The 288,358-nt window shown below is 42.7% G+C and overlaps 4 protein-coding genes across 5 annotated transcripts; 1 reads left to right on the forward strand and 3 right to left on the reverse strand.

The window, feature by feature from the left end:
- Positions 1–2,824: 2,824 nt before the first annotated feature.
- On the reverse strand, positions 2,825–26,160 carry LOC132833242 (alcohol dehydrogenase class-3). The gene is made up of 9 exons (XM_060851358.1): positions 26,057–26,160; positions 24,859–24,960; positions 18,859–19,000; positions 15,935–16,022; positions 12,732–12,951; positions 9,966–10,226; positions 8,098–8,233; positions 5,259–5,397; positions 2,825–3,077 (listed from the first exon to the last, which is right to left on the reverse strand). Exons 1-9 carry the CDS (start codon positions 26,075–26,077, stop codon positions 3,053–3,055), a joined length of 1,134 nt encoding a protein of 377 aa, XP_060707341.1. The 5' UTR covers positions 26,078–26,160; the 3' UTR covers positions 2,825–3,052.
- Positions 26,161–50,108: 23,948 nt separating this feature from the next.
- Positions 50,109–83,489, reverse strand: LOC132833385 (tRNA methyltransferase 10 homolog A-like). Of its 2 annotated transcripts, none has more exons than XM_060851619.1 (8): positions 83,342–83,489; positions 81,212–81,494; positions 79,561–79,723; positions 78,624–78,695; positions 77,165–77,239; positions 76,280–76,429; positions 75,030–75,135; positions 50,109–50,207 (listed from the first exon to the last, which is right to left on the reverse strand). In XM_060851619.1, the coding sequence occupies exons 2-8, from the start codon at positions 81,445–81,447 to the stop codon at positions 50,146–50,148; spliced, it is 864 nt and encodes a 287-aa protein (XP_060707602.1). In that variant the 5' UTR covers positions 81,448–81,494; positions 83,342–83,489; the 3' UTR covers positions 50,109–50,145. The 2 variants fall into 2 exon arrangements, with proteins under 2 accessions (XP_060707602.1, XP_060707600.1); XM_060851617.1 differs by lacking the exon at positions 50,109–50,207 and adding an exon at positions 71,587–72,644.
- Positions 83,490–91,697: 8,208 nt separating this feature from the next.
- On the forward strand, positions 91,698–205,170 carry mttp (microsomal triglyceride transfer protein). The gene is made up of 20 exons (XM_060851464.1): positions 91,698–91,774; positions 99,054–99,175; positions 99,673–99,798; positions 160,176–160,363; positions 165,147–165,290; positions 174,339–174,446; positions 175,655–175,771; positions 178,068–178,207; positions 178,628–178,778; positions 179,408–179,565; positions 181,008–181,176; positions 182,914–183,021; positions 185,583–185,795; positions 188,009–188,220; positions 192,943–193,040; positions 194,047–194,168; positions 195,716–195,943; positions 199,756–199,880; positions 201,065–201,235; positions 205,005–205,170. Exons 1-20 carry the CDS (start codon positions 91,698–91,700, stop codon positions 205,168–205,170), a joined length of 2,943 nt encoding a protein of 980 aa, XP_060707447.1.
- Positions 205,171–223,006: 17,836 nt separating this feature from the next.
- Positions 223,007–245,276, reverse strand: LOC132833299 (uncharacterized protein C4orf54-like). Its single transcript, XM_060851465.1, has 3 exons — positions 244,750–245,276; positions 241,111–244,209; positions 223,007–223,145 (listed from the first exon to the last, which is right to left on the reverse strand). The coding sequence occupies exons 1-2, from the start codon at positions 245,274–245,276 to the stop codon at positions 241,131–241,133; spliced, it is 3,606 nt and encodes a 1,201-aa protein (XP_060707448.1). The 3' UTR covers positions 223,007–223,145; positions 241,111–241,130.
- Between the last annotated feature and the right edge of the window lie 43,082 nt (positions 245,277–288,358).

Genomic DNA, 288,358 nt, shown 5'->3' on the forward strand with positions numbered 1-288,358 from the left:
ATGTTGCCATTTAACAAGATCATGGCTAATCTGGTTGTAGTCTCCATTCCACAGAGCCCTACAACGTTTTCCAAACAACTCGACTTCTCTGACTACATTGCGAATGTTCAATGACCAGCCTTTCTGAAGATAATGCCACAGACTACCAAACCTCAGAAAAACAATTCCTGTCTCCCTTTTAATTCTTTACTAGCTCTAGTCTCCTCCACAGGGGGAAGCCTTGTGCTCCCAGTAGCCACCCAATCCAGTCCCTCAGCGTTATCTGTTTCAAGATGATCGTCTCTCACTCCAATTGGTATAGTGACCGTTCATCCCAGAAATCACCTTCCTCTGGACTGTTTGAAATGCAACTATTTTTAAAATAAGGACAAACTACTGTAATTGTACAATTACACGAGCAATTTTCTCATCTTAATCCTGCATAACCAATCCCTTTTGATGAAGTGTGCATGTATGTTCTGGACTCCCAAGCCAGTGGCATCAAATTCCTGACATCAATCCCGTTAACGCATTTCAGGATCTCTTTTGTTTCAAGTGAAGTATCTTCTCCCCTTTTTCTGTACCTGTCTCTTGTAACTTTAAGTTACAAGTTGATTTATTGGCATGCTGATTGCTGCTGCAATGACTCTCCATCATCCCTACTGAGATCAATGGTCTCCCAGCATCAGGACTGCATACCAGGAGTTTCCTCAGAACTTGTATGCAGCTCAGCTTTGTTTTAACCAAGATGAAAGGTTAATTTATTACTCAACTATTGCTGAAAGTTAAACTAATTAGTAGTCACTAATTGACATCTTTAAATAAGAAAAACTACATACAAAACCTCCAACAATTGCTTTCTGAATTGAAAAGGTTAAATCAGTTTGAACAGAAGCCATTGAAGGAATTCAAAGAGTTGTTCCTACAGGTTATGTGAAGGTTCTTTTAACTGGTGAAATGTTGCAGGATGTGGCTCTTCGTCACCTGATTCAGCAGTCCTTTAGTTGGCTTGGCCTGGATTATATCTGATTTTGAGCAAGAAACTGGTCAGATGGTTCTCTAAATGACTATCCGCAGTGAGCTTTTATCATAAAGACTGGAGGGTGGCTAATGTGCTGTTATTTCAGAAAGGGTGCAAGGAAAAGCCAGTGAACTACTGACCATTAGGCATAATGTCAGTGGGGGTAAGATGTTGGAAGGGAATTCTGCGAGACTGGATCTGCCTACATTTAGAAAGACAAGACCTGATTAGTGACACTCAGCATAGCTTTGTGCATAGAAAGTTGCATGTGAAATTTGTTGTTTTTAGAAGAGGTGGCCAAGCAGATAAAGGCAGAGTTGCAGACAAAGTCTACATGAATTTTAGCTAGGCCTTAGACAAGGATAGACCACTTTGTAATGTTAGATCACATGGGATCCAGGGAAAGCCAGCCAATTGGATACAAAATTAGCTTGATAGTAGGAGAGAGGATGGTGGTCAAAAGTTGTTCAGACTGGTGCCCTCTGACCAGTGGTGTGTTGAGGGATCAGTGTTGGGTTCACTGCTGTTCATCCTTTATTAAAATGATTTGGATGAGAATAAAGGAGGCTGGGTTAGTAAGTTTGCAGATGACATCAAAATAGCTGGTGTACTGGACAGTGAAGAAGATTTCCTAAGAGTACAATGAGATCTTGATTACTGGGCTGAGGAATGGCAGATGTTGCATTTCAGTAAGACAGATCAGGGTAGGACTTGTACTTCATGGTAGGGCCTGGGAGTGTTGCTGGACAGAGACCCAGAGTGCAGTTACATAGTTCCTTGAAAATGGCATCACAGGGAGACAGGGTGTGAAGGCATTTGGCATGCTTGCCTTCATCACTTATAGCATTGAGTACAGGGAGTTGAGCAAGACATTAGTACAGCCACATTTGGAGTACTGCATACAGTTCTAGTTGCCCTGCTACAGGAAGGATGTTAGTGAACTGTAAAGGCTGCAGAACAATTTAAGGATTTTACCTTGACTTGTGTTGTATCCAAGGTTTGAGTTATAAGGAGAGAGTGGATAGTCAGTTTTTTTCCCCTTGAGCATCAGAGGCTGTGGGATGACGTTATAGAGGGTTATAAAATAGTGAGGGGCATCGTCAAGTTGAATAACCAAGATGGTTTCCTCAAGGGAGTCCATGAGGAAGTGGTAGATGCAGGTACAACCACAGCATTTAAAAGACATCTGGACAGATACATGGATAGGAAAAGTTTAGAGGGATATGGGCCAAATGCAGGCCAATGGGACCAGTTCAGTTTCTGAAAACTGATCAGCATGAACAAAGTTGTACTGAAGGGCTTGTTTCCTTCTCTATGATTCTCACCAAAATGGCTGTAAATTTAACTTTGAAATTCAGGAACCCCAGACCACCTGGGGAACCAGTAAACATATCAGTGACACCCAAATCTGTTGAAAGATTAAATTAAAAACCCAAGAAGTCATGCCATCCTTGGGATCTGTTTTATAAAACCTTCTCTACAAAATATTTGATACATGTTTGTGATACCTTTGCTTGCCTTAATGGTTCAGGTTTAATGATAAGGATGCATACTACGTGGTTGATGGTCAATCCATTGAACCACCTCATTAGTAGGAATTGGGTCACTGACCGCAGTTTGGATCACTGTGACCGGTTCGGTTTTGGGTGGGGGGGGGGGGGGGGAAATTAATTTTATTTAACACATTCAACCTGGTTGAATTATGACACATTGTGGTCATATTCTAAAATGGGACTTTAAGACCTCATTAATCCACACTATTCCATAATTAAAAGGAGGCATCTCTGTTTTGAGGCTCAAATCACTCAGCTCAATACTCTGATAGAACAAGAAAACATTTTATTTTCACATTAGATTAATATGGAAAATGGTCCAGAAAATAAGTAAGCAACAATGAACTCATTAAAAATTTTTTTTTTTAAAACAGATCACAATTAGATTTTATTTTATGAAAATGCTAACAAAATCAAAGTTCTTCTGAACCAATTTTTGAAACTATTCAACTTGAAGATTTCACCGGACAGGTAAGGCACTGGCGCACTGCCGTCAGCTTCAAAACAACAGGACACTTCGAATGCTTTTTGAAAAGAGAAAGAAAGTTAATAAGTTCATCACAAAATGAACAAGGCGAGTACAATCTTTAAATTTAAGTTGCGTAACGTTTGCTTCCAACTTCTGAATTTTCCGAAGTTAAAATGTTAAGCATACAACGGATAAATATTTTAAATAGAGTTCAAGTACGGTGACTCCCGAGCAGAGAGTATATACCAGTCAGTGAGGGAGTGCAGCAAAGGGACACCAGTCTGATATTGGAATGGGGAGAGATTGGTTCAACTATTCTCTACATCGAGGGTGGTCAACATGGGGAGACATGGTCATTCCAGTATATTTAAGAAACATAAATGTTTAGGATATTAAAGGCATCAAGGAATATATGTATTGAGATAAAGGATCAAACATGATCATGTTGAATGGTACAGCAGGCTTAAAGAGCCCAATGACCTTACTCCTCATTTTAAACTGCACAGGTATGGAGGAGTAGAAGGTGAGTGGGACAAAGTGGATTGCTCTTCAAAGGAGATTCAATGGGCTGAATGGCTGCCTCCTGTGTTGTACAGTATCAACCAACCTTCCATCACATTGTAAACATCTTCTGTAGCCTGATGTACCCTATGCATAGAGAGCCTTTGTTTTAATCTGGTGCCAGGGATGTTGGCTTTCTGGGAGAAGCTGAGAGAAATCCAAGGCAGGTCCATTCAGCAAAGTGCATAGAAAAGTAGATTCACCCTGATTTAAATGAATACTTTGCCTCTGTGGGAGTTTAATCAGTGTTAAAAACTTTGTTTTATTTACAACATAGAAAAGTACAGCACAAAACAGGCTCTTTGGCCCACGATGTTGTGCTGAGGTTTAATCCTAATGTAAAATATAGTAACTTAACCTACACACCCCTCAATTCACTGCTATCCATGTGCCTGTCCAGCAGTCACTTAAATGTCCCTAATGACTCTGCTTCCACCATCACAGCTGGCAACGCATTCCATGCATTCACAACCCTCTGCATAAAGAACCTTCCTCTGACATTCCCTCTACACCTTTCTCGGAATATCTTAAATCTATGACCCCTCGTGCCAGTCACTCCTATCCTGGGGACAAGTCACTGGCTATTGACTCTATCCATGCCTCTCATTACCTTGTATACCTCAATCAGGTCATTTCTCTTCCTCCTTCTCTCCAGAGAGAAAAGTCAGAGCTTATTCAACCTTTCTTAAGGCAGTCCAGGCAGCATCCTGGTAAACATTCTTTACACCCTCTCCAAAGCTTCTGTACCTTTCCTATAGCAGGGCGACCAGAACTGGACACAATATTCCAAGTGTGGTGTCACCAGGAACTTGTAGACCTGCAGCAAAACCTCGCAGTTCTTAAACTCAATCCCCCTGTTAATGGAATCCAAAACACCATATGCTTTCTTAAACAACCCTATCCACTTGGGTGGCAACTTTAAGGGATCTATGTATTTCCACACCAAGATCCTCTGTTCCTCCACACTGCCAAGAATCCTGTCTTTTACCTTATATTCAGCATTTGAGTTAGACCTTCCAAAATGCATCACTTCGCATTTATCCCAGTTGAAGGCCTTGCTGAAGTCCATATACACCACTTCCACTTCTCGACCTGTCTTATCACCTCCTCAAAAGAACTCAAGATTTGTCAGGCGTGACCTGCCCCTCACAAAGCCATGCTGACTGCCTTTAATCACACTATGGTTTGCCAAATAGTCATCAATCCTATCCCTCAGACTTCTTTCCAGAACTTTACTGACCACAGCAAAGTTTTTAAACCAGAAAAGTAAAGTACGATTAGCAGCCTGATCCCATTTCTACATTCATAACCAAAATATGACAGAGGCTGGAAATCAGAAAATAAAAAATAAAGAAAATGCTGAAATTATTCACATCAGGCAACATCTAATGAGACGCAAAAACAAGTTTGAGATTGATGACCTTGCATCAGAACCATAGAGAGATGCAAGTTTTAAACAAGAAGGGAGGGGAGGATCACAATGGGGTAGACAACAGAAGAGATTAAAAGACATAAGGGATGATGTGAATTCAAAAAAGGAGTGGTAATAGGACAAGATTGGTCAGATATTTCCAGCATCATCCGTTTTTACTCAATAATTACTTTTAGCCTGAGTAATTTTGGACAAAATTACTTCTATGCCAACTAATAAAAATGAAAACAAAAATTAAATTACCTCTTCCCAGCGTGCATCAGTTCAAAACCCTCATTGATCTGGTCAAAAGGAAGCGTTTGAGTTATAAACTCATCCACCTTTATTTTTTTAGCCATGTATTCTTGCACAAGTTTCGGCACACTCTCCACACTCTTCCATCCTGTACAGTACAAAGGGCAAATGGGATTAGTGGAACCTTGACATGTGATTTGCATTGCACTGATTGGCTTCCACCATCTCTTCAATTTGATTTTCAAAATGGTATGGGATAGATTCCTCAAAAGAAAAAAGGAGAAATCTGCAGATCTGAAGACAAAATGGTACTAATTGAATAGCTTTTGCAGGGAGCCAGCATGGCCTCCTGATCTATAACTACACATCTTCAAAACTAAAATGTATTTTCTCCCAGTGTCAAACAAGCAACCTTGGAGTGTGGGTCATAACGTCTTGAAGTTGATGACAAACTTAGTTTTGTGAAAAATAATTTTTTTTAATATTTATGGAAAGTATAGATTCCTAGCTGGGTCAACATTGGTCTCCAACAGCCTCAGAGAGCAGTTGAAAGGTAACAACATTGCTTTGGTTCTCGAGTCATATGTGGGCCAGACCAGGTAAACATGGTAGATTTCCTTGCGTTTAATGATTCTGATCCAGATAGCTTTTGAAAAGTGGCTACAAAAATCAACGTTAGACTAACTTTTATTCAAATTAAATTCAAGCATCAGCCATTCAAATTTTCCCAAGATATTAGCTAGAGGTTCTGGATTACTAATCCAGTGACATTACCACTGGATCTCTATTTTCCTCACAGAATCTTTTAAAATTCGATAAATTATTAATTTTTTAAAAATCACTGGTTATACCAACATTTTTTTTAAAAACCTATCCCTAAATTGTCCGAGAGAAGATGATGGTTAGCTGCAGTCCATCTGGGAATTCCAAGATTTTGACCCAATAACACTGAAGGAATACATTTCCAAATTAGGATGGTGAGTGGTTTGGAGGGGGGGGTTGGCGTTATATATTTGTTGCCTTTGTCCTTAGATGGAAGTGGTCATGGTTTTGGAAGGTGCTAATTGCAGATCTTTGGTGAATTTCTGCAGTGTATCTCGTAGATGGCACACACTGCTGCTACTGAGCATCGGTGGTGGACAGAGTGAATGAATATTTAAAGTCTTGAATGGGATACCAATCAAACAGGCGACTATGTCCTGGATGCTGCTGAACTTTTTCAGTATTACTGGAGATGCACTTTTCCTGGCAAGGGAGAGCACACTTTCACACGTCTGATACTCTTGACTTGTGCATGTAAATAGTGGAAGGCTTTGGGGAGTTAGGAGGTGAGTTATCTTGAGAAAATTTCTCAGTCTCTGTAGCCACAGTGTTTAAGGCTAGTCCAGTTCAGTATTTGGTCAATGATAGATTCCAGAATGCAGATAGTAACAATGCTAATCTAAATACAAAATAACAAACAAAAGCACATCTTCCAAGCTGACTCTAGGTTACCCTTCCTAGGTTAGAATCACTGAGCTTTACAACACAGCTTCAGTCCAACGCATCCATACCAACCAGATATCCCACATTAATCTAGTCCCATTTGCCAGCACTTGGACCATATCCTTCTAAACCCTTCTTATTCTTATACTTCTCCAGAGTCCTTAAAATGTTGTAATTGTACCAGCCTCCACCACTTCCTCTGGCAGCTCATTCCATACACACACCACCCTCTGAATAAGTTGTCCCTTAACTCCCTTTTAAATCTTTCCCCTCTACTCCAGGGAAAATACCTTGTCTATTCACCCTATTCATCCCCTTATGACTTTATAAACCTCTATAAGGTCACCCCCCAGCCTTTGATGCTCCAGGGAAAACAGTCCCAGCCTGTTCAGCCTGGCCCTATAGTTCAAACTGTCCACCCCTGGCAACATCCTGGTAAATATTTTCTGAACCCTTTCAAGTTTCACAACATGCTTCAGATAAGAAGGGAACTAGGACTGCAAGCAGTACTCCAAAAGTGGTCTAACCAATGTCCTGTATAGCCACAACAGATTTTGTTGCGCTGCTGGTTCATGGAAGATTTAACATTTGTGAAATGGTGTCTGAACTATCCAGCACAATATCCCCATTCACAAAAGCTGCTCTACCTAGGAGTTCAAATTTTAGCATAGATAGATACTGCCTTCTTAAAAAGTTAATTTCCAATTCCACTGTATTGAAATGTAATTATACTGAAATCTTTGCTCTGTATGTGACTCAAACCCACAGCATTGTAATTAACTCAAACATCCTCTGAAATGGCCAAGCACATCATGCTGTTGTATTCCTTTTCAAGGCAATAAACAATAACTAATAAATATTGTATTAACTACAGAGTCAAGCGTGTGGTTCTGGAAAAGCACAGCAGGTCAGGCAGCTTCTGAGGAGCAACAGAATCGACATTTCGGGCAGTAGCCCTTCATCAGGAATGGGATATTAACTACAAAGTCCAAATTCCATGAAGTAACTAGTAATAAAGATCATAAATCAGACTGTCTGTCGCCTATTCTTTATTCTACTCTCAGGTGTGCACATATTCTTCCTGGCACACCAGGAATCAGTGTGTACTTCACATTAAATCATTCCTGAAATTATAAAGGCCTTATAACATGGTTTAAATACACCACAAATTTGTTCATACCACATAAGGTTTCATGACTCCCTAAAAGAGAGTTAATTATGCGTATCTTCATTTTGTAATAGAAAAGAGTTTTCTCATCAATGCTGTTTGACGTCTCAGACTGCAATGTTATAATGGACTTCTACTGTAACTCTCTTCAATGCATACATTCAGTCTCTAGAAGCTTACAAATATGGTACCTACCTCCAAACGCTGTTCCTTTCCAAGTGCGACCAGTCACCAGCTGGAAGGGCCGAGTTGCAATTTCGTGTCCACTAGGTGCCACCCCTATTATTACGCTGGTTCCCCAACCCTTGTGGCATGCTTCAAGGGCAGCTCTCTGCATGTTGTCAGGGATTGGTTTTGTTGTAGGATGGATCAAAGGAGGAGCAATGAAGAGAAAGAAAACAAACAAGTTATTAGATTAAATATCTCCAATTATTTACAACTTGAATCTTTAAAATATTTGTAAATGCTTCCATGCTGTGTATGTCTATGACTGCAGGCACATCAGGAGAGTTCTGGACAAGTGGCCATAAGCTTGGTCTGAGAAGTAATTCAAAAGCCTGAAGAGGTCAGGAGGTGCAGAGAGGAACTTCAGAGTCCAGGGCCCAGACACCTGGGGAGGTACAGCCGTCAGTGGAGAGATGGATATTGGAACTGGAGTATCTCAGAAATCTCAGAGGGCAGCTGATACTGAGTTGGGGGAAAAGGTATGTCACAGAGCGATTGGAGATTACAATTGAGCATTTTAACCATTCAAGACGTGAGACACAGGACCACTTGCTTTCATGCAATCCCTGGATTTTAGCTGCTCTGAAATTCCTTCCCTACGCATCACTTCTCTTCCCCCTTCTCCGAAATCTCTCACTGGTCTCACTCCTCCTCATGTCTACAAGCAGAGATCTTTGTGCTGCAATTCTTCTAGCTTCTTGTGTAATACTCAGTTTTAATTGCTCCAACCTGGGTCCTAAGCCTCTCCACTTTTCATCCTTTTTTTTTAAACAAAAAAGAACCCTTAAGATTTTTGAGAAAGATTTTGGTCACGCAAATTAATACGTCGCCTTTTCCTTCACTCAGTGTTAAATCCTGTGAGCCAACTGGAGGATGCTTTACTGTAGCACCATATTCCAAGCTCATAACCACTTCCATCTAGAAGGAAGAAAGGCAGCAGATGGATGGGAACACCACCCACTGCACATTCCCCTCTCAGCCATTCACCAGCCTGACTTGGAAATATATTGCTGTTCTTTGTGTCGCTGGGTCAAAATCCTGGAATTCCCTAACAACATTGAGGGTCTATGTACAGCTTGTGGACTACAGCAGCTCACTACCACTTTCTCAAGAGCAACAAGGGACAGGCATTACAGCTGTACCAAGTAGTGACACCCATATCCCACTTTCTATTAAAAAAATAGAAGTTACAGGTGCTTACATAAACATATAAACAGTAAGCTTTGTTTTAACTGGCACATTATCAACCAGCATTCTTGATAAATGGGCAAACATTATATACCTCAAATATTGCTATCTACTATGTCTGAGGATCTATGCTGTAATAGAAGTATAACAGTGATGTTTATATGGCCCTGCATTACATTTCTATTACTCACTGTGTTTATTTAACATTAATTTTAGGTGGTTTGTTGATATTTTACATAGATTTGAGAGAGATGTTGATATCTCAAAGCTTTGCTCGGTCAGTGTGTACTGCAGTTATGCATAACCTCTTGACTATCTGGAATATTTCATCAACAGCCCACTCCTGGTCAATAAAAACCAGGAGTTAGAACTGAAAGTACATTACACATCTTCCCGGCCTACCCTCAGGTGTTGCAGGTGATATCTTTCATCATTTTCTAAAAGAGAAGTAACACTTTTCAATAATCCATTAAAGCTGGGAGTCAATTGAAAACATCAAAATCAGTCTGTCAGACTTGGTTCATTGCTCAAATTTCTCTCAGTAATGTAGAATGATACTCTGATATCTTAACACACGTACACACAATGCCAGCGTGTGTTTAACATTCGGCATTAAACAACAGGAATTACTAGACAAATTCATCTCTCACCATGGTCATGACATTACCAATACACTCAAAGGAATAGTCCACACCACCATCTGTTAATCCAACCAAAACTTCTTGAATGGGTTTCTCATAATCCTTAGGGTTGACGAATTCGGTTGCACCAAACTCTTTAGCCTTTGCAAACTTGTCTTTGTTGACATCAACCCCAATGATCCGAGTGGCACCAGCGACCTTACATCCCATAATAGCTGCCAAACCCACTCCGCCCAGTCCAAACACAGCACAGGTAGAGCCTGGATGAACCTACAGTGCAACAAAGACAGTCACATCAGAGTGAAAATACCATGGTTGTTGGAAACATGAAATAAAATAGAACAGATCTGACAGCATCTATGGAGACAGAAACTGTTAATGCTTCGAGTCTGACAAGAATCTTCAACTTCTGAATAAGTCATACCAGTCTCAGAATGATGACACTGTTTCTAAGCACAAATGCTGTCAAAACTGTTGAGTTTCTCCAGCGCTTGATGTGTTTGTAACAACTGGCCAGTTAGTTAAACAGACAGAGGAATTTACACGGATTTCGGACTCTACCTAGAAACCTCCCCTCAACTCACCATCCTATTTTATTCAAATGGACTGTGGACAATAGTCCACAAGATTGAATTTCCCAAAACAGAAGACACTCATAGGCCAAACTGCTAAACATGATCCAGATAATCGAGTGAGTAGGTGCAATGCCCAATGAACATTTGCTTATTACATTGTCCCTAGTTTAACTACTGGGAGTTTACATCTCACTTGTTCACTACCCAAACTCCAATTATACAGTGCCCATTCCTTCAATGGGATGCTAACCTTTATATCCAGGCAAATGGCATGAACTCAATTTCCATTAATCAATTCTATTATGTTAATTGCAGTCACTGCTTCCAACATCTCAAGCATGTCAATAATTTTGGACAGGTTCTGCTAAACGGTTCATACCTAGTTAAAGTGTGTCTCTCAATCCACTAAATAATGAAAGGAAGACTTGCATTGACAGAGGACCCCTCAATTTCAAGTGGTCTGCAGTCAATGATGTAGCAAATTCCCACAAGGATTGTGAAAATGAGCAGGTAATCTGCTTCAGTTGTGCTTCTGTTGGATGATTAACATTGGTCAGGAACAAACTTTCCCATTCCACAAAATAGTCCCAGCAGAGACAGCAAGAACAGTCACTGTTTAATATGTCATCCAAACAGAAATGGCACTTCTCACCCCCTCAGCTGTGTACTGGGAATGTCTGACTTGATCTGGTTATTAATTCTCTACTGTGGAAATTTAACCCAAGATTTGCTGATACTCAAGGTTACAGTACCACCCACACTGAGACTGGGTTGACATCAAAATTTAATTGAAAACAAAATGATTTTGGATCATTAAACAAAGCTTCATCATGAATAGCATATGAAAAACTATTTCTAGTCTGAACTTTTTTTTAAATCAAACAACTCTGCATTTTGAAATAAGATTGGAGTCAATATGCAAGATAAATTTGGACTTCAGACCACAGTTTATGTTTATCTAGTCTGTAAACAAGCCAGTGTCATTATCTGATTCCAGAGAAAAGTCCTTTTAATGGGGAAAAGTATGATTGAGTAAATGCAATGGTGTAATGCAAAAATAAAATGCATCCACACAGAACCTTTCATGCCAGGACATCCCACAGTTAATTTGCAGACAGCAGGCCCCCACATCTGGTAATGGTACGATTGTATACCCATGTAACTGCTCGAGAGACAGATGGGAGTAAGGACAATGGAAATTACTCCCACCCTCCTCTTCATAACTATGCCATGGAATCACTGAGATCCACCTGAGCAGGCAGATGGGGGCTTCAGTTTAATGTCTTATCCAAAGACAACACCTACACACACTGCAATTCTTCAGTACTGCTTAAGAACAAAAGAATAAATACAGTTAAAAACAAATTCCGGAGCGATCTCATCTACCAAAGAATAACTGGTAAACATGGGTAAAGTATCATTAGTAACAGAAGTGGGGGAAAACAGTCTAGATCCTTTTTCAAGGGAAGCTCAATAAACATGAGGGTAAAAGGAATTGAAAGTTATGCTGATAGGGTAGGAAGAGGTGCCCGTGGACCATTCGGCCTGACTGTTCTAGGATTCACGAATGTCCTTTTGGGAGGGAAATCTGCCAGCTTTAGAATCCGATTTCCCCAGGACTCTAAACCTGTGAAACAGAGGTGGACCCTTTATTGCTTCTGGAATGGCCCAGCAGGTTACTCAATTCAGGGGTAGCTGGGAATGGGTAATAAATGCTGGCCTCAGTAGATACCCATATCCCATGAGCGTGTTTTCACAGAGGTATATTGATGTCTACAACTTGAATTGGAAAAGGACCTTAATATTCAGGGTGTTAAGCATTTTGAGGAAATCCCTGAAGAGTTCAAACAGACTCATCATCTGATGGGAATCTCTGCCCACGACTGTCGAACTAGAGCAAGTTCATTTGGGAAGTCATCAAACACTGGCAGATGTAAATGTCAGAAATGTGCAGGAGCAAAATGGAGGTGTCAGAGGCAGCTGACAAGTCTCCAAACAGCCCATCTCCCTGACCAATCAACCACCAGCTGCCTTACTGTAGGCAGAGGCTGTAGTTCATGCACTGGGCTCGACCATTCCAGAACCCTTCAGAGCAGAGAGTGGGAACAAACCATCTACGACCCCATGGGAATGCCCAAGACAAACTATCCAGAAAAATCACAGATGGATCAGATCAAAAGCATGAAATCAAAACATCTACCTTGGCTGTATTGACAACTGCACCATAGCCAGTGGAAATACCACAGCCCAACAGACAAACTTTATCCAGTGGAGCTGCACTGTCGATTTTAGCCAGTGAGATATCTGCAACAACGGTGTATTCAGAGAAGGTGCTAGTTCCCATGTAGTGGTAAACCATCTGGCCCTTACAGGTAAATCGGCTAGTCTTATCAGGCATCAAACCCTGGCCCTGGGTCACCCTGAGGAGATACAAATGGACAATCATTCAGAATACCTGCAGAACATGTCACTTTCACAATCCATGCATGCAATCAAACTACTCATTTCAAAAATTCATCAATATTAAAAATGCTTTTTAAAAATTCTTCTCCGGGATCAGACTTTAGAAGCGTACAAATTTCACTTAGAGTGAATGTATAAAACAGAGGACTGCCTTCATAGAACATATTTCAGTCGGAGTAAATGTCCAGAGGCACTATCAAAGGACGATCACAGAAAGATCTGACATGGAGCCACACAAGGAGATATCGGGATGAGTGAATTGTAAAAAAGCCAAAGAGCAGCTTTCAATGGGCATTTTAAAACAAGGGGGTTAGAGGGGAGATTCCAGAACTCACATAAAAGATACAGCCACCAGGGGGTGGGAATGGCCTAAGGACTAGGGAGGCATAAGGGGCCAGAATTGGAGCAGTACAGGTATTTCAGAAACCAAAAGAGAAAATGCTGGAAAATCTCAGCAGGTCTGGCAGCGTCTGTAAGGAGAGAAAAGAGCTGACGTTTCAAGTCTAACTGACCGTTTGTCAAAGCTAAAAACTTTCAGAAGTTCGCAGAACAGGAAAAGGTTACAGATTTACAGAGGGACAGGTGTTTCAAACTCTATATAGTTTATAATTTTATAGTTTCATAATTAAGATACTGCCAGAACTGGATTCAACCCAAATCACAGGACACTGTCTGGATGGGACTTGGTGCCAAATGGGACGTTTACAATCAACAAAAATAAATGTGCAGATTAGTGGAGATAGAACAGAAAACAGAACTGACTGTAGAGCCACATGGCTGCTAGAGGTGTTCAGGACTCCATAACACCATGACAGTTTACATACTGCTCCTACTCAAAGTTTCAACACTTACATGTCAAACCTTGAAAACAGTAAAATATTACAAAAGCTGGCACCATAATGTGACAACATCTCATCTTCTACAAGTATCAATGTCACATTCTAACAATTTTATGACATTCAGAATTAGAATTTGTCAGACAAACCAAGCAATTTGACAGCTTAGAGCCAATAACCAAGGGTTTACACAAACAAGTCTTGCTCTGCTGGGCATTGACAAACCAGTCATTTCAGAAGTCAATGAAACCCTGAGTTTTTTTTCCAAGGGAGTGGGGTCTGTGTACAACCCCAGTGGCTCTAACACAAGATCTCAGAGGGTCCACCAGACCTTTGGCTTTGAAGCAATGAAAGAAAGTCTTGAGAGTTGGGACATGTGTATCGGCTGGTTAACCTTTCAGCATATTTTTCCTGTTGCTGTGCACAATTCAAAAACAGGATTTCTACAAGATTAATGCACAATATCACAAGGATCACAAAGAGGTCACAGTTATCAGGAAAGACTAAACAGGCTGGCAAGGTTTTCTCTGGAGAAGAGAGGACCATGTGGTTGGCATCACAGGGACCTAGAAAATTATGAAGGAATTAAACAGGTTTAAAGAATATACAGGGTAAATTCTGCTAATTTAAACCAACACAATTGATACACCCAGTGCTGTAATTTGGTAAAATTCTCGAGGCAAAGAACTATTCCCAGAGGTCACTATTTAAAGTAACAATTAACGACTTTATTCTAAGTCCAACAGAGAATATTAAAACCAACAACTATTTACAACTCCTTTCCCTTAAATCTATCTTTTCCCTCACACTATTAGTTTGATAAAAAAAATTCCAATTAAGATGTAAAAAAAGTTCAACTTTCAAAACCAGTCAGCTGTTGCATCTTCTCTTTGTATCTTCCTCTGCAGATTTTCCTCTATCGTCATTTCGATGTTCTGCTGCACAAATTTCTTATAGACAGGAACCTTTCAGAGAGCTGTACTCAGTGGGGATTGGCAGTTCTCCCCCACCTGTTTAAAATGTCCGGTTTTATACCCCAAAACATCGGATTGTTTCATTGGTTTCAATGCAAGGTTTGTGCATTGGTTTCAATATTATCAAAATACTAAATTCAAGTTTGATTTGAGTTTGGTATCTTGAGACATAATTTAAACTTATTGGCCAAATTTGAAATTGATTTTGTATCATGGCAACTCAGCTGCACTATTTGATTTGACCAAGTGTTAATATTATTTCCTTGTTCAGGACACTGTGTGCTTTGTCGTAGCTAGCTTTTCAACTCTCTTAAAAGGTACAGTACTTCTACACCATCATAACAATAAGTTGAGCATAAACTTTTAAAATCTACAGTGGGGTGAGAATGTGGATCTTGCTACCATAGAGTGTGGTTGAAGTGAATAGTATAGGTAATATACGCACACAGATCAATCTCTGAAGCTTCAAAAATCCTTCCTAAAAAAAGTGAAATGCCAGTCCGGATGATCACTGCTTTAAAACGCCAACTGTTCCTGAAAACACTAGGCTTATTTTAACCCCTTACATTTCTTTACAACAGTACAAAGCACCTGCTTGATCTTTTACACACAGATACTAAAACAAAAATACAGTAAATAAAATACACACAAAATGGTGGAAAATGGAGGCCGATTACAGATTGTAAATAAAATTCATCATGACCAAGAGGAGATGGTCAATTTGTACATCGTTACATGGGGAAAAGGGGTCTTCTTGTACATTAGAAGAATTTATAATCCACAATCTAAGGGGATAAATTGGAGGAATGATAAATAAATACCTTCTTCCTCTCCTGTATGTAAAAATAGACCGCAGGAGCAGATGGAGAAATTATATCAAAAGAAGGTTCATGTGGAATATAAACACTCAAACAGACTGGCCGGGACCAACAGCCTGGAACTTTTTTTTAGGGTTTACAAGCTACTAAATAAGAAGTGTTCCAATATTTACAGGGTCTCCCCTCGGGAACATGCCAATATTCAAATGCTGCTTCTTGCACAGAAACATTTGAAACCACCAAGTTAGAGCAAGGCAACTTAAAAACATTTCGTTTTTGCAACTTAAACAGTAAAGAGCAAGAAAACGCTACCTGATCTTCTGGCAGAGATTGGTGTTGGGGTTCAGGCAAAACTTGCATTCCCCACATTGTGGGATGTAAAGTGGAATTACTCGATCCCCTTGTAACCAAAACAAAACATACATTTAGATAAAGCCAAAGTGCTCAATGTCACTGTGCCACAATTTTGTATTCCCACCTTATCACAGGAACAGAAAGCAGCCATTCACCCAAGTGTGTTCAACCAGTTACACTGAGGCTTCTCAGCATCTTAATTTAATTTTCCTGACTTGGTTCTATAGCATTTTAATACACTGACCCAAAACTCCAAGCATGCAGATCTAGCAGGCAAATGATATGTTGGTCTTCACACTGAGAGGACTCAAGTACGGAGCAGGGATGTCTTGCTACAATTGTACAGGGCCTTGTAAGCCAGTACTAGGAGTGGCTTTGGTCTTCTTATCCAAAGAAGGATGTTGTGTCTATGGTGGGAGTGCAACAAAGGCTTACCTGATTGATTCCTGGGATAGCTTGGAATACTGTGTACAGTTCTGGGTCCCCCATTACAGGAAGGATGTGGAAGCAGTGGAAAGGGTGTAAACCAGACTTACCAGGATGTTGCCTGGTATGGAGTGAAGATCTTATGAGGAAAGGCTGAGGGACTTGGTCTATTCTCATTGGAGAGAAGGAAGCTAAAAGGGTATTTAACAGAGACGTACAGGATGTTCAGAGGGTTAAATAGGGTGGACAGTGAAACAGCCTTTTTCCTAGGATGATGATATCGGCTTATACGAGGGGGCATAGCTGCAAACTGAAGGATAATAGATTTAAGACAGATGTCAATGGCAGGTTCTTCACACAGAGTGGTAAAGACGTGGAATGCCCTGTATGCCAATGTAGTTACTCAGCCACATTAGGGGTATTTAAACAGTCCTTCGATCAGCATGTGTGATAACGGGATAGAGAGAGAGTGTGTGGGGCGTGGTGTGTGTGTGTGTGTGTGTGTGTGTGTGTGTGTGTGTGTAGGAGAAGGAGGAGGATGGGTTCACAGATTGGTGCAACATCAAGGGCTGAAGGGCCTGTTTTGCACTGCATTGTTCTATGTTCTAAGAAGACTAACACGTGAAGAGAGATTAGATCAGTTGGGACTGTATTCACTGGAGTTTTGAAGAATGAGGGGTGGGATCTCAGAAACCATAAACTTCTAACAGTCGGAGGCTGAGGAATGACTGTATAGAGATTTACAAAATCATCAGGGACATGGATAGGATAAATAGACAGTTTTTTTCCCCTGGGGTGGGGGAGTCCAGAACTAGAGGGCATAGGTTTAAGGCGAGAGGGGAAGAGATATAAAAGGGACCTAAAGGACAACTGTTTTACGCAGAGGGTGGCGTGTATGAAATGAGCTGCCAGAGGAAGTGGAGGAGGCTGGTACAATAACAACATTTAAAAGGCATCTGGATGGGTATATGAATAGGAGAGGTTTACAAGAACATGGGCCAAGCGCTTGTAAACGTGACAAAGAGTTTATTAGTTTAGGTTATCTTGTCGGCATGGATGAGTTGGACCGCAGGGTCTGCTTCCATGCTGTACATCTCTATGACTAGACAAGGTAACTGCAGGGTGTTCCCAATGACTGCTGAGTCCAGAACTAGGGGTCAAGGATATAGGGTAGGGCATTTAAGACTGACAGGAAGAGAAATATCTTTGCCCTGGGAGAGAGGTGAGCTGGAGGAATTCTCTACCACAGGAAGTGGTTGAGGCCAAAACATAGAATAGTTTCCAAGGAGATGGATATAGTTCTTCGGAATAATGGGATCATAGGACATGGGGACAAGGTGAAAACCAGAGATGGAGTTGGCTGATATCAGCCATGATCATATTAAACATCAGAGCAGGCTTGAAAGATTGAAAAACCTATTGCTGCTTCTGTTTCTATGTTTCTTTCCTTTGCAGTTTAAATTTTTTTCAAATTCCTGACCTAAGCAAACTTGTTCACATCACCGGTGAACAAAATGTGTTAAACTGATACAGATTACTGCACCTCCTTTTGAAAATCATCTATCCACTGGGTGGGTTACCAAATTCTAAGCCTCTGTCCTCTGTGGGATAGATGGGTGTCGGATGAGATTGACTGAGTATGGGGCAACTTCACAGAAACAAGTAAATGGGGCTATTCTCCTTACAAAACAATTTGGCATTGGGTGAGACACAGAAGGCATTTAATAGAGATCTTCAAAATTTATAAGCGTTTTAATAAAACAAATAAGGTTTAATATTTCCCACTGGCATGAAGGTCAGTCACCAGAAGACACATTTAAAAGGGGACAAGATGAGGTAATTTTTTTTAAAGAAAGCTGAGTTATGATATGGACTGAGCTGCCTGAAAGGAGTGGTTCTGGAAAAGCACAACAGTTCAGGCAGCATCCGAGGAGCAGTAAAAATCGACGTTTCGGGCAAAAGCCCTTCCTGATGCCCGAAACGTCGATTTTTACTGCTCCTCGGATGCTGCCTGAACTGCTGTGCTTTTCCAGCACCACTAATCCAGAATCTGGTTTCCAGCATCTGCAGTCATTATTTTTACCTGAATGGAGTGGTGAAAATAGGAGAGGTTAAAGGAGATTCAATCGTAATTTTCAAAAGAAAATTTGATAAGTACACAGAAATAAATCATTTTGTGGATGTGGAGCCGACATAGGGACAAGAGGCGGTATGGCCTCCTCCTGTGCTGCAAGATCCAAACATTATTCAAACAGATTCATGTCCCTGGTCGGATGTGGCTCAGTTCATGGATGAAGCAGGCAGGGTCTACGGGTGGGGAATTTGTAATGTCTACTAACATTGACCTTAGTATTACAACTTCACCTAACAATTTAACCCAACTGTACTTAATAAAGGCTAAATCTTCTTAGATAAATTCAAAGATTAATTTGCACCCTCAAACATCATTCCTCTACCTGCTTTGACACAGGTCACTCCCTCTCCAACACTCTCCACTACGCCAGCTCCTTCATGTCCAAGGATAACAGGGAACACTCCCTCCGAATCGGAGCCACTCAAGGTGTAGGCATCTGTGTGGCAGACAGCAGTGGCAGTAATCTGTTGGGCAAACAGTGTAACACTGTTAGACAAACAAACGGACCACACATACACAGTTTAAAAGCAAGTCCAATATAACTTCAGCAATTTGCTTTCTCAGATATCATCTTACTTTAAACATCAGATAGGAAAACAAAGTGTTGTCATCTCTGGAAGAAATAGAATTAGCCTTAATTGAACTTACAAAGAATTAAGGCATTTAGCCCAACAAGTCCACACTCCATTCATGCTCCAAATAAGTCTCCTCCTCTTCCTCATCGTTTCATTCCATCAACATATTTTTGGATAGAGGAACCTCAATTATCCAGATTTTGGATTATCCAAAGAAGATCTCAAGTTCCTGATAATAACATTACATCAAAGAGGTGTTGCCAACACTGATCGTGTCTTTTATTCACAATGATCAAAACTGAATTTGGCTTACTGAAATGCTACCGAGGACAGTCCTGGACATGGATGGGAGCCCAGACACCATCTCCAAATGACGGACCAACTACCCTCTCTCTCTCTCTCCCTCCCTTCACCCCCCCTTTCCCTGGAGTTCTACAGAGAGGTGTACCCTAACCTCCACCACCTCCACCCACCCCCTTCCCCCCCCCCCCCCCAGATAATCTCTCCAACATTGACCTGTACGGGCAAAAGTGGAACCTGTCAAAAAGTTGCAATACAATGGTGTGACCGTGGGTGTGGGTGTGTGCTATTTGGAGACTCATCCCAAACAGCAGTAGCCATCTTACTGCTGGTGTCTAGTCCGGATGCCCCCCTGTGTGTACGCGTGTCTGTGTGCACGCCTGTGCAGGAGCAGGGTTTCACATGCAATGAGCTGCTGCATAGTCTCTGAACAGGGAGCAGACTGAGCAATGCTCGCTGAGGGTTCAGCAGTGCTGCAGGTCCCTTACACACAAGTGTGTGTCTGCTCAGAAATAAACCCAGAGACAGAGAGAGGAGCAAGGCAGGCAGAGCAAGGAAAAAGGAAATATCGGAGTCCCAGAGGAAAGGCATTAAACAATTATCCAAATAATCAATTATCTGACCAAAATACTGCCTGCCACCTCGTTCAGATAATAGAGGTTCCTCTGTATTCCTTTCTCCCTCGTGTGTTGAACTCCCTGTTGCAAGCTCCACAACTTCACCATTCCCCAGGCAAGGAAATTTCTGCTGGACTTCCCATTTGCAATTATTAGTCAGAACAGATGAAAGGTCATCGAAATGAACCACTAGCTCTCTTCCTGTCCCTCCACCTATGCTGCCTGACCTAAATATCATAAAGGTCACACTTCTTGTAAAACTTTGGATGGCATATTAAAATGGAAAGTATACTGTAAGAATGGTGGAAGGAACTGCTGCACTTTTTAAACAAGTTGCCGGAATTCACTGAGCATTATCTTTACACTGTTGCTACATTCAAGTAGTCAGGAAGATGTTTAATGAGACCCAATGACCCAGTGGGTGCGTGGTTAGAAGCTTTGCACAGAGGCAAGTTTCGTTGGTTTTAAATTAGGACCATTTGTGGAGGTCAGGAGGCATCAGAGTGACAACAGCTCTCTGACTGGCTTTTGGAAGGTGACTGCTGGTGTGTGAACTGCAAAGAACTAAATGAATCCAGAATTAAGGAGATTGGAGATCAGAAGGACTTCGAAGTAAAAGAGAAACTTCATCGATCCTGTGGACTAGTGCTACTGTACTGTGTTGCCCTACTTTTTGCAACTGCATGCATGCCTGTGCTCTTGTGAAAGGTGTACAGTTTGTGAGTTAAACGTCGATAATTCACTTGAGTTGCCTGTGTGTGTTTATAACCGATTTCTTTGTTATAAGTGTTACTTGTTAAGTAAAGAAACCTAGTTAGTGCCTTTTATTAATTTGAGTCCATCAGGATAGAAGCTGGGGATTTTGAGTAGTTTGATGAAATCTTTAACTACAGTCGGTTCTGATAAAGCAACAGTTCTGTTCTCATAAGAAAATCGCCCAATAGCCGCACCGTTTAAATTGATGGGGCCGGAATTGTGTCATCGCCAATAGAAGATAAGGAGAGTTCGCATTCTACAAATAACAGTCTAAACTCTCCATTCACGTTAAAACCAATTTGTGTTAAAGAAACACACATTATAGCAGAACTGACTGTATTGTAATGGTCCCTGGAGTAGCAGAACTCGAGTATTGCCGAATTTCCTGACCACTTTCTATTCCGAAATCGGGTTTCCAGCATCTACAGTACTTTGTTCTTCTACCCATTGGATTATATAAAAGTCAATTCCTCTGAAAGCTATTATTTCATCTGCCTCCACCCCTCTATAAGTCAGACTCCGACTTCTCCAGTTTCCTCATTTCCCCTCCCCCCACCTTGTCTCAGTCCCAACCCTCGAACTCAGCACCACCTTCCTAACCTGCAATCTTCTTCCCGACCTCTCCATCCCCACCCCACTCCGGCCTATCACCCTCACCTTAACCTCCTTCCACCTATCGCATTTCCAATGCCCCTCCCCCAAGTCCCTCCTCCCTACTTTTTATCTTAGCCTGCTTGGCACACTTTCCTCATTCTTGAAAAAGGGCTCATGCCCGAAACGTCGATTCTCCTGCTCCTTGGATGCTGCCTGACCTGCTGCGCTTTTCCAGCAACACATTTTCAGCTCTGATCTCCAGCATCTGCAGTCCTCACTTTCTCCACCTCCTTTATAGTCATAGTCATAGAGACATACAGCACAGAAAAAGACCTTTCGGTCCAACCTGTCCATGCCGACCAGTTATCCCAACCTAATCTAGTCCCACCTGCTAGCACCCAGCCCATATCCCTCCAATCCTTTCTTTTAAATATAACCATCCAGATGCCCTTTAAATGTTGCAACTGTACCAGCCTCCACCACTTCCTCTGGCAGCTCATTCCCACCACACGCACCACCCTCTATGTGAAAACACTTCCCCTGAGGTCTCTTTTATATCTTTCCCCTCTCACCCCAACCCTATGCCCTCTAGTTCTGGACTCCCCCATCACAGGGAAACGACCTTGTCTATTTACCCTATCCATGCCCCTCATGATTTTATAAGCCTCTATAAGGTCACCCCTCAGCCTCTGACACTCCAGGGAGAACAGCCCCAATCTATTCAACCTCCCCTTATAGCTCTAATCCTCCAGCCCTGGCAACATCCTTGTAAATCTTTCCTGAACCTTTTCAAGTTTCACAACATCCTTCCTGTTGGAAGGAGACCAGAACTGTACGCAGTATTCCAAAGGTAGCCTAATCAATTCCTGTACAGCTGCAACAGGACTTCCTAACTCCAGTATTCGATACTCTGATCGATAAAGGAAAGCATACCAAATGCCTTCTTCACTATCCTATCGACCTCTGAGGTCAACTTTCAAGGAGCTATGAACCTGCACTCCAAGGTCTTTTTGTTCAGCAACACTCCCTAGGACCTTACCATTCAGTGTATAAGACCTGCTAAGATTTGATTTCCCAAAAATGCAGCATCTCGCATTTATCTAAATTAAACTCCATCTGCCACTCCTCAGCCCATTGGCGCATCTGATCAAGATCCTACTGTATTCAGAGATAACCTTCTTCGCTGTCCAGTACACCACCAATTTTGGTGTCATCTGCAAACTTACTAACTGTACCTCTTATGTTCGCATCCAAATCATTTTAGTAAATGACAAAAAAGTAGAGGGCCCAGCACCGATCCTTGTGGCACATCACTGGTCACCAGCCTCCAAATCTGAAAAACAACCCTCCACCACCACCCTGTGTCTTCCACCTTTGAGCCAGTTCTGTATCCAAAATGTCTAGTTTTCTGTGTGTTCCATTAGATCTAACCTTGCTAACCAGTGTCCCATGGGGAACCTTGTCAAACATCTTACTGAAGTCCATATAAATCACATCAAATGTCTGCCCTCATCATTCCTCTTTGTTACTTCCTCAAAAAAGCTCAACCAAGTTTGAGAGACATGTTTTCTCACACACAAAGCCATGTTGACTATTCCTAATCAGTCCTTGCCTTTCCAAATACACGTACATCCTGTCCCTCAGGATTCCCTCCAACAACCTGCCCAACACCGACGTCAGGCTCACCGGTCTGCAGTTCCCTGGCTTATCCTTACCACCCTTCTTAAACAGTGGCACCATGTTAGCCAACCTCCAGTCTTCCAGCATCTCCCCTGTGACTATCGATGATACAAATGTCTCAGCAAGAGGCCTAGCAATTATTTCCCTAGCTTTCCTCAGAGTTCGAGGGTACACCTGATCAGGTCCTGGGGATTTATCCACTTTTATGCGTTTCAAGACATCCAGCACTTCCTCCTCTGTAATATGGACATTTTTCAAGATGTCACCATCCATTTCCATACATTCTATATCTTTCAAGTCCTTTTCCAAAGTCAATACTGATGCAAAATACTTATTTCGTTTCTCCTGCGGCTCACACAAAGGCTGATCTTTGAGCAGACATATTCTCTCCCTAGTTACCCTTTTATCCTTAATGTATTTGTAAAAACCCATTGGATTCTCCTTAACTATTTGCCAAAACTATCTCATATCCCTTTTTGTCCTCCCGATTTCCCTCTTAAGTATACTCCTACTGCCTTTATACTCTAAGGATTCACTTATCTATCTTGTATATACCTGACATACTTCCTTCTTTTCCTTACCCAAACCCTCAATTTCTTTAGTCCTCCAGCACACTCTATGCCTACCAGTCGTGTCTGTCACCCCGACAGGAATATACCATCTCTGACTCATTATTTCATTTCTGAAGACTTCCCATTTTCCAGCCATCCCTTTACCTGTGAACATCTGCCCCCAATCAGCTTTTGAAAATTCTTGCTTAATATGGTCAATATAGGCCATTATCCAATTTAGAACTTCAACTTTTTGATCTGGTCTATCCTTTTCCATCACTATTTTAAATCTAATAGAATTATGGTCACTGGCCCCAAAGTGCTCCCCCACTGACACCTCAATCACCTGCCCTGCCTTATTTCCCAAGAGTAGGTCAAGGTTTGTATCTTCTTTAGTAGGTACATTCACATACTGAATTAGAAAATTGTCTGGTCCGCACTTAAATTCCTCTCCATCTAAACCCTTAACACACAGTCACACTATGTTTGGAAAGTTAAAATCCCTACCATAACCACCCTATTATTCTTACAGGTACCAGAGATCTCCTTACAGTTTTTTCTCAATTTCCCTCTATTATGGGGTCTAAAATACAATTGAAAATGTGTTGCTGGTTAAAGCACAGCAGGTTAGGCAGCATGTCAGGAATAGGGAATTCGACGTTTCGAGCATAAGCCCTTCATCAGGAATCCTGATGAAGGGCTTATGCTCGAAACGTCGAATCCCCTATTCCTGACATGCTGCCTAACCTGCTGTGCTTTAACCAGCAACACATTTTCAGCTGTGATCTCCAGCATCTGCAGACCTCATTTTTTACTCTAAAATACAATCCCAATAAGGTGATCATCCCTTTCTTATTTCTCAGTTCCACCCAAATATCTTCCTTAGATGTATTTCCGGGAATATCCTCCCTCAGTACAGCTGCAATGCTATCCCTCAGCAAAAACACCACTCCCCCTCCTCTCCTACCTCCCTTTCTATCCTTCCTGTTTCATTTGTATCCTGGAACATTAAGCTGCCAGTCCTGTCCATCCCTGAGCCATGTTTCTATCAAACGATCATAACCCAGAACAAATCTCTTCTTTTTATTTGTTCCATCAGAATGTATAACCTTAACAAAGCTATTGTGCACAAAAACACTACATTATCTTAAAAGCTGGAAATGCAAGTTACAAAGTAAAGCTTAAAAATTCACCAGATAACTTAAAATTTTTAAAATATGTTTATAATTAGTTCCATTTTACTCTGTACCTTAATCCGAACTTCATGGGCTTTTGGGGGTGCAACTTCCACATCCTCAATGCTAAGAGGTTTTCCTGCTTCCCAGGCAACAGCAGCTTTACATTTGATAACCTGTTAAAATAGAATCAATTACCAATTAACTTCAGCGACTGCTGGAAGTGGGCAGGCAACAGCACTTCAAAAATTAACTCCTCAGCTGTGGAGAGCTCTGGGACACCTTGATGAAAAACAGAATAGAAATGAAATTTCATTCTCCTGTGTCCTCCCACGTTGAAGATATAGTACAAAAAGCTTCACAGGCACCAATCCTAATAAAGAAAAAAAAACTGATTTTACTCTTCCTTTACTTCTCAATCCTGCAAACAGCTTTTTAAAAAAATGTGTTCATTCACAGTACATAATGCATCTGGTGAGGGCACATTTATCACACATCCCTATTTTCACGTTGGAAAGCCCTGGTGGTTAACAAACTTCTGAAATCACTGCAGTCTACACCCACACTACTGTTCAAAAGGGAGTTCCAATATTTTGAGACAGCTACTGTTGCCAAATGGTTTAACTACAACAGATAATTACAGAACAGAAAAAAGATGCAGTAGGAGGCCATTCAGCCCATCGGGTCTGCACTGATTCTCCAATTTGGTTTTATTCAAATCTCATTCCTGAAGAAGGGCTTATGCCAAAAACGTCGATTCTCCTGCTCCTTGGATGCTGCCCGACCTGCTGCGCTTTTCCGGCAACACCTTTTCAAATCCTGAGCACCTCAAAAACATCTACTCCAGGCACTGCATTCCCTCAAACCACGTGCCGCTGGAGCAAGGCTAGCTTTCTGACCTCGTATCTGCTTCTTTTGCAAATTACTTTAAAACCGTTGTTCCCTTTTCTCTTCCGAGCAGGAAGCCCTGTCCCTGGCGGCTGTCGTGGTTTTGAAAACCGCCCCAACAAACAACCTCAAAACTTCCAAAAACACCCAACATCCATAACTAAGTGCCAGTCCTCTTCCAAAGAGGACACGTCCTGAATTGCTGGACTTTGTCACTCGATGTCCCGAGGATACAATGTTGCACCATGTTGTAACCTCACTGAGGGGATACATTGCAGAGTTACCCTCAGGACAGCTGCTCTCGCTCTCTCTCTAACACAGTCTGCATTCTCACTCACTATCACTCCCTTTCTAGCAGTTTTATTATCACCCTCTCCCTTTTACCTTGCCCTCAGTCCCCGCCATGTTTTCCCAAACCCAAGCCTCTCCTGTCACCGATCTCGCAAAAGCGATGCGTCGGAGAGAAAGGGGCTGGCCCTCATCTAGATTGGTCTGATTCAATGTCAATCATGGCCTTTCTCCCTCTGATTGGAGGAACGCAGTTTGTCACGTGGTCGGTCTCTGATGAGGACTCCCTCACATTGAGAACTAGGAGCAGGAGTGGGCCACCCAGCCCTTAGAGCCTGCTCCACCACTCAATAAGATCGTGGCTAAACTTTTCTTGTACTCAGCTTCACTTAACTGGCGTTTTCACCATATCGCTTAATTCCTTTATTTTTCAAAAAAAATACCTACCTTAACTTTAAAAGCAATTACTGAAGGAGCGTCAGCTATTTCCCTGGACAATGAATTCCATAGATTCACAAGGAGGACCCCCCCATCTTCCCCCCCACTCCGCAGTAATTTTGGGACTACGATCGCAAATAATTTAGGACCGTGGGGCTATAAAAAAAATGCCCTGCAGGGACAAAAATATAAAATGCATGTCGAAAAGGTAGCCTTTAGTGTCAGGCTGGCATGTATCTCAGAGAGAAGCAGTGAGTAAATGCTGACTAAGGATGTATCAGAGATTTCGAAATTACTTCCCAATCTCACTGCGTCAGAGACGCACACGATCAGGAACTTGAGTCTTATCTGAGATTGCAACATTACACAATGGTGCATTCATGAAAAACACACACATTTTTAAACCAGATAGAACAGCTGCAAGTATATCTGCTTTGCTTCAGAAGGTTTATGCAGGAGTGGATCCCTCACGTGATCTTGTCAGTTTAAGTTATCTCACTGGGTTGTACAGTACAGGAACCCTGAGAAAGCCAAGTTCACAATCAAACAAACAGACACGCAAACCTCCATGAAAAAGACTTTCGAGTCGTACAAAAGTGGAATACTGTGGATGAAGGAAATTTGGCCTGAAAGACTATCTCTTTAGGTGATGCTACCTGAGACAAAAATAACTGCTGGATTCCAAGCATGAGGCTGGGAGAACACAGCAAGCCAGGCAGCATCAAGAGATGGAGAAGTCGATGTTTGGGGTATAACCCTTCTTTAGGACTGGCATTGTCTGCTGGATGTTGCGTTTAATTTAGGTCTTTTACAAGCTAAGGAATGACCAACAAATACTTAACAACAGTATAGAAACTTTGGATGTGTAATGGATGTACTCCCCACTTGCCTGGCTGGGTGTAGCTCCAGTAAAACTCATGAAGCTCGACACCATCCAGGACAAAGCAGTGAACTTCATTGGCCCCACATCCACAAGTATCCGTTCTCTCCACCACAGACACTCAGTAGCAGCTACGTCTACCTTCTACAAGACCCACTGCAGTAACTCATCAAGGCTCCTTTAACAACAGGGTAGTGAAGAAGGCATTTGGTATGCTTTCCTTTATTGGCCAGAGTATTAGATACAGGAGTTGGAAGGTCATGTTGCGGCTGCACAGGACATTGGTTAGGCCACTTTTGGAATATTGCATACGATTCTGGTCTCCTTCCTCTTGAAAAGATGTTGTGAAACTTGAAAGGGTTCAGAAAAGATTTAGAAGGATGTTGCCAGGGTTGGAGGATTTGAGCTATAGAGAGAGGCTGAACAGGCTAGGGCTGTTTTCCCTGGAGTGTCGGAGGCTGAGGGGTGACCGTAGAGGTTTACAAAACCATGAGGGGCATGGATAGGATAAATAGACAAAGTCTTTTCCTGGGGGTTCGGGGAGTCCAGGACTAGAAGGCATAGGTTTAGGGTGAGAGGGGAAAGATATAAAAGAGACGTACGGGGCAACTCTTTCACGTAGAGGGTGGTACATGTATGGAATGAGCTGCCAGAGGATGTGGTGGAGAGTGGTTCAAGGCATCTGGATGGGTATATGAATAGCAAGGGTTTGGAGGGATATGGGCCAAGTGCTGACAGGTGGGACTAGATTGGGTTGGGATATCTGATCGGCATGGACAAGTTGGACTGAAGGGTCTGTTTCCGTGCTGTACATCTCTATGACTCTATAACATCTTACAAATCTGCAACCGCCTCTTATCTAGGTGAACAAGAGCAGCAAATACATGGGAACACCAATACCTGCATGTTCACCTCTCAGCCACTCACCATTCTGAATTGGAGCCATAACGCTGCTCCTTCATTGTCACTGGTCAAAATGCTGAAATGCCCCCTCTAACAGCACAATGTTATCCCAACACCACATGAATAGCAGCCCGAGTCAGCCAAAGGTTTTTGGCATCTTTGACAAACCATCATTTAAGCTCCACCCATCCACCACGCCCCCATATTCAATACAGAGAAAAACGAGAAGTTTGGAATGCAACTTTACATTTATTTGTTATTTAAAACAGTGAGTTTGGAGCCCGTTAAAGCCTCATGCCCTAGTTTGTCTTTATGGTCAGGCTGGTCTGAATGCAGAAGGTAGTTGATCACCAACGTTTTTAAGACAATTAAGGATGGGCAATAAGTACCAGCCTGGTGAGTGGCCCTACATCCCATGAACCATAAAGGAAAGAAGAAAATCCGAATAAAGTGAGAAGAAAAGTGAGGAATTTGTGCACAGCAAAATTCCACAGATAGCAATACAGCAAACGACCAGACCATTGATTGTTGTGATTTTTGTTGAGGGTTTATTATTGGTTATACATAAAATAAAAACATAATATGGTGAGATTATTTAAGCTGAAAATGTGTTGCTGGTTAAAGCACAGCAGGTCAGGCAGCATCCAAGGAACAGGAAATTCGACGTTTTGGGCCAGAGCCCTTAGGCCAATGCAACACTTCATAACTTTTAAATGGAAAGGAAACTAGTGTCATTATGTGCCAAAAGGCAACAATATTTGCTCTTGAGGATGTTTATTAATTCCAATACATCACAGCACCATTTCCTATTCTGAAGTTTCATTGCAAAGAATTTTGGCCACTTTCATCTTTAAAGGATGCTGTGATTTATTTTGTGTTGGAATGTAAATATCTAGGTTTGATTTGGTTTTCTTCTCCATGGAGTTGGTGTACAAGCACCATTTGCATGTGGCAGAAAGATTTAAACAAACCATGACATATTTCTGATCAGATGTTGAGAGGTGGAACTCCAGACTATTCTCCTAGTCTGTCCAATAGAGTAACGATCACACAATGTAAAGTTTTTCATTGTATTGTAGAATGTTACGATAACATGTTATCTTTTTACAGTACCACTGAGATTGTCTTATTCCAGAAACCCAGGCTAATGATCTAAGAACATCAGTTCAAATCCCAGTGCAGCAACTGGTCGAATGTGAATTCAGTTAATTCATCTGGAAATATAAAGCTGTACTCAGTAACAGAGAGAATGGAACTTTTGTTGATTTTTAAAACAAAATCTGATTCACTCGCATCATATTACTTACATGGCATGGAAATTGGCCCTTCAGATCAACTCATCCATGCTGATCAGATTTCCTAAATGAAACTAGTCTCAGTTGCTGGCATTTGGCCTGTTTTCTTCTCAACCATCTCTATCCATTCCAGATGCCTTTGAAATGCTGTAATTGTACCAGCCTCTACCACTTCCTCTGGCAAGTTCATTCCATATATGCACCACTTTCTGCATGAAAAAGTTACCCCTCAGGCCCTTTTTAATTCTTTCCCCTCTCACCTTAAACCTTTTCCCTCTAGATGTAGACTTCCCACCTAGAAAAAGCTATTCACCCTATCTATGCCCCTTATGATTTTATGAATCTCTATAAGGTCACCCCTCAACATTTGATTCTAATACCTTTCAGGGAAGGAAATCTGCCACCCTTTTTGGGTCTGAGTCCATGTGGCTCCAGACACTGAGCATTGTAGTTGATTCTTAACAGCTCTTTGAAATGGCCTAGTAAGGCACTCCGTTTGAGGGCAATTAGGGATTGATAACAAATACTGACACCACCAGTGACATCCACATCCTGTGATAGAGTGAGGAAATAAAATCTGGGATGACATTCCAGTGAGCTGATGAGGGACAGCTTCACTCTGGAGGTGGTATCCATCAAGATGTGACATTAAACTGAGATCTAATTGTCCTCTCAAGTGGATGTAAAAGATCTCTGTTCAAAATCACACAACACCAGGTTATAGTCCAACAGGTTTATTTGGAAGCTCTAGCTTTCAGAGCGCTGTTCCTTCATCAGGTGGTGGTGGACTACAAGATTGTAGGACACAAAGTTTACAGTGTGATGTAACTGAAATTATATATGGAACAAGACCTAGTTTGTTTGTTAAGTCTCTCATCTTTTAGAGTGGGCATATTGGCTTCAGTTCTTTAATATTTAAATCCTAAAACTCTCTTAAAGTTATATTCTCAAGTGAACTTTAACAATAGGTGCCATGTTGGCCCAGATAATTCATTGCAGGCGTCAGGTGTCCTGAGTGAGGCTGTCTGTGCCCCAAGGTTCAGACTGATTCTAATCTAAAAAGGGATTTACAGAATCTTATGTAGATTCATGCAGTTTTTGAGCAAAATAAAATGTAATTCTGCAAGTACAAATTCATCCCCCAAACTTATATGTGTGTGTCTGTGTGTGTGTGTCTGTGTGTGTGTGTGTGTGTGTGTGTGTGTGTATGTGGGTGTGTGCTTGCGGGGGGCTATGAGTGTCTGTGAGAGAGTGTGTGTATGTGTATGTGTGTGAATGTGAGTGTAAAGGGGTATAAGTCTGTGAGAGGGTGCGTGTGGGAGTGTATGTGTGAGAGTATGACATAGAGCTTGTGTATGAGAGAGAGTCTGCATGAGTATATGGATCTGTAGGAGTGTGTGTATGTGTGTGTGCGTGTATGTTCTGTGTGTGTATTGTGCAGTGGGGTCACCTGTAGTGTGACATGAACCCAAAGACCCGGTTGAGGCACACACACACTCCTACAGACCCATACACTCAAGCAAACCCTCTCTCATACACAAGCTCTCTCATACACTCAGATGCATGTGTCCAAGAATGAGACAGATACTAAAGAGTTTGATGGTGGGATGAAACTCATTGATATCACTGTGTGGTTGTTTCAGTGACTCCTCACAATGGATTCAGAGGAAGAAAATGTCGTCAATTCATCTGGTGTATAGTGTTGAAGGACCTGTGCAGAAAAGAAGTCTTGTTTGCATCACCACCAACAGTACATCACCATCAGACTCTTTAGCATCTGTCTCATTCTTGGACACATGCACCTCCATCAAGGATGGACACCTCAGCACCTCACTGTACCACAACACACAGATATTCTCACAATGCTACACTTCTCTAGCTTGCACCTGAAACATATTAAAACAACCATCCCGTACAGACAAGCCGTACACATACACAGGATCTGTTCAGATGAGGAGGAATGTGACGGACACCTGAAAGTGCTCAAGGATGACCTCAGAAGAACAGGGTACAATGCTCAACTCATCAACTGTCAGTTCTAACGTGACACAGAAAGAAACCACCATGACCTCCTCAGGAGACAGACAGGGGCTGCAATCGATAGGTACCCTTGGTTGTCCAGTACTTCCCGGGAGCCAAAAGACCACACCATATTCTTTGTGGCCTGCAACACATTATCGATGAAAATGAGCACCTCACCAAGACCTTCCCTACACATTCACTTCTCACCTTTAAACAACCACCAAACCTCAAACAGATCATTGTTTACTGCAAACTGCCCAGCCTTCAGGACAACAGCGACCATGACACCGTACAACCTTGTCACAGCAGTCACTGCAAGACATGTCAGTGTGTTGACACGGACACCACCATTACACGTGGGCACACCTCCCACAATGTACGCGGCAGGTACTCATGTGACTCGGCAAATGTGGTCTATCACATACGCTGCAGGCAGGGATGCCCTGAGGCTTGGCACATTGGCAAGACTGAGCAGAGTCTCAGGTGAATGGACAGCGTACAATGATCACGAGACAGGAGTGCTCCCTCCCAGTTGGGGAACACCTCAGCTGTCTAGGAGACTTGGCCTTGGATCTTCGGGTGACCATCCCCTAAGGCAGACTTCGAGACAAGCAACGACGCAAAGTGGCTGAGCAAAGGCTGATAGCCAAGTTCGGTACCCATGGGGATGGCCTCAACCAGGACCTTGGGTTCATGTAACACTACAGGTGACTCCACTGCACTATACACTCTCTCACATACACACACATGTGCAAATGCATGTGCACACCCACACATTCCTACATACTTACTCACACATACACTCCTGCAAACTCACACATTCCTACATACCCCTGCACACTCATGCAGACCCTCTCTCATACACAAGCTCTCTCTCACGTGCCCACACATGTACCCCTGCAATCACACCCACGCAAGTATCCTCTCACAGGCTTATACCCCAACACACTCACACACATACTTGACCAAGCTTACACACGCTCTTTCACATGCACTCACACACAAATGCACACAATCACATACACACACCCACTCTGTCTCTCCTGCATGTGCACACATACAAATGTATGGGGTGGATCTGTAGTTGCAGAATTACATTTTATTTGGCTCAAAAACTGCATAAATCCATGTAAGATCCTGAAAGTCCACTTTAGGAATAAAACTGACTCAACATTGGGACAGACTTTAGGTTCACACCTTTAATACATTGTCTGAGCTAAGATAACACCCACTGTTAGATAAACTGAAGCCACCTTGAGAACGTAACTTAAAAAGGTCTTTCAAATTTACATATTAAAGAGTCTAATCCAGCATATCCCAAATCCAAAAGATGCAAAACTTTATCTAAGTTTGTTTAATATATCATCACAACTCCACTGTAACCCTTTTGATGTAAATGCTGTGTCTCCTGGTCCTGCTCCACAACGACCTGATGAAGAGACAGTGTCTCCAAAGCTAGTGCTTCCAAATAAACCTGTTGGACTACAGCCTGTTGTGTGATGTTTAACTTTGTCCATGCCAGTCCAATTCCAAATCATGAAGTTTTGCAATATGTCTTATAGATATTACACACTGCTGCTACTGAGCGTCGGTGGTGGAGGGAGTGAATGTTTGTGGATGTGATACCAATCCAGCAGCCGTCCTGGATGGCATCAAGCTTCTTGAGTGTTGTCATTCAGACAAGGTTTCCCAATATTTTTCCCTCAATCAACGTCATAAATTGGGCCTGATTTTACTCTTCAAAAATCTCTCAGGATTTTGAGTTCCTTGATTAAGTCTTCCCTAATCTCATCCACTCTAATGAAGGTCGCCTCTGCCTCCCATTAAACTGCATGTGGCATCTTAAAAATCTGGTTTTGAAACACCTACCCCTTCTGAAATTTAATTGTTTAAATGAACAATATTTTTCAAAGCTAAAATATTGCAGCCCAATGTTTTTGTTTTAAGATGCTGGCTAGCCTTGTCATTGTGAGGTTAGTGACACGTCGAGCAAAGTGATTTAAATCATCCCGTGCCTTGGATGAGATTAACCCTTTGGATTCTGAACTAATTTCACCTGGAAGCCTTGCGTGTTGTGTTGTCAGTCTGTGTGAATGTGTGTGTGTTTGTGTGTGTCTGTTACAGAAGGGTTTGTGTCTGTTACAGAAGTGTGTGTCAAGTGAATCACTTATTGGGTCTCTGGTGGGGCGAGTGGGGAGGGTGTGGGGTTTGATTGGGGTTGGGGGTGGGGGAGTGTCAAAGCTTGCATGGTCTTCCTCAGCGGGTCCAGCGTGTATATTAACGATCAGCCTCGGAGGTTCCAGTGATACACTTAAATCGCAAGGGACCCCAGGAGGAAAGGGGAAAGGCACAGAATTCAGTCTAACACTGGGTACAAAGTACAGGTAAGGATGGGAAATGAGTGGGAAAGTCATATCAATATGAAGATGACACTGCTACCTAAAGGTAGCAATAAAATTACTGCGTGTCAAAATTAAAGTTGTGTGTGTAGGAAACAAAGTTATTAATAGAATAACATTGCATTAACAGATTCGCTTGTGATTTTGTTTCTTTCTAAGGTTAGGTTTGAAAATTGTAATCCACAAATACTAACCTTAATGAATTATCCAGCTCAGTCAATGCGGCGGTCCCTATATTTGTAATGAAGGAGATTCCCCCCCCTCCCCCTTCCTCAAACAACATTTTCATTTCGTAACAATTGCTCTTTATTGATCCGTTTTGTGCTTTAAGGGAGATGTGTCTCCCACCCCCTCCCCCGCTGCCATCTGTACATGACTCCCCGCGAGTCTGTGACTGTCCAGAATGGCGAGAGATCCTGTTTTGCCACCAGTTCGTGTAGAAATATCTCGTTGTCTTTCTTTAGAGGTTAGTTGTTTTTTCTTCATTTAAATCTTTCCTTTAAAATTAAACTGTTCAATCTACATAAGCGACCCTTGGCTCTGTCCCCCTAACCTAGCTCCCAAAGCGAAGTGGATGCTGATGGATCTCTTGCAACCCATTATCCCACAGAGACGGTATTCCAATGGGACGGTATTCCACTGAGATTGGCGTGCAGTGAGTGTGTTTAGGGAGGGCACATATTGAGGACAGGGCTTAGATCAGAGTGTGGTGCTGGAAAAGCACAGCAGGTCAGGCAGCATCCGAGGAGCAGGAGAGTCGACGTTTCGGGCAATAGCCCTTCATCAGGAAGAGAGGACAGTGAGGACAGGCCAATAGGCACGGATTAGTAAATCTATCAGACGGCTACAATTACATCAAAAACCATGACAGCAAGGTTTGAGTGGTACAAAACCATCAGCAGGTCAAAGGCCTTAAATGACACTTTTAAGTGTCACTGGTACGGCAGCTGCTACACTGTACATGGTCTGACATAAGAAATAAGTTGACAAATTTGTGCTATAGGTATAGAATGTCAGGAGCTGTTGTTTATTTTCTATGTTGGATCTATATAGAGATAAAACAAGTTTGTGTGTGTGTGTGTAATAGGGTTTATTGACAGTGCTTTAAAACATCTATTCACTGCTATAGCTCAGGCTTCCAGCGTTTTTAAATATAACTTTGTTTACTTTTCCCTAAATCAAGCACTGTGAAAATAGATCAGTTACCAGATTAACATAGCCCAACACAGAACAATTAAACATCCTACCAGTCATTCATGGTTGGGAGTTGGGCATACATTCCTGAATTGTTCTCCCACCAGTGAAGCTACATGTTTCGGGAACTTTGTGTCAAAGTTTAAAGGCCAAGAAATAACTGTGTAAGTAATAATGCATTTAATGGCACATAGTGTTAGTTTGGTGGCACGGTGGCTCAGTGGTTAGCACTGCTGCCTCACAGTGCCAGGGAGCTGGGTTTGACTCCAACCTGGGCAACTGTCTGTAGAGTTTGCCCATTCTCCCGGTTTCCTCCCACAATCCAATGATGTGCAGGTTGGGGTAAATTGGCCACGCTAAATTGCCCATAGTGTTAGGTGCAGGGGAATGGTTCTGGGTGGGTTACTCTTCAGAGGTTTTGTTGGGCTGAAGGGCCTGTTTCCACACTGTAGGGAATCTAATCTAATATATTAAAAACAAAACCAATTTGCGGCAAGGAAGAGGGTATTAAAATTGGAGTTGCAAATCACCACAATTGCTAGTCATTAGCATAAAACTCCTGTGAATGTCAGAAAATTGTTGGAATTGTTAAAAATTTAGATGGTATAAAATTCATCACATCACAGATATTTAGGGTTTGTACTTCATTTCACAAGGAACTCTTTTACTGACACAGTTCTGAAGGCTCTTGTGGTGCAGTGGTAGTTGCTCTCTCTCTAGGTCAGAAGTCCTTGGTTAAATTTCTGCCTGCTCCAGAGATGTGCCATAACATCTCTGAACAAGTTGATTTAAAAACATCTTAAAGAAGTGAGGTGCAAATGCAACATTAATTAACATTGCACTGTGTTTCTGTAATTAATGGTAATCATGTTCACCTAACATGCAAAACCTAGCAGAAACATCATTGAGCTTCATGACCCATGTGAAAGCAAGGTGTGTTGATCTAGCCTATTGCTAACACATAGTCAAATTAATTTTCTCATTACTAAGGGCAGGAAGAACTGTTTGGCTAACTGGATCTTGGCAAACAAATATGCATTAAATTAACTTGGGGCTCTTGAGACACAATGGTTACGTCCCTATCTCTGAACCAGAAGGTCAGAGTACAAATCACCTGCCTCAGATGTGCATCGTATCACCTCTGAATAGGTTGATTTAAAAATAACTACAACTGAAACTGTTCAGTAACACATTTGCAGGTTGCAAGTTGTCCTGAGTGTCTTTTAAAAAGAAACATTTCCAAATTACTTCTCAATTCTGTTCTGTTTATTTTTCCTTTTTGTTTAGTCAGTCTTTCTTTCCCTCTCTTTATCTCATCTAATTTCAATGCCCTTTCCTCATCTATTATTTCATCCTTTTTTCTCAATCCTTAGATTTTGGTTCAGGGGAAAGAAACTGTTGGTCCTGTCATTCATCAAGATCCTCATTGTTTCTCACCAAGATAAATTTGCTTTTCCAATAATTTGTGGTACCCAATCATTTGTGGGTATGAAGCATGACTTAGATGAAACTCAATTCTTTAATTTAACAAAATAGCAGGGTTCAGACTTTGCTTTTTCAGTTTTCTCCCATTGGTGTATGTCAGGTGGACTGTCCTCTGATGGGGTAATGTAGATGTGCAATACAGCTTTCTCCTCACTCCTTTAGATACCAAAAACTAAAGATTTGTGGAGCTTGAAAATATTTCAAAATAATTCCATTAGTATTAGAACACAACAGATTTACAGATGAAATTTTATCAGAAGTACCCCTCAAAATGCTTTTGCTCAGGCTCATTTTCCTTGAGGACTCATAAAACTGGCTGCTTCTGGTTAATCTCCTCAAATTTCTAGAAGTAACGACTTTTATATAATTTATGCTGATAGGAAAAAACAGTTGCTAATATGTAGGCAATTTCTCACCATCGTATCTCCAACCCTGACCTTGTCTCCACAGAAATGCTTGGCAATGTGGATAAAACAGAAGGAGGTCTTACAGCAACTTGAGTCTGTTGCACAATTCCATTAAATCATAGCCGTTCTTGTCTTAACTTCATCTACCCACTTGTAAAACTATAATAATTTTACTAAACTAAAAAAAAGATTAATTTTTCAAAAAACTCATCCCCAGCCTTTGGCGAGAGTGAGTTTCCATTGACTTTTGTATGAAGAAGTGCTTCCTGACATCTCCCCAAAGAGCCTTGGTCTAATTTTATCTTTATTCTGGGTTAGCAAGTGTGTGAAGAAATTTGTCCGTATCTCAGTTCTAAGTGGGTAACCTCTTATTCTGAGACTGGATACATCCACCAGAGGAAACATTCTTTCTGCCTGTACTCTGTACAAACCTTACATATTGAAATAACTTCTCATTTGTTTAAATTCTAGAGCATACAGACCCCATCCAGTTAATCTTTCCTTGTAGGACAATGATTCCATCACAAATTACTTTGCCCTCTCACTATGGGAGGTACATCTTTTGATTGGGAAAGAGAGCAAAACTGCTCACTGCACTCCAGCTATGGTGTCACCGAGGCTTGGTCCTTCTCTCCTTATTGCTGGAGATTTTGTCTCTGTCCCAAGGTAACTAATCGCCCCCTGCAAAAGTACCACCTCCTTAATGTTGTGGTTCTAGTAGTACTTTTTTCACACTTATTTACAGAAAGAAAATTCAAACCTCATTATCCAGCTGAGCTGCACCGATGACCTATATTGTCAGTTTACCGAATATACTTGCATAAAAGTTAATTTCTTGTAAAAGCTGATTTTTGGCCTTATAAAGATAATTCCCATAGACATCTTGTAAACGTTGACCCTAGTTTTTCAAAGATCAAAACTCCAAACTTCAGAACAAAAATATAACATTGGACCTGCAACTTAGTCCACTTCAATGTAAATGTATAAATATCAATGTATATATCATTACATGGATTTGGTTGAAATGTCTATAATTTTCAGTGTTCTCAATTAAATAAATATTAGACCATTAATATTGCAGCTTGAGGTGCTGTTGGTTTTTACCTTATTCTATTGTGAATATCTTTGAACATCATTTGAGCCTGAATCAAACACATTGTTAAGCCCTTGGAGGTATAACACAAAGTCAAGCCCAAGACTTTTGGCCCAAATAACTTAATCTGAAAACTTTGACTTTTGTGCAAAGTTTCACATGAAGTTTTTGCAGTGGCTTGACAATGCCGATATTTTCACACATTAGGGAATCTTAAACTAGGGGACGTAGTTATAAAATGAGAATCACTTTTTAAAATCTGAGATGTGACTATTCTCCCAGAGGTTAATGGATGTCAGAGAGGGTACCAGAGGACTGGAAATGGCTAATGTAACAATGTTGTTTAAGAAAGGAGGGAGGCAGAAGACAGGAGTCTATAGTCTGTTTAGCCTGACCTTGGTCGTTGATAAGATTTCAAGAGTCCAGTATTAAGGAGGAGATTGTGGAATACTTGGAAATACATGGTAAAATTGGCTGAATCAGCAAAACATTGTCAAGGGGAAGTAAAGCCTGACAAATATGTTAGAATTGTTTGAGGAAGTAATGAGCAAATTAGACAAAGGAGAGCCTGTGGACAAGATCTATTTGGATTTCCAGAAGGCCTTTGACAAGGTGCTGCTTAGGAAGATGCTAAATAAGATAACAGCCCATGGTGTTAGGGGCACGTACTGGCATGAGTAGAGGATTGGCTGACTGGCAGAAGGCAGACAATGGTGATAAAGAGGTTTTTCTCAGGATGGCAGTCAGTGACTAGTTCTGCAGGAGTCACTGGGGGCACCACAACTGTTCACATAATACATTAATGATCTGGACAAAGGAACTCAGGGCATTGTTGTTCAGTTTTCAGATGACACAAAGATAGGTGGAGGGACAGGTAATATTGAGGAAGTAGAGATGCTACAGAAGTATTTGAGCAGGCTAGTATTTGTGGGCAGCTTGGTGGCTCAGTGATTAGCACTGCTGCCTCACAGCACCAGGCACCTGGGTTCGATTCCGACCTCCAGCAACCATCTGTGTGGAGTTCGCATATTCTCCCCGTGTCTGCATAGATTTCCTCTGGGTGATCCTCCCACAATCCAAAGATGTGCAGGTCAGGTGAATTGGCCATGCTAAATTGCCCATAGTGTTAGGTGCATTAGTTGGGGGAATGGGTCTGGGTGGGTTACTCTTCTGAAGGTTGGACTTGTTGGGCCAAAGGGCCTGTTTCCATACTGTAGGGAATCTAATCTAGGCAAGTTGGGAATGAAGTGACAGATGGGGTTCAATGTTGGAGAGCATGAAATTATGTACTTTGGAAGGAAGAATAGAGACGTAGGCTATTTTCTAAATGGGGAAAGTCTTTGAAAATCTGAGGTATAAAGAAACTTATGAATCCTACTTCAGGATTCTCTTAAGGTTAACATGCAGGTTCTGTTAGTAGTTAAGAAGGCAAATACAATGTTAGCGTTCATTTCAAGAGGGCTAGAATACAACAGCAGAGATATGCTGCTGAGGCTTTATAAGGCTGTGGTTAGACCACATTTGGAATGTTGCAAGTACTTTTGGGTCCATATCGAAGGAAGGATGTGCTGATGTTGAAAGGTGTCCGGGAGAGATTGACAAGAATGATCTCGGAGATGAAGGGTTTGTCAAATTGGGAGTGGTTGATGACTCTGGGTCTGTATTGAATGACGTTTAGTAGGATGAGGTAGGCATCTGATTGAAACTTAGAGAATGCTGAGAGGCCTGCATGTAGTGGAAGTGGAGAAGACGTTTCCACCAGTAGCACAAACTAGGAACTGAAGGCACAGCCTCAGAGTAAAGGATGACCCCTTAGAACTGAAATTGAGGAGGAATTTCTTCAGCCAGGAGGTGATGAATCTGTGGAACTCATTGTGCAGAGGGCTGTGGAGGTCAAGTTATTGAAGGCATTTAAGACAGAGATAAACAGGTTGTTTAAAGGGGTCAAAGGTTACAAGAAGGCAGGAGAATGGGGTTGAGAAATGTATCAGCTATGATTGAATGGCGAAGCAAACTTGATGGGTCAAATTAATTCATTCTGCTCCTATATATTATGGTCTTAGGGATGTCTGGAATTCTCTACCCTTGAGAGTTGTAGAGGCTTGAGCACTTAAAATATTTAAAGAAGAAGTAGATAGACTTTAGAAATACTGGAGATTTGAGAACTATGAGGAGATAGCATGAAAGAGGAGTTGAGGCTTGGGCCCAGTCAGCCACAATCTGATAGAATAGAAGGAGGGAGGGGCTGAATAGGGACTTACTCCTATTTCTATTGTGTTTGTTACATCCCAATTTGACAGACACTGCAAAGGTCCTTGTTGATTGTAGTTTAAGACATTCTGAGTCCTTCACAGTAATCTCAGCCAGTGCAAGATTTGAACCCACACTGTTGGTGTTCCTCGGCATTGCAAGCGAACCATTCAACCACCTGAGCTAACCAACTCTCACTACAGAGATTAATGCAAAATGACACTCAGATACTTGGATACTGTCCAAATGTTTGAAGATTACCTGACTGTTTTACTTTTGGCAATTAAGATTGAGACAATAGAGTGTGAGGTGCATTTAGATGATGTTTTGAAATTTGTTTGATTGCATGTGGATTAACACAAAACATTTGTTTGGTTCAATACACTGCAGGTTCCTGAATAGGCAATTGGTTGCATGTTCACAATTGGCTGTGGATTCATCATATGTTTCCCTATACCCTTACTTCCACAGTGGTGTGAATCGTATGTGAGGCTGTAATGATGCCACCAACAGATCCCCAAGAGGGGAGTCACAGATATATGTAAGTTCAATTTTTTTATTGACAACTATCTTTTGTAATATTAAATGGAACTTGGAGAACAGTAACTGACTGGAACTTATGCTCCACATGCAACCTGTCTCACCTCTCATCATCTTACCCTATCAACTTTGCCTTCTGTTTCTTCCTTCTATGCATGCTTAAGAGATTTCCCACCATCTGTGTGGAGTTTGCACATTCTCCCCGTGTAGCATAAACATATCTATGCTATTTGTCTCAGCCACTCCCTTTGATAGCCGGAACCACGTTCTCAGTAAAGAATTTCCTAATGGATTTATTTGTCATAATCTATATTTATGGTCTCTAGATTCCCACAATGGGAATATCTGTCCCATTGAACTACTGCCTACATGATTGAATGGCGGAGTGGACTCGATGGGCCGAATGGCCTTCCTTCCACTCCTATGTCTTACGGTCTTAAAGGCCTCTAATAGGCCACTTTCTGAGAGAAAAGAGCCCTAGCCTTTTGTAATCATTAATTCTAATTCTTGTAAAATGAATAAAATATTGTGAGTCCATTATTAGGCTACCATCTATTGTCCGAACAAGTTTCTGTGGGGCAATTATATGTCACTATTAATTTAAAATTCACAGCACACTATCTGTCAAAATCTTTTTAAGAATTACAGTTAAGTGTTTGATAAGGTTCCCCACGGTAGGCTATTGAAAATACGGAGGCATGGAATTGAGGGTGATTTAGCGGTTTGGATCAGAAATTGGCTAGTTGTAAGAAGACAGAGGGTGGTGGTTGATGGGAAATGTTCATCCTGGAGTTCTGTTACTAGTGGTGTACCGCAAGGACCTGTTTTGGGGCCACTGCTGTTCGTCATTTTTACAAATGACCTGGATGAGGGCGTAGAAGGATGGGTTAGTAAATTTGTGGATGACACTAAGGTTGGTGAAGTTGTGGACAGTGCAGAAGGATGTTCAGGTTACAGAGCGACATAGATAAGCTGCAGAGCTGGGCTGAGAGGGGGCAAATGGAGTTTAATGAAGAAAAGTATGAGGTTATTAACTTTGGAAGGAGCAACAAGAATAAAGAGTACTGGGCTAATGGTAATATTCTTGGTTTGGAGATGCTGGTGTTGGACTGGGGTGTACAAAGTTAAAAATCACACCACACCAGGTTATAATCCAACAGATTTAATTGGAAGCACTATTTTTCGGAGCGCTGCCCCTTCACCAGGTGGTTGTGGAGGACACAATTGTAAGACACAGAATTCATAGCAAAAATTTACAGTGTTTTGTAACTGAAATTATACATTGAAAAATACCTTGATTGTTTGTTAAGACTGTCCTCTGTTAGAATGATCATGTTGGTTTCACTTCTTTCATATGTAAATCGCAAAACCTTTTTTTAAAAAGTTACATTCTCGGGTGAACTTTAACAATTGATGTCAAATGTGTTGAAGGTGTTAGCCCCCTGTGTGCTGCTGCCTGTGCCATAATGTTTAGACTGATTCTAATCTAAAAAATGAATTAACAGAATCTTACATGGATTCATGCAGTTTTTGAGCAAAGTACAATGTAACTCTGCAAGTACAAATGTATATGTGTATGTGTGCATGTGGATTTGTGTGTGTGTGTATGTGTATAGGAGTGCCTGTGTGTGTGTGTGTGTGTGTGTGTGCGCCTGTTTGTGTGTATGTGTGTAGGAGTGCCTGTGTGTATGTGTGTAGGATTGTGTGTGTGTGTGTGTGTGTGTGTGTGTGTGAGCGCGTATGAAGTGCAGTGGGTACAGAACCATTGTGTGGGCACTGCACAAAACAATCAACAGACAGGAGTGTTCCCTCCCAATTAGAGAACACTTCAGCGGTCCGGGACCTTTGACCTCGGACCTTCAGGTGACCATCCTCCAAGGCGGACTTCAAGACAGGCAGCAGCAAAAAGTGGCCAAGCAGAGGCTGATAGCTAAGTTCGGTACCCATATGGAGGGCCTCAACCGGGACCTTGGGTTCATGTCACACTACAGGTGACCACCATTGCACTGTACACACACACAGACACTCCTACACACACACACACACACCTGTGATTTTTAACTTGGTAAGATTCTTGGTAATGTGGATGAGCAGAGAGATCTCAGTGTCCATGTGCATAGATCCCTGAAAGTTGCCACCCAGATTCACAAGGTTGTTAAGAAGGCATATGGTGTGTTATGATTTGGAGATGCTGGTGTTGGACTGGGATGTACAAAGTTAAAAATCACACAACACCAAGTTATAGTCCAACAGGTTTAATTGGAAAGCTAGTGTGCTTGTGTGATTTTTAACTTTGTACACCCCAGTCCAACACCGGCATCAGCAAATCATAATACACCATATGCCTGGTGTTGTGTGATTTTTAGCTATGTTGTGTTAGCATTTATTGGTAGAGGGATTGAGGTTCGGAGCCCATGAGGTCATGTTGCAGCTATACAAAACTCTGGTACGGCCACAGTATTGTGTACAATTCTGGTCACTGCACTATAGGCAGGATGTGGAAACATTAGAAAGAGTGCAGAGGAGATTTACCAGGATGTTGCTGGTATGGAGAGAAGGTCCTATGAGGAAAGGCTGAGGAACTTGAGGCTGTTTTCGTTAGAGAGAAGGTTGAGAGGTGACTTAATAGAGACGTACAAGGATTAGGTAGGGTTGACAGAGGGAGCCTTTTCCCTCAGATGGTGATGGCTAGCATGAGGGGACACAACTTTAAATTGAGGGGTGATAAATATAGAGTTAAAGAGTGTGGTACTGAAAAAGCACAGCTGGTCAGGCAACATCCTAGGAGCAGAAGATTCAACATTTCGGTCATTCCTGATGAAGGCCTCATTCTTGAAGAAGGGCTTATGCCTGAAATGTTGATTTTCCTGCTCCTTGGATGCTGCCTGACCTGCTGTGCTTTCCCAGTACCACACTCTTCAACTCTGATCTCCAGCATCTGCAGTCCTCACTTTCTCCTGGGTAATAGATATCGGACAGATGTCAGAGGTAGCTGCTTTACTCAGAATAGTAAGGGCATGCAGTAGACTCGCCAACTTTAAGGGCATTTAAATGGTCATTGGATAAACATATGGATGATAATGGAATAGTGTAGGTTAGATAGACTTTAGATTGATTTCACAGATCGGTACAACATCGATGGCCGATGTAATGTTCTATTTCTATTCTAGAATGAGAACGTAAGAGAAGTTTGAGACCAGGTGGAATAATGATCACATTTTTTAAAAAGGGGAAAAAATGGACTATTACAAGCTATTTTCCCAGTAAAATTAATCATTTCAGCAGTGACATTAGTAACTTTGCTGGACTAGTAACCTGAAGGTCCACGTTAATGAGCTGGGAACATGGATTCAAATCCCATCAGGACAGATGGTGAAGCTTGAATTCAGTTAAAAAAATGCAGGTCTAATAGTGAATGTGTAACCACAAGTGCCAATTGTTGTAAAAATCTGTCTCTTTCATTAATGTCCTTTCCAGAAGAAAATCTACCACTCTTCCCCAGGCTGGCCTACATGTGACTCCAGACCCACAGCAATGTGGTTAACTCTTAACTGCCCTGTGAGCCATCAGGGTTGGGCAATAAATGTTGGCCAAAGGGGTGATGCCCATATCCCACTAACAATGGGAGACCTATATATGTTTTCACAATTCAAGAGGGAGGAGAATGATCCTTCTCGAATACTAGTTAGTGGCATTGTGCTAGTGATCAGCAATGATCTAATTGAATGGCAGAACAGGCTGGAAAGGCTGAATGGATAATGTGAGGACTGCAGATGCTGGAGACCAGAGTCGAGAGAGGAAAAGGACAGCAGGTCAGGCAGCATCTGAGGAGCAGGAGAGTCAACGTTTCGGGCAAGAGCCCTTCATCAGGAAAGGCTGAATGTTATGATGTTACTGAAGGTAATAAATCAAGGTCATAGGATCTCTGGGGTTGCACTCTCTCCTGTGAACCAAAGGGTAAATCTCATTTCAGAGACTTGAGCACATAAGCGAGACTGATACTTGCATCAGAATACCAAGGGAGTGCTGCACTCACAGAAATGCCATCTTTCTGATGAGACTTTATCTGGTCATTAGTTTACTGTTTTTGGGAGCTTGCTGTGAACAGTCAAGTTATTTTCCCTGGGGTGAGGAAGTCCGAAACTAGAGGGCATAGGTCTAGGGTGAGAGGGGAAAAATTTAGAAAGGACCTGAGGAGCAACTTTTTAACGCAGAGGGTGGTGTATGTATGAAATGTCCTGCCAGAGGAAGTAGTGGTAGCTGGTATAAATACAACATTTTAAAGGCACCTGGATGGGTATATGAATAGGAAGACTTGAGAGACTAGTTTATTTTAGGAAATCTGATGAGGATGGGCGAATTGGGCTGAAAGGCCAATTTCCAGACCATGTAAATAATATGATTCTACTGAATCAGATTTTTGTTTTAAAAATCAACAAGAGTTCCATTCTCTCTGTTACTCTCTGTATATGAATAGGAAGGGTTTAGAGGGATATGGGCTAAGTGCTGGCAAATGGGACATGATTAATTTGGTTGGCATGGAAAGTTGCGCCAAAGGGTCTGTTTAGGTGCTGTACATTTCTATGACTTTATAATACTACAGTACGATGTTTGAATCACAGTTTGTCGTAAATCTTGTTTTCCCATTAGTTCTGACAATGCATTGAGAAATGAATCACCAACAGCCCGAAATAGAGCATGGCAAGCACCTCACTACTCCCTCGGAAATAACACACCTCGTCCTGGAAATACCAACTGTAAACAGGCTATTCCCGCTGACCATTTCTTTTACAGCCGGAACAACCCTCATCCCAAAAGGGTGTATCATATTAGAGGTAAGCAATTACGCAGATACCTGTTCTAATACAGTGATTCTAAATTGTCAAACGTTTTCAATAGAGTAGATAGCAAGAAACTGTGTGGGGGTCACTAATCAGTGGGCACTGATTTAATGCGATTAATTACACCATCACACTGGAGTTGGGGATCTGGGACTTGCTGCCTGAAAGGCTAGTGGAAGCAGCTTTGATTGTAACTTTCAAAAGGGGAAATTGGTTAAATTCTTAAAGAGGAGAAAATGGTCAAGGTATTCGGGAAAGAGCGAGAAGGACTGAGACTGGTTTTTCAAAGCATGCTAAGCCAAATGGGATCTTACTGTGCTGTATGGTTCTATGCAATGGATTCTTTCATTCTTAGAGAAAAGACTGGAAAAGTGAATGGAGAGTGGTGTCCAAAATCAGTAGGAATCAAGATAGAAACAATAGGGAGAAATTGTTCCCATTGGTGGAAGGGTTGATAACCAGAAGACATTGATTTGACTGGAGGAGGTGATAATCTAGTGGGTTAATATGACTAGATTATTAGTCATATAGGCCAACTCATTTTCTGAGGCCCTGGGTCCAAATCCCACCATGGCATGTTTTGGAATTTGAATTTGAACTCAAATTTAATAAAAGTCTGGATTTAAGTGACTAATAATGACTATTGTCGATTGTTGGAAAAAGCCACCTGGTTCACTAAATGCCCTTTAGAAACTGCCATCCTTACCCAGTCTGGTCTACATGTGACTCCAGACCCATAGCAAAGTGGTTGACCACTAACTGCCCTCTGAGCAATTAGCTGCAGTAACGCCATCCAGTGAATGCATAAATAAATTGCTGATGAATGAAGAAACTGGAGGGAAAGGAAGGGTTTTTACAATGTGAATGGTTAGATTTTGCAAATGCATTGCCTGAAAATGTGGAGGAAGCACATTTCTGTTGTGCATTTACAAAGGAAATTCCATAATTTTCTGAATAGAAAAGAAATTTCAGGGCCAGGGTGAAGATGTAGGTGAGTGGGCCTAGATGAGTTGCATTTGTATGGAGTCAGTGCAGAAACAGTGTGCTGAATAGTTTCCTTATGTGCTACAGATACTCTGTGAATCTATGATACTACAGTCCTTTCATGTCTGTTAGGTGGATCCAACTGTCACTGATACATTCTCACAGCACAGGCCTGGGAGTATTATCTGGTCATTACAATTCCTCATCCACCCTTGTAACAATGCATCCCACTGAAAAGTGAGTGAGATTCTATCCAGGGCTAATTCGCTCAACCATTTCCTCTTCCCATTGACCCCTGGAAGGGAAAAATTGCGCCCTCAGTGTTAGTTAAATGGATCTCCAGTGTCCTTCCATTAGTGTCAGCTCATCGACCAAGATCCTTTATGATTAATATACTTTGGTTTGGTGATGTCGATCATTGACTACAGTGGAATCCTGTAACCCGAGAGTACTCAGATACAGCCAACTTCAAATGAGATGAACTAGATAAATAAATATAGAAGAGATTTGGTAGGGTAAACAGAGTGAAGATGTTTCCACCTGTCCAAACTAGAGGCTATAAACATAAGATTCCTCATCCAAGGAGCAGCAAGCATGTAGAGGTTGTTCATATAAGGAGTGGTTGATGTGAATCATTTGGTGAAAGTGGATCAATGTGGATGAGGAATTGCAATGCCATGAGAATGAGATGAAGAGGGGTAGGTTGAGGCTCATGTCGATCATAAATGCTGGCATTGCTCAATTAGGTTGGGCCTGTTTCTGTGTTGAAAGTCCATACAATTCTATGTACAGGTGCCGAGTCACAATACTTCACCATGATGTGGTGTAGGGTGGGCTTGATAGATGAGCTGGTCCTTCCCTGCCTGAAAACGTATTATATTCATGTAAGATTACTTCACAACTATATCTTCATACCTTGACTTCTGTCCTTAGTGTTACAATAGATTTTTCAGCTAGACTATTATTACCACCTAAAATGTAAGTTCCGAGACCCACTGAGGTGACTCCGCTGACTGTGTTGCAGGTCTGAATGATGCACCTGTCTGTAAGGTGGATGATTTTGTTGCATGTAGCAAAGAACCATCCAAACCACCAACACCAAAACAAGAGTACATCAAACCAATGCGGCCAATCACTGCGAATATTCCTATAACCGCTCCTCATCCAGCACATATCATCACAGGAGTACCACAACCACCTTGTAAAGATGAAGCACAACCTGATATCGGCTTATTATGTAAGTATTAGTGGATATATTTACACATGTTTATTTCCAGTTTAATTCAAGGGGTGGAACAAATACTTAAGTAGGAACAAGATGCTCTTCTTACAGACTGTAGGTAGAAGGAAACTGTCCCAGTGGACTTGTTCAGTAACTCAGAACCTCAGAGTCCAGCAAGACCCTATTTCATGATTTATATTATCACATGTACTAACAGTGAAAACTATGGCTTTGCGTGCTAAGCAGACAAACCATACCTTACAGGGGTACAAAGCTGGAAAATGTGTTGCTGGAAAAGCGCAGCAGGTCAGGCAGCATCCGAGGAGAAGGAGAATCGACATTTCGAGCATAAGCCCTGCCCGAAACGTCGATTCTCCTGCTCCTCGGATGCTGCCTGACCTGCTGCGCTTTTCCAGCAACACATTTTTCAGCTCTGATCTCCAGCATCTGCAGTCCTCACTTTCTCTTACATGGGTACAGCAGGATAATAGAACAGAATATAGAATATAGTGTTGCAGCTACAGAGAAGGTGCAGAGAAAGATCAACTGTAATATATGAGAAGTTCAAATTATAATTAGAATTAGATTTTATTGTCACATGTACTCGAGTACTGGAATACAGGGGTATAATGAAAAGTATACAAAGCCACCATTCCCAGCGCCAACTTGGTTACAAAAACTAGAATTAAAATGCAACAGCAGAAATAAAAGAAACAGAGCAAAAAGGAGAGAAAAAACATCCAGATATAAAGAAAGAAAGAAGTCTGACAAGAGCAGGGAAGAAGCTAATCTTGAATGTGTTGGTATATATTTTAAACTTTTACATCTTCTGCTGAATGGAAGAAGGTGGAAGAGAATATAACCAGGATGGGAAGGGACTTGGATTATGTTGGCTGCTTTCCCAAGGCAGCAAGAAGCATAGGTGGAGCCCAAATCCAAATTTTTAGCAGTATTCCTGATGGGAAGGTCTCAGACAAAGGGATATAACCTTCAAATCAGAGTTTAGGCATTGAGGTCAGGCAAGAAATTAGGAAGAATATCTTCAAGCAAAGGGTGGTACATTGCAGTGTGAAACTCTCACCCACTGAAGGTAGCAACACAATTAATAATTTAAAATTGAAAATGTAGGCAAGACTATTACAAAGTAAAGAACAAAGACAATATTCCACTTTGTTTCTTTGTAGTGTTTGTAACAAAACAGTTTTAAACAAGATTTGGAGATGCCGGTGTTGGACTGGGGTGTACAAAGTTAAAAATCACACAACACCAGGTTATAGTCCAACAGATTTAATTGGAAGCACACTAGCTTTCGGAGCGACGCTCCTTCGTCAGGTGATAGTGGAGGGCTCAATTGTAACACAGAATTTATAGCAAAAATTTGCAGTGTGATGTAACTGAAATTATACATTGAAAAATTGATTGTCTGTTAAGCCTTTCATCTGTTAGAATACAGTGATAGTTTCACTTCTTTCATGTGTAAATCACAAAACCCTTCTTTTTAAATTTGCATTCTCGGGTTAGCTGCTAACAATGGTGATAGCTAGACAATATGTTGACGGTGTTAGCCCCCCCATGTTCTCTGTATATGACCTGATGTTTAGATTGATTCTAATCTAATAAATGAGATAACAGTGTTTTACATAAATTCCTGCATGTTTTGAGCTCAGAGTTCTACATGAATGTATGCAGTTTTTGAGCAAAGTGCAATGTAACTCTGCAATATAAATTCACCACACAAAATATATGTGTGCATGTGGGTCTTTGTCCGTGTGTGTCTGTCTGTCTGGGGTGGGGGTTGTGAGTGTGAGAAAGTGTGTGTGTGTGTGTGTGTGTGTGTGTGTGTAGTGGGTGCAGAGTGTCTTAATTCTGCGAGGGGATGCATGTGTGAGCATGGGAGTGTGTGAGTCTATAAGGGTGTGTGTGGGGGTGTCTGTGTGTACCTGTGTCCGTGTGTATGTGAGAGTGTGTGTGTGTAGGAATATCTGTGTGTGTGTATAGTGCAGTGGGGTCACCTGTGATGTGACATGATCCCAAGGTCCCAGTTGAGGCCCTCCCTATGGGTACCGAACTTAGCTATCAGCCTCTGCTTGACCACTTTCCTCTGCTGCCTGTCCCAAAGTCCACCTTGGAGGATGGTCACCCGAAGGTCCGAGGCTGAATGTCCTGGACCACTGAAGTGTTCCCCAACTGGGAGGGAACCCTCCTGTCTGTTGATTGTTGTGCAGTGCCCATTCATCTGTTGTCGTAGCCTTTCCTCGGTTTCCCCAATGTACCAAGCCTCTGGGCATCATTGCCTGCAACGTATAAGATAGACAACGTTGGCTGAGTCACATGAGTACCTGCCATGTACAAGGCGGGAGGTGTTCCCACGCATAATAGTGGTATCTATGTCCATACTCTGACACATCTTGCAGTGTGCACCGTGACAGGCAACTCCATACAACCACTTAAATTCTGTGTTACGATCGAGCCCTTCACAATCACCTGATGAAGGAGCGTCGCTCCAAAAGCTAGTCCTTCCAAATAAACCTGTTGGACTAGAATCTGGTGTTGTGTGATTTTTAAATTTTAAACAAGTTTGATTTTGATGGTAAAATGTTTTAAAATCCATGCCTATCACTCAGAAAATAAAAGTCAAAAATAAACTTGTGAAGGTAATTTTTTTAATCACTGAGAAATTGTTGAGTGAATTTTATAATGATTAAACTGAATTATAAATTGGAACATTTAAGTATTGAATTAAATCACAGGGGATGAAATTGAGGGCTTAAAGGATCAAATATAGCAGAAAGACATAAAATAAAAACAATATTATTAAGGTTACTATGATGTTCAATTGTTTTGTGTTCGATTATGCCAGTCTGGCAATTGATCTATGCTCATTGTGATTGATTAATCAAGACTGGGTATGGACTCAGAGGAAAAAGTACAGCAACACAACAGAAGCTAATAACAGCTGAAGTATAGTGCTGACATTGTAAAACATTTTATAAAACTCAGTATATAAAGATCCAACATATTTTGAATTAATGCCATCTCTAAATTGCTTTAAGGAAAATTGAAAACATTGAATGTACAGCAGTTAGCATAAAATAGAATAGAAATCTTCCTGGTTTAATGCATGTTGCGTTTCAATGTGTGACGTGTTAAATGTCAAGTAAGTGCCCAGTCCAGATGAAACTGAAAATAGTTTAAGTGCAAATTGGACCAAACTAATTCTTTAGTTGGAGACCATGACTACCTTTGCTGTTTTGTACAGACTCCCAAGCTTGGCGAGATGAACTGAGGGACCTAACAGCGAGGGTAGAATTCACTCCAGAACAAACTTCAGAAGCAAAAGAGGTGATGAGTCATCTAACATCAATCTGATGAATATAAAGCTGGTAAAAAAAATCTATGGATGCTTCATGAGGAACAGCAATGGGGCCAGAGGGATGGCACAGCTCAATGTATTCCTTTCTCCAGGAAGTTTTCCCCAGGGTGGGTTCCCTGTGGCACAGGCTGTTGTGACAGGCACTTTAATTGAGGTATTTGTAAATACTGGACTGTATGTGGCAACACAGTTCTACAGGGGGCATGTGTGCTGTGCCAGGGGTCTAGCAATGGCTTGGCATTGACAGGTACGTTGGAGTTTGCTGTCAATGTCACTCTCACCAAACCATAAAGCTGCAGTGGCTCAGGCACATCAAATGTAGAAGGAAATCCTGCTATACACTGAGGTAATCAAACCTTAGAAGCCTTTCAAAAGATCATCCCATTAAAGGTGCCCACCGGATTTCGCATTGCTTTAACAATGCCCAACTCCCCTAGTGGAATTGACAGCTATCCAGTCCTATAGGTGCCCCCTTTCTGTCCCCTGCCTGTCTCTGGGTTCCAATCCCTGCCTACATTGGGTGGGAATTGTGACAGTGACTTGGTAATTGTGCACCTCCTGCAAGATCCCAATGCAGGCTACAGGATGCAAGATACTTCCCACATGAGCAGGCTTGGAACCTGAGAACTTTAGAAGTAGAGAAGATATGTAACTCCACAACTTCTGCAAATTTCAAAAGAAAAGGAGTCACACTGGACTCAAAACATTAACACTGTTTCTCTCTCCACAGATGATGCCAGACCTGCTGAGTTTATCTACCAACTTCTCTCTGTCGGTCTTAGGCTTCTCATTATGGTAGCCATTTTGAAAAAAAAGAAAAGTAATTTTAACCAAAGGTGTCAGATAGAGGTTGCCAAGCTGCCAGGGGTTGTCCAAGATTGATCAGCAGGGCAATGGTGTAGGCACAAATCATTAGAAAAACCATCAGATTATGTTAATTCTAATCAAAATTCTTTGACCGGTCTTATTAGTTAAGACAGGACATTGGAGATGGGACTATTTGACTGATGTTGGGAATTGCTAATCAGGAAATGCAGAGTCTCTTTGTTCTGACTGAGTGTAGGAAGGCAGGGGAGTGGATGACTATTAGTGGCAGAGGGACAGTGAAGCAGGGCAGTGGAAGATAGGAGATCACGTGATAAGAGTCTCCAGGAATCAATCCCACCAGAATTGGCAACGCAAGTGTCTAAAGTGGGAATGTTCCATTCACTTTTCATTTGAGAACAGCAAGTAAGATTGTTTCCCCAAAACATTTTTAAAAAATTAAAAATTAGGCTAAGAATTATTTTACATTTCACAAATTAGGTTCTAGTTTTCAATTTGAACTATTTAGTTTCGCTGTTATAATTCATTTGGCCATGTGCTATGCCCCTATGGTGCCCTGTCCATTATATTCTCCCACTCAAGAGCTCCTGGGATTCCTGGTGCCAGCCTTGTGCCCGATCTAGTGCTGACACTCTGCAACTGCCCCTGTTTTATTTACTCTGGGTGCTCTAGAGAATGGTTGGCACCTTGCTATCCCAGTGGGGACCTGCAGGCACTGCTGTACAGGGCAAGTGTGCACCCACAGTCCATGGCGCGTGCCCTGAGATGCTGGTGACTAATGAAGGGTCTGGAGGAGTGAGCTGGAGTCTCCAGGCACTGATGATCTTGTCTCGCTGCTCAAAGGTTGTTTGGGAAAATGGGACTTTAAGTTCTTGATGGCTAGAAACTCCTCACTGTCAATTCCAGGCAGTTTTCCTGGCTTTCTTGCCAATGCCTATGTTGTTTATTGCTTGGGAAGATTCTGCCCAATGACTCGATGGAAACCAAATTGATGGCAGGGCCTAAAGGGTTAAATCCTGAGGTTCAATTGCATTAATTTGGGTGCTGCACCAATGAGTTTAGAAAGTTAAGGGGAGAACTAAATGTGTGTTTAGTCATGTGGTTAATATAGAGAAATATTCAGCCATGATTGAATGGTGGAGCAGAGCTGATGGGCTGAATGGCCTAATTTCTGTTCCAATGTCTTATGGTCTTAAACGGTTATCAAGGGGACCTAATGTTAAAATTAGAGTCAAATGGCTCAGTGAAATCAGGAAGCATATTTTGTTACACAAACTGAGAGAAAGTGTGGACTGCAGATGCTGGAGATCAGAGTTGAAGAGTGTGGTGCTGGAAAAGCACAGCAGTTCAGGCAGCATCCGAGAAGCAGGAGAATCAACATTTCAGGCATTAGCCCATCATCAGGAATGAGGTTTGTGGGCCAAGGGGCTGAGACATAAATAGGAGGGGGTTGAGCTGGGGGGATGGTAGCTGGGAATGCAATAGGGAGATGAATGTGGGAGTGATGGTGATAGGTCAGAGAGGAGGGTGGAGTGGATAGGTGGGAAGGAAGATGAACGGGTAGGATTGTTCAAGTGGGCGGTGCCGAGTTGGAAGGTTGGGACTGGGATAAGGTGGGGGGAGGGTAAATGAGGAAACTGGTGAAATCTACAATGATCCCATGTGGTTGGAAGGTACCAAAGTGGAAGATGAGGCATTCTTCCTCTAGCCATTGGGTGGTTAGGACTTGGTGATGGAGGAGGCCCAGGACTTGCATGTTCTTGCGAGTGGGAGGAGGGGTTGATCAGTGCAGGAGTTCCAGAGATGTTCTCTGAAACAATACACAAACTGAGGTGTAAAAATTGAATTCTGTTCCTGAAAAATGCCACAAAGCTGAATAAAATCTATTTTTCTTAGGTAAGGGCATCAAGAGAGCAATCCCTGGCAAACTTTTCATGTTATTAAGGGAGGGGAGAGAGAAATGCTTGGAGAATATCGAATGAGGGAACATAGTCCAAATATTAGAACCAGACATTTCTGGAGCCAAGTTAGGCAACACATCTGTGGTACAATGAGAAAGGCAAATGGGGCAAGTTAACCTTTATTGCAAGAGTACAGGAGCAAAACACGTTTTGCTTCAACTGTGGCAAAGATTGGTGAGAGTGCACAGGGAATATTGTCTGGAGTCTGTCCTCTTGCCTGATGAAAATAAAGATGCCATAGAGGGAGTGCAGTGGATGTTCCCCAGTCAGATTCTTGGGATGGTGGGACTGTCCCATAAGGCTCTCTTTCCACTGCTGTTAAACTCTATCACTATGTTGATGATTCCAATGTTTTCACGCCCAATGATAATGACTTGGTATATATCATGACGTAACATGTGCAAGAGACTGTGTTGAAAAGATGGAATTGCCTGTACCAGTGACAGCTGTATTTACAGAGAATAGGGTTCTGCACAGTGCTGGAAATGTAAGAGTTGCAGAATCAGACAGCAGGTAGGTGAAGGGGAAATATCACAGACCGGAGGCAAGGACAGTAATCTCTCCAACGTGCGGAGAACATCCCAAGCTACAAGTCTCATAGTAATACAAACTAACATCTACAACATAAAAGGTGGGAGAGGTTCAAAACTCTCTTCTGGGCAAGCACACTTACTGCCAGTACAGCTACTCATTGTGAGTCTGAGATTGATAGATTCCTGTCACAAAAAGTATAAAGATGTATGAGGGAAATTGAGCGTACGGAGTTCATTCTCAATTCGCTATAATTACATTGAATGATGAAATTGGAGTCATAGAGCAAATGGCCTCTTGCTGTCCTGGTGTTACTAATATGAATTAAATGTGGATAAAAGGCTTCAGGTTCCAAATTGGCCATGAACTAATTGAATGGTAGGAATTGGTACTGCTCCAATGTTCCGAATCATAGCACGAAAGATGGCACGAATAAATAGAGGGAACTCTCAATGTGGAGAACATGTCAATGAATGTTTATTTTCTGCTGGAATAAGGGATAGAAAACCTAATGTTTCTGTAATATTCTGAAACTAGGGTATTACTGGATTGTGATTGAATCCATGCAACCTTCAGATTCAAGCTGATACACTGTTTTCTAAAATGTGTTCTCTTTAAATAGGAGGAGAATGCAAAATGGGCAACCCAGTCTCCTGCAGAGAGGGGGATTTTGTGCACTTCTCCAATAAGACCTAAATCTAGGCCTGCTTCCAGATTGGGTTCACGTGCTGGGGCCAGTGAATGCACTAGACCCACCGTGACAGTGGCTGAACGTGAAGTTCTTGTGAGTAACTGCAGGAATTGTAATGTAGCATATCTGTTAAGGCTTGCTATCCCACAGTTCCTCCCAAACCTGCTACCAAGGGAGCAGATATACGGGGATACCACCAGCTCCCAAGTTTCCCTCCATTCCTGATTTATCCCCATTCCTTCAGTCTTGCTGGGTTGAAGTCTGGAAATTCCCTCCCTGACGTCATTGTGGGTCAACCTACAGCACATGGACGACTGCATTTCAAGAAGGCAGTTCACTCCCTCCCTCTCAAGGGGAACGAGGGATTTGGGCAATAAATGCTGGCCAAGCCAGCAATATCCATGTATCACAACTGAAGAATAATTTCAATCAACTGCATCTTTATAACATAATATTTCAGCGAGTTGCATTCTAGCCTCTGGGTCAAAAGATTATGGATTCAAATACAACACTCCTGAAACTTGATGACATAATCCAGGCTGAGACCCTCCCTGTGCAGAAGTGACTGATTACTATACTATCAAAAAAAAATTTTTGGAATGAAGGCCTGTTACCTTCAATGTGTCACAGATTGGTGCTGGGTCCACTTTTTAGATTAGATTATCTACAGTCTGGAAACAGGCCCTTCGGCCCAGCAAGTCCATACCGACCCTCTGAAGAGTAACCCACCCAGACTCACCCCTGACAATGGGCAATTTAGTATGACCAATTCACCTAACCTGCACATCTTTGGATTGTGGGAGAAAACCCACGCAGACATGGGGAGAATGTGCAAACTCCACACAGTCAGTCACCCAAGGCAGGAATTGAACCTGGGTCCCTGGTGCTGTCAGGCAGCAGTGCTAACCACTGAGCCACCTTGCCGCTCCAAAGAAGCTGCATTGGCCAGGAAACGAACCCAGGCTCATTTATATAAATTATTTGGATAAGAATATAGGAGGCATGGTTGGTAAGTTTGCAGAATTGGTGATATAGTGGACAGAGAAGAAGATTATCTGAGATTACAAAGAGATCTTGATTATTTAGGTCAATGGGTTGAGGAGAGGGTACAGAAAAGGATTACCAGGATATTACCTGGTATGAGGGATTTTAACTACGATAAAAGAATGGATAAACTGGGTTTGTCTTCACTGGAATGCAGGGGGTTGAGGGATGACCTGGTAGAAGTTTATGAGATTGTGAATGGAGTGGAAAGTATGAGGCTTTTTCCCAGGGTGGAAGGGTCAATTACTAGGGGGCACAGGTTCGAGACGCGGGGCGTGACATTTAAAAGAGATGTACAACGCAAGTTATTCACACAAAGGGTGGTGAGTGCCTGGAACGTGCTGGCAGAGCAGCTGGTGAGAGCAGATATAATATCAGCATTCAAGAAACACTTGGATGAATACATAAATAGGAAGGGAATGGATGTAGGTTTGCTTGATGAGCTGGAAGGTTCATTTCCAGACGTTTCGTTACCCTACTAGGTAACATCTTCAGTGGGCCTCAGGCGAAGCAATGCTGAACATTCCTGCTTTCTATTCATTTATTTGGGTTTCTTTGGGTTGGTGATGTTATTCCCTGTGGTGAAGTCATTTCCTGTTTCTTTTTCTCAGGGAGTGGTTGATAGGGTCTAACTCGATGTGTTAGGGAATAGAGGGATGCAGATCCTGTGAGTGAAGACTATTTTCGCATGGAAGGGCAAAATGTGTAGGCACAGGCTTGGAGGGCGAAAGGGCCTGTTCCTGCGCTGTATAGTTCTTTGTTCTTTGAGTGGCAGATGAAGTTTAATTTGGATAAATGTGAAGTATTGCATTTTGGGAAAACAAATAGGGCAGGACTTATACGATTAAAAGAAGAGCCATGGGGAGTTTTGTAGAACTGAGAGACCTAGGGGTTTAGGTACATAATTTTTTGAAGTTTGCATCACATATAGATATGGTGGTTAAGAATGCATTTAGCATGCTTACCTTCATTGCTCAGATCTTTGAGTAGAGGGGTTGGGACGTTGTGTTGAGGTTATATATGACCTTGGTGAGGCCTCTTCTGGAGTACTATGTCCAGTTCTGGTTACCCTGTTATAGGAAGGATACTATTAAGCTGGAGAGAATTCAGAAGATATTTACCAGGATGTTGCTGGGAATGGAAGGCTTGAGTTATAAGATGAGGCTGGATAAGCTGAGACTTTTTTCATTGGAGCACAGAAGGTTGAGGGGTGACCTTATAGAGGTCTATAAAATCATGAAAGGTACAGATAAAGTGAATGGCATGTGTCTTTGCCCTATGGTCAAAATTAGAGGGCATATGTTTAAGGTGAGAGGAGAAAGATTTTTAAAAATCACAAGGAGCAACTTTTTTTACATAGAGTAGTTTATGTGTGGATTGAACTGGCAGAGGAAGTGGTGGATGCAGGTACAGTTACAATTTTAAAAGACATTTAGATAAGAACATGAATAAGAAATGTTTGGAGAAAAATGGGCCAAATGTAGGCAGATGAAACTAGTTTAATTTGGGAATATAGTTGGCATGGACTGGTTGAAGCAAAGGGTATGTTTCCTTGCTGTATGACTGTATAACGTCTTACAGTTGAGACACTAATCCAAAACTCTGTCCGCCTCACAGTAGATCTGAAAATATTATACGATGCCAGTTGTTGTTATAACTTAGAGCATCACCAGTTTAGCCTGCACCGTCAGTGTGCAGTCAAATGAAATATTTGGAACAAGCACATATCATACTTGAACCATTAGCTTCTTCATCCTACATCAACATGAACACTGTTATATTAAAAGTAACCAAGATTTCCAAATTCCAGTGACCAATAAATATCCTGCTTACCACCTGGTCTTTGTCTATAAGACTACAGAGCAGAAGTTGGCCACTCAGTCTATCATGTCTCCTCTACCATTCAATGAGATCATGGCCAATCTGATAATCCTCAACTCCTCTTTCCTATGCTTTCCCCACAACTCTTAATTCCCTACCTGAGTAAAATTCTGTCTGTCTCAGCCTTAAACATACTTAATAACTTAGTGTCAACAGTCCTCTGTGATAAAGAACTTCACAACTACCCTCTGATGGAAAAAACATACCTTATCTATGTATTTACACATGCAACACCTTATTCTGCATGTAATGCTTTTTAGTCCTGGACTCTCCCATAAACAAGCTTTCCCCATCTACTTCGTCAAGTCCCCTCCACTTTATTTCCCTGTTCACTTTTGGAATTATAAAAGCAATTCTAGGTGTTTGCATTAACTACCCATAAGATGGGTGATGATGTGAGTTACTGTCATAGACTCATAGACATATTATGGTGCAGAGGGGGCCCATTTGACCCATCAGGTCCATGGAGGCTCTCTGTAGAGCAATCCCTCATTGCCATTTTCTCAGTTTTTTTCCTGTAGCTCTGCAAGATTATTTTCCTCAAGTGTCCCTCTAATTTCCTATTGAAATTATTGGTCATCTCCACACCCAACACCTACATAGGCAATGAGGACCAGGTCTTCACAACTCACTGCATAAAAATGTTCTTCCTCAGCTCCCCCTATGTCTTTTGCAGAAAACTTGCAAACCTATTCCCCAGTACTTGTCCCATCAGTCAACAAAAACAGCTTTTTTTTCTGATCAACTTGTGCCTTTGTTGTAATCTTGTTCACCTCCATCAAATGTTCCCTCAATCTCCTTCATTCCAAGGGCATGCACCCAACATTCTGCAGCCTATACCTAGAGCTAAAATCCCTCATCCTGGGAACCATTCTGGTTAATCTCCTCTGCAGTCTCTCAATGACCTTCACATCCTTCCTCATGTATTGTCACTAGAATTGAATGCCATCCTCTAGATGTGCCCAAATTAGAGATCCATAAAGGTCCTGCAAAACTTTACTGAATATAATTCTCTGAATTAGGATTGGAAAGGAGAAATGCAAGGGGAAATGTAGATGTTGAAGAAGAAGAACAAAACACCTCTGGTCTGGGTATATGGTCATTGAAAACTGTGATGCCAGTTGTCATGGATTCACTTTCTCCCACTGCATCTTATTGTTATTGTCCTGTCCCCAGTATCTTCCTACCAATCAAAGAACCTTTTACAAGTTTTCTCACAGGATGTGGGTATCACTGGGGAGACCAACATTTGTGGCCCATCCCTAAATGCCCCTGAACTGGATGTTTTGTTAGATCATTTCAGTGGGCGGATAAGAGTCAACCACATTGCTATAGGTTTGGAATCATGTATACGTTAGATCAGGTGAGGATGGCAGATTTCCATTCCCAAAGGACATGAGATAATTAATGTCCAACTTGTGGACGACTATATGAATGTAAACTGTACACTTTTTCTTGTTAGAGTTAGTGTCAATGAAGCAATGATCCACACTATTTAACTAAATCTTTGCATTGTACTGTCCTTCATGTAGGTCCTGGAACTACTGTCACAGATCTTACAAACTGATTCACTCCAAGCTGTACAGCAGTGGTTACTCATAACAGGACAAAAAGGTTAGTGAAGCAGTCCCGATTAGCATATAGCATAACCTTCTCAACTCCTTACATTTTAGTGGGATTTTGCTTTATATAAATTGGCTACCATGCTTTCAATGAGGTTGCTTTGAAAAACACCTTTCTATCTCCAGTTCAGGTGACCTTACTAACAGTTTCGTTCACCTTCCAGCTGACCCAAGATGCTACACAAAATTCAGGACAATGTACACAAGGGTTATTTTACAGTTCCTAACTTTCAATGTAATATTACAACCTCTGTAGAGACCAATGACTTGATGAATGAGATTTGAACTTTGAATTGGTAGATCAAAGCATAACCAGCAAGATTTTACATTTTAAAAGCTTTAACGGCTGAAAGCATCACTGGCTTAAACTTTGTTTCTTACTTTAGATATCTTTTATTTTCAGAAATGTTCTCCTTTTTGTACTGTGTAGTCTCCACAATCTCTATGGAATTACAGCCCTTACAGCAAATATTCCACAATTGTTTCCAGTTTCCAATGGGTTCTTTTAGTCATACAGAATGGACACAGATTCTCCAACCCAACCCATCCAAGCTGACCAGGATTCCCAAACTGAACTAGTCTCATTTGCCTGCGTTTGGCTCAAATCCTTCTAAATCATTCGACAGATTGCATACAATCTGTTCTGATATAATGAGATAGGATCGTACAGAAACTGAACTATGTTTTAAGAAAATTGTGTAATAGCAGTACCATTTAAACCAATGGGGCCGGAATCATGTTATAGTCAATACAGGTAAGGAAAGTTTACATTCTACAATTACTGGTCTAAATGCTTCAATCGCGTTATAGCCAATTTGCGTTGAAGTAACGCACATTATAGCAGAACCGACTGTATTGTAAATGGAGCTTACTGTAGAATGAGGTATTTTAGCATAAACCCATCTACTCATCGGGATAAAACATCATGTGAGCAAGGGATAACAGCAAAACGCTGGAGATCTGAAACAAAAACTCAGAATGCTGGAGAAACTAAGACGGTCTGGCAACATCCTTGGAGAAAGAATCAGAGTTAATGTTTCGGATCCATTTATTACAACGGACATGATGAGCCAAATGGTCTCATTCTACACCATAACACTTATATGATCTACTGAGTAGCAGCCTCGAGGACCATCTTTGGGCACTTTGCCACAGTTTTCTCAGAATTCTTTAAATCTAGCAGCAGCAGCAAAACCTTTGCTGATGACTCTTCATCCACCTGACCATGCCTAGACAAATCCGGACTCCGTAGAAGACGGCAGGCTGTGTCTTATCAATTTGAGACCCTCTCCGTCCCGCATCTGGCTATAGTAGCTCACAAAGCCAAGCAGCTTCATTTCTCTGCTGCCCTACAGAACATCCTGTCTGTGGTATTGATTAGGGAAGCTTGTAACCTGATCTTAAAAATGGTTACATCAAACATATTAACCCTGCCATTTCATTTGTCCTTCACTCCACCCTAGCACATCTTGACACCAAGAACAGCTATGTAAGAATCCTACTCATTGGCTACAGTTCAGCCTTCAACACTATTATCCCCTCAAGACTGATTACTAAACTTAGTGATCTTGGACTAAGCCCCACTCTCTGCAATTGGATACTTGGTTTCCTGACCCATAGGCCACAATCAGTTAAGATTGGGGACAATATTTCATCCTCACTAACACTCAACACTGGAGACTCCCAGGAGTGTGTACTCAGCCCCCTACTGTACTCACTGTATACCCATGACTGCATCACCAAATACCAGACTAATGCCATTTACAAGTTCGCTGATGACACTACCGTAGTCTGTTGAATCTCAGATGGCGACGAAACATACTACAGACGGGAGGTGCAAGACCTAGAAAAATGATGCATTGAGAACAACTTAGCTCTCAATGTCAGCAAAACCAAGTAGCTCATTTGCAACTTTCAGTGGCATGTTACTCATGTCCCCTACACATTAACAGCACAGAGGTGGAACGAGTGGAGACTGTCAAGCTCCTGGGAGTGATCATCAACAACAAGCTTTCTTGGACACTTCATATGGACGCACTGATTACAAAGGCCCAACAATGTCTCTTCTTCCTTAGGCAGCTGAGAAGATTTGGCCTAATGGCAAATATCCTTGCCACCTTTTATAGGTACGACATTGAGAGCATTCTGTCTGGGTGTATCATTACCTGGTATGGCAACTGTACCATTCAAGATCGGAGACAATTACAGCGAGTGGTGAACTCGGCCCGGACAATCACAAAGGCCAACCTCCCATCTATTGAATCCATCTACCAGGCCCACTGTCAAGGAAAGGCCACTAGCATTCTCAAAGATCCATCCCACTCTGGAAATGTTTTTCTACAACCTCTACCATCGGGAAGAAGGTACAGAAACCTGAACACACACCAGCTGATTCTGAAACAATTTCTACCCTACTGTTGTTAGAATACTGAATGGACTTTCAAACACTTAGTATTCGCCTGTACCTGTGTTTTTGTTTTGCTGTTGTTTACCATTTATTTACTTATTGATGCTATTTGACTATATGATCTGCCTGTATTGCTCGCAAGACAAAGCTTTTCACTGTGCCTCGGTATATCTGACAACAAATTCAATTCAGGTGGAAATGTCAATGCGATTTTTTTGCCCCTCCTACTTCTTTCGTATTTAAAAGCAAATGGGCAATTTTATTGCTTAGCCTGCTACCAATGACACTTTTCTAGGACTTTTGGAGCTACAGAGTCTCCTTACAGCAAATCAAGAGAGTGCTGCCACTGTCTCTAATATAAATACCGTGCCCGTTTATTCTCAGTGAGACATTCCAAGTCTTCTGTTGACCCAAAACAGTCAGTCCTCTCCCTGCCCTGATTTACTGTCAGGCGGAGTTCAGAACAGATCACACTGGCTCCCTTCATTTCCCCTAAATTTAAAGGTACACTCCCCATATAAACCACACAATCATAACAAACATGCAACTTTGATAGTTCTTCTGATTTCCTGCTGTAACATTGATTGATTGAAGGTGGATGGATAGGGTTAAGGTTGGAAAAATTGGGCTGCAGAAATGCCTTACTGTCCATAGGTTTGAATTATTTCTCTTATTTCAACATGTTTCTTGGCTCTTTGCCTTCCCCTGATAAACCCCCTCATCCAGTCCTGAAGTTTCTCCCTTTCCCGACATGTGATAGGACACTCTCCATTTACCTAGATGAGTACCAATCACTCAGAACAAAGCAAAGCCTTGTCCCACCAATTTTAGCCATCTGGCCCTGAACTCTGGAGTTCCCTTCCCATCTCCCTTTGTCTCTTATGAGATGCTACAAACAAAACTACCTCCTGGACCAGGAATTTTGACACTCAGCCTAATACTTCCTTCTTTGGCTTAGTATAAATGTTTTGTCTGATTAAATTCCTGCTTTGGACATTTTACTAGGTTCTAATTACATGTCCTTGAGTATCCCATTTTAGTCATTCCATCATTAGTGGTCATGCCTCAAGTTGCCTAGATCATAAACCTTGAACTCTTTTTTTTTCCTTATCTTCTTTAATATTCTTTATCTCTCCTTTATTTAAGATGGTTCTTAAAATATCCCTCTCTTTAATCAAGATTTTGTCTTTGTATTAGCTTAGAGTGTGGTGCCTAATTTGGTCCCTTTATTAAGTGCTTTGGGGTGTCTCATGATGCTAAAGGTACCTAGTTGCTCCTTTTCCTTTAAGTTTCTTGATCCCCATAGATTTCAAGACCATTGTTAGTTAAAGTTTGGCTAAAACGTCAGGGATCATTTATTTGCCAGTTTAGTTTCCCCTCAACCTGTGTTTCACTATGCTTTAGACAAAGACATGGTGTTGGATTTGCTTCGAATGGCTGTGGCTAATATGAAGTTCAATAGTTCGAATGCTTCAACCTGTTCCACTGGAAAAGATAATTCAACTTCTCAACAGCCAGCCGAAGAAACAGAAGTGGATATATTCCGAGCACAGTCTGCATGTGAGAGGCGCCGTGCCAGGTCTGATTTAAAAATTCTGATTTCTTTGGGATATGTAATTAATATTTTGAATTTTAATGCAAAAGACATTTGCTGTAGTTTTCCATTTAGAGTCATAGAAACGTACAGCATGGAAACAGACCCTTCGGTCCAACACGTCCACGCCAACCAGATATCTCAATCTAATCTAGTCCCACCTGCCAGCACCCAGCCCATATCCCTCCAAACCCTTCATATTCGTATGTCCATCCAAATGCCTCTTAAATGGAGCAATTGTACCTGCCTCCACCACTTCCTCTGGCAGCTCATTCCAGACACATACCACCCTCTGCGTGAAAAAGTTGCCCCTTAAGTCTCTTTTATGTCTTTCCCCTCTCACCCTAAACCTATGCCCTCTAGTTCTGGACTCCCCGATCCCAAGAAAAAGACTTTGTCTATTTATCCTATCCATGCCCCTCATAATTTTGTAAACCTCTATAAGGTCACCCTTCAGCCTCTGACGCTCCAGGGAAAACAGCCCAGCCTGTTCAGTCTCTCCCTATAGCTCAAATCCTCCAACCCTGGCAACATCCTTGTAAATCTTTTCCGAACCTTCCAAGTTTCACAACATCTTTCTGATAGGAAGGAGACCCGAATTGCACGCGATATTCCAACAGTGACTTAACCAATGCCGCAACATGACCTTCCAACTCCTGTACTCAATACTCTGACCAATAAAGGAAAGCATACCAAACACCTTCTTCACTATCCTATCTACCTGTGACTCCACTTTCAAAGAGCTATGAACCTGCACTCCAAGGTCTTTTAGTTCAGCTAAGATTTGCTTTCCCAAACTGCAGCACCTCGCATTTATCTGAATTAAACTCCATCTGCCACTTGTCAGCCCATTGGCCTATCTGGTCCAGATCCTGTTGTAATCTGAAGTAACCCTCTTCACTGACCACTACACCTCCAATTTTGGTGTCATCTGCAAACTTACTAATGGTACCTCTTATGATCGCATCCAAATCATTTATGTAAATGACACAAAAGTAGAGGTCCCAGCACCAATCCTTGTGGCACTCCATTTGGTCACAGGCCTCCAGTCTGAAAAACAACCCTCCACCACCACCCTGTCTTCCACCTTTGAGCCAGTTCTGTATCCAAATGGCTAATTCTCCCTTTATTCCATGAGATCTAACCTTGCTCATCAGTCTCACATAGGGAACCTTGTCAAACACCTTACTGAAGTCCATATAGATATCACATCTACTGCTCTGCCCTCATCAATCTTCTTTGTTACTTCTTCTTCTGTTGTTGCAGTTTGTATATGGGTACAGTTTATGGTCCTTCTGTTAGGTGTTTGCACATATTTCAGGCTGACATTCCCAGTGTGATACTGAGTGTTGTACTTTGGATGAAATATAAAACCAAGGGTACTATCTGTTCTGTTGGATGGAGGTGAAAAATCCTAGGTCACAATCTTAAGGATATTCTTGGGACTTCTTTCAGATTCTCTCTCAATATTGTTTCCTCAACAAACATAAATAAAAGCAGATTATCGTATCATTTCTTCATTGCTGTTTATGGAACCTTGCTGTGGATAAACTAGCTCATGCTTTTTACATTTCTAAATCATTTGTTGCCTGTAAAGAAATTTGGGATGTTTTGAGGTTATGAAATATACTATATTAATGCTAAATAGTCAACTGCAAATAACCCTGATGCCAGAACCATTGCACCCAATCACTTCCTATTCGTTGCTTTGTTTAGAACACCTGAAATAAGGAGACATCATAAATCATCTGTTGTTGGTGTGATGCTGGAAAAGCACAGCCAGTCAGGCAGCATCCAAAGAGCAGGAGAATCGCCGTTTTGGGCATAAGCCCTTCAGCCTGAAACATCAATTCTCCTGCTCCTCGGATACTGCCTGATCACCTGCCCTTTTCCAGCACCACACTCTCGACTCTGATCTCCAGCATCTGCAATCCTCACTTTCTCCTCCTTCATAAATCATCTTCCAAGTTTGAAATGTCTTCCAGTCATCAATGGTCTGTGTTCCTGTTGGAGATACAGGGAAAGAGACTTGGATAATGGCAAAGTCCCATGATGCTACTGAATGTAATGAATTATTAATGCATTATCATTAATATCTTCTGACATTCTGACACATCTGAAACTAGGACTGAGCCAACAGGAAATGTCCTATCCAACTCTAGATGCATTGTATTGTGTTAATTAATGCAGATTGACTTGCCTCTGTTTGTACAACCTTAATACAACCTGGTGACAGTGTTAATAACCAAAGAAGCCTTTTTTTGGAGCAACAGGAGCAGAATTCCTACCCCGGAACAAAGATCTAGTGCGAGGTGACCAGTAGCAACTAGGCTCGCACACTGTAGCAAAAAACTAGATCAACACAGGCAGAGACCTGTGGCAGGAGAGATGTAGCGATGCTTTAGATCAAGCAAGGCAGACAGAAAAAGGCCCCAAGATGACCACAAGACAAGCAGCAGGGGACGGTCTTCAATGCCAAATGCAGGAAACCACCTGTTGTCTGGTCAGTGACGCATTCTGTTTTAACCCAGTTAACCATTTGTAGGGGTATTGAAGGAATCCAGATGGACTCTGCAGCTCTGGAGCTGTCAGAGATAGTACAGAACCAAAACAGCCAAAATGTAAACAGCCACATTAAAATGATGCCAATTGCCATTTTATGAGCCACTCAAATTGGCACAAAGAAAGGCTCTGCCCACACACCAGAAAGCTATACAGTCATTGTGCTCCTCATTCATCATTGAAATTTATACTGAACTACAGAGAATGTTTCCAGCGCACAAGTTCATTCGGCCCATTATGTCTATGCCGGCTCTCCCAACGAGCATCACACTCCTGCCATTTTTCTTGCTTTGTTTGCTAATCTTGTAAGTTGTTCATTTTTGAATAACCATCTAATCCTTTTTGGATACCTTGATTGAACCTGCCTCCATGATGGTCTCTGGCAGTGTATTCCAGACCATCATCACTTGTGTGTGAATGTTTTTCCTCATTCAATTTTGCCTTTTGGAATAAAATGTTTTATTGAAAAGGCATACCTTTGCAGAAATATCTGGCTCTTTTGGAGAGGTTTTGACCAGGATGGTCAGCACTGGAGGTCAGAAATTAACATCAATGGCCACCAAACACACATGTGGGATACAATAGTCGCAGTCGCTCTGTTATCAGACAGCCTTACAAGGCTGAGAGGATACCCTACAACTTCCATCTGCCTAACCTTTCAGCCACAATTGATCATGGATTTTGATTTGTCCACATTACAAACAAGCTCACCAAAGTACCCTCAAGTTTAATGATGAGGTGAAGAGAGAGGCATGAGCCATTATGAACCATTATGAGTATCTTGTGAAAGGATGACAATTCTCATCTAGTCCTGTGAACTTTCCCTGTGAAACAATTCCTCAACATCCCATCCTTCTCCAAATGTGCAGAGAACAGAGTCAAAAAGAGATTCAGGGATGGAGGATTGGGAGTAGCAGAAATGTCAGAGGTTAAACATGAAAATTTGAATAGTAAATGATAGTGATTTAAAGAGATAAAAGGAAAACTGGCTGGAGATACAGGATAGTGGTTAAGCCCATCTTACTTATGAAAGGGATGTGGCGTCAGTGATACAGATGTACAGATACACTCAGATCTAGGACTTTGCCTTCAAGATTCTAGGAATGCTGTTTCTTACTTATATTAATGATGTATGGTATATAAACTAAGATTCCTGGTCATTGTACAAAAGCTAATTCGCATCTCTCTGCGCAAACTCAACACATCATAACAAGAGACAATCTTGAAAGTTAAAACCACTTTTGATAAATCACCTTAAAGCTATCCCCTCTGATTGCCCAATGGTAGTGTTTAGAATTGTCCTATTATCGGAGTTTTATTGAGTTGCATCGATTATCTTGCATTGTCTTAAACTTAAAAAGGATATTAGAAATAAATAACATATTTTAGTCATGTTTAAAATTAGAATGAAAGTAGGAAATCCAATCTTACGAGCACAATAACAGATCTAACTTATGATCCGAGCTATATTAGATTAAAAAGAGAAAGCAGAGATGGAAACTTGTTTTAAGTTTGCAATGATTAAGGCTGAAATCTGTAGTTCTTGTTTCACAGGTCACAATGTCAATGTCAAAAACTGGATTCAATCTTGGAGAAAGATCCAGGTATGCACGTTATGAGACAGGTGATATTTTATTTTATTTTATTTTATTGATTGGACTAAAATGTGAGCTTACTCAAGGCCAGCTAAAATTGTGTAGGACACTTTAAGTAAGTCAATGTTGCTTCATAAAGGATGAAAAGATCTAAACGTCAGATGATAGGGTAGTTAAGATGACTTGGTGGGGAAGGATGGGGTCACGACCCACAGTTTGTGAACACAAGTTCCAATCACTCCTGGAGTTATGCTATTAATGGATTTATTAGTGGCTGTCTTACATTTATGACCCCTACAAATAGAAACATTTTCTTTATGTCTACCCTATCAGGCCCTTATATAACTTTAAAGACGAACATCAGCTTAAACTTTCTACAGAAAAGAACATTTAGCTGTTCATTAATTTCTAATAAGAGCTAGTCTGTAATCAGCAAACACCAAGAGATATTGCAGCCTTGCTCAAATCCTTCTCAAAATTAAAGCATTCAGATTAATCAAAGCAACAAAATACAGTGCTTTTCCACGACATCATAGTCTTATCAGGGTGCAATGCTTTTGGAAAAGACTACATGCACCAAGGCTCCTCTGACAGCACCTTCCAAATTAGATGACCTCTACTATCTGGAAGGACAAGGAACAGCAGATACTTGGGAACATCTGCACTTAAGTTACCTTCCCAATCACACACCATTCTGAGGTGGAATTATATCCCCATTCCTTCACTGTCACTGGGTAAAAATGCTGCAACTCCCTTCCTAACAGCACTGTGGATATCTCTGTTCACCATAGACTGCAGCATTTCAAGAAGGTTGCTCTCAAAAGCAATTAGAGATGTGTAATAAGTGCTGGCCTACACAGTGTGAACAAACTTTTTAAAATGTATTGTCTACATATTAGAAATCTGGATTGGGTGAAGAATACTATTATCATGTATTTACCACATACATTACAACTTCTAATAATTCAGATAGAGAGAGAGACCTCAAAATGCTGGAAGAGACCAGGCCACTTTCCTCTGCTCGCTATAGTCCACGACCTAAGACTTGCAAAAAGTCGAAAACTCTTGGACCCTCAAAAAGAATACTCAATGTGCCGTCTTCACCCATATTGGATGGGAGGCTGTGCCACAGTAAGACTGATTTATCTAAAACTTAAAACAGAGGCAGACCCCTTGAAAGAGTTTGCGACAAATTAGCATGCAGAGTTATCAGTAAATTTCTTTGGAGGTAAATGAAGCATCAGTGTGTGTCAGATTATTTTGTACATCTTCACTTGACTGAATGATAGATAGATCTGTCCAAGCACAATCATTTTAAATGAGAACTTTAGAGTAACCAACAATGAATATTTTAAAATGTGGTTAGACTAGCTCTAACAATTTGTACTGTGACTGTATCCCTAAATATATAAATCACATTTTCCTCACTATGTATAATACTTACCTAAAAATTAAGTACCTTTAACAAAGAAAGCTCTAATTTAAGGCCTAACATGTTCGTATGTCTTCATCCTGTCTAGCAAAACCCAAAAATGTTAAAATTCGTTTCAGTACTGTTATAGTATTAATATATAATATAGTCATCCTACAATCTTGGGTACACCAGTCTCCACAAATAAAGTACACCTCAGTCCCACATGAAGTCCTTACACCATCTACTTCACTTGATGTTTTTTAAAATCCCTTTTATTTAAAAAGGCTGTCAGACCTTTTCTTATTTTTCTTCCTTGTGGCCCCATGCATTTGGACACTTCATTCAAATGAGCAATTTACCTTGACCAATTAGCAAGTTCATAATCGCAAGGAATCAGGCCAATTTATAATTTCCCATTTTTCAAGGGAAACATTTCATACCAGGCTGACTGGGCCAGTGACATTTGTTATTCACCTTTTAAGAAGCAAGTTCCTTGACAGTATGACATGAATAAATTTTATTCATGGAATGTAATTGCTGTTGGCATTTATGAACAATCCCAAATTGTACTTGACAAAGAGGCAGTGAGCTGCCTTCATGATAACTAAACCAAATGATTGATCCAGGTGACAGGATTTTGTAACATAACTTATATTTCAAAAGAAGGTTTGCATTGATAAAAAGGAACTTGCAGAAAATGCAAATCCGAGATTGGTAAAGATAATTACATCAAAGATCATTGAATGCAAAGCAAAAATATCAAAAACTAGTGCCATCAACCATATATGTTGTATGGAGAAAGATATTAGTAACAGAAATTACAATAAATTAGGCTTTGAAGACCCATTTTTGTTGAAGTTTTTCTTCTTGCACTCATCAAGACAACTGCAACAAAAATCAATATAAAAGAAAAACACCACTTATGCTGTAGGAAGGGAGAATGCTGTTTCGTTGGCAAGTAAACACAGACTGATGCATCGAGAATGCACCAGTTAAATGACGACGACTGTTAACTGCCAAGCTTTGTTTACATTTAAACCAGGCATTAGCCAATCATTGGTCAGAGTCAATGAACCAGAAAATGACTGTCATCCATTTCTCAGCACTTAGCCTGTAGCCTTGCATTCAGTTATTCATCTATACACTTCTTAAATGTTGCCCAACTACACAGCTTAAGCACAGAAACTAAGGGTGACAGTACTGACTAAGGGTCACATTTACTGAGTACAATGCTGTCTTTTGCATTGAAGCATGAAATTGAGATCCTAAGGGTGTAAGTAAAAAGAACACATGTACTATTTTGAAGAGTAAAACAGGCAGCCATGACATTCTGACCTATATTGTTCATTCAGTCAGCGGTATCAGAAATAGATTATTTGGTCATTGTTAAATTGCTGATTTTGTATTTGCTGTATATAAATTGACTGACGAATTTCTTACATTCTAACAATAATTGTTCTTCAAAAATGCTCCATTCGCTGCAATTTTGTGGTTGTGAGAGATCTTACGTAACTGACAGCCATTCATTTATACATATTTAACTTCTAAGAAGGTTAATATTCCTCCTGTGGGTTATAGGGCATCTCAATTAACCAGATATATTGCGTTTGCTGTATTGACTATGGTAATGTACTTTTGTTCTTGTGAATGTGTACTTAATGTTACTAAGACTGTTTTCGCCATTGTGCTGCAAAGTAAGTCTTGTGTAGTTTTGGAGATGAGACAGCCAAAGTTGTCTGACAACCGTGCCCTTACACTGATTGTTCAAACTGAGTTTGTGCAGTGAGTTCTCCTGGATCATAATTATACTATGATGTCTGGCTGCTTGAAAGCTACAATAAAAAGTTATGATTAAACATCAAATAGTTGTACTTGTTTGACGGAGTCACTGCTGACCAACTATCCTGAGCCTCATGCAAACATTTGTTATTACTGACTCTTGTGCCAAATTGTTCAGAAGAACTCATGATGTGAAAACTGAGTTTAGGAATCTAGTATTGCCAATTAGAGTTCACCTACTTACAGCAAAATTGAAGTGATACAGAATTCCCTTCATACAATGGGAGTGAAAACCTGGAAACACCCCACTTTCAAAAACCTTTTGAGACTGGGACAGGGATCAACTGAAAATTTCAAACCTGAGATTTTTGACAAATAAATTGCACAAGCAAGATTATGAAATTGGGGTATAATTTTAGTCATGTTAGAAATGAATAGTGAACAGGCTGAACAAACTGAATAACCTCCTCCAGTTCAAAGCTCTCATGAACCACAAACTGCACAGCAAGTAATGTTGTGAATCAACTTTTGAACCAATAGGAACCAAATCCAACTACGTATAAGTAAACACTTCCAAGAAATTTGTTTGGTCACTGATTCCATAATACATCAGTCTGAAATTTAAACTGACCATATTATCATTTAACCATAATAAAGATACACACCTTTAAAATCCCCAATTGTTGTTATAAAGGCTTAACATTTTGCAGTTAATTTGAGCATAGGAACGGAAATATTAGTTTTAAATCAGATGTATTTGTGTGTACATGTTATATACAGTCACAGAAAACACGTTTAATCTGTGGGAATAAATTAACATTCTCATAATAATCAATGGCTTAGACATTGCTCCGTGCAGAACTCAGCCAAAATTCCTTAGGTTAATGCAAAGTAATTAAAATACCAATATGTATACTAGCAATGACTATTGCATTTTTAAATTCCAGCAACTTTAACACAATGATTGTAGTCATTTACAGAGAAACAACTAATAATCTCACTTGAAATACATCAATTTTGTTTGTGTCCAAACAAAATTCTGAGAGTTTGTAGCATACTAAATATCAGGTGATAATGTAAGAAAGAAATGGAAAGTGTCATGAGGGCAAATCAAAAGTCCTGCTTTTGGATTATTTTAGGCATACCAAGACTCAAAATAATATTTAATCAAATGGAGGGGATGCTACGTTTCACCATCTATTTCTTCATTAATTTCTGTGTTTCGTTTTTCACAACTTAATTCACTGAGTTGCTTTTCTTTTTGCGCAAGAGCTTCTGGTGCTGTGGTCCCATTTTCTACAGAATCACAAGAATCTGAGTCACCTTCAGGCTCATTTTGTTCTGTGCTGACTGGATGGAGGGCAGGTACTGCTCCTTTGCGTTGTGGCAGGATAGTAAAAAAAGCTTCTTGCCAGTTCTGCTTTTCCAAATACATGAGAATTATCTCAAACACTGTCAGAAGAAAAATAATTCACATTTAGATGTCAAACAGCAGGATGAACTTGTTTTTATTGTGTGATACTATAGAGCTGCTGACCCTAAGTGGAATAGGTTAAGAAATTCATCAAGAAATAAGCAAAGAGACTTTTGTTCATGTTTGAAAGTATATAATCCATTAATACATAGTGGTATTATCATCCCTCACTGTGAACTAGAAGGCTCAGTTTCCTTTTCCAGAAGTGTGTTTGAACATGTTTGAACCGTTTGATTAAAATTTCTATTATTCATTAATGTGATATCTTTTTTTTGTTTCACTGATTTCGCTGGTCCTTCAAAAAAAGATCTATTTAAATAATTCTTCTGTTCTTACTCTTTCTCCAATGTAATAATTTTCTGTGAAATTGAAACTCAGCAAACATCTTGTTTGATGTGGCACATTTGAATAGTCTGAAGACATGCACCAGAACAAACTCTATACTATCAAAGAGTACATGATTGGATAAATTCCACTTTCTGGTTGATAGCATCATTAATTGTGTTGAAACATTCATAGAACATAGAACATTACAGCGCAGTACAGGCCGTTCGGCCCTCGATGTTGCGTCGACCTGTCATACCAATCTGAAGCCCATCTAACCTACACTATTCCATGTACGTCCATATGCTTGTCCAATGATGACTTAAATGTACTTACAGTTGGCAAATCTACTACTGTTGCAGGCAAAGCATTCCATACCCTTACTACTTGAGATAATTCTCATGATTTGAGTTTATCATCCAGACATCCTTTGTATAGGTATTTTGGCTCAGTCATCTATTGAAGCCAATCAGTGGCACACTGGCAATTTTTTTGCCTTTAAGTATATTTCCAATTCCTTTCTGATGATTATTACTGAACCTACTCCCACCACCTGCTCAGTATATTCCAGATCACAGTAACTATTGTGCAAAAAGAATCATCTTCTCTGTCATCTGGTTATTAAGTTTTCTACAAGTAGAACAATTGCTTGTTATTTACTCAGTGAAAAACCAATGATTTTGAACAGCTCTATAAAATCTCCCTATAACTTTATCCACCCCAAGAACAATCCCAGTTTCTTAGAGTCTCCACTTAACTCGGATTCTTTATCACTGGTATCATTCTGATAAATCTCCTCGGGGTGGCATGGTGGCTCAGTGGTTAGCACTGTTGCCTCACAGCGCCAAGAACCCGTTTTCGATTCCAACCTCAGGCAACTGTCTGTGTGGAGTTTGCACATTCTCCCTATGTCTGCGTGGGTTTCCTCTGGGTGCTCCTGTTTCCTCCCACAATCCAAAGTTGTACAGGTTAGGTGAATTGGTCATTCTAAATTGCCCCACAATGTTCAGGGATGTATAGGCCAGGTGCATTAGGGGTAAAAACAAAAAAAAAAGTAGAGTAATAGGGTTGGGGAATGGGTCTTTGTTGGTTACTCTTTGAAGGGCTAGTGTGAATTTATTGGGCCAAATGGCCTGTTTCCACACTGTAGGGATTCTACAAATCACCTACTTCAAGGCATCCTTCTAATGGTGTGGTGTCCAGAATTGAACACTATACATCCAGTTGAGATTTAAACAAAATTAGTTTTTCATAACTTAATTTCTTTTGTGCTTTGTGCCTCTACTTACATTTTCAGAAAAATATTTGTTTCAATAGTCAGAATCTCCTGGGTCCATCTGAAGCTTTTAGAAGAGCAGACAGAGGAACTTAATAGGGCAGAAAGCAAAAATTCAGTTTCCTGATGCGTTAAGGTTTTGGTATTTAGCTTTTGAAACATTTCAGATTGATCAGTCTTCTTGGCACTCATTAACACCAGCTTGCTGAAATTATGTTCATAGACGTAGACTTGCTTGGCAAAAACAGGAAACGTGTTCACAAAGCCAAATGGGTAAACTTCCAAAGTGTGGTGAGTAGAAGTCTCTACACTAACTTGGCTTCTTCATAGTTGAGCTGTTTTTGTGTGTAAATACTTAAAATGTGAAGGGTGAAGCCTGAACGATTCAGCAAGTCTGACCAAACAAGGAAGCCACGCTAATGCCAGAAAACCTAACCTGAAAACTCTCTCAGGCAGCAAGCGGTTCTGAGATGGAATGCACTGCCTGAGGTTGTTACGGAGTCAAGATCAATTGAGGCTTTTAAAAGGAAGTGGGATCATTATCTGAAAAGGAAACATTTGCAGTGCCCCAAAAAAACAGCAGGGGTCAATTGGTGTTTCTGGGGCCAGCACAGACACATTTGGCTGAATGGCCTCCTTCTGTGCTGTAACGATATTGCACTTTATAAGTACCTGATCATAAATTACGAGCTGTATATTAAGAACTACAGTTAAACTACATATTCTCATCACAGAAGAAATCTCAGACTATTATGACACTTACCGTGATTTACAGTTAACACTTTGCGACTATCCATTTTCACATAGTTTCCAAGGGGAAGTTGTGCATGTGCGATTCCCAAGTCCAATGCTTTATTGTATGTTACACCCTGAAATGGCAGCCACGGAAGAGCCAAGGTCAGTAATAAGAATCCATTTAGTGAAAGCACTTAATTTCATTTGTGTGGCACCGTGACTTTATTGAGCAAACTTCAACAACTTCAATTTATCTTGTCTGGAATCTCTGAGCTATTGCTGAGCTATTACAGAAACAAAGACAGAAATAGCTGGAAAATCTCAGTAGGAGTGGCAGCCTACACCAGTCTGCCATTTCTGCCACTTTCAGTGGGATACCACCAGACACATGTTCCCCTCCCCTTCCTTGTGAGCTTTCCACAAAAGCCATTCACTTTGGGACACCCCGGTCCACTCCTCCTTCACTCCCAAAATGCCCCCTCAGCCTCACAACATCTTACCCTGCAATCTCAGGTATAACAACTGCCCATTTACTTTCTCTCTCTCCTCACTATCCAAGGCCTCAAATACACCTTCCAGGAAAAACAGTGCTTTACTTACAATTCACTCACTCCAGTCTTAACATTTTTGATGCTCAGAATGTGGTCTCTACACTTGGGAAAGGAAGCTTAGACTAGGTGACTATTTTGCAGAACATCTATGTCTGTCCACAAAAAAGACCCTGAGCTTCCATTTGCTTGCCATTTCAACACACTACCATATGGTCTGGCCAACACCTCGATCTCAGGCTTGCTGCACATGCTGAAAGAACATCACCTCAATTTCCATTTGGGAACCTTGCAGCCTTTTGAACTTGATATCGAGTTCAACAATTTTTAGGGCTTGAGCACCTTTCGCCATGTTCTCCCCTGCATCTCACACTAGGCTTTCTTGTCACATGGGCTGCTACCATACACTATCCACTGTCAGCCACTAATAGTCCCTATTAGCAGCTATTCATTCTCCAAGGCTGATGCTTATCCACCTCTTTGTCTGTACAACTGTTTTTTCTCTCTCTCTTTGGGTTCTATCTCCACCTATCATTTATACCTCCCTCTTCTGTTTCATCTGTTTAAAAATGATTCTTTTTCTAGCTACTATCAGTTCTGAAGGGTGACCAGACCCAAAATGTTAACTGATTTCTCTGCACGGACGCTGCCAGACCTGCTGAGTTTTTCCAGCAATTTCTCTCAACATTACGGAATGTTACCTTCAGAGCAGGGAAGATGCACAGAGTACCTTGTGGTGATTATGGTCCACCAAGCCACCTATGATGTAAGCTTTTGATGCATCCAGATCATTCAGCACATTGGGTGAATCAGAAGTGAGATAAACCAACTCTTCCTTCTTTATGGCTTCACTGACGTGTTCAGGTGTAAATGTAATTCCCTAACAAAGTCAAGTTATTACAAAGCATATCATTTCCATAGCATTTTAACAATAACGACTAGCACGTATATAGTAATTTATACAGTTAAAAAGCTCCAAGGCACATCATCTTACTAATCAATACTTAGAACAGGTGCATAACGACTAATAATAAAGGGGTTTTAAGAGGCATGTTCAAAAGAGAGGGGAAGCTGATAGGTGATTACATTCAGGGTGGGATTTCCACAGTGAAGGGGCTTGGCAGTTTTAGGCAGGGCCACAAATAGTGAAGTGATTAAAATCAGGGATATGCCAAGGAGCCATAAATGGAAAAGCACTGAGATGAGGATTGTTGCGGAACAGGAGCCCTTAGAAATAGTGAGTCATGAAGCCATGGAGAGCTTACAAATTAAAGATGACAATTTTAAAACTGAGACACAATCATACTACATGGTCAGAGAGAACAGGCAGGGATGGGTGAATAAGATTTAGTGTAACTTAGGTTATTGGGCGTATAGTTTAGAATAGACAAGTTTCTGGAAGGTGGAAAATTGGAGGCAACCAGGAAAGCAATGGAAAATCACATCTAGAGGTGACAATTCAGTGGGTTGACACATTAAAATGGAAGTTTATTATGTGCTAAAGCACAGAGGCTGATGGAAACAATAGTTCATGATAACCTGGGAAGTCATCACTGCTAAAACCTTAAGTCAGTGCTTCCAGTTTAACAATATATTGTGGAAAGTTTCTTTGTACCTTCCAATTGATCCAGCCTTTGTCATTTTCATCCATGTTCTTCTTCAACTGTCCACTATGACTGGTCAAATACATCTATCGAGAAATGAAAACTAGAATCAATACCTCCTCAAAGTCCATTGTCAGGACAAGGTAAAAGACTGAGCTTGAATAACATTTCATCAAATCTCTCAAAAGTTGTAATATTCCTCATAGACATGAATTGCATTGAAGTAAACTGCCTACTCCCATTTTGGTCAAATACTGCAGTCATTTTTGTACACATCTAGACTCCACTAAGAACACTACATATTTTCATTAAACAAGGGAATCTTTAATGTCACAGCAACAGGTGAACAGACTGTTGATTTTCATCTTGTTCGCCGACAAAAATATAGCCCTCCCTCAATGTATTGAAAGTTTCAGCCTCAATTACATCCTTCGTGGCCAGAAGGATTAATGTGAACCTTCTGGTTAAGAGGCAAGTTGATTATCAGTTGGTGCTTCTACACAGGTTTCCCTTACCTTCACCAATCTGCTTCATTTGTTAAAAAACAAATTTCTTCATAAAATTCTACTCACAGAATAGCAGACGTTCTGTTCTCAAAGTCCAGTGATGGTTAATGTTGTGGTTTACTGACCAAACTTACTTCTAGCTATCATGTTGCCATCACCCAGGCAGCCAAAATTGAGAGTTTTTATTGGCAAAGACTCGTTATTATTCTCGGGAAATGTTTCTTAATATTGCAATCTCTAATGAATGAATGATTTATTTATTGTCGCTTGCATTTTACAGTGAAATACAATGAAAAGCTTCAACAGTCACCACAATCCAGTGCTATTTTGAATAGTTTAAAAACAAAAAGGATAAATGGGACTACAATTACTAGAAACAAATTGATGCAAAGTAATATAAATATATCCCAGTTTTAATTTACATAATTGAACCGAGCAGATAATTAAAAATTGAACCAAATAGAATTCAAGGTTCCACAACTGACAAAAGGTTTTCAAGATGGTTCACCTCAGCAGTTTTCTTCCTCCCATCCTGTTTGTCACTTCTCATCTGCTGGCATGATACATCAGGCTCACTTTATAAAATGTTGTCATTTTGTTTTGAGATAAATTAGAAAATCACTTTGAAATTCATCCTCGCATTCATAATTCTTATTAGTTATGTACATAGTAGTTTAATGTGGCAAGTGGAGAGTGGCCAGCTAAGTACAGAGTCACCTTAACTAAGTTGTTCAGTTTCTTAACAAAGAAAATCAGAAAAATAAAAACAATGAAGAAAAGGCAAACTTTAATCAGAAAGGCACGTTAGAAACAGTTTGTGAGTATTCGAGAGTTTAATCTGATCTGCTCCTTCATAAAGGCATTTACTAGTATTACAAGTTGCAATTGTCATTTTTAAGAAAGGAAATGGCATCATTTTCACATTTGTGTATGTTCTGTTTTGGAAATCAAAAACGAGACTCACCCTCACAGGATGTGCTGCCTTTCGATTTTCTGCATAACATCTCTGAATCTGTTTATGCAGCTTTTTGACATCCTATACATAAAAAAAAGAACCATTCAGGCAAACCGAAGCCTTGTGGCTTTAACACTATAAAGGCCTCAGGAGTGAACTAAAAATACTTAGATGCTCATTTCATTTTCCCAATACATTTATTCTCCAATCTCCCAGGCCAGTCCAACGTTTAAAAAATCTGAACACAAAGCACAATCTGATGCCATGCCACTAGGGAAAGCAAGTGAACTGTTTCCAGATTTTACTTAGTGTCATGCTATAAGCAGCCACCACAAACTGCAGGATTGTCAGAAGTAGGAAATGCAGTCTTTCAGCATCAGTACCATGCACAATTCTATATTACAAAAGGTTAAGGTTACTGGGGCAAGTGCTAAAATGATGTACATGGAAAATACCAGAAACCATGAACAGGTTGCAGGCCCTCTCTCAAGCAGAAGAGAAATTTAGTGCAGAAATGTGATAGAAACCTTTAAGATCAGCAAGGGGTTTTAACATGGTAGACCCAAGGAAGGGGCTTTCACTTGAGAGTGTAACAGAATATTGTGGACCTTAAATACAAGGCAGTTACTACGAAGCCCAAGAATGAATTCAGAAGTAGTTGATTTGAATAGGGTGGTTAGCGTGTGGAACTTATCATCTGGGAGGAGTTCAGATAAATAATATAAATGCATATAAGTAGCAGATTGATAAATTCTTGTGGAAGAAAGGGACAGAAAGATATATTAAATAGGATGATACTAAGTAAGGTGGGAGGAGGCTTATATGGAGCTTAAACGCTGACACAGATCACAGACCACTACTGACTGATCGTATATTCCATATAATTCTGTAAAACTACTGAATGAATTTAGTTAACCATTGCAACTTTATTCTGTTTCTTCTTCACCTTCAACACCATTAAACTATCAAAGCTGCAGTCTAGTACAACACGAAGGTTACATGGAGCGAAATCTCTCTTAAAGCGTTTCCTGGCAGATTCTTCATGCCTTTCCTCATTCTGAGTTTGACGTTCTAGTCTTCTTTTCAGCTTTTTCTCTTTACGCTTTTGCCTGGCCCAAGAAGAACAGAAAGGTTAGTGGAAAATTGTTAATTTTGCACTTTTAATCAGTGAAAGAAAGGATATCAGCTGAGAGTCTTGTGGAACAATGGTAAACGTCATCTTTCTGGGTTTGAAGGTCTGTGTTCAAGTCCCAACAGTCCCACAGACATTTCATAATATGTCTGAACTACATAAATGTATTTTTAATTAACCTGTTATTTCTCATAGTGGTAGTGTCCCCATCTCTTGGCCAGAAGGTCTGGGTTCAAGCCTCTCCTCAGGATGTGATGTACATCATAACATGTTCAAACAGCTAATTTCAAAAGAAACAAGCCCCTTGCTCCATTTCAAGATCATTTTATACATATGAAATGCATTATTAGAACACTCAGTTAGCTCAGACCGTTAAAGTGTACTGCTAGTAATGCCAAGTTTTAGTCACCATATTGGCCAGTTTTCCATGTTTCCGGCAAAATACATTATTAAGATCTTTTAGTGCAGTGGTAATGTCCCTTCCTCTCAGTCAGAAGGTTAAGGTTTAAGTCCAACTGTAGGATGTGATGGCCTTGGAGGTGTACATATCATAACATGTATGAACAGACTAATTAAAATGAAATATCTGAGTACTTCTATTTAATGCGCAGAACAGACTGTTCTGATGAAAGGTTACTGACTTGAAACATTAACTCTTTCTCACCGTGTATGCTGCCAGACTTGTTAACTATTTCCAACATTATTGTTTTTATCTTAAATTTCCAACAGCTTCTATAGTATTTTACTTTTGTAAGAGCTCTAATAATCATCTTCTTTTTGTTTTTCTCCCTCTAACCTGATCTTTTACCTCTCTCTATTTTGTTTTCTGCGCAGATTAGCTATTCTAACTTATCCTTTCCTAATCATATTGTGCACATAGTAATCGTCAATTCAACTGGTTCATGAGCATCCACAGCAGAGGATTGTGAAATGCTCCAACTCTTTAATTATCACAAGTTCCAGTGCAATTGCTCATGGAAAATCTGAGAAATTGCAGACCTAATGAATGCTGGAGACTGCTCACTGGTGATAAAATTAAATCAAATTTCCATATGTTTAGTTTTTTTTTAAGATTAGGGTTACCAGTTATAACTACATCTAATATTTGAATCACTTAATGATTCAGGAAGACACTTGTTTGTAATCATTGGTGATCTACAGGCATTCAGAGTTGTACTGAAGGGTTTTACATCATGGTGGGAGAGAAATGTACTGGTAGTCAGCAAAGAAACAGTTACCTTCCTGCCCCAACATCCCAGAGATGCAATGTGAGTGCACCTTGAGCTTTTAAGGAAATGGTTTAAAGTCTGCATAGACAAATGAGTGGAGATTGCAAAACATTCAATCCTCAAAACACCAGTAAACATCCCAAAAGAATTTTGACTTGGTTCATTCGCAGTAAATTAGTGGGCCCAGAAGATATTAAAGTGATGAGGTACTTACACAATAGCTTACTCCCACTTACTTGCGATCTTCTTTTTGGTCTAGCCACCGTTTCTCCCTCATTAACTTTTTCATCTGCCTTTTTGACATTGGCTCAGTTCTCCCAAGATTCCAATCATTCTCCTTCATTTGATTTTTCCCTTCCATGGGATTGCATTCATTGGTTTCACATTGCTCCAGTCTTTCACTACTTGAATCCCCAGCTTTTGTCAAGGCTGCTGATGGCTCTGTTCCTTCTTCATGTGCTTCAGACGCCATGGTTTACTTGACATTTGAAACAGTACACTATGTCATCACATCAAAAGCTGAAAAACAAATCAACTGTGCTAATTATACATATAAATTCTGCATACTTTTTCACAAGTTAAAATAAACTCCACTGTTGAGAGATTGATATAAATTACTGTGCAGTTTTGCCAATTAAAAAAACTTTAATAATTCCATTTTTAATTTTCATTTCTAAATGCATAGGTACAATGTTGTTAAACCAGCCCCTAAAGGGACAGTTCTTTTTGTGATTCTCACCATCTGAACCTTAGATCACTCCACTCACAGCCATCTTCCTCTAATGAATTTAATATTAAGTGAGAAGTAGAATAATATAACAATAATCAGAGTAGTTCAACAATAATTACCATTCAACAGACTGAAATTCCATTTGGAAATTTTCAACAAAAAAAATGAACACGTGGCACAGGAGGCAATCTATAAACAGGGAGCTGGTGATGAAGCAGGAAATAGAAAATTACGACAATGATTGTTATTACTCAAATTGACAATATGTCACAGGAATCATGTGGCTGCAGCTGTTCACTATAGTTATGAACAATTTAGAGGGTGAAAGAAAACCATTTTCTAACCAATTTAAGTTATGAATGTGGAAGAAAGTGGAGATTTGTGAAGCTACACTGATAATTAAGGGGCAGAGATATGACAGTGAATTATACACTAAAAGAGCTGTGGATGCTGTAGATCTGAAACAGAATACAGGCAACTGTCTGTGTGGAGTTTGCACATTCTCCCCGTGTTTTGTGGGTTTCCTCTGGGTGCTCTGGTTTCCTCCGACAGCCCAAAAAATGTGCAGGATAAGTGAACTGGCCATGCTAAATTGCCTGCCGTGTTAGGTGAAGGGGTAAATGTAGGGGTCTGAGTGGGTTGCTCTTCGGAGGGTCGGTGTGGACTTGTTGGGCCGAAGGGCCTGTTTCCACACTATAAGTAATCTAATCTAAAAAAATTGCTGGAGAAGGGTCATTGGACTCAAAAACATTTCTCTCCACAGATGCTCCACAGAAACCCACTGAGTTTCTCAAGCAAATTCATTTTTGTATGCTTCTAATATGTTAAGTGGATGTGGAAGGCAGTTTGAGATGTGGAGATATGGCTGTGTTTGGGGAGGGGGTTGTTGACAGATGGTTTGGAGAGGTGGTCACTGATAGGGGGGTTGGGGATGGGAGTCACTGACAGGGGTTGGGGAGTCACTGACAGGGGAGTTGGGTCACTGACAGGGGACTGTAGAGGAGGGGGGTCACTGACAGGGGAGTTGGGGTCATTGACAGAGGGGCTTCAGGGAGGGGGTCACTGACAGGGGACTGTAGAGGAGGGGGGTCACTGACAGGGGAGTTGGGGTCATTGACAGAGGGGCTTCAGGGAGGGGGTCACTGACAGGGGACTGTTGAGGAGGGGGGTCACTGACAGGGGAGTTGGGGTCATTGACAGAGGGGCTTCAGGGAGGGGGTCACTGACAGGGGGTTGGGGGGTCATTGATGGGGGAGTTGGGGTCACAGACAGAGGACTGTTGAGGAGGGGGTCACTGACAGGGGGTTGGGGGGTCATTGATGGGGGAGTTGGGGTCACTGACAGAGGGGCTTCAGGGAGGGGGTCACTGACAGGGGGTTGGGGGGTCACTGACAGGGGGTTGGGGGGTCATTGATGGGGGAGTTGGGGTCACTGACAGGGGACTGTTGAGGAGGGGTGGTTTGGTTTGAAGCTGTTGGGGGGGGGGGGGCGAGGGGTGCCCATCTCCACGGTAACACCGCTCCTTCCGCGCGAGGCGCCCGCTGACCGTTAAATCGGTTTAAACGGCGGGAGTCGCGCGCCAGCGGCTCGAGCGTCCGCCAGGGGAAGCCCGGCGAGTTCGTTTTTCGGGGCTTACCCTGTGGCTCCGGCCTGGGGGAAGCTGTGTCTGCCAGGGTGTTGTAAGGGAAGGGGGGGGGGGGCACTGGGGAGACTGTGAGGCTCGGGCCCCGTTCACCGCCTAACCGAGAAAAGCCGAAGCCGAGGCTAAGGCTGAGGGGCCTGGTTGAGGCCCGCCAATGACGTCATCGCCACGCGCCAACCTCCACGTGGCGCCCTCCAGCTCCTGACAGACCCCAGCTTCCGGGTTCGCTGCTGAAAGGCAATGGGCTCTTCAATCAACACTCACGAAACGTGCATTCTGTTTCTCTTTTTCTCCACGGTGTTGCCAGACCCACACGGTTTCTCCAGAAATTTCTCCGTGTGTTTTATCCCCCATTTGTGGGCAAGCTGATTTTCATTTATGTGGGTAAAAAACAATGACTTGCAGACGCTGGGAACCAGATTTTGGATCAGTGGTGCTGGAAGGGCACAGCAGCTCAGGCAGCATCCCTCAGAAGCGATATTTAATTATATGTAATGAAACTGCCGGTGCTGGAATTCTGAAACAAAAACGCAAAGCCCTGGAGGAATGCAGCGTCTGTGGAGAGAGGAACAGAGTTAACGTTTCCAATCCAGCAGCTCTTCGAGTCATAGAGTTCTGATTTGGAGATGCCGGTGTAGGACTGGGGTGTACACAGTTAAAAATCACACAACACCAGGTTATAGTCCAACAGATTTAAGTGGAAGCACACCAGCTTTCGGAGCGACGTTCCTTCATCAGGTGATTGTGGAGGGCTCAATCGTAACACAGAATTTATTGCAAAAATTTGCAGTGTGATGTAACTGAAATTATACATTGAAAAATTGGTTGTTTGTTAAGCCTTTCATCTGTTAGAATACAGTGATAGTTTCACTTTTTTTTTCATGTGTAAATCACGAAACCCTTTTTAAAGTTGCATTCTCGGGTTAGCTGCTAACAATGGTGAAAGCTAGACAATATGTTGATGGTGTTGGCCCCTTGTGTTCTCTGTCTGTGACCTGATGTTTAGATTGATTCTAATCTAATAAGTGAGATAACAGTGTTTTACATAAATTCATGCAGTTTTTGAGCTCAGAGTTCTACATGAATGTATGCAGTTTTTGAGCGATGTAACTCTGCAATACAAATTCACCCCACAAAATATATGTGTGCATGTGGGTCTTTGTCTGTCTGTGAGTGTCTGTCTGTCTGGGGTGGGGGTTGTGAGAAAGTGTGTGTGTGTGTAGTGGGTGCACGCGCACACGGACACCCACACACACCCTTATAGACACACACACTCCCACCTCACACATGCAGCCCCTCGCAGACTTAAGACACTCTGCACCCACTACACACACACACTTTCTCACACTCATAACCCCCCACCTCAGACACACACAGACAGACAAATACCCACATGCACACATATATTTTGTGTGGTGCATTTGTATTGCAGAGTTACATTGCACTTTGCTCAAAAACTGCATATATTCATGTAGAACTCTGAGCTCAAAAACTGCATGAATTTATGTAAAACACTGTTATCTCACTAATTAGATTAGAATCGATCTAAACATCAGGTCACAGACAGAGAACACAAGGGGCCAACACCGTCAACATATTGTCTAGCTTTCACAATTGTTATCAGCTAACCCGAGAATGCAACTTTAAAAAGAAGGGTTTTGTGATTTACACATGAAAGAAATGAAACTATCACTGTATTCTAACAGATGAAAGGCTTAACAGACCATCAATTTATAATGTATAATTTCAGTTACATCACACTGCAAATTTTTGCTATAAATTCTGTTACGATCGAGCCCTCCACAATCACCTGATGAAGGAGTGTCGCTCCGAAAGCTCGTGTGCTTCCAATTAAACCTGTTAGACCATAACCTGGTGTTGTGTGATTTTTAACTGAGTCATAGTGTTGTATGTGACGGAAACGACCCCTTCCGTCCAACAGCTACTCGGATGCTGCCCGACATGCCATGCTTTAACAGCACTACATTCTCGACTCTAATTTCCAGCCTCTGCAGTCCTCACTTTCTCCTTCTGTCCAACTCGTCCATGCTGACCAGATATCCTAAATTAATCTAGTTCCGTTTGCCGGCATTTGGCCCATATCCCTCTAAACCCTTCATATTCATAATACCCATCCAGACACATTTTAAATGTTGTAATTGTATCAGCTTCCACCACTTTCTCTGGCAGCGTATTCCATATATGCACCACGCCTCTGTGAAAAAGTTGCCACTTAGGTGCTTTTAAAACCTTTATTTTCTCACTTTAAACCTGTGCCTTTTATTTTTTCCCATGCTGGGGAAAAGACCTTGGCTAACCACCCTATCCATGCCCCTCATGAATTTATAAAACTTAATAAAGTCACCTCTCATCCCCTGAAGCTCCAGGGAAAATGGCCTCAACCTATTTAGACTGTCCCAATAGCACAAACCCTCCAATCCTGGCAACATCCTTGTAAATCATTTCTGAACCCTTCCAAATTTCATAACATACAGCGCGGAGACCACAACTGAATGCAGTATTCCAAAAGTGGCTCGACCAATGTCCTGTACAGCTGCAAGTTGACATCCCAGAATGTTCAATTGTAGCAGCTTTAAATGTAGTTCAACTTGCACCTCAATTATAAAACTTCTTAGCTACATATTTTGGAACTTGAGGATGTATTCTGCACGTTTTGATATAAATAGAAAAGTAAAAATAAAGCTGCCAAGGAGAAAGTCAGTAAAAGATGACTTGAACAGACTCAAAACAGCAGACTCAGCATTATCAAAACTGTTCAAGGATGGTTTACTGTAAAAATCAAAAAAACTTCAGGAAGTATGATTAGTGCTCTGTTCAATGCGTGCTGTTGTATTGATGTGGGACATTACTAAGCTGATATAAGTGTTCATGTGAAATTAAATACATTTCCTTGTTAATAATACATTTGAGTTATAGAACATAGAACAATGCAGCGCAGAACAGGACCTTCGTTCCTCGATGTTGCGTCGACCTGTGAACTATTCTCAGCTCGTCCCCCTACACTATCCCATCATCCATGCGTTTATCCAAGTTACGCCCTTGAAGTTTTCAACATGTGGTAGGATAATATCAAAATTGCATTATATTTACTCTAAAGGTGGGTTGTGGCATTTTCTTTTAAGCAACCTGGCTTATATAGAACAATTCCAAAGCCAAATAACACCACATGTAAACATAGAACCTTGGAGCAGGTGTAGGCCCAACTCCATCATCCAATCTGATCATAGCCTTATCCCTGCTTCTCCCCATATACCTTGATGCCTTGAAAACCTAAAAAAACTTCTCTCTTGAGAATATAAGGTGGCTTAACCTCCACAGCTCTCTGTGTTAGAGAATTCCGCAAGTTCACGACCCTGTATGTTGAGACTGTGAGCCTTGTTCTAGATTCCCCAGACAGGGAAAACATCCAACTACTTTAGACCTGTGCCCTTTCATCCTTGATCCTGTCTTGTGTGGGAACAGACTCTCTCTATTTATTGTGTGCAATACTCTCATGGGACAATAAAATGGATATAAAATGTGGAAATCAATCCAGTCAATGCACTATTTTACATGTGAAATTAAATATAGGAAAAATGTAGTTCTTGGGATAGCGAGCAACTGTGATTGCTGGAGACCTGGAAAGAAAAACAGAATTACTCGGCACCCTTCTTGGTCCGATCCCGTCATCTGAAGAAGGGTCACTGGAAGCATTAACACTGTTTTCACAGATGCTATCAGACCTGCTGAGTTTCTCTAGCATGTATTGCTTTTGTTTAAGTTCTCTGCATATAGATAGCATGGCTTGCTTGTGACGATGGTATGATCAGACTGTAGTGCCTATGGATGCTGACATTGATGGTCCTGACCTGGATTGGAGGTGGAAACAGGGCAAGATTTCAACATTGATTGTTACAAAGGGAACATGTTTCCATGGCAATGGCAGGTGTACCTCTATGATGACATAATGGCATTGGTTGGATAAAGACAGGGAAGGTGTGAGCTCGGGGAAAGGCCAGAGCAGAGCTGAGCTGACTGCATTGAACAATCTGCTGTTCTGTTCACCAAATCAAAGCCTGGAGGATGTGTGAGAAGAGATGGAGACTTGCTTGCGAGCAGAAACTCCCCAGCTTAGTATTACTATTGATCTTCTTCACTATTTCAGCCTCATTTTACATGTACCCGTAAGTATGTTCATCAAAGAGTAGATCTCAAGTGCTTTCTTCACACAAGATTCCTTTTGAATACATTTTCATCCCTGGACATTAAAGGCTCATCCACATAGCTCAAGAGTCTCAATGTTGGGAAATGGAGGGGCTGGTTCAAGTTGCATTTCAGAGACTTCGGACATACAAATTGAGGCTGACATTCGAGTGCAATACTGAGGGGAATGCTGCACTGTCTTTTAGATGAAATGTTAAACCTTTGTCCTCCCTGGATGGGGGTCACAAGGGTGTCTTGTCCAATATTGCTACTGCAAGCAATGTGTGTACAAATTGGCTGCTGCATTTCCTACATCACAACAGTGACTAATTGACAGCAAAGCACTTTTGCATGTCCTGTGACTAAACTGATTTGGGATTAGTTCGGTTACATGGAAAATTATGAAAACTGTTAAAGCAGGGGAGGTTATTAAAGTTTCCAGAACAAATAATAGGACAGAGAGTATGGAAAGTAACTTCAGACACAGCAGATAAGGGAATAGGTGTGGGGAGAGGACAGTCAATGCAGGACTGAGGGTGTTAAAAGCACGCAATATACAAAACAGGGTAAATGAGCTTGTTGCACAAATTGAAATTGGGAAGTACAACATTGTGGTATCGCAGAGATGTAGCTGCAAGGGAATCGGCACTGGGAACTAAATATCCAAAGACATTGTCATCATCTTCACCCACCCAGCTCCATGTGGAACCCTCCAGCTCCTTGCAGAACCCAGCTTCAAAGGTGACATCCTATCAAAAGGACAAGCAAATAGACAGAGAGGGCAAGGTTGACTTGTTAGTAAGAAATGAAATTAAATCGATAGCAAGAAGTGATATAGGGTTGGAAAGCATAAAATCTGAGTGGGTAGAGTTGAGGAACCACAATGGATAAAAGACCCCGATGGGGAGTTATATACAAGCCTCCTCGCATTATTCAGGGAGAAAATAAATCAAGAGATAGAAAAGGCATGTAAGAACAGCATTATTATAATAATCATGAGGGAGCTTCAAAATGCAGATAGACTATGAAAATCAATTCAAATCTCTCTTTGGAGAAATCACCCCATGAAAAGTTTGTTTGCTGTTTCCATTGAATTTGCAGTCATTTCAAACTGCTGTTACTCAAGGACCTGTTGCTCTGATTTGGGCAGATCTCTCAAATAGGTCAGTGATAAACAGGATGAAGCATTGAGCAGGAAATAGAAGCACAAATAAAAGCTCATGAGCCATGTTGAGGAAGCAGAGCCGTGGAGAAAAACTTAAAATTACAGTTGCGTTGCTCTGCAGTGTTATTAGCATGTGGTTCCACATTTTCTCCGCTCTTTATTGGCTGTTATGCTGTATCTATAGTTCTTAGTTTTGGACTCAGTCACAAAGGGAGGCATCTTTTCTATCCAACCCTATCACAATTTGACAGACCATCTAACAGATCACCTCTCGGCCTTCTCTTCCCTAGTCTGTTCAATCTTTCATGAAAGTTATAATTTGACTAATTTGTTAATCCTCCAGTAAATGATTCTTACATCTTCTCCTGAGTCTGTTTCTGCTATGTAATATCAAGGCCAAAGATTGCATTGCACAGCAGCTCCTGGTATGTTTTTACTTGACTAGTATATTTATATTTTATTTGAATGTTTGCCCATTCCTTTGGGGATATTTGCTAAAATAACTCAGTAGTCATCTTGAAGTATTGGTTTTGTGCACCATAGACATTTCTAATAGCACAGAAGGAAGAACTTTGGCCCTTGTCACAACAAGTTAAGCTCTTGTACTGGTAAGCAGCAGGCTGGTGAGGAGACACTGAGGTGAGTAGAGGAACTGGAGAAGGGAAAGGAAAAGTGCTGATACACTGAGATTAATTGACAATAAGGTATAGCATTTTTAAATAGGACACTCTCAGGCACAAAATTACTGCATTCAATATTCTTTTTCTTAAAAATTCTCAAGTTTGTAAGTTTTGAAAATAGTCCAACAGGTTTACTTGGAAACACTAGCTTTCAAAGCGCTGCTCCTTAATTATATAGATATTTTTATTAGAAATTTAACATTTTAACAAATTTACAAAAATAAACAAAACTCTCAAGTACAAATATTGACATAGAAATAAATCTTAAATATACAATAATCAAAATTTAACAAAAGAAAAATACAGAAAGAGAAAAAACAAAACTCAATTAACTACTAATCTAACATACAATTAGCCAGAGTGTATAATTGAGTCACTTACATCTTTCAAATAAGAGAAAATGAGAGGAAAAAAAAGAAGTGGGGGGGAAAAAAAACCCCAACGATTAACATAGAAGTTGGATATTAAAATAATTGCTCGGAATGTGTTAACATCATATATAACAAAACCCGTATTCGTATGGGATTCCTCTCCCAAGGGGCCCCGGACCAGCCATGTTTGTAATCTCAATTAAATAAAAGCCCTTTTAGGATAGCCAAAATATCTATGTAAAAGGGCTGCCACATTTTATAAAAAATAATTCGGTCTTTCGGTGCACCATATTTATAAGGAAGTCAAGGGGAATACATTCCATGATTAATCTATGCCAATTTGAAAATCCAGGGGAACCTTCAACCACCCAGTTTACCAACATATTTTTCCTTATATGGAAAGAGAGAACAGAAAATAATCTCTTCCTATTTGACATTCCAGGTGCACCACTTAACTGACTGATCAACCATAATCATCCGGGTAAATCCGAGACCCCCCGGGAGGGGAGACCCTATCTAAAACATCCCGAGCAAAGAGCATATAGAATTTACAAAAATAAAGGTTCTCTAATACACTCATAACAGTATGATAAAAAGGAAACTATTTCTAAATAATAATAAAAAATAAAACATATTTGAATAGAGATTATCCCCCTTGTTCACAGGAGGTATCACTTCTTTTCCAACGGTCCATCATATCCTCTCCCAACCAGTGCCCCACCCTTGACCCAGGCGCTCCTTAATAGGATGAGGAGAATTCAGATATAATACCGAGCTAGAGTTAACAGTGAGCACCCTACCCCCACCCACACCTCAGTATATTTGGTAGTATCAATACCATGTATAAACATATATAACTATAAAATTACAACTTCAACAAATTATAATTAAATATAATAATATAAAATAGGAAGGGAAAATAACCCCGCTCCTAGAGGCAAAAATAAAATAGAATAAGGAAACCACCTCTCCCCACCAACCTTAACTAAACCTCCCGGTTTATATATATACATATATACACATACACGCATACACACATATATGTACATACACACATACATACGTATAATAATAAAATAAAAAAAAACCCTAAGGGGGGGAGAAAATCGTTAAATGGAGAGCAAATAAATAATTCCCTCTTCCCCCCCCCCCCAAGATAATAATAAACAGTAAGATAGGAAAAAGAAAAAAGGGGTGGGGGATATAAATCGGAGTGGGGAAAAGGCAAGCCAACATACATTGTCTCTTACGATTTATCTAAGAGAGTCCAAAAATTCCTTAGCCTTTTCTGGCGATCTAAAATTATACCCGGATCCTTCGTGGTTAAAACATAGCGTCACTGGGTAGCGTAAGGTGTATTGAATATTTGAGTCCCATAAACACTTCTTCACCTCATCGAACGCCTTCCTCCTTCGGGCCAAAGCCGGGGAGAAGTCCTGAAACAACATGATCTTGGATCCTTTATAGATCATGGCTTTAGGATCTTTTCCAAGATTTCTAGAGGCATCTAGGAGTATCTGCCTCTCCTTATAGCTCTGCAGCCGGAACAGGACCGGGCGCGGGCGCTGGTTCGAGCCAGGCCCGCGTATTGCGACCCGGTAGGCCCATTCTACCCACACCTGGCCTGATCCAGCCTCCAGATCCAAAAGTTGTGGCAACTACTGCTCCAGGAATGCTGTGAGCTGGCCTTTCTCTTCCCGTTCGGGAAGGCCCAGCAAACGAATATTTTTTCGGCGACCTCGATTATCGAGGCCGTTGATGTAATTCTCTAAGGTCCGGACTCGCTGCTCAAGAGTCCGGACCTGATCCGCGGCTGATTGAGCTGCAGTCTCGGAGGTCGCGGCCTTTAACTCCGCCCCTCCGACTCGGCGCTCCAGTTCCTGGATGTCTCGGCCGTGCTTCTGCAGCTCGGCCGAGAGTGATTCCCAGCGATGTCGGGACTCTTCGATAAACGCGTCGATCTTCGCATCCAGCTTGGTAATCATCTCCACAAGGCTCGTTATTGTCGGTAAGTCCCTCGGGGCAGCTATGGACACCTCAGCTGCAGCTGGAGAGGGAGAGGGTGGGGGAGGGGTCCCTGCTTGCTGAGAGCTGTGGGCTCTCCTCCCTTTAGTCATTTTTCCTAAGAGATTAGATTATTTAAATTTAATACTCACACTACCAAACAACTAATTATATTAAATAAGAGCTATTTTAGATGATTTGGTGATTGTGGTGGGGGTGGGAGATCCACTTTGCCCAAGTCTTGGAAGGAGCACTGTAGGCTCAGACTTGCTGGGTCGCCGCCATCTTGAATCTCCGCCGAAAATAATTTTTTTAACTTCACATTTTATATAAAGGAGGCAAATCTTTGGAAAGTGTTGTCGAACAGAAAGACTGAGGGGTTCAGGCACATAGTTCCATGAAGGTGACATCACAGGTAGATAGGATACTGAAGAAGGTGGTTGGCACTTGCCTTCATTGGTAAGAATATTGAATATAGGAATTGGAGCAACATGTTGAGGTTATGGGATGTTGGTGAGGCCAAGTTTAGGGTTCTATGTGCAGTTCTGGTCACCCTGCTACAGGAAGGATATTATTAAACTGGAAAGGGTACAGAAAAGATTTACAAGGATGTTACTGGGACTGAAGTGTTTGAGTTATAAGAACAGGCTGGATATAATATTATGAGGGGTATAGATAAGGTATTTTGGACCAGACCACCCCTCAAAATATTTTAAGAAGGTAGCCTAGACCCTAATTTTCTCTTATTTTAAAGGCTGGTGTGAAGTAGATATTCCAGATGTGAAGCAGCTCGTCAAACCGCTCAGCTTTAAGCAAAACAGAATTTAAGCACTACAGTTGAAACATGAACAAAAGAAAATGGAAGTTAGAATAACTTAACTATTGAAAACGTAACCAACCTAACACAGCAACTTAAGTAAGGAGCTGTTCCAATTCCCGTGATATCCCATAAACACACCCATTGGCAAAAGAAAAATTCAAACACAGGTTCTCACAGGCAGGAGAGATTTCAGAGAGAAAAGTCAGTCAAGAATCATCTGCTGAAGCATGGGACTTTTGTTTTGCACTGCAGCAGCTTCTGTGACTGCTACAATTAAACCAAAATAGAAAACACCTGAACTGGGAAAACTGGCCACTACCCTGCCATTGTTATAGTAGACATTTCATAACCTCTTCTTTTACAACCTCTTTTGGAGAAAAGAAACCAAGAACAAAATAACCTTTTCAAAGTGACAGCATCAGCACAAAGGCGAATAGCCATGCTGTTTTCTCCACAGTAAGGGAGTTCAAAACTAGAAGGCATATTTTTAAGGTGAGAGGGGAAATTTTAAAGGGACTCGAGAGCCAACGTTTTCACACAGAAGATGGTTCGAATATGGAGTGAGCTGCTAGAGGAAGTGGTAGACATAGTTACCATATTTAAAAGACATTTGGACAGGTACATGAATTGGAAAGTGATTGTAGCAAGATCAGCCAGGTGGACCTCATAGAATATGAATTCCCTGATTGAAGGTGTTAATCTGGTCCAATCAGGGAGCCCTGGCTGATAGATTCCAGAAAAAGGAGTGTCATACATCCTGTTCATTCTGAAAGCTGGCACTAAGGGAGCTGGATCAGTGTCAAGGACTTTCCAAATGTAAACAAATGAGGATTAGATGATAGGATACCTGGCCTCTGTGGAGTTACTTCATCAAGTGCTGGCAAATGGGACTAGATTAGGTTAGGATATCTGGTCAGCATGGACAAGTTGGACTGAAGGGTCTGTTTCTGTGCTGTATATCTCTATGACTATGGGCCAAACACAAACAATAGGACTAGTTTAGTTTAGGAAACCTGGTTGAAATGGATGAAGTGGACTAAATGGTCCATTTCTGTGCTGTATGGCTCTACGACTCTCTGACTCTATGATTGACAATTATTTATTGTGCTATGCAAATCGTCAAAGGAGTATAATAAACAGAAAATGGTGTAATCCAGGTGAAAGGTCATAATTCTGCAAACCTTGCCTCCATTACTGTTGCTGCGGCGATGTTAACTGACCTGCTGAACATTTCCAGCATCATCTATTTTCAATCTGCCCTGCAGCATCTCCGGGTTTTCTCTCTTGCCTGCAAGATGCTCCTTGACTGAAAGAGGTTTAGGGCAGCTGAGTAACATGGGCGAGGGTGGAGTTACTCTTGTGTTTTCAAAGGTGGTGCCATGAAGCCGTTCCTCATACAAGTCATGAAAATCTGAAACTCTCTCCGACACCCACTCCTCTCCCTAACAAAAATTATTGAACCAGACGTCAAATTAAGTTTTGGGAAAGTGTATTAAAGGATTATGAAACCAAACTGTGTAAATTGAATTAAATTGCTGACGAGTCGCATCTTGAATGCAGGAGCAGGCCATTCAGCCCATCAAGTCTGTTCTGCCAATCGCTAACATCTCAGCTGATCTGACTGTGATCAACTCCACATTCCTAATCACTGCCTACACCCCCCTGCATCACACCCCCAAATAATACAACAGGCTGAAGAGGCTGGATGGCCTCTTCCTGTTTCTATGTATTGATGGTAACCTTGGGGGGGGGGGGAGCGGGAGGAAACTGTGAGGAAATTAAGAATCTAGTATCGGTTTCTGGAATCTATCTGAAGAATATTCTAAACTTCTGTGCTTCTTTTTCAGATGCATGTGGCTGCTTCAAAATTTATCAATGGCTGTACCTATTGTCCATACATTATTTCTGCTAAGCTGCTGTATAAACTACCTAATTTGCATCTTTATAGATCCTGGAATTTTTTGCAGAGGTAAAGTCACCTGGGGTGTTAAAGATTTATGCAAATTGTTTGCAGTAACAGTGCCTGATTTGAAGGGCATGACTGACAAATACTCAGTAAATGCCATAGAGTTGTACAGAGTCATTGAGTTGTACAGTACGGAAACAGACACTTTGGTCCAATTCATCCATGCTGACCAAATATCCTAAATTAATCTCGTTCCATTTGCCAGCATCTGACCCATATCCCTTTAAACCCATCCTATTTGTGTACCGATCCAAATACCTTTTAAATGGTTGTACGGGTCATTCTGCTATTATGCACATTTCGTCAGCACAAATTGGCTATAATGTGATTGACTAATTGTGGACATTGTCTGGATAATGCAAACCTTCTACTGACCGGGCATAGCAATTTTCTATTAGCAATCTTGCACAGCGTGATTTTCTATAGCAGTTTTCCATAGCGCAATTTTCTATATCATGAGGTTGCAGAGGAACACATATCAGCCTCTGGCACACTCCACCCTCTGTGTGAAAACGTTGCCCCTAAGATCCCTTTTAAACCTTTCCCTTCTCACCTTAAATCAATGTCCTCTAGTTTTGAAATCCCTTAACCTGCGAAAGAAACCATGGTTATTCACCCTATCCATGCCCCTCATCATTTTATAAATCTCTATAAGGTCACGCCTCAGCCTCCGATGCTTCAGGGAAAATAGCCCCAGTCTATTCAGCCTCTCCCTTTAGCTCAAACCCACCAACCTGGCAACGTCTTTGTAAAGCTTTTCTGAAACCTTTCAAGTTTCACAACATCCTTCTGACAGTAGAACTGAATACAGCATTCTGAAGTGGCCTAATGATGTCCTGTATAACTGCAACATGACCTCCAAACTGGTGTACCCAATGCATTGACTAATAAAGGCAAGTGTACCAACCACCTCCTTCACTATTCTGTTGAGAAACTTTCTGTTTAAAACAATCTGTGAACTCTACCACCATATTTTGTTCTAACATGGTCCTCTGGGATTTCCAAAATTGGTGTGTGAACAGAAGGACCTGGAGATATTAAGCCCCCTCATGCTATCCGGGGAAAAAGTCTCTGCCTATCCACTCTATCTTTGTCTCTCATCATCTTGTCCACCTCTATCAAGTCACATCTCATCCTTCTTCGCTCCAGTGAGAAAAGCCCTAACTCCCTCAACCTTTCTTCATAAAGCATGCCCTCCAGTTCAGGCAGGAGAAAGTGAGGACTGCAGATGCTGGAGATCAGAGCTGAAAAATGTGTTGCTGGAAAAGCACAGCAGGTCAGGTAGCATCCAAGGAGCAGGAGAATTGATGTTACGGGCATAAGCCCTTCTTCAGGAATGAGGAGGGTGTGCCAAGCAGGCTAAGATAAGAGGTAGGGAGGAGGGACTTGGGGGAGGGGCGTTGGGAATGCGATAGGTGGAAGATGGTTAAGGTGAGGGTGATAGGCCGGAGATGGGGGTGGGAATGGAGAGGTCGGGAAGAAGATGAGGACCTGCATGTAGGCGGTCTGTCTCCCCAATGTAGAGGTGCCTACTTGCAGAACGTTTCAGAGAACACCTCTGGGACACCCACACCAACCAACTCAACCGCCCTGTGGTTGAACACTTTAACTCCCCCTCCCACTCCACCAAAGACATGCAGGTCCTTGGCTTCCTCCATTGCCAGACCATGGCAACACGACGCCTGGAGGAAGAGCGCCTCATCTTCCGTCTAGTAACCCTCCAACCCACAAAGGATGAATGCAGATTTCTCCAGCTTCCTCATTCCCCCTCCCCCCAACTTATCTTAGTTCCAACCCTCGGACTCAGCACCGCCTTCTTGACCTGCAATCTTCTACCCGACCCCTCCGCCCCCACCCCTTCTCTGGCCTATCACCCTCACCTTAATCTCCTTCCACCTATCGCATTTCCAACGCCCCTCCCCAAGTCCCTCCTCCCTACCTTTTATCTTAGCCTGCTTGGCACACCCTCCTCATTCCTGAAGAAGGGCTTATGCCCGAAATGTCGATTCTCCTGCTCCTTGGATGCTGCCTGACCTGCTGCGCTTTTCCAGCAACATATTTTTCAGCTCCAGTTCAGGCAGCAATAGTAAATCACCTCTGCACTCTCTGTAAAGCTTCCACATCCTTCCTATAAGGAGGTGACCAGAACTTTCATTCAGAAAGTAAAGAGGCATGGGAGACAGGGATATTTGGCTATCTGGATGTAGAATTGGTTGGCCCATAAAAGTCAGAGAGTTGTTGTAGGTGGAAAGTATTCAGCCTGGAGCTCAGTGACCAGTGGTGTTCTGCGAGGATCTGTTTTGGGACCTGTGCTCTTTGTGATTTTTATAAATCACTTGGATGAGGAAGTGGTATGGTGTATTAGTAAGTTTGCCGATGACGTGAAAGTTGGTGGAGTTGAGGATAGTGTGGAGGGCTGTTGTAGATTGCAATGGGACATTAACAGAATGCAGAGCTGGGCTGATAAGTGGCAGATTGAGTTCAACCGGGAAAAGTGTGAAGTGATTCATTTTTGAAGGTTGAATTCGAATGCAGATTACAGGGTTAAAGGCAGGATTCTTGTTAGTGTGGAGGAATAGAGGGATCTTGGGGTCCACATCCATAGATCCCTCAAAGTTGCCACTCAAGTTGATTGGGTTGTTAAGAAAGTGTATGGGTGTGTTGGCTTTATTAGCACAGGAATTGCATTTAAGGGCTGCGAGGTTACGCTGCAGTCCCTTTTAGACCACACTTAGAATATTGTGTTTGGTTCTGGTCGCATCATTATAGGAAGGGTGCAGAGGAGATTTACCAGGATGCTGGCTGGGCTGGAGGTCGTGTCTTATGAATAAAGGTTGATGGAGCAAGGGATTTTCTCATTGGAGCAAAGAAAGTTGAGGGGTGACTTGATCGAGATGTACAAAATAATGAGGGTCATAGATACAGTGGCTAGCCAGACCTTTTCCCAGGGCGGAAATGGCTATCACGAGGGGGCATAATTTTAAGGTGATTGGAGGAAGGCTTAGGGGAGATGTTCTTGACTCAGAGAGTGGTGGGTGGGTGGACTGTACTGCCAGTGGTGGTGGTAGAGTCAGATTCGGGACATTTAAGTGACTCTTGGATAGGCACATGGATGATAGTACATAGTTTGATCTTAGAGTAGGATAAAAGGTGTGCACAATATTGAGGGCCAAAGGGCCAGTATTCTGCTGTACTGTTCTATGTTGTATATTTTATAGATGAAGGTAAGTAAATGGCTGTGGCTCAGGGTAGGCAGAAGAGGTGAGATGTGAGCTTTTTAATGACTTCCTATGTGAGGGGCATTAATGGGAAGGAGATAGCTGTAAGGAAATTAAGAATATAGTTTATATTTTATGTATCAGCCTAAAAAGTGTTTTTGAACTTCTATGCATAAAGAATACTGAGCTTCATAAATTGAGACCGAAAACACAAAAGCTAAGTCTTGACAAACATTTAAATGTTAACCTTTGTAAATCACTGCTTAGGCTGCAGCTGCAGGAATTAATTTTTTAATTTTTTAAAAATTTTTTTCTCTTACCCCTGCACTACCACCTAACTGCGGTAGTGCTTATGTTTTTTCCCAGCACCCATGGAGTGAGTGTGCAGCTGTGAGACACAGAGACACAAAGTGCACGAATCTTTTATTCAATTTCCACCACCAGGAAGATAGGAAAACACCCGGGTGGCCAGTGACAAGCAGTGCCCTTCACATCAAAGGGCAATGCTGTGTGATCAAACAGTGAAGGGGAGGGCAGGGACTAAATCAAAATAGAGTTGGAGGGGGAAATGATGCACTCCACTCCCTGCGGCATCCACCTCTCCCTGAACAACTCCAGGGTGTTGGTGGACACTGCGTGCTCCTTTTCCAAGGACAACCGGGCCCTAACGTAACATGCAGGAATTTATTCATTTCTGACACTGAATCACTAATCCAAAGCCCCAGCTAACATTCTTGGGTATAAACATAGAGAATGCTGGAGAAATTCAGCAGTTCTGAAAGAGAGAAGTAGAGTTAATGTTTTGAATTCCATATGACTCTCCTTCAAACCAGACTCGAAATGTTTGCTCTGTTTTTTCTCTCCGTGGATACTGCCAGACCTGCTGAGTTTCACCAGCATTCTGTGTGTTTGTTTTAGATCTCCAGTATCAAACATATTCCCTCTTTATTCAAACATTCTCAGGACATGGGTCATGACAGATGATGAAATTTGAATTCAGTAAAATTCTGGAATAAAATGTGAGCCTAACGATGACCATGTAAGTACTATTGATTGTTTTTTTTTGGAAAAAAACAGTCTGATTCACTCATGCCCCTTCAAGGATGGAAATTTGCTGTTTTTACCTGGTCTAGCCTACAAATGCCTCCAGACCCAGAGCAATGTGGTTGACACTTAACTCCCCTCTGGACAGTTAAGGATAGTCGATAAATGTTGGCCTGGCCAATGATGCACACATCCTGTGAATAAATAAAAATGAAATCTCCATACTGCGTTTTAGGATGGATGGAAAACTATTAGAGAGATTCAAAGAGTTTAACTGGAATGGTACCAGGGTTGGGGAAAACAGTTATATTGGAGAGCCGGAAGAATCTGGGATTGTTCTCCTTCAAGCAGAGAAGGGTAAAGGGAGATTTAATACAAATATTCAAAACTATGTCGAACTTTGACAAAGTACATAAGGAGAAATTACTTCAGTTAAACAGAAGGTCAGTAACTACAGGACTCACAAGTTAATTGGTAAGAGTAGTAGAAAATCCTTCTGCACTGAGTTGTCATTATCGGGGATGCACTTCCTGAAAGGCAAATTCAGTGAAAAAGTCCAAAAGGGAGTTGGATAAATATTTGAAAAGCACAAACTGGAATGAGTCTTGGGAAAGAGCAGAGGGGTAAGACTAATTGGACTGCTCATTCAATAAGGTGGCATAGCTGGACTATTTGGGCTCTTGCCCAAAACATTGATTCTCCTGCTCCTCAGATGCTGCCTGACCTGCTGTGCTTTTCCAGCACCACACTCTCGAGTCTGATCTCCACCATCTGCAGTCCTCACTTTCTCCTAGAGTATGTACAGTGTGATTCTGTCCAGGATGATTTGAAATGTATTATTTTGTTGCTTATAGATCCCAATGACCTAAACAGTGTAATGGAGGCGGAGGAAGTGACCATCAATGGTACCAGGTTTACAAAGAAATGGTGCCAAGTCTGCAGATTTTTCCGGCCTCCACGGTGTCGACACTGCTACACGTGTAACGTTTGTGTGGAGGTAAATCTTGGAACTACATCCTGTGTATTTTTTTTGGGGGCCTAGTTCCAGGTATGTATCACTAACTGGAGCTATGAGAGTCCTCACTCCAACTACAGGGCAAAAGTCAAGAACTCATTAAAATTAATTCTGCCTCAGCTTCCTTCATTGTTGTTGAGGGGATGGTCCATATTAATTGCCCGGTCTATTTGCTGCCCAGCTGTTTTTCATGTGTGGATCTCCCAAGTACAGCAATGACTAAAAGATCCCATGGTCTGTATATTGGCCTGTCAAACAAACAAGACCAACTGCAAGACATGTTGGAGACTCTCTGTTCCACAGAGAATTTGAGCTCAGCTTGCAGGATCCTCTCTGTTTGGATCCTCCTGGGTGATACCTCATCAGCTTCATTTACAAACCCAAAGCTGGCCATGTGGCTGTGGTAGATGAGACTTAGCTCTGCCTGTTCTGGAATCCCAGAAACCCAAGGATTGGCTGCTGAGGAGCCAATCATAGACACTTCTTTGCAATGGGTGCTGTCAAGCTTCTGGTGTTGCTGAGGCTACACCCATAGAAGCAATAGGAAGCATTCTGTGACATAGACACCATGTGCCTTGTAGCTGGTGAAGAGGTTCTGGGAGTCAAGAGGTGATCCACTCCTTACTGTCCTATATGACACCCAGCCTGTGTTGATCTCAAATAGCTTTGGCAACTATCTTGCTGGTCTATTCAAGTTTATGATCACTGGTAAGTTCCAGGATGTGGTGATGTGGTGACTTTAATAATATTCCAGGAATTGTATCTACAATTATTAGAGAGGGTTAGGTTCTAGTGCAGGATGAATGTCACTTGCAACATAATCACCTGGGAACCGGATATCACACAAATCTTGTTGCAAACATGAATAGATTGCCTCATTATCTTAGGAAATGTGAACAGAGCCAATTATTACTGCCCCACCTCTGATCTTAAAAATAGCTGGGCCTCAGAAGTTGGCCCGAAAATTAAGTGCAGCAATGTACTGCCCTCTAAGACACAAATCTTTCTTTGTGATGGGTATGACTGCAGTCATTGGAGAGTTTTTCCCACAGATCCTCACTGACTGGAGTTTTAAGAGGCTGCATGGTGCCACACTCAGTCAAAAGTTGCCTTTATGTTTCAACTCTCATCCAACCTTGTCTCTAGGATTCAACTCTTATGTTCATGTGTGGACCAATGATAAAGTCTGGAACCAAGAGTTGCGAGTGGAAATCCAAACAGGGTATCAGTCAGCAAATTATTGCTGAGCAGGTGTTGCTTGTCAACTCCTTCCATCACTTTAGTGATGATGAGAGATAGCCTGATGGACTGGTAATTTAGCCTGCATTAATTAGTAATTACATTGCTTTCATTGGTCCTGCTTCTTGTGTCAGAGCATACCTGAGCCATTTTCATAGAGACATAGAAATATAGAAAATAGGAGCAGGAGTAGGCCATTCAGCCCTTCGAGCCTGCTCCGCCATTCAATATGATCATCCTACTCAGTCCCCTGTTCCCACTTTCTCCCCATGCTGTTTGAACTCTTAGGCCCTCAGAACAATATCTAACTCCTTGAAAACATTCAAAATTTTAGCCTCTGCTTTCTATGGCAGAGAATTCCACACACTCACCACTGTTTGGGAGAAGACATTGAGCTGTATTAGAGCACAGGTTTGGTACTATAGCCAGAATCCCATGAGGTGCCCTTAATCTTTGCTGTGTTCAGTATGCTCAGAATCATTTTCATGACATGTTGAATTAATCAAATTGACCAAAGACTGATGTCTGGGTGATGGTAGTGGCCTCTGGGAAAAGCTGAGAAGGATTGATCAGCCACTCAACACTTCAGGCTGAAGATAGTTGGAGATACGTAAGCCATGTTGTTTGAATTTGTGTGGCTGGGCTCTGTCATCGTTGAGAATGAGATATTCAAGGAGCACTCTCCTCCTGTTCACTACTTAATGAATCTCCACAGTTCAGGACTGTGCCTGCAGAGCTTTAGTCTGGATTGTTGGTTTGGGAATGGTTATTTCAGTCTATAGTATTTTGAGTGTACATGGTCCTATCTTATAGCTTCGGATACCTGATATTCAGGTGGTTCCTGCTGCTACTTGGTCAGCACATTCTTCAGAATTCGTCATTTAATCAGAGCTGACTATTTGAAGTAAAGGTGTTAGAAGAATGAGCAACATATTATTTCAATTGATGACCTTGTGGAACATGGTGACATACAGACCTAATACTGCTGATGGCCCATTGCATCTCAAAGATGCACAGTTTTGGTCTGTCAATTTGGTACTGCATCTATCTCTTTTCACTCTAGGGAGGGTGCAGGAGCAGGGGGACTTAGGATAAAGATGCATAAATCACTGGAGGTCACAGGATAGATTGAGAAAGTAGTTCATAAAAGATTCTTGAGGTAAGGAGTATTCTATTTAAGACAGAGATGAAGGGGAATTTCTTTCTGAGAGGAGTGAATTGTTGGAAATCTTCACTGATGTTGAGGGATGTTGAGGTTGGGTTGTTAAGTATATTCAAGGCTGAGATAGTCAAATTTTTAACCAGTAAAGGAATCAAGGATTATGGGGAAAAGGCAGGATTATCAGAGCAACTATGATTTCACTGAATGGTGCAACAGACTTGATGGGCTGAATGGCTCACCTTGATTGAGGTCATACAACATTATATTCTTTACTGTCGAGTCATAGAGTCATACAGCATTGAAACAGACCCTTCAGTCCAACCAGTTAATGCTAGCCATAATCCCAAACAAAACTAAACAACCAAACTAGACCCACCTGCCTGCACTTGGCCCATATCCCACCAAATATTTCTTACTCATGTACTTATTCATTCACCTTATCTATACTTTTAATTACTTTAAAGTGAATGATAAGTGTCTTTTCCTCGGGTGGGAGATTTTAAGACTGGGGGCATATTTTTAAGGTCAGTGTAGAAAGATTTTAAAAAGACAGGTTGAATAGGCTAGGGCTGTTTTCCCTGGAGCGTCAGAGGCTGAGAGATGACCTTATGGAGGTTTACAAAATCATGAGGGGCATGGATAGGATAAATAGACAAAGTCTTTTGCCTGGGGTTGGGGAGTCCAGAACTAGAGGGCATAGGTTTAGAGTGAGAGGGAAAGATATAAAAGAGACCTAAGGGGCAACTTTTTTACACAGAGGGTGGTATGTGTGTGGAATGAGCTGTCAGAGGAAGTGGAGGAGGCAGGTACAATTGCCACTTTGCAAAGGCATCTGGATGTGTTTATGAAGAGGAGGGGTTTGGAGGGATATGAGCCAGGTGCTGGCAGGTGGGACTAGATTGGGTTGGGATATCTGGTTGGCATGGACGAGTTGGACTGAAGGGTCTGTTTCCGTGCTGTAAATCTCTATGACTCTATGACACAAGGGACAATTTTTTTTACACAGACATTGATTCATAGGTGGAATGAACTTCCAGTGGAAATGGTGGATGTGGGTACAGTTACAATGTTTAAAAGACATATAGATAAGTACATGAATAACATATGTTTGGAGGGATATGGGCCAAATGCAGACAGGTGGGACTAGTTTAGTTTTGATACATGTTGTGGACTGGATGGACTAGAGGGTTTGTTTCCATGCTGTATGATTCTGACTCTGTCTCTATTCACCTTATCTAAACCTCTCATGATTTTACACACCTCTGTAAGGTCACCTTCAAACGCCTAAGCTTTAATTAAGAAATTCCCAGTGTAACCAGTTTATTCCCCATAACTCGAATCCTCCATTCCTGGAAACATCCTGTAAATCTTTTCTGAACCCTCTCCAGCTTATTAATATCGAAGAGGCCTCACAAATGTCCTGGACAACTTCAACATAATGTCCCAACTCCTATACCAAAAGGTCGGAACAATGATGGCAAGCATGTTAAATACCTTCTTAATCTATGTGTGATGCAAACTTCAAAGAATAATGTACATGAATCTCTCGGTCTCTCAGTTCTACAAAACTCCCAAAGGCCCTTCTTTTAATTGTAAAAGTCCTGCCCTGTTTGTTTTACCAAAATGCAATACCTCGCATTTATCCAAATTAAACTCTTCAGTCCATTGACCCAATTGATCAAGACATCTTTGTAATCTTAGATAACCTTTCTCATTGTCTATTTTGCCACCCATTTTGGGGTCATCCGTAAACTTACTAACCACGCCTCTATTCTCTTCAAAGCATTTATATAAACGACAAACAAAAGTGGATCCAGCACCGATTCCTGTAGAACACCCGCTAGTCACAGTCCTCCACCATCACTCTCTGTCTCCTTCTGTTAAAACAATTATGTATCCAATTGGCAAGATCACTCTGAATCCCAGGTGATCTAACTTTATTTTTAGTCTACCGTGTGGAACCTTGTCAAAGGCTTTACTAAAGTCCAAGTAAACAATGTCTACCGCTCTGCTCTCATCAATTTTGTTTACTTCCTCAAAAAACTCAATCAAGTTTGTGAGATATGATTTATCTCACACAAATCCATGCTGATTTTCCCTAGTCATTCCTTGCCTCTCCAAATGTATATAAATCCTATCCTTCACTTCCAACAACCTACTCACTCCTAAAGTCAGACTCACAGGTCTATAGTTCCCAGGCTTCTTACATCACTTATTAATAAAAGCACAAAATTAGCCACTCTCCAGTCACCCAGTACCTCACCTGTAGTTATAGATGGTACAAATATTTATTCAATATTAATAGATTAATAATTAATATTAATAATTAATATTGAATAAAGGTTAATAGAAGCATAGAGTACAAGAGTAGGGAGTCATATTGAACTTGTATCAGACACTAGTTAGATGTTAATTGAAGTACTGTAAACAGTTAGAGGCACTGCTATTTAGGAAGGATTTGAAGGTATGGGCGCAACTAGAGAGGTTTACGTAAATGGTTGGACAGATGAGCAAGTTCAGTTTTGGAGAAGCTGGGAATATTCTCATTTGATGTGAGTAAACTGAAAAAGATCTGATCAAAGTACACAAAACCATGAGGGGTCTGGATAAAATAAATAGAAAGAAAATGTTCCTAGTTATGGAGAAATTGAGTAGTAGTATGCACAGATTGAAAGTAATCTGTAGAAGATGCAAAAGTGATATGAGGAAAATATTTTTCAAGCAGTGACTAGCTAGAGTTTGGCATGCATTGCCTGATGGTGTGTTGGAGGGAAGTTCAGTTGAGACATTCAAAAGGGGATTAATACTTTATTTGAAAAGGAAGAATGTGTGGGATTATAGGGAGAGGCAGGAAAATGACACTAGGTGCGATGCTTATTCACAGAGCTGGCACAGACACAGTAGGCCAAATGGCCACCTCCTGTGCTGCAACAATTTTGTTAGTGCCATATGGCACAATGGGGAGTAATTACCTTTCAAGGTCAATTGTGTATGACCTCCATGATGCATGTTAGAATCTTGCACCCAGAGTGCATCCTGTGTCCTTGCTACTCTCAATGTCTCCTCATTGTGAAGAATTACAGTTCCACCAGCTGAGGGGACAAGTAGGGGTTCATGGATGAACAGCACAAGGTTTTTCTTTTTTTTGCCAACATTTGCCCTGATGTCTTGAGACTGCAGGGAATCAGGAGGTGATGTGTTAACCCAGGATCACTCATCCCCAATTAATATATAACACTGTAGCCTCACCATTGGTGTGTCTGTGAATCTGTTAGGATAGGAGATGTTGGAGGACTGGAGTGTGGCTGATTTTAGATTAGATTAGATTTACAGTGTGGAAACAGGCCCTTCGGCCCAACAAGTCCACACCGACCTGCCGAAGCGCAACCCACCCATACCCCTACATATACCCCTTACCTAACACTACGGGCAATTTAGCATGGCCAATTCACCTGACCCGCACATCTTTGGACTGTGGGAGGAAACCGGAGCACCCGGAGGAAACCCACGCAGACACGGGGAGAACATGCAAACTCCACACAGTCAATCGCCTGAGGCGGGAATTGAACCCAGGTCCCCTGGCGCTGTGAGGCAGCAGTGCTAACCACTGTGCCACCGTGATGTGGTGCCATTGTTTAAGAAAGGTGGTAAGGAAAGCCAGGGAACTGTGGACTGGTGAGCCTGATGTCAGTGGTGGGTAAGTTGTTGGAGAGGATGCTGAGCAACAGGATTTACAAGTATTTGGAAAGGCAAGGACTGATTTGGAATGGTCTTTGTGTATGGGAAATCGTATCTCACTTGATTTAAGTTTTTTTGAAGAAGTGACAAAGATAATTGATGAAGGCAGAGTGGTGAATGTTGTCTATATGGACTTCAGCAAGGTGTTCAACTAAATTCCGCATGGTGGATTGGTTAACAAGGTTAGATCACATGGAATCTAGGACAAGCTCGTCATTTGGATGCAAAATTAGCTTGAAGTAGAAGACCAAAAGTGTTGGTGGAGGGTTGTTTTTCAGACTGGAGGCCTGTGACCAGTGGTGTACCACAAGGATCGGTGTTGGGTACACTGCTTTTTGTCATTTATGTAAATGATTTGGATGTGAGTATAGGAGTATGGTTAGTAAGTTTGCAAATGGCACCAAAATTGGTGATGTAGTGGACAGCAAAAAAATTACCTCAGAGTACAAAGAGACTTTGATCAGAGTGGCCAATGGGCAGAGGAGTGTCCAATGGAGTTTAAGTTAGATAAATGTGAGGTGCTGCATTTTGGTAAGGTATATCGGGGCAGGGCTTCTACACTTAATGGCAGGGTCCTGGGGAGTGTTACTGAGCAAAGAGACTTGGGATGCAGGTTAACAGTTACTTGAAAGTGGGGTCACAGGTAGATAGGGCAGTAAAGAAGGCATTTATTACACTTGCTTTTAGTGGTCAGTGCATTGAGTATAGAGATTGGGATGTCATGTTGCGGCTGTACAGAACATTGGTTAGGTGACTTTCGGAATACTGTCTTCAGTTTTGATCTCCCTGCTAAAGGAAAGATGTTAAATTTGAAAGGGTGCAGAAAAGATTTACAAGGATGTTGCCAGCAATGGGGGGGTTTCAGCTATAGGGAGAGGCGGAATATGCTGGGGCTATTTTCCCTGGAGCATCAGAAGCTAAAGGATGACCTTATAGAGATTTATAAAATCACGGGCATGGATAGGGTGAATAGCCAAGGACTTTTCCCCAGGATAGGGAGGGTCCAAAACTGGACTCCCCAGACCTTTACCATTAAGTGTATAAGTCCTGCCCTAATTTACCTTAGCAAAATGAAGAATCTCACAAATATCTAAATTAAATTAAGGGCAGCACGGTGGCTCAGTGGTTAGCACTGCTGCCTCACAGATCCGGGTTTGATTCCCGCCTTGGGTGACTGTCTGTGTGGAGTTTGCACACTCTCTCCGGGTGCTCCAGTTTCCTCCCACAATCCAAAAATGTGCAGGTTAGGTGAATTGGCCATGTTAAATTGCCCATAGTGTTAGGTGCATTAGTCGAGATAAAATGTAGGGAAATGAGTCTGGATGGGTTCTCTTCAGATGGTCGGTGTGGACTTGGCAGAAGGGCCTGTTTCCACACTGTAGGGAATCTAATCTAATCTAAACTCAATGTACGGCCCATCTGATCAAGGTCCCGTTGTACTCTAAAGTAACCTTCTTCACTGTCCACTACACCTCTAATTTTGGTGTCATCCTCAACCTTATTAACCATTCCTCCTGTATTCACATGCAAATCATTTCTATAAGTGACAAAAAATAGTGGATCCAACACGAATCCTTGCAGCACACCACTGGTCACAGGCCTCCAGTCTGAAAAACAAGGTGAGGGGGAAAGATATAGAAGGGATCTAAGGGACAAATTTTTCACATAGAGGGTGGTACGTGTATGGAATGAGGTGCCTGAGGAAGTAGTGGAGGCTGGTTCAATTATAACATATAAAAGGCACCTGAATGGGTGTGTGAATAGGAAGGGTTTCAAGGAATATAAGCTAAATGCTGGCACATAGGACTAGATTTATTAGGATAACTAGTTGGCACGGATGAGTTGGACTAAAGGGTCTGTTTCTGCACTGAAAATTTCTATGACTCTTAGGTAGTCATGATTTGGAGATGCCAGTGTTGGACTGTGGTGTACAAAGGTAAAACTCACACAATACCTAATTATAGTCCAACACGTTTATTTGGAAGCACTAGCTTTCGGAGCACTGCTCCTTCACTGCCACCCTACGAAAAAGTAGCACTCCAAAAGCTAGTGCTTCCAAATAAACCTGTTGGACGAAAACTTGGTGTTGTGTGATTTTTAACTTTATGACTCTGAGGATACACTGGGATGGGGCTGTCTGCCACTTTGACTGATGGGTATGGTTCAGAGACACATTGAGTTGTTACTTTACTAATGTGTAGGACAGCTATTGCAAGTTTGATGCAAGACCCAGGGGATACCTTGGAGAACATTGTAAATTGGATTGGATGTGACATTGTCTTGATTTCATTTGACACTGAGCAGTCTGTTGCCTTCGTTTCACACAATATTGCAGTGTCAGTTCAGGTTTTGCAGTTTACTACTGTCTCAGCTTACACTAAAAGCAGAAAGATTTATCTAATTAAAATTGAATAAAATGACAATGAGAGAATGTAATAAATTATAATGGACATAGTTATATTGAATGCATAGAAGAGAATGCATTGAAAACTGAATTGAGGAATGAAAACTCTCACACTGTAGAATATGTGTGCTGACATTTTCTAATATTCACTGCCAACAGGATCTTGATCATCACTGCACACTCATGAATAGTTGCATCGGGAAACGTAACTACCGTTTCTTCTTCATTTTACTACTGTCCTTGGTGCTCTTTAACTTGTCAATACTTGGATTCTGTGTGACCTACATGTTTTTGAACAATCAGGAGCCTTACACAATGGAAAAGATCTTCACGTATCCTTTTACTGACACTTTCAGTATGTAGCACTTTGGAGAACTTTGATACAACCATTTCCACTGCACTAGAGCACCTATTTCATGATTATTGGATTGTATATTTGTGATTGTGTAATAGATCACTAAAAGAGGGCTTTAACCCTAACAGGTCTAATTGGGTGTTTATGCTTCACATGTGCCTCCACCCACCTTATGCTATCTCACATTTCAAAATATCCCCCTTCTCTCATTCTGTCATTTGCTGGCCCAGTTTCTCCTTCAACATATCTTCACTGTTTGCCTCAATCGTGTATCATGGCAGCAAGTTTACTCCACTCTTAGTACTCTCTAAGTGAAGATATTTTTCCTGAATTCTGTACTGGATTCATTAGTAATCATCCTGTGTTTTCCCTTGTGGGAGAATCTAGAACTAGGGCAACAAAAAGCTGAGAACCGTGGATGCTAAAGATCTGAAACAAAAACAGAAAGCTCTGGAAAAACTCAGCAGCATCTTTGGAGAGACAAACGAAGTTAATGTTTTGGGTCCAATGACCCTTCTTCAGAACTAGTGGGTCCTTGTTTAAAAATAAGGGGTCACCCATTTCAAATGAAGTTCAGGAGAACATTCTTTTCCTCAGAGTTCATGAATCCTTGGAACTCTCTTCCTCAAAATACACTGGAAACATTGTATTTGAATGTATTGAAGACAAAGGTGGATAGGGTGAGGTTGATTAGCAATGGATTGAAAGGCTATCGATGGCAGATGAGAAGCCATGGTCTTATTGAATGACACAGCAAGCTCAAGAGGTCATCTGATCTACTTCTATTCTTAAATGGTGCATTTGTACCTTATACTTACTGCCCTAGAACAGGCAACATTTTCTGTATACCTGGCATAACTTCTTCAAGTCTGAATGGCCTATTTCTGCTCCCTTCAGAGTCTGAAGAAGATTCATGTTGGACTTGATAAATTAACTGTTTCTCTATCCATAGATGCTGCTGGGCCTGCTGAGTTTTTCTGACATTCTTTCAGCTCGTTCCAGATTTTCAGCATCCAGAGTATTTTGCTTTTATTCTGTACGTCTTAAGAATCTCTTCATAATTTTAAAGAACCCTATTACTTTATTTTTTAAGTTTTATCTTTTCTAGGGAATAGAGCTCTCAACTGTTCCATCTTTACTGATAGTTGTAACCCTGTGTACTAAAATCACCTTCATCAATGTTTCCATGATTTGGAGATTCCGGTGTTGGGCTGGGGTGTACAAAGTTAAAAATCACACAACACCAGGTTATAGTCCAACAGGTTTAATTGGAAGCACTAGCTTTTGGAGCGCTGCTCCTTCATCAGGTGGGCCAACCATCTGATAAAGGAGCAGTGCTCCGAAAGCTAGTACTTCCAATGAAACCTGTTGGACTATAACCTGGTGTTGTGTGATTTTTATCAATGTTTCTATATCCATAATGAGGCTGGAGAAGACAGGAAAGGTTGTCTAGTTATGAGGAAGTAGGATTATTATATAACTCTCAGACACAGTTGTGAGGGTAAATAGGAATGAATAATTATGTTGACCGCATATATTTTTCATTACTGATACCTCCTAACACCAAAGTCTTACATCTCAAAGCCCCCTATGGAGGAACCTTCCCAAACAAGATGTCCCAGTGAAGCACTCTTTGAATTAAGGAATGGGAAACAGGGAAGTCACCAAAAAGTTCAGTGTGACAAATCCCACCTATTGAATGGGAGGCTTTGATCAGTCAGAGCCAGAGGGCTTCTTGCCAAACAGGTTCAGGATAAGCCAGGGTCACAGAGCTTTGGTTAACTACAACATAACTTCCACCAGTCTATGTTCCAACCACATGGAGAAAGGAACCATTTACAGTCTGTTTTCTTTGAACCCTGGAAAGCTCAACTTGACTAACTTCAGCTTGTTTTGTACTTTGGAGTAGCATTGTGGCTCAGTGGTTAGCACTGCTGCCTCACAGTGCCAGGGACTTGATTCCACCAACAGGGGACTGTGAGCAGTTTGCATGTTCTCCCCTTGTATGTGTGACTTTCCTCCCACAGTCCAAAGCAATGGAAGAGATTGTAGGGGCCCTTGCTGAGGTATTTGTATCATCGCTAGTCACAGGTGAGGTGCCAGAAGACTGGAGGTTAGCTAACATTGTGCCATTATTTAATAAAAGTGGTAAGAAAAAGCCATGGAACTATAGACCGACAAGGCTGACATCAGTGGTGGGCAAGTCTTTGGAGGGAATCCTGAGGGACGGGATTTACATGTATTTGGAAAGGCAAGGACTGATTAGAGATAGTCAACGTGGCTTTGTGCGTGGGAAATCATGTCTCACAAACTTGAGTATTTTGAAGGAGTAATGAAGAGGATTGATGAGGGTAGAGGGTGGTGGATATGATCTATATGGACTTCAGTAAGGTGTTCAACAATGTTCCTCATGGTAGACTTGTTAGCAAGGTTAGATCAAATGGTATATAGGGAGAACTAGCCATTTGGATACAGAAATGGCTCAAAGGTAGAAGCCAGAGAATGGTGGTGGAGCGTTGCTTTTCAGACTCGAGAGTTGTGACCAGTGTTGTGCCCCAAGGATAGGTGCTGGGTCCACTGCTTTTCGTCATTTATATAAATGATTTTGATGTGAACATAGGAGGTATGGTCAGTAAGTTTGCAGATGACACTAAAATTGGAGGTGTAGTGGACAGCAAAGAAGATTACATCAGAGTACAATGGGATCTTGATCAGATGGGCCAATGGGCCGAGGAGTGGCAGGTGAAGTTTAATTTACGTAAATATCAGGTACTGCATTTTGGAAAGGCAAATCAGTACAGGACTTATAGTAATGTCCTGGGGAGTGTTGGTCAACAAAGAGACCTTGCAATGTGGTTTCACAGCTCCTTGAAAGTGGAATCACAGGTAGATAGAAAGTGAAGAAGGCATTTGGTATGCTTGCCTTTATTGGTAAGTGCATTGAGTATAGGAGTTGGGAGGTCATGTTGTGGCTGTACAGGACATTGGTTCGGCCACATTTGGAATATTGTGTGCAATTCTGGTCTTCCTCCTATAGGAAGGATGTTGTGAAATGCAAAAGGGTTCAGAGAAGATTTACAAGAATGTTGCCAGGGTTGAAGAGTTTGAGCTACAGAGAGAGGCTGAAAAGACTAGAGTTACTTTCCCTGGAATGTTGGAGGCTGAGGGGTGACCTTATAGGAGTTTGTAAAATCATGAGGGCATGGATAGGGTAAACAGGCAAAGTCTTTTCTCCAGGGTGGGGGAGTCTGAAACCAAACAGCATAGGGTTAGGGTGAGAGGGGAAAGATATGAAAGGGATCTAAAAAGCAACGTTTCCATGGTACGTGTTGCAGGCTGGTACAAGCACAACATTTAATAGGCATCTGGATGGGTGTTTGAATTAGGAAGGGTATAGAGGGATATGGACCAAATGCTGACACATGAAACTAGACGTATATAGGATATCTGGTCGGCATGGACAAGTTGGACCAAAGAGTGTGCTCCTGTGTTGTATATCTTTATGAATCTATGTGCAGATTAGGTAGATTGGCCATCGGAAATGCAGGGTTCTAGGGATAGGATAGGAGGGAGGGTCTGAGTGGGATGTTCTTTGGAGGGTTGGTGTGGACTCAATGGGCTAAATGGCCTGTGTCGGTACTGTAAGGATTCTATGATTCTGTTTCCTATTCATTGTCTTGTCCTGTTTATCATCCTAAGCCACTTGGGAGATCTGCTGCCCAATTCAGAGCAGTGGGTCTTTGAGTAAAAGCAGCTTGCAAATTTAATGCAAATGGAAAATTTAGCCTTCCATTGGGTCATTTTTCTAAAGGGAGGAGGCTAGATGTGAAGAAAGTAACACTGGCCAAGCAACTGAACTACTGGCTTCCTAACTTTAAACAGAAGCTGCATTAACTAAATGAGTGCAGGCGCATCATGCTAGGCATGGTTGATGGGGATGTTGTAGCGCATTTTCCCATCGTATGCATTCTTAATGATATTGATCATAGGGAAGTCTGTTGCATTGTGACATCTGATGTAGCTGTGGTCTCTGGGTATAGCTTTGGAGAGTGTTTAGATTTTAACAGGCTGCATTACTTAGTGGAATTATCCACACGCTGATTACACCTCACAAAGCTGGGACTTTATCAATGCCAGTGAAAGAAATATGTTGACTGACTTCAACAAGAACTGTAGCAAATTTCTCATCCACTCCCAGCTCCTCATGTCACCAACAACATACAAAAAAACCACAAAGGATACAAGGAGAGCATCCTTCCCAGTTCTGGAGTGTGAAGGAACGCTCCCACTTACCTGGACGAATGCTCAACACTCAAACAGATCGACACTATTCAGGACAGTCCAACCCATTTGATTGACACACGTTTCACCACCTTCAACATTCATTCCCATCACCGTGCCATCTCCAAGATGCACAACAGACATTCACCAAGGCTCTTTAGCAAACCTACAAGAACTTTCATCTAGAAGGACAAGGGCAGCAGATATATTCCAATATCACCACCTGCAAGTTCCCCTCTGGGCCACTCACCATTCTGACTTGGAAATATCTCACTATTGCTGGGTCAAAATTCTGGAATTCCCTTCCTAAGGGCATTGTGAGTCTATCTACAGCACATGGACTGCTGCGATTCAAGAAAGCAGCTCAGTAACACCTCCTCAAGGGCGAGTAGGGACAGGCAATAAATGCTGACGCATCAAGTGTCACCCATGTCCCATGAGTGAATAAAAAAATATTGCTGCAGGAAGGAAGCTTGGGCTGTGGACCTGATTTTTGAGGTTTGATGGTCTACTCTGTGTTTCACAGTGATATGGTCCACTGTGGCTTTAGAGATATATTGCCATATCGCAATTACATGAGAGTACTAAAATTGAGACTTCTAATCTAGAGTCTAGATTTTAGTTGATTCTACTTCCATCCAGTTTAGTTTATTAGCGGTAGATTTCTGTGTTCTTGGTTTATGATATTTCATAAGGAATCTGACTGCTGTCTCAGTTACAATGTATTGACTATTATGCTGGTCTATTATTTGCTACAATCTAGAAAAAAATCACTTTTCCTTAACAAATCTCTTCAGGCTTATTCTTCTCTGCTTGTCTGGAATTATTTCCTTTCCTATTAATTATTTTTTTATTTTTCATTGTTGCCTCGTGTCTTCAGGAAAAACCACCTATGAGCAGGTAAAACCAACGGTCGAATAGTTGAGTGAGTCAAAGGAATGCAGTAATGTGGAATTGCATGCAACACCATCCCTCATTTAAATAGCACCTTTAAACCTAGCAAAACATTCCAAGGCATTTCATAAGAGCATCATCAAACAAAGTTGGAGCCCAAGACATATGAAGAACTATTAGGCCCAAAGTTTGTAGAGGTCGCATGAGGTGTGTCAAAGGAGGAGAGGTTTAGGATGAGAATTGCAGAGTCTAGGATCCAGGCAGCTAAAGGTCTGACCGTGAGTGATGGAGGGATTCAAACCAGGGATGTCTAAGAGGCCAGGATGAATACAGGTATCCTGGGAGGGGTGGTGTACCAAAATTTCAGAGATTTGTTAGACAGGAGGAAGTTAAAGAGAGGACTGAGGCGATGCTTGAAAACAAGGTGAGAATTTAAAATGGACTACAAGCATGGTTGCCAAATTTGCTTATAACACAACAGTAGATAGGAAGAAAAGTGAGTTGTGAACAGGATGCAAGGAGGCTACAAAAATATAGATAAATGAGTGGGCAAGTATCGAGGAAATGGCGTATAATATGGTAATATGTATAATCATCCATTTGGCAGAAAGAATGAAAAAGAAGCATGTTATGTAGAAATTGAGAGGTTGCAAAACTCTGACATGCAGAGAGATCTGAGCGTCTTAATGCATGAATCAGAAAAAAGGTTAGTATGCAGGCACAGGAAATAAGTAATACAGCTAATAGAATGTTATCACTTATTGCAAGGGGATTTGGTTACAAAAATACACAGATTATGCAGAGCACTGGCGAGCCCACATCTAGAATACTGTGTATAGTATTGCTCACCTTATGTGAGGAAGTTGATTAAATACATTGGGGGCAAGAAGGCATTTCCCAGACTAATACCTGGCTTGGGCAGGTTGCCTTATTGAGAAAGGTTAAGGTGCAATCCACTGGAATCTAGAAGAAATATGTAAGATCCTGAGGTTTTTTGACAGGCTGCTGTGGAAAAGATGTTTCCTCTTGTGGGAAAATCAAGAATGAAGCATCATGGCAGAGGTGGATGGGTTCCTGATGAGGTGTAAGGCTATTGTTACTGTGGTAGGCAGGAATGTGAACTTGACGTTACAATATTGATTATTAAATGGTTAAGCAGGCTTGAAGGGAGATTGCCTACACCTGCTCCTTGTTCCTAAGTTTATATCATAGCATGGTAACATGTATACATGATGTGCTTCTGTCAGAGAGCCTATAACTTGGATGATTGAATCACAACAGGCCAGGCAGCATCCAAGGAGCAGGAGAATCGACGTTTTGGGCATAAGCCCTTCTTCAGGAATGAGGCTGGTGTGCCAAGCATGCTGAGATAAAATATAGCGGGGGGGGAGGGGGAGAATTTGGGGGAGGGGCGTTGGGAATACGATAGGTGGAAGGAGGTAAGGGTGAGGGTGATAGATGGAGAGGGGGTGGGGGTGGAGAGTTCAAGAAGAAGATTGCAGGTCAAGAGGGTGGTGCTGAATCCGGGGGTTGGGACTGAGATAAGGTGGGGGAGGGGAAATGAGGAAGCTGGAGAAATCTACATTCATCCCGTGTGGTTGGAGGGTTCCTAGGCGGAAGATGAGGCGCTCTTCTTCCAGGCATCGTGTGGACAGGGTCTGGCGATGGTGGAGGCCAAGGACCTGCATGTCCTTGGCGGAGTGGGAGGGAGAGTTAAAGTGTTCAGCCACAGGGAGGTTGGGTTGGTTGGTGCAGGTGTCCCAGAGGTATTCCCTGAAACGTTCCGCAAGTAGGCGGCCTGTCTCCCCAATGTAGAGGAGACCACATCGGGTGCAGCGGATACAGTAAATGATGTGTGTGGAGGTGCAGGTGAATTTGCGCCGTCACAGATGAAGAGCGCCTCATCTTCCACCTAGGAACTCCCCAACCACACGGGATGAACGCAGATTTCTCCAGCTTCCTCATTTCCCCTCCCCCACCTTATCTCAGTCCCAACCCCCGGATTCAGCACCGCCCTCTTGACCTGCAATCTTCTTCTCGAACTCTCCGACCCCACCCCCTCTCCGGCCTATCACCCTCACCCTCACCTCCTTCCACCTATTGTATTCCCAATGCCCCTCCCCCCCTACCTTTTATCTCAGCCCGTTTGGCATACCAGCCTTATTCCTGAAGAAGGGCTTATGCCTGAAACATCGATTCTCCTGCTCCTCGGATGCTGCCTGGTCTGCTGCGATTTTCCAGCACCACACTTTTCAACTCTGGTCTCCAGCATCTGCAGTCCTCACTTTCTCCTATTCTGATTGAATCACAATTCAGGCAAGTTTAATTGTCACTGTTATTTGAGAACAAGCTTCTGAGTCTCAACCTCTTTGTCTCATTGTGTCTCTTGCTCCACTCAGTCTCTTTCCTTGCATTTATTTTCTCAAAGTATCTTCTGCGTTTTCACTGCCCCTTCATCTTTCTCTTTGGAGCTGAGTTTGCAACGTTTCATTCCTTTGTATTTCCCCCACTTTATTGTGCTGTCATTTCATGTGATGTATCTCTTTTTTTAAAAAGTTGTTTCACTATCTGGGAATGTCACTGTCTCACAACAAATGCTCTTGGAGCTGGTTATCGAGATCTGAATGGGAAAGAGCCTGATCTTCCCAGCCTACTTGAGTGTGTGAAGGATAACAGCAATAAAGTCATATCTTAATGCACGAGCATGGTTTGAGATTTCACAACTTGCACCATATCTTTTTGACCATTCATACTGTTTAGTTTTTTCAGTGATATGAAAATATTTAGTGCCATAAGGTGATGGATAACATTAATTAATTAATCTAGACGTGCCATCAAATCAAAGTAAGGAATGTTTTTCAGTTTAAATGAAGAGTTTGGTTTTCACTTTGCTCCCATATCCTGCTTGGTTAACAATTTGAATGTTGTTGTTGACAGTATATAGGTGTGTACAAGTCAAAGAAAAGCCCTTTTAATAAAGGATGTCTGAAGAACTTTAGGGTGATGTTGCTGAGTCCTCTGCCTCCAAGGTAAGTTTTTCTCTTGAAGGACAAAATGAATGAAAATCAGTTTTATTTATGGATTGTTATAATTTGAACGGATAATAATTTTTAAGAGTTAGTATAGGCTCCATGCCATGTGATTAGTTTATAATGAAGTAGAGGACAATGTTGGTGATCAGAGCAATGCTTTAAAAAGTGCTTGTGTGTTCTTTAAAGCTTGATGCTTAGTACACCCCAGTGCAGGTTATTTTGTGCTCAGATTATGAACACAAAGTTTGAACATAAAAATAGTAAATACAATAATGAATGTGATGGAATCCCATCAAGAACTTAGCTAATTGTTTTTAATGGCAAAGGAAAACACATGGCCCACACTGCTCTCTGTCCCTGAATTCTTGGTACCCATTCTCGTTCAGTATTAAGCGACACTATGTATTCCTCGCTAGAGCCTAGACATCCATTACTCTTTTGAAACATCTGAGACTCTGTTTGTCTGTCTGACTTTATGATCTTTGCTACCAATTTCATAATATTTATGTACAAAGTTCAGAGCTTGCAGTTTCAGTTTTAGAAACTTTTAAAGTTTGGACGTTTGACATTCTATAGCCCTGTAATCTTTTATATAAAAAAGGGTTTTAATGTGGGAAATTATAATGTAAGTTTTCTTCAACAGAACTTTAGTTTTTACACATATAGTGGCATTATGGGATATACTGCTTCTATACAGTGTATTGTGAGTGAATGGTGATGCAGTACCGCAATTGACATAGGAGTACGTAAGGAACCATGGTGGTTTATGGGGGTCATGTGGTAGCATGAATGGGGCGTTGGAAGTGTGTGGAGTTGAGAAAATGTAAGGGATAAGGGTTGGGATAAGGTACTCTATTCTGAATTACCAGAGCACCTGGTTAGACCTTTTCAAATAGTTCTCCTGTACATTCAGCAGCCACTGTGGCTGACTCCATACCTCTCTTAGGGTTGGCTGCTCCAACTGCTCCCCACACCCCTTGCTCCTTTCTCCCTCATGCCCACCGGAGCCTGCTTTCCCAGAGGTGTGCTTCCAAGGCTGAGATATTTCTCAACATCTGCAATCAATATGGAGGATCAAAATCCATCCTTGAGAAGCTATTTTCTCCTGGTCAGGGAATGTAGACTAGCCTTGGGACTAGGTTAAGGTCATTTTGGGCTGAGGTCAGCAGAAATTACTTACCTCAAAAGAATTGTGAATTGCTGCAATTCTCTCGCCTCCCAGTCTCTCAGTTTCACTGTGTCTCATGTTCCACAACCTAGAGGGTTTTGTTGCACCATCTTTGAATATACTGAAGGTTGACGTAGACATATTTGGTCATCTCCAGACAGATTTTGTGTTGTCCCTTAGGGAATTGAGGGAAATGGAGAATGTTGGGAAAGCAGAACAGCCTTGACAAGCTGTCCAGCCTTCTCCCACTCCTGTCCGTTCTGTTTTCCTGGCTTTCCATGGCTGATTGTGGCTTTTTATCATCGTTAGCTGCTTCGTCAATGAGTGACCTCATAAGGCCTGAGGTAGAATGTTCACCGATGACATCACTGTCCAGCTTCATTCCAAACCCTCCGATAATGTCATAGCCCTTGCCCATGTGCAGCAAGACCTGGTCGACATGCAGGGTTGAGCAGATAAGTGACAAGAGCATTAAGTGGTGCCCCCCAACTCCTCAGATCTAAATGTGCCTCTTGCTTGTGTTGTGTATGCCATCTTTGACTGAACTAAGACTTTTAAGAACAAAGCTGCCTGCTTAATCAGCAGCCCATCCACCTGCTTAAACCTCCACCCAGGTGCCCATTTCCAGGATTCCCTGCTTGTTGAGTTCTGTCTTAAGTGTGACACCATCTAGGTACTTGTACTTAAGATGGCACCTTGTGTGGTGACATTATATATTTTTCACTATTTTCCAATACTTCTGCCCATGAGTACATGTAACAATAAAATCTAAACAAAACTCACCAATGGGGCATCTCAGTTGCCCTCTGGAGAGGCCTAGCTGACGATTCAGTGAGATCAACCTACCATGATAGTTCCCATGTTGAGAGGGCAGGGCCCAAGATTACTTTTTCAATGTGACTAGGGATGAGCTGACAATAGGTGAGATGGTGGTATAATGGGAATATCACTAGACTAGTTATCCAGAGGCCCAGGCAAATAGTGGGAGAACACTGGTTCAAATCATGGTGAACTTTGGAATTTAATGAATAAATCTAGAAATAAAAGGTAATCCCTGTCATAGTGCGTATTAAGCCACCATTGATTGTCATGACAAAAACCTCATTTGGTTCACAGATGACCTTTAAGGAATGTGGGTGACTTCAAATTCCCTCTGAAATGACTAAGCAAGACCTTGAGGGATGGGCAACAAATGCTGGCCTGACCAATGATGCCCACGTTCCATGAAACATAGAACATAGAAATGTACAGCACAGAAAAGGCCCTTCGACTCACAATGTTGTGCTGAGGATTAATCCTAATGTAAAATAAAATAACCTAACCTACACACCCCTCAATTCACTGCTATCCATGTGCATGTCCAGCAGTTGCTTAAATGTCCCTTATGACTCTGCTTCCAACACCACCGCTGGCAACACATTCCATGTGCTCACAACTCTCTGCGTAAAAAACCTACCTCTGACATCCCCTCTCTACCTTTCTCCTAATATCTTAAAATGATGACCCCTCGTGCCAGTCACTCTTCCCCTGGGGAAAAGTCTCTGGCTATTGAGTCTATTCATGCCTCTCATTACCTCGTACACCTCAATCAGGTCACTTCCTATCCTCCTTCTCTCCAGAGAGAAAAGTCCAAGCTTAGACAACCTCCCTTCATAAGACAAGCCCTCCAGTCCAGGCAGCATCCTGGTAAACCTTCTTTGCGCCCTCTCCAAAACCTCTGTATCTTTCTAAGAGAAAGTAAGGACTGCAGATGCTGGAGATCAGAGCTGGAAACTGTGTTGCTGGAAAAGCACAGCACGTCGGGCATAAGCCCGAAACATCGATTCTCCTGCTCCTTGGATGCTGCCTGACCTGCTGCGCTTTTCCAGCAGCACATTTTTCACCTCTGTATCTTTCCCCTAGTAGGGCGACCAGAACTGGACACAATATTCCAAGTGTGGACTCACCAGGGACTTGTAGAGTTCCATCAAAATCACATGGCTCTTAAACTTGATCCCTCTGTTAATGAAAGCTAAAACACCATATGCTTTCTTAACAACATATAAGATAATCAGAGGGTTAGATAGGGTGGACAGGGAGAGCCTTTTTCCAAGAATGGTGACGGCGAGCACGAGAGGGCATAGTTTTAAATTGAGGGGTGATGGATATAGGACAGATGTCAGAGGTAGTTTCTTTACTCAGAAAGTAGTAAAGGTATGGAATGCTTTGCCTGCAAAGGGAGTAGATTCGCCAACTTTAAGTACATTTAAGTTGTCATTGGACAAAGCATATGGACGTACATGGAATAGTTAGGTTAGATGGGCTTCAGATTGGTAGGACAGGTTGGCGCAACATCGAGGGCCGAAGGGCCTGTACTGCGCTGTAATGTTCTATGTTCTAACCCTTGGGTTTCAACTTTCAACTATGTACTTGAAAACCAAGATCCCTCTGTTCCTCCACTCTGCCAAGAATCCTGTCTTTTATCTTATATTCAGCATTCGTTCGATCTTCCAAAATGCATCACTTTGCATTTATCCAGGTTGAACTCCATCTGCCATTTCTCAGCCCAGCGTTGCTTTCTATGTTGCACTGCAGCCTGCAATAGCCCTCGATACAATCAACTGCACCTCCAACCTTTGTGTTATCTGCAAATTTACTAACCCACCTCTCAACCTCCTCATCCATGTCATTTATGGTAACTACAAAGAGCAGAGGCCCAAGAACAGAGCCCTGCCGGACACCACTCAACACTGATCTCCAGGTGGAATACTTTCCATCTACAACCACTCTCTGACTTCTGTCAGTCAACCAATTCTGAATCCAGATAGCCAAATCTCCCTGTATCCCATACCTCCTGACTTTATGAATGAGCCGACCATGGGAAACCTTATCAGATGCCCTGCTGAAGTCCACATATACCTCATCCACTGCTCGACCTTTGTCAACCTGTCTTGTCACCCACTTCTTGAAAAAAGGAACAACATTTGCCTCCTTCCAATCCGCCGGTACGACTCCCGTGGAGAGTGAGGAAGCAAAGATCTTCACCAGCGGCTTAGCAACCTTCTTTCTCACTTCCCAGAGCAGCCTGGGATAAATCTGGTCTGGCCCTGGGGACTTATCAATCTTAATGTTTGCCAAAGTTTCCAGCACATCAACTTCATCAATCTTGATCTGTTCAAGCCTATGCCCCAGCACCTCAAAGTTCTCATCCACAACAAGGTCCCTTTCCTTAGTGAAAGCCGAAGCAAAAAACTCATTTAGGGTTTCCCCTATCTGCTCAGATTCCATGCATAAGTTCCCTACACTTCTCCCTGATCATTCTTTTATTCCTCACATATGAGGAATGCCCAAAATGACTTTGGGTTCTCCCCAATCCTATTTGCCAAGCCTTTCTCATGCCCCCTCCTGGCTCTCCTCAGTTCATTTCTGAGCTCCTTTCTAGTAAGCCTGTAATCCTCTAAAGCTGTGCTAGATCCTTGCTTCCTCATCCTTATGTAAGCTGCCTTCTTCCTTTTAATGAGAAGCTCCTCTGTTCTTGTCATCGAAGACCTCTTAATCTTACCCCTTCTTACCTGTCTCAGTGGAGCAAATTTGTGCATCACTCGCAACTACTGCTCCTTAAACAGTCTCCACATGTCTGCTGTGCCCTTTCTGTGGAACAATTGCTCCCAGTCTGTACTTCCCAACTCCTGTCTGATAGCATCGAAATTTCCTTTTCCCCAATTAAATATCTTCCCTTGGTAACTGCTCCTTCCCCTCTCCAAGGCTATGGTAACTATGAGGCAGTTGTGGTCACTGTCACCAAAGTGTTCTCCCATCGCAAGACCTGACGCCTGTCCTAGCTCATTGCCGAGCACCAAATCCAAAATGGCCTCTCCCCTCGTCAGCCTGTCCACATACTGAGTAAGGAAGCCCTTCTGAACACATCTGACAAAAACTGCACGAAGGAGGTTCCAGTTAATATTGGGAAAGTTGAAGTCACCCATAACAACAACCCTGCTACATCTGCATTTTTCCAAAATCTGCCGGCCTATGAGTTCGTCAGTCTCTCTACTGCTGTTAAGGGGTTTGTAGAAAAGCCCCAATGAGGTGGCTGCTCCCTTGCTGTTCCTATCTTCCACCCATAATGACTCAGTAAACAAACCCTCCTCAACAACGTTTGTTTCTGTAGCTATGAAGCACTCTCTGATTAGCAATGCTACATCCCCTCCTCTTTTTCCACCCTCCCTGTACTTTTTAAACGTCCTAAACCCTGGAGCATCTAGGAACCATTCCTGCCCCTATGAAACCCACATCATAGCCCCAAGTACTGATCCATGCTCTAAGTTCATCACTTGTATTTCTGTCACTCCTTGGATTAAAGCAGACACACTTTAACTGATCCCTTTGTTTCATCACGTGAGAAACCTTCCCGATCAATTCACTACATCCTGTCACTGCCCCCTCTACAACTGCTCTGATATGTAGCTCTCATTCCCACCCTCTTACCAAACTAGTTTAAACCCTTCCGAACCACACGAGCAAATCTCCCACCTAGGACATTTGTGTCCCTCCAGTTCAGGTACAACCATCCTTCATGTACAGGTCCTATCTTCCCCAGAAGGTATCCCAATGGTGTAGGTATCTGAAGCCCTCCCTCCTGCACCAGCCTCGCAGCCACGTGTTAAGCTGCATTCGCTGACTGTTCCTCACCTTGCTATCTCGTGGCACCGGTAGCAAACCCGAGATCATTACTCTACTCGTCCTACTCTTCAGCTTCTCTGTAGTCATTTTTCAGATCCTCAATCCCTTTCCTGGCTATATCATTGGTGCCAATATAAACCACGATTTCTTGCTGCTTACCTTCCCCCTTCAGAATCCTGTAAAAGCATTCGGCGACATCCTGGACCCTGGCACCAGGGAGGCAACATACCTTCCGGTAGTCCCGTTCCTGACCACAAAATCTCCTATCAGTCCATCTAACAATTGTGTCCCCTACCACTAGCGCATTTCCTTTCTCCCCCCTTCCCTTCTGAACCACAGTGCCAGGCTCAGTGCCAGAGACCTGACAATTATGGCTTACCCTGGTAGGCCGTCCCCACCAGCAGTATCCAAAATGATATGCTTGTTGCTGAGGGGAATGGCCATAGGAGATCCCTGCTCTGGCCTTCGGGTCCCTTTCCTCCCCCTGACTGTAACCCAACTATCCTTATCCTGTGTCTGGGGAGTGACCACCTCCTTGTACATCGTCTCAATTTCCCCCTCAGCCTCCCGGATGATCCCCAGTTCATCCAGCTCCAGTTCCCTAAGTTGGTTTTCGAGGAGCTGGAGTTGGGTGCACTTCCCACAGATGTGGGCGGCAGAGACATGTGTCGTGTCTCTCACCTGCCACCTTCTGCAGCCAAACCCCGCTTGTCTGAAAATCCGCACAATAAGGAAATATTGCTGAGTGTATCAGCAGTATCCATAACTTGGGAATTAATGAACTAATATAAATTAGGATGCTGTTTTTATCTAATGAAATATCAATGTAAATGTGAAGAATGACAAGTCAACATCACTATGTAACTTTTATTTTCATTGCAGCCATGTGAAATCCATCAAGAAATCCCCAAAAATAAATCATCACCAGGAGCAAATCCCACTGTCTGTTGTAGCTCCGTCTGGTGACTCTCCCACAGACCAACCTCACTTGACTCTCAACAGTGCAATGATTCGCTCCTTTGCTACCCCAGCAACTGTAAGTACCCTGACCAACCCGTCGTGTAATTTTTCAAATGATCTGCTCCATACAGAACAGAGTTAAGTGTTCTGCCTAACTCTTCCAAAACAGCTCTCTCCCCCAGCCCAGCTCCCATCATTTCCCTGACCATCTCTCTTTCCCTCTGTAATGGCACTGAGCACTCCTTTTCCATGAAGCTGCGCTAAGACACCACCCATCCCGTGACTGACTCGATCATCAACTCCCATGCAACAGTACTGACCACTCCCTCCACTACAGCCTCCCCAACTAACCCCTCCCTCCTGTAATTACTATGGCTGAGCTATATGTGGTAACAACCCTCTTTATACCATCTGCTGTATTTACTCTGGCCAAACCTACTCTTGGGTTAGGTCCTGATCTTTTGAAAACAATCTGTAGCCAGCCTTGTCCTAACTGTCCAGAATAGCCTACATAGCCCAGCCGATCCTACTTGGTATCAATCATTCATTGTTCCTGGCCATTAACACCATTCTCATTGCATTTTCTCTTCCCCTTATAGAAGTTAACCATAGCAGACAACTCAATGACTTAACACAAAGTCAAGGTTCCTGACCGACGTGACTTTTTGAAAAGGTGTCAGCTCAGATTTGATCAGCGTTTTAACTGGAGGAAGAGGTCCCAAGATATTTAACAGATCCCAGGTGGATGAGATAGAACCAGGGGAGGAGTGGTTAGGAGCGCTGTACAGAAACCTGTTCAGACAGGTGGGTTTGAGGCAGAGGAGGACTGCGCAAGTGCTCTAGAGGGATTTAAAATTGTGTGACATGGGTTTTAAACACATGCACCCCACCAGCATTATAAAACAGTGATTCTTAATTCCACCTCCAATAATGGAAAAGCTTGGCTCAGAGGAATTAACTATTTACCATGGGTATTCATCTGATGTTGCAGATCCATCAAGATATAGTCACATGGCTTAACTCCTCATTGTCAGTAAGTTCAGTGAGGGAAGCAGCCACTGCAAGCTTCCCCTGACATTGTAACGCTGGACACAAGGGATACTTCTTTCCTCATGACCTCCCAAACCAGGTGGTAGTGGTGGTTGGGGGGTGGGTGTGTATTGTTGGGAAGGGAAGGGTGTTTACCCTGATTTTCCACAGAGGTCTCCAGAAGTTGTTGGCTTAGTCCATGTCCAGTTCTCAGCTTTCCAACCAGCAGTGGTTCTGGTCTGCACTGTTCATAGCCCTGGTTCTTCAGTGATCAGCCACCAGCCTGGTTCTCTGCTCCAATTGCTGGCTGTTGTCCTGCTGTCTCTCACTCACTCACTCCATGAGGCTTCTCCATCTAAGGAGTGCTGCCTATTGGTGTGACCAATATTGAGTAGTTGCATGCCTGCTCCAATTCTTCTTCCTAGTTCTCCAGACAGCATCAGAGGCTTCCTACTCATCATAATGTTTTGTGTCTGCTAGTTTAACCTATTGCTCATGGCCTCTGACTCCACCCGCACCCCCACCCTCCTACCTGCACTCTACGCCTCTCCTTGTCTCCAGCTTGCCAAGAAACTGTTTTTTTGCAGGAAGCAACTTTAACATGCTCTTCCCCCACCATCAGAGGACCACAGTAGCTGAAGACAATGTTTCTCGATAGTTTTGTAGGAGGTATGTGGGAACGGACTCTCTATTCCAACTCAATCCCAGGCACTCCATGTAAATGCTACCCATTGCAGTGTTATATTTTTTCCCATTCACAAGTAAAATGAGCCCATGGACGTGTGATAACAGCGCCCACGTAGTACAAGTGATAACAGCGACATCATGCGCAGCTCTTTTAACAGCTTCCCAGGAGCAATTACCAAACAAAACCTGACTCACAGCCATATAACTAGATATTACGCCCCAGGAGACTGAGACCTTGGATACTGGGGAGGAAAGAGGCAGAGAAGTTTAGGAGAGAATCCAGCACTTTGGGCCCTTACAGCTGAAGGCATAGCCACCAAGGTGGGGCAGTGGAACTTGGGGGATGGTCAAGAGTGTGGAATAGGGGTGCAGAGATTGTAAGTGTGTTTTAATGGTCCAAAAAAAAGGAGATTTATGTCACAGTTTTGAGACCACGTAATAACATTCCAGTTTTCTTTTGCTTCCTAATCTTTAATAACCTTTCGCATCAATTGTTTTATCAATTTGCCTATAGCACCAAACAGTTTCCAATTTTCTGTCCAGTTGCAATGAGCAATGATGAAGGTTAAGAGTTTGGCTGTGGAAGGTGCCGTGCAGGTGAAGTTGTACATGAGGACCTCGTTGCCCAGGTGCCAGTAAGCTCACACACTTGTCTACCACATTGAGGCTTGGCTGTTCCTGTCTGCAGAAGAGTTGACCCCAACTTTGATGGTAAGTTGTGACAGTGGGTTGGAAGCACTGATTTGCTGGACGAGCCCTTTGATTCACAGCATTTATGCTTTATATGACATACTGACAAAAGAATGAAGGGTTCCAGAACGTGATCATTGGTTACCCCATATGATGTTGCTACTATTGATCCAATTGCTCACATCACCAAGTTATCTGATTGGCCATACAGACTTCTCATAGAATGTAGTAGCAGAAGTAGGCCATTCATCCTCTGAAGTCCACTGCACTATTCTAGACCATGCTTGGTTATCTACCTCAAAGCCATATTTTTGCACATCTCCATATTCTCTAATGTCACTCAGAACAATAAATCTATCATTCGCAACTTAACCATACTCAGTGACAGCGCATCCACAGCCCTCTGAGGTAGGGAATTCCAAAGATTCACCACCCTCTGAGTGAAGCGATTCCTCCTCATCTCAATCCCAAAAGATCCCGTTCTTACTCTAAGACTGTGTGTCCCCTGGTTCTAGTCCTCCAGCCCCCTGTCCAGCTAAGGGAAACAGCCGGCTTGCATCTGATTAAAGAAAGGGAGATCATGATGGACAAACCTCTTTTTGAGGATGTTACTTCCAGCAGAGATAAAGTGGATTAGGATTTTCAAAATTTTGATAAAGCCCCACACAGTTTGGTTTAGTAAGCCAACAAAAAGCACATGGATTTGGGAGGGTTGCATGGGTGAGGTACGGTGTACGTTGCCATGGACTCAGAATTGGTTAACAGCCAGAAACAGAGAATTGCAATAAATAGTTCATCTGGGGATGGCAGCCTGTTACCAGTGGGGTACCACAATCAGTATTTGGGCCCCAGCTATTAACAACCCATATATTAACTGTGATGTGGGAAATAAACATAATATTTCCAAATGTGTTTATGACTAAAAATTCAAAGAACAGAACAAAGATCAATACAGCACAGAAACAGGCCCTTCAGCACACCAAGCCTTGCACTGATGCCTTTCTAAACTAAAAACCTTTTGTCTCTTCAACATCTATATCCCTCTGTTCCCTGCCTATTCATGTATCTGTCAAAGTGCCTGTTAAACATTGCTATCCTATCTGGTTCTACCACCTCATCTGGCAGCACATTCCAAGCATTTAACACCCTCTGTGTTTAAAAATAAACTTGCCTCTCACATCTCCTTTAAACATTCCCCCTTTTTTACTTTAAACTTATGACCCCAAGTAATTGACACTTCTACCTTGGGAAAAAGACTGATTATCCATTCTATCCATGACTCTCATAATTTTATAAACTTCTATCAGCTTGCCCCTCAGGCTCTGATATTCAAGTGAAAACAATCTCTCCTTATAGCTAATACCCTTGAAACCAGGCAAGATCCTGCTTAACCTTTGTTGTACCCTTTCCAAAGTCTCCACATCCTTCTCACAGTGTCGCAATTAGAACTGTATGCAATATTCCAGAAATGGCCTAACTGAAGTTTTTATACAGATGCAACATGATTTACCAATTTTTACCTCCTCAAAAAATTCAAACAGATTTGTCAGATATGACTTTCCTTTGATGAAGTCATGCTGACTCAGTCCTACTTTAGTATGCAATTCCAAGTACTAGAACGTAGAACAGTACAGCACAGTACAGGCCTTTCAGCCCACGATGATGTGCTGGCATTTTGTCCTACTTTAAGATCAAACTAACCTACATACTGTTGGGATCCATTATTAAGGTTAGGTAGTGTAAGAAACTTTATTGTTAGGTAGTGCTCACGTAAGGTAGTATTAGCAAGTCTGGAACTTGTTAGCTTCACTAGACAACAGTAAGCCATTATGCTACACTAAGAACAGACTGAAAAGCTGATGGCATAGCCTGAAGAGGCCCCAGGGAGGGTGAAAAGATAACAGGACATTGGAACCGTGTTAAATTGCACGTAGCTCAAACTGAGGTAACAGAATGTTATCAGCTCGGGACCAATGCCATACGAGTATACCGTATCTTGCCAAATAAGGATGTAGCACTGGGATGCAAGGGGCTAAAAAGCTAGACAAAGAGAACAATAGGCAGAAGGTGCCTTCTCCAGTGAGCTGAAAACCTCACTGTATTTGTGTACGGCTCTCTCTCATTAAAACAGCTTATATTTTGAATCAGATCCAGTGTTTCTCTCCTTCAAACGAACACGGGGACGGTAGCCCGTCCTAACAATACTCTTCAATTTACTATCATCCATGTACCTATCCAAGAGTCGCTTAAATGTCTCGAATATGTCTGACTCTACTACCACTGCTGGCAGTGCATTCCACGCACCCACCACTCTCTGAGTAAAGGACCTACCTCTGACATCTCCCCTCAACCTTCTTCCAATCACCTTAAAATTTTGCCCCATCATGATAGCCATTTCCGCCCTATGAAAACATCTGGCTATCCACTGTATCTATGCTTCTCATCAAACTTGATTGAGTTTTTTGAAGAAGTAACAAAGAGGATTGGTGAGGACAGAGCGATAGACGTGATCAATATTGACTTCAGTAGGGCATTCGACAAGGTTCCCCATGGGAGACTGGTTAGCAAGGTTAGATCTCATGGAATACAGGGAGAACTAGCCAATTAGATACAGAACTGGTTCAAAGTAGAAGACAGAGGGTGGTGGTGGAGGGTTGTTTTTCAGACTGGAGGCCTGTGACAGTGGAGTGCCATAAGGATCGGTGATGGGTCCACTACTTTTCATCATTTATATAAATGATTTGGATGTGAGCAAAAGAGGCATAGTTAGTAAGTTTGCAGATGACACCAAAATTCGAGGTGTACTGGACAGCGAAGAAGGTTACCTCAGATTACAACAGGATCTTGATCAGATGGGCCAGTGGGCTGAGGAGTTTAATTTAGATAAACACAAGGTGCTGCATTTTGGGAAATCAAAACTTAGCAGGACTTATACACTTAATGGTAAGGTCCGAGGCAGTGTTGCTGAACAAAGAGACCTTGAAGTGCAGGGTCATAGCCCCTTGAAAGTGGAGTCGCAGGTGGATAGGATAGTGAAGGCAGCGTTTGGTATGCTTTCCTTTATTGGTCAGAGTATTGAGTACAGGAGTTGGGAGGTCATGTTGCAGCTGTTACAAGACACTGGTTAGGCCACTGTTGGAATATTGTGTGCCGTTTTGGTCTCCCTCCTATTGGAAGGATATTGTGAAATTTAAAATGGTTCAAGTAAGATTTACAAGGATGTTGCCAGAGTTGGAGGATTAGAGCAATAGGGAGAGGTTGAATAGGTTGGGGCTGTTTTCCCTGGAGTGTTGGAGGCTGAGGGGTGACCTAATTAGAGGTTTATAAAAATATGAAGGGCATGTATAGGATAAATAGACAAGATCTTTTCCCTGGAGTGGGGGAATCCAGTACTAGAGGGCATAGGTTTAGAGTGAGAGGGGAAAGATATAAAAGAGAGCTGAGGGGTAATTTTTTCACGCAAAGGGTGGTACGTGTATGGAATGAGCTGCCAGTGGAAGTGGTGGAGGCTGGTACAATTCCAACATTTAAAAGGCATCTGGACGGTGTATGAATAGGAAGGGTTTGGAGGGATATGGGCCAGATGCTGGCAAGATTAGGTTAGGATATCTGGTCGACTGAAGGGTCTGTTTCCATGCTGTACATCTCGAAGACTTTATGACTCTATTTTGTACATTTCTATCCAGTCACCTCTCATCCTGCTTTGCTCCAGTGAGAAAAGCCCTTGCTCCCTCAATCTTTTGTCATAAGACATGCCTTCCAGTCTAGGCAGCATCTTTGTAAATCTCCTCTGCACCTCAAATCTTTCCTTTAATGAGGTAACCAAAACTGAACAAAAGTACTCCTCAATCTCATCCTTAATAATGGACTCCAAGATCTTCCCAGCGACAGAGATCAGGCTAACAGACCTATTGTTTCCTATCCTCTCCCTTCCTGCCTTTTTAAACAGGGCTATTACTTTAGCCATAAGCATTTGCCCCACTGTTCTTTGAAATAAAGCGACAGATCTTTTATATCCACTTGAGAGTGTGGACAGAGCCCAATTCAGCATCTCATCTGGAAGATGTCATCACTTTGGACAGTGCACAGAAGTGTGTGCTTCAACCTTATAGATATTGAATTTATTGTCATGTGTACTTTTACAAGAAAAATACATTGAAAAACGTTCGATGTCACCCGACCATGGCACCTATATGAATGACAGAAGTTATACCTGACAATAAAAGTAAATTTAAGACATAAGTTCATCACAGTTCAGTTAATGGCTTCTAGGCTCAGAGAAGCAATGGAGCACACAGCTGGCAAGACAGGTGCAAGGTGATCCTTGAAGCATTACAGCTTTCAATTAAATATTGCAGGCTGAGATTTTTATTAGCCTGGGTCTTAAGTCAGGAAATGTAACATGGTTTTGCTGGTTCACCATTTCCAGAACCCTAGAGGGAGCCAGAGGCTTGGTGTAAATATTGTACATTCATTCGGTTCTGCAGAGGTGGAGCTGTAACAGTCAGCAACTTGGCTGCTGGAGTTTGTATTTAAATAGTGCTTTTAATATAATAAACCAACTCAAGAATTTGCAAGAATGCTGTGAACCATTTGGCATTAAATCACATAAAGGGATATTATCAGAGATGGTCAGTAGTTTGGTCAAAGCAATAAGGTGTGACCTAATATAGGAGAGAAAAATAGTGATGTTTGGGGAGGGAATTCCAGCTCTTAGAACCCCAGTAGCTAAGGGCACAGGTGTTTTGGTGCAGTACTTAAAACCAGGATGTATTAGAGGTCAGAATTGGAGGTGTTTAGAGGGACGAACTATTGAGTCAAGAGCTGTAGTAGGCCGTTCATTTCCAACTGTTGCTGTGGCACTGACTGCCTCAACCTGTCCAACCCCCTCATCCATTCCAATCTCTCACTCTCGCAACATGTAGCCCTCCACACTCTCTGTTCTAATCCCAACCTCACCATCAAACCAGCAGACAAGGGGTTGCAGTGATAGTTTGGCACTTCAACCTCTACACCGGTGAAGCCAGGCGCCAACTTGCGGACACCTTCTCCTACTGCCCCCTCAGCCGCAACCTCACCTCCCATCACCAAACCATCATCTCCCAGACCGTCCACAACCTCATCCCCTCAGGGGATCTCCCACCCACAGCCTCCAACCTCATAGTTCGGGAACCCCGCACCAACCGGTTCTACCTCCTACCCAAAATTCACTAATCTGACTGTCCCTGTCTCAGCCTGCTCCTGCCCCACCGAACTTATCTCTGCATACCTTGACACCGTCCTGTCCCACTTGGTCCAGGAACTCTCCACATACATTCGGAACACCACACATGCCCTCCGCCTCCTCTATGACTTCCGTTTCCCCGGACCCTAACACGTCATCTTCACCATGGACACCCTGTCCCTTTACACATCCATCCACCATGATGAAGGCCTCCAAGTCCTCCGTTTCTTCCTTCCTGCTGACCCTTCCACTGACACACTCATTTGATTGATTGAACTGGTCCTCACCCTCAACAATTACTCCTTCGAATCCCCCCACTTCCTCCAGACCATGGGCACCCGCATGTGCACCCATATGGGCCCCAGCTATGCCTGCCACTTCTTTGGGTACAAGGAACAATCTATCTTCCTCAGCTACATCGGTACCATTCCCTACCTTTTCCTTTTTCCTCCGCTACATTGATGTCTGTATTGGTGCAACCTCACGCTCCCACGAGGAAGTTAAACAGGTCATTAACTTCACAAATACCTGCCACCCCAACCTCCAGTTCACATGGACCAGCTCGGACATTTCCTTCCACTTCTTGGACCTCTCCATCTCCATTTCTGCTGACTGGCTTAACATGGACGTCTACTACAAACCCACCGGGTCCCACAGCTACCTGGACTACACCTCCTCCCAGGAGAAAGCAAGGACTGCTAACACTGGAGATCGGAGTCAAGAGTGTGGTACCATTCCTGATGAAGGACTTATGTCTGAAACATTGATTCTCCTGCTCCTTGGCTGCTGCCTGACCTGCTGTGCTTTGCCAGCACTACAGTCTACATGTCCTCCAACTCTGCCTCCTGTAAAAATGTTACCTTATTCCCAATTCCACTGTCTCTGCCACATTTGCTTCTAGGAGGACCAACTCCACCATCAAACATATCAGAGGGCCTCCTTCCTCAAAGACCGCAATTTCCTCTCCCAGATGGTCAATGATGCACTCCAATGCAACTCTTCCACTTCCTGCACCTTCATCCTTGAACTCCAGTCCTCCAATATAACAAGGACAGAGATCCCCAGTCCTGAACCTCCACTTGGCGTGGGGGCTGAGTGGCTAGCATTGCTGCCTGATAGTGCCAGGGACCCAGGTTCAATTCCAGCCTCGGGTGAATGTCTGAATGGGGTATGTATGTTCTCTTCATGTCTGCATGGGTACCTCCCAGTGCTCCGGTTTCCTCCCATAGTCCAAAGATGTGCAGGTTAGGTGTATCAGACAAGCTAAATCACCCATAGTGTTCAGGGATATGTAGATTAGGAGCATTAGTCAGGGGAAATGTAAAGTAAAAGGGTAGGGTAATGGGTCTGAGTGGATACTCTTTGGAGGGTCAGTGTGGGCATGTTGGGCCAAAGGGCCTGCTTCTATACGGTAGGAATTCTAATTCCAATTTTAATTCAAACTTTGGAAACATCGCATTATCCTCTGTCATTTCCACCACCTACAAACAGTATCTGCCACCAGGGATATATTTCCCTCTCCACCCTATCTGCATTTCGGAGAGTCAATTAATTCCCTCCCCGACTCCATTGGGTTAGGTCCACGCCTCCCACTATCCCACCCTCCACTCCCGGCGCCTTCCCCTGCCACAGCAAGAGGTGAAAACCTGTGCCCACACCTCCCTCATCACCTCCATCTAAGACCCCAAAGGATCCTTCCACATCGAACAGAGATTTACCTGTACTTCCACACACATCATCTACCATGTCTGTTGCTCAAATGTGAGCTCCTGTACATTGGGGAGTCAGGATGCCAACTTGGGGAACATCTTTTGGACACATGCACTAAACAATCCCACCCCCCTGTGGGTGAACACTCCACCAAGGACATGCAAGTTCCGAGCCTCCACCACCGCCAAAGTCTAGCCACCTGATGCATGGAAGAAGAGTGCCTCACTTTCCACCTTGGGAACCCTCCAACTACATGGGATAAATGTCGATTTTACCAGTTTCCCCATTTCTCTTTCCCCTTTATCCCAGATCTAACCTTCCAACTCGGCACCGTCCTCTTGAACTGTCCTACCTGTCCATCTTCCTTCCCACCTATCCGCTCCACCCCCCCTCTCTGACTTACACCCTCACCTCCACCTTCATCTACCAATCGCATTCCCAGCTACCTCCCCCCCAGCCCCACCTCCCTCTAATTTATCTCTGCCGTCTTGGGCCAACCCCTCATTCCTGATGAAGAGCTTCTGCTCAAAATGTTGATTGCCCTGCTCCTCGGATGCTGCCTGACCTGCTGTGCTTTTCCAGCACCACACTTTTGACTCTGATCGCCAGCATCTGCAGTCCTCACTTCCTCCATGCAGCCCTTTAGCCTGCTCCTCCATTCAGTACAAGAATGGCTGATCTGATCACTCTGTATTCCTGACTACGCTGATAACTTTTCAGCCTCTTTCTTATCAAGAATCCACATACCTCTGCCTTAAAAAAAACTTGAAGGATTCTGCTTCTACCTCCTTTTTGAGGGAGAAAATTCCAAAAACTCACCACCCGCTGTGCGGAAACAATGCTGTTTATCTCTTTTAACTGAATCATCCTTTATGTTGAAAGAGTGACCCTAAGTTCCAAATTCTCCCAGACATAGAAACTTCCTTTTAACCCTCAACAGCGTTTAGGATCTCCCATATTTCAATCAAATTGCTTCTTGTTCTTTTCAACTTCAGTGGATAAGAGCCCAAATTGTCCAGCCTTTCGTCGTAAGACAACCCAACCATTTCATGGATTAATTTAGTAAACGATCTCTGAAATGCCTTCAATGCATATGCAGCCTTCGTTAAATAAGGTGATCAATATAGTACACAGTCTCCAGATGTGGCCTCACTAGTGTCCTGTCGAGCTGAGTTATAAATCACACCACGCTAGGTTATAATCCAGCAGGTTATTTGGAAATACAAGCTTTTGGAGTGCTGTTCCTTTGTCAGGTAGCGCTCTGAAAAGCTAGTGCTTCCAAATTACCTGTTGGACTATAACCTTGTGCTGTGTGATTTTTAACTTTGTCCACCCCAGTCCAACACCAGCACCTCCACATCCTGCATAACCCCAGCATAACCTCCCTATTTTTGTATTCAATTCCCCTCACAATAAATGATGTCATTCTATTTTCTTTCCTAATACATACTAACTGTTGTATGTATGCACTTGAATGCCCAGATCTTTCTGCATCTCAGAGCTCTGCAATCTCCAATGTGATGTGCTTCTTTTTTTCTTCCAGCCAAAGTGGACAATTAGATGTTTTCCCACCATATTTTCCATTTGCCAGACCTTTGTTCACTCACATCACTTCATAATCAGAAATCACACAACATCAGGTTATAGTTCAAAAGGTTTATTTGAAATCACAAGTTTTTGGAGCACTGCTCAAAAAGCTTCTGATTTTAAATGAACCTGTTGGATTATAGCCTGGTGTTGTGTAACTTCTGATTTTGTCTGCCCCAGCCCAACACCAGCACTTTCACATCATGACATCCTGCTCCTTGGATGCTGCCTGACCTGCTGTGCTTTTCCAGCAACACATTTTCATCCCTTCATAACATACTTATGTACTCCTCACAATGCACATTCCCACTTATTTGTGTGTCATCACAAACTTAGCAACCATACCTTTCATCTCTTAAGCCAGTTCATTTCTATAAATTGTAAACAGATAAAGTTTCTGCACCAAACTCTGTTCTACACCACTCATTACATCTTGTCAACTAGAAAATGATTCATTTCTGCCTACTCTCTATTCCTGTTAGTGAGCCAATCTTTCATCCATGCCAATGTATGCCTCCCTGTGCCTCTTGTGAACAAGTGAACCTGGGGAAAGAAGATTGAAGAGCAGAAAGTCTTGGGAAGCTAAAAGGAATATCTCAATGACACTGATTGGTGCTTTTGGTGTTTCCACTGAAACATGCATTTCCCAGTTTTTCTTTCCCTCCACCCATTAACCCCTTTTAAAACCTTCATATACACGTACAGACAAAAAAAAATTGGGTTTGAGTTTTCACTCATAGAACTATACATTCATAGTTCATACCTTTTTAACTTGTGATGAGAGGTTACCTATTTGTAGTGAACAATAATTCTTGTCAACTATAGAAACCTGGTCAGTGTTTTCTGATCAGACAGGTAAATTTTGTGTGCTTTGATTAACTCATTAACCTTTGTGGTAACCTAGGACTGGCAGGTTCAGAACACTTTCCCAAATGGGTGATAATATTGGTGCCAATGTCCAAAAACTAGAATTCATTTCCAATACATGAGTCTTTCAGACATGTATTTATTTCTCTAATCTTAATTGCCCTGGGATGATTTGTCAGAGCCGCAGGTAATAATCCAGAAATTATTACCTTTGCAGTGCTCCTTATTTTGGTATCTAGTTCTTCATACTCTTTATGCAGCACCTCTTTCCTCGTCCTACCTAGATTGGGATCAACATGGACCACAATGACTGGAACCTTCCCCTTCCACTGCAAGTTCCTCTCCAGTCTGAGGAGATGTCCTGATTCTGGTAGCCTGGACTTTGTGGCAGCAAAGAGTGTTACTCCACACCACACAACCCCTCCCCCCCCACTTCCCCGCCCCCAAGCCACCACCACCTCCAACCACTTTACTGACCACCATATTCCTTTTGCTCTGCTTACATGGATGGCTTCCTGTACTTGGCCAGCCATAGGTGGATTGGCGATACAAAATCAACCATAGTGTTTTGGAGTGTGCAGGCTAGGTGGGATAGCCATGGGAAATGCAGAGTTACAGGGATAGGGAAGAGGGCTGTGTTTGCATGGGATGCTCTTTGGAGGGTTAGTATAAACTCAATGGGCCAAATGGCCTGCTTCCACATGCTAAAGATTCTATTATTCTATGAGTTCACATACAAAGAAAGCTGATGTATGAACAAGGAAATTGAACCCTTACATGCTCAAGTTCAAAGTACACTATACACATTCCAGTGTTCATATTTTCTTATCTGTTTTTCAGTTTCACAGAAGTTCTTTAGCCTTAAGGTAGATGCAGTATTACTGGAATCAAAACCATTATATAATGAGAAGTCACAACTGCTCATTTAAAGTAGAACCAATTACAGAATTAGATGGTATTTTGTAGCTCAGAAACAGGTGAATTGGTCACTGCCAATGTTTTGCTTACACACTGTCTCTCGTCTTCAGCTCACTCCATTAGTATCTTCTTCTATTCCTTACCACCAGACCTAATTTCTCTGTTAAAGCATCCAGACTATTCACTTCACTGCTACATTCAGAAGCAGGTTTAATTATAAAGATAATTGGCCAGCGCTTGCAGGCCAGTCTGAGTAAACTGCTCGAAATAATTATCCGGGATAAACTTACAGTCAGGTGTGTTGTGAGTGTAACTAGGTCAGCCAGGTGGACCTCATAGAGTAGGAGTTCCCTGATTGGGGCTATTAATCTGCTCCAATCAGAGAGCCCTGGCTGACAGATATGGACAGGAATATCAGGGCCCTCTTGTGATTAAGTGATAGTGTTTTTATCCTTGAATCAATAGACCTAGGTATATATCCCACTTGCTTCAGAGGTGTGTAATAACATTTCTGAACAATTTGATTAGGGAAATTATTTGAAAAAAAACAATAAACAGGATTATCAGAAGTTTTGCTCACTCTGAGAGCTGATTCTGAGGAAACTGGGTCAGTGTCAAGAAGCCTCCAAATATAAATAAAGGGTGACTTGGTGGTGGGATACCAACCTCTGTGGAGTTATCTCAACATGAAGAAAATGTGGGTTCAGTCAGAAGATCCAGAGTGGATTTGTCAAAGAAAAGACATGTCTGACTAAGTTGCTGGAGAAAGTTAAAAATCATACACCAGGTTATAGTCCAAATGGCTTTTTGGAAGCTCTAGCTTTTGGAGCGCTGCTTCTTCATCATTAATGCATGTCAAGTCTTTAGTCACCTAGAATGGGGATGCTAGATTATTGTTCACAGCAAACTGCCCAACATTCAGGACAGCATCAACCACAACACCATACAACCCTGTTGTACTACCATTACACGTGGGGACACCACCAACCACATGTGCCGCAGGTATTTATCTGACTTGGCCAATGTTGTCTATTTGACACGTTGCAGGCAAGAATGCCCCAAGGCATGGTATATTGGCAAACCCAAGCAGCGCTAGGACAAGGGATGAATGGACATCGCGCAACAATTTCCAGACAGGGTTGTTCCCTCCCAGTCGGGGAACACTTCAGCGATCAAGGACATTTGGCCTTTGATCTTCAGGTGACCATCCTCCAAGGTGGACTTTGGGATACACAGCAACCCTGGGTCATTGAGTAGAGGCTGATAGCCAAGTTCAATATCCATGAGGATGGCCTCAACCAGAATCTTGGGTTCATGTCACACTACAGGTGACTCCAATATACTATACACTCTCACACACACACACACACACACACACACTCTCCCTCCCATGCACACACATACTTATAAGTCTATGGAGTGAATTTGCATTTGCAGATTTGTATTTGCAGATACATTCTATTTTGCTCAAAAAAAACACATGATCTGTAGGCAGTCAGTCCATGTGACAGATGAAGTTCACTGTGGAGATGTGTGTGGGGACACATTCTGCTATAATGAGCATGGAGCGAGTCTATAAAATAAAGCATGCTTTTCCAAAGGTGTTTAGGAGCACAGAGACATGATGTACAAGTCCATAAGTCATTAGAGTGTCACGAAAGTGTAAGGGATACTGTACCTTGAAGAGAATTGAAAGCCAGCAAGGACTTAGAGAAGCACACGGGGGTTTTATCAGAAGTATTATAGAAGGGAAAGTAAAGGATAGGTTAGAGGAAGGAGTTGTAAATAGTTGTTAATTAATTTTTATCTGTTATATTTTAAGAAATAAAGTTGTTAAATTTTACTTTAAATAGTTCTTGGTCTTTAGAATTTTCACAGATTCTTGCATGGGATGAATCTTCTCTGTATTGTTGCTGGTTTAACTTAAGCAGGGCGGTTTACCCGTGTTGTAACAGTTTGGGGGCTTGTCCAGGATTTGAATAGTTTGGGTCTCAGATTCGAGATTAAACATATTTAAACAGATTTGAACAGATTTGGGGTATGAAAAGCCCAGTAGATTTAAACGCTTGCTGGTTAGTTTCCTAGCTCTTTAAATAAAATGTAGGTGAGGCAATTTGTTTACTTTCAGTGACTTGTGGTTGATTAAATTAAAAGTGAGAGAAATGGCTCTTAAAATTGCTAATGAGGTTCTGGGATTTGAAGATGATTCTCAAATTTGCCAAGAAAGCTTAGAAGGACAGAAAAAGGCCATATTTTTAGAATTAGCAAATGTTAGATTTGGATTTAACCAAGGACAAAACTAAAACTGATATTGTAAGGGAGTTACTCAAACACTTAGGTGTGTCAAAGAAACAGTCAAGTGCAGTAGAGTTAGAAAAACGTAAGTTACAATTGAAGAAAATGAAATAAGAAGATAAAGAGAGACAGGGAGAGAGAAAGAGAGGGAGAGAGAGGAGAGATAGAGAGGAAAAAGAGAGAAAGAGAAGGTTCTTAGCTGAGCAAAAAGAGAGAATCTGAACTTGAGAAGTTGCGACTGAGTGAGCAAAGTCAAGTAAACAGGACGGAGATTAAAAGAGAAGGTAGTGATATATACAAAAATGTCAAAAATCTGGCATATTTTGATAAGAAACAATTTGAATCCTTTGTTGTTTCATTTGAAAAATTAGCTAAGCAGATGGAGTGGTCTGAGGATTTATGCGTAATGTTAGTTCAGACTAAACTGGTAAGCAGAGCTAGTGAGGTATTTGCTGCACTGTTAGATGAGGGGATAAGAGATTATGAAAAGATTAAACTGGCTATTTTAAGGGCTTATGAAAAACACAAAGAAGGAACCAGGTCAGACTTACGTTGAGTTCAAAAGAATTAAGCATAGTCATTTTGATAGATGGGTGCGTGCTTTGAAAATAGATAGGGCCTTTGAGGCTCTATGAGAGACTATTTTGCTGGAGGAGTTTAAGAACTTACTACAAGAGATGGTAAGAATTCACGTGGAAGAACAGAAAGTTCAGAAAGTGAGAAGGGCAGGTGAATTAGCAGGTGAGTACATGTTGGTGCATAAGACAAGCTTCCAGCCAGAATTTCATCCTGTGAGGAATCGAAGTTGGGAGAAAGGGAGATCCTACACTATGAAACTAAGAGTAGAGAGCACTGGTAAGTGTTTGCCACAGGATAAAAAAGAAGCCCAAGAAGGAGGAAAGGAGGTGAAAAGCCTCTGGTGTTTTCACTGTAATGGAGTGGGACACAGAAAATTTCAGTGCTAGTGGTTTCAAATGGGCATTGGGAAAAGATGTTTTCATTGCCAGATGGTGGAACACGTAAAGTCACAGCGCTGCTCATTAAAGAAAGGTGCTGTGGGAAAAGATGTGGTAAAAGAAGCTAAGCCAGTGACATTAGTGAAGGTGGTAAAGAAGACCCCAAAAGAGCTGAGGACCTGCAGGAGAGTGCACAGCTGAGGCAGGGGTTGGGTGTAGAGTTAGTACCTGTCTCTGTGGGTAAAGTTTACTCAGAAAGAATGGGGGAAAAGGACAAGAAGTTATAATTTTGAGAGATATAGGATCTAACCAGTCGCTGATAATAAGAGATGAGTGAATATGCATGCTTTCTGATCTGTTACCCAAGAGTGTGGTAATTTGTGGGATAGATGGACAGAAATTTAGCATTCCCCAATGTAAGATCAGGTTGGAGTGCCAACTCAAGACTGGGGAAATTACAGTGGGAGTGATTGACAAAGTGTCAGTTCCAGGAATTCAGTTTGTTCTTGGGAATTATTTGGCAGGATCCAAGATGGGAATGACACCGTTTGTTGTGGAGAAGTCCAAGGAAGACCAGAGAACTGAGGAGTTAAAAACAGAAATGTACTGGTATTTTCCAAGACTGTGTAGTAACCAGATCCCACCATCATAAGTGACAGCATGAAGCGAAAAGTAAAGAGAAAGATGGAGGAGTTGAGGTTCAGTTAGCGGACACCCTGTTTGATGTCATGGTGCATGAAAACCCTGAACAGGCAGAGGGTCAGACAGAAGTGTTTACTCCTGAAAGACTAAAGGACTTGCAATAGCAAGACAAGACAATAAAAGATATATGTGTGTATGCGTACTCTGAAAAGGAGGCAGATAATATTCCTGAGGGTTATTACCTGAAAGATAGAATCCTAAGATGGAAATAGAAACCACCACAGGTTAGTGCCGAGGAGAAATGGGCCAAAGTGCACCAGATTGTGTTGTCGATAGCATACAGACAGGAAGTATTACGGGTAGCACATGAACTACCTGTAGGAGGTAACCTAGGGGTATGAAAGACTCAGACTAAGCTACAAAAACATTTTTATTGGCCTGGAATGCACAAGGATCTGGTTAACTTTTGCCGTACGTGTCATTTGGTGGGTAAGCCACAGGTGGTAATAAAACCAGCACCTTTGTTGCCAATTCCCGCATTTGAAGAACCTTTCACACGAGTTATGATTGATTATGTAGGTCCCCTCCTGAGAACTAACAGTGGGACCCAGTATTTGTTAACCATAATGGATGTGTCTACCACAATCCCGGAGACAATTCCATTACGGAGTATCAAGGCAAAAAAGATAGTAGAGGAATCTGTAGCTTTCTTCACATGGTATGGGCTCCCCAGAAAGATTCATTTGGACCAAGGGTCAAATTTTACTGTCAGGCTGTTTAAGGGGGTTATGGATAGCTTAGGTATGCTGTACTTTAATTCTAGTGCATATCATCCTGAATCCCAGGGAGCTTTAGAAAGGTGGCATCAGACCTTGAAGACCATGTTAAGAGCGTACTGTCAGGATTACCCGAATGATTGGGATAAAGGTATCCCATTCGTATTGCTTGCCATTAGAGATGCTCCAAATGAATCTACTCAGTTCACTCACTTCCAGTTAATATTTGGGCATGAAGTGAGAGGTCCTTTAAAATTAATTAAAGAAAAATTGATAGGACCAAAGTCAGAGATCTCAAACTTAGATTATGTATCGGAGGTGAGGGAGTGATTAAATCGTGTAGGTGAGTAAGCTCAGCAGCACCTAAAGAGGACACAGTATAGAATGAAACATGTGGGAGATAAAAGTTCTAAGACTCTGACGTTTTCCCTAGTGGATGATGTGTTACTAGTGTTAGCAGTGATAGGAGATCCATTCAAAGCCAGGTTTAGTGGTCCCCAATTTCTCAAATTGAGAAAAAGTTGAGTCAGGTGAAGTATCTAGTAAATATGCCAGATAGAACGTAAAGGGATCGGATATGTCATGTGAGCATGTTGAAACCATATTATATTCGAGAGAAAGAACTGGAGAAACAGATGTTAATTACTGCCCCACAGAGTGAGGAGTCAAATCCAGACGGTGTGGATTTTGACGTGCCTTGAAGGAGATTAAAAAATGAAGAAGTCCTTGAGGATGGGATAGATTAGTAAACTATCTGTCTCATGAGCATAGAACACACTTGAAAGATTTGTTACTGCAGTACAAGGAAATATGTAAGAATCAGGTGGGGAGGACTAATGCTATTGTACATCAAGTAGACGTGGAGAATACTGCTCCGATAAAAGAACACCCCTATCGGGTTAATCATTTCGAAGCCAGAAATGTCCAGATGGAGGTGGAGGCCATGCTTGACAAGGACATCATTGAACCAAGCCAGAGCGAGTGGAGTTTGCCGATCATCTTAGTTTCCAAACCGAATGGGACTCAACGACTCTGTGTGGATTATCGGAAGGTCAACATCATTACAAAATCGGACTCATATCCAATTCCTAGATTGGACAACTGTCTCAAGAAAGTTGGACAAGCCAGCTACATCACCAAGTTGGAACTAATCAGAAACAACGAAAGAAATTTCTGCATTTGTAACCCCAAATGGGTTATACCAATTTAAAGTGATGCTCTTTGGAATGAAGAATGCACCCGCCACATTCCAAATTCTCATGAACAGAGTTGTGGCTGGGTTAACAAACTCTGCAGTCTACTTGGATGATGTTTAATAAGTCCTGGAAAGATCATATGGTACAGCTGGCAGAGCTCTTTGAATTACTACAATAAGCAAAACTGGGAATAAACTTAAACAAAACTGAATTCGCGAAAGCAGAGGTGATGTTCTTGGGACATAACATTGGTCGTAGAAGTTTGATCCCACGGAACACAAAGACGAATGCCATTGAGAAATTTCCATGACCAACCTCGAAGAAAGAGGTGCTTCGATTCTTAGAACTCAGTGGGATTCTATTAGACATTTGTTCCAAACTTTAGCAGTGTAGTGGCACCATTAACCAATTTGCTGAAGATGAACATAAAGTTTTGGTGGACAGAACAATGCCAGGAGGCATTTGACCATTTGAATGCTAGTTTTAGTTACACCAAACTTTTTAAAACCTTTTAAAGTTGCCATTGATGCTAGTGACATAGGAGTTGGAAATGTACTCCTACAGGAAGATGAGGATGGGTGTTGAACTGCCAGTTAGTTACTTTTCGAAGAAGCTCAACATCCACCTGAGGAAATACTCCACGTTTGAAAAAGAACAATTGAGTTTGGTACTGGACTTAGACATTTTAATGTGTATGTCATGAAGAATGTGTCGGAGATGATTGTGTACATGGATTGTAATCCTCTTACATTCTTAGAAAGCTCTAAAGACAAGAATATGAGACTATTTAATTGGAGTCTTATGCTACAGACTTTTAATTTTAAAATTGTACATGTTGGGTCATAAGAATGCAATTGCAGATGTGATATCGCAGATTTAACTGATAAAGTTTAGATGAGATTTGTATTTATCCAATATTATATATAGATGGGAAGACGTTAAGGTGAACTTAGGTTAAAGTTATCTGTATGTTATGAAAATGTGTTTTAAGAATAGCAATCAAAATGAAGCCATCTTTTCATCATGATGGTACATTTTTTCTTAAAGGGGGAGGTGTTATGAATGTGTAAGGGGGACAGTACCTTTAAGAGAGTTGAAAGCTAGCAAGGACTTAGAGAAACACACTAAGTACTGGAAAATTTAAAATGTAACGTTTGGTTGAACAGCTAGATTAGCTGCATTGCCTGGAGACAGAAAAAAACAAATTTGAATTTGGCCAATCAGTTTAAATTATGCCCCAAAATACCAAACTCCAATCAAGTTTGAATTTGGTATTTTGACAACATTAACACCAATGAAACAATCCAATGCTTTGGGGTATAAAATTGGGAAAACAATTGAACAATTGGGGGAGAACTGTCAAGCCACCAGCATGTACACACTGCCTAAAACACAGCTCTCTTAAAGATACCTTTATCTATCAATGACCTGTGAAAGAGTAATCCCCCAAGAAGAAAATCTACAGAGGAAGATGCAAAGGGAAGATTCGATAGCTACCTGGTTTTGAAATTTGAATTTTTGATCTAGCTTCCTCGGGAGTTTTATCAGACTAGTATCATAGAAGGAAAAGTAAAAGATAGGTTAGAAAAAGGAGTTGTAAATAGTTGTTAGTTAATTATTCTCTGTTATACTTTAAGAAATAAAGTTGCTATTTTTTACCTTAAGTTCTTAGCCACTAGAATTTTCACAGATTACTGCACAGGATAAATCTTTTCTGTGTTGCTGGTTAAATTAAGCAGGGGATTGACCCTGTGTCATAACAAAAGGTATCAGGTCAAGTCGAAACAGCTGTTCAGAAAGTATATTCTGCCCTCAGCTTTATTATTAGGGGCATTGAGTTCAAGTGCAGGGAGGTGTTGTTGAACTTTTAAGACACTTGTTAGACCTCAGATGGAGTATTGTTTAAGTGTGGGTCATACATTATAGGAAGAATGTGAACATAGAGTCATAGAGATTTACAGCATGGAAACGGGCCCTTCGAACATATTGGAGAGACCGCAGAAGACATTTTCAAGAGTGCTTCCAGAGATGAGAAACCTGAGTTATTATGGTAGATTGGTCAGGTCAGGACACACTTCCTTTGAAAGGAGAAAGCTATGAAGAGATCTGATCGAAATTTCCTAGTGATGAGGACAGAGCAGATAATGGGATGCTGTTCCTGTTTCATAGAAGGATGGAGGAAGGTGAGAGAACACATTTCAAAGTGTTTTGCAAAAGAAGTAAATGTGAATTGAGAAGATGTGTTTTCACCCAGTGTGTAATTAGGGTGTGGAATGCTCTGCCCGGAAATGTAGTGGAGGCAGGTTCCAGTGAGGCATTCAAGAGCGTTTTGGGTGGTTATTTAAATAGAAACAATGTGCAACGGTTACAGAGAAAATGCAGGAGAATGGAAATGTGTCAAAATGCTCAGAGAACTGGTGCAGACACAATACCTACCATAACAGTTCTGTGAAGTGTTCTAACTAACTAACTAACATTGGGCAGTTTTTCTTACGCTTCAATACAAGTTGAAGTGAGATTTGCGGGAATGCACTAATTACCCTGAAGAACAGTCATAGGCTTTTGTATAACTGCAACTAGGAGAAGGTGAGGGTAAAAACAATGATTGCAGATGCTGGAAACCAGATTCTGGATCAGTGGTGCTGGAAGAGCACAGCAGTTCAGGCAGCATCCAAGGAGCAGCAAAATCGACGTTTCAGGCAAAAGCCCTTCATCAGGAATAAAGGCAGAGAGCCTGAAGCGTGGAGAGATAAGCTAGAGAGGGTGGGGGTGGGAGAAAGTAGCATAGAGTACAATGGATGAGTGGGGGAGGGGATGAAGGTGATAGGTCAGGGAGGAGGGTGGAGTGGATAGGTGGAAAAGAAGATAGGCAGGTAGGACAGGTCATGGGGACAGTGCTGAGCTGGAAGTTTGGAACTAGAGTGAGATGGGGGAAGGGGAAATGAGGAAACTGTTGAAGTCCACATTGATGCCCTGGGGTTGAAGTGTTCCGAGGCAGAAGATGAGGCGTTCTTCCTCCAGGCGTCTGGTGGTGGGGGACCGGCGGTGAAGGAGGCCCAGGACCTCCATGTGCTTGGCAGAGTGGAAGGGGGAGTTGAAATGTTGGGCCACAGGGTGGTGTGGTTGATTGGTGCGGGTGTCCCAGTGATGTTCCCTAAAGCGCTCTGCTAGGAGGCATCCAGTCTTCCCAATGTAGAGGAGACCGCATCGGGAGCAACGGATGCAATAAATGATATGAGTGGATGTGCAGGTAAAACTTTGATGGATGTGGAAGGCTCCTTTAGGGTCTTGGATGGAGGTGAGGGAGGAGGTGTGGGCACAGGTTTTGCAGTTCCTGCGATGGCAGGGGAAGGTGCAAGGATGGGAGGGTGGGTTGTAGGGGGACATGGACCTGACCAAGTGGTCACGGAGGGAACGGTCTTTGCGGAAGGCGGAAAGGGGTGGGGAGGGAAATATATCCCTGGTGGTGGGGTCTTTTTGGAAGTGGCGGAAATGTCGACGGGTGATTTGGTTTATGAGAAGGTTGGTCAGGTGGAAGGTGAGCACCAGGGGCGTTCTGTCCTTGTTACGGTTGGACGGATGGGGTCTGAGGGCGGAGGTGCGGGATGTGGACGGGATGCGTTGGAGGACATCTTTAACCATATGGGAAGGGAAATTGCGGTCTTTAAAGAAGGAGGCCATCTGGTGTGTTCTGTGGTGGAACTGGTCCTCCTGGGAGCAGATATGGCGGAGGCGGAGGAATTGGGAATATGGGATGGCATTTTTGCAAGAGGTAGGGTGGGAAGGGGTGTAATCCAGGTAGCTGTGGGAGTCAGTGGGTTTGTAAAAAATGTCAGCGTCAAGTCGGTCGTCATTAATGGAGATGGAGAGGTCCAGGAAGGGGAGGGAGGTGTCAAAGATGGTCCAGGTAAATTTAAGGTCAGGGTGGAATGTGTTGGTGAAGTTGATGAATTGCTCAACCTCCTCGCGAGAGCACGAGGTGGCGCCAATGCAGTCATCAATGTAGCGGAGGAAGAGGTGGGGAGTGGTGCCGGTGTAATTACGGAAGATCGACAGTTCTATGTAGCCAACAAAGAGACAGGCATAGCTGGGGCCCATACGTGTGCCCATGGCTACCCCTTTCGTCTGGAGGAAGTGGGAGGATTTGAAGGAGAAATTGTAAAGGGTGAGGACCAATTTGGCCAGATGAGGATTGCAGATGCTGGAGATCCGAGTCAAAACGTGTGGCACTGGAAAAGCACAGTAGGTCAGGCAGCATCCTGCTCCTTGGATACAGCCTGATCTGCTGTGCTTTTCCAGTGCTACACTTTTCAACTTTGTATAACTGCAGCATAACTTATGCATCCTTGTCCTCCAGTCGTCAAGATATAAAGGCTAAAATTCCATTAGTTTTCTTGATTATTTTCTATACCTGTTAATGAGATTTTAAAGATTTAAAGACCTGAACACTGAAGTCTCTTTGGGCATCCTTTAGATTTAACTTCAGCTAGAAAGTACCTTTGGTTCAAAATGGATAATGTCACACTTGTTTACACTGACCATCATCTGCCAAAGCTTTTTCCCATTCACTTAGTCTATCAATATCCCTTTGTAATTTTATGCTATCATCTATATTGTCTGTGCTGCTGCCTAACTTGATGTCAACAGCAAATTTGGGTATGTGACTTTCCAAGCCATTATCCAAGTCATAAATAAATAATGTGAATAACTGAGATCCTAACACCGCTCTTTGTGGGGCGCCACTGATCACTCCTGATGCATACATAGTCACAGGTGTTGGGTTAACAAATAATAAGTTATTTTACAACCACCAGCACCCTTCGGTCAGCATGTCATGCTTCAAGTCCCAGTGAAGTTGGAGTCTGAAACCTTCATACCCTCAGATCATATTTTTACCAGGATGTTGCCTGGTCTGGAGGGAAGGTCTTACAAGGAAAGGCTTGGGTCTGTTCTCATTGGAGAGAAGACTAAGAGGAGATTTGATAGAGACATACAAGATGATCAGAGGATTAGATAGGGTAGATAGTGAGAGTCACTTTCCTAGGATGATGACGTCAGCTTGTACGAGGGGGCATAGCTACAAATTGAGGCGTGATAGATTTAAGACAGATGACAGAGGCAGGTTCTTTACTCAGAGGGTGGTAAAGGCGTGAAATGCCCGGCCCGCCAATGTAGTTAACCTGGCCAGATTAGGGGCATTTAAACAATCCTTGGGTAAGCACATGGATGATGGTGGGATAACGTAGGGGGATGGGTTTAGATTAGTTCATGGGTTGGCGCAACATTGAGGACTGAAGGGCTTGTTATGCACTGTACTGTTCTATGTTTAATGTTCTCTAATGTGGTGATGATATAAGCTTGTCTCTTAAAAATAGATGATGATGAGTAGCTTTCTTGAAGTCCATGCGGTGTAGGAACACTCACAGTGCCCTGAGGGAATTTTGACCCAGTGACAGTAAAGGCACAGTGACATATTTCTAAGTCAGGATGGTGAGTGGCTTAGAGGGGAACTTGCAAGGAGTAGTGTTCCCATGCAATGCCACAACCCGCTGTCAGCAAGTGAGATTATCACACTCATTTGGGGTGTGCTTCATGTAATCTAAATGACTGCAACGTTGCACCAGTGACTACATTTTAAAAGTGCTTATTTACCTGTGTAGAAGGATGTCCTATAGTCAAGAAAAGTTCTAAATGAATGCAAGACTTCTTTTTCTCGAAAGGATCATGCCCAATATTGCTTGGCCTTGTCCCGAGGTAAAGCAGCTAGCTGTAATTCTGAGTGAGATCAGTGATTTGAAGCTGCCACAAAGATTTTACCTGTTACCTTTGACATGTTTCAAAGACCCTTTTCAAACCCACCACATTAAATCCTACCACGTTCAGTTCCGTAAAATGGACAGAATGTAACACTGGAGAGAATGTCAAAAGCTTTGCATTCTTGATTCACATTCCTAGAGTGAATGTGAAGTGTCATATACCTTCTCTCTGTCGGGTGGAATGAGAGCTCGGAATGTTTTCTTGGTCCATTCAGTTTCTGTGTCAGGATCTGTATAAAATCATTGCTGATTAATATTTAACTCTAGGACTTAGAACCACAATGTGGAGTTTGGAACCTGACCTCTGTTCCATCTAGATAAATGTAAAACATTCTGCCCTAACTTTTTCAGTGGCTCCCTTCTCCAGAGCCGATTTGATTTTGTAAGTTCCCCTCCAAGCCACTCACCTCTCCCTCCACCTCTGTCTTTTTGATACGTTGGCATCTCCTTCGAGGCTGCACCTTCTAATTTCTCCTGCCTGGATACACGGTGTTGAAAAATGTCAACACTTGGGGTGCTGCTAATCCTTCTGATCTCGTCTTCAATTTCTGCAAAACGTGAGTACATGTAGTTGGTGTTTTTTTCTTGGTATTTTCTGTGTGTACTGAAGTCTGCAAATGCAGTGTCCTGCAGCATTTATCCTAGCCAGTGTTTCTATCTAAGTCAGGATCCTTTCCATATCTTTCACAATTAATGAGCCACAAGGACAATTATTGCCGAAATAACGGTTGAGTCATTTGCAGTCAATGCATTGCTACTTTGTGTCAAACATTTCACTCTGTTGTTCTGTTGTCGTTTGGAAGATTAGAGATTTACTTGTTGGGCATTGAGGGGGGATCCAATATCTCTAATATAGAATTCAGGAGAAATCTCTTTACTGGGAGACTTGTGGGAATGAGGAATTCACTGGAATACCCGTTTAGATGAGTAGATGAACTAAGGTGGGAGAAGCTTGCGGTTGAGAGGATTTAAAGGTTCTGCTGATAAATTGAATTGAACTGAGCTGAGATTTTTGATTTGATTTGTTATTGTCACATGTACCTAGGTACAGTGAAATATTTTTGTGTTTTGTATGTAGCACAGACAAATCAAACCATATAAAATGCATGAAGGTATTAAAACAGAGCAAGAAATACAACGTTACAGCTACAGAGAAGGCGGACAGAGAGCGAGATCAACATTAAATTTAAAATTTGAGAGGTCCATTCAAAAGTTTATTAACACCAGGGAGGAAGAGATGAGGCTCTTGCAGAATTTAAGGTGACAGGTGGGCAAGTTAGGCCAAATTGTTGTCTTCGTGCTGTTAGTTCGATTCAATTCCTTAACATGGAATCTAAGAGACCTATCTGGGTTGAATGGTCTTTAGTTTGGTTTTGTGCTTTACTTTTTTCCCTTCTGACTTGAAGCTACTGTGTTCGCTAGTTAGTAGGAGCCAATGAGAACATAAAAGTTACTTTCACTTACACAAGGATATAAATTCACACAAATCGCATGCCATAGAAGTTGGGCAGAACATTCCTTCACAGTATCCAGCACATACGAACATAAAAGTAGGGGCATGAGCAGGCCATTCAGCTCCACAAGGTTGCTCTGTCATTTGATAAAGCCATAGCTGTTCAATGCAACGTTACTCCCTCAACCCTTACACCCCCTGACTCCCTTGTCAATCAAGAATCTACCTCACTTAACTTTAGAAATCATCAAATGGTCAAGATTCTTCAGGCATGCATAAAATGAACCGTGAAAATAGTTTTAGGGTTGTTATGATCTCAAATTAGGGGGCAAGAGCTGAAGCTTAAGAAAGACAAGTTTGGATTTAATTACATTACACAGAAGGTTATGAATTTGGTGGATGGGCTGTTCATGGAAGCAGATATTGAGCAAAGCATACAGGAGAATTGGATTGATATTTAAAGGAGTGTAGGACAGAGTGTTTTGATGTTTGAGATGGCCATAATTTGCAGTCTTTTCTGGTCATTTTTTTCCAAGTTCCCATAACTTTCAAAACTTTTTAGAATTAATTCACAGGATGTGGATGTTGTTGGCAATGCCAGTGTTTATTGCCCATCCCTAAATTTGCTGGAGTAGGTGGTTGTGAGCGACCTTCTTGAATACAGCTGGGTGGCTTGTTCTGTAGTTAAGAGTCAGCTACATTGCTGTGGACCTGGTGGTCCAATAGGCCAGACTGGAAAAGGTAACCGATTTCCTTCCCTGAAGGGCATGAATGAATGAGATGGACTTTTCTCCAATCTGATAGTTTCAGAGTCACTATACCCAGCCTAGTTTTTTCATTTCAGGTTTATTTATTTAATTACATTCCTGGCTGTTGTGGTGATATTTGAACTCATGTCTGGACTTTGGAATTATTTGTATAAAAATTATTCTGTTTGTCAACATACCTCCACCAACTGTAAATCAGGTAGTGGCTTGAAGCTATTGCAAATTGAACATGACTGTAATTTGAGTCTAGGAAGAGTCTTGTCTAAGTATGCGAATATGGATTCCACATCTCCTTTAACTGTACATTGGAATTAAAGGCTTTAGAATCATGGTGTTTTACAGCATCATACAATTCAAAGTGCAATTCAACTAGTTTCACACTCAATCACCTTGTCCCTTTGAATTTTTTCTTTCCAAGTATTGATCCAACTCCCTTTGAAAGTTATTAATCAATCTACTTTCCACATCATTTCAGGTAACACACTCAAACAACTTGCTGTATTAAAATATTACATTGCAGTTTCTTTATATAACTCTGTTTGAGAATCTTGGGGGAGGTTGGAAGAATGTGATGTTACAGCCGAGGCCCAAGAAGAATATTATAGCCTTGTGTTGTGAATATGTGCAGATGTATTAATATGTGTTTGAAAAAATAAGACTTTCCTCCTAGCTGTATCATTTATGGACCACCTTCAGCCTTTTTAATAAGTACTCTTTCTTTCTGTTTTCCTATAACACATTGTCCTTAGTTAGACTCTAAGGGGTATGACTTAGAGTTGTGCTTGCATGTCTCTTGAGCCTATCAGCCTGTGGGACATTGTTTCTCTCCCAGTGATTACAGCTAGAACTTTCCCCTGGGTTGTGCAGCTATAATTGCAAACCCATTGTGTGGGTGTAGGTTCTGGGTGTGGATGGGGGAGACTGTGGGTTAATTGGGTTAGCGTTTGGTAGTGGGGGAGAGGGCAAGGCTTAAACAGAAACTGCAGATGGTGGAAATCTGAAACAAACATAGGGAACAGCTGGAAAAACTCAGCAGGTCTGGCAGCACCTCTGGAGAGAGAAACAGAGTTAATGTTTCAAGTCTAGAATGACTTCTCTTCAGAACTGAAAGGAGCTAAAAATTAGTTTTGTTCAAACTTTCAACAGAGATGGACAAGGGTCAAAGGTGACAGTGGTAGTAGTGCTCCAATGCAAAAGGCAAAGGGGTTGTTAAACAATAACACGGAGTGCAATGGTTCAAGAAGACAGTTCACTGCCACCTTCTGAAGGGCAACTAGGAATGGGCAATAAACGCTGGCCAGCAATGCTCACATCCTGTGAGTAAATGAAATGAAACAAAACAAAACCCTTTGACTTTTGCACTGGGTTTCCATGCTATCTGTTACCTTCACATCTCTGCCTCTGTCAAATGTATTAGTTCTGTAGAAGAGTGGTATTGGACTTACAATGTCAACTGAGTTTTCTCCAATAATGATAATGCTTAGGTAGATTTCTGAAGATGCTGAATCACATCTGCCCACTTTGTGTTATTTCCCCAACAATTACTTACAGGTTTCCTGTGAGCTGGCTATACTTACCAAACATGGACTTACACAAAAGTTGCAGTATGGAATCAGACCATTTGGCCCATCCATGTCAGGATTTACATTCCACACAAGTCTCCTCTCATTTTTGATTAACAAGGGAGTCAAGGAATGTGGTGGTGCTGACAGGAAAGTGGAGTTCTAGCCATAATCAGATCAGCCTCGCTCACATTGAATGGTTGAATACCTCAATGGGCTGAATGGCCTACTCCTGCTCCAACTTGATCAAAATATCCTTCTAGTGTTCTCTGTCTTGTGTGCTCATCTGGATTCCCTTTACACGGAGCAATGCTGCTTGCTTCAACCACTCACTGTAGAGAGTGGGTTCCACATTGTCACCACCCCCCGATTTGTTTATTGGAACTCTGGGTGACCAACTTACCTTTTACTGGTCTTCATCTTGGTCTCCCACGTCAAGAAATTGAAACATCTTCTCCATGTTTTCCCCAATAAACTGCTTCAAGAAGTACATCCTTTATTCAGTCAACTGATTTATTTTAGAGATAAGAGCCCCACAATCTTCAGCCTTTCCTGATAATTTGAACCTCAGAGAGTGGCAAGGGTCAGAGAAATTTGCAATTGATTTTATTTAAGATGTACCATTCTTGAGAAAGGAATTGATACATTTTTGGAGAGTAATTGCATCAAGGAACTTGGAGATAGTGCAGGAAAGTGGCATTGGGGTAGATGATCTGCCTTGCTTACCAGGTCTGGCCTACATGTGCCTCCAGAAGCAAGGATTCTTAACTTCCTTCTGGGCAATTAGGGATGGGCAATAAATGCTGGTCTAGCTAGAGATGCCCACATCCTGTGAGTAGATTAAAGAAATGATCTAATTGAGTGGCTGAACAATCTGGGTTGCCTGGATGCTCTCCTCCTGTTCCTACGTGTCTGTGAACCATTGCATACTGTAATCAGGCAGAGGGCTGCAGTAGTCTACAAACCTCTACCCACACAACATTGTACTTTAACTTGTCCATTAAAACACATGGGTTCACAGGGATGGGTCAGTGTCACTGATGTTAAGTCTCAAACTAGACTTGCAACTCAAAAACCTGTGTACAAGTTTGAACTTTTGCACCCAGTTTTATGGATTGAGACAACGACGTATTTTGATAAGCTGCCTGACACGGTATTGTTCCATTGAGTTTACGAAGACTTTAGCTTATCATGCACTTAATATAATCAGTATCAATATAATCAGTTTAATTTCAATGTATCTGTACTTCATAATGCCACAAGCATTGTACTGCATATTTGAGATACCAGCGTTGGTCTCATCACTAGGGAGCAATGCTTCTGAAAGTCCCTCTGGGGTGTCCAGGAAGAAATAAAGTGTTGTAGCTCACATTGTGCTTCAATTATAAAGGGTATTTATGAGATCATTTCTGTGACCAATACATCATAAGATGTAAGAGCAGAAGTAAGCCATTCAGCCCATCGAACCTGCTCTGGCTAATCTGAATATCCTCAGCTCCACTTTCATGCCTTATCCCTATCACCATGGATCCCCTTACTGATCAAAAAAAAAATCTGTCTTTCTCAGCCTTGAATATACTACCATCCCAGCCCTAACAGGCCTCTATGTACAGTATTGATGTCCTTATTTAAGGGAGGAATTAAATGTCTTGGAATCAGTATAGAGAAAATTTACTAAACTATATCTGGAATGGATTGTTTGTGTTATGAGAAAAGGTTAGACTGATCAGATTGCATTTGCTGGAGTTTAAGAAAGTGAGATATGGCCTGAATGAACAACCAAAGAACAAACTGCATATTTAGACAATTTACTGTCACAAGTGAATTGACAGAATTGATTATCAAACAAAATTTGACGCTGAACTGTATAAGAAGATTTGAGGACAGATGACCAAAAGCTTGACAGCAAGGTATGTATTAAAGAAGATATTAAAGGATTAGAGGGAGGCTGTGTGGGACTAAGGGAGGAAATTCCAGAGTTTTAAGCCAAACAACCTGTCAATGGAGGAGCACTGGAAATCAAGGACACTCAAGAGGCCAGGATTGAGAGAGTGCAGTTATATTGGAGGGTTGTAAGTCTGGAGGAGGTCACAGGCAGAGGGATGAGTGAGACCAGAGGGGTTCTCAAAACACAATTAATTAATGTGTACCATCTGTAACTGTCCAAGGCTCTTTAGGCAGCACCCTTGGAAGCAAGACATCTACCATCTAAAAGGATAAAATGGGACCACCATTTGAAGTTCCCTTATATTGCCATTCCTTCATAGTCACTGAGTGATGTGGTGTGAAGCTACACCCATAAGGACAGCAGCAGTTCAAAAATTATGCTCATACCACCTTCAAGGCACTGGAGGATGGATAATAAATACTGGTCCAACTAGCAATACCCAGCCCGTGAATGAATGATTGGAAAAATGTTACATTTTAAATCCATTGTTGGAGCTGGGTGGATCAGTTAGCCAGTTTAGATATAATACTGAGGGGTAAACAAATATATACAAAGGATAGAGTTTTATATCACATTTGTGCAAAGCTAGTGTTGGAATCAATCTCAAATGTTACTCAATAAATGGGTTAGGTTATACCTGTTTTAGTCTTGTAATCCAGCAAGTTCTTTCATTTTTGGGAAGAGGAGTTTTAAATTGGGCCCTAGCAACACCTAAAATGGAATTGATCAATGTAATCACAGTTGACTAAGTTACTTGGTTATAGAGAGCTTGAGTTTGTTGGAAAGAGAGACAATATTAAAGAATTGCATTTTGCACTCATCAGGATAAATACAAGAATACCAAATTTCAAATAATCACAACAATTTACATTTCAGAATAAAAGGGTGTTGTTTGGTTGGCAAGTTGATTTGGATTGGCTGAGGTATTGCCATGGAGGACCTGTAGACTCCTCAAGTTCTGAACTAATTCACAAAATGGCAATGCTTTACCCAATCATAGTTGACATGGCAGCTAATGAACATTTTTTTGGCTGCTGTGTATATTGTTCACATCGTTTGAAATTTGGAATTCTTGTAATGGTCCTGATGAGTGCAAGACATAAGGCTTCTCTTCTCAACAAATATTAAAGCTGAAATTATTTGACGAATCAGGATAATGAACATTTTGGTTACCTGCCCCCCACAATAACAATATTAACAAAGGCTAGAAAAACATTTGGCTTGTTTCAAACCTAATCCCAGTGATACTGAAGTTTCTTCAATGATTCCAGATTTTTGATCCCCACTCTCTGCTGGAATTGAAATCCACTTGATGATCACTCTTTGTGTGAAGACCTTTCGGGTATCAGGAATTTGTGCTGTACCAATTTGTCCTGTACCCACTTGTGCTGCTCACAGAATCATAGATCCCTCAAAGGTCAAATAGGAAGCCATTGTGCTGTTGGCTCTATCACAAGTCTACCGATTAATCCTATTCCTTTAGTCTTCTCCATAGCCTGGAAATCTTTACTTTGAATATTTTCATTTTCAATTCCAGCTTTGATAAGTTACCATTGAATTCCACCACCCAATCAGGCAGGACACTCCATACTCTCGCTGTTTCATTTAAGGACATTTCCTGAACCTATTTTTCTATTTGCCATCTTTTACACTTCCATAAGATCATTTCTTGACTAAAATTTCATAATTAATAAGCACAAGGGTCTCTTGTGTAAATGTATATTCTATTGCTGATGGGTTGTATTTAATGGAGGTGATGGGGTGCTCACATGTCACTGCAGACCTGATTAGAAGTCCTCATCACCTCATTTCAAAAAGGTCCACTGCTTTAAGTTGCATCCAGGTACTGAGGGACATAGTAGGAGCAGATGTCAGCCATTCAACCCTTCGGGCCTGTTCTGGCATTCAATAAGATCTTGGCTGCTCTGTTTGTTTCTGAATATCACATTCCCATCTACAATAACCATTGCCTAATAAGAATGTATCCACCTGTATCTTTAATGACCTATGTCCACTGTCTTCTGAGACAGAGAGATCCAAAGTCACACAATGCTCTGAGAGAAATGCTTTCTGTTCAATAAGGGTGACCACCTAATTTTAAAAGTGTCCCCATATTCTGAACTCACCCACAAGAGGAAACATTGTGTCCACGTCCACCTTGTTAAGACCATTCAGGATCTTATACACTTCAATCAAGTCACCCCTCAGTCTTCTAAATTCCAGAGGTAACACGTCCAGCCTGTCCAACCTTTCCTCATAAAGCAACCCATTTATTCCAGGTGTCAATCTAATAGACCCTCACTCAACCAACTCCAACACATTTTTATCCTTTGTTAAATAACGAGACCAAACCTGGGCACAGTATTCATGATGTGGTCTCACCAGTACCCTATATAACTGAAGCATAACACTATTACTTTAATATTTACTTTGCTTCATTATAAAGGATATCAATCTATTAGCCTTATTGCTATGTGCTGTACCTGCAAATACTCACAACCTGTCCCACATAAGAGTGGTGCTGTGTGGTTTGCAGTACTTACACTCTCTGCCTGAAACCACATGTCAGGCAAAATGAAAAGCTGAAAAAAAACCCAGGGCAATTTGGAAAAAATACTCTCGGAAATTGCTCTCCCACACTTTAGTTAATCAAACAATTCCAGGAGATCGCTCTGACCCAGATTTGTTTCACCTTCCCTGCCTCTGAGCCACTCCAAGACTCAATAGTCAAAGATGGTGTGTGTGGTTCTTGGCTAAACTGATTGAATATCAACCTGTGAATCCTTCCAACGTACACCAAGAGCAGATGATAAGAAAAGGAGGAATTCCTGGTCAGCCCTGTGATGGAAGGAAATTCAGAGACTCTGCCGTCACTGTCTATAGCGCCAGAACATACTGTATGTATAAAAATTGTCACTGCACTCAGACTCACTGAGTGCACTGTGATGTACACACCTGCCTTTTGATTGTGGTGGTCAGAATAACACATTTTCAGCTCTGATCTCCAGCATCTGCAGACCTCACTTTCTCCTCGAAGAGAATAACAAACACAAAGGATTAAGGTTGAGAACCGTTTAACAAGTTATAGCTTATTAAAATTTGCCATGACATTGCTATCAACAAATAGTGACAGAAGCTAGGGCTTTTGTGTGCAGGGGGGTAGTATCCTTACCTCTGAGCAGAAGGTCTGGTTCAAGACTCAAGACCATTGGAGCTATAGACAGCTATGTCGAGTCCAACTTTCCTTCCATCACAGGCCTGACCAAAAATCTCCCACTCTTATCATTTGCTCTTTGCATGTGTTAAAGGGCTTGCAGGTTGACATTCAACCTGGGCCAGAGGTGTTTTATACTATATCTGAACAGGAAGGTTATAAATATCAATAGTGACAGGAGGGTAATGTAATCTATCATTCAACCCACAAAATGTACCTGGATTTAATTGGACTGTGAATGTTTGATATGAGATTTAAATCCTGAAAATGAAACAAGTCCTCATCAGTTAGAGGCTAATTCCCCTAAACAGACCTTTAGGTCATTTAAAGAGTGATTATTTTTGCTGTACTCCCCCATCTTCAGGAAATTATTTTATTTCTGCCATGGTTGACTTGTGTCTCTAATGATGAAGTGTGCTAATCCAGTGTTCGATGGTCTCTGCCACACCTGCTCATATTCCACTGGTAGCTCTCCCCATGGTGACGTTTAAAGTGAGTCAAAGAATACAGGAAAATAGGAACATGAAGAGGCCATTCAGCCCATCAAGCCTGTTTACCATTAAATTACATCAAACCACCTTTGTTGTGTCATGCAATAAAATACCCCAATCAATTATATTGCTATCAATCTCAGTTTTGTATTTTTTCCTTAATCCCCAGGTCTCAATAACTGGAGGGAATTGTAAATTTCTGCTATCCTTTTTTGTGAAGAAATTCTTCTTACTATCACTTTTCAGTTGCCTGGCTTTAATTGTGAGATTATGGTCCCTTGTTTTAGATTCCACCAGAGTTTGTCTCTAAATAATCCATCAAATCATTTAATCATTTTCAATCGATTAGATGGCCCTGAAACGCCTGGACTCAACAGTTCACTACTTCTGAAATCATCAACTATAGTGTGATGGAAATTTATCATTTGAGTGAAAAACACAAGCCTTCTATATGTTAACAATGTAGACACATTATTTTCATTGCAATGCAATTAATATTCTCTCACCTGTTTCAGATAGTTACACACAGCATTTCTAGCCTGTTTGGAAGAAGAGTCATACTCCAGTCCTGAACTTGAAAGTTAACTCTGTTTCTCTCTCTGCAGACGCTGCCTGACCTGCTGAGTTTCTCCAACATTTCTGTTTTTATGTTCCCAGACTGTCTGGTTAAATTAAGGTCCTCTGCACTGTGTATATTTTACTAATTGAATTGACCAGACATTTGTGCACAACAGCAAAAACATGTATAGCACCTTTAACTTTATAGTACTAAAAAGTTCCAAGGCACTTCACAACTGAAGCAGCATGGAATTGGGTGTCACTGTGGTAGCATTATTGCCCTCCCTAATTTCCCTGATGATGTTGAGTGCCTTCTTGAACCACTTCAGTCCATTTAGTTTAGGTATCCCCACAATGCTGTGAGTGAGGAAATTTCAGCAACACTGAGGGAACAGCGATATATTTCCAAGTTAGGATGGTGAATGGCTTGGAGGGGATGGGTTTCCATGTATTTGCCTTAGGATGATAGGTGTTAGGTCATGTGTTAGGTGCTGTCTAAGGAGCTTTTGAGACAAATGGCCTACTTACCTGGCATCACACTAGCACTGATACTCATAGGCCACATTACCCATTTGTGTGATAAGCATTGATCTTTTGGTTTGACAGCAGCATTCTGTTCATGGTGAACACCATTCATGTTAGTACTGCATAGTAACAGTAAGAAAACAGCTAGCTTTGCCTGTAGCTCAAACTATTGAGATATCTTACCTGTTAAAATTCAACAAAACCTGTCTTTTCTCAGCAATGATTGTTGTACGGTCACCTCAAAACGATTGGTTCACCAGGCACTCAAACATTTGAATTTGAAATAGTGCAATTGGTAAGGGTTAGTCCATTAAATGAAGTGGCCTACAAGTGATTCATTTTATTTTGAGTGAAAATGTTAGAATATCTGTAAATATCAAGGAAATCACTCACCTCACTGTGGTAATGTGTTAAATTAGATACACTGCACAAACTCAACTAAACAGATCGCTAACAAATATTATGGCAGAGTTGAGAATATTTTACTGATAGAGAACAGTGATCTACAAAATGGTCAATCCACAGCACATTGACATCTGTTTTGGACAGCCTGATAGCACTTAATTCCCTAGCCTGCAAGCATGTAAACTCACATCCCATTATGGACTTGTCTCAGTTGATACTTCAGAACAATACTGACCAGTGTGACTATCTATTCAAGTTGTTTTGTTTTATTCATCTGTGGGATGTGGATGTGAATGGTTGGCCAGCATTTATTGCCTGTCCCTAGTTGCCCTTGAGAAGGTGGTGGTGAGCTACCTTCTTGAACCACTGCAGTCCACTTGCTATGGGTTGACCCACAATGCCATTAGGGAGAGAATTCTTAAATGAGCTGAGCACGGGGCCAAGGTGGAAGTGAGGGTTGTTTTGGCGAGGGTGTGGATCTGTGGTTGAGATCTCACCTCAGAGAAAAGTGGGCAGTTGAAGGTGAGGATAGTCTGGTTCAGCCTCCAGGAAAAAGGTTATGGATTGAGGTTTGTTCAGAACTCAAACCAAATGACTTTGCATTCCTAACCAGTTAGAGGAAATTTCCGCTCCTTCAGGAAAGGATGTCGGAAAAGCAGCTTGACAACTCAGAGACAGTAGAGGGATCAAGAGAGAGGTGAAGGTGGGCTGAGTGTCACCACTCTACAAGAAAAATCTGGCTTTCTTTCACTAACACTTTTAGGTTCAAAGATGTGTAGGCCAGGTGGATTAGTCATGGGAAATGCAGGGTTACAGAGATAGAGTGAGGAGTTGGTCTGAGTGGAAACACCTTGGAGGGTCGGTGAGGACTTGATGGGCCGAATGATTTCTTTCTACACTGTAGAGATTCTATGATTCTACGTCTCTTGCACGTGCATCTGCCTTGATGTAAGTTTGCTTCCCTGAAACAAACTCTGTTGAACTTTCTAATGAGGCAATGCAATTGTTGCTTGGGGAACTGACAACAACTTCACTTTCAACCAAGTGGGTATGACCTGAGATACTCCTCACAGGAACACAGCTTGCTGTGAATCTGACTTATTGTAATTTTAATTTTTTCTTTTTAATCAGCGCAACGTGGTGGACCGAGGTTTAATGCAGAGAAGACCTACAAATACAGTTATACCATGGAGGTACAATTAGACAGAGGTAGAGGAACAGACAAAGACAGTGCCGGATTTAAAATTGCATCCAACATCAATGTTGACTTGCTGTGGAGAAATTCAAGCAACGAAGAAGACCAGCTTATCAGAATTACGGTGGGTTTCGATTAATAGTAACCATTTTAACCTTAGAATGACACAACACTCAAGTGTCCATTTGGCTCCTTGTACCTGTGCTGGGAGTGGAGGTGAACACTGGAGTATGCTAACGGAGAAGAATACTTTCTGCTTTTTGCGATTGTTCTCTTCTCTCCCCTTGAAGCCACTTCTTGACTCTTTCTTTACCTTCAGTCACAGGGCTAAAGGTAGTCAGAATAGCAAGAGTTAGGCTGCTGACAGGAGTCAATTGATTAACTAAGTGACTGAGTAAATATAGAGAGAGGGGAAAGGCAGGTCCAGGCAGGGGTCAGTGGAGAGTGGTCAAAGCTGCTGACTGTCTTGCTCTTCTAATGCTGCTATATTTGTGCCAGGTGTCCAAGAAGAGGGAGCATGCAATGTCCATTCTCAGTACTTTTAGAAAGTTGGGCACTGTAGGAGGTGGAATGACATGTCTCCCCTTCCAATTCCAATTTGATTTAACCACGTTCTCTACTCCCGACCTTTCCCTCACCTTTGGAGATTTGTATTGCCCGTAGAAAACATAGAACAGTACAGTACAGGAACAGGCCCTTTGGCCCACCACATTTGTGTACCTATTGGACATTTAATTTCATTTGATTAGTTGGAAACACAATTGATTTAATTTGTGGAGGATAAAAGATGACCATTACCATGGGTGATTTGATTGTGGGGAGAAAGCTTATCAGTTGTATGTAATAATACTTTCTGGTTTTGGAGTAGCATGGTGGTTCAGTGGTTAGCATTGCTGCCTCATAGTGCCAGAGACCTGGGTTTGATTCCAGCCTCAGACAACTGTCGTGTGGAGTTTGCACATTGTCCAAGTATCAGCATGGGTTTCCTCCCATAGTCTAAAGAGGTACAGGTTAGATGGATTGGCCATATTAAATTGCCCATAACGTCCAAGGCTAGGTGGATTAGCCATGGGATGGGTCTGGACACGATGCTGTAATGTGAAGTCGGTGCGGCCTTGATAGGCTGAATGGACTGCTTCCACACAGTAGGGAGTTTATGAAGATATTTTAAAAATGGGAAAAGGTGGCTGTGTTGCTGATTAGTTAATAAATTATTTCCACAAGAAAAAGATGTTTTGAGTTATATTTCACTAATATGCTTAGATCAGAATTGACAAGGAAGATCCCAGTTATTCAGGGTCTCATGACAGCATCAATCTCCAACCTGCCCATTTCTTACTCAATTTTACAAGAGACAAGGTGAAGATGGATGGGGATGTTCAGAGTTGATGCTTTTTGGTTTGTTTTGGTGGACATGATTCAGACACCAGACTTAATTCCCAGATTTAGTCTTTCACCCTTCAGATATAGGAGCTTTAAGGCAGTTCACCAACCTGTGGTGACTGTCAACATACAGGCCAGGAAGATTCCAGGCTCAGTCACTGGCTGGAGTTGCCAAACTTCCAGGATCATCCAGGATCCATGTGAATGCCACTGTGCATTAACCAAGAAGGCCAGGAACAGATAATGTGTGTTCCACCTACAGGAAATAAGAATATCTGTCACAATTCAATGGCTTCAGTGCTTCATTCATCAGGGATTTTAATACTTAGTGGTAAGCTTTGATATTCATAAACAGCCAACACAACTGATACAGAATATAATTTTTTCCTTATAGATATTACCAGAAATGAACAATCATTGGGTTATCTATAACAGTGAGAGGTATTGTAATTATTTGTACATTAAATAATTAGAATGAAAACACCCTCTCTCAGTCCAGTAACAAATGGATCAAACGCTGGGAGTATTTAGCAGCTCGGGCAGCATCTAGTGGGTGTACACAGTTTGGGAGAACTTGTGGGGTGGGCAGTCCAGGGTGGAAGTGTCTCTGGAGGCTTCGGTGCATCATCCTCCCCACGGTCATTTCCAGTTGGTTGACGGTGACTTGAGATGCAGGGAGGATGTTTCCTTGATTGCGAAGTCTCGAACCAAGGGACACAGTTTCAGGAAGTTGTGTAGAGGCGATGACCTAATGGCATCATCACTGGATTGTTAATGTAGAGACCCAGGTAATGTTCTGGGGGCCTGAGTTTGAAGCCCACTATGGCAGATAAAAGAATTTGAATTCAATAGAAATGTTAAGAGTCAATGATGACCATGAATCTATTGCCACTTTTTGGAAAAGCCCATCTGGTTCCCTAATGTCCTTTAGGGAAGAAAACAGCCTTCCTTACCTGGCCTATATGTAACACCAGACTCACAGCAATGTGGTTGACTCTTAACTGCTCTCCGGGCAATTAGGGATGCGCAATAAATGCTGGCCTAACCAGTAATGTCCTCATCCTGTGAATGAATTTTTAAAAATCACAATTTAGGAAAGATTTCTTCACTCAAAGTGTGGTCACCCTGTGGAATTCTCTACAACAGAACTGTGCAGGCCAAGTCACTAAATATATTCATGAAAGAGACAGATATGTTTCAAAGGGATCGAACATTTTGGAGAGAAAATGGAAATAGGGCTTTGAGATAGAATGTTGGCCTTGATTGTATTGAATGTGATTTTTGTGAGAAGATTTGTAGCTCAGGTTGAGATTCTGGTTGTAAATTTGCTCGCTGAGCTGGCAGGTTTGTTTTTAGATGTTTCATCACCATGCTAGGTAACATCATCGGTGAGCCTCCAGTGATGACCTAAAGGACCCAAACCAACAACCAGCAAAATGAATGCCATTTACAAAATACCCTGCAAGGACTGTAACAAACATTACATTGGTAAGGCAGACAGAAAACTAGCCACCAGGATACACAAACACCAGCTAGCCACCAAAAGACATGACCCACTATTATTTACATTCAGACGAAGATGGACACCATTTCCACTGGGACTACACATCCATCCTCAGACAAGCTAAACAGACCCATGCATGGGAATTTCTAGAGGAATTTCTAAGCACATCAGTTTGGACCCATTTACCAACCTCTGAGAAAAAGAACCAGAAATGATATCACCCACCTTAACAGACCGAAGCACATAAATTGAAAGCAGAACAAAACACCAGTGCTTCACCGGAGGCTCACTGATGATGTTACCTAGCATGGTGATGTAACGTTGAAAACAAACTTGCCAGCTCAGCGGGCAAACTTACAACCTGATCAGATTGAATAGCAGAGCAAACTCAGAGGGATGAGTAGCCTAGTCCTGCTTTTAGATTCTATGTTACTATGACTTCTCAATGACAATAGACCCACCCAGTTGGGCAACTGTTGCCCTATTTGCCTTACCCTAGGGAAGTTATCTCGGTACTCCCCATAAACGAACAATGCTTAAAATCCTGGATGGTGTGGTGAGCAAATCCAGTAGTTAAGTTCCAAAGCCAGAAACATTTGCGTGACATAGACAGGATGCAGAGCTGGGCTGAGAAATGGCAGATGGAGTTCAATCTGGATAAATGTGAAGTGATGCATTTTGTAAGGTCGAACTTGAATGCTGAATATAGGATTAAAGACAGGATTCTTGGCAGTGTGGAGGAACAGAGGGATCTGGGTGTGCAAGTACATAGATCCTTCAAAGTTGCTACCCAAGTGGATAGGGTTGTTAAGAAAGCATATGGTGTTTTGGCTTTCATTAACAGGGGGATCGAGTTTAAGAACCGCGAGGTTTTGCTGCAGCGCTACAAGTCCCTGGTGAAACCACACTTGGAATATTGTGTCCAGTTCTGGTTGCCCTGCTATAGGAAAGATACAGAGGTTTTGGAGAGGTGCAAAGAAGTTTACCAGGATGCTGCCTGGACTGGAGGGCTTGCCTTACGCAGAAAGGTTGAATAAGCTCAGACTTTTCTGTCTGGGGAGAAGGAGGCTCAAGAGAGGAGATCTGATCAAGGTGTACAAAATAATGAGAGGAATAGATAGAGTCAATAGCCAGAGACTTTTCCCCAGGGCAGGAGTGACTGGTACAAGAAGTCATAATTTGAAGATATTAGGAGGAAGGTATAAAGGAGACATCAGAGGTAGGCTCTTTACGCAGAGAGTTGTGAATGCATGGAATGCATTGCCAGCTGAGGTGCTGGAAGCAGAGTCATTGGGGACATTTAAGCGACTGCTGGACATGCACATGGATAGCAGTGAGTTGAGGGGTGCGTATATTTCACATTAGGATTAAGTCTCGGCACGACATCATGGGCCTAAGGGCCTGTTCTGTGCTGTACTTTTCTATGTTCTATATTCTACATTCCAATCTGTTTATGTCTCTCTAAATCTATAGTAGTACAGAACTCTCCCCCACGTGTTTATCTATCTTCTATTTCAATGTATCTATGTTGCCAGTCCCTGAGGCAGCGTGTTCCACACTTTAACCATTCTCTGCATAAACACGTTTCTCCAGAATTCCTTCATGTTGGTGATTAACATTTCCATACGGCTCCTAATTTTAGACTCCCCCTCGTTCCTCTTTCGCCATCACCCCCAAAAGGGGATCTCTTCATATCAAACATGTTCATAATCTCGAAAACCCAACCATGGAATTATTCAATGCTGAGGGAGTCCGTTCAAGTCCATTGTTTCTACGCTGGCTCTTTGAGTGAGCTATCTAATTAGTCACACACCCCACTGCTCATTCCTCATCTTCCTGTAAATGTTTTTCCTTTCCAAATATTTATCCAATTTACATTTGCAAGTTTGTATTGAATGTGCTTCCCCATTACTCTTCCAGGCAATGTGTTCCAGATCACAACAACTCACTGCCTTGTTTTAATTTTAATACTGAGAGTTTCTCTCCTGAGATTTAACTGCTGAATTGCCTTCTTTCCCAGATAACAGACGTCAACTTTGAAAATGTGAGTGAACGAACAGATGACAAAAACATCTTTAAAGATTCCACAGGAGGAGGGATTCTGGGAAAGACAAACCTGGCAGCTTTGAAGAGCCCAGTCCTCATCCACTGGATTAATGGGAAGGTACCGTGGACTGTTTTGTGATCTAAACTAAAACAGATTGTCTGACCCTTGTGACATTGCTTCTTGTGGGACCCTGCTGTGCATAAATTGATGATGCCTGTATTTGTCTACATTGTGACAATGACTAAGCTTCAAAAGATGGTTCATTTGATTTCATTTGATTTATTGTCACCTGTACCTTGGTACAGTGAAAAGTTTTGTTTTGTGTGCAATATAGGCAGATCATAACATACAAAATGCAGAAGGGTAATAGAACAGAGTGAAGAATACAATATTACAGCTGCAGAGAAGATGAGATTAACATTAAATATAAAATTTGAGAAGTCAACTCAGAAGTTTAATAACAACGGGGAAGAAGTTGTTCTTGAATCTGTTGGTACATGTTTTTGAGCTTTTGTATCTTCTGCCCAACAGAAGAGATTGGGAGAGATTATTGTTGGGGTGGGAGAGGTCTTTGATGATGCAGCAAGGAGTATAGATGGAGTCAATGGATGGAAACAGTGAGGACTGTGGAAGCTGGAAAGTCAGTCGATAAAGTGTGGAGGTGGAAAAAGCACAGCAGGTCAAGCAGCATCAGAGGAACACGGGAGTCAATATTTCAGGTTGGAATCTTTCACCAGGAAAGAAAGTTGGCTTGCATAAGGGACTGGATTGCGTTTACGACTCTCTGTATTTTCTTATGGTCCTGGGCAGAGCAGTTGCTGTACCAAGCCATGATGCTTCCAGATAGAATGCTTTTGATGGTACATCTAAAAAAGTTGGTAAGACTCTTACTGCAACACTCTGTGGGATGTGAAGTGAAAAGTGCTATATAGATGCAAGTCTATTTTCTTTTCTTTAAATTGCATCCCTGGTGATTCACTAAGTGAGCAGCTTTATTAAACTTAAGGCACTGATTGCAGTCACAATGGAAGGCTCTGAAAGCTTTGGATGTGTATACAGGAATCAGAGGAGTCTTCTAGAAACTTAGCAGACATTAACCAGCCTAGAGATGGTCCTGAGCAATATTTCAAGCAGTTGTAGCAGATCAAAACTACAAGACATGACCAAAATTGGAGCAAGAAAATATTGGGATTGGATATTAAGATGAACATCTTTATGTAAGGAGATATTGTTCTTGATTAATTCATGATCTTTGCGAAGGCCTGCTTTTGTTGCCCCTCACTAAAAACATGGCGATGAACCAACTACCTGTAGATCTGTCCACAGTGCTGTGGGAAGCAATTGTGATATATTTCCAAGTCAGGATGGTGTTTGACTTGCAGGAGAACTTGCTGATAGGTGATGTATCTATGTGCTTGCTGCCTTTGATCTTCTAAACGGTCGAAGCTACAGGCTTAGAAATAATCCAGATGTGGAATAGTTTGGATAGGCAAATGGAGGCAGAAGTTTCTAACGATCAAAAGTACCAGTTGACATTACAGCAGGGAATAGAGGTTGTTTCTCCTGGTGCATGCACAAGGGATTTATTTTTAATTCATTCATAGGATTTGGCCATCTCTGGCCAGTCCAGAATTTATTGCCCACTCTTCATTTCCCTGAGAAGTGGTAGGGAGCTGTCTACTTGTACTGCTGCAGTCCTTGAGGTGCTGTATGGAAGGGTCATGTATTTGCCCCTTATCTCCATGGTGTAATTTTGTGAATGGATCAAATCTATCTCTGCCAACGGTTACAAAGGTAATGTGTCAGCACTGAACATACATATGGTTGCCAGGCACCCAGTGGTACTTTGACCTCTTGATGGTCATTACGTCACTAATCTGATTAAGGAGGGTTGTCCATATTCAGAATAAACCAATTAAACTGTGACACATAAAGCTCAGTGACTATGATGCAGCCGCAGGAATTTTGCTGACTCTGGGAGTGACACACAAAATCAAGGTTCAGCTGAAAATGTACTATCAGCGGCCAGGAGAAGATAATACTTTACAATCACAAATGATACTGCGAGTCATAGCCATGCATTTGTAGATATAGTGGCCTACTAGTGTTGTTTATGGACCAGAAATCAAGGTATACTGTCAAATGTTCTGGGGGCAAGAGTTTAAATCTTACCAAGGCAGATGGTAAGAGTTAGAATCATACATCACAAAAACAGACCCTTTGGTCCAACTAGCTCATGGCCACCAGGTTTCCTGAACTAAACTAATCCCAGTTGCCTACATTTGACCTCTCTTTCTTTAAACCTTTCCTATTCATGTACCTGTCGAAATATCTTTTAAATGTCGTAACTGTACCTGCATCTACCACTTCCTCTGACAGTTCATTCCAGATATGAACCACCCTCTGTGTGAAAACATTGCCCCTTTTAAATCTTTCAATTTTCACCTTAAAAGCCCTCTCACCTTGAACTCTGCTACCCCGGGAAAAAGACCGTTGCAATTCACCTCATAATTTTATAACCCTCTGTAAACTTCAACCTCCTATGCTCCAGGGGAAAAAAGTCCAGCCGTCCAATTCGTAAAGATCTGGAATTGAAAGTTAGTCACAGTAATTGTCATAATCATCTACTCAGTTTGGTCAGTGTGTGACTCCAGATCCAAAGAAGTAAAGTCACCATTGCCTTGCCAGCCCATGAGCTGCTGTCTCATGTGAGAGAGAGAGAGAGAGAGAGAGAGAGAGATGATTGTTGGTGATATCACCACACCTCAGACATGAGGGCAGAGGTTGAGAAGGAGGTTCTCATGTTAACCTCAGCTGGTGCAGGAATTGAACCCAAGCTATTGTCAACCCCTTTGCATTTCAAATCAGATGACTCCAGATTCACAGCAATATGGCTAACCCTAAACTACTCTCTGACATGCTCAGCAAGGCATCCAGTTCAAGAGCAATTAGGGATGGACAAAAATCACTGGCCTTGCTAGTGATGCCCACATCTCACGAATAAAGGCAAGAACTTTATTTATCCATTTGTGGGTGTTGCTGGCTGGGCCAGCGTTTATTGCCTATCCCTAGTTGACCTTGAGAAGGTGGTGGTTAGCTGCCTTCTTGAACTGCTGCAGTCCAACAGTTAGTTCAAGAATAGTCCTAACAACTCTCTAGGATTACCTTCGAGTTTCCAGTTGAGTTGAATATTGGTTTTCAGGCTCTGCCTTGGGCAAAAAAAAACCCAAGGGGGACAATTCATCACAGTCTTCAAGAAAGTTGTGTGCATGTCTAAAAACAAATTGTAATTAGAGGCAAATGTATTCAAAAAGAAATATAGGACATGAGGAAAAAAGACCATTTAATGGAAGTGCAGAATCATTTGCGTGGCAAAGGTATCTCCTTGCTTCTGATTTGGCCATGAGAAGACGAGAACCATGCTGATGGACCAATGGTGGCAGGGGCAGGGGCAGGGGCAGGGGCAGGGACAGGGCAGTTGAAGATCACATGATGAGGCCTCCAGACATGTACCCAACCAGAGTTAGCGACCCAGCTGAATAAGAGGATGTGAAACTTACACTTTTATTAGATAGCGCCGTCCAAGTTCACACTGGAACAATGCACTTTCACCTCTATTATAAAAATTATGATAATCTACAGAAGTTTACCTGGTGCCCATTCCAGTGCGTGGAATTCTTACTCTCGCTTTGTCAACGAGTTTTGCAAGACATCCTGCTCCAATGCAGGAGCGATAACTTACTGCTTGCTTGATCAGAAGGGTGCACTTTAACTCTGTGAATTGTTGTAATGATCATTGTGTGGTAAAGTTTTCATTACTACACTGAAAGCAATAAGGTTGTGCCTGAGTGTTGCTTAAGGTTCAGAGTCTAGAATCCTGGAGGCAGCTAATAGAGATAGGCCACCTTGGCAGTTCAAAGGTCAGGGTGCTCATTTGTAACCTTAATAAAAAGAAAACTGATATATTTATCTGTGACTTTAAACTTACTGGTTGTCAAGTGCAGAGTAAAGTGCACCTTTATGTGGTGATTTGTCCTGTCTCTTCTTTCAGGTGGATGATGCCTGATACCATAAATGTGCCTCCACAACTTTCTTAATAGGAACAAGAGCAAGGAGGTGATGTTGAACTTGTTCAAAATGCTTGTTAGACCTCAGCTGGAGTATTGTGTACATTAAAGAGCATCATACTAGGAAAGACATGAAATATTGGAGAGAGTGCCGAACCGGTTTACAAGAATGGTTCAAGGCATGGGAGTTTCATAAGGATAGGTTGAAGAAGTTGGGACTGTTCACTTTGGAGAGAAGAAGGCTTAAAGAAAATGTGACAGAAATTTTCAAGACAAGGAGGTTAGATAGACAGGGAGGAACTATTCCTACTCATAACATGATCAAGAACCAGATGGCACAGATTTTAAGCAAGAAAGCAAATATGGGTTGAGAAAAAGTACTTTTTCACCCATTAAGCAGTTAGGGTTTGGAATGCCTGGAAATGTGTTGGGGGCAAATTCAAATGAAGAGGAAATTGGATGTTTATTTGGAAAGAAATAGGATGCAAGGTTACAGAAAAAAAAGACAAGAGATCAGCACTGAGTAATGATGTTCATTTGAAGGTCTGGTGCAGACATAAGAACCCAGATGGCCTCCTTCTGCTCCCAAACACATTGTGGTCCTGTGATAACAAAACTCTGCTTTCATTCCATTTGGAGTGTGGGGCTGATTTCTTCAATAGACTATCACTTGATTATTCCCGTATCTCACCTTCTCTAGGTTTTTCCAGGGAGGAGGAACTGATTGTCAGGAGGAATTCACAAATTTATAACTTCATTTGGAGCCAGTCATATGTTCAGAAGCTGAGCCTCATCAGCATGTGAGGGTGTACTAGATTTCTGTAGGAAGTGAGGGACATTGCTCTAAAGGTGGGAGCTGGGATATGGCTATCAGGTTAAGGATGTTGGCTGAAGCTCCTGTAACCAGCTTTTTAACATAATTCATCATCAGTGTCCATGGCAAGAAGCCAAATGGACCTTCTAAGTTCATAAGAGAAAGTAGCAGAATAAGGCCATTCGGCCCATTAAGTCTGCTCCGCCATTCGATCATGGGCAGATATGCTCTTCACCTCATTTTTCTGCCTTCTCTCTCCATAACCCTTCTATTCTTCCATTAAGAACCTGTGACTTTATATAGTCCACTCTTTACAACCATTGGATGTTGCAAAGATGTTACTGCCAATGAATGTAGTGTGAATGTAGCATTGTGATATGAATAGCCTATTTTTAATAATGTTATTTGAAAGGTGATTATAGGCCAGGACTGGGGCAAACATCCTTCTTCTGAATAATGGTACTGTCCACTCAAGAGAGCAGACTTCCAATCTCATCCAAGAGGAGAATATTTTTCCCTTGTTTTTTGATGAATTGTGGGCATTGCCAGCATGTGATGCCCATCCCTAATTGCCCTTGATCTGAATGAAGCATTTTAAGAGGGCAGTTCATTGTGTGAGTCTGGAGTCACATAGAGTCATAGAGATATACAGCATGGAAACAGACGCTTCGGTCCAACTCATCCGTGCTGACCAGATATTCTAACCTAATCTAGTCCCATTTACCAGCACTTGGCTCAAATCCCTCTAAACCCTTCCTATTCATATACCCATCCATTGCCTTTTAAATGTTGTAATTGTACCAGCTTCCACTACTTCCTCTGGCAGTTCATTCTGTACACACACCACCTTCTGTGTAAAAAAATTGTCCCTTAGGTCTTATGCCCTCTAGTTATGGACTCCCTTTCCCCAGAGAAAAAGGACTTGTCTGTTTACCCTATCAATGCCCTTCATGATTCTATAAATCTCTATAAGGTCACACCTCAGCCTCTGACACTCCAGGGAAAACAGCCCCAGCCTGTTCAGCCACTCCCAATAGCTCAAATGCTCCAACCCTGGCAAGATCCTGATAAATCTTTTCTGAGCCCTTTCAAGTTTCACAACATCCTTCCGATGAGAAGGAGACTAGAATTGCATGTGATATTCCAAAAGCGGCCGAACTAATGTCCTGTACAACTATAACATGACCTCCTATACTCAATGCACTGACCGATAAAACAAAAGCATACCAAATGCCTTCTTCACTATCCTATCTACCTGCGACTCTACTGTCAAAGAAATATGAACCTGCACTCCGAGGTCTCTTTGTTCAGCAACATTCGCCAGGGCTTACCGTTAAGTGTATAAGTCCTGCTCTGATTTGTTTTTCCAAAATGCAGCACCTCGCATTTATCTAATTTGAACTCCATCTGCCACTCCCCAGCCCATTAGCTCATCTGATCAAGATTCTGTTGAACTCTGGAGTAACCTTCTTCACTGTCCACTGCACCTACAATTTTGGTGTCATCTGCAAACTTACTAACTATACCTCCTATGTTCACATGTAGGCCAAACCAGGTAAGGACAGCAGATTTCCTTCACTAAAGAACATTAGTGAACCACATGGGTTTTTACAACAATCAATGCTCACCTTATCATCAGTGGGACTAACTTTTAATCCCAGACTTATTTATTTCAGTCAAATCCACCAGCTGTATGGACAGAACCTGTGTCCCCAGAGTATTCATTGTGCCTCTCCATTACTAACCCAGCAATACTGTCACTTTGTCACTGCCTTCCCTAATGAATGGGGAACAAGAAACACCCATGTACCCCACCCCCTCAAACCAACAAGATTTCCAATCATATCCCTCCACAACTTTACATCCCAGGACCACAGAGTAAGTCCCCTCTCCCTCTCCTCATGAATCCTGATTCTGAATATATTCTGGGCTGAAAAATGTGTTGCTGGAAAAGCACAGCAGGTCAGGCAGCATCCAAGGAGCAGGAGAATCAACGTTTTGGGCATAAGCCCTTCTTCAGGAATTGTAGAGGGAAGAAGAGAGCTTCTTCAAGGAAGGCATCCTTGCAAGAGGATTCGCAGTAGGTTAAATTCAACTCGGAAAAAGTGAGGATGGCAGATGCTGGAGACGAGAACTGAAAAATGTGTTGCTGGAAAAGTGCAGCAGGTCAGGCAGCATCCATTCTGAATATCTTCTGCAAGGCCCTGTGGAATCTCTACCTTACTGTGGGATCACAACCTGTTCTTTGGGTAGAACACAAACAGGAGGAAGTAATTTGATGTTTTTGACCTGTGCTTTCATTTAATTTGATCTTGGGGCTCCTCTGCCTTGTAACTCTGTTTATCTGCTGTGGTTCCATTCTTTTGAAATAGCTTTTCAGAGGCTGGTATCCTGTCACCAAGTCACCCTTTATTGATACATCAATAGTATTTGCTACTGATCCGGCTTCGTCAGAGACACCTCTCAGAGTGAACAGAACCTCTGACGCTCCTATTCTGATCTGTCAGCAAGAGCTCCCTGTTTGGACCAGGTTAATAGGCCCAGCTAGGGAACTCATATAGAGTGAGGGAGATCACAGTGAGTCAGACAGAATTCATAGAGAGAGAGCAAGCTAACATTTTGAGTCAAAATGCCTCTTCATCAGAAATGATCACTTCACTCGAAAGGTTAGCTAGCTGTCTCTCCATGGATGCTGTCTGACCCCGCTGTGATTTCCAGCATTTATCATTTTCAGTAGAGATTCCAGCACCTGCAGTAATTTGTTCCTTCATATTCTATAAGGCCCACCTGGCTAACCTTGTAACGTCATTATACCCTTAAGTGACAAAGTGTAGAAAACGAGTAACTAAATAAACCATTGCACCCTGAAATAATTGGAATAAACGTACAACCCTGTATTGAGGGTGCTGCATTGTTTTTGTAATAAAGACTGAAAGTTCTGGAGAAACTCAGCAGGTCTGCATCTGTGGGCAGAGAAACAGAGTTAACGTTTCAAGTCAAATATGACTCTCATTTAAAACGCTTTATATAAAGTTGTTAAGAATGTTGTTCCTCCTCACTTCTGCCTTCCTTTGTTCCTGAAAGATGTTGGTTTATGCTAGAATATTATCCTACAGCAACTAGTCCTTCAGTAACTCAATTAATCATCATAGATGTAGGCCATTCAGCCCAATGTGCTTGTGTCATGTCTTTGAAGTAGTACCATTAGTCTCACCCTGTGTTTTTCCCCACAAAGCTCTGCAATTTAAAAAAAAAACTTCTTTTCAAGTATATATCCAAGTCCCTGTTGAAAGTTATTGTTAAATCTGCTTCTACTGGTATGAAACGTTAGCTTGCTCTCTCTCCATGAATGCTGTCTGACTCACTGTGATCTTCTTCACTGTATATGAGTTCCCAATTAACCTTATCCAAACAGGGAGCCCTGGCTGACGGATAAGAACAGGAGTGTCAGAAGTTCTGTTTACTCTGAGAGGTGACTCTGAGGAAGCCATCCAGTGTCAAATACTATGCATGAGTCAATAAAGGGTGGTAAAGGCTAGTACAATTAAAATATTTGAAAGGCGTCTTGATTGGTATATGAATAGGAAAGTCTTAGAAGGATATGGGCTAAAAACTGACAAATGGGACGAGATTAATTTAAGATATCTGGTTGGCATGGACAGGTTGGATTGAAGAGTCAGTTTCCATGCTGTACAACTCTATGACTCTATTGCCCCATCTTAAAAAACTCACTGTATTGAAACAATTCCCCAAATCTCTGCTTTGGTATTTTTGATCATTCCCTTAAATCCGTGTCCTCTGGCTACTAACCCTCCTGTCTGTGCAAACAGCATTCAATCCAGCATCACAGATCCTTGCTAAATGGCCTCCTCATGCTTCATAAAAATACTGTGAATCTGTGAGAACAGTGCATGATTATTCACAATAGCTAGGAAGTATACAATTCATCGTCAGATTTACTCAACAATTTACAAAGTCCCATATTTCATGTGGTCCTTTGGCGGCTGTGCCTTTAACTGCTTAGGCCCTATGCTCTGGAATCCCCTTTCTAAGATTGTCTATCCCTCTGTCCTGCTTTAAGAAGTTCCATGTTATTGGCCAAGCTTTTAGACACCTATCCTAATGTGTTGTACATGGTTTTATGTCAAATTTAGTCTGAGTACTGGGGACATTTTTACTAAATTAAGAGTGCTACATAAATGCATGAAGTTGCTGTTGTTGAAGACTTTCAGAGTCTGTTTCCAGCACCAGGTGTTGATGTTTTTTGATGTTTTCATTCTTCAGGTGAAGACCTATTATTCGTTTTCAAATGAACCAGTCATAATCCAGAACATCAAGAGGGGCCTCACCAGCCTGTTCCAAGTACAGCTCACAACGACCAGTCAGACTGAGGTAACCCTGTCTTTATGAAACAATTCTATATGTTTTAGGATTGTGATGGGTTCACAATTTCATGATTCATTATTTGGAGATGTTGGTGTTGGATTTGGGTGTACAAAAGTCACACAACACCAGGTTATAGTCCAACAGGTTTACTTGGAAGCATTAGCTTTCGGAGCACTGCTCGTTCATCAAACACCTGATGAAGGAACGGCACTCCAAAAGCTAGTGCTTCCAATTAAACCTGTTGGTGTTGTGTGATTTTTAACTTCATAATTCATTGCAATTTACTATTCAGACTTGCTCCTGTACTCACTTCATTTAATCTCATTAAGCGCTGTCTCGTGTTGGGTTTTTCTATTAAAAATCAGAAAATCAGCATTAACACTTTCCAATACTGACGCTCAGTCACAGCAGTGTGTACTATCTACAAGACACACTGCAGAAATTCACCAAGGTTCCTTAGACAGCACTTTCCAAACCCAATAACACTTCCATCTGGAAGGATAAGGGCAGTAGGTAAGTGGGAACACATTCCCTGCAAGTTCCTGTCCAAGCCACTCACCATCCTGACTTGGAAATGTATCACTGTTCCGTCAGTGTCACTGGATGAAAATTCTGGAATTCCCTCCCTAAGGGAATTGTGAGTGTACTTTCTACTTGTTGCCTTCCGGAGGCTATTGGGGATGGGCAATAAATGGCTGATCTAGCCAGTGATGCCCACAGCCCATGAATGAATATAATGCAACAGCAATAATCTTTACCATGTCTGCAACTACTGATTGTGTGAGGTAACAAGGCAACTGAAACAACTCACAGGCGATGGGTAGAAGGGGTGATCAACTCCTGCGTAGTGATATCTGACAAAGCTGGGAATTGTCCAAAGACAAACCTGCTAGTTCTCTATTTGTTGGTGAGAAGGCAGAGGATTGTAAGGATGGATACGTTGGGTGACCAGTGGAGAAAGTGATTAGGGTGGAGAGGAATGAGATGGTTGCAGATGATGAAGCCTCAACAAGTTCTCCAACTGGACTTAACAACCTAATGTGAAGGCCAAGTATTTTATTTCCTCTACTTTTAATTATCTTATTTGATATCTCTAGTCTTTCTTTTCCCTCTTATTTTTCAATGCATTCTTGTTCCGCATCCCCCTCTTTTTCTCCCTTATTTCTCCTTTCAGTTTGTCTCATGTTGTTGTCTGTTAACTCCATCTTTACCAGGTTGACGTCTCTGGGAAGTGCAAGGTGAATTACCAAGCCCATGACAACAAGGTGACCAAAGTGAAATTATTGAACAGCTGCAAAAGAGTTCAGAAAGGATTCACCAGTCACAGCAAGGTCAGTATCGAGAGGATATCCAGCACCTCGATCCCCATAGTGATCAACAGATCATTGGTATATGCAGGTTTGTCTATGAATAGAGAAGCTATGAAGTATTATATGGAGTTGCATCAAATTTACAGTGTAGAAACAGGCCATTCAGACCATCTGCTCCATGCAGTGTTGCTGCTCCAGACAGGCCTACTCACATTTTACTTCATTAGCTATCTTCCTTTTCCTATCTCCCTCTTGTACCTAGCCAGCTTCTCCATGAACGTTTCAGTATTGCTCACCACAAACAGTCCCTTGCTAATGACAACTACATTCTCGCTACTGTCAAGTTTTTACCATTGAATTTATTACTGACTGTTAGGAGAGGTGATGGCTTAGTGTTATTATTGCTAGACTGTTAATCCAGAGACTTCAGGTAATGTTCTGGAGACTCAAGTTCCAATTGCACCATGATGAAATTTGAATTCAATATATTTTTTAAAAAACTGAAATTAAGAGTCTAATGAAAATCTTAACTGGTCTGGCCTATGTGCCACATAGCAATAAGGTTAACTTGTAGCTACCCTCTGGGCAACTAAGGATGGGTAATAGGTGGCCAGGCTGTTGATGCTTCATCATATGAACAAACTTAAAAAAAAACTTCATTTATAAGCTTTGGTTTTGGTAATCCCCACAAGTGGAAACTTCTTCTGTACATCAATCCTATTGAACCCCTTTATCATTTTAGTGTCCTCTATTTGGCTACCTCTTCTCCTCCTGTTTTTAGTGAAAAGGTTTTCAGTGTGTTCAGTCTTATCTGACAGCTGACACATTAGCAGTCTGCTACATACCGCAACACGAGGGCCTTGGTACATGCTCCAGCTGAGGCTTATCCACAAAACTCCCACTTATTAAAAGATAAAAGAAAGAATCCAGGCTTGTTGGGAGATTTCATTGGAGTGTTCAAATGATGTGGTTCTTTCGGTGGAGTAGTTATAAAGAAACAGTGCAGGACAGCCAGTAACCAAAGAACATAAATTCCAGGTCATTGGTGGGATGAGCAAATCTGTTTTTGAAATCAGCTAGATACTGGGATCTATGATATGCTGCTGGAAAGGGAGGTGAAAGTAGATTCAATAGGGACTTTCCAAGGGAGTTGGAGATGTGCTTGAAAAGGAAGGTTTTGTAAGACTAAAGGTAAAGAGCAGGAGATTGTAGCCAATTAGCTAGCCCTATCTGAGAACCAACAATGGGCGGAAAGGCTTACTTCAGTCCTCGGTCATTCCGTGATTCTTTGAAATAGTGAAAGAGTAGCATGAGGGCAGCTGGAAAAACAAAAAATCAAATGGTTAAAAAGTTAGCATATGGAAAAAGAATCCAAGCTTGGGACTGATTGAGTTTACATGCACACAGGATGTATGGCACAGAAATGGCCTTTAGTCCATCAATTCTGTGCTGAACTTGCTAGAGTTTTTTTTACAGCACCTAAAGAGGCCCTTTGTGCCTGCACTAATCATCTATCATCTCACTATTCTAAACGTCTTGTCTAATAAAGGCAAGTATCCCATATACCTTCTTAGTCACTTAGACTGGAGAAGCTGAGATTAGTTAGATCTTACATTTCATATAACATCTGGTTAATTTTATAAGAAACAACAAGAGCTTCCTCGTCATCATTATGTGTATATGCATGAATGTGTACATAGTGTATATTGCTTACTGCACTGGATCATGTTGAGATGAGCTTAATGCTGAAAAGGGAGATGGCTGACATGGTTTACATTGATTGGCAACTCAGAAATAAGGGGAAATTTGCATGAAGTGGGACAAATAAGGCAGGAGCTAATGAAGGGGTGAGCATGAAAGAAGGAAATTACACTTCCTTTATTTTGAAATAAATTAATTCCTATATATGATTTAATAATGTATCATACGCAACTTTGATTAATGGCAAAGGAAATGATTCCTGCTTCTTGTTTGCTACTGGTATTAAATTGGATGAAAAACAACTTATTTTCACTTTTAATTATTTTCAACCAACCAGTTCTGACACATCTCCAGGTCAGGTAGGTCTTGAACTTGGGCCTTTGAGTGCAGAGGTAGGAGCATTGCTACTGCATCACAAGAGTCCTGGAAATTGCATTTTTTGTCCAGCTGTGATAAGCCCTTAGTTTTAGTTAAGGGTTGTGACTTTGAGGGATCAATATCAGTCACCTAGTTACAATGAGAGCCATTGACTGTAATGTGAAAAGCTGTATACAGGGTGAAAGAGTGAAAGGATATTGTACCATTATGTATCTTAATACTGACTTGAATTTTTTAGGTATTAGGAGTCAATACAACATCAACATCAGCTAGCATTTATCTACTGGAGAAGAATCTCATTCGTTCAGTACTGTCTGAGGAACATATCCTGGTTTCACTCAATCTACGGCGAGAACTGGCAGCCAAAGTTTTATCAAAGTGAGTTCAAAATGTTGATACTTGGACAAAGGGGAGACTTGCATTTATGCAGCGCCTTTCTCAAACCTAGGGTATGCCAAAGAACTTTACAGCCAATTAAATAATTATTGAAGGTGATGTCATGGTTGCAATGTGAAAAATGTACAGTAGTTAAACATGTACCAGAATTCACTGATAGGGTTTTATCATTACAACACTGGAACTTGAGAAAGGCTGACAAGATTAATTATTTCAATATTAGACAAGATTAATTATTTCAATATTATTGCTTGTAGTCAATAAATGGAAATGCCATTTCTAAACCCTGTCTTTTTACATTGAAATGAAGAAAAACATGAAAAGCAGCATGGTGGATATCTGCAGGAAACTGAATTGAGTGTGGAAGACACCTAACATGAAAACTCTTTCCTTCACTTTTAGACAGAGGTTGGAATTTCAGTTGACAAAGACTGGACCTAAACAAATCCAGGCAGAACAAATTAGCAGTGTTGTTAATTCTGTGAATCCTGAATATGTGTCCATCCCCTTGACCTCGGCAGCAGTCAAAGTAACATGCAAACGTTGCCCTTCAGTAAGTAGTCAAAACTTTAAAATGTTATTTTGGTCATGTTCGAGATTTAATTTTGCATGTTGAGTTAGACCTGAGGAAAAGTTTTCCATAGTTTGCAGCCAGCATAATTAAAAAAAGCATTTTCAATTCATAGAATCATATAATCCCCACGGTGTGGAAGCAGGCCATTCAGCCTATTGAGTTTACACTGCCCCTCCAAACAGCATCCCAACCAGACCCACCCCACCCTATCCCTGTGACCCTGCCTTTCCCATGGCTAACCCCCCTAGCCTGGACACTGTGGGCCATTTAGCCATGAGCAGAATTTTAATTGGCAGTTCCTTCATTATAGGATACTCTTTCAGTGGATGGGTGCAGGAGAAGTAAGATGTTTCTTTTCAGAACAGCTTTGGAGCCCTGCCTTAGCCACATTGGCTGTCCTGTATTCAGGCCATCAGTTCTCAGTCAGTCAACTGGGGACAGCTTGCAACTGTCCTGTCTTTCTCTCTCTCACCATTCTCTGTCTCTCAGTGCTGCTCTCATGAATTAGAAGGTCTTGTTATCATTTTAGATGATGGACTGCCATTATGGACAGGATAACCTGTGCCTTATAAGGATTAATTTTGTATTTCTCTCTCTCTTGTTGGTAGCTTATTGAATATTGGAAGACCATACGGGAGGAACTAGAGCCTAAGAATCTCGCAAAAGCCTCTGCCACCAGGAGTTTCCTATTGCTGGTTCAAGCTTTGAGAAAAGCCAAGAAGGAAGATATCCTGAAAGTCCTGAGAAGTGAGAAGGACAGCACGCTGTGAGTCACACTCTCACTCGCTGCTCTAAGCCAATTTAGGATTTTGAGGATGGACTTGCTGAGTCAGTTTGCCAAGGCCACACAAGGCAGGAAGGAGGCAGATGATAAAGATCATCATAACAGACAAGAAAGTAGTGGAGAAACGTTATCTTTCTTGAAAATCAGTGAGATTCTTTGATTAAAATAGAAATTGCTGGAGAAACTCAGCAGGTCTGGCAGCATCTCTGGAGAGAAAGCAGAGTTAATTTTTCAAGTCCAGTGACCCTTGCAGGACTCTGCAGCTTTCAGGACTCAATATTAAATGCAATAATTTTAGCGCCTGAGCATCTTCTTTCATGTCCTTCATCTACCCTTACACCCCCAGGCCTCTAATGATATGGGCTGCCTTTAACACAGCCAAACCCATTTTCATCTACACATGGTTCCCATTATCACCTAGCTAGCTTCTCTTCTTCCTGTTCTGAAGAAGACTCATACTGGACTGGAAAGAACTCTGTTTTCTCTCTCCATGGATGCTGCCAGACATGCTGAGTATCTCCAGCAATTTCTGTTTTTGTCTGTTTTCCAACAGCTGCAATTCTTTGTTTAATTTTAAACTGATTACAAAGGCGTAAATGAAGGGTTTTTGCCCGAAACGTCGATTTCGCTGCTCGTCGGATGCTGCCTGAACTGCTGTGCTCTTCCAGCACCACTGATCCAGAATCTGGTTTCCAGAATCTGCAGTCATTGTTTTTACCTCAAACATAATTACAGGTAGTAACTGAATCGTTCTCTTCATCTCTTTCATATGCCACCACCCCACCCCCCCCAACTCCCCACCTCCCCATTCCAACAATAATCCCTAGGATTGAAGTCAAATGGTCTAAATGAAAAAGTTGTAACAGCAGATTGCCACTATTCAGCACAAAAATTGGGAGTAAACCCATTCACAGGACAAGAGGTGCTTTGAATCAAAGTTTAGCATCCTTTAGTTTATGGACTAAGGGGACTGTTACCCATCAGTTAATTATCTTAAAATAAGATACACCAGTGAAAATAGTAAGTGAAACTGGTTGAACTTGCCTTGCGTATATTAACACGGAATACACAGTTTGAACTAGTGCCATCGTTTCTAAGTTTTAGTTGTGATATTTACCCAGATGTCCACTGCTGGCACCATGTGGTATTTGCCACCTTGACCAGCATACGGTAGTTTATGCAACTCGGGCAACAAGTTGATGATTGGTTAGTGAGGTGATGAATTGATTTGTCTGTGTTGAATAGTTCAATATTTCTTAAGTTTGAGCTGGATAGTTCCTTAATACAGAGTAACATCTCTGTGACCGTGGACAGGGTAGAAGTGATTACTAAATGTAAAGTTGGAACTTTGGAACTTGATGTTCTCTCCTCAGGTCTGTGATCAATTGCACTTATCCAGTTACTATTCAATCTTTCTGTCCCAGTCCACAGCTAGTTGATGCTGTGACTTCAGCTCAGACCTCAGCTTCATTGGCAGCGATGCTGGAGTTCTTAGATTTTGGAAATGACAGTAGCACCATCTTACAGGAAAGGTTTCTGTATGCTTGTGGCTTTGCTTCTCACCCCACTGAGGAATTACTGAAAGCGTTAACGGTGAGTATTTCAGTCTGAGAAATGAGAAATTGCAACACTGACATGATTTTTAAAAATTGTACTTTTTTTAGTTCTGTCCTCTTCCTGTCCTAATGCATTGACTCTTATTGGGATGAATTCCTGAGAATAGTAGCACTGTGCATTACCCTTATGGTCATTCTGCACCGGTAGAGTAGGGCTAGCATTATGTGAGGATCTTTATTGCTGCCAATGATATTGTTAAAGAATACAAAGCGATGCCTGTGAATTTTTGGATGAGCAGTAGATTCAGTAAGCTTGAGAAACAAGCCCCAGAATATCAGAAGGCCAGCAAAGAGTGAAAGAGATATAAAAAAACAACTTGAGTCCTATCACTGAGGTACAGCCACACATGATTCTCTTTACATTAGGAAGTATTCAGGGATTGGGAGCTCTGGCTCTGAGTCATTAAGGATGATTGTCATCAAATGTCCAAACATGAAGACTTTACCCATGGGTGGGGATGCCAACTACTCACGCCCAGCCTGCTCCAAGGGGGTGAATGACCAAACACTGACTTGGGAAAGGGAGAGCTTTAACCCTCACTTTCCAATTTACAGACTCGATAAGATTAACACATGCTATTTGGAGATATGCAGATACAGGGCAGCCACTGGGTCTCCATCAAAGAGATATCAAAGGGTATGAAGGGGAGAAAGCCAAGTGGGCAAGTCTTTCAGTCATTCATGGACAGGAGAGTCACTGGTTGGATTGGCATTTATTGCCAATTCCTGGTTGTTTGTCCCATGAGAAGGTATTGTGGAGCCACCTTCCTGAATAGCTGCAGTCCTTGTGGTGTGGGTATACCCATGTTACTATTAGGGAAGGAATTAACGATATATCATTTCCAGATTTCCAGAATATTGAAGAAATATATTTTTCGAAGAAAGTTCTAAGGCTGTGAGATGCTCAGGGTAATTCCAAGCATGGTGGTGGGGGAGGGGGGGCGGGGGTCATTGTGAGTACTAATGTTTGTCAGTCTGAGGGCCTTCTATGGTGTTCACCCATGTTTCTCACAAAATAAAACTTGGATCAATAAACAACACTCACTAAACAACTACAGGAAGTGAAACTTGAAACTGACCGTACTGATTGAAATGGTCTTGCATACATTAATACGGAACTCACAGATTGGACCAGTGACATTGTTTCCAAGTTTTACTTGTGGTAGATGACCACTGTTGGCATCTTGTGTTATTTGCCATCTTTACCAGATTATAGTTGTTTGAGATTTTGCCCCCGCTTTGGTTTTGTTTTCTCTCGGGTCTATCCAGTGGTTATTGGTAGAGGATACAGCAATGTAGAGTGCCTACAGAAGAGGCACTGTTCTCAGATAACAAGATGTTTTGTTGCTTGATAGCAGTAAGTACAGCTACATTTGGTCCTGCAGAATTTCTAGAACCGTAAGCAGCTGGTACAGATACATCTGCTCCCTCTGAAAGTGAGAATAGAGCCCTTGATTCCACCCTTAGACTGTGTGTGATTTCAGTAGAATAGGTGGAGCCAATGTGGCATGAACATTAACCCTTTAAGAACCATGACCTTATACACCATTACTGGTAGGAGACTTGGTCTTATAAGTTTTGTTCCATGATAACAATCTGAACCATGCTAATGTGCTACTAATTGTTACATATTTGCTTCCACCCAGTCTTTATTTTATGATAACTATCTCTGCTTTTCACACCAAGAGGTTTTCTTGTCCCTGGTCTGTCACAGGCTAAACTTAATGGAAAAATCAAGAGCAATGATATCCGAGAAACAGTTGTGATTATCATCGGGGCACTCATCAGGAAGTTCTGCCAGAAAGGACAGTGTGAACTGCCGGTGAGTACAGGTACAACTAGTTAGTCTGCCGCCTTTCGTTTACATAGAATTCTATTCAACCTACAGCACAGAAAGAGGCCATTCAGCCCAACTCCTCAGTGCCAGCATTTACACTTCAAATGAACCTTCTCCCACTCCTCTTCAATAATTTCATATCACCATATCTTTCTATTCCTTTCTCCGTCCTTCCTGTGGAGTTTTCCTGTAAACATATTTGTACGAATCAGTGACCATGCCTTATAGGAGTGAGTTGGAAATTTCCAAAAACACCCCCTATCCCCCCACCTCCACCTCACCACCACCAACCAACCCATCACCCCCCAGACCATCCCCCAACAAGGAGGTTTCTTCTGGTTTTATTAGGACCACCCCACCTCCATGGAGCTGGCAACTTCCAGACTTTGGGATAAACTCCCCACATTGAGGTCTTCAGATATCCTCATTGACTGCTTGCTGCTGTATCTATTTTCCAATCTACCATGGGAAACCATCCCCATGGCAGGAATATGGTAACGAAATGTCCCAGTGCGGCTCCTGGTTATTGTCTAGTCTGGTCTGGCAAGGATGCCTGAGACAAATGGAAGTAGGGAACAGCTGATGGTGAGATGTTATTTGATAACAGGATGAGTATTTGATTATGTGTAAACACATCTACAAAAATCCGTAAATATGTACAGGACGAAGTAATCGGCATTGTTGGGGTGAAGTCTGACCAGGAACATAAAACCATAAGAAATAGGAGTGGAAGCAGGCCATTCAGTCCCTCGAGCTGCTCCACTGTTCAATAGATCGTGGCTGATCTGACATTCCTCACATCAACATTCTGCATTTTCCATGTAACCCTTGCTTCCCCAACTGATCAAGAATCTATCTCTTTCAGCCTCAGCATATACTGTACTCTGTCTAATCAACACTTTTAGTATTTGAAATAACTCCACAAAGGCTGGTAAACCAAGTCACCCTTTATTTACATTTGCACAGTAAATGTCAATGACCCAGTTAGCACAGAGCCAGCTTCTAGAGTGAACAGATCTCTTGACACTCCTGTTTATATCTGTCAGCCAAGAATCCTTGATCAAACCAGGTTAACAGCTCTAAGCGGGGAACTCCTATTCTATGAGGTCCACCTGGCTGACATTGTTCCCATCACCGCAGTATTGAACACTGCCCTCTATTCACTGGTATCTTCACCTTAGCCTGCCTTATCAAGGCCATGTACATTCTGTCCTCTCTCAAGTCGAATCCGTGAAAACATTCTGTAATTTTAGAAACCTCAATAGTCTCCAACTTTGTGTTTTCTAGATAAATTAGTCGATGCCTTTCCTGATAGTTTTACCTCTCGGTCCTAGAATTGGGAATGCTACATTGATGGTAATGTGGTATATACATTGGGGATCAGGTAGGAGCTGGATTGAGCAATTGGCAGGAAATCACTGGACAAGAAACCCATTTCTCTGTAGCCCACCTGAAAGAGGGTGAATTTGAATCCCATCTTTGAATGCCACTCAAATGTAGCCATTCCCCTCCAGCTTTCTTTGCTGGGATGTTCAAGCTGCAAAATGAAAGAAATTACATTTATAGATCGTCTTTCACTACCTTAGGGGAACATTTCAAAGAGCTTTAAAGCCAATGAGATATCTTTGAGGTCCAGTATTTGTTCTAAAATAGGAAACACAGCAGCCAATTTGCACACAGCAAGATCCCACAAACAGAACAATGGTAAATAACTATATAATCCATCTAAGAATTTAACTGAATAAATTATTATTGGCCAGGACATCAGGGAGAACACCCCTATTCTGCTTCAAAGGAATGCTACAGAATCTTTTAGATTCACCTAAACCGGCAGGTAGGGCCTCAGTGTAATCCCTCATCCAAAACGTGACCCCTTTGACAGTGCAACACTTCCTTATTCCAGCCATTCATAGTCTAAAAAACAAATGTCCAGCAGCAATAAGGTCATTGACTTGGGCTTTAAATAATGTACCTTTTTATGATAAGGTTGGGCATTTTAAAGTCTGTTGACAAGGCTGCCATTCAGTATTTGACCTTAGGCAAAGGTAAAGTTGCTGTCATCTCAGAGGATCACTCTAACATTAGAGAGACACCAGCAGTGGTGATTTTACCTGAGGGTCAGCATGCCTCAGGTGAGGGGAGAGGTTGTGAAGGAGATATCTTCATGGTAACCTCAGCCAGTGTGGGAATTGAACCCACGCTGTTGGTGTCACTAGCCATCTAGAGAACTGAGATAATCACCTCCCAAATACTTTAACCCTATCTGCTATATCAAGAACAACTTACATTTATAGTGTTTCACATGAGTGTTGGCAGGTACAACATGACACACAAACCCAATAAGGAGCAAAGATTATAAGATTTAAATATTATCTTAAAGGTGGGGGTTAGGTAGGGAGGTCGACAGGTTTAGGGAGGGGATTCCAGAGGTTTTGGACCCAGATAGCTGAAGGCACAGCTGCCACTGGTGGAGAAACGGCACAAGGAGCATTACTTGGATTTTTTTTTAACATTCCTGTGACCAGTATTATTCCTTTCTCTTTCAGGCTGTGATCAAAGCGAAAGAAATGATCCTTAATGGTGCAGAATCAGCAAAAAAGGAATCTGATATTGAGATGTACATCTTATCTTTGAAGAATTCTCTTCTCCCTGATGCTATTCCTATTTTACTGAAGCACGCAGAGTCTGGAACTGGACCCATCAGTAATATCGCTCTCTCGACTATCCAGAAATATGATCGAGTATACATCACAGAGGAGGTGAAATGTCATGTCATTATTATGGACTCATCGAATCATACTGTCCAGAAGGAGACTATTCAGTATCTGTACCTGTTCCGTGAAAGAGCTACCCAATTGGTCCCACTCTCCCACCCAGTCACAGCACTAAACATTACTTTATAAAAGCTTTTGATGAGAATCTGATTCCAATACAGCTAAGGTTCCTATCAACAAATCTGTATGCAAACCTGCTTGGGCACAACCTGCTCATTATACTTGTCGCAAAAGAACAGCAGATAAATGTAATCTGCCTTAGCAAGTTGAAATGTTGATCTCACTCTCTGTCCACATTCTCTGCAGCCATAACATTGTATTCCTCACCCTATTCTTTTCCCCTGATGCACTTTGACTGGGGTGATCTACCTGTACTGCACGCAAAACAAAGCTTTTCACTGTACCTGAGTACATGTGACAATAAATCAAATCAAATCAAATGGACAAATTGCAAAATAGAAAATTGCAAAAATGTGAATGTTTCCACACATGGCAATGTAATAATGAGAAGATAATTTGCAATACCAAGAGAAAATGCTGGAAGTACTCAGCAGGTCCAGCAGCATCTGTGGAGAGATAAACAGAGTTAACATTTCAGATCGATGGTTTTTCATCAGAACTGGTAAACACTAGCAATATAAGAGATTTTAGGTGAGGGTGGAGATACAGAAAGACAGGGATGGAAAGAAAGAACAGAAGGAAAGATCTACAATAGGGTGTAAGGCAGTGTTTGGGGTCCCTATAACATAGGAGGAGAGAATATAAAAGTGAAGGTGTTCGCTCTTCTGTGTTTGCACAGGAAGGAAATGAGGGAAGGGAAGGAGATGCCAGAAGACTGAAACAGGATGCTGAAGGGGGAACACTGTTTTCAGAATTTGTTTTTAATTATTCATTCATTGAATGTTGGCATCACTGGTTGGACAATCCCTAATTATCCCTTGGTACAGTTAAGAGTCAATCATATTGTTGTGTGTCTGGAGTCACATGTAGGTCAGACTGGGTAAGGAACGCAGTTTTTCTTCACTAGAGGGGTTTTTATAATAATGGCTATATGTTTATTAGGCATTTTGTATTCCAGATTTCAAATTTCACTCTATACTATAGTGGGATTTGAACCAAAATTGCCTGAACATTAGCCCAGGGCTCTGGATTGCTTATATAGTGACATTACTACTTCAGCCCATGGATGCAGGTGGGAGGGGAAAGGAGACGATAGTTTAGTGGTGGCATCCAAAGTCCCTCCCAAACACTTTGCAATGTTGATTCACCAATACTTCTTTCAGTTTCATTGTCACTGTTCATGACCTGGCCACCTCTACAGGTCGGGAGTTAGCATGGTTCAGTCTGCCAGCTTATCCCCAAACTTCAGCTACACATTCTTCCATCCTTTGCCCACTCTGGTCTCTCTGATCTTGACCTCCTGCTCTGTTCCAATGAAACTCACAGAAACTTGAGAAACAGCTCCTCAGCTTCCCATCCTCCAGATTCAACACAGAGTTCCATCAAGACAGAGTAACAATATTTCCTTCATTGAGACAGGAGTGCTGTTGGTAATGATGTCATTCGCACCTTCTCTCGGCTCAGGTTTTGCACTTTACTGGTCCCATCACCATCTTCTCTTGCCTCGCAATGTCACCCCTTTTGCTTTCCTCCTGCCTTCCATCCTATTATAAACCCTCCTTTTTGTTCTTCTCCTCCCTTTCGTTCTCTGTCCCCACGCTTGATTAAAACCTATTCTGTCTCTGATGTTTCCAGTTCTGAAGAAGGATCATAGACCTGAACATTAACTATCCTCCTCTCACCGCAGATGCTGTCAGACCCACTTGCTGTTTTTATTACAAATTTCCAGACATCTCCAGTAAATTTTGCTTTTGTGCCAGATAATTCTTTTTGGGGATGTTGATTGACTGATAAATTTGTGACCAGTACACCAGATATTGCTCCCCTGACCTTGTGGCACAGTGGCAGTGTCCTGACCTCTGAGCCAGGAGGTCTGTGTGCAAGTCCTATCTGCTCCAGAACTGTGTAATACCATCTCTGACCAGGTTGATTAGAAGGTATCTAGAGTGAAGTTGGCCCAGTGTCTATTCTCCAGTCGATAGCTTGTCACATTGCCTCACTGATTAACTTTGAACAGATGCATTGCATGGAGTATCCACGTTCCTGGAACTCAAATCCTCTGGTTTGTGTCTGACCAGGTGAGGAAGACAATGAACAGGATCTATCATCAGAACCGAAGGACACATGAGAAAACTGTGCGGACATCCGCTGCTGGCATTATCTTTAACAACAACCCGTCATACATGGAGGTTAAAAATATTCTGCTCTCCATTGGAGAGTTACCAACTGAAATGAGCAAATACCTGCTCTCGAAGATTCAGGATATTCTGCGATTTAAACTTCCTGGCAGGTAACTAGGACCTTTGCTGTCATGTGTACATTGTGTTCTATTATAAAACAGATGTAAGGGAATTGCCAGTGTAATTCTAAGGGTAGACGAGTAGAAATATCAGATGCAGCAGGTTGTTGTTATTTAGAGTCTGTCACCTGAAAACAGATTCAATTTCCAAAGGGCTCAAACAGATTAGTGTTTACAAAGGAATAGAAATGCAGGTTTACAGGGAAAGAGCGGGGAATTAGATAAAGCTTTCAAAGTGCTAATATGTTCAAGATGGCCCGAGTGGATTCCTTCTGTGTTCTAATTTCTGTTACTAGAATTACTATTCCGTAGCAGTCGTTTGTACCATGTAAAAGATGCACTGCCAAAATTCACTCAGGCTTCTTAGACAGCACCTTCCAAATCCATGATCACTTCCATCTGAAAGGAAAAGGGCAGCAGATACATGGGAACATCACCCCCTGTACGTTCCCCTCTAAGACACTCACTATCTGACTTGGAAATATCATACATACATAGAATGCCTGCAGTGCAGAAGCAGACCATTTGGCCCATTGAATCCACATTGACTCTCCAAACAGCATCCCACCCACACTCATCCACTCCCCTGTCCCTACAACCCTGCATTTCCCATGGCTAATCACCTAGCCTGCACATCCCTGGACACTTTTGGCAATTTAGTATGGCTAATCCACCTAACCTGCACATCTTTGGACTGTGGGACAAAACTCCACGCAGAGAGTCGTCTAAGGGTGAAATCGAACCAGGGTCCTTGGCGCTGAGCAACCACATCATTTCAGCAAAAATATCACTGTTATATACCACAGTTCCTTCAGTGTCTCCAGGACAAAATCCTAGAATTCTCTCCCTTAGGGCATATATGGTTGACCATCGTCTGATTAACTGCAGCAGTTCAAAAGGTCAGCTCACCACCACATTCTCAAGGGTAACTAAGGATGAGAAATAAATGCTGGCCCAGCCAGTGACACCCACATCTCACGAGTAAATAAAGGTCCCCAAAACTTGGCAACCAATCAACAATCTGTGTTCATATGGTATAACAAATCCTTCCCTCTTACATTGGTATTTCTTGTGAATTGATGGTATAGTCATAGAGTCATACAGATATACAGCACGGAAACAGACCCTTCGGTTCAAATCATCCATGCCAACCAGATATCCCAACCCAATCTAGTCCCTCCTGCCAGCACCCGGCCCATATCCCTCCAAACCCTTCCTATTCATAAACCCATCCAATTGCCTCTTAAACGTTTCAATTGTACCAGCCTCCACCACTTCATCTGGCAGCTCATTCCATACACACCATCCTCTGTGTGAAAAAGTTGCCCTTTAGGTCTCTTTTATATCTTTTTCCTCTCACCCTAAATCTATGTCCCCTAATTCTGGATTCCTCCAGCCCAGGGAAGAGACTTTGTCAATTTATCCTATCCATGTCCCTCATGATTTTATAAACCTCTATAAGGTCACCCCTAAGCCTCCAACACTCCAGGGAAAACAGCCCCAGCCTATTCAACCTCTAACTATAGCTCAGATCCTCCAACCCTAGCAACATCCTTGTAAATCTTCTCTGAATCCTTTCAAGTTTCACAACATCCTCTGGTAGGAAGGAGAGCAGAATTGCACACAATATTCCAACAATGGCCGAACCTATGTCCTGTACAGCTGCAACATGACCTCCCAACTCCTCTACTCAATACTCTGACCAATAAAGGAAAGCATACTAGCTGCCTTCTTCACTATCCTATCTACCTGCGACTCCACTTTCAAGGAGCTATGAACCTGCACTCCAAAGTCTCTTTGTTCAGCAACACTCCCTAGGACCTTACCATTAAGTATAGAAGTCCTGCTAAGATTTGCTTTCCCAAAATGCAACACCTAACTAAATTAAACTCCATCTGCCACTTCTGAGCCCATTGGCCCATCTGATCAAAATTCCATTGTATGCTGAGGTAACCCTCTTCGCTGTCCATTACACCTCCAATTTTGGTGTCAACTGCAAAAGTACTAACTATACCTCTTTTGCTCACACCCAAATTAGATTACTTACAGTGTGGAAACAGGCCCTTCGGCCCAACAAGCCCACACTAACCCGCTGAAGCACAATGCGCCCAGTCCCCTACATTTACCCCTTCACCTAACACCATGGGCAATTAGCATGGCCAATTCACCTAATCTGCACATTTTTGGACTGTGGGAGGAAACTGGAGCACCCGGAGGAAACCCACGCAGACACGGGGAGAATGTGCAAACTCCACACATCAATTACCCTCCCCCCACCTTGTCTCAGTCGAATCCCTCGAACTCAGCACCGCCTTCCTAACCTGCAATCTTCTTCCTGACCTCTCCGCCCCCACCCCACTCCAGCCTCACCTTGACCTCCTTCCACCTATCACATCTCCATCGCCCCTCCCCCAAGTCCCTCCTCCCTACCTTTTATCTTAGCCTGCTGGACACACTTTCCTCATTCCTGATGAAGGGCTTATCCCCGAAACATCGAATTTCCTGCTCCTTGGATGCTGCCTGACCTGCTGCGCTTTTCCAGCAACACATTTTCAGCTCTGATCTCCAGCATCTGCAGACCTCACTTTCTCCTATTCCTAATCAGTCCTTGCCTTTCCAAATACATGTACATCCTGTCCCTCAGGATTCCCTCCAACAACTTGCCCACCACCAATATCAGGCTCACCGGTCTATAGTTCCCTGGCTTGTCCTTACCACCCTTGTTAAACAGTGGCACTACGTTAGCCAACCTCCAGTCTTCCAGCACCTCATCTGTGACAATCAATGATACAAATGTTTCAGCAAGGGGCCCAGCAATCACTTCCCTAGCTTTCCAAAGAGGTACACCTGATCAGGTCCTGGGGATTTATCCACTTTTATGTGTTTCAAGACATCCAGCTCTTCCTCCTCTGTAATATAGACATTTTTCAAGATATCGCCATCTATTTCCCTTCACTATATATCTTCCATGTCATTTTCTACAGTAAACACTGATGCAAAATACTCATTTAATATCTCCCCATCTCCTGCAGTTCCACACAAAGGTCACCTTGCTGATCTTTGAGGGGCCCTATTCTCTCCCTAGTTACCCTCTCATCCTTAATATATTTGTAAAAACCCTTTGGATTCTCCTTAACTCTATTTGCCAAAGCTATCTCATGTCCCATTTTTGCCCTTCTGATTTCCTTCTTGAATACACTCCTATTGCCTTTATACTCTTCTAAGGATTCATTCGATTTATCTTGCCTATATCTGACATATGCTTCATTCTTTTTCATAACTAAACCCTCAATTTCTTTAGTCATCCAGCATTCCCTACACCTATCAGCCTTTCCATTTCTGAAAGCTTGCCATTTTCTAGCTGTCCCCTTACCTGTGAATCAGCTTTTGAAAGTTCTTGCCTAATACTGTCAAAATTAGCCTTCCTCCAATTTAGAACTTCAACTTTTAGATCTGGTCTATCCTTTTCCATCACTATTTTAATATAATAGAATTACGGTCACTGGCCCCAAAGTTCTCCCCCACTGACACCTCAGTCACCTGCCCTGCCTTATTTCTCAAGAGTAAGTCAGGTTTTGCACCTTCTCTAGTAGGTACATCCACATATTGAATCAGAAAATTTTCTTGTGCACACTTAACAAATTCCTTTCCATCTAAAACTTTAACACAATGGCAGTCCCAGTCTATGTTGGGAAAGTTAAAATCCCCTACTGTAACCACCCAAGTATTCTTACAGATAACTGAGATCTCTTTACAATTTTGTTTCTCAATTTCCCTATGACTATTATGGGGTCTATAATACAATCCCAATAAGGTGATCATCCCTTTCTTATTTCTCAGTTCCACCCAAATAATTTCCCTGGATGTATTTCTGGGAATATTCTCCCTCAGTACAGCTGTAATGCTATCCCTTATCAAAAACGCCACACGCCCCTCCTCTCTTGCCTCCCTTTCTGTCCTTCCTGTAGCATTTGTATCCTGGAACATTAAGCTGCAAGTCCTGTCCATCCCTGAGCCACGTTTCAGTAATTGCTATGATATCCCAGTCCCATGTTGCTAACCAGGCCCCGAGTTCATCTGCCTTCCCTGTTAGGCCTCTTGCATTGAAATAAATGCAGTTTAATTTATCATGCGCAGGATGAAAATCTTTAACAAAATATGTCTTTTCTCAGCAATATTTTTAACTAACAAAATGAAAATTTAAATAATGATTTACCACTTTTGACAGCTGTAAGAAACTAACACGCCAGGATGCCCTTATTGAAATATACAAGATTCTGTCGGGTCGATGTGGAAAGGTTGGTTCCCCGTGTGGGAGACTCTAGGACCAGACAGCATCATCTCAGGACAAGGGGTTGGACATTTAAGATAGAGATGAGGAGGAGTTACTTCTCTTGGAGGGGAGTGAATCTTGGAATTCTTTACCACCAAGGGATGTAGAAGTTGGGTCATTAAGTATATTCAAGGCTGAGATAAATTTTTAATCAAGGTTGTGGGGAAAAGGCAAGAAAGTAGAGTTGAGGATTATCAGATCGGCCAAGGTCTGAATGGTAGAGTAGATTCGACAGGCTGAATGGCCTACTTTGATTTCTACATCTCATTGTCTTATGATCTATAAGTAAATTTGTTGTATATTGAAACATATTATCGCAGACCTCAACTGGCAATTGATCACAGTGCTATGTTCCTAACCATGTCTATTTTATCCCTCAGTGAAATGATATGGAAGGTTCTAAAAGATACTGCCGTCCACAACTATGACCGTTTCTCCAAGATTGGCTCCTCATCAGCCTACTCAGGATACATGAAACGTATGACAACAACAGCAACATTCATATAGCACCTTTCAAAGTAATACAATGTTGGCAGGAATGTTAGAAAAAGCTTTGCGTGCTGTTTTATTCTAATTATCTCAGGGGAGATATTACTGCCATAGAGGGTGTGCAACAAAGGTTCCCAGGGTGTTGGGAACGCCACATGCAGACAGATTGGGCAAACTGGTTCTGTATTCTCTACAATTTCAAAGAACGTGGGGTGATCTCATTAAAATCCACAAAATACTGAAAGGGATAGACAAAGTGGACATTGGCAAATTATTTCTCCAGGTTGGATTGTCTAGAACCAAGAGCCACAATTCAAAGATAGGGAGTGATGGTGTGATTTAGGTCTGAACTGAGAAGAAACAATTTTACTCTGAGGATAATGAAACTCTGGAATTCTCCCACTGAGGGACTTGGAGGATCAATCTCTGAGTCTGTTAAACGTGGCAATTCATACCTTTCTGATTATCAGTTGTGCAAAAGATTCTGGAGATGGGGTGAGTAAAAGGCATTGAAGCATTCAATCAGCCATGATTGCACTGGATAGCAGGACAGGCTCAGTGGGCTGAATGGCTATTTCTGTTGGATTTAGAATGGAATTAGAATCCCAACAATGGGGAAGCAGGCCATTTGGCCCATCAAGTCCTCACTGATCCTCAGAAGAGCATCCCACCCTGACCCACTCCCATACCCTATAACTCTGAATTTCTCATGGCTAATCCGCCTAGCCTGCACATCCCTGGACACTAGGGCCAATTCACCTAACCCGTTCTTTATGTTCATTCGAATCATTGTTTCCTATTGGATCTATGTATTTGGGTGTTTGTGTGTATGGGAGAAGGGTTGTCATGGGAGTGTGGGAGGAGAGGTGGGGGGGTGCAGTGTGAATGCAGAAAGGCAGAAGAAATCCTGGTGGTAGATGCTTCCTGCTGAGTGGGTCATGTCTCCACCAAGCTCATTCAGGGCGAATTACCGGGGCAATCTTCCTGTTTTTCAGAGGGGACTGACTCATCGTCTACCTATAGTCTGGACATTCTATACTCGGGATCCGGCATCCTAAGAAAAAGCAACATGAACATCTTTATTTTCAGCCAGGAGACAGAGCTGCAAGCTACCCAGGTATGTTTTAACTCAAAATCATCATTCTTTTACAACAAAGGCTTTCATTGGTTAAATCATTTTCTCATTGGAACAAGCAAAGTTTTGTCCAAAAAAACATTTGGACTCATTTAAATACCTATTCCTAGCATAAAGACAGAAAATGCTGGAAAGCCGATCAAACAGGGTGAAAATCAGGGTTAACGGATCAGATTTTAACCTATCAAAATGTGCCCTCTTCACAGAATTAAAATCAAGGTTCAAAGAGCTTCAAGAACCAGACTTTTTGTCAGAAGTAGTTCTGGCAGAGGTGAGAGTTGCTACAGAAATGGGCATCGATTTTACATCACTGAATCTGGCTCTTTGGCCCAACTGGCCCTTGTCAGTGTTTGTACTCCTCATGAGCCTCCTCCCAACTGACTTCACCTCACTCCATTGCCCCAACCTTTTGTTTATTGCTTCCCCTTGTGTTTCTCTAACTTTCCTATAAAGCCATCAATACCATTTGCCTCAAACTGTGGCAGCTAGGATAGTATAAGGGTTAATCTTTAACTGTGAAAGATGCTAATGAGCTACAGTCTACACCATCGCAGGAAATGACACAATGTCATTTGAATTTGCCCTCTCTTGCTGTCTCTTGGCACGCCTAAGTCACAGTAATATGTTTCTTAATTTAATTTAATGTTTCATTACCTGAGCAGACTCTAAATATCCTGCAGCAGCACAGCCAGATCAATGTTAGAGTGAGTTCCCCATTGTTGCCACTCTCTGGATGTAGGGGTTTCTCCTGAATTTCTGACTGGATTTAATATTGACCATCTTGTTGTAAGACCTGATGTTTTTGATCTCCCCATAATTAGAAACATCTTCTCTACACTGATCCTATTGAATTCCTTCATAGTTTTACAGACCTCCATCAGGTCTCTCTACAAGAGACCATGGTGTAGTGGTAATGTCACTGGGTTGTAATCCAGATTCTCACACTCCCATGCAGGTTAATGTTCTGCAGTCATAGGTTCAAACCTTACTATGGCAGATGATTAAAATTTGAACTCAATTAAAAATAAAATCTGGAATTTTAAAAAAGGCCTAATGATGACCAGGAGGCCATTGTTGATTGTCTTAAAACTCCATCTGGTTCAATAATGCTCTTCAGGGAAGGAAATCTGCTGTCCTTATCTGGTCTGGGACTTCATATGACCCACAATGGGGTTAACTCTTAACTGCTCTCTGAGCAATAAGTGTTGCGCTGGCCAATGATACCCACACCCCAGGAATGAATGAAATGTCAACCCACAGACTTTGTTTTATGTAAATAAGAGACACCAGCCTGTTCTATTAGTTATGATGATGATAACCTCTCTGGCTGTGATCAACCCCGATATTCTTTGAAATAAAGTCATGGGATCTTTCACGTTCACCTGTGAGGTTTAATGTCTGACCTACAGGGCTATACCTCTGTCAGTGCTTCAGTACTGCCCTGGGAATGTCAGCCTGGATAAAGGCGGGTTGCTGGTGTCTCTGCAGGAGGGATACTTGAGGTGTCATGCTATTTTTATTTCCTGCAGGTTGTGATTGAAGCCCAGGGTTTAGAATCTCTTATAGCTGCAAAGGCCGATGAGGGCGAGGGGGACCTTGAGTCACTGGCTGGAATGTCTGCAGTACTGTTTGATGTCCAGCTTAAACCAGTTACCTTCTTCCGAGGCTACAGTGACTTAATGGCCAAGATGTTCACAGCGACGGGAGAGCCAATGAATGTGGTCAAAGGCCTTATTCTGCTTGTTGATCATGCACAGGTACCTGCTCATCTCCATCAACCTTCACTTCTGGGTTTTTAAATAGCCATTGAGTTTAACAGTTTAGAGCTTTGATTTTTATGTGTTGGTTACTTGACCTTAATTAGAATGTTCTTTTTAATTGATATTGCTCGAATGTAGAATTTTAATTTAGATTCCTTTGTTAATCCTGTGTATGATTTGCAAAAATATTAGTGGTTTAATAAAGGCATATGTGTTATTATCATTTGTGATTTGGAATTTAAAATAGAAGAAAATAGATTTTGGTCAGTTTGGTGAAGGATTTTCTTTTAAAAGGTCAGAAAGTAATTTAGAACAGTGGCCTAAGTATCTCAGTTCCAAGCAGACACATGATTTCAGTTAATTCCATGGCCACAAGCCTGTGCTGTTAATGGATGAAATGTTTATACTGCTGGGTTTATGACAAGCAGACCAGGGCAATCAATTGCAATAAATAAACATATGATCTACCAAGCCAGGTTTCACTCTGGGATCTACCTTGTCCAGTCTTACCATCAGCTGAAATCATAGCAATGGGATATGACCAGCATTTGTTGCTCATCCCTAATTGCCTTTATGAAGGTGGTGAGCTATCTTCTTGAACCACTGCATCTTGTGTAAATACTCCTATAGTTTAGGGTGTAGGTTTGCTCGCTGAGCTGTAGGTTTGATATCCAGACGTTTCATTACCTGGCTAGGTAACATCATCAGTAGCGATCTCCAAGTGAAGCGAAGCTGTTGACTCCTGCTTTCTATTTATATGTTTGTCCTGAATGGGGTTCCTGGAACTACACGGAGAAAGCCAATGCACTACTCGCAGACACCAACAGGTGGCGGTAGACCCGACCCCACAACTAGGTGACAAAATTACATATCTCTGAAGAAAATTACACAATTCTGGACAATTAAACAAGATGGAATTCCAGAAAATGAAACCAGACTGGATCAACACCCCACGATTCTACGGACTACCAAAAATCCATAAACCAGGAGACCCCCTCAGACCCATAGTCTCACTACCCGGAACACCAACTTACAGACTGGCCAAAGAACTACACACAAGACTGAAAAACCTAGTAGAAGAGTCACAGCACTCCATCCACTCCACCCAGGAATTCCTAAAAATCATCAAAAACACCAAAATAGAGGAAGACGAAACAATGATCTCATTCAACGTAACAGCACTGTTCACCTCCATCAACATCGACCTGGCAAAGGAAACACTTACCACACTTTTAGAAGAGACCATCATACACACCAACCACCATCAATCACATTACCAATGAAAACATCATGAAGCTAGTGGACCTGTGCCTCACCACCCACTTCACCTTCAACAACATAATCTACAAACAAACCAATGGCACACTCATGGGATCTCCGCTATCAGGATTCATAGCAGAAGCAGTAATGCAAAGACTAGAACAAACAGGCCTATCAACCATCAAACCCATCTGGGTCCTCTACGTAGATTACACCTCTATCATCACAAAATGAAAAAAGATAGAAGAGACATTTAACAACAACAACACCCTCACAGGCATAAAGTTCACCAAGGAGGAAGAAACCGACAACAAACTCGCATTCCTGGATGTCACAGTCGAAAGAAAGGACAACGGAGAACTACAAACAGAAAACCAACAAACACTGACCAAATACTTAACACACCAGCAACCATCCCAACACACACAAACAAAGCTGTATCAGAACACTATTCCAACAAGCCATCACACACTGCAGCACAGACAAACTTCGGAAAACAGAGGAGAACCACCTATACGACGTATTCAAGAAGAACGGATACTCAAAAAATACAGTCCGCAGATTTCTCAAGAACAAACCACAACAAGCAGACCAAACACAGCCAGAAACCCTAACCACCTTACCATACATCAAAGAAGTTTCTGATATGACAGCCAGACTACTGAGACCCCTCGGAATCGTAGTAGCACACAAACACACCAACACTCTCAAACAAAAACTAACAAACTTAAAAGACCCAGTACAACCCATGGACAAAACCAATGTCATCTACAAAATTCCTTGCAAGGACTGCCACAAACACTACGTAGGACAAACAGGAAGAAAGTTAGCCACCAGGATACACGAACACCAGCTAGCCACAAAAAGACACGACCCTCTCTCCCTCGTAGCCCTACACATGGATGAAAGAAACCACCAATTCGACTGGGACAACACATCTATCCTGGGACAGGCTAAGCAAAGACATGCCAGAGAATTCCTAGAGGTCTGGCACTCCAACCACAATGCCATAAACAAACACATAGATCTAGATGACATCGATCAACCCCTCAGAAACAAACAGGAAATGACATCACCACAAACCCCAAGAACCCCATCCAGGACAAACATATAAATCGAAAGCAGGAGAGAACAGCTTCGCTTCACTTGGAGGTCGCCACTGATGATGTTACCTAGCCAGGTAATGAAACGTCTGGATATCAAACCTACAGCTCAGCGAGCAAACCTACACCCTAAACCTCAACCTGAGTTACAAACCTTACAAAAATACTCCTATAGTGCTGTTAGGAAGGGACTCCCAGGATTTTGACCCAGTGACAATGAAGACACAAAAACACATTTCCCACTCAGGATGGTGAGTGACTTAGCCTTTCAAGTATCTGTTGCCCTCATCCTTCTAGATGGTAAAGATCACAGGTTTGGAAGGTGCTGTTGAAGGATTTTTGGTGAGTTGTTGCAATGAATCCTGTAGATGATACACACTGCTACCACTGTGCATCAGAGCTGGAAAGATGAATGTTGCAGGCAGTAGATGGTGATTAAGCTTTGAATCAAGGATGACATGGAACACCCAACACAAAAACAGATTACTCAGCCTGACTAGTGTTTGCCATTGTTTATGCTGTACCACTTCTCCCATTCTACTGATTATAATCCTGTCCCTGTACTTTTTTTTTCCTTATGCATTTACGTAGCTGCCTTTTAAATGTAACTATGGCTTGAGACCAGGGACACCATAGAAAGTGTAAAAAGGATTTGCAAATATCAGAGCTGAGTGGACATTGTTATCAGTATTAATTAGTCTAGGCTGAGGGTTAACTTGATAGAAATCTTCAGAATGAGGAGGGGTTTCAATACAGGTCAATATAGGGAAGACAATTCCAAGCAGGTGGTAGCCTAAAACTAGGAGCCATAAATAACAAACAGTCGCTAATAGATCAGGAAATTCATGAGAAGCTTCTTTACTCCAGAGAGGAGTGAGAATGTGGGGCTCACTCCCTCAGAGAATGTATTGATACATTTAAAAGGTAACTGGATAAATAGATGATGGGAAAAAAAGAGGTACAGATAGGCTGTGATGGAATGGGATGGGAGGAGGCACATGATAAACACATAATGGTCCAAAGATGTTGCAAGTTCTATGTAACTTGTGTGAGGAAAGTTTGCTGTTTTGCAAATCCAAAAAACAAAACTAGAGGGCATGGGTTTGGGGTGAGAGAGGAAAAATTTAAAAGGGACCTAAGGGGCAGTTTTTCAGAGGGTGGTGCATGTATGGAATGAACTGCCAGAGGAAGAAGTGGAGGCTGATAAAGTTACAACATTTAAAAGGCATCTGGATGGGTCTGTGAATGGGAAGGGTTTAGAGGGATATGGACTAAGTGCTGGTAAATGGGACTAGATTAGTTTGGATATCTGGTCAGCGTGGATGAGTTGGACCAAAGGGTCTGGTTCTGTGCAGTACATCTCTCTGACTATGAAATAGACTGGGAATCCAATGTTTCAGCAAAGAGTCCTTCAGAACTTGAAGCCTTACTTTTTTTCAATTTCAGAGTTTTCAGCTGCAGTCCGGGCTGAAAGCGATAGTGGAATTCCAAGGAGGATTGGCCATTGATATCTCAGGTGGAATGGATTTCAGCCTGTGGTACCAGGAATCTAAAACCACTGTCACCAACAGGTACAGTCTTCCCTGTAACTTGCATTCTGTGGTTTGTATGCCTTTCGTCCAGCTGTATCTACTGTGACAACCTGGGACAGGAAGGAGGTGGCTAACCAGCCTCATTGAGTTAATGCCACCATTCACTGAGATCATGGTTGATGAGTATCTTAATTCCATCCTCTTGCCTTGAATTCATGCATAGGACATAAGTATCGCATTCAGGGCCAGCTTTCATTGCCCACCCTTAATTGCCATGGATGAGGCGATGACCAGCTCTCTTCTTGAGTAAAACTGAATGCTTTGCTCAGCCAGTTCAGAGGGCAGTTAATTGCTGTGGGCCTCGAGTCACATGTCAGCCAGCAAGGTGAGGATGTCAGATTTCCTTCCCTAAAGAACACTAGTAAACCAGACCTTACAACAATCCAGTAGCTTACCCTTTAAAAATATAAATAAAGAACTGATAATGGTGGAGATCTGAAACAAAAACAGAAATTGTTGGAGAAACTCAGCAGGTCTGACAGTAAGATATGCTTCCAGACCTGCTGAGTTTCTTCAGCAATTTCTGTTTTTGTTTCAGTTTCCCCTTTACTATGATCTTACATTTTATTCCAGATTTTTGTTAATTAAATTTGTGCTCCCCAGCTGCAATGGAGCGATTTGAAATCATGTCTCTAGATTACTAGTCTAGATCTTTGGTTACCATCTACTAACATAGCCATTACATGACAGTCTGGGACACATTAGTGCATGGCTGTGGGGAGCCAGAGTGTGATATTGTTGTTCACTTAAAGTGTTAAGGGAATATAAACAAATCTTCTTCAAACTGAGATACCGAAGTGATGGCACAAATCGATTCAGCAGAGCAGTTCATGTACCTCCTGACTGATGCTTGGCCACTCACTTAGAGCATACAGCTGCTGGCCAACAGTTCTCCTGCCTGATCCATCCCACAAGGCAACTGCTGATGACTGCCATCTTGTCTTCTGTTGCACTCCCCAGCCAGTTCCTCACTACCAACAGCTCCTGGCTTCACCAAACAAGAGTGGGGCTTGCTGGTTTAGGACTTTTGCATATTAAACCAGTGTTGTGAGGTTGGGAATTGGAAGTGATCTGGCTATCAGATTCCCAAAATACAGGATTTTGGATTCAATGTTCACAGATGGGGGTAAAGCCTCAAACGGCTTGCTTTTGTTTTCTTCCAGGGGTGCAGTGGTTGTCATTGGTAACATCACAGTGGATTCTTTGTTCATTAAGAGTGGTGTTGAGGTGAGTGTGGAAACTGAGGCCCTACTCGATTTCATCTCCACTGTGAAGTTCTCTGAATATCCATTCCTGGTCTGTATGCAGATGGTCAAAGACGAATTTCCATTCAGGTAAGACATACATCAATTCTGTCTGGACAGGGAGAGAGGTGGCCTGCTCAAGTGTTTTCATAGTATGGAAAGTTTAGTTTGTACATACCGAGAGAAGGTATTTCCACTAGTCAGGTCAGCCTAAACATAGGAGCTTTAAATATCACATAGTCCCATTATGAAATTCTGGAGAAACCTCTTTACTGAGAGACTGCTTAGAATGTGGAACTTACTGTGACATGGAATGGTTCAGATTCAATGAAGAGCACAGGGGGATATCCCATGGCCTGTAGCTAAACAACAAGGTAGCAGCCTGGTGAACATATCAGACTTTTTGCATGCCAAACAGCATAAGCAGCAAGTGATAGAGCTTAGCAATCCTACAATCAATGGATCAGATCCAACCTCTGCAGTTCTGCCACATCTAGTCATGATTGATGGTGGACAATTAAGCAACTTACTAGAGAAACTGGCTCCAAAATATTCCGGTCCTCAATGGTGGACAAGCCAGCACCTCATTGCAAAAGTCAAGGTTGAAGCATTCATATCTATCTTCAGCCAGAAGTGCCAAATTGATGATCCATCTCGGCCTCCTCAAGTAGTGCCCAGCATTACAGTTACCAGTCTTCATCCTATTCGATTCACTCCATGTGATATATCAAAAGGGTTACAACATTGGCATCTACCCAACAATGGGGTAAATTGCTCAGGTATGTCCTCTACACAAAAAGCAGGATAAATCCAGCCTGGCTAATGTCTGCCCCATCAGTCTACTCTTGGAACATCAGTAAAGTGATGGAAGAGGTCATCAACAGGGCTATCAAGTAGGAGCTGCTCAACAATAACCTGCTCAGTGACACCCAGTTTGGGTTCTGCCAGGGCCACTCAGCTCCTGATCTAATTAAAGCCCTGGTTCAAACATGGAAAAAAGAGCTAAATTCCAGAGTGGAGAGGAGAGTGATAGCCCTTGACACCAAAGCCGCATTTGACTGAGTGGGGCATAAGGAGCTTTAACAAAATTGAAGTCAATGGGAATTGGGGTAAAACTCTTTGGTGGTTGGAGTCATACCTGATATGTAGGAAGACAGTTGGCGTTGGTGGAAGTCAGTCATCTCAGCTCCAGGACATCTCTGCTGGAGTTCCTCAGGGTAGTGTCCTAGGCCCAATCTTCTTCAGCTGCTTCAAAACTGATCTTCCCTCCAATTAATAAGTCAGAAATGGGAATATTTGCTGATGATTGCACAATTTTCACACCATTCACAACTCCCCAGATACTGAAGCAGTCCATGTTTAAATGCAACAAGATCTGGACAACATCCAGACTTAGGGTTATAAGTGGCAATTAAGATTTGTGTGACACAAATGCCAGGAAATGGCCATATCCAATAAGAGACAAACTAACCACCTCCTCTTAGCATTCAATAGTATCTTCATCACTGAATCCCCCACTACCAACATTTCAGGGGCTGACCATTAACCATGAGCTGAACTGGACTCACCATATAAATGCAATGGCTACAAGACCAGGCCAAAGGCTAGGAATACTGTGGCCGGTAACTCATCTCCTGACTTCTCAAAGCCCATCCACTATCTGCAAAGCACAAGTCAGCAGTATGATGGAATACTCTCCACCTGCCTGAGGAGTACAGTTCCAACAATACTCAAGAAGCCTGACACCATCTTGGACAAAACAGTCCATTGCTACTCTTGTCTTTCTAGATGGTAAAAGTCGTATTTGGAAGATTTGGCCCATTGTTTCCAAGCCAAGTCTTTTTAAGTCAAATCCAGTTGGTCCCGTTTCACGTACACACCATTTCTCCTACAAATTCTGTTCCCTTCAAATGTTTATCTGATTCATCTTTGAAAACTCCTGTTGAATTTCTACCCAGCAACCAGTCAGGCAATGTTTTCCAAACGTTAATCACTCGCACCTTTTTTTCCAGTTGCTTCTGATTTTTTTCCAACAGTTTCAATCCATGTCCTGTCAACTCTTCAGCCATTGGAAATAGTTCATTATGTCTTCAAACACTGTCACATTTCCTGTCACCTCCTTCATCCCAGGTTGTCCAGTGGTGGCACTCATCGCTGGAACTGATCTTGTAAATCTCTTCTGTACCCTCACAGTAACCTTCACATTCTTCCTAAAATGTATTCCACATGGATGGGCTTAATGTTTCAGTTGTCTATTTATTACGAGTGTGTAATAACCAGTTGGTTGAAATACCAAGAGGCAGCTGCTATGTGTTGGTGGCTATCTCTGTATGCACCAGTTCCTTCAAGTAAGAAAGGCAAGAAATCTAAATATATGCAAGGTTTGTGAAGGTTTGTAGCTCAGGTTGAGGTTTAAGGTGTAGGTTTGCTTGCTGAGCTGTAGGTTTGATATCCAGACGTTTCATTACCTGGCTAGGTAACATCGTCAGTGGCGATCTCCAAGTGAAGCAAAGCTGTTGTCTCCTGTTGTCTATTTATATCTTTCTCCTGGATGGGGTTCCGGGGGTTCATGAAGAATGGATACTTAAAAAATACAGTGCGCATATTCCTCAAGAACAAACCACAACAAGCAGACCAAACACAGCCAGAAACCCTAACCACCTTACTATACATCAAAGATGTTTCAGAAATGACAGCCAGACTACTAAGACCCCTCGGAATCCTAGTAGCACACAAACCCACCAACACTCTCAAACAAAAACTAACAAACTTAAAAGACCAAGTACAACCCATGGACAAAACCAACGTCATCTACAAAATTCCATGCAAGGACTGCCACAAACACCACGTAGGACAAACAGGAAGAAAGTTAGCCACCAGGATACACGAACACCAGCTAGCCACAAAAAGACACAACCCCCTCTCCCTCGGAGCCCTACTCACAGATGAAAAAAACCACCATTTCGACTGGGCCAACTCATCTATCCTGGGACAGGCTAAGCAAAGACATGCCAGAGAATTCCTAGAGGCCTGGCACTCCAACCACAACGCCAAAAACAAACACACAGATCTAGATGCCATCTATCAATCCCTCAGAAAACGAACAGGAAATGACATCACCACAAACCCCAGGAGCCCCATCCAGGACAAACATATAAATAGAAAGCAGGAGACAACAGCTTTCCTTCACTTGGAGGTCACCACTGATGAAGTTACCGAGCCAGGTAATGAAACGTCTGGATATCAAACCTGCAGCTCAGTGAGCAAACCTACACCCTAAATCTAAATATATTTCAGGCAGTTAGGAAAATGTAGTGTATAGGAAAATTATTACAATCATTTTATAGAGGCATTGGTTAGAATTCCAATTGCATTGCCAGATGGGGGGTGTAAACAGATTAAATTGTAACTTTCAAAAAGAGTATTGAATGAATATGTGAAGGAGAAAATTTTCAGGAATATGGCGAAAAAACCGGGGCTAAATGAATTGTTCACAAAAAGAGATGGCACAGACATGATGGGTCAAATGGCTAACTTCTATCGAGAGAGAGCAAGTGAACATTTCAAGTCTAGGTTACTCTTCATTAGAGTTGATCATTACCTCTGAAGAAAAATCATCTCAGCTGGAAACATAAGTTGACTTGTTGTGATTTGTAGTAGTTTTTGTTTTCAGTACAGATTCCAGCATCTGCAGTAGTTTGGTCCTACCTGGCTAATGACTATGCTGTACTATGACAATTACAATGCATGTCACATCCATCCAGGATGTATTGGCCTGTTGAAAATCTTATAGCATTGAGTACATGATCATCTGAAATGTGGATACTGAGGAGCTGTTAACCCACATTTAATTTTACAGGCAATATGTGACCAAATATGAAAGCTTGCCATCAGGAAAATCATATGTATCTCGGAAAGGAAGGAAAATGCTGGTGGCTGGATCGGAATTCCCTCTCCACCACGAGAACTCTGCCATGTGCAAGAAGATCTTTGCGAAGGAGTCGGACTCAGAGGAGTGGTTCTGAGACCTGGGGAGGAGCTGTGAGGGCTGCTTTAGCACTGGCTATGTGCAGAGGGAGGGGATGAAGAATTAAAACTAAATGAAACACTAGGGGGAGCTGACATCAAGCTCCTTACTAAGTAATGGAGAATGTGTCAGAATTGTTAGATAATTTTAAATATGAAGGGAAGCTTTTGTGTCTTTCTGTTCCCACTTTTTATGACAATTTAATGTTGGGAAGTCATTTTGACCCAACCTGGTGAAAGGGAAATTGACCACACCATGTCTGATGTTCATTATATTCTTTCATACAACACACCAAAGCCCCTCTTCCTTTGAAACTTCAGTAGGATGTACATTTGAACCATACAGTGTCAGACCCCAGGTTTTAAACCAGTTTAATTTCCTATCAAGTGGGTTTGGTTAAAATGAACTTTCTGGATTCTTTAAGAGGCCCTCACAGTCTGTTTGCCAGAAAAAGATTCTCACTGCCAGTGCTCAGTGCTAAATGTCCATGCAGCCCCCAGTATGTCCTTCTCCCCAACTGTCCAACCAATACACACCATTAAAGGGAGGACTGAGTCACCTTATTCTGCACCTGTATTAATATTTAGAATTATTCCTCAAATACACTTCCCCTTTAAGGCTGTGTATTAATTTAATGGCTCTGAGATGTTTACATTTTTACATGTATTTAAAGTTTTTTATGAAATAGTGGGAAACAAAGAAAGAAAGAAACCACAACTATAAGTCAAGACACAGCCAACATAGATGTCTTGGGAATTGTGTGGCAGGTAGGTTGGGACACATGGGATAAGAATACAGCATTAATACTTGAACATCAGTGGAGATGCAGGTTTGTGATTCTGAAGAACGTTGGTTTCAAAAATCCTAGTCCGCCCATCGCTTGGCACATGGATAGGAAATGGTGGGAACAGGTCTGCGATTTCAGACCCAGTAGTCTCAGTGAATGCTGTCTTTCACCAGCAGGATCCAATGGGACATAGGAATTATGAGCTAAATTAGGCCATTCGGCCCCTCAAGCCTATTCTGCCATTTGATAAGATTTATTTGTGGCCTCAACTCCACTCTCAGCCGTGCCCCCAACCTGCCTTCAGCCTTTGGCTATTCTGTTATGGTTGCCAATTCTGATTGAATGGATCCCCGAGGGAACTTTGTCATATTATTTTCCTTCTAATCCCCCTCCCCCATTACTCACCTTCCATCATTGGTCTCCTGACTCATCCTGGACATATCAGGGCAATCCTGGAGAGTTGACAATCTAAAGCTGTGAGTGGGAATATATTTGTGGGCACAAACCCAGCCAGGTTTTGGAAAGGTTAGGCTCAGGTCTCGGCATTCTGTGCTCCATCATTGACAGGCTGCATCGTTTTGGAACTGATGCTGGGAAGGGAGGCAAGTGATCACAGTTTCAGGCCACTTGTGAAAATGTTCCTGTCTTCCTCATGTTGTGTGTGAGGACTAAGTAACACTTATGAACAACATTGACATATAAACTGTAAAGTAAAATAAAAATTCTGAAATGACTTGGACCAAAGTTGGGAAACCAAAACTATATATTTTCGACGAAAACATTTTATTTTGTCTCTTAAAACCCAACAATGAAAAGTATTGAATGAAACACAACTCAAAATTAAGACTTTCTCAATGGGAGGACTGTAGCTAAATGAGTAGACACTTGCAATTGATAGCGACAGGACAAAAAACTTATTAAAATTACAGGATTAAAGTCATATCAAGTGAGCTTTCCAAATAAATGGCTTCTTATGGGGCTCAGTTTTGTACATGATCTAACTGAATGGCAGAACAAGCTCAAGGGGCTGAATAATCTCCTCCTGTTCTTTTATAAAAAAAGTCACTGACTCGTTTGTTGAGATTTTTTGTGTCTACCCCTTCAGTTCTTCCAACAAAACCCCACAAGGTTAAAGTTATCGAAACATATTGTCTCTGTGAAGTTTTTGGATTTTTGAGAATTGGGAATAAGATTAAAGAGAAAAAATCCTGGTGGAATTGAATTGGGAAGTGACGGGTGTATTTCTTTCATACCCATTGCATCACCATTTGATGAATATCTGAACAGGACTGTCGGTAAATGTTAGATAAATACATCGATCCTGAAACTGTAATGCTGTTTCCTGTTAGTTGATCATTGGGATATGCCAATCAAGGGTTCAGGGATGACTTGGTGAGGATGTGGAGTCTATTCTCACTATAACAGAATGGCTGGGTTCAGGGACCCAAAGACAGGGGCATCATGAGTGGGGAATTACTGTGACCAACCCCTCAGTATCAGAGAATTGTGTAGCACCAAACAGGCCATTTGGTCTAACTGGTCCATGCCAGTAATCAACATGAGCCTCCTCCCACTCTACTTCATTTTGCTCCATCAACACATCCTACTATTCCTTTCTTCCCCATATGTTTATTCAATTGCTCTTCAAATTCATCCATGCTGTTCGCCTGGAGACACCCTGTGGTAATAAGTCCCACATTCTCACCATACATTGGGTAAGAATTTATCAGTGATGATCTGATGTTTATGACCCTCTAGTTTTGTTCTTTCCCACAAATGGGATATCAGCTCAATGTTTTCTCTATTGAGAGTTGAGACCCGACCATGTGATTGGCATCAGTATGCCTGGTCTAGTCAGTCATAGTTTCCCTGGGATTGGCAGCAGTGAAGCCTACTGAGGGATTGGGTTATCATCCAGAAAAATATAAGGGTGTCCAAGGGACATGGAAGAGCTGAAGTGTCTGTTCTTTCTAAGGGCATCTTTATTGTTCATCTGACAGTCCACATGGACTGCTACTGCACCTGAAGTCTCCAGCAAGGTTTCCACTGCAGGTACTTCTCCAGACCTCTAAATGTGTCAGTCCCACTGACTTGGCCACTTGGACCTTGTAATCTTCAGCAGGGGTCTTTGGATTAGCCCCACTCACTCTCCACCCTTAGAGGGAAATTACTGAGAGTGATGTCAGCAGTATGTGCACACTCAAACTGGATTATTTTAGTGAGAACTGCTAATACCAAGTAACAGCCAAAATATTTTATGCAATATATCTTCAAGTCAATTTGTTTGGAGTAAAATGCCACTGAGGTCAATTTCCTATCAGATACTTTGCAACTTTTTCAACATTGACCCTAGAATCTGTAGCTTCACTCTAGAAAATGACACTGGAATAGTATTGAAGATCTGAATGGAGCCAAATCAGCACCAACTGATGTTCAATTAAAGAATTTTCAATTCATTTTCGCTTTGGAAGTGTTAACACACAGTAATTTTCAAGGCGTTAATAAAGAGCTGCTTTGTCAGCTATCTTCAGCGCAGTGCCAGGACCTCTCTTATAGATACTGCTGCCTTGAATATCCCTGGTGCCACCAACCAATATGGGCCAGTGATGGTTTGTTTTCTACATTCAGCAAAATTAGTTCAGAGTTATGTAACATTTCCACATTCTTTCCCCTGGACTGATCACTGTGTGAGAAACAGAACTCACTCACAAATCAATCAGCCTGAGACAAAGCCTTGGAAACAAGAACAATTTATTACTGCCTTGCAAGAACCAGACGCTTCTGTAATCAAGCAGAAATGCGCACAAAAACAGAGCATGTTAGTTTTCTTATTCAGTTTACAAGTTGCGGAATCACGCCTCCCTTTTCCCGTCCTATCATAAGCCGATTACCTCACTTGTTTTTTTCTCTCTAGTTATTTTCTTACCTGGCCATCCTGTTGTCCTTGTCTGCATTCTTTGTTCCTTGTTTGTTACAGCTTGTTCTTTGATCCAGTTTCTCTTATCGTACTCTTAGCTTTATTGTGAAATGTCCCTGCTGCTTCTTTTTGTGGTCAGCTACAACCCTTCATACTTATTTCCTAGCTTAAAACTATTTTCTTTAAAAGACCTTCTATATTCATTAAAATCTTAGTCTTAAGTATGCTACATGCTACGTGCTACAAGAATTCTGCGACCGTTTGTATAATGTCCCCTTCCCCTCCCCCCACAACACCCCCTCACCCATCTGCAAAAACAACATTTCTAACCTCCCACAATTTCCCCTTTTCTTTTTTTAAAACTGTTGTTTCCGCACTTATTAAGTCTCCTTTAATTCATTTTCTTATGCTCTGCCCTCTAATGCCTTTTGCCGATGAGGTTCACAATCTTACATTTTACATTTGTGTTGTTCATCCCTCGAACTCTAGAAGCATTCTTTGACTTTCTCTTTGTTGCATATCATCTGCTGATCGTAAAAGCATCTGATGATTTATTTGGGTTCCTTCCCCAAAGGATGTCATCAGTCAGCTCATTACCCATTTTAGGACATTGAACCCTACCACCAGACTCACTAATATCAATAATCCATAGATAGCTAGATTGACTAACCACTTTCCCCAACCAGTCAATCCCCAATTCCCCCATTCCCATCCTTTTTCGTTCCAGTACCGATTACCGGCCTCCCTTATCTTGGCGATTTTATCTCGCACATGTTTGGAGATATCAGTAATGTTAGAGGAGACCTCAGGTATGTACGTACAACATTCCTCTCCAATTAGTGCACAGGTACCACCCTTTTCTGCCAGAATATAATCCAGAGCCATCCTGTTCTGAAGGGTCCTTAGCGTAGTGGCAATCATTTCGATCGTTATGGCTGCTACTTAGGATTGGGTTTCGGCCAATGCATCGGCAGTATTGTTGGCCAACTCTTCCAGGGAAGCCGCCAACTTCTGTATTTCTACTCCTGCTCGAGTGGTCCCATACATAGGTATCAAAGTCCAGAGGAGGCGATCTCCTTTGGTTACTTTCCGGGTTACTCGCCTTCCTCCCTGTTTATTCAGAGGTATTTTTGGGGCTCTCTTTAACAAGTGGGGAATTATATAAGTGAGGTAGCAGCAGCCACTCCAGCCTTTCTGGTTTTGAGCAGTGTCTGAACTGGATGGTCCCAGCACCCAATCCCGATACATCCGCCACTCCCAACGTACTTCTCACCGGGGATAAATGGGTAGGCCTTTAAGCCACACACCCAATATGTCCCATTCAATACTTGGGGAATGGTTGTGGGAGGGGCTTGGCTGGTGTGGACACAAGATGATTTTCCAAATCAGAAGAGTGTGGTATTATTCTGATTACAGAAACAAGTGGTATTTACTGCTCCTTTCGGTGGGGAAACCCTAAGGCCATCGATAGCACCCAGAGTTTTCAGGGCTGGTAGAGGGAACCACCCCGCAAAGTTATAATTACCCTTGTCAGATCTGCAAGTTGTATCATTTGAGCCTGAGTCAAATTGTTGTACATCGTACACTTTTCTTTTGATGAGTGGTATTACCGTGCGAGGTATTCCGGATTCCCCATGGTTTGGGATCTCCGCACATACCCAACAGTCGGTATGCCCCTTTAGTTTAGAATAATTCTGAAATAAAGTGGTAAAATGATTTTTCCCTCCCCTTTGGCGGCTAGTGCCAATATTATCGTGACAATATAAAGCTGACCATTCATTTCAGCTCACAACCCTATCTGTCTATTCCCTAACCCTTTGTATGCCAGGGAGGAGTGAGTCCATGCAACACTTACAATTGTTTTGGGATACAGTTTTTTTAACCAATACTTAATAGTCTCTTATCTCAGTCTATTCTTTTTGCTCAGCTTGATTGTCTGTAGGATGTGCTTGCCACTCTGACGGAGGGAAGGAGCGTCCATTGGGCACTTAACATGAGTGTGATGACTCCACCCTTTTTCAGCAGTTCGGACAGCTGTTTCAGTAGTCAGGAGGGTTACGAATGGTCCCTCCCAGCTTGGGTGCAGTTTTGTATCTTTCCAGGTCTTTATCAGGACCCAATCACCCGGTCTTATCCGATGTACTGCAAACTCAAGTGGAGGTGTCTGGGTCAACAGACCCCTCTTCCTAAGGACAGACAAAGAAGAACCGAGCGCCACAATATAGTTCTTCAAAAACTTATCATTGAACTCTACAGTTGGCAATTGTCCTGTCACTTTCTCATTATTTCCTATAATTATGGTTGGCTCAAAAATAGGCACCAAGAATTCCTCACCTTTTACTCCAGAAACCCTGAGATTCTTGTTAGTCAATTTAACACCGGTAGGTCTAAAACTTAGGGATGACCATGCCACTCCCGTGTCCACCAAAAATACTGCCTCCTCCCCTTTATGCCCCACCTTTAAAATTATCAAGGGTTCCGGTGGGTCTCAGGAGGAAGGAACCCCTGACTCCCGTAAACTTCATCTAAAGTCATTAGGGAAACGGCTTCCCATTCTCGTGCTAAATCCAGGCATTCCTGTTTAAAATAACCCACTTTCCCACAATGGTAACACCCTGCCTGTTGCCTCCTTTCCCGGGTATCTGACCCTTGTCTTTCGTGTCCTCCCCGACCCTTCCTGTTATCCCTTGATCCCATTCTCCTTTTTGTTATTTCTTCTACTGTCGCCACCATCATTTTGGCTTTCTGTTTCTGCTTCTCGTCTTCCCTTTTCACATACACTTTCTGTGCCTCACATAACAGTTTTTCCATCTGTCTTTCACTCCATCCATCTAATTTCTGTAATTTCTTTTGTATGTCCAGCCATGATTTAGTTACAAACTGAACCTTTAAGAGTCCCTGTGCTATTGGATTATCGGGATCCATTCCCGAATACTTCCTTGTGGCCTCCTTGAGCCTTTTGAGAAATGCAGAAGGGGTTTCATCCTTCTCTTGTCGTACTTCAAAGACCTTAACAAAGTTCTGTGATCTAGGTACTGCCTCTTTAATTCCTAATATTACCATTTCTCGTAGATCCCGCATTGACTCCCTATCTTCTCTGTCACTATTTTCCCAATGAGGGTCAACATTTGGGAATTTCTGTTCTGCTGGGGCCCCTTCTTTCCCAACTGGGTGCTTCTTTTCCCATTCCTATAAAGCCGCTCTCCTGATCATACCTCGTTCCTCCCCTGAAAATAATGTTCCTAAAATTGCCATCAGTTCTCCCCAGATATATAAATTAGGCCCTAGGAATTGCTCCAATTGTTCGGCTAGTCCAACCGAATCCTCTATTAAACTTTTCATTTCCTTTTTAAAGACCCTAACTTCACTGCTAGTTAAGGGAGCGTTTACATATCCGATTGTATCTTCTCCAATCAGAACCTCTCGTAAGGGACATAAGTTTACATTTTCCATGATCTCTGCCCCTCCTTTACGTGTGGTGGCTTGAGTGATTATGAGCCCCCTAGGTTCTGCATCTTTTAGTTCAGAGTCCGTTCCCCTTTCTGTGTCTGGACCTGGTTCTACTTCGGGAGCTGTAGGCTTGTTCCGGAGAGTAGTATATGGGGGCGGCAAACATGTTAAGGGATCCCATTGTGGCTTCCCTTGTTCATTCTTTTTCTGTTCTTTCCCTGATTCCTCCGTATTCATGGGAAATAATTTTACTCCAGTGCTCCCGATCCAACAAGCCGCATAATCGGACTCTTTTTGACTGTCCGGTTCTTTTCGACTGACATATATATTAAGACCTTGACACAGCCAATCCTCCTCGGACCCATATTTGGGCCAAAAATACCAGGCGCTCTAATACTTTCTCTAGTCCAAATGAAACAACAATAGTTTATCATTGTAGCCTTATCTTTCTCCCACGTCCGGGAGTTGTGTTCCCAATTACCCAACATTCTCCCCAAAGAACTGTCGGGCGGGATATATCCCCCTTTAACATGATTTGCCGATCAATCGTTACACAGGCAACTCCCCATGCCTCTCACTGTTGCTAATTTAGTTAATCTTAATGAGGTCTGGTGTCACCTTCTTCCACACCCCCTTTCAGGGTCCTGACTAGACACCTTACTTATCCGATTAATCTGACCAATTATATGCTTTTTTTTGAGACTTTGACTGTTCTCCATAAATCATTTTTATGTAAGGATAAAAGAGATTAGTTAGAAACTGATAGTAAGGCGGTCATGACCTGTAAAAAGAACAGGAGTTAACATTTTATTTCATAATCTGTAAAATCCTTAACCTTAAAAGAAATCATGTTAAAATTTCCATAGTAGAAATCAGATTCAAAACAGTCCTGGATCTCAAGCTCCAGGGAACAAAGCACAAACATTCAATCACCAACAAACAAATGTGCATTCAAATCAAATTACAAAGGGTTAAACTTTCTACTAGCTGTACAGCTCTTTTTCTCTCTCACACACACAGACACCGTGTCTCACAGACACTTTGAGCTTCCCGCAATGACTCCTCTAGCTTTTGAATATTTTTCTGGACGTCTGATCATGAGTTAGCTATGAAGTGCACCCTCAGTGGCCCTTCAGCTACTAGCCCTTCTGACACTGGCTGTTTACCATTGACATATGCTTTATTTTCTATATCGCCAATTCCCCGTACTTTCATACATCCCGACCACCAAGGCAATACTTAAAGGTCTCTTTTCTTACCTTGGTCTGTGCACAGAGTTACTTGGTTGTTTCGGAGAGCCCTGTCCCGCGACAATTCCTGCAGCAAATACCGCAGCCCCCGGTCACCCGGATATATCCTTTAAGACCTTTCCCTACCCGGGTCTTGTGCACAAGAGTTGTCCGACCAAACCCACCGCGTCTACCCGCCTTGTTTCCAGGGTCTCCCAGTCCGGATCGTACTCGCCCAAACCGCGAACAACAAGCAAGGGAGTCAGAAATCACCGAAATCGGTGAGGTGCACCTCTCCTATCATCCCAAGAGTGTCGAGCGGTCGGAGTTTTGGATCCTGGACGAGGCCCCAATTGTGAGAAACAGAGCTCACTCACAAATCAATCAGCCTGAGACAAAGCCTTGGAAACAAGAACAATTTATTACTGCCTTGCAAGAACCGGACGCTTCTGTAATCAAGCAGAAATGCACACAAAAACAGAGCATGTTAGCTTTCTTATTCAGTTTACAAGTTGCAGAATCACACCTCCCTTTTCCCATCCTATTATAAGCCGATTACCTCACTTGTTTTTTTTCTCTCTAATTATTTCTTATCTGGCCATCCTGCTGTCCTTGTCTGCATTCTTTGTTCCTTGTTTGTTACAGCTTGTTCTTTTATCCAGTATCTCTTATCATACTATAAGTTTTATTGTGAAATGTCCCTGCTGCTTCTTTTTGTGGTCAACTATAGCACTTTAAAGTTATTTCCTAGCTTAAAACTATTTTCTTTAAAAGACCCTCTATATTCATTAAAATCTTAGCCTTAAGTATGCTACATGCTATGTGCTACAAGAATTCCGCGACCATTTGTATGATGTCCCCTTCCCCTCCCCCCACAACACCCCCTCACCCATCTGCAAAAACATCATTTCTAACCTCCCACAACTGTCAAAGATAGCAGGCCTTTTGACAAGCTGTTCTGACCGCTGCTGAATTATAGAATATTTTATTGAAGTTGATCACGCATTATTGGGTACCAAGTTTTTAAAATGTCATCAGCAGCATTGTGCTTCCTTGGAAGAGTAAGGCTGACTGTAATGTGTGGGTCATATGCCAAAATAAGTTCCAAGATATCCTCATTAGTTCATCCAACTCCACAAGGTAGGGTAGGTGGTTGGGTCCGGGAGGGATGTTTTTCGGAGGATCGGCAATGGGCCGAATGGCCTGCTTCCACACTGCAGGGATTCTACAATACTTTGGACAGACACTACAATGGCACTGCAGAATTGCTGCATTGTTCAAGGTGCTATTTTTCAAATTAGATGTTATATTGAGTCTAAAACCCAGCCTCAATCCCTCAGGTGGATGTAACAAATCAACTACTTCAAAGACCAAGAGAAATTCTCTCACTATAACCTGACCAGTATTTATCCTCCAAACACCATCATTAAATCTGGTCATTTTACTTTGCTGTCAGTGGGACACTGGTGTTTGAAAATTGTTTGTAGCTTTACCTGCATTACAACAATGGCTATACTTCAAAATATACATTGCTAAATTGTTTAGGACATACCGAGGTCAGGAAGGGTGCTGTACAAATGCACAACTATCTTTCAAAGACTGGAGCGGACACGCTTTTGAACGTAAGTGGAAATGTTTTGCATTAATTTTTGTCAATAACTGTGTCAAATGCACAAATGATATTGTTGTGTCTCTCCAAGGTATGTTGCTGGGCATTTGTTACAAGGAAAAAAGACGAATTTTTAAAATTTATTATGATTATCTCTCACATGATAAAGCAAATAAGGATATTCAGTGCTGACTTGTAAGGTAACTGGAACCGTGGGTTACCCCACAGTGAAACAAAATACTGTGGGATGCTGCAAATCTGGTATAAAAACAGAAACTGCTGGAATCACTCAGCAGGTCTGGCAGCATCTGTGAAGACAGAAACAGGAGCAGCTCAGTGACCTTTCGTTAGATATGCAATTTGTATTTTTCCTGCAAACTCCCCTGCAGTTTGACTGCACTGTACATGTTTCCATAAGGTAAAGTCACCATAGTCTTACTAGACCATAGGGCTGCTCTCTCATTAGAGAGAGGCAACTGGTGGTAGTTTAACCTGAGGGTGACCACGCCTCAGGTAAGGGGAGACTTTAAGAATGAAAGCCCTTTTTGATAACTTCAGCTGGTACAGGAGTTGAACCTACACTGTTGGTATCACTCTGTTTACTAACCAGCTAACCTACCTCCTTACAATAGCCACCGACAAAAGAGGGATTATACGCCCTCCTTATTCCTGTTACCACCTCATTTACCAGTTCTAAAATTAATTTCTCATTTACAAGAAAAATTCATTTTGCAATTACTTACAAAAGAAGACTGCGATTGGAAAAATAGCAATGCAGCAAAAGGAGGAGGCCATTCATTTTCTCAAGCCTTTCCTGCTCTTCAATGAGATTATTAGATTAGAATTTGTTTTATTGTCACATGTACTCACATGACTACAGTGAAAAGTTTACAAGTCGCCACATGGCACCATCTTAGGTACCAAGGTACCTAGATACAGATTCTTAAGAACAAATTCTTAGGGGGAAAAAATAGAAATAAAAAGTCCAGCAATAAGTTAGAAAAATAGAGAAATGAATTCCTTCCAACCCAAAATACACCAGGCTCCATCTGGAGATCAGGAGTGTAGGAGTCGAGTCCACGCGGAGGCTGGGAGTTGATCAGGGCTGATATCTGTGGCCTGACTCCATGCATCAGCCTTGGCTTCAGATCCCTTCACAAACTTAGCTAGAAAAAAAAATCGATCTCTGATTTAAAATTATGAAATGGAGTAGCACCCCCCACTGCTTGTGAGGGAGAATCACATTTCTACCATGTTTACCGTGAACTTCAGAAAGGCCAGGCTATGATTTGAAGATTATTTCGCCTTGCCTTAGGCTTTCCCAGCTGTGTAAAAAGCTTCACCTCAGCATGATAGACCACAATAATAAACCACTACGGGTCCACTTTAATAGAATCACGCCTTATGGCAGGAAATTGGTTTTCTAAGATAGAATTCAGATCCGTGCAAGTCGTGGGTTCAGTAGTTTCAAGTATCAACTTGGCTTGTGTTTCAGTGGCTGCCATTCTCTCCTTTCAGTTTACAGTGTAACATATTAATTCTTCAGACACCTGCTCTGAATTTTAAAACAGATGATCCCAAGCTCAGTACCTTCAATATGACTTTCACTATGACCTGAACTGACTTCGAGATTCTTGTCTCAACAGAACTTGTGATGATTGAAAGAAGCTGTGCTAAATCTCATTGCTGGGTCCCATGGGGAGAGGGAGGTTAGATTTATGGGAGGAGGGGTTTGTATTCCTTGATGCTCCCACCTTCCCTGACTAAAATGTCCATATGTAACCCCCTCCCCCCAGCTAAAACCATTTATTGCACTAAGAAGCAGGTTTTCATTAAATCAGAGTAGGATGTCCACCCAGCAGACAATCTGATTGAAGCCAGCAACACTTCAACCCCCGCAGCAGCAGAAGTGAGCAGTGACCATTCTGGGACTAGGAGAAGTCACAGAGGATAGTACTGACCCCAAACCTTGCACCTCTAAATAAGGACCTTCTCTTTGTGCCTGACAGCAGACTGTGTAGTGAAAGCTGAGAAGCCTCCTCCTCTGTCTCTATAAAATGGGCCATTTGGGGAGGCAATGGCCTACTGGTATCATAACTGGACTCTTAATACAGAGACCCAGCTAATGTTCTGGGGTCCCTGGTTCAAATCCTGCCAGAACAGATGGTGGAATTTGAATTCAATTTAAAAAATCTGGAATTAAGAGTCTAATGACCATGAAACCATTGTCAATTATAGGAAAAACCCATCTGGTTCACTAACATCCTTTAAAGAGGGAAACTGGCCTACATGTGACTCTAGACCCACAGCAATGTGGTTAACTCTGTGTCATTAGGGATGGGCAATAAATGCTGCCTAGACAGTGACGCCCTCATCCCATAAATGAATTTACAAAAACTAAAGGGCTCCAGGTTGAGCAGCCTTCTTGGATCATTCTCTTCCCATGGGGGTGTGGGAGATGGTCAAGACTGAGCAGGAATGCAAGCAGCCCACCCACCTCATTTTATGAGCTCTCCCTGCCCATCCACTTCCCCTCCCCCCTACTCAAATCCCTTCGTCAGATAAACAGCTGGATTGAGGGAGTCTTAGAGTTTAATAGAATGAACGCCACACAGGTAGTGTTATTTCTGTTATAGTGATCACATCAGTCAGTTGCAATTGAGGATAGAATGCCCAAAACAAATACACAGACAGCTGGAGGATATAATTGTCCCTTCAGAACGTGGTCGTGGTGAGCTACCTTCTTGAACCCCTGAAGTTCTTGTGGTGTGGGTACACCCAGAGGGAGGGAGTCCCAGGATTTTGACCCAGCAACACTGAAGGAAGGGCAATGCTATATTTCCAAGTCAGGATGGTGAGCAGCTTAGAGTCATTGAGGTCTACTGCATAAAAGAAAGGCCATACATCCCATTCTGTCTGCGCTGGTCACAAACAACCACTGAAGGAACAGTGATATATTTCCAAGTCAGGATGGTGAGTGGTTTGGAGGGGAACTTACGGGGGTTGGTGTTCCCATGTATCTGTTGCCCTTGTCCATGTCAGTGGTAGAGATGAGAGATTTGGAAGATGCTGTTGGGAGAGTCTTGATGAACTGGTTGGAATTTAGTGGGGTATTTAAATTTTAAAGGTTTTAATACATCTGATCCTAAACTCTAATCCACTAAAAAAAAGGTTTTAAAGGAAAAGCTAAGCCACACACAACTGTTCACTGGAAAATTACATTATCTTTATTCAGCAAATCCAATACATACATAATATTGGCCTGCACATTGCTTTCATATTTGACATTATAAAGAAGTAAGAAACAGTCCTCCGTTTATTAACACAGTTATAAAATACTTTCCCTATGTGCAACACGTGACTAGTGCAATTTCCTGATGTACATCTGTATCTTTACAATATTTTATCAGTTTCAAGGATCTTTCTCAAGCTCATTTCTGTGTTCCACATTTTGCTCCTCTCCCTCTTCAATTTCACCCTCATCCCAACAGCTAGCCAATGCTTCAACCAACAATTGCTCCCTTGAATTGGGAGATTGCCTTCAATTTCCATGGAGCTAGTTACAATAGTGACTTGGTAGTTCTTGTGCACTACGGGATTCCTTCCTTACATCTCTGTCGAACATAACTCGCACCGTCTTTACACGTACTGTGAACATTCTTTTTACAATATACATCTGACACATTGAAACAGTGTAAACAGTAGACAGTGTGGGTGGAACTCTTGCCTATGCAAAGTTAGGTGCACCGTACATTACAATGTTCAGAAAACAAAAAAGTACTGGAAATCACAGAGGGTCAGGCAGCATCCGTGGAGAGAGAGCATGGATGCTGCCTGACCCAATGCGATTTCCAGCATTTTTTGTTTTCAATACAGATTCCAGCATCTGCAGTAATTTCCTTTTACAATGTTCAGGGTTGATTCAACAAGACCAACACAGAGAATGCTGGAGAAACTCAGCAGGGTTGGCAGCACTTATGGAGAAGGAACAGAGTGAACATTTTGAGTCTGGGCTGGAGAGTCACACTGGACTTGAAACGTTAACACTGTTTCTCTCTCCATAGATGCTGCCAGACCTGCTGAGCTTTTCCAGCAATTTTTTTGTGTTTGCTTGTTTCAGAGTATTCTGCTTTATGCCAATGTATATAACATGGCCTACCCAGGAAAGTGCCATCCACATGTACTTGACAGTAAATGAGTAACTGACCTCTAGTCAATAAAATAAAACACAGTACCAACCAAGGCAATGGAAAAGGAGAAAATAATAGACTCATGTGAAAATCAAATAGTATTTTTTAACAAAGTTGCAGCCTTAGCAGCTTGTGAACCCTGACTTATACTTAATATTTCAGAACACATACTTGATACCAGACTGAAAGTGCACACTGCAACTTCTTCAGAGTTGATTTCCCTATTGCGTTACAAATCTTTAGTTCTAGTATCAATCTATGAATTAAAGATTTAAAAATAATTAGCTCAGTGCAGGCAGCTTTCCTTTCAAACTAATTTCAGGCTCAGAACGATTTCTCTGGTGCTGTTCCCTGGTGAGTTGCCTGGGGCAAGTCAGAAGGAAATAAATTATCAAGCAGATCAGATATCTCACATCATTTTCTCTGTTTGAAAGTGAAAGTTGGAGAATCAAGCATGGGGGCTCCAATTTGTCTGTTGTCTTTTCCATAATTGCTGCACACAATCTGAAAGATACAGAAACATCTCCCTTTCTCCATCCACCAAGAGTTAGGAACACATTCAGGTAGTTTAGATTCCCAAACTAATGGAAACTGAAGAGCTCCTGGCAGTCAGGTCCTTCAGGAACACCTGCTGGTACGGCACTTTTAAAAATATTACAGCAATACCTTTTCATTTAAAAATGTATCCTTTTATTTGCAGGAATTCAGATGGATATGAAATATAATTTTACCTTATCCCTGACTTAGCTCAATGGGTCTGTAGTCCAAAAGGGCAAGACCACCATCTTCTTTGAGTTCATCAGGCTGGTGTTTTTTGGCAGGGGCAGAGAATGTGTTGAGGAAACAGAGAGTGTATGTGAACAGACTTGTGTTTATACCAAACAGTTTCCCCTTTTCTCCACTAAGATTCACCCCTGGCTGCTCCCAGATCAGTGATGGTATGAGTTACTGCAGGTCTTGCCTCCTTGCTATTTAATATATTGTCAGGGATTTGAAATCTTAGAAACACCATGCTCGAAACTTCCTGCAGATTATGATGAAACAAAGATTCTCTTTTTGTAACACGAGTGGATTTCCCCCTTAAAGTGTCTTAAATGTGACCTCTGATTGACACCCTCTACGGCAACACTACTATTTTCGATGCTGCACATATTGATGGTTACAATGAGATTTTTGAATTGTTGTTAAACCCCGGGCCAGAAACTATCCTGCTTCCAATTTGGGAGTAACCACTTCTGAGGTTGTTCAAACTCATATGTAGAAAAACAAAACTGGGGAGAATGAAATAATTCTGCACTGTATTCATTTCTCTTCATCGATGTGGTTCATTTGAAGATATTGGGATATTGAGCAGGCTCCATGAGGTTCACATATACACAAGGACTTCATTTTCCTCGTTTCCACTGACAGTGAAATTCTTAACAATCAGAAGTTTTCCAAACCAACAATGATGTGATGCAATAGGTCGTTTGGTTCATTATCTTTGCCCTTTGAAAGATCTGTCCAATTAGTCCCAAACCCCCTTCTGATCCCTCACTGACCCACAAAATTGCCCCTTCCAACCATATTTCCTATTCCCTTTTGAAATTCATTATTGAATCTGCTTCCAACATCCTTTCAAGCAGTGTTTCCCAGATCACAATGACTCACTCTACAATATACATTGATACTCATTCATTACTGTATCCACTGCCTTCAATTTTTGAACATCTCTATCCAATCTCCTGCTGACCACCTCAATTTTGAACAGACTTATCAGAGTTTCTCTGGACTCTCTGCATAGCCTGAACTCTTTTATCCTGGTTTTTCATTCCAATAAACCTGTGTTTTAACCAGATGTTCGCTATTTTTAGATCAGATTTTCGCCTAATAGAAAGTTTGCTAGATAACTGCCCAAAGTTCTTGAAAATACATTGTCACCCTATTTTGGTGACACGACTGAGACCTTTGGTGCCTCCAACACAGTATCTGCATTTTTTGCTAACATTCGTTAAGAAGTCCACTCAAAACAAAATGAATGAAAATAATCAGCAAAAGTGATTGAGGGTTTCTACGAATCCTCCCCTTTCGAGTGTTGGGAAGTCTGCTCTAACATGAAATAATAAAATTTTTTACTTTAATACAAACCGTGCACTGTAACTGGTGCATGTGTTACAAGTTGCCATCCAACCCAAAAATTACTTTTCAGCTCAGCTGCACTGCAGTTGCCATTAACATCACAATGGGAAATGCTTTAGAATTCTGTCCTTACCCCAAACATGAACAGTGCTGATCACTGAATATCTTTAAAGTATTATTTTCAAAAAGGAGTACGAATCTATCTTTTTGGTGGTTCAGTAACAGATTAGCTCTGCCTGTAGTTTCGAAGTGCAAATGGTCTTGCTAGAAACCCTGAGAATTATTGCAAATGTAAACAGGATTGACATAGCACCAGGACCTTCTATAACAAACCAAAGAGTATCATCTCCACACACCACTAAAACTAAATGACTAGATATTCCTGTCCTGTAAAATTACCAAGTTACCTCTGACTAGATTATACCTGTTATTTGCTCCTGACTTTGGTTGAAAGCATCATTTAGAATTCCTGATGTTAGGGTGCAGAATCCGACAGCTTGGTGGTAGCTGGGTGCAATGATGAAATTTTTGATGTTTGTATTTCCGCCAGGAGTCAGGCACCCAAGGGGTGTGCTTCTGGAAATAGCAAGTGTGTGTTGCCAGATTTCCCATTTGCTAACTTTAAAGGATACTCTAAAAAGGTGCCCACAGAGGGTGAGACTCCATGATAGGACAGCAATGAATAAAATTGTACAATGTGTACAAGGCTGATATTACGCCAGATTCTATGAAATAAAATGCAAAGAGCTACAAGTTATCATTCTAGGCAATGGTCACTATTTCCTTCATGTCTATGCTACATATGGCACTAAATAACCAATGGATGTGCTTATGTCAACTAACTGTTAGTGAACAAATACGAACTGCTTCAAGGAACCACATCTGCTTGACTTTACCCAAGCCTTTGCTTTGCTTAAAAATAAGTAGTGTCAGGCTAAATCGCTATCACCAGCATAGCAATTGTCACAAAATCATGAGGAAACAGCCATCTAGACTTACCAGAGTCAGAAAGTTTGAATCAAATAAAACATAAAATCTAAAACTGGTATAAACTATTCTATAGATTAGATTTTTTTTTGGCTCTGCACAACCCTAATACAAAAGGCAGTTGCAGCTTAAACCTTCAATTAAGTTTAAATTGAGGTATGTAACAGATGGAGTTGCTTGCACTTGGTAACATTATCCTTCACTGAATAACCTATGTCACAGTTTATTAGGACTTGCTTGTGAATAATATTATCTTGAGTGCGTTGGCACCACAAGTGTCAAACGTGCACAAGTTCAAATAGGGTCACAAAATTCTTCCTCAATGCCTTACAGTCAAATATTAGTTTATCTGTGACTTACTGCTATCAACTCTTCCACCATCAAAGTGCTGTCATGTACAAGTTTCACTACAATGACAAACCAGTTATCATCTTTAATATCAAAATGATGAGCAAATGCACAGTCATCTAGTGTCGTCAGTCATTAAAATTAAAAGGCATTGAATGCTCTGGCATAAAATATTTATACATGCTGCCAAAAATGTTGCTTATTACTTTGAACAGTAAAGAATTTATAGTAAACACACATAACTACATTTGAGAATAGGAAAATCCTAAGGAAGTTTTAAGAAGTTGTTTTGCATTATAAAGCAGTCTTCATATGACATTCTTCAGTCACATCTCCTCCTGAATAAATAGATAATATCAGAATTAGTCTCATATCTTACATTGTTGCATTTACGTTTGACAATGCATTTTAACCCTTATAAATAAGACAAAGCAATTTATTTATAGTATAGGATTAATTAAAGAAAGTACCTGATTGGAACTCTATACGATCAGCACGGATGGAGGGCATTCAGCCCAGTGTGCAGGTGCTGATTCTTTGAAAGAACTTTCTAATTAAATCCCACTCTCCCTGATTTCTCCTCAAAGCTTTGAATGTTTTTCCAAATGCTTTTGCAAATCACCAAAATTCCTATTGCATTAGCTTACTGCACTCTTTATGGCACGTGTTCCAGAACAGAATAACTTACTGAATAAAAAATAAAATTCTGGCTATCTCTCCACTCAGCCCTTTTGCCAATTACCTTAAATTTGCAAAGCAAAAGCAAAGAAACTGCAGATACTGAAAACCTGAAATAAAAACCAAATGTGCTTTAAGAATCTGGCAGCATCTGTAGAGAGTAACAGAGATAATCTTGGGCCAAGCAATGCTCTTCTTCAAAACTGAACAAAAGAATAAAATATTGGTCTTGGATCATTAACTCTGTTTCTCTCTCCGCAGCATTTATCAACTTTGTTGCCTTCAATCTATATTCGCCAAATCCCCTGCCAATGAAAATGGCTTCTCCCTGCTTATTTGATCAAAACCCTTTCATAATCTTTAAGCCTCTCTTAGATCTCTCCCATTTCTTCTTTGATCTCGGGCGAGCAATCCCAGCTTCTGTGGTCTCTTCACCTCACAGAAATCCCTCATCCCTGAAACCATTCAAGTGCCCCCTCTTCAATGCCTTAACATTGTTCCTCAATTACGGTGTCCAGAATTAAAAATAAGAAGCTAGCTGTGACATAAGCAATGTGCTACATATAATTAGCATACCTTATTTGCTTTAATATTCAATTTACAAAGTACAGAGTACCATATGATTATGTTTTTCTAAAAAAAAAGCCATATCAATTTGTCCTGTCACCTTTAACCATCTCTGTATATTTTGATTATTTACATCCAGGAATTTCTATCTTAATTTTTTCCTTTTTTATTTTCTCTATTGATGTTGATCCTCTCAACTGGTTTGTTTGAATTATAGAACAGTTACAGTGCAGAGGAGGCCATTCGACTCTTCGCATCTGCACTAGCTTTCTGGACCAGCACCTCGTCTAGTCCTTTCCCGCACCCTTACTCAGTAACCCTGCAAATCTATCCTCTTGTGACTTGAAATCTCTGCTTCTCTTTGCTGCTATCTTTGATTGTGGTCAACATGAGGAGTGACCTTTACCAGGAAGATGACTAAGTCCATTAGACAGTGAACTATCATCAACACATGGGAAGCCACCAGCTGGCAGAGACCTGGGTTCCCATGGCAAAGTAAACAAATCTCACTCTGTCACTGGCAGCAGGTCAAGATAGGAGTGGTGGGAGACTTTGACATATAACAAGGTTTCTGCTTTCTTTAATCCCTAACCCAAAAAATCTGAGAAGTTGGTTTTCAAATTTCCATCTGGCTGTAAAGATACCTTGCTGATTGTCTGTAATAGAAACCTTTTCATCACTATGATATTACAGGATTTGGGGGGGAGGTGGAGGGGAAGATGGTGGGGATTGGCTGGTGGGTGGGGGGGGGGGGGGGCAGGGAGGTGGGGACAGGCAGGCTCCCCAAGTAATTGTAAGGCAGAGGTAGATAGATTTTTGATTAACAAGGGAGTCAATGGTTATCAGGGGATAGGTAGCAATGTGATGCTGAGGACACAAGTGATCAGTTGTGATCATGAATGACAAAGCAGGCCTGAGGGGCTGAATGGCCTAATTTAATCATACAGTCATAGAGATGTACAGCATGGAAACAAACCCTTTAGTCTAATCCATCCATGCCGACCAGATATCCCAACCCAATCTAGACCCATCTGCCAGCACCAGGCCCATATCCCTCCAAACCCTTCCCATTCATATACACATCCAAACGCCTCTTAAATGTTGCAATTGTACCAGCCCCCACTCAATACTCTGACTAATAAAGGAAAGCATACCAAACTATGCTATCCTATGCTTCACTATCCTATCTACCTGCAATTCCACTTTCAAGGATCTATGAACCTGCACTCTAAGGTCCCTTTGTTCAGCAACACTCTCTAGGACCTTACCATTAAGTGTATAAGTCCTGCTAAGATTTACTTTCCCAAAATGCAGCACCTCGCATTTATCTGAATTAAAGTTTATCTGCCACTTCTCAGCCCATTGGCCCATTTGATCAAGATTCTGCTGTAATCTGAGGTAACCATCTTCGCTGTCCACTACACCTCCAATTTTGGTGTCATCTGCAAACTTACTAACTGTACCTCTTATTTTGTATGTTCATATAAACAAAGAGAGACATAATCTTGAGGAACATTTCTCATTTTAGGCACGTTATCAGCCACAACAGCAAACTGCCTTTTAATTCACTTGGATATGGGTGCCGCTGGCCGGGCTCAGCGTTTACTGCCCCATCCCTAGTTGCCCCTTGAGATGGTGGGGCTGAGCTGTCTGCTTAAACTGCTGCAGTCCATGTGCTGTAGGTAGACCCAGAATATCCCTTAGGGAGGGAATGTCAGGATTCTGACCCAGTGACACTGAAGGAACGGCGATATAATTCCAAGTCGGGATGGTGAGGGGCTTGGAGGGGATCTTGTAGGTTGTGATGTTCCCATGTGTCTGCTGGTTTTATCCTTTTAGGTAGAAGTGGTGTGGGTTTGAAACATCATCCTAAGGATATTTGATGAATTCAACAACTTTAAATGGAAAACATCCCTCCCATTTTTTCAGACAGTGAGACTGAATGATAGTTCTGTTTTAACTAATTGTTTATTTACCTATCCTGTTATCATCCCCTTTGTAGTTTTATTGTAAAAAAAAATTTTGCTGAAGATTTTCATCTTGTACTCATCAGGAAGTTTACAAGAATTAAAAATGTAAAAAGGAAGAACATTTTATACTGAGTTAGAAGAGCATGCTGATTGTTGATGGAGGTGATGTAGCTTACTTGATGATGTGTATCCTGGTAACTACACACATTGATGCACAGAGCACTGTTTTCTGAAAGAACATGTCCACACATTGTGCTTGTCTCAACTTAAAAAATAGACAACAATCATTCTTTGCTTAATTATTCAAAGCAATGCCTTGACCCAATCAGATGAGCAAGTGCTGGTGTTGGACCGGGGTGGACAAAGTTGAAAATCACATGACCCCTGAGGAAGAGACGGGGTCTCTGAAAGCTTGTGGTTTCGAATAAACCTGTTGGACTATAACTTGGAGTCATGTGATTTTGGACTTTGACCAATCAGATTCAACTTGCCTGGTTTAAATTCAAACAATGTTTGGCAGTTAATCGTAAGTCATCATCTAACTGGTACATTCTCCATGACAATGTCACCAACAATCAGAGTCAACATCTCCAACCAGTCAGCATTCTGTTCTCAAACAATACAAAATGTGGTTTTCCCTTAAAATTTATAGTCTTGCAAATGCCCTGATAAGTACAAAATACATTCTTCATCAAAATGTCTCCTTTCAATAATACTCAAATTCTGTACTCTCAGATTGCTATCCCTTTGTGTCTTTCAGCATCATCCCTTTTGGATTTTAGTTGCTGCTTCCCTCCCCCTCCCATCCTTTCACAAGTTTCCTTTGTTTTTCCCTCCCCACTTCTGATTTCCAAACTCGTTTATGCAACATTCAGTTTCCTCCCCCGCCCCCCCCCCCCCACCATTTCCAGTTCTGAAAGACCATTGACCGGAAGCGTTAACTTTGTTTCTGCCTCCCTGCAGAACCAGCTGAATTGGGTTTCCCGCAGTTTTCGGTTCTGAATTTCAGATTTCCAACAGGCTCAGTATTTCACTTTTGCTCAATGTAAGCCAACCTCCACAGCCCTACAACCCTCTGAGGTCTCTGCATTCCTCCAACTATGACACAGCCTGTATCTTCGATCTTCATCCCTCCATCATTTCCTGCCCTGCACTGAGCCCAAAGTCATCGTTCCCCAAACGACTTCAGTCCCCGAAAATTATTGTGCCCCCACACACTAGCAAAAGCAAGGCAGGTTGAAAGGAGCATAGCAACATTCATTACATAATTATTAAAGGTTATATATTATAGGTCAAGATATAAAAAAATCATAGAAATATGAAAGTCTGCATTTTAAAGCACTTTGTTTAAATATTATTTTTAAGGAGAGTGGAGAGAGATTTAAAAAAAAGAGGGCAATTTTTTTTACGCAGAGGGTGGTTCATGTGTGGAATGAAATCCTGAGGAAGTGGTGGATGTGGGTACATTTACAATGTTTAAAAGACATTTGGATAAGTATATGAATAAGAAAGGTTTGGAGGGATATGGGATAGGAGCAGGCAGGTGGGACTGGTTTAGTTTGGGATTATGTTTGACATGGTTGGCTGGACCGAAGGGTGGGCCTGTTTCCATGCTGAATAACTCTATGATGATTGGTTGCCATACCCCTGGTGATGGCAGTTCCCCTGCCCCACAAACCTATAATGAATAGTGTCTCTCTCACTTCCCAACGCCCCTCCCTCCATCCTCTCAGCATGGACCAGGCAGTATTTAAATGAAGTTACAGATTGCAATACCAGATGTCAGGGAGACCAGTGCCTTCTGGGTAGTCAAAAGGATGTGGGTCCAGAGTCATGAGCCCATAATCATCAAAGAATGGTACAGAGAGAGAGAGAGAGAGAGAGAGAGAGAGAGACCATTTGGCCCATCATAGCCAGTTCTTATTTTACCCAATTTTACTGTCCCATCTTACAGACAGACTACAGACAGGAGGGAGTTCATGGTTAGGACCTATTTTGCCCAGGGCATGGTTGGCCCTGGATTTAGAAACATGGACAGGCTGACAGCGAGTCACGGGAGTGCTTGGTCGACCTACTGACTGAAAGACACAAGCCTCACAATGACTCAACAGAGAACCTAATGTGCACATGCTCTCGAGAACATATCTGAGGTTTCTCTCCCCTGCTGTTTGAGCAGAGGTGTTAAATAAGTTTAAATAAGGTATGATCCAAGGAGGTTTCTTCTACCGTAACTACAGTGAGCTAGATCATAAATCCCATCATCCAGACAGATAGTGTGCCTGACACCCCTATCAGAGCATAATTTCTGAAAACACAATGCAAAACTTTGACTCACTTTCAAATGGAGATTGAAGTTCAAACCAGATTGGTGAGGGAGAGCCACTGACGCTGATTGCACATTAAGGATCTCCTAAGCATCTTATATCTTGCCTCAGGCACTGCCCCTCTCTGTTGCTGCCATGATAGCTTCTACAGAAGGGAGCAGAGTGGATCAAATGGACATATCTTTCTCTTTGCTAGAGCAGACCAACAGGAACAGGATTGCAAGGAGATTCCAGAGACTAGAGAGACCAGAACTGTGTGCACAGCAAAGTCACTGGGCAGCAAGCAGGTTTTTTTAAAGTTCATTCATCGGGCGAGGCATTGCTGTCGGGGCGAGCATTTATTGCCCATCCCTAATGCCCCAGAGGATAGTTAAGAGTCAACCACATTGCTGTGGGTCTGGAGTCACACATAGGCCAGGACCAGGCAAGGATTTCCTAAGTCAAAGAGTGAGGTGCTGGAAAAGCACAGCCAGCCCAGATGGGCTTTTCCCAAAAATTAACAATGGATTCATGGTCATCGTTAGACTCTTAATTCCAGATTCTTAGAGTTCAAATTCTACCATCCGCCGTGGTGGATTTCAAATCCTAGGTTTCTGAATTAACAGTCTCACAATAAAACCACTGGGCCATCACCTCCCCTCTTAAACCCAAGTCTAGAATAAATGCCAAAGGAAAGAAAGGGCAGAACTTTGGAGGGTGGGGTGTAAAGATACAACAGTGGATGTCCACAGCACCCTGAGTCACATCCCCAAGATTGTGTCTATGATCTCAAGCTGTCTGTCACTCTGATGCTGTTGGGTCAAGTTGCTCACAGTTGGACAGAGATTATATTCCATCTCCCCGGTGGTCAATACGTGCGTTCTACAGTTTCTATCCCCAGCCGCAGTTCCAGAACATGGAGTAAATTAGGAAACGATGATGAAAGAAGAATCTACAAAACGGCACAGGCACCACACAGGGATATAAGAAGTGATACAGAGGCTTTGGAAGCAGTTCACAGAATGTTCAAATGGTTGTTTATAAGGAAAATTTGAGTAGGCTGTGCCAATGCCCAATGAATTTGGAAATTTAACCCTCATTCTTCTCAAAACGGGTCTTGGCAAAACTGATGCTAAGAAGATGTGGGCTCTTGTGGTTGAATCTAGAATCTAGGGACACAGTTTCAGTGTCTCATTTAAGATGGAAATGTTTCTCCCAAAGGGTTGGATTCCTCATGGTAAGACAGAATTTGAATATTGCTGATAAAAGGCACATTAAATCAAAGCTTTTAATCTTGCAATCGTCACAATTCACAAGAATACCCATTTGAGATGTAAGCTAACATTTATACTCCATGAGAGAACAGTATTAATGCTGCATTTTCGGAAAGCAAATCTTAGCAGGATTTATACACTTAATGGTAAGGTCCTAGGGGGTGTTGCTGAACAAAGAGACCTTGGAGTGCAGGTTCACAGCTTCTTGAAAGTGGAGTCACAGATAGATAGGATAGTGAAGAAGGCATTTGGTAGTTTTCCTTTATTGGTCAGAGTATTGAATACAGGAGTTGGGAGGTCATGTTGTGGCTGTACAGATCATTGGTTAGGCCACTGTTGGAATATCGTGTGCAATTCTGGTCTCCTTCCTATCGGAAAGATGATGTGGAACTTGAAAGGGTCCAGGAAAGATTCACAAGGATGTTGCCAGGGTTGGAGGATTTGAGCTATAGGGAGAGGCTGAACAGGCTGGGGCTGTTTTCCCTGGTATGTCAGAGGCTGAGGGGTGACCTTATAGAGGTTTACAAAATTATGAGGGGCATGGATAAGGTAAATAGGCAAAGTCTTTTCTCTAAGGTCGGGGAGTCCAGAACTAGAGGGAAAATGTTTAAGGCGAGAGGGGAAAGATATAAAAAAGACCTAAGGGGCAACTTTTTCACACAGAGGGTGGTGCGTGTATGGAATGAGCTGCCAGAGGAAGTGGTGGAGGCTGGTACAATTACAACATTTAAAAGGCATTTGGATGGGTATATGAACAGGAAGGGTTTGGAGGGATATGGGCCAGGTGCTGGCAGGTGGGATATCTGGTCGGCATGGATGGGTTGGACTGAAGGGTCTGTTTCCATGCTGTACAGCTCTATGACTCTATGATTGGCAAGCGGACTCTATCTGGTAGAGGCATTGCCATGGAATGCACCATTAATGCTGATTGACAATTAACTGCCAAGCTTTGTTTAAATTTTAAATCAGGCAGATTGGGTCTGATTGCTCAAGGCATTGGCCTCGGAAATGAAGGAGCAAATTGTTGTCATCTAATTTGTTTAATTGAAACAGATTCAGTATGTGAACATGCTATTTCTGTTTGCAAAGAACAGGGCTCTGTATATTCAAATATGTAGCTTCCAGCACATGCAAGTGCAACACAGTGTTGGCCTGACGTATACAACGTTCAGTGCCAGTGTGATACCAAGTAGGTTGGCTGTACTTCTCAAAGACCAGCCAACTTATCAACAGCAAATTGTTCTTTGCAACAATCTAGGTACTGCCTGTATTCAACCAGCCACATTGGACACATCACAATGTTCAACATTAATGCAATTCTGCAAATGGACAGCGGTTGCTGGATAACTCTGAGTGTGACAATGAATTTAGGATTATCCATTGGGCTTCCAAAGTGGTGCACTTGTGTGTGCTGGAAGTTATGAATACATGTGGCACCGTTCTTTATAGACAGAAAGAGTACCTCCACATATTGTGTCTATTTCAGTTCAACAAGACAGGGGGTTGCCAGTAGCTGGGTCATTTCTCAGGGCAATGCTCTGAATAATCACGGGTTCGCTTGCTGATCAATCAACACTCTCTTCTCATGCAGTAGAGATATTGGTTTTCCCCTTGTACAGTCAGTTCTGCTGTAATGCGGTAGTTCCATCCTTGTGCAATCCAGTGTTATGAGAAAATCACATAATAACAGCACCATTTAATCTAATGTGGTCAGAGTCACATTATAATTAATACATGCTTGAAAAATTTGTGCTTTAGAAACAGTGTCCCCAATTTGTCAGTTGTTTTACAGTGAATTCGCGTTAATGAAATAAATGTTAAAGCATAATGACCTGCATTAATATTCAGGATTATACAAGGTCAACATGGATTTTTGAAAGAGAAATGCTGTTTAACAAACCTATTGGAGTTCTTTGAGCTCATAACTCGTAGAATAGAGAGACAGCCCTGGATGTGATGTATTTGGTTTGTCAGAAAGCTTTTGGTAAAGTTTCCATATTAGTGGATAGCTGGCAAAATCAAAGCTCACAAGATTTGGGATAATATACTGGCATGGATTGGGAGTTAGTTAACAGAAAGTAAACAGAGCATAAATAAATGGGTCATTTTTGGAGTGTAAGACAGACAAGTGGGATAGCGCAGGGATCAGTGCATGAACACCAGTTATTCACAATATATGTTGTGTTTGCATGAGGAAGCCAACTGTAGTATAGATCATTCTGTTATGACACCCATTTCGTCAATGTGAATTCGCTGTAATGCGATTGACAAACTGGGGACACTTTCTACAACACAAACCTTTAAAATGTGTGTTGGCTATAATGCAATTACAGCACCAACACTTTAAGCACGGTTTCTAAAGCGCGGTTTCTCCATAATCATGTTATAGTGGAACTGATTGTGCTAATGGCACAAAGCTAGGTGAGATTGTGTGGAGTGAGGAAGATGTAAAGAAGAGCTCGGATGATTTAGACACATTGAGTGAGTGAGCAATTGTACGGCAAAATCTATAGAGTCACAGAGATAATGAGTGTAAAGTTGGTCATTTTAGTCAGAAAAACAGAATGGTAGGGTATTACCTAAATGGCGATAGATTGGCAAGTGTTGATTGTCAACAAGAACTTAATGACTTTGTATATCAGGCATTAAAAACAAGCAAACAAATACACTGTGCAGTCAGAAAGGCAAATGGAGTGATGGCCTTGAGTACTGGAGCAAGGAAGCATTAACTGCAGCTGTAGTAAGCCATGATGAGACCACAACAGGGTGTACTGTGCACAGTTTTGGTCTCGTTACCTAAGAAAAGACATACTTGTGGTACAGGGAGTGCAGCAAAGACTGATTCCTGAGATGACAAGGTTTGTTGTATGAGCAGGGTTTGGTTCAACTGGACCTGCATTCATTGGAGTTTGGAAAAATGAGAAGGAATCTTCTTGAATGCAGGGATAATATTTCTTGTGACTTTGGAGGGGGCGGGGTTCAGGGTCACAGAATACAGGGAGGCCATTCCAGACTGAACTGAGAAGAGATTTCTTCACTCAGAGGGTAGTGATCCTGTAGAATTCTTTACTGCAGAAGGCTGTGGAGGTGAAGTCACTGAATATATTTAAGAAAGAAATAGAAATCTAAAGGTTAAAGGTGTCAAGGATTATGTGGAGAGAGTGAAAATATAGCATAGAGATAGAGTATCGGTCAAGATCATGTCGAATGACAAAATGGGATCAATGGGGTGAATGGTACACTCCTGCTCCTGTTTTCAATGGTATTATTGCAAACCGTCCTGTTGAATGCACAAGAAAAAGCATTTACAGACTTTTTAAAAAAATTATACTTTGTAATTCTCTACCTTTGACATCAGTGGAAACTGGGTTATTGAATATATTCATGGATGAGGTCAACACATTTTTGAATTAAAATAGAGTCATGGGTTAATGGGCTACAAACAGGAATGTGGAGAGAAGTGGTAGTGCAGGTGAGAGGCTGAATGGCCTAGTCCTACTTATCGAGTCATAGAGACGTACGGCAACGGAAACAGACCCTTCAGTTCCACTCATCCATGCTGACCATTTGCCAGTACTTGGCCCATATCCCTCTAAAACCTTCCTATTCATGTACTCATCCAGATGCCTTTTAAATGTTGCAATTGTACCAGCCTCCACCACATCCTCTGGCAGCTCACTCCATACTTCGCATCACCCGCTGTGTGAAAGGTTGCCCCTCAGGTCTCTTTTAAATCTTTTCCCTCTCACCCTAAACCTATGTCCTCTAGTTCTGGACTCCCCCACCCCAGGGAAAAAACCTTGTCTATTTATTCTATCCATGCCCCCCATAATTTTATAAACCTCAGGTCACCCCTCAGCCTCCGACGCTCCAGGAAATACAGCCCCAGCCTGTTCAGCCTCTCCCAATAGCATAAACCCTCCAACCCTGGCATCATCCTTGTAAATCTTTTCTGAACCCTTTCAAGTTTCACAACATCCTTCTGATAGGAAGGAGACCAGAACTGCATGCAATATTTTGAAAGTGGTCTAACTAATGTCCCGGACAGCCTATAATGTCCTGACCTTCCAGCTGCTGTACTCAGTTCTTTGACCAATAAAGGAAGGCATACTAACTGCCTTCTTCACTATCCTATCTACCTGTGACTCCACCTTGAAGGCAATTTAAACCTGTACTCCAAGGTCTCTTTGTTCAGCAACACTCCCCAGGACCTTACCATTAAGTGTATACCTCCTGTCCTGATTTGTCTTTCCAAAATTTAGCACCTCGCATTTATCTAAATTAAACTCCATCTGCCACTCCTTGGCCCATTGGCCCATCTGATCAAGATCCCATATTCTAGAAAATAGTCACATATATATATATTTAATTTATATGTTATAGTATATATGCACCATCAATGCTCAGTAATCTCACACATTCACCTGATACCCTTCGAATAGGTAACATGTGGAACTTTACAAATTAATATTGTTTAGCTTATCTTGCTTTGGTCAGATGCAGCCCTAGTGTACAGCAGCCTATTCACGCCACAAGGATCCTGGCAACAGGGGGTTTGTGGAGCTGGGAGGGGTCAGATTACTCTTCCTGCCTCTAGATTAAATGTTAATAACGTCTTTTACTCAGTTACCATTTTCAAAATATCTGCTGTTGGTTCAGGGTTAGGCTCATTGATGAATACAAGCTTTTTCCAAAATGGCAACAGAATTGGCAGAAATCTCAGAAAATGAGTTACCTGGTGGCTACAGCATGTAACTACACCGTGACAAATAACAAACCAACACTGAATGAGACACATTGATACGGCAATTTATCACGATTAGTTGTTGAGAAGAACGTATGATTAAACATTAAGCCAAAGAAAGCAAAGCTTGTGGTTGGGAAAATGTTAATGATAACAAAACAACATAAGATATATGGACTGGATGAGGCCATTCAGCCCCTTGAGCATGCTTTGGTGCCAGTAAGATTATGGCTAATGTGTTGTGGTCTCATCTACACCTTCTTGCCTGTGGCCTATAATCTTTGACTTTCTTGTCAATCAAAACACAGAGGAACTCAGACTTGAATAAATTCAAAGACCCACCCACTGCTGCTGACTGGGAATGAGAATTCCAAATGCCAACAGGGAAAAGACATTCTTCCTCAGCTCCATTTTAAATGCACAACCATTATTTTAAAACAGTGCCCTCCTAGTTCTCAATTACCCCAAGAAGGGAAACATTCTCCCCACATCTTTTTGTGGGTTAAGTTATTAAAGGTTACATAACCGCGTGGTAAATGGAGTTCACCCACAATCAAAACGAAATGGCAGAATAAGGGAATGAATGACCTCATCCTGTTCCTAATTTAGTAATTTAAACAAGTTCATAAATTATAAGATTATAATGAACAGTTTAAGAATACTGAATGTGTGAAACATCTTGCATTTGTATAGCACCTTTGACAACCTTGGACAATTGCCTTTGCTCCAAGAGATCTGGGTTAAAGAAGGTGAGGAAGTTAAAAATTTATTTGCATATATTCTGGTTGGAGCCCACCGAGGGTATCCCTTCCTGAATTCACTGTTCTTTAGGAACGAAACACTAAGTTGAGACTGCAGTGTAGATATAGCAGATCGTTATCAGGGTTTAGGGTGTTAGGTTACAAGGACAGGTTGCACAGAATGGGCTTACATTGCCTCGAATATGAAAGAGTTAGGGTTGATCTAGCTTAAGTATTTAACATTGAAAGATTTGACAAGATACATGGAGAGATGCCATCTCATTGAGATCAGGAAAGGGTTTTTGTGGGTGAGTGAGGGTGGGCTTGAGTGTGGGGTGGTCTACAACAATTTTGTAGAAAATGGATAACAAAGGAAGGTGTTTCCAAGGTGATATCAGCATGCATGTTTCATAGGGTAGATGCAAGAAGAGGTTTCCGTTTGTGTGGGAGATTACTCAAAGGACCAGAAATGTTAATTAATCACAAAAAAGTTGACAGAGGTTGAGGAGAAACCTTTGTTGTGTGTGGTGAGAATCAAAAAAAACCCACTGAATCTCATTTCAAAGGAATTTAGAAATCCTCTACGGTGACGGCTTCAAGTAGAAAATCACAAATTTAAACCACCGAGCTTAAAAATCCTCAATACCACCGGGAATAGTAAAGGTGCATTTAAGAGGAAACCAGTCAAGTGCATGAGGGAGAAAGGAATAGAAATGACAGAATTGGATGAAATAGGGCAGCAGGACATTCTTGTGGGACATAAACACCAACATGATGGGCTGAATGGCCTGTTTCTGTGCTGTAACTATTTCGTATTCATGACATGGTGATCAACAACTTTGTTTTGAATATCAGCAACTGGCTTCTTGGCACAACTGCTAAAGTACTTAACATTAGATAGGGCATGCAGCTTGGAGCTATTTCTAGCAACACAACAGCCCAACTTTGACTCTCTCTTTAGATCATTTATAGTAAACGCCACCATCTTAAATTAGTTACAAACAAAACACTCTGATATTTTATATGATGCACCATTAACGGGAAAAATAAGTCATCTTAGTACCATGACTATACAGCCAAATAATTCAGATGAAACTGCATTAATCTAGTAGTTATAAATATAGAAGTTTTGCAAGTTTCACATTTCAGATGTTGCTGCTCTAAAACCGCTGACAAATGGAAGGAAATTACTAAAAGAGCAGCCATTTCTTTCAGAAGTTGTTATCTTCAGACAGGTCATTTTAACCATTTTAACATTGAGTCTGTGTTTGTTTAGAAATTGTTAGTTCTCAACTCTGCCCAATTCAGACTCAGCTCATTGTCCTGAAATATCCACTCTGCAGATGCTTGGTGTCGCCTGTATTTCTAGTTTATCTTTCATGTTTTTAGCACCAAAGAAGTTTACTTTTCATGCATCATGTCTATCTTGCTTCCTGCAACAAAGCTCCTGTTATTGTAGATCATTATTGGCCAAGAGCAATGTGCTACCTAGAGATAATACATTGTGTGCCTCCTGGTACAACATTCCTGCCTTTAAAAAACAGCATGTTTTCAGACTCGCTATATGATAGCTTGAAGTTTATAATTTCTAATGCTATGCAAAGATTGTTCACCAAGGTATTGTGACATCTGTGCAATGGTTGGATGTTTGCAATGCCTACCATATATTCATGTCATCACTAATACCACCTTTGTTCACTTCCACTACATGAACTCCACCCCTGCTTCAGCTTATCTGCTGCTGAAATCCTCATTCATTCCTTGGTCACTCCTGACTTGACTATTCCAAACACTCCTGGCTAGTCTCACACATTCCATCCTCTGCAAACTTAAGGTCATCCAAAATTCTGCTACCCTTGTGCTTAATTGCACCAGGTCTTGCCCACCCATCATCACTCAGTTTGCTGACCTAGAGAGGCTCCCATTTAAGCAATGTCTTAAATGAAAGCCTCTCATCCTTGTTTTCAAATCATCGCAGGATGCTGGGCTACTCTTTAGCATTGCCATCTGCAACCCCACCACCCTCCAAGATATTTGCAATCTTAAATTTCTGAGCTCTTGAACATCCCCCATTTTAATACCCTGCCAGTAATGGCCATGAGCTGCCTGAGCCCTAAGGTCCAGAACTCTCTCTCTAAACCTCTCCAATTCTCCCTCCTCCTTTAACACACTCCTTAAAGTACAGCACTTTGGCCAAGTTTTTGGCAATTTGTCCTAGTATTCACTCATGTATCTCAGTTTCAGACACTGTTTGATTATTATTACTATGAAGATCCTGAGGATAGTTTGTTCCATTGATGGTGTTATGTTTTGGAAACCGCTGAACCCCACTTCGAAGGAACTTAGGAATCTGCTTCAATGCTGGCTTCAAGCAGAACCTAGTTTGATTTTCAGGTGTGAAACCAGCCGCCTGCAGACAGTCAGTGTTTGCTGTTCCTGGGGTTGGTACTGTTGCCACTTTCAGGGTGTGAAATTACAAACTTAAACCACCCAGGTTAAAAACCCTGAAATCTCTCTATTTATTTACTTCTCTTAAACCTTTACCTTCTTGTTACTATGATGAAAGGTGTGTGATGCATGGTAATCTTTTTTTTTGCTTGTGAAAAGTAACTAAGGTCAATCTTTTTTGAATAATGGCTTTACGCCAGTATAACCCAGAAAGCAGACTCATGGAGTGTTAGTGAAAGTTTGTTTATATTGTGAGGTTTTACAACAGGCGAAGAAAAAAATCATTAAACCATTAAGCCAGCAAAAGCAAGGATTTTTTTTTTAAGAAAAAATAGTTTAAAACTTCTAAATTCAGCTGGCTGGGGGCCTGCCTGAATGGATGGCCTATTGGTAGTATTGCTAGACTGTTATGCCAGAGACCCAGGTAGTGTTCTGAGGACCTGTGTTCAAACCCTGCCATAGCAGATGGTTAAATTTCAACTTTTAAAAAATGGAATTCAGAGTGTAATGATAAAACTGTTGTTGATTGTTGGGAAAAAAAATCTGGTTCACTAATCCCCTTTAGGGAAGGAAATCTGGTTTGGCCAACATGTGTCTTCAGACCCATAGCAATGCAGTTGGCTCTTCACTGGGACTAGGATGAGCAATAAATGCTGGCTTAGTCAGTGATGTTCACATCCAATGAATAAAAGGAAAGGTCTCTTCTTCACCCATTTTTCCATGCTACTGTCCTACCCTGTATCTCACCACCACTCCCTCACACTCAACCCCAGATCCTCCCCTCACAATCACCGCCAGAACCTCCCCTCACACTCACCCCCAGATCCTTACCCTCATTCACTTCCAAACTGTGACAGAGGGATGATGCGCTAAAGGCAAAGCAGCAAAATTATCAGTTATTTAAGATATTCAGCTCACATACATACAGGTGCAAATGTCTGCAGTCATTTCAGTCACATCCAGGGGTATGATTCTGGGGAATGCTATAAACCTCACCCATTTCACCTTCAGGGAGAGCAAACGTCCTGCTCCCACCCTTACTGGTAGAAAGCTGACCTCCCACTATCCAACCATATTTTGATAATGGATGGAAAAATTGAGCAAAGGGCTAGCAGGTTGGCTCAGTGGTTGCAATGCCTCAGCACTAAAACGGCGTCACCTGCAATGACTGAGCCTAGTTTAACATTCAGGTGTGAAACCAGCCACCTGCAAACAGTCAGTGGTTGCTGTTATTGGGGTTGGCACTGTTGCCACTTTCAGGGTGTGAATATGGCATTCGGTGCCAGGTTATCAGACAAAATTGGTTCCTGATCTTGCTAGTCTCCCAAAGATAAAGTTTAAAGTTATTTTGTGACCTCTAATTTCCTTTTGGAGTGTGTGGGCAATTTGTTTAGGTACAAGGCCTTTTAGGTCTTTTTGAGTGAAAATTTCAAGTGTCTGACTTGTGGGGCACCATTGTGGGCACCTTCAGGTTTTGTACATGGTTTACAGGGAACTCAGCTTTCACTGTTCTCTTTCGCAGCAGCCCTCAGCTTTGAGGAGTGTTGGTCAGCCTGCACATTGCCAGTGTAAATAAGCAATGTCACACTGTCCACTCACCTTTACCTCAAAATTGCATCAGGGTCTGAGGTTATGCAATTGAGTTCCAATTTGTCCCTTGAAAGTAAATGCTCACTGGACACCTGTCTCAGCACCCAACTAACAATAGCACTGAGGGAGAGTGCCAGCGCAGGTGGGTATCAGATGACAGCTTCAATCTGACATTGTGCTCAGTTACAGCATTTGAAAATAGTGTCATTGACAAAGTCCACAAATGAAGACTAATTCATTGCTGTTCTGTATCGGAAAACAACAGCGGAACTGTGTACGAGCAAAAAGATACCGTTTCATAAACAAGAGGGGTGACTAGGAAACAAGTTAATGAGAACAATAAAATAGGCAGTTGTTTTCCCATCCATAACTAATATTGTCACGATATCAGATACAACTGTATATTCCTTATAAAATATATTGCACTTCCTCAAGGATGATTCATTAGGGAATGATCCAATTGCAATGACTGAAGAAATTCAGAAGTGACATGACACCAGGTTATGGTCTGACAGATTTATTTGAGCTCACAGGCTTTCGGAGCATTCCCCCTTGATCAGGTGAAGCGGTTACATTTTGAAAGCTTGTGATTTCAGATAAACCTGTTGGGCTATAACCTGGCACTGCGTGACTTCTGGCTTTGTCCACCCCAGTCCAACACTGGCTCCTCCACATGACGATTGAAGAGTTAGAGCTGGTTGATAGTGAGGGAACTGTTTTCTCTGGAAGGACAGTTAGAGGGAGGGCCATCCCAAAAGCATTCTTTTCAGAGACTAGAAACCTGAAACCTTTTCCTCTCACCCTCTGTGGATTAATATAGTGAGGGTACCAAGGATACAGAAGCAGGACAGGTTGGTGGAGTTGAGATAGAGGTCAATTGTGGTTTAATTGAACAGAGAACTGAAGGGGCTCAAGGGGTTAGATGATCTATTCATTTTCCCACCTAAAATATTTAACAGTATGAACTATTCTCATTGAATGAAGTGTTTCTTTATTCATTCATGGGACCTGAGTATTGCTGTGTTAATTGCTCATAGAAAACTGTCTCAAGTGGCTTGCCCAGCCATTTCAGAGGGCAGTTAGAGTCAACACATTGCTGTGGGTCTGGAGTCATATGTAGGCCAGACCAGGTGAAGACTGCAAATTTCCCTCCCTAAAAGGACATAATTGAACCAGATGAACTCCTGCCACAATCTGGTATTTTACGGTCCTTATTCCTCACTTACTCAATCATATAAACAAATTTAAACTCTCCAACTGCCAAGGTAGGACAGGCACTCAATATTCAGGTCATTTGAACAACCCTCTGGATTACTAACCCGATAACTATAAAAGCTAAAACAGAAACTGCTGGCAAAAGTCAGCAGGTCTGGCAGGGAGGGAGAGCAGGATTCTGATGAAGGGTCACTGAATTGGAAATGTTAAAACTCTGTCTCTCTCTCCCACAGATGCCGCCAGACCTGCTGAGTTTCTCCAGCCATTCCTGTTTCAGATTTCCAGAATCTGCAGGGAGAAAGTGAGGATTGAAGATGCTGGAGATCAGAGTGCAGAGTGTGGTGCTGGAAAAGCACAGCAGGTCAGGCAACATCTGAGGAGCAGGGGAATCATCATGATTCCTGGTGAAGGGGTTATGCTCGAAACGTCGATTCTCCTGCTCCTGGGATACTGCCTGACGTGCTGTGCTTTTCCAGTGCCACACACTCTAAAGTCATAGAGATGTACAGCATGGAAACAGACCCTACGGTCCAACCCGTCCATGCTGACCAGATATCCCAACCCAATCAAGTCCCACCTGACAGCAGCCGGCCCATATCCCTCCAAACCCTTCCTATTCATACACCCTACTTCCAGCATCTACAGTTTTTCTTTGTTTTATTAACCCTACTCATTAACGAGTGTTAAACAAAATGCTATGGTTTTGAGGTTTTTGCGATGTTGGCATGGTTAAACCTGAGGCAGTGCTGATTCCCGGTGAAGGTATGTACTCACACACACTGATCCAGGACTGTTCATCTGTGCTCCACAATAAAACTCATGGTGGTTCCGTCAAAGGATGGCGGCGCTATGATCCTCGGCCCAGGTTGGGAGGTGATGCTGATGACTGGTTTACCTTCTGGGAAGCCTTTGCTGGCTCTGGTGATGTGCTGAGAGGTCACGGTGTGGGTGGGATTCATGGACTTGCCAGTGGGGAAGTAATAAGGACTCTCCATGTATTGGGCTTCTCCAGGCTGGCTGATCGCACTGGGGGGCTTCACAGTCTCATTGCGCTCGCTGTCGGCCCGGGCCAGCTGGCTCTGTAGAGGGGGCAGCAGGGCGGGCGTGGGCAGAAATCCCGGGTACAGCATGTAGGTGGTACCATAGGCGCCAGGGTTGATTGCAATGGGAGACATGGGCACAGACATTGGTGTCAGGGGCTGCTGAGGAATGGGCACATCCACATACTGCCCGGTCTCTGGGTCATACAGCCGCTTGCGAGCAGGTTGGAGGGGCGTGTCGACCAGGTAGTACTGCCCGGTGGTGGGGTCCAGTAACATCTTGCGCTGTGTGTGAGGGCCCGGGAAACACGGTACCGGGGGACTCTCCACCAACTTGGCGTGGCTGATCAGCTCTGGGGGCTGCACCACCAGGGCAGGGCTGGGGTTGGGCTTCTGGGACGGAGGCTGGTGGTAGATGGTGGCGGGAGATGGTTCCCGTTGCTGTTTGGGGCTCGGGCTGTGTAGGCGTCCGGGGATGGCAGAGTAGGTGGTGGGAGGCTCGGGGGCAGGAGGCTGCTTGATCGGGATGGTCAGGTAGTTCTCAAACTCTGCTGGAGGGCCGCTCCGGGCATCCGCCACGTTTTGCGCCGCTTTCTCACTCTCCTCCAGCGACGGGCGGAGGGGGGCCCGCACCGAGCGCACTTCGGGCTGCACCGGCGGGGATCGGACAGTGGCTGCCGGTTTGAACTCTCTCCTGGCGGGGGCTTGGCTCACCGGTGCCACGGTGAAGAGCTGTGGGACCGTGCACTTGGCGGCGGCTCCGGGGGTCTTGGGGATCCCGGGGGTGGTGGAGGGTTCGGTTTTGCGAGTGGGATCGGGAGGCTGAGTGCCCGCCGGTGCCTCCCGGTCGGAGCCCGATGCCTCCTCGCTGGCGATCAGGGACAGGACGTGACTCCCGGCCAGGGCTCCGGCACCGGGAACCGCCTCGCTCTTGCGCTTCCATTCGTTCCGGTCGAAGACGTACAGCTGCTCCATACTCTTCACGGCCGCCGTCAACTTCTCCAGTGCCAACCGCTTACTCGCCTCGGCCTGGCAGCCGGCGCCGAGCGCCTTGTCCAGTCCCGGGGCTGCTGCTCCGGAGGTGGGAGGGCTCGCTGCCGCTCTCCCGGCACCGGTGACCGGGAGGCTGGCCCTGGGCACCGACCTGGAGCCAGTGATCATTGCGGTGTCCGGGGACCCAGGTCTCGCCGCTTGCGGCAAAGTGCTGTCGTTAACGGCGTTCTCCAGGCTCCCACCACCACCACTGGCCCGGGCACCAGACTTCCAGTTGCCGGGGAGCTGCTTCTTACTGACCGCCTGGCACTTGATGACGATGGGTACGGAGGGGCTGCTGGCGAGGGTCGGGGCCGGTGGGACCCTCTCCTCCCGGGATACGGTGCCACCGTGCACGGTCACGATGTGGTAGGAGCTCTTGAGGAGTTTGCGGACGTCCCGGACCCGGTGGAGTGGCGCCTGGAGCCTCTGGATGTTGTCGCGGATGTCCCGGACGGTAAAGTGCTGCTGAGCCCTGCTCCTGCCCCCTTCCTCATGCCCAGCCTCCGCCAACATCAGCGGCTGGCACCGGACCTCAGGGACCGGCCCCGGTCCCGGGCTCCGGCGGCTCCGCACCTTGATGCGGATTTCTGGCGAGCGGACGGCGGCGCTGTCCCCCTCCGCTGCCCCTTTGGGAGGGGGCGGGTGGTCCCGGGGAGAGGCTTTCCTGGGCTCGGTGCCAGTCGGTGCCCGCTGGATCCCGGGCACGAACAGGTGGGACATCTTGGTGTCCCGGCCCGGGCTCTGGGCGATTTCCGCGCGGATGCTCTGGCCCGCTCGGGCGGAGTTGGCGCCGGCGTCCGGCCAGGCGCGGAAAGCGCTGCGCTGGCTCGGGAACAGGCTGCCGCGGGCCGAGTGGCCTTGCTCGGGGCCCGGGGGGCTGTTGGAGCCGCGGCCGGGGGAGCTGGTGTCGCTGATCTCGCCCCGCTCCATGCGGAGCTCCTGCTCGAACTGCATCCGCTTCCAGATGATGTTCTGCAGGAGGCTGGACGCCCGCTGCGACTTGCGCTGGGGCTTCGCCATCCCCGCGCCGCCCCCGGCCGCCGGGGGGTCCGTCAGCCCATCGCCGGGACCCGAGCCCCGGGGGGGGTGCCGCTGTCCCTCCGGCACGGTCTGCCCGGGCGCGGTGACCCGGGAGCCCAGTTGCGCCGATTCTCCGCCTCGCCCCGCCGGGTTGTCCTGGGCTGCGCTGGCGGGTTGTGACCCCTCTCCCTCGGGGGGTAGTTCCCCGGGACCTCCCTCTGGGCTCCGGGGGTCCTCCCCGGGTGCGCTAACGCTGCCGTTTGCTGCCTGGGCAGGAAATTCTCCGCAATCTGCCTTGCCCATTGATTTGCGGCAATGAGCCCCCACACCCTCAGCCCAGCGGCTACACCCGACACTCCCCCCTGACAGCGATGACAAATCGGTTGATCTATTACCGGAGCAGTCAGTGTCCAGATACTCATCGCCCAGGCGCGCCAGGCTGCGGAAACTCCGGGCGGTCAGGCTGCGGACCTCCTGATCCGCCTCGTCCAGCTCACTCACTGCGCCGGAGCTGCAGCGGCTCGCCTCCGCCCCCCGGGCGCCCGGGCGTGCAGCCCGCTCCTCGCCCACCGCCCGGGAGCTGGCCCGGATGGACAGGCGGACGTGCCCGCCAGCGGCGCCCGCCCGCCGGGCACCTTCATCGCCCGCCGACTCCCGCCCGGGCGCGGCGCCCGGAGCCGCCGGCGCTTCTCCGGCGGAAGCCCGGGGGGTGAGGGAGCCTTCCTCCGAGGCGTCGCTCTCCGGGGAGCTGCTGTCCAGGAAGGAATAAGCGGCGCCGCTCTCCGCCAGCGCACAGGGAGATCCCAGTGCACAGGAAGATCCCAATGCACAGGAAGATCCCAATGCACAGGGAGATCCCAATGCACAGGAAGATCCCAATGCACAGGGAGATCCCAGTGCACAGGGAGATCCCAATGCACAGGGAGATCCCAATGCACAGGGAGATCCCAGTGCACAGGGAGATCCCAATGCACAGGGAGATCCCAGTGCACAGGGAGATCCCAATGCACAGGGAGATCTCAGCGCACAGGGAGATCCCAGCGCACAGGAAGATCCCAATGCACAGGAAGATCCCAGTGCACAGGAAGATCCCAGCGCACAGGAAGATCCCAATGCACAGGGAGATCCCAATGCACAGGGAGATCCCAGTGCACAGGGAGATCCCAATGCACAGGGAGATCCCAGTGCACAGGGAGATCCCAATGCACAGGGAGATCTCAGCGCACAGGGAGATCCCAGCGCACAGGAAGATCCCAATGCACAGGAAGATCCCAATGCACAGGAAGATCCCAGTGCACAGGAAGATCCCAATGCAAACTCACAGTCGCCGTCATGGTCCAGTTCATACAGCTGGATCTGGTGCGTGGTTATAAAATGCACCTCGTCGCTGCCTTCCGCCGCCAAATCCGCCCAAATTTCCGTGCACCCGCTCTCCCCTCCGCCCGAGCTTCCCTCCAGCCGGGCTCCGCCGTCCTTGCGCCCCGGCTGCGCTCCAAAGGACCCGACTTGGTCGCTGTCGCTGTCGCTAAAACTCTGGTAAATATCCGAGCCCGCGGCGGTCTCGTAGCCGGAAAATTCGGCGGAGGAGTCGCCCCGCTCTCCCGCCCGAGCTCCCGCTCCGCCGGCGTTACTCCGGCGAGAATCTCCCTCTCTCCTCATGGGCGCTGGCTCCCTGGCCGCGCCGGGAGTTTCCGGGCGCTCCGCCGGCTCTGCGGCGCTCCGTGGTGGGCTGCTCACTCGCCCCGCCGCCGCCGCCGCGGTTCTCTCACCGGTGTCACGGGCGGGGGGAGCCCAGCTCGCCGTAGATCCCCGGGGCCCGGCCACCGACAAGTGCAGGCACAGCATTTGGCGACGGTCCGCTCGACCCCTCCACACGGCGTCACGTCAGCAGCCACAGGTTCAAATCCCGGCCGTCCCCGAGCTGCCCCAGGAGGGACAGCATTCCCTGCAGAGGGACAGAGGAAGTGTCTCAGTGTCCCGGTACCGGCAACTCTCCCGCCCCAGCACACTGCACCTCACACAACAACCCTGTCTGCTCAGGGCACCCTGCGTTTGGAATACATTTGGGGGGGGAGAAAGTACAATTCTGTGGGACTTTGACAGGAAGAACGGGATTTGCATTGATATAGCGCCTACCGTAATGATGGGTGACTGGAGATGCTTTCGTTGGAACAAAGTGGGGGGGGGGGGTCACCTGATTGAAATGCGTACAATGGTGAGGAGCAGAGAAAATCCCCTCCCGCTGGTGGAATGAGGGGGGTGGGGGGAATATATTGAAGGGCTAAGGGCAGGAGGTTTCGAGAGGATGTGAGGAAACCCTTTCTCACCCGGGTGGAGGGGATCTGGAACCCACTGCCTGTGGGGATGGGAGAGACAGGAACCCCCATCACACTGAAGAAGGATTTAGATGTGCACTTGTAATGCCAAGGTGTACAGGGCTATGGGCTAAGTGCTGGGAAAGGGGATTGGAATGGTGAGGGGGTAGTATTTGACTGGCACAGACTCAGTGGGCCGAAGGGCCTGTATCTGTGCTGTAGATCTCTGACTCGAAGGACGTTTAAAATCCAGCCAGTGAATTGGACGCTCCCTGTTGTTTCTTTAGAAATTCCATCTTCATTTATTCAAAGTGCAAGATAAAATTACTACTTAGTCCATTTACTTGTAGTAAATATTTCCTGTAATTATCAATAGCTATTTCACCAAGATATAAACATTAAGGGCATATATTATGTACAGGTGGTTCCAATGGTATTCTTTAGACAGCTCCAAGCACAGAAACACACAGGGAGCGCTCCCTGTTACAGTGGCGAGACCGTGGGAGTAACTGGACAGTTTCCACAGGGCGGGCAGCGTCTGTGCAGACCAGGACAGAGGTATCTTTCTTTCTCTGTGATACTTGCTCCCAACCGGACTCTGAACATGAACTCTGTCCTCCTCTCTGCACGGCTGCCGCCTGGTCTGCTGAGTTTCTCCAGCACTTTGTGTGTTTGTTTCCGATCGCCAGCTCCCACTTCAGCTCTCCAGTTAAAACCCGCAGGAGCCGCGGATGCTGTATAAATCAGAAACACATAGACAAATTGCTGGACTCGGAGCTGAGGAAGGGTCGCCGGACCCGAAATTTTAGCTCTGATTTCTCTGCCCAGATGCTGCCCGTCCCGCTGAGCTTTTCCGGCAACTTCCAGTTTTGTTTGGGATCTCCAGTTTCTTGGGTCATGACAAAGGCACAGTACTAACGTGACGGGCCGATTGGTCTCGTTGGACCCTTTCCTCCCACATTCAGCACCCACCCACACCCTGAATGTTTAAAATCCCTTTCTGACAAATTTGCAGTTCCCACCAGGAATGGGATTAACGCACACCAGGAATTTCGGACTGATCCGTTCTAACTGTAAATCAGAGTGGTGCTGGAAAAGCACAGCAGGTCAGGCAGCATCCGGGGAGCAGGAAAAATCGACGTTTCAGGCAAAAGCCCTTCATCAGGAATTTTGATTTTATCCTGGGGGAAAAGACGATTTCAAATGCCTGGGGACTTTCAAACAAAGTGCCCCGTGAAAAGGAAACTTGGTGCAAACATTTACGCACCATCCAATCCTCCTTGTTCCAGCTTCATTCTTTTAAAACGCGAAACTTGCGCGTTTAGTATTGGGGGGGAAGCAGCCGCAGGTATTCTCGAGTTAATATCAGGATCCCAAAGAGATCCCATTCTAAAATGTGTAGCAGTGGGGTCTGCAGACAATAACTCACCGCCTTTATCAATATCATTTGGAGATGCGGTGTTGGACTGGGGTCAACAAAGTTAAAAACCACACAACACCAGGGTATAGTCCAACAGGTTTAGTTGGAAGCACTAGCTTTCCCCCTGCTCCTTCATCAGGTGATCATGAAGAATGAGATCGATCCGAAAGCTAGTGCTTCCAAATAAACCTGTTGGACTATACCCTGGTGTGGTGTGGTTTTTAACTTTGTATCAACAGGAACATTCCCGAGTGCTCCATCCACGCCAGACTAATAAAGTTAAAGGATTGACTTGCAACAGACTAGGAGATGTCCGAATGTAGTTACAATCACACGGATGTTGCTAAAGGTAACTCAAGCCGTGGCGAAATTCCTGAATGTAATATATATTTGTATAGCGAGAGCGGATTATTTCAACCTTTAGATCGATAGCTGTAAGTGCTGCAGAGACAGAGAATCAGATCGAACTGAGACTGGCCAAGGTGCCTTATAGAGAGAGCGAACTCACAATGCTGCTCACAGCGCCTGCATTTCCAAGGGTTAAGCGGCCAGAGACGGACGGAGGATGGGCTGGGTCCTGCTGCATCGGGAGTTTCGCCTGGTCTTTGTTAGAAGCTCCTCATTGAAGACGATCACTGCCTGAACTATCAACTATTCATAGACTATGCGTCAGTTATACCGATTGAATAAAGTCCTATTTAAAACTAACCCATTACATTCGCTCATTGTTAGAATAAAGAAGGGTGGGACTGAGGTGACAGGAAACGGAAACCCTGGGTGGTCAGGGTTTGCTCGAGATGCTGGGAGCTGTGTTCATGTTCACGGTTCTGTCCCAGCGGTGAACAAACTTGGGATTGACCGTGCAAAGGGAATTTGAAATATGAGAGAAACCGTGGCGATGTTTTGGATGATGTGGTTAGACGATTAAATGTTGACCAGCTCATTATGAGTAAAAAATGAGGTCTGCAGATGCTGGAGATCACAGCTGAAAATGTGTTGCTGGTTAAAGCACAGCAGGTTAGGCAGCATCTCAGGATAAGCTCGAAACGTCGAATTCCCTATTCCTGAGATGCTGCCTGACCTGCTGTGCTTTAACCAGCAACACATTTTCAGCTGTGATCTCCAGCATCTGCAGACCTCATTTTTTACTCGAAGATTTTAACCTACTGCGAATCCTCTTGCAAGGATGCCTTCCTTGAAGAAGCTCTCTTCCTCCCTCTACAAGGATTTCAGTGAGTCTCTCTCTCACTGCACCCCCCAGGTCATCTCTGCACAGAAACTTTTCAGCTCATTATGAGACAACTCTGTTGGCTGCAGGAGTTCCCAAGCGCTCCCTCATGCTCTATTGGAAAGAGTGAAGTTTCCACAGCGCTCTCTCAACACTACACAAAAAACCCCAAAGAACTGTGGATTCTGGAAATCAGACCCTTCTAAAAGGTTCACTCAACCAACACGTTAACTCTGATTTCTCTCCACAGATGATGCCAGACCTGCTGAGTTTCTCCAGCAATTTCTGTTTTTGTCCCTCAGCACTGATCCTCCAACAGTGCAGCATTGCATCAGCACTGACCCCTCTGACAGTGCAACACTCCCTCAGCACTGATCCTGCGACTGTGCGGCACTCCTTCAGCACTGACTCTCAGATAGTGAGTAAAAAGTGAGGTCTGCAGATGCTGGTGATCAGAGCTGAAAATGTGTTGCTGGTTAAAGCACAGCAGGTCAGGCAGCATCCAAGGAGCAGGAAATTCGACGTTTCGTTCCTGATTCCTGATGAAGGGCTTTTGCCCGAAACGTCGAATTTCCTGTTCCTTGGATACTGCCTGACCTGCTGTGCTTTAACCAGCAACACATTTTCACCTCAGATAGTGAACACTCCATCAGTACTGACCTTCCGACAGTGCAGCATTCCATTAGCACTAATCCTCCAAAATGCAGCACCCCATCAGCACTGATCCTCTGACAGTGTGACACTCCCTCAGTACTGACCCTCCAACAGTGCAGAACTCCCTTAGCACTGACCCTCCAACAGTGTGACACTGCCTCAGTACTGATCCTCCAACGGTGCAGCATTCCCTCAGCACTGACCCTCTGTGCAGCTCTCCCTCAGCACTGATCCTCCAACAGTGCAGCATTTCCTCGGCATTGACTCCCTGACAGTGAACACTCCCTCAGTACTGATCCTCTGACAGTGGAGCGGTCCCTCAGCACTGACCCTCCGACAGTATGGTGCTCCCACAGTACTGGCCCTCTGACAGTGCAGCACTTCCTTCTTTAACATGCACTCTGTAAGTGTGGAGCCTCCGACAGTGGGGTATTGGTCCATTGTGCAAACCTAGATTTTTTTGTACCGTAATGTTTGAACTGTTACTTGTAGCCCCAAGATTCTAACTCCCCCATAGAGTGCTATCCAGCAACCCACAGCTCAGATAAACAATAAATCAAGAATGTACACAAACCACTTCAAATGTGTATTAAGAAGAATCTTCACATTTGGCAGACGAGTCTGTTCACTACAACCTTTCCATTGGCTTCTGAATAAAAGAGGTACTGAAAATGAAAATAAATGTCCATATTATGTAAATAACATGCTGTAAGGTTATTTCATTTTCACATCAATTTTCTCCAGGAACAGGAATGAAACATGTGCATGTTGTGTAACTTACAATGTGTTAATCAATTATTTCAATACTGCTTTCTAAATATATATATTGCCTTCAGCGATTAAAGGGAATGACACTTTGGAAATCGAAATAACTTAATATGAATCATTTGAGCATCAGGAGATGTAATTACAGCATTAAGTAAAGTATTACTTAAAATAAAAATCATTTAATGGGTTTGGGGATCATTTTATAGAGACCAGAGTCTTATTGGATGATTAGAAATTACCTCATCTATCTGTGGCTCTGAAAGCAGTAAGCGCTGAGGTTAAACAAGAAACCATGGCTTCTTTCACCTCTCTAGCAATAGATGCATTTGCAGACAAATAATCGCCATACCAGATTAAAAATAAGGTGCAGTAGATATGAGGAAGAAACCTGACCCATTCTAACTGTGTGCCCCTCGCTCAATATCTCGGTGTGGACTGCAGATTTTTTTTTAAACTTGTCGGGTGATGGTGCGGCCACATAGCTGACAACAGGTGTCTTTTAAACATGGAGCAACAACTCGAGCCTTCTCACCAGCGACCCGTCACTCTCACTGCCCACTGCAGCATCCGAATATATAACATCGAAACACAACATGCACAACTAAAAAACTGTCCCATCAGTTTCAGCATTTTGTATTTGTGCAGTAGCCCTGGTAGATTCGGGAAATTTGCAAGACATTGAGTCCTGGGTGCAGGAACGTATATTTTCGGAATGGGCTAAAAGGCCTTTAGTTAGCAAAATTTCACATTGCAAAACATCGCCTGGGCGTGTGGTGGAGACTAAAAAAATCCCTGCAGATAATCAAATCGAAAGTAGACAGGCAGGAGGCTGGAAGAACACAGCAAGGCAGGCAGCATCAGGAGGGAGAGGGAACACAGCAAGGCAGGCAGCATCAGGAGGGAGAGGAACACAGCAAGGCAGGCAGCATCAGGAGGAAGAGGGACACAGCAAGGCAGGCAGCATCAGGAGGGAGAGGAACACAGCAAGGCAGGCAGCATCAGGAGGGAGGGGGACACAGCAAGGCAGGCAGCATCAGGAGGAAGAGGAACACAGCAAGGCAGGCAGCATCAGGAGGGAGGGGGACACAGCAAGGCAGGCAGCATCAGGAGGGAGAGGAACACAGCAAGGCAGGCAGCATCAGGAGGGAGGGGGACACAGCAAGGCAGGCAGCATCAGGAGGGAGGGGGACACAGCAAGGCAGGCAGCATCAGGAGGGAGGGGGAACACAGCAAGGCAGGCAGCATCAGGAGGGAGGGGGAACACAGCAAGGCAGGCAGCATCAGGAAGGAGAGGGACACAGCAAGGCAGGCAGCATCAGGAGGGAGGGGGAACACAGCAAGGCAGGCAGCATCAGGAGGGAGGGGGACACAGCAAGGCAGGCAGCAGCAGGAGGGAGAGGGAACACAGCAAGGCAGGCAGCATCAGGAGGAAGAGGAACACAGCAAGGCAGGCAGCATCAGGAGGAAGAGGGACACAGCAAGGCAGGCAGCATCAGGAGGGAGGGGGACACAGCAAGGCAGGCAGCAGCAGGAGGGAGGGGGACACAGCAAGGCAGGCAGCATCAGGAGGGAGAGGAACACAGCAAGGCAGGCAGCATCAGGAGGGAGGGGGACACAGCAAGGCAGGCAGCATCAGGAAGGAGAGGGACACAGCAAGGCAGGCAGCATCAGGAGGGAGGGGGACACAGCAAGGCAGGCAGCATCAGGAGGGAGAGGAACACAGCAAGGCAGGCAGCATCAGGAGGGAGAGGGACACAGCAAGGCAGGCAGCATCAGGAGGGAGAGGAACACAGCAAGGCAGGCAGCATCAGGAGGGAGAGGGACACAGCAAGGCAGGCAGCGTCAGGAGGGAGAGGAACATAGCAAGGCAGGCAGCGTCAGGAGGGAGAGGGTCACAGCAAGGCAGGCAGCGTCAGGAGGGAGAGGAACATAGCAAGGCAGGCAGCATCAGGAGGGAGAGGGACACAGCAAGGCAGGCAGCGTCAGGAGGGAGAGGGTCACAGCAAGGCAGGCAGCATCAGGAGGGAGGGGGACACAGGAAGGCAGGCAGCATCAGGAGGGAGAGGGTCACAGCAAGGCAGGCAGTATCAGGAGAGAGAGGGACACAGCAAGGCAGGCAGCATCAGGAGGGAGGGGGACACAGCAAGGCAGGCAGCATCAGGAAGGAGAGGGTCACAGCAAGGCAGGCAGCATCAGGAGGGAGAGGGAACACAGCAAGGCAGGCAGCATCAGGAGGGAGAGGGACACAGTAAGGCAGGCAGCATCAGGAGGGAGAGGGACACAGCAAGGCAGGCAGCATCAGGAGGGAGGGGGACACAGGAAGGCAGGCAGCATCAGGAGGGAGAGGGACACAGCAAGGCAGGCAGCGTCAGGAAGGAGGGGGACACAGGAAGGCAGGCAGCATCAGGAGGGAGGGGGACACAGGAAGGCAGGCAGCATCAGGAGGTGGAGAAGTCAATGTTTTAAGTTTAACCCTTCTTCAGGGCTGGGGTGGGTGTAGGGGGATGACTATCGATGGCAATAACCAGTGGTGCCTCTGTGTCCTGTCCCAGGATACTCATCTTCTTCAGAATGATTGTCAGCCTGAAATCCTTGCAAGCATGAGCGAGGCAGTCTGTCAGTAACTGGAGTTTCTGCTGGGTGTGTTATGTAATTGGAACACAGCAAAAAAAATCCCAAAGAGCAAAGGAGCGAGAACACAGCCTTGATTGATGTCGCTGCGGATGCCGAAGGACTCAGAAGTGCTGCCATTGAACTGCACTGTCCCCTTTATGTTCCTGCGGAAGGTTTGATCACACTCAGCAGTTTCGGTAGGCAGCTGGTCTTCAGGAGAACCTTGAAAAGGCCGTTCCTGCTGACCAGGCCCAATACCTTGGTGAGATCGATGAAGGCGACATACGGGCCATTTTCTGTTCTCTGCCTGTCTCCTGCAGTTGGCAAAGGGAGAAGATTGTGTCTCCTGTTGACCTTTTAGCTCGGAGGCCCAGGTGACTCTGGGTTTACACGTTCTGCTAGTTTCTGTAGCTGAGTGAGAATGACCCGAGCAAAGGCTTTGCCGACAGCGTTGAGGAGACAGATGCCTCTGTAGTTGTTTCAGTCACTTCTCTCGCCCTTGTTCTTGTAAAGGGCAATGATCTTGTCATCCCTCATGGCCTGTGGTACAGCTCCTTCTTGCCAGCACTGACAGAGGACTTCACGCAATGGGAGCAGTAGCTAGTCTTGCAGCACCTGATCAGATTAGGAGGAATCCTGTCGTTACCAGGGTCTTACCCGAGACCAGGCTGTCAATGGTCTTGCTGAACACTTCTACTGAAGACTCTGTGTCTAGCTCTTCCATGGTCAGTAAGCACGTGATGGCATCAACTGCTGAAGTGGACATGGTGTACTCTGGAGATCAGAGTAGTGTTCAACCCACCTCTCCATCAGCTGCCTTTGGTCTGTGATTACTTCCCCAGTAGAGGATTTGAAGTGGGGGGCTGTCTTTCTCTGATCTGGTCCTTGTGCATTCTTGATGCCTTCATACAGTCCCCTAATGTTCCCGTTATAGCAGCCATCTGAATTTCCTCACTTAGCTGTGCCCAGTACTCGTTCGGACAGCACCTGGCAGTCTGCTGAGCCTTGTTCCTGTCAGCTCTGAGAACCTGCAGGGTCTTCCTGCTAGCTGGCTGCTCATACTCAGCAAGGGTGACATGCTTGGCTTCAACGACAAGGGTCATCTCGGTGGCCTTAACCTTAAACCAGTCATGTGTCTTGCAGGCCTTCTTCCCAAGACAGCCAGGAATGTGCAATGCATGGTATCCCACAAGGTTTCCCATTTCTCTGTGGCAGAGTCTCCGTGTCGCAAGGCACTGAGTTCTCTCTCGAAAGCCTTTGGGAACTATTGTATAAGGTCTGGCTGGGTCACCTTGCTGTTGTTGATGGAAGTGTTCCCCTGTTGCTGAGTGCGATGGAATCTCTTTGGTTGTAGCCTATCCTTGCAACACATGAAGGAGTGGTCTGTGTCACCGTTCGCACTGTGGTAAGAGTGTGCATGGATAACATATTTGATAGCGGTCCATCTAACTTGGATCAGATCGAGTTGGTGCCAATGGTTTGAGTGCAGGTGTCTCCAGGAGCCTTTGCCTGGAAGTAGGAGTTGGTGATACACAAATCGTGATAAATAAACAACTCGAGCAGTTGCTGTCTGTTCTCATTCATTTTACCCACACCAAAATGCCCAAGGTAGGAGGGTCATGAGTGGTGGTCTGCATCCACCCTGGCATTGACGCCGCTCAGAAGAACAAGTTGCTCCTTCCTAGGGATGCTGCTAATGAGGGGTGCACGATTATTGTGGAACTCGTCCTTTGTGTCTGGCATAGAGGACCATGTACACGCTGACAAGGGTGACTGGGTCTGTGGTGGTGTTGAGTCAAAGAGTCATGAGTCACTCTGAGCCATTGCTGTCTGGTTCTACTCTGTTCATCTGGCTGTTCTTTACTGGTGGGGGCAGGTCTCTCCTGACCCTCCTTATCCACGTCTGTCCTGACCCTCCTTATCCACGTCTATCCTGACCCTCCTTATCCACATTTCTCCGAACCACTCTTTGCCCACCTCCTCCTCCTACCTAGTCACCTCTCTCTTGCCAAATTCAACTCTTCCATTTTTTATATCCCCAACTTCCCTCCTCCTCCAGAACAAGGTCTGAGGTAGAGAAACCTGGGCAGGGGGAAGAGACGCTGGACGGGGAGAGAGAGATGGGAGTGGGGGAGACCTGGGAGAGGGGTGGAGGGAGACTCCGGATGATGCAAGTTATGTGGGCGAGTGGGTAAAATCCCATAAAGGGTAAAATAATCACAACTGCAGAGGCAAAACAGAAATTGCTGGGAAAACACTGTGATCCTTCACTGGACCCAAATGCTCTCGCTCCACAGATACTGTCAGACCTACAGAGTTTTTCCAACAAGTTCTTTGGTTGGTTTTGTTTAGAGTCCAGAGGGCTGCTCCCTCATCAGAGAGAGTCAACTAGTGGTTGCTTAATCTAAGGGCCATCACACTTTAGGCAAGGCATGAGCTTGAGAAGGTGGGATGTTTGTGGTGATCTCAGCTGGGCTGGGAATGGAATCCATGCTGTCAGTGTCTCTCTGTGTTACAAGCTAGTTATCCAGCCAACTGAACTAACTGAGCCCCAAAGGTTAGCGGCATAATGACCAGAAAACCCTGTTGTTGTGGTTGATGATACATAGTGAGCCAAGACACTGAGGAAACCTCTCAGGATCGGTGCTGGGTCCTCTACTTTTTGTCATTTACATAAATGATTTGGATGCGAGCATAAGAGATACAGTTAGTAAGTTTGCAGATGTCACCAAAATTGGAGGTGTAGCAGAGAGCGAAGAGGGTTACCTCAGATTACAACAGGACCTTGACCAGATGGGCCAATGGGCTGAGAAGTGGCAGATGGAGTTTAATTCAGATAAATGTGAGGTGCTTTGGGAAAGCAAATCTTGGCAGGACTTATACACTTAATGGTAAGGTTCTGGGGAGTATTGCTGAACAAAGAGACCTTGGAGTGCAGGTTCATAGCTCCTTGAAAGTGGAGTCACAGTTAGATAGGATAGCAAAGAAGGCGTTTGGTATGCTTTCCTTTATTGGTCAGAGTATTGAGTACAGGAGTTGGCAGGTCATGTTGTGGCTGTACAGGACATTGGTTAGGCCACTGTTGGAATATTGTGTGCAATTCTGGTCTCCTTCCCATCAGGAAGATGTTGTGAAATGTGAAAGGGTCCAGAAAAGATTTATAAGGATGTTGCCAGGGTTGGAGGATTTGAGCTATAGAGAGAGGCTGAACAGGCTGGGGCTGTTTTCCCTGGAGCGTCGGAGGCTGAGGGGTGACCTTATAGAGGTTTACAAAATTATGAGGGGCATGGATAGGATAAATAGATAAAGTCTTTTCCCTGGGGTCGGGGAGTCCAGAACTAGAGGGCATAGGTTTAGGGTGAGAGGGGAAAGATATAAAAGAGACCTAAGGGGCAACTTTTTCACGCAGAGGGTGGTACGTGTATGGAATGAGCTGCCAGAGGATGTGGTGGAGGCTGGTACAATTACAACGTTTAAGAGGCATTTGGATGGGAATATGAATATGAAGGGTTTGGAGGGATATGGGCCGGGTACTGGCAGGTGGGACTAGATTGGGTTGGGATATCTGGTCAGCATGGACGGGTCCGTTTCCATGCTGTACATCTCTGTGACTCTATGACTCTTCTTCAAATAATGAAGTGTCAGATCCACCTGAGTCTTCAATCTGAAAGCCTGCCCCTCTGACAGAGCAGTCTTTCCCTCAGTACTGAGCTGCATTGGAAGTGTCAGCCCACAGATTGTGTTTAGATCTTTGGAGTGGGGCTTGAATCACAACTGTAGGCCTCATAGGCAAGAGTGCTACACACTGAGCAACAGCTGACACCTAACTCAGACATGATGTGTCTACAAATCATTGCTGGAATTTGCAGAATTTTTGACAAACCGTCACCGTTTGCCCTCTAACTCAAATTCAAGACGCACCACAAGAGCAAATTCACATGGAAACCCTGAAGTTCAAGTTTGCTATTCACTATTTTGCTGTGGGTTGCTCACTACACCCTGCCACCCCAGAACCCCTCATTAGCAATTAGCAGCATTTTAGTAACGATCTTAAAAGCCCTACCGAAAAGTTATGCCTTGGTCAGTTGTATGTAAGTATTAACTGACCGACAACATCTGCTGAGCCAAAGGCTTAGAATCATAGAGATTTATATCGTGGAAACAGACCCTTCGGTCCAACCTGTCCATGCCGACCAGATATCCCAACCCAATCTAGTCCCACCTGCCAGCACCCAGCCCATATCCCCCCAAACCCTTCCTATTCACATATCCATCCAAATGCCTTTTAAATGTTGTAATTGTACCAGCCTCCACCACTTCCTCTGGCAGCTCATTCCATACACACCCCACTCTCTGCGTGAAAAGGTTGCCCCTTAGGTCTCTTTTAAATCTTTCCCCTCTCCCCCTAAACTCATGCCCTCTACCTCTGGACTCCTCCACCCCAGGAAAAAGATTTTGTCTCTGAAAAAATAATTTTATGTTTGGTGAATGTTTTTAAGTTATGATTAATTTCCGGACTTCTTAAGCTAAACTTAGTAGACACTGAGTTTTCCCCACGGTGTGCCCTTCCCAACCTGCTGGGGCTTAAGTAACAACAGAGATATGAGAGGCTTTAAAGTGTGGAAATGGATTGATGGATTAAAACTAAACTTGTCACAGACATTTAAATCTTGTCCATTTCAGTCTAACTACCCTGTTACAACATGTTTCAATCACTGCCTGACAGCCTCACTGGTGCTGAATATTAACTGTTCCAAATGTAGAGACTCATTCCTGTAGATTTTAATGGTGACTGATGACTTTAGAAATGAAACATTCACAATATAACATTATTTTGTTTTCCCTTTCTGTCTCTCTCTTTATCCTTTCTTCTTTCATGTTCTTAGTTTCTCTTTGTGCACCTGATGTGACAATGAATTCTAATTAAACAATTCCCTCAGACCTTATTAATTTCATTATCATTTGGGCTGATTGTTGAGGGATATACAAAGTCTCTTGCCCTGTTCACTCAGGTGGCCTGTTTCCCTCGCTGTGACAGTCAGCTAAACGTTCCACAGAAATTTTAAGAATCTAAACCTGTCTAATGTGCTCTTAGGTGCCCTGAGGCAACAAATTATAGCCCCTTCATTGTATTATTTATTTATATATTTTATGTTTCTGTCTGTCAGATTTTGCAGGCAGCAGTCTGATTTGATAGGAATCTTTTTGAACTCTTGGAAATACTTAACCGTAATAAAATTTCCACGGGAAGTTCTTGTTTGAGATTGATCCATGGCAGCACATTAATAGCATCCTATTATGTTACATAGCTGTCTTAAAATGATAAATGCTAACATCTGATAAATGACTGACTCTACTAAGACACGATTTGCTGATTAGTGAGGTATGAAGCAAGCCATGTACAGTAAGTACACTAGGGGCTACTGAGGAGAAAGAGAATCATCTAGACCACATTTCAGTTCAGTAAAACACAATCATATTGAAGGATGGAATTTGATAAAAGAACCAGTGTAAGGCTGTGAGAAAAGCAGTTTAGAAAATTATATTTAAAGGTTATTAAATTTTGGGACATGGAATAATTCTAGTCTAGTCTACAGCCTGGGTATGCAATAGCTTTATACTCATCCAAAAGACAGTGCCTCCAACAGTGAGCACTCCTGAATACTGCGCTGGGAGCATCAACCTAAAATATGTGCTCACCTCTCATGAGTGGGCCATAAAAGCCGAACTTTCTGGTGCACAAAAAGAATAAATGAATATTCAATGAGCTATGCTTGACTTGTGATTATATGTCGAAAAGTGTGGTGCTGGAAAAGCGCAGCAGACCAGGCAGCATCCAAGGAGCAGGAGAATCGACGTTTCGGGCCTAAGCCCTTCTTCAGGTTGTGATTGTATATGAAGAGGAAGCAATATATGAGAAACAGGGTGTGAGCGACCAGGGGTAAGCATGATATCAAAGGAAGATTTGATATGATGGGTCACAACACTAATTTACAGATATTCAATGCATTTTTAATTAGTCTGATATGCATGATGTGGAGGTGCTGGTGTTGGACTGGGGTGAACAAAGTCAGAAATCACATGACACCAGGTTACAGTCCAACAGGTTTATTTGAAATCACAAGCTTTCAGAGGATAGCACTTTTGTCAGGTGAAGTGAGAGGGAAGCTCACAGAAAACAGAATTTATGGGCAGAGAAATCAAAAGATCATACAAATGGTGTAAGTGAAGTGTCAAATAATAAATCTCTGCAAATGATCAAATGTGTTAGATAGTGTGAGTAAAGTGCCAATAACTGAATACCAACCAAAGGGATGATCTATAAACGGACTAAATGATTCATGAGGTTAAGTACATGACCTGTAAAATGCATTTGAATAAGTACTTGGGAAGTTGCAAATGAATTTACAAGGATAAATCCAGAAATGCGTAGTTATTATGATCATGGAAGACTGCGGCTCTTTTCTTTGCAAAAGAGAAGGGTGAGTGTGATCTGAAAAAGGTCTTCAAAAATTATGAAGGAATTCAATAATGTGGATGACATACTTTGGAAGTCTAAAACCTGGGCTGTTAAATGAAATTCAAAAAGGAATTTAGGAGAGATGTCTTTTCACAGAGAATGGTGGCAATGTAGAACTGGCTCCCACAGAGCAAATTGAGGTCAATAGTGTAGATGCATTTGAGAGAAAGCTAGATCAATATGTGAGGGGAAAAGGAATAAAAGAGTGTGCTGCTGGGGTAGAGACGGAGGGTGTTTGTGTGGAGCACACATAGGCCTCACCCAGTGGACCCACTGCACTGAAAGATAACTATTCTATTCAGTGTGTGTATAATGTCATATTCCCAAACTGTGTCAAAGCAGTGAGGGCATTGCAATCTATTCAGGATAGCCTCATTTAGAAAAACATAGAATTGCTAACCATGAGGTGCAAAATACTTCCAAATTCAGAGTGAGAGGCAAATTCTACCAGGTAGCTGTCTGTTCTCATATCCACATTTCTGCTAAAATTAGACATCATTTTCCAAAGGTATAATGTTAAGTTACCACCTCTTTACCCACATTACACAGAATATAACAGTGCAGAATAAGGCCATTCAGTCTTACATGCCTATGCAGTCTCTTTGAAAGAACTATGCAATTAGGCCCTTACTCTTTCCCTGTCACTGTGCAATACTTTTTGCCTTCCTTGTACCCCTCTTGAAGGTTACATTGGAATCTGCTTCCACTAACTGTTCAGGTTCTAGATCACAATAAGATTATTTTCTTCTGATTTGTTGACCAGTTACCTTAAATCTGTGCCGTCTGGTTAGCAGCCTTTCTGCCACAGAAAATAATTGATGCTATCAAAATCTTCGATGACTTTGAATCAGCATTCTCTCAAAACTGTGCAGCCATGAATGTCTGCACAGAAGAAAGCAAAATTAGAGGGACTATACATCTCCCTTTACCTTTCTCTGAGTAGAACTATCCCTGCTGCCGAATACTCGCCAGATGGTATTAGTTAACACTGTCTGCTTCCTCCAAGCTGAGCTCCTTCAACTCCAGTCAAATGTCCACGTGTAAACCTGCAGAGAATGTGCATGCCTCCAATAACTGGAGCTGCTTCAATTATGTCAACATTCAGGAGTCATACGGATGTGAGGAATTCCATCAAGGACCTTGGAACTTGCAATGATGACTGGTTTCTATCCATCTCAGCTTTGAACTGAATGCACAGCTTATAACATAAGGATTGTTTGATTGCTATCAGATATGGGAAATAAAGTGTTCGATTTTAAAATCACTTTTCACAAACGAGAATAGTGCAAATCGATTGAAGCAATGAGAGGAGTATTGAAGTATTGTAAACCAGAGGTCATAGTTATAGTGTGAGGGGGATGGGCAGAGATGGGGAGGAATTACTTCTCTCAAAGGGTCATGAATGTGTGGGATTCACTTTCCTAGAGTATGGTGGATACTGGGACATTGAGTAAATTTAAGGAGGAGATAGACAGATTTTTAATTAGTAACGGGTTGAAGGGTTATGGGGAGCGGCCACGAAAGTGGAGTTGATGCCGAGATTAAATCAGCCATGATTGTGGAGTAGGCTCAAGGGGCTGAATTGCTGACTCCTGCTCCTCGTTCTATGTTCTGATTATGTTCTAAAGTAGGAAATGTGGCAAGCTCCCACAACAAAAAATTAAATAACACTCAGCGACTCTGTTTCAGTTCTATTGAATAAGACACCATGGAGAACTGCCATACCCTTCATCAAAATGATATTGTGAGCCCTTAGTTAAATGTCTTATTCAAAATATTATGGTTTCAACAGTGTCCCACTCCTGAACTTCCTCAGTGCTGCATAGGATGTCAGTCACATTATCTGTGTTCAAGACTTCAGACCTGTGGGGCTTGAACCCATAATCTCTCGACTGAGAGAAGGTGGTTTTAATAACTTTGCTAAGACTGACAACTTGACCTGTGTTATTTTGCTCAAAAAGCACACAATCTGCAGGCTGTTAATGCAAACAGTCAATTCAAGTAACACTTTATAAATTCCTACTTTGGAAATAGAACCAGTCTGACTCAAGATTGGGATACAGACCTCACACCTTTAATGTGATGAGCTGAGATGTCACCTTTTGTTATAAAACCTTAAGTTATCTCAAGAATGTGACTTAAAAGAAATTCTGGAATTTACATATTAATGAACTGAAACCTGCAAGACATGCTAAAAGATGAAAGACAATAGCAATCTAGATTTGTTCAATATATCTGAAAATGTGTTGCTGGAAAAGCGCAGCAGGTCAGGCAGCATCCAAGGAGCAGGAAATTTGACGTTTTGGGCATAAGCCCTTCATCAGGAGGGCTCATCAGCCCTGAAGAAGGGCTCATGCCCGAAACGTTGATTCTCCTGCTCCTTTGATGCTGCCTGACCTGCTGCGCTTTTCCAGCAACATATTTTCAGCTCTGATCTCCAGCATCTGCAGTCCTCACTTTCTCCTTGTTCAATATATCGTATCAGTTGCATGACACTGTGGTCTTTTGCTATAAATTCTGTGTCTTATGATCCTGCTCCACAGCTACCTGATGAAGGAGCAGTGCTCTGAAAGCTAGTGCTTCCAAATAAATGTGTTGGACTATACCTTGGTGTTGTGTGATTTTTAACTTTGTCCAACCCAGTACAACACTGACACCTCCACATTATTTTTAGTCAATGTCAATCATTCTTTGAAAAATCACAGAAAGTATCAAGCTACAGTGATGAATCCAGTTCCAATCACAGCAGAATCAGGGTTTCTCACTTCTCCCCTCTGCTACTTAAATTCTTACTGTTAATAAACTGCCATAGGGGCAGGCAAAGGTTTCACATGTTCCTGTCTCTCCCCATCACTCCACCTTTTGACACAACATTGGGTGATACACGAACTGCTTCTTTGTTGATTATTGAACCACAGAGGGAAGAAGGCCATTTGGCCCATTGAGTCAACACTAGCTCTTTCAAAGAGAAATCAAAGGAGTTCAAATTCTTTGCCCTTTCCTCTCCCAAAAATAGTAAAGTTTTTATCCAATTCTTTTTTGAGAGTTCTGATTGAATCTGTATCAAGCAGTACATTCCAAATTCTACCCAGAATTACAAAAATTAATTCTGTAAAAAAAAAGTTTGTCTATATTGCATCTCTGGGAAACTCACCAGTTATCATGAATATGTGCTCTCTGATTATTGACATCCCCATCACCCCCCCAGCTACTGGAAACAATTGCTCCGTACTTACCCTATCCAACCCAATACAATTTCAAACATCTTCTATTAAACTTCCTCCCACCTGTCGGAACAATACTAAGGCTTTAAGAGTTGTATTTTGTCTTGTTTTTTTTTGTGAAGGAAGGCTGAGACAGAGGTACTGCATGGTCCGGTCAAAGCCAATTGAGTAAACAACTTGTAAGGCGTTGGCTTTTAAAATTAATTGGAACAATAAAAGTAACCTGAATGGGTGGGGTCAAGCTCCCAGAGAATTCGGATTTTTAGTTTTAGCTTTCTGCAGTTCCTAGCTTGAAGCTGGAAATGGAAGTTCTTATTCCTCTCCCTGTGTTGAAATAAGAGCAGTGTGTATACTTGCTCTTTCTGCCTGTAAAGAAGAAGGCCTTATGTTTGAATGTATGTAGTTTCTAGCACATGTAACTGTGCCACATTGTAAGCTCAACTGAACACCCTAAATTTACATAAATCCCAAATGCCTCTCTTCTGTAGCTTTCCCATATAAATAATACTCCGCTCCTCTACACTTCTCTCCAAAGTACACATTGTCACATATTGTTGGAACCTTGTATGAAATTTTTATGTCCTCTTTAGTCATAGCAGAGGTCCCACAGGATGAAGAATAGCCACTTTGCTCCTTTTGTTTATAAAGGGCAACCGGGATGAGCCTGACATCAGTGGTAGGGAAATTATTGGAGAAGATTCTTTAGCACAGGATTTACTTGCATTTGGAAAAAATGTGGACTTATTAGTAACAGTCAGTATGGCTTTCTGTGGGGAAGGTCGTGTCTCACAAACTTGATTGAGATTTTTGAGGAAGTGATGAAGTTGCTTGATGAGGGAAAGAGAGTAGATTTGTCTATATGGACTTTAGCAAGGCCTTTGACAAGGTCCCTAATGGCAGACCGATACAGAAGGTGAAGTCACATAGGATCTGTGGTGAGCTAGTAAGATGGATACAGAACTGACTTGGTCATAGAATATAGAGAGCAGTGGTGGAAAGGTATTTTTCTGTCTGGAGATCTGTGACCAGTGGTGTTCCACAGGGACCCCATCATCGATCAGTGCTGGGACCCCTGATGTTTATAGGGATGTGAATGTAGGTAGCCTGATTAATAAGTTCATGAATGACACAAGACTATGGATGGTGAGGACAATTGTCAGAGGAAACTGCAGGATACAGATAGGCTAGAAGCTTGGGTGGAGAAATTGCAGATGGAATTAAATCTGGACAAACGCAGGGTGATGCATTTTGAAGGTCAAAAAAGGAGGGAAGTATACAATAAATGGCAGAAGCATTAACATACAGAGGGATTCAGGCATGCACGTGCCCAGGTCTCTGAAAGTGGCAACACAAGTGGATACAGTAATGAAGAAAGTATATGACATGTTTGCCTTCATCAGTCAGGACACAGAGTATAACAATTAGCAAGTCATGCTGCAGCTGTATAGAACTTCAATGAGGCCACGTTTGGAATATTGTGTACAGTTCTGGCTACCAGTATCAGAAGGATGTGGGTTTGGAGAGAGTACAGAAATGGTTATCAGAATGTTGCCTGGTTGGGAGGGTATTAGCTATGAGGAGAGATTGGACAAACTTGGTTTTCACTTGAACATCAGAGGCTGAGGGGCAACATGATAGAAGCTTACAAAATTATGAGTGACAAGGATAGAATAGATCATTGGAGTCTTTTTCCCAGAGTAGGAATGTCAATTATTAGGGAACATAGGCTTAAGGTAAAAGTGGGAAAGTTTATAGGAGATGTGAGAGATAATTTTGTTACACAGGGTGGTAATTGGCTGGAATGTGTTGCCAGAGGAAGTGGTAGAAGCAGATACAATAGCAATGTTTAAGAGGCATCTAAACAGATACATGAATAGGCAGGGAATAGAAGGATATGGACTACATAGAGGCAATAGATTTTTAGTTTAGAAAGACACCATATATGAATGCAGGCTTCGTGGGCAAAAGGATCTGTTCCTGTGCTATACTGTTCTTTGTCCACTCATTCCTGATGAAGGACTCCTGCCCAAAACATCAATTTTTCCTGCTCCTTGGATGCTGCCTGTGTGCTGTGCTTTTCCAGCACCACTCTAATCTTGACTCTCATCTCCAGCATCCACAGTCCTCACTTTTGCCCTGTTCTTTGTTCCATCATCATCATTATTTATACCAAAGATTTGAAATAGAACTTACAAGCAGTGCAAAAAAATATGCTTTGTGCATTTTCTGTTTCAAGAAAATGCTTTATTTTTGCTGCATTGTAAATAGAGACTGAAACCGATAGCATATAAAGTGTCTGGGTAAACTGTTTGGAAATGTTAGAATTCAGCTTTGTGAAATTTCTGGATTAATTGATGTCTATTTAAAGTTGTTTGGTGAGAGGAGGGGGTGATTGAGGTGAAGTTTGGGGGTGGGGAGCGGTGTTAATTGTGGCAGTCACAGTGTCTGTCAGAAAGCCTGAGCGAGAACATGGAGCTCTCCAGTTGTCGCTTGTTGACAGGCATTGACACTGCTATTAGTCTTCCTGTCAGATGTGACTGTCACTTTTCCATGACCAGAATACATAGGCAGCATACGAGTAGTGACCGCCTGGAAAAGGAGACCGTGGACTACACAAGCCCCAAACAGCCTTCTGAACAGTCATTACATCACTGGGCTGGGGTCAGTTCATTTTCTCCTTGGGTTGGATCAAGTGCAGCTGCTGACTTGGGCATTCTCTCATTGTGCAGCGTGACATAAATTGACCTGTGCACTTATATTAATTCAAATGATTATAAACCATATTTTATCAGAGAAAAGTGAAGGGATGCAGATTTTGCTAAACATTACGCAGTGATTACAACGCATGTGTTGATCTTATTGTGTCAAATAATGAACTGGAGGAGGGAAAGGAATTTAGGCAAGACTAATAATAAACAGAAGGATCAATGGTAAACAGCTTATTATAACTTATATTAGCTCATTTGGACAATGCACTGCAAAAAACTATCGACAGAATCTACTTAATTGGAATCACTGCAAACTACAGCCATCAGAACTCACAACAAAAGTTGCAGCAACCTCTCCTGATGAAAACAGGATTATTTTCCTTGCAAAATTCATATTATGTATCGTGCAACAGGGTTTCAAAGATTTGGCATTGACATAATTGACTCAAACTGTTTTGTATTTTCAGGCCCAGAAATTGTCATCCTTTTCAACGTTATTATTTTCTGCTTTGCACACAGCTATGTTCACCAGATCAATTTCAATAATAATCTCAAATGACTTTGTTTTGTTGCCAATTCGCTTGGATTGCATTAAGCACATTGTGTATCTAGGAGCAACATCGGAGAAGCTATCTCTGAAAGTCTCCATGTGGGACACATCTGCTACCCAACATTAGTTAATGCTCTTGTAAGTTTTAACACAGGAACATGAAATCCCTGTTTCCTTGGACAGCGACCAATCTTCTTTGATTTTCTGCCCATCCGAGTGTGCTGATGGACAGAATGAAAAATAATACCCTCCGCACAAAAATTGTACACTCGGTTACAGGGATTTGGCTGTCAGCTGTACAGTTCATTAACTAAAATCCTACTGGGAATTCTGGATGTCGGATTTGAAGTCCAAGCAAGTGCTTTCCAATAAATGCTGAGGAAAGCTAGGATCATGCCTTACTTTAATCCTTATGGTAACTAAAAATAGCGAAGCGCAATAAACAATATTGTGGTTTATTTGCAATCTGGGTAGCAGTGACCTTTTTCCAGTTGTTGTCATTTAACTCTAAGAAGTGCTGTTTAGTAGCCAATTGCTCAGTACATTTTTGAAAATATTAGTGGTGTTGCTGGTGCATTGCTCCTTTAATATAACACATCGGTATGTTCCAAATCCAACAAGTGCCTTCACCATCGTAAAAACCTAAAACCACTTCATGGGAGCTTTGTCAAAGAAAAAAACACATCGTCACTAGTCCACATAAGGAGATATCAGGATGAGGGACAAACAATTAGTCAGAGGGATGTATTTTAAGGAGGAAGTTAAGAGATAGGTCTCGTGGGATATTCTAGAATTTAGATCCTGGACAGCCAAAATCAGGGATTATTCCAGAGGTCAGAATTCATTTTCAGAATTGAACTGAAGGACTGCTATTAAAATATACCTAAACATCTGAATTCACTGGTCTTGGAATGCTTTTACTCCAGCCGTGGTATGTAATAATCTAGAATATGCACTGCTGCTCGATCTGGGAAAGGTAAGTGAAGCGAATTGGGAATCCCTCCTCTAGCTCTTTCCCCTTCCCTCATTCCAGTGTTTGGTCAAGATCTGACCTGAAGTTTGGGCTAAATTTATAACCTTGACATTGAGCTAATGCAAAGGTGAAGCCATCTTGGATTGAACGGGAGCCAACACGTGGCTAGGTTGATGGCATAAACACTTTGGTGCAGCACTTTGCACATATTACTTCATAAAAATATTCAGCTTATCAAAAAATAAGGTGAACAGTTATAAAAATGTTAATTTGGAATTCCCCGGGCATGTAACAAAAAGCTCTGTCTTCAGTATTGGTGTACAGGAGGGTTGTCAACTCAGACTGTGCATGCTCCTGAGGGTTTCATCACATGACCTCCTCCTGCCCATCACCCCAATACAGGTCATTCTGCTATAACGCACGATTCAGGATTGTGAATTTGCTGTAATGTGATTGACGAATTGGGGACACTGTTTCTAAAGCATGAACTTTTAAAACATGTATTGGCTGTTACGTGGTTCCATCGCCAACACTTTAAGCACTGTTTCTAAAATGCGATTTTTCTATAACACGGGGTTGCACAAGAACGTTACCATTGCATTAGAGAAGAACCCGCCGGTATCGCCATTGGTTACCTGTCATGTCCTTACTCTTGACACCCTGCCTTTCACACCGACTGGGCAGTGAACAATCTCTTCCTTATTTGATTGGGTGGGGACCTCCAAATCCTGACTACCATCAACACCACTAACTGCAAGGTCAAAGTGGAGAGGATCTCCAGGAAGATCGCACATATCAACACAGACATCAAGTTTCTGCAGGAATGCAGGAAAGTGGGAAAGATTCCAAAAGGATTACAGATCACGAACCCACTCAAGTCGACCTACAACACAGACGACGCAGAGGGATTTTGTCACCACATCGCTCACAAACTCCTCAATCATCTTGTGCACCAGCACTACAGCAGGCGGCATAACCTTGAAATTAAGATGGAGTCTGCACTCTAAGCCTGCACTCAGGATACAGTGGTACAGTTATGGGACATTGCCAAAAAAGGCAAGGTGACAAAACTACATCATGTACATGCACACCAAGAACAAGAAACTGGAGAAACTTGGCATCACCACCAGCAGTAGCCAAGCTCCCCCGGCACACAGTTGAAAATGTTATCACCACGGAAAAGTCAATCGTCAACTTATTGGATCACACCCTTCAACCGGAAGAGATTGAAGTTCTTAGCAGAGGGCTCAATTTCTGCCCCACCACCAAAATGGACCCCATGGATCTTGCAGCAGACACAGAGGAATTCATCAGCTGAATGAGACTCCGGGAATTCTTTCAAGGTGTCAGCAATGATCCGAACGAGCCCACTGACAAACTGGAACAGGGATCCACGGAGGAGCAACCAAAGGAGGAGTCCATTTAGACCTCACTGGAAGGCTGCTGCCCTGGGCTTGACATGTGTGCTCAAACTGTCAGAAAGTATATAAATGCCAGATTCATCAGCCACACCCACAAGGTAGAGCAAAACATCACCCATTCACAACGCAACGCCATCCATGCTCTCAAAGCCAATCACAACATTGTCATCAAACCAGCAGATAAAGGAGGAGCCACTGTCGTTCAGCTAGAACAGATTACTGTAAGGAAGTGTACCGACCACTGTACAATCAGGAACACCACAGGCAACTACCAGCTGATCTGACCAAAGAAAACATCTGGGAAGTAAAAACATTGGTCAGGACTTTGGATCCAGTCCTTCAGAGTTGCCTACATGCCCTCATCCTATGTACTTCTCGCATAGTTGGCTTCTACTGCCTTCCGAAGGTACACAAAGCCAACACACCAGGACACCCCATCGTATCAGGCAATAGGACCCTGTGTGAGAACCTCTCTGGCTATGTCAAAGGCATCTTGAAACCCATTGTACAGGGGACCCCCAGCTTCTGTCACAACACTATTAATTTCTTCCACCCGAAACATATTAAAACAGCCATCCCCTATGGACAAGCCCTCTGCATACACAGGATCTGTCCGGATGAGGAGGTATGTGACGGACACCTGAGGATGCTCAAGGATGCCCTCATAAGAACAGGATACAATGCTCAACTCATTGACTGCAGTTCCGACATGCCACAGCAAGGAACCGTAATGAGATCCTTAGGAGACAGACATGAGCTGCAACCGACAGGATACCCTTCGTTGTCCAGTACTTCCCAGGAGCTGAAAAGCTACGCCATATTCTTTGCAGCCTGCAATACATTATGGATGAGAATGAGTACCTCGCCAAGACCTTCCCATGCCTCCACTTCTGCCTTTAAACAACCACCAAACCTTAAACAGATGATTGTTTGCAGCAAACTGCCCAGCCTTCAGGACAACGTTAACCACAACACCGTATAACCCTGTCACGGTAACCACTGCAAGGCATGTCAGAGTGTCGACACGGATACCACCATTACACGTGGGGATACCTCCCACCATATACGTGGCAGCTACACATGTGACTCGGCCAACATAGTCTATCTCATACGATGCAGGCAGGGATGCCCTGAGGTGAAACCGAGCAGACGCTACAACAATGAATAAATGGACACTGCACAGCAATCACCACGCTAGAGTGGGATATTCGGGGAACATTTCAGCCGTCCGGGACACTCAATCTCGGACCTTTGCTGACCATCCTTCAAGTTGGACTTCGGGATAGGCAACAACGCAAAGTGGCCAAGCAGAGGCTGATAGCCAAGTTCGGTCCCCATGGGGATAGCCTCAGCTGGGAGCTTCATGTCATACTACAGGTGACCCCACTGCACTATATACACACACACACACACACACACACACACACACACACACACACACACACACACACACACACACACACACACTCTCTCTCTCATATGCACACTCATGCATGTCACACATTCACACCCACACACGAGCCCTCCCACAGGCTTATACCCCATCATACTCACACACGTACTCACAGACTCACATACACACACTCAAATGCACGCACTCACTCTGTTTCTCCTGCACGCACACCCATATAAGTTTATGGGGTGAATTTGTATTTGCAGCATTACATTTTATTTTGTTCAAAAAGTGCATATCCAGATAAGATTCTGTAAGCATCACTTTAGAAGTAGAATGTCTGACTCAACATTGGGACACAGACTTTAACCTCTCACCTTTAATGTACTGTCTGCGCTGACATGGCACCTATTGTTGGAAAAGCTGAAGCTATTTTGAGAATGTCTCTTAAAAGGAGTTCTGGGATTTACATATTAAAGAACCGAAACTAGCATATCCCATTCTAAAAGATGAAAGACTTAATCTAAATTTGTTTAATATATCATTACAGCTCCATAACACTGTAACCTCTTTGCTATAAATTCGGTGTCTTATAGTCCTGTTCCACAACCACCTCATGAAGGAGTAGTGCTCTGAAAGCTAGTGCTTCCAACTAAACCTGTTGGACTATAACCTGGTGTTGTGTGATATTTAACTTTGTCCATCCCAGTCCAACACCAGCACCTCCACATCATTATTTGATTGGACGATTCTTGACAGTCTATCCAGCAACTTTTAAGTTTAATAGATGAGAACTTAATCTTTAAACAGTTTGAGCATGACTGAGAAAGAGATGTGTTGTCAAAACTTTTTAAATTGCAAATTTGATATACACCTCAGAACAATGATTTATCCTTCTCAGGGAAAGGGCACAATTGGTTTGCGAATCAATTCTAATTGTGGGAGAATTGCCATAGAGGTCCACCAGCGAACTTGTTTTTAATTTATACAATGTGGGCATTGATGGGTATTTACTTTTTAAAATTTCCCATCCCTAATTGCTCAAAGGCAAAGCAGCCACGTTGCTGTGGATGAGATGATTTCTTGCTTTAAAGGGCAATAATGGGTTTTAATGACAATGTTTTCATTGTCACCATCAAATCAGTTTTTAATTCCAGATTTTTATTATCGTGAAATTTCACCTTCTGCCAGGGTGAGTGGCTCAGTGGTTAGCACTGCTACTTCATAGCGCCAGGGACCTGGGCTTGATTCCTGCCTTGGGCGACTGTCTGTGTGGAGTTTGCACATTGTTCCCTGTCTGCATGGGTTTCCTCTGAGTGCTCTGGTTTCCTCCTACAGTCCAAAGGTGTGCAGGTTAGGGTGGATTGGCCAAGTAAGTTGTCCATAGTGTTCAGGGATGTCTAGATTAGGTGTATTCGACAGGGGTAAATGTAGTGAAATGGGTCTGGGTGGGATACTCTTCGGAGGGTCAGTGTGGACTTGTTGGGCCAAAGGGCCTGTTTCAACACTGTAGGGATGCTATGCTGAGATTGAAACCATGACCCCAGAGCATTGGCCTGGCGTCCTGGATTACTAACAACAACAGAAGTTCTTCAGAATGGCGAAGAGTCACTTGACCCAAAACATTAACTCTGTTTTCTTTCTCCACGGATGCTGCTGAGCTTCTCCAGCAATTTCTATTTTTTGGTTAGATTCACTACAGTATGGAGACAGGCCCTTTGGCCCAACAAGTCCACACTGACCCTCTGAAGAGTAACCCACCCAGACCCATTGCCGTATATTTACCCCTGACTAATGCACGTAACACTATGGGCAATTTAGCATGGCCAATTCACCTGACCCGCACATCTTTGGACTGTGGGAGGAAACCAGAGCACCCGGAGGAAACCCACGCAGACACAGGGAGGATGTGCAAACTCCACACAGACAGTTACCCAAGGCAGGAATCGAACCCAGGTCCCTGGCTCTGTGAGGCAGCAGTGCTAACCACTGAGCTACCATACCACCCCCTTTTTGTCTGTCTCAGATCTCCCACATTCCTAAGATCATAAGATGATATGATATCAGAGTAGAATTAGGTCATTTAGCCCATTGAGCCGGCTCAGCCATTTGAACATGCCTGATATGTTTCTCAACTCCACTGTCCTGCCCTCTCCTCATAAATCTTGATCCCCTTCCTAATCAACAATCTATCCATCTCTGTCTTAGATTCACTCAATGACTTGGCCTGCACAGTTCTCTGTAGTGATGTGTTTCACAGAGTCCCGACCCTCTGGCTAAAGAAATTTCTCCTCTTCTCAGTTCGAAAGGGTTATGCTTTCACTCTGAGACTGTGCCCTTTGGTCCTAGTATCTCCTACTAATGGGAACATCTTCTCCATGTCCACTCTGTCCAGGCCACTCAGCATTCTGTAAGTTTCAGTCATAACCCCACTCATCCTTCTAAACTCCATCAAGTGCAGATCCAAAGTCCTCAATTGCTCCTCATTTGATAAACCCTTCATCCCAGAGACCATTCATATAAACGCCTTCTGGATCTCCTCCAAGGTCAGTGCATCTTTCCTTAGATGGCTGACCCCAAATTGCTCACAATATTCCAAATGCGGTCTGACCAGAGCCTTATACAGCCTCATCAGTACATTCCTGTTCTTATATTCTAGCCCTCTTGAATTGAATGCTAATATTGCATTTGCGTTCATAATTGCCATCTGAACCTACATATTAACCTTACAAAAATCCTGAACTATAACTTCAAAATTCCTTTGTGGTTCAGATTTCCCCATTTAGAATGTAGTCAATGCCTGTATTCTTTCTACCAAAGTACATAAACTCACACTTTCCCACATTGTTTTCCATTTGCCACTTCTTTGCTCACTCTCTAGAATCCCTGCCATGCGGAAAGAGGCCATTCAGCCCATTGAGTCTGTACCAACCCTCTGAAGAGCATCCCACAGCTATCCAGATCTCACCCTATCCCTGTATCCCCACATTTCCCATGGCTAATCCATCCACCCTCCACATCCCTGGATACTACAGGGAATTTCCCATGGCCAATTCACTGAACCTGCACATCTTTGGACTGTGGGAGTAAACCAGAGCACCCGTGGGAAACCCCACAAACACGGGGAGAATGTGTAAACTCTACACAGACAATCACCCAAAGCTGGAATCGAACCCGGTGCTGTAAAGTTACAGTGCTAACCACCGAGCCGCGGTGCTGCCCAAGTTCTTTGACAGCCTCCCTGCTTACTCAACACTATGTGACCCATCACCTATCCTTGTATCATCTGCAGTTCTTTATCTTATTATCTCGGAATTCTAACCCAGTGAAATTACCACCACAGCTCTGCCTGCCCCTGCATTTGTTACATTCCAATAGAGGCACTGTTTCTGGACAGGTTCCTTTGTCCTGTAGAGGACAGGTCCCTGCAACCGAATAAGTATCTCTTCTAACATGTTTAGGTGAAACAGTTTCTGAGCCCAACTGATAATTCTTTGAAAATTAAAAAACAATTCTTTTTAATGCCTATTAATTAGTCTTTTGAGGTTTGCTTACAGCATCTGCCTGGAGATGGGTTCATTCCAGGACTCTCCAAGTCATTCCTGAAGGTTTAGTAAATTGACTGCATAATGAGATGAACTGGGCTCCCCAATTTGATAATCAGGCTGTCAATTGGCTTCACAATATTTTCGTGCGAAGTCCTGAAAATGTTCACCAAGGCCTTTCAGCCTCAGTTCATTTATCTGTGCGGTGTTCCAAAAAAGTATCACAATCGCTTCAGCTATGTGAGTCAGTCTCTGATAGGTCACGCAATCTCTAAATGCCTCACATACAAATTAGTATGGCACTCAGCCCACAAAATCCTGTGTCTGATGCCAGACCCTCAATTCATCAATACTGAGAAGGGTAAAAGGTTGTGCTAACTTTGAAGGGAAAGTAATTTTCGCATTGTAAGGTGTTTCTGTTGAATTCTTGAACATTGTAAAGAGCAACAGGATGATTCAAGTTAACCATTTGGCTGACTGATTTGATCTGCAAATGTGTTGCTGGTCAAAGCACAGCAGGTTAGGCAGCATCTCAGGAATAGAGAATTCGACGTTTCGAGCATAAGCCCTTCATCAGGAATAAGAGAGAGAGAGCCAAGCCGGCTGAGATAAAAGGTAGGGAGGAGGGACTAGGGGGAGGGGCGATGGAGGTGGGATAGGTGGAAGGAGGTCAAGGTGAGGGTGATAGGCCGGTGTGGGGTGGGGGCGGAGAGGTCAGGAAGAGGATTGCAGGTTAGGAGGGCGGTGCTGAGTTGAGGGAACCGACTGAGACAAGGTGGGGGGAGGGGAAATGAGTTCCCCTCCCCCCACCTTGTCTCAGTCGGTTCCCTCAACTCAGCACCGCCCTCCTAACCTGCAATCCTCTTCCTGACCTCTCCGCCCCCACCCCACTCCGGCCTATCACCCTCACCTTGACCTCCTTCCACCTATCCCACCTCCATCGCCCCTCCCCCTAGTCCCTCCTCCCTACCTTTTATCTCAGCCGGCTTGGCTCTCTCTCTCTTATTCCTGATGAAGGGCTTATGCTCGAAACGTCGAATTCTCTATTCCTGAGATGCTGCCTAACCTGCTGTGCTTTGACCAGCAACACATTTGCAGCTGTGATCTCCAGCATCTGCAGACCTCATTTTTTACTGACTGATTTGATGACTGTAAAATGCATCTTAAACTCTGCAATAAAATGGATTTTTAATTTTAGTTTGTCACAAAGCAATAAGCATGCCTTTCTGACTCTTACAAAAGTGTCAGGCTAAAATTATAAACATAATAAAATATTGATCATCTCAAGGCTTCAGATGCTATTTAACTCTTAACATTTAGGCCTTACTTTGGAAACAATTATTTACTTATTGTTAATTACCACTTAATAACAACTGGCATATAACTAGCTGTGTTCCAGTCTAATGCACATTAATTTTATGTCAACTAACAACTGTTATTGGTCTATTTATTATTTGTCCCCTACTTTATGTAGAGAAAGCAAGAGATGTCCCAAAGTGCTTTGAAGCTAATGAAGTGTCATCACTATTGTAATGTCGGATTCACAACAGCCAATTTGTGCACAGCAAGATCACACAAGACTATCACATTTGCTTGCTGTAGAGGATCCGAAAGATTCCACAGCATTCACTGAAAGCAGAACCTGGGAGTTATCCCAGGTGCCTGCTGCTGCTTATCCATCAACCAGCAGCAACTCAAATGGATTATTCTTTATCTTTTTCTGTATATTTTGCAAAGAGAAATATAGAACAGTGAAACAACTGCACAAAGGTCGGGTCCCTTCATCGAGTCACCCTTTTTCAACTAACTCACAGTACACTGGCCGTGACCACCCAGCTTGGAGTCAATCCTCAACTGAAGAGATTCTAATTTCCTGGATTTATTTTTCTGAGGAGATTATAATCTTTTGGATTAAGGATAAAGAAGGAAATAGTTCCTTCTTTATCCTTAATTTCTCTTCATTCTTCAATGACCTGATGCCAATGGGATAACTAATCTCTGCTGCATGATCTTTGGTCCATCCATCAGTTCAAATCTGATGTTACATTTTGATCGGTCATTTATCAGCTCAGAGTAAGTTTGGACCTCATCAGAACAATGAAGCCGTTGTATGTCAGCTGTGATTCAGTAGATCACACTCTCAGCTCTGGATCAGAAGACTGACTACAGCGTTTGAGTCCCATGCCCGAACCTGAGTACAAAAGTCTCAGCTTTCACTCTGATGCAGTACTGAGGGACCTTGACACTCTCAGAGATGCTGACGTTTGGGTGAGCCACTGAACAGAGGTGTTTGCCTGCCTCTGAACCGGATGTGTAACATCCCATGGTCACTACTTTGACGAAGAGCGACAAAGTTATCTGTGGTGTCTTAGCCAATATTTATCCCGCAATCAACACCACAAAAACAGATTATCTGGTGATTATCACATTGCTGTATGTAGGGGATTGCTGGACATCACGTCAGTCACTACATTTCAAAGTTGCTGTAATGTGCTTTGGGACATTTAGCTAGCTTAAAAAACAATTTAAAATGCAACATTTGTTTCTGTTAATCGCCAATCTGAAATTTGTTGATTTTGACAAGTCACAATCCCTCTCTAAACAGTGAGGTTGGAGAGTATTCAGTGCAGTACAGTGAACAGTGAAATCATATGTGTACTTTCATGAGGCACCTTCAGTTTCACCTTCAATCTATCTTCAATAATAGCTCACACACATTTCTCAAACTGATTCTATTTACGGGTGGCTGTTATTTAAGGGCAATGTAAAGGGTCATGAGCAGGGCAGCTGACTTTTTTTTGTTCAGTGACAAACTCTGCAGTTTTACAGTTTTCCACAGCAACATTTACAGTGGGATTTGTCCTTCACTGACACTTTAATGAGCAAGCATTGAAAGATTCTATTTCCCTTTTGTTACAGTTTTTTTGTTCACCTCGAATCAGACGTACAACTGGCAATATCTTAACGTTGACATTGAGAGACTGAAACAGGGAGTATGACTTGTAAACACTTTGGTAAGATTGGAAAACATGATCATGAGTGAAAAGAAAGATAGTGACTTTCACAACCTTATGACTTCCCAAAGTGTTTTACAGCCAATTAAGTTTTTTTTGACAGGCATTTGCTGCGAATTTTAGGAAACAATTTGCCCATAGCAACATCCCAAAAACAGCAAAGTGATCATGATTAAGTCATTTGTTTTGTGATGCTGATTGAGGGATAAATATTAGACAGGGCAACAGGAATGATTTCCCTCTGAAATTGTCCTGAGGAGAAAAAAAACCTTCTGCAAAAATATTTTTTCAGAAATACTCAAGTTCTGTACTGCCAAATGATTATTTTCCTTCTCAGAAGATGAGATTACTTACAGTGTGGAAACAGGCCCTTCGGCCCAACAAGTCCACACCGACCCACCAAAGCGCAACCCACCCATACCCCTACATTACCCCTTACCTAACACTACGGGCAATTTAGCATGGCCAATTTACCTGACCCGCACATCTTTGGATTGTGGGAGGAAACCGGAGCACCCGAAGGAAACCCACGCAGACACGGGGAGAACGTGCAAACTCCACACAGTCAGTCGCCTGAGTCGGGAATTGAACCTGGGTCTCAGACGCTGTGAGGCAGCAGTGCTAACCACTGTGCCACCGTGCCGCCCACAACCACTGTGCCGCCCCTAAACTGTGATCTCTTACATGAGAAATTACATGGGGTCTCAGTTTAAAGTCTCATCCAAACAACCTAACCATACTCCTTCTAATTTTTTTCCCTGCATATCTTCTGCTTGTTACACATAAGCAGTGCTGCTCAGCTACACACCTACACCACCAGGAGTTAACTGAAACATCAGCTTTGGTAATCTTACCAGGTCCCCAGAAAGGAATAAAGGGACAAATCCCAATGTAAATGTTGCTCTGGCAAGTTGTAAAACTGTAGAGTTATTGCACAGTATACTGTGGTTACTAAGTACACAGAGGTTATAAACTGCGCCATGGCTAAAACCCTCAGTTCATATAACATCGATAACTCTTTACCAATTACCTTCAAATTTTTTTTTGATTCACTCATGGGATGTGAACGTCACTGACTGAGCCATCCCTAATTGCCCAGAGAGTAGTGAAGAGTCAACCACATTGCTGTGGGTCTCGAGTCACATGTAGGCCAGGGAAGGATGACACATTTCTTTCCCTAACGGATATAAGTGAAGCAGATGGGTTTTATCCAAAAATTGGCAAAATTTAAACTGTCATCATTAGACTCTTAATTCCAGATTCTTTATTGAATTTAAATTCCATTCTGCCTGTGGTGGGATTTGAATCCGGATCCCCAGAACATTGTCTGAGTGATCAATGAATCAAATGCGGACATGACGTTTGTGAAGCAAATATACATTGCTTTCAACTTGTGTCTTAAATGATGTCTTACAGGAGATGGAGTGGCAAGAAAAGACCTGTTGCCTTTAGTCACAGATCGATTACCAGGGACGTAGAAAACAGGAGCAGGTGTCGGCCATTTGGCCCTTTGTGTCTGCTTCCCCATTCTATATGATCATGGCTGACCCTCTGCCACAACGCCATATCCCTGCTTTCTCTTCATACCTTGATGACTGTAAAATAATATATCTATCTCTTTCTTGAGTACAATCAGTGACCTGTCCTCCACAAGCATCCCTTGGTAGAGAACTCCACAGGTTGATCACTCTCTAAGTGAACAAATGCTTCTTCATCTCAATCCTAAATGGCCAACCCTGTGTCTTGAGACTGTGTCCCTTGGTTCTCGAGTCCACACGCTGTGAAAACATCCTCCCTACTTCTAATTTATCCAACACTGTTACAATTTTATATGTTTCAGTCAGATTCCTTCTAATTCTGTAAAGTCTACTGTATACAGGTCCAAGTGAACCAATCTTTCCTCATGGAACAGTCCTGCCATCTGGTATCATCCTGATGAACCTCCACTGCACTCCCTCTATGGCAAGTATAGAATCCCTTAGGTAGTAGACCTGGAAGAATACTGAGACAGACACTTGACATTTTGCAGCTGACAGGACAATGAAGTAGGAACTGGGAAGAGAGAATAGGCTGGATCGTTCTTCCCAGACCAGCACGCTACACTTTGGGCTAAGTGGTCTTCTACCTTTCACTCATCAAGTTGTATGTAAAGTTTATTTCAATGACCAACTGTTTATGGTGAGTCCCAGACTGGATGCTGGCATGGAGAGGTGTGTCCCACACTGTAGGTTAGCCCGAACAGGTGAATCCTGGGGACAGGCCTGCACAGGAGGCTGGCACGGAGAGGTGAGTCCGAGACAGGAGGCCGACATGGGGAGGGGAGTCCCGGGGTGAGTGCCAGACAGGAAGCCAGCATGGGTGAGCCAAGGTCCTTGCAAACTGGAAGCAAAGCCTCGAGGTTTGCAGCCCGGTGTGGTCTGGAGACTGGGTCTGGTGTGATCTGGAGACTGGAACGGTGAGGTCTGGACACTAGGCCTGGTGAGATCAGGAGTCCGGGCCCGGTGTAGTCTGGAGACTTTGCCCAGTGTAGTCTGGACAAGGGACCCATTGTGGTCTGGTGACTGGGCCCGGTGTGGTCTGGAGACTGGACCTGGTGTGGTCTGGAGACAGAGCCCGGTGTGGTCTGGAGACTGGACCCGGTGTGGTCTGGAGACTGAGCCCAGTGTGGTCTGGAGATTGGGCCCGGTGTGGTCTGGGTCAGAGCTCGATGTGGTCTGGAGGCCCAGAGCTACCACAGATTGAAGTTCAAGTAGTTTTAAAAAACTTTATATTGGGCCTGGTGTGGTCTGGAGACTTGGCCTGGTGTGGTCTGGAGACTGGGCACGGTGTGGTCTGGAGACTGGGCATTGTGTGGCCTGGAGACTGGGCCCGGTGTGGTCTGGAGACTGGGCATGTGTGGTTTGGAGACTGAGCCCATTGTGGTCTGGACACTGGGCCTGGTGTGGTCTGGAGGTTGTGCCCGGTGTGGTCTGGAGACAGAGCCCGGTGTGGTGTGGAGACTGGGCCTGGTGTGGTCTGGAGGTTGTGCCCAGTGTGGTCTGGAGACAGAGTTCGGTGTGGTCTCGAGACAGGGCACGGTGTGGTCTGGAGATTGGGCCCGGTGTGGTCTGGTGACTGGACCCGCTGTGGTCTGGAGACTGGGCCCAGTGTGGTCTGGAGACAGAGCCCGGTGTGATCTGGAGACTGGGCCTGGTGTGGTCTGGAGATTGGGCCCGGTGTGGTCTGGGGGCTGGGCACGGTGTGGTCTGGAGACTGGGCCCAGTGTGGTCTGGAGACAGAGCCCGGTGTGGTCTGGGAGCTGGGCACGGTGTGGTCTGGAGACAGGGCACGGTGTGGTCTGGAGACTGGGCCTGGTATGGTCTGGGGGCTGGGCCTGGTGTGGTCTGGAGACAGAGCATGGTGTGGTCTGGAGACAGGGCACGGTGCGGTCTGTACACTGAGCATGGTGTGGTCTGGAGACAGAGCACGGTGTGGTCTGGAGACTGGGCCTGGTGTGGTCTGGAGACAGGGCACGGTGTGGTCTGGGTCAGAGCTCGGTGTGGTTTGGAGGCCCAGAGCTACCACAGATTGAAGTTCAAGTAGTTTTAAAAAGCTTTATATTGGGCCTGGTGTGGTCTGGAGACAGAGCCCGGTGTGTCTGGAGACTGGGCCTGGTGAGATCTGGAGACTGGGCACGGTATGGCCTGGAGACTAAAGTTCGAGTACTTTTAAAAAACTTTATATTGTTATGCTGGTCTTTTCAAGTAATTCTAGGGTACTTTTAAATTTCGTGTACTGGACGTTTACTGATTATTCTTTCAATTCTGTACAAATATTGAAATATCTGTACCTGGGTACCCTGTACCTCAGAGAGTACCATAAGCTGCGACATTACCAACTTTTCACTGCACTCATTCAAGGGCATGTGACAATGAAGCCTTTTCAATTTTTTTTCTGATTAGAGTATTTGTTGATGTAATTATCCTTGTTTTGCAAATGCTAAACAGGTTTTGCTTTGGGTTACAGACAATCTTATCCCTCAACCAACACGACTACTAGAAATGATATGATCATAATACATAGTTTGTGGGATTTGCTGTGCATGAATTGTCTGCTGTGTTTCCCTCATCAGAAATAGTAACTACTTCACAGGAGTACATCATTGGCTGTAAGGAGTTTTGGGACATCCAAGGATTGTGAAACTCATTGTAGAAATAGAGTCATAGAGCTGTACAGCATGGAAACAGACCCTTCGGTCCAACACGTCCATGCAGACCAGATATCCCAACCCAATCTAGTCCCACCTGCCAGCGCCCGGTCCACCTCCCTCCAAACCCTTCCTATTCATATACCCATCCAGATGCCTTTTAAATGCTGTAATTGTACCAGCCTCCACCACATCCTCTGGCAGCTCATTCCATACACGTACCACCCTCTGTGTGAAAATATTGCCCCTTAGGTCTCTTTTATACCTTTCCCCTCTCACCCTAAAGCTATGCCCTCTAGTGCTGGACTCCCCAACCCCAGGAAAAAGACTTTACCTATTTATCCTATCATTGCCCCTCATAATTTTATAAACCTCTATAAAGTTACCCCTCAGCATCCGATGCTCCATGGAAAACAGCCCCAGCATGTTCAGCCTCTCCCTTTAGCTCAAATCCTCCAACCCTGGCAACATCCTTGTAAATCTTTTCTGAACCCTTTCAAGTTTCACAACATCTTTCCAATAGGAAGGAGACCAGAATTGCTCAAAATATTCCAACAGTGGCCTAACCAATGTCCTGTACAGCCGCAACATGACCTCCCAACTCCTGTACTCAATACTCTGACCAATAAAGGAAAACATACCAAAAGTCTTCTTCACTATCCTATCTACCTGCAGCTCCACTTTCAAGGAGCTATGAACCTGCACTCCAAGGTCTCTTTGTTCAGCAACACTCCCTAGGACCTTACCATTAAGTGTATAAGTCCTGCTAAGATTTGCTTTCGCAAAATGCAGCACCTTGCATTTATCTGAATTAAACTCCATCTGCCACTTCTCAACCCATTGGCCCATCTGGTCCAGATCCTGTTGTAATCTGAGGTAACCCTCTTTGCATGTGAACCTTTCAGGAGTAACTTCAGAGAATAACGTCTGGTCCACCATTTTTATTCATCAACTCTGTTGGAAACCCAATACTATGTCGGGGTTTAGGGAAGGACATTACACTGACCATCTGGCAGACACAATATATGACCCCAACGTTTATAACTAGTCACAGTTGAACATGATTCCCTCCAGATTTATGCACAGTGTGCATTTCCATACAACCACCCTTCTTTTATAATTCAAAATCATTTACATCATAGCATAAATAAATAGGTAAATTGGCAATTCCTTGCTCGAGGTTCAACAGTGAGTGATAGCTCATACTGTACGGTCTCGGTGTAAAAAAAAAGATCTGGACAGAATTCTTTGGCAGCAGTGGCCAACTGCACCAAGTATATTCCTGGCTGTAGAAAATGCTTTCTCAGCTGTAATAGGGTTAGCAAATGCTTCCAATAATTTCTCACCTGCTGTGTTAAGAACCTATGCCAGTTAATTTTAAAAAAGATTCATTCAGGGGATGCATGTGTTGCTGTCTGGGATTGATTGCTCCTTCCTAATTGCTTTTGAGACGGCATTAACAGCACAGACCATTCAGCCCAACTGCTCTGTGCTGGTGTTTCTACTCAACTCTAGTTTCTTTCTGCTTCCCAACATCTCACCCTGTTAGCACATCCTCCTATTCCTTTCTCCTTCAGATGTGTATCCTGATTTCCTGTAAATGTATCTGTACTATTCTGTACCTCAGCTACTTCTTGTGGTAACACGATCACTCTTCTCCACACTCTCTGGGTAAAGACGTACCTCCTGAATTTCTGACTGGCTTAATTCTTGACTTTAAAATTACAACCTCTAGTTTTCATCATCCTGATAATTGGATACTCTTCTCTATATCTACCCAATCAAAGCCAATCCTGTCAGATTATTTAAAATGTACAATACAGAAACAGGCTGTTAGGGCCAACTGGTCCATGTTGGTGTTTATTTTTCATTGGAGCTTCTTACCATGTCCCTTCATCTCACCCTGGCATCACATCCATCCATTCCTTTCTCCATTGTATGTTTATTGAGACTCCCGCTGAATGTACCTTTTCTACTCACCCCATTCACTTCCTGCTAAATTCCATGTTCTCCCCACTCTCTGGGTGAAGAGGTTTATCCTGAGTACAGTATTGGATTTATTAATGACCACCCCCTATACAGATGTCCCTATGCTCCCTTGTGAGTGCAAACATCTTCACGTCAATTGAGTTTTCTCCTGGATGGTGTCAAGCTCCTTGAGTGCTGTTGGGGCTGCACCCATCCAGGCAAGTGGGGAGTATTCCATCACACTCCTGACTTATGCCTTGTAGATAGTGGACAGGCTTTGAGGAGTCAGGAGGTGGGTTACTAGTATTCCAAGCCTCTGACCTGCGTTGGTAGTCACTGTGTTTATGTGGTGAGTCCAGTTAAGTTTCTGATCAATGATAACCCCCAGGATGTTGAAAGTGGGAGATTCGGTGATAGTAACACCATTGAATGTCAAGGAACAGTGGCTAGGTTGGTCTTGTTGGCAATGGTCACAGCCTGGCATTTGTGGCACTAATGTTACTTGCCAATTGTCAGCCCAAGCCTGGAGATTGTCCAGATCTTGTTGCATTTGAACACAGACTGTTTCAGGTTCTGAGGAGTTGTGAATGGTGCTGAACACTGTGCAATCATCGGTGAACATCCCCACCTCTGACCTCTGAAGGTTATTGCTGACGCAGCTGAAGATGGTTGGGCCTTGGACACCCCTCTGAGGAACTTCTTGTGGAGATGTCCTGGAGCTGAGATGGCTGACCTCCAACAACCTCAACCATCTTCCTATGTCAAGATTAGAGTGGTGCTGGAAAAGCACAGCAGGTCAGGCAGCATCGGAGGAGCAGGAAAATCAACATTTCGGGAAAAAGCCCTTCATTAGGAATGAGGCTGGGAGCCTCAGGGGTGGAGAGATAAATGGGACGGGGGTGGAGCTGGGGGTAAGGTAGCTGAGTGTGATAGGTGGATGGAGGTGGGGATGAAGGTGATAGGTCAGAGAGGAGGGTGGAACGGATATATGGGAAGGAAGATTGACAGGTAGGATGGGTTATAAGGATGGTGCTGAGCTGGAAGGTTGGCACTGGGGTAAAGTGGGGGAGGACAAATGAGGAAACAGGTGAAGTCCACGTTGATGCCATGGGGTTGGTGTGTCCTGAGGCGGAAGATGAGGTGTTCTTCCTCCAGGCTTCGGGTGGTGAGGGAGTGGCGATGGAGGAGGCCTAGGACCTGCATGACCTCGGCAGAGTGGAGGGGGAGTTGAAATTTTCAGCCATGGGGTAGTGGGGTTGGTTGGTGCGGGTGTCCCAGAGATGTTCTCTGAATCACTCTGCGAGAAGATGTCCAGTCTCCCCAATGTAGAGAAGATTGCATCGGGAGCAATGGATACAGTAAATGGCATGTGTGGAAGTGCAGGTAAAACTCTGATGGATATGAAGGCTCCTTTGGGGCCTTAGACAGAGGTGAGGGAGGAGGTGTGGGTGCAGGTTTTACCATTCCTGCGGTGGCAAGGGAAAGTGCCAGGAGGAGAGGATGGGTTATTGGGGGTCGTGGATCTGACCAGGTAGTCACAGAGGGAATGGTCTTTATGGAAAGTGGATAGGGGTGGGGAGGGAAATATGTCTTTGGTGGTGGAGTCTGTTTGTAGGTGGTAAATATGGCGGAGGATGACGCGATGTATACGGAGGTTGTGGGATGGACAGTGAGGACCAGGGGCTCTGTCCTTGTTGCAGTTGGAGGGATGGGGTTCAAGGGCAGAGGTGCAGGACGTGGATGAGATGTGCAAGAGGGCATCTTCAACAACGTGGGAAGAGAAATTGTGATCTTTAAAGAAGGAGGCTATTTGGTGTGTTCTGTGGTGGAACTGGTCCTTCTGAGAGCAGATGCAGCAGAGGTGGAGGAATTGGGAATATGGGATTGCATTTTTGCAGGAGGCAGGGTGGGATGAGATGTAGTCCAGGTAGCTGTGGGAGTCAGTGGGTTTGTAAAAAATGTCAATTTTGAGTCAGTCACTGTTGATGGAGATGGAGAGGTCCAGGAAGGGGACGGAGGTGCCAGAGATGGTCCAGGTGAATTTAAGGTCGGGGTGGGATGTGTTGGTGAAGTTGATGAACCGTCACACCTTCCTATGACACATTCTTCCTACGTGTCAGGTATGACTCCAACCAGCGGAGAGTTTGTCCTCCAGTACTTGTTGATTCTAGTTTTGCTAGGGGTCCTTGATGCCACACTCGGTCAAATGGGGCCTTGATGTCAATGGCTGTCCGTCTCCCCTCCCCTCCAGAACTCAGCTCCTTTGAACCAAGGCTGGAATGAGGTCAGGAGCTGAGTGACCCTGGGGGAACCCAAACTGGGTGTCACTGAGCAGGTTATTGCTGAGCAGGTGCTGCTTGATAGCACTCTTGACGACCCCTTCCATCACGTTACTGATGATCGAGAGGAGATTGATGGGACGGTAATTGGCCAGGTTGGATTTGACCTGCTTTTTATGTACAGGACATACCTGGGCAATTTTCCATATTGTCGGGTAGATGCCAGTGTTGTAACTGGACTGGAACAGCTTCTGTATATGCACAGATCACTGAAAATGACAGGTGCAAAGCAGTTCATAACGCATACAGAATCCTTGGCTTTATTAACTGCTCTGAGTACAAGAGCAAAGAGGTGAGGTTGAACTTAGAATTACAGAGTCTCTACAGTATGGAAACAGCACTTCGGCCCAACAAGTCCACACTGACCCCTCCGTAGAGTAACCCACCCAGATCTATTCCCCTCCTCTATTATCCTACTTTTTACCCCAACTAATACACCTAACTTACAAATCCCTGAACACTATGGGCAATTCGCGTAACCTCCACATCTTTGGATTGTGGGAGGAAACCAGAGCATCCGGAGGAAATCCATACAGACACGGGGAAAATGTGCAAACTCCACACAGTCGCCCAAGGATGGAATTGACCCCAGGTCCCTGGTGCTGTGAGGTCGCAGTGCTAACCACTGAGCCACTGTGCCACTAGACTTCAGCTGAAATATTGTGTATAATTGTGGGTGTCACCTTTTGGGAAGGATGTGAACACACTGGACAGAGTGTAGAAGCAATTTGCAAGAATGGTTCCTGGAATGGGAAGTTTGCTAGGAGGGGATATTGAAGAGTTCGGGACTGTTCTCTTTGTCGTAAAAATGGCTAAGGAGATCTGATACAGGTTTTCAAAATCATGAATGTGATTGACAGAATGGAGAGGCCATGATTTTACAGTGATGATTTTCCCACTTGCAAATGGAACAATAAGAGGGCATGATTTGACAGTGATTTGCAAAACAGCAAATATGATTTGAGAAAAAACATTTCCTGTAACAGGTAGTCAGGGGGTGGAATGCATTGCCTGGACATGTGATGGAGGCAGGTTCAACTGAGGCATTCAAGAGGACCATTGGATGTTAATGGATAGAAATAGCATACAAGGGTATAAAAATTCAGGAGGAGATTGGTGCTATGCAATGTTGCTCATTTGAAGAGTCAGTGCAGATTTGTTGGCTTGTGCTGTGATAACTGATGTAGAATGTATCGATTCAGATTCTCCACCACCTCCCATAATACTTCTCCAGCCTCATTTTCCAGTGGGTCTGATGTACACTCTTGCCTCTCTCTCTTACCTTTTTGATAATTAAAAAAAAAACTCTTGCAATGTTCTTGTATATTACTAGTTAGTTTAGTTTCATATTTCATCTCCTCCCCACCTTCCACTTATTACTTTTGTAGTTTTGCTCTGCTGTGACACTACCTCCATGAGTCTCTGTGGAGCAGGATAACCTGATCTTAATCATCTATTTGTTATGTACCTTACTGCTGGTCAAGCAACCGAGATATCCTGACTCTGATAATTTCATTATAATTAATAAATGGCAATGCTCATACAATTTTCTTTTCCAAATCACATTTTATTTTAATATCCTCTATGACTTTTCTTGCAGCTTTTCACTTGCCCAGTTGTATCCACCTGTAGCCTCCAATGTAATTCTGGGGAGTTTTGAAATCCTATTGCAGCGGGTCATAAGTACGTTGTATTATCCCCAAGTCAACCATATTTCCAAACGCTCATCCCAGTCAGTCAATCAAACAATTGTTTCAGTGCATTGAAGATTCACTGAGTAGTAGGGCACACTTGGCCTGGTGTGTCCTGCTTTGTAACTCAGCTTCGCACTGGTGTTTGAGCGTTGTGTAAAGGGCATGTTTTGAGGCTGTAGTCCAAGCCCAGACTGTCTGTCATCGCATTCAAATACCTCGGATAACTGTCTGAGAATAAGGGCATCGTGTGTTCGTTACGGGAATTATGCAGTGACATTTCAGATCCTCCAGCATTGCAGACCCTCCCTTAAGTGAAAGGAAGCCTTGGTTTCACTACTGCCTTGGTTTGACACCAGTCTTTCTTAAGTGAAGAAAGGAATGACTTGCATTTTTATAGCACCTTTCACAATTTCAGCATATCCCCCACACACTCCACAGGCGATGAGGTTTTCATGAACCGTAGTCATTTATAATGTGGAATGTGTGGATGATTGTCCACACACAGCAACTCCCACAAATGACAATGAAGTAACTGGCCAGTTAAATATGATCAGTGCTGTTGACACATGTTGGTCAGGACAAAGGGATAAACCCTGTGCCCTCCTTTCAGAGATAGACAGGCAATTAATTTTAGAGAAAATCAGAAAGACAACACCGCAGCACTCCCTCCCTAATCCAGTGGGGCTGTCAGCCTAGAGTATTGTGTTCACGACATTGGAGTGGTTGTGTACACCAAGCACTTTTATGATGTTACCCAAACAGCTACAGCTGCCATCAGGGGCAGAGGGAGGCTGGAGGAGATGTTTTCTAATCAATCAGTTCAGAGATGTAGTGACACTCCTCTGGGGCAGGTGCGACTTATACCTGGGTCTCCTGTCTCTGAGGGAGGGACTCCTCCATGTTATCACAAGTGCCCTTTTTGAAATCAAATCCTACAATTTACTAATGTGGGGCATGAACCAGTTCTCTACAGCTCTCTGTGAAGTTTTGGACTTGATTTTAACTGCTTACAATGTCCCGGTGTGGTCTCACCAGGACCCTGTACAGGTGCAGCAAGACTTCTCTACCCTTATACTCCAACCCCCTTGAAATAAAGGCGCACATTCCATTAGCCACTGTGGATTAAGAACAGAGCATACAGCTTCCCCCATGGACCCCGACTCCATCCGTTCTGCTTTTTTTGGACTTTACTTTTCTACCTTTCATGACTGTACCTACCTTTCACGGGTCTGTGCAGCGCAGAGAGATCAAACAACACCAACAGGAAGCCTGGGTCAGCTGACGGCAGGAGTCAGTGCATAACCGGCAACTGGAGACTATGGGCAGATCCTTCCTGAGCATGTTCCAGAGCTAGCAGGAAGACACTGAGGTCCCATCACGGCTAAGCACATGAAGAAAGACTCTTGAATTTTCAATTTTTTTCTCATTTATATCAAGATGCATTGTTATGGACCAGACCAGACCCCTCAAAATATTTTAAGAAGGTAGCACACACCCTAACATTTTCTTATTTTAGAGGCAGGTGTGAGATGGATATTCCAGGATCGATGCAGCTGGTCAAACCACTTGGCTTTAAGCAAAACAGAATTTACTTAAACACTACAGTTGAAACACAAACGAAAGAAAATGGAAGTTAGAATGACTTAACTATCGGAAACTTAACCGACCCAACACAACAACTTAACTAAGGAGCTGTTCCAAATCAGTAACATCCCATAAACACACCCCTTGGCAAAATGGTAAATTCAAACACAGATTCTTACAGGGAGGAGGAAACAACTTCCAAAGAGATTTCAGAGAGAAAAGTCTGTCAGGAATCATCTGCTGAAGCTTAGAAACTTTTTCTAGACGGCAGCATTTTGTGACTGCCGCAGTTAAACCAATCTAGAAAAAGCCTGAACAGGGAGAACAGGCCACTCCCTGGCCATTGTTAAACTAGATACTTCACCACCTCTGCCTTTACAACCTCTCTTGAAAAAAAGCCAAGGACAAAATAACCTTGTGATAGCATCGTCACAGCACTTTAATGTTAACTATTACCTTATTTCTTTACTTTTCCAGTTATATTTATATGGGTCTGTAATGCTTAACTTTGCTTCTCTCTTTTAGTATTTTGTACCTATGTATATTGTACATAGGTACCTTTCTGACTATAAGTCCACCGCATGTGGTGAAATTATACACTTTTTCACTGTAATTCTGCACTTCTGTACTTGAGTACGTGACAATAAAATTTTAATCTAAGTCTAAGTCTGATTACCTGCTAAGTCTGTGTGCTAGCTTTCTGTTCCTTGTACAAATTCTCCCTAGCCCCTTTTGTGTTGAAGCGTTCTGCAGTTTTTCTCCACTTAAATAATATTCTGTTCTTCTGCCTCCCTTCTAAAATGAACAAAC

Source organism: Hemiscyllium ocellatum, chromosome 36 (genome assembly GCF_020745735.1).
Source record: "Hemiscyllium ocellatum isolate sHemOce1 chromosome 36, sHemOce1.pat.X.cur, whole genome shotgun sequence".
Taxonomy (NCBI): Eukaryota; Metazoa; Chordata; class Chondrichthyes; order Orectolobiformes; family Hemiscylliidae; genus Hemiscyllium; species Hemiscyllium ocellatum.

Coding starts and splice junctions, on each gene's coding strand:
- LOC132833299 (XM_060851465.1), bottom strand. CDS start 245,276: ATGCTGTGCCTGCACTTGTCGGTGGCCGGGCCCCGGGGATCTACGGCG. Junction 244,210..244,749: donor GACCATGACGGCGACTGTGA/GTTTGCATTGGG, acceptor GCTGGCGGAGAG/CGGCGCCGCTTATTCCTTCC.
- LOC132833385 (XM_060851617.1), bottom strand. CDS start 81,447: ATGGCGTCTGAAGCACATGAAGAAGGAACAGAGCCATCAGCAGCCTTG. Junction 77,240..78,623: donor AGGCAGCACATCCTGTGAGG/GTGAGTCTCGTT, acceptor ATTTCTCGATAG/ATGTATTTGACCAGTCATAG. Junction 75,136..76,279: donor TGGACCATAATCACCACAAG/GTACTCTGTGCA, acceptor CTGCCATTTCAG/GGTGTAACATACAATAAAGC.
- mttp (XM_060851464.1), top strand. CDS start 91,698: ATGTCGGGACTCTTCGATAAACGCGTCGATCTTCGCATCCAGCTTGGT. Junction 165,291..174,338: donor TCCACTGGATTAATGGGAAG/GTACCGTGGACT, acceptor TTCATTCTTCAG/GTGAAGACCTATTATTCGTT. Junction 178,779..179,407: donor CATGCAAACGTTGCCCTTCA/GTAAGTAGTCAA, acceptor TCTTGTTGGTAG/CTTATTGAATATTGGAAGAC.
- LOC132833242 (XM_060851358.1), bottom strand. CDS start 26,077: ATGGCGGGGACTGAGGGCAAG. Junction 19,001..24,858: donor CCCATGAAGTTCGGATTAAG/GTACAGAGTAAA, acceptor TTTGCCCAACAG/ATTACTGCCACTGCTGTCTG. Junction 8,234..9,965: donor TTGGTAATGTCATGACCATG/GTGAGAGATGAA, acceptor GACAACATGCAG/AGAGCTGCCCTTGAAGCATG.